This window comes from Alligator mississippiensis, chromosome 9 (assembly GCF_030867095.1).
Source record: "Alligator mississippiensis isolate rAllMis1 chromosome 9, rAllMis1, whole genome shotgun sequence".
Lineage (NCBI taxonomy): Eukaryota > Metazoa > Chordata > Crocodylia > Alligatoridae > Alligator > Alligator mississippiensis.
Window position 1 is genome coordinate 3,941,220 of NC_081832.1, and position 287,489 is coordinate 4,228,708.

Here is a 287,489-nt window from a genome sequence, read left to right on the forward strand (position 1 = left end):
AGTATTTCATGGGGCTGAACGGTGAAGGTGACTGCAAGTCTGAAGTCAGATGGGTTGGCAGACTCAGGAGAAGAAACCTGCAACCTCGCCTGAATGCCTTAGGTCTGGGGGAGATCTTTGCAAGAGGTCGTAATTGCAAAACATTACAGTTTGCAATGCTAATTACACAGACCTGCAACGTGCATGGTACTGGGAGGAAACGGTAGACGAGACAATGAGTTTGGGGAAGCACCTGCAGACAGCCCAGCCCCTCTGCACTCCTGTCCCCAGCCCAGCCTGCTCCTCTCCCTATAATGACTGCTCCAATTCTTCCTGAAACAGCCACCTATTTGGCTTGTGACTGCAAGGTTGTCCAGCTACCTCAGTCTCCTCCTTGCTGCGTTTGTCCCTGAAGGAGACCACGATATAAAATTAATTCATGAGACTTCAACGAGCAGAAACAGGCAGCAAAACCCCGGCCTTCCCCAGAAGGGTAAACGATAGGTGTATCCTCCCTCTGCAGCTGCTGCTGCATCCACTGAAAACTTTCTCTGCACCTTGTTTTATTTGTCATGATGCAGCTTTGGAAGAAATTCAGTTCACACAATTTGTAGGTTTGAAGGGCACTGGCTGCTGCTTTTGGAAGCTGAGAGCGAGATTGTCATGATTGCAGCAATTATTAAAGGAAAATAACATGATGGAGATATATGGGCATGAGGGGAATAGGATGGGGCTGTATCAAAAATAGACTCTGTGTATGTACAGCAGTCCCCTATAAATTATGTCCCTGGGAATTGGTGTCAGGCAGTCAGATTGCTGGATAACTGACCATTATTCACCAATGAAAAATTGGTTTCTCAGGGCAGATGCTGGCATCTATTGTTTTACCGCCCAGATACTGTCTTTGTCCTTAGAGTCTGGTCATTGTCATGAAAATGTTTTGACAAATAATAGGCTATGAAACAACAGAATGGATGAACGCTCAGGCCCTGAGAAACCAGGCTGCTCAAAGAAGTCCAGCCGCTTCCAAAACAGGGGGAGAAAAAATTACTGTTCATTAGAAAGACAACACCCCTGGAGTCTAGGGGGGACATCTGGCTTACTTGTGTGTCCTAAGGGTTTTTTAAGGCAATCTAAATTCAACAGGTTTTTATCCAGGGCCATATCTTTAAGTCCTTACTCACACCCAGATCATCTTCTCCTTGTTCTTATTACCCCGTGTTTAGGGTAAGGCCATAATCACAGGTTGAATACAGCCCATGCAGAGGGTGGCTAGGGGACAGGTCCGCTGACAGCTCTCCTGCTTGCCGGGATCTTGTCTACCCCCTTCGGGGCTGCAATCTCGATGGGAAGCAACAGGGCTTGTGTTCCCTTGAGTCAAGGGAGGTTGGGAAAGGGGGACCTGAGAGCACCTGTCCTTAGGGATCCTCCAGGTTTGGGGATGTCCCACAGCCCATTCTGGCTGGAGTGGGCAGCGTTTCATCCCAAGCTAATTGGAGCGGCTGGAATCCTTATTCCACACCCAGCCCTAAATGTTGCTTCCAGAGACCGGTCCTTGCAGATGCTCTCCCGGGAGCATTTCCCTATCACCGGTCCCTTCGCTTTGCAATGTGTCATTCAGGACCTTCAGGAGTCAAAGGGACTTTCTTGGGTCAGGACCAAGGAGAAATTCATTAAGACAATTAGGTCTGGCTTCCCTTGGGAACAACTCCTCCTTGTATTGCAGCTTCCCCTGGGAGGAAAAACAAAGCCCTGGATATGAAATCACTTGGAATAATAGGAATAAAGCCATTTCACTGGCCCGGGTCCCCGTGACCATGCTTTGAAAGGAAATGTCACACATTTCCAGTTTCACCTCGAGTGTTTTTGTTTGCACACAAAAGCAGGAGGCCGGGACCCTGGGACCACGCTCGATTCAGCTGAGACTGTCCTTCAAGTGCCGCTGAAGCCTCAGGGGTAAACCCAGAGACACATCAGGCCTGATCCTCAGTTGCTATAGACTGGGGAAGTCGGGGATCCATTCTGATCTCCACCAGGCCTGGATCTGGCCCCTTCTGGCTGCAAGCAGCTCCACACACATGTTCCTCCATAGTCACTGCCTCTCCTCGGTTTGTCCCAAGCTCGTTTTGCACGGGAACATGAGCTCTGCCCCTCCAGTGCTGGTTTGCTAGTCCCCACCTGAAACCAGAATCCCCAGCTGGGGACAAAGCATTGGTTGCTGTCGTCCAAAAAAGCAGGCAGGGAAAAGAAAGCAAATGGGGTTTCTGTAGGGAAAAGGGCTTTGAACTCCAGGAGAATGCTTCCCCGACTCCCTCCTGAGGGGTCGAGCGCTCTCGTCCCCTCGTGAACAGATACACTTTGCCTGGGCATCCAAGGAGGGAAGAGCGCTGCAATCATTTTCCCCTTACGTAAGGCCAGAGATGCGCAAGACATTTTGCAACGCAAATGCAGAAGAGAGGGCTGCTGTGGAGAACAGGCAATTCAATCCAAGAGGAGATCAGGGACGAGACAGCAAGGCATAGATTAGGCGAGGAAGGACAGAATAAGACAGTGTCGCTGTTTGACTAGGCAGTGCGGGTGTCTCAAGGATTGCACGGACCTTGTGTGTGTGTGTGTGTGTGTGTATATTTTATTATTATGTAAACTGTTATAGGGGAGGGTGTTCAAAGATGCAAAGAAGAGCTATTCACTATTATTATTATTATTCATATTAGCCTTTCCTCCTCCAAAGAAACACACACGAGCATCGCAACTTGCTGGGTTAAAATTTCAGATTGTCGGTAAACATCTTTTTTTTTCCTTTTCCTTTTCACTCATTTGCAGTTGCTTAAGGAAACAAATGATGGTTTTAGGTTTTTTAAGCCCATTTGTTTAACCAAAGACTGTTTAAAGAAACCTTTTTTTTTTTCTCTCTTATTTTTTTTTGGTTTGCATTATTCAGCAAAAGCCTGCTACTGTTATATATGGAATTTGTGGGGAAATGCAATTCTCCCTTCCTTCCCCCCCTCCCCACCAAATTCCTCTTAAAAGTAATTGATAATTTTTCACCTAACTCTGCTTGGATGCATAAAAGAGAGTTTAAGATTGTAAAGGACAGCACGTCTTCAAGAAAGGTGGGGGGATCAGGATCATAATGAAGGGAAGTTGTTATTATTCACCTTCCAGAAGACAGACAGCTGAAGACTCTCCAGCTTCCTATTCCCAATTATTTTATTTAGCTGCATTGTTGGCTCTTTAACACAAATGCAACCAAGTGTGGATGGGACGGAGTGAAGAGTGGTGGATGAACAGGAGGCCGAGGAAAATGAGTTTGCTGTAGAAGTCACTGGAGCTACGGACTGGTATTGTGACAGCTGGATGCTGTAGGTAAGGCACATTTCTGAGAGCCTGTACAGGGACAACACAGATGAGACTTGCAAGGAGAGGCAAAGGGAAGAGGGAGGAGTGGAAGACAAATGACCTGTTGGTTCCAGGAAGGAGTGCAGTTACTCTAAGCCATCATCCATTTGCTTTGGCTCCAGCGTCAATATTACAAGGCCAAAAGTCAACGCTCTTTAGTCTCCCGAAGAAAGGTGGGTTGCCAGGATGCAGTCTCCCATCGTTTTTTGAGACAAAATAATATGAAAGTAAATTGGATCTTATGCTTATGGCCCACGAGGCCCAGGAATTACACTGTTCTCCTTGCTCAGCATTGCACAATTAGCAAAACGCTAATACTGGACCGCTACAAAGGGAGGGCAGGGGAGGCGAGTAATTAGAGCACAGCAACGGTCTAATGAAGTCGAGCAAATCCCGTGCTCTTCTAACTGCATCGGCTTCACCCCAAAACAGTGGATCCAGTGGACCCTGTTCAGTGGAAACAGATGCAGTTTTTTAAACATTTCAAGCACCTACTTTGAACGCTTTCAAGAGACATTTGGATGTCTATCTTGCTGGGATCCTGTGATCCCTGCTGACTTCCTGCCCCTGGGGCAGGGGGCTGGACTCGATGATCTTCCAAGGTCCCGTCCAGCCCTAATGTCTATGAAACGTCTATGAAATCCTAAAGTGTAAATGCGTCCTTGAGAACTGCTCTGGTCCAAAAAAAGCCATTCTGATTGAGAATATTTTCCACTTCTTTCTTAGTTCCTGCTATCAAACTCATAGCATGGGAGACTATTCAAAATCTAGGGAGGAGCTGTACCAATTACATTTGCTGCTCGGCTCAGGTCTGACTTTAATTGTTCAGGTCCAAACTGGCACTACTCAGATGCTTGGCATGATGTTTGAAGACCTGTATTTCAAACAAATGCGATGGAAATATCTACAGAGCCTTGGGTAAGAATCCCACCCTATCCCAGGTTCTTCAACAAACATTAATTTAAACCCATTTATTTTAGATGAGTATAATCGATACTTATATACACTTTCCCCGCCATGCTGAATTTTTTGTGGATGTTCCAGTGGAGAACTGCCTCCCAAATACACATGGGAACTGATGGCAATGTTGTTATGGCCCAGTGATGCAGAAAGAAACTGGCCGTGAGATTTAACAAGGTCACTCCAAGGCACAGAGATCTTTGTAAAATATGCTCGCTCCTCCACGTCCTCCCAAAGCAGGCCGAGGGGGAGGGAGGTGGGGAGAAAACCCTGTAGGTCTGGGGAATGATGCTCTGTGATTAATTTCTGCACGAAGGAAACTCACTATTAATCAACATTATTTATAGGGTTAATCTAAAGGCAGTGTTTGCTGGAGAGCGAACCGGCACGGGATATGACATGTGCGGGAGATGGATGGAGTATTGCCACACTACTTTGAATCAGTTTGGAGCAGAGAGGGTGGTAACCAAGGATACGGTATAATTGATGGCGAAAATCTTCCAAAGCAATCAGTGATTTGGGAACCCTCAGGTTGGATGCCCCCCGTGAGATATCTGGAAGAGGCCTCCTGTTACCTTGAACATGCTGGGAACCCCAGTCTGAAAATCTGGTCCTTCTTGAAAATTGTAGTCTGTACATCTAGGATCCCATTTTAAACCAGGAGGGAAATTGCACTGATCCTTAGCATGTGGTGTATGTCTGCTGAAATGAGGAATATATTGAAACCCAAGACTTTCCTGTCTTTTGGCTGCCTGTATGAGCTGTACACCCCAGATGCAAAAATAGAGGCCAATTTGAAGCCACAGGTACAAGGAAAACTCCCTGTACCTTGAGTTGCTGCCTGTCAAATGGGGTTAACGCTTCCTTCTTTCGCATGGCTGTTGGGAGGATACACTCTAAATCCCCCAAAAAACACAGAACAGGAATCATACTGGTATTTCAGTGATAGCTAGAGAGAGAAAATAAAACCTTGCAAAACCTGGGTAGGGGCTGAGATCCACCAACACCTTCTCTAGCTTCTAGGAAATTTCCCAGCGATGTATTTGGTAGCCGTGTTGGTCTGAGACAAAAAGAAATGCAAAAATCTAGAACTCTTGGTTCAGAGATGATACCTGTTATTAGACCAACCAAGAAATTGCAAAAAAATATATATCTTCTTCTGGAAGCTTTCAGGCTCACACACCCTTCCTCAGGCTCAGGGAAAGTTAAAGAAGGTAAAAAGCCCCCATAGGTAGGAAATAAACTTAATTTTTGCACAGAGGAAGCTGAAGCGTCAAAACTGTCCCTCTGAGTCCATTCATTGACAGGAGCTTTGTTTCCCCAGAGGGACATATTTCTGTGCACCATTATCCGGAGCGACTGCCGGACCCTAGCGGAGTAATCATAACCCCGAGACCCTGCAGCTCTCAAGATTATAGGCCCTTCCTGATTTTTATTTCTGAGGGCAATGCAGCAAGCGTGGTGCCTTCAGACTACTGCTGAGCTGAAACAGCCATCTCCTGAAATAGGGATTCCTCTAGCAAGAAGGGCTTCATGCAAGAAGGACTGCATGGGGGTGACATTTAGTGGGTGAATGACAGGCAAACACTGTCCATTCACTAGGATGCATGATCGGGAAGAGTGGACGAACACCCTTGGATTCACCTGAGCTCTTGCAGCACCTCTTCATTCACATGGGCAGCATGTACCCTTGCACTAGAGGCAGGCAGAGAGGTGGCTGCTGGTTCAGTGCATTTCTACAAGGAAGGCCCCTGCTCCAGTGGTGCAGACACAGGGGCGAGTAGCTGGAAGTCCAGAGGCCGAGGTGTTCGAAGCCATAGCAGAAGTATTCATGGTGCGGCTATGTCAGATTCCAACAAATCTCCAAATTCTGCTAAATACTTTGTCACGAGGACATGAGAAAGGCCACTAGTTTGCCAAGAGAGCATTTGTTCCTACCAACTAAAACCACAGGGCCCTAGTCCATGAAGCTAGAGCTGGGGACTCTGATCAGTGCCATACCTAGATTCCTGGAGGCCCTGGGCAAATTTTAGTATCAGCCACCCTTTGCCAGAGATAATGATAATAATAATTGCACACCGGAAAAAAAATAAAAATCACTTTCAGGCCTCCTTTCTGTCCAGCCGCCCAGTTTGCCTGTGCCTGTGTCCGGCTCTGTCTGTGATCTCCAGACAGGAATTTGCACAGAAGTGGCTGATCTCTTCTTTTGTTTAGAAGGGATTTCCACCCCCACCATTTCACTCCTCTCTCCAGCATGGCAGTGTGGAGTGCTAAGGGTGGCTTATTTAAGGAAAGCCATCTGCACACACAAAAAAGGCAGAGCCCACATCACCCTAATAGCCCACCCAGTTCCAGCTTTTAGCAGGACCTGCAGTAACCCACGCACTGGCACCGAGACCAACCGGATGAGTTGGATGGGATAGAAAGAAAATCCTGCAGCTGTTTCAATCCTCTTTCCACGTGTCCTTTAGCATTTTACACAAACTGAGATCTCCAGCCTGTGCCCATGTTGCATTGGGCAATATGCTGCCTCTAAAAAGAGCCCGAGCTGCTGTTTTTAGCCCAGCACATACATGGAAGGATACTTTTGTCTTTTATGAATTATGGCCTTTCTGCTGGTTTAGGGCCTCATCTTGTGTGAGGCTCTCATCTCATGGTGCTTTGTGCCTTGGGACCCGGCACACTGCACAGTTGTAACCTGCTAACTTGATCTCCTGTCTATCCTCTGCAAAAGGATTCCCAAGAAGTCAGTACCTAGAAAGAAGTAGAGAGATGCTCAGAGCCGTGGTGAACAGCACAGAAAAGAGCATGGCGCTCCGCTTTGATTTCACCTCTGCTTTTATCACAGATTCTGTGTCTGCGGCCGCTTTAATCCCACCTGTTTGCAGATCCCTCCTGCGTTTATTTTATTAGACACCACCGGAGGTGTTTGGGGAGAAAGGAAACGCTCCACCTCAAACTAACTAGAAGTAACCCATCCAGCCTAAAGCTTGCCCACACCATAGGGCTTCTCGTTGTGGAAGCAGCCCTGATCACCAGGGCAGGGCTGAGAAGGGAAATGGAAAGAGTACGACCCTGTCATCTCAAAGGACGTCTCACAAAATCATGGGGCCTCTATGCAACCCACCAATGTGTTTGTTGGGAGATGCAAAGCATGGATCATCTCCTGAGAGGCCCTGTTGCACCACCGTGCACCCCACGAGATCTGGCAACCGCAACATCAGAAGCACTGGGACCGGCCCATATAGAAAGGGTGGATTGGAGACACAATGAAGCCACTATTGAGTAGGAATATTGGATCTGAAGCCACTATTGAGTAGGAAATGGCAGGGGTTAGGGTGGCTTTGTTTGCCCCCAGCAGCCCCAACATCCTCACTGCCCGCATGGGCTGCTGCTCCCACCCTGCCTCCCCCTCCTGCGAACTCGAGACAGGAATGACGCATGATCTGAAACGGGTTCAAATGTGTAACACAACAGAAGTACAGCAGACTTAAACCCTTTTCAAACCAGTTTAAGCTAAACCTGGATGGGTATAGCATCAGACTGAACTGATGTAGGTTAAACCGGATTATTAAACTCCTGTGCCAGATCCCCTCCAGATTCAAGCTCCGGCGGAGCAGGAAGATGCGCTCTTGCACCGTCCAGCTTCCGCTGCATTTCTGGAATCAAAAGTGAACGTCTGTTCGTTTGCTTGTAGGGTCAATCGACACCGCTCAGAGGAAGAGGTTTTATGGGCAGAGGTGGAGCGGCATGGGACTCTTCAGCCTGCAGAAGCGAAGGCTCAGGGGGCACTGCCTATAAGTGTACAGGATCAGGGCATCTGTTCACCAAGGGAAGACAAGGTCCCATTTGAGAGTGGACAGAAGGAAAAACACCCGGACCTGCGAGACTCTGGACCCCAGGTGGCTCGCAGCCCACGGGGCAGGGGCTGTCCCGAAGTGGGTGCAGATGGATGGTTTGGTGCGTGCCCAGCGCCGCGCACAGCACAGCTGGGGGCAAGGGGCAGGCTGATCCCCGGGGGGTTGGAGACCGCAGGGCGCAGCCGGGGTCCCTCCCCTCGCCCGGCGCCCCGCGTCCCGCCGCCGCTCTCCTCCCCCGCCCCGCGGCAGGAGGCGGGCGGAGCGGAGCGGAGCGGAGCGGAGGCAGCGCAGAGCCGAGCCGGAGCCGGGAGAGCGGCGGGACCTGCCCCGGGGGATGCGCCGAGCCCCGCGCCCCGCACACCGCCATGGGCTGCCCGCGGGCCGGGGGGGGCCGCCTGCTGCCCCCGCCAACGCCGCCGCCGCTCCTGCCGCTGCCGCTGCTGCTGCTGCTGCTGGGCGCCGCCGTGCTGCGGGGTGAGTGCGGGGCTGCTGGGTCCTGGCAGAGCCTCTGCTCCGGGCTGTGTCCCTTCTCAGCATGGGAGAGACCCCTCTGCTCTGGGACTTAGTCCCTCTAAGCCCGGGGAGACCCCTCTGCTCTGGGCTGTATCCCTCCAAGCATGGGAGAGACCCCTCTGCTCTGGGATTTAGTCCCTCCAAGCCCGGGGAGACCCCTCTGCTCCAGGCTGTGCCCCACCAAGCATGGGAGAGACCCCTCTGCTCTGGGATTTAGTCCCTCCAAGCCCGGGGAGACCCCTCTGCTCCAGGCTGTGCCCCACCGAGCATGGGAGAGACCCCTCTGCTCTGGGATTTAGTCCCTGCAAGCATGGGAGAGACCCCTCTGCTCTGGGATTTAGTCCCTGCAAGCATGGGAGAGACCCCTCTGCTCCAGGCTATGCCCCACCAAGCATGGGACAGCCCCCCTCTGCTCTGGGATTTAGTCCTTGTGCCCCTCTGAGCCTGGGAGAGACCCCTCTGCTCTGGGGAGCCTGGGAGAGACACCTCTGCTCCAGGCTGTGCCCTGCCAAGCATGGGACAGCCCCCTCTACTCTGGGATTCAGTCCTTGTGCTCCTCTGAGTCTGGGAGAGACCCCTCTGCTCCAGGCTGTGCCCTGCCGAGCATGGGACAGCCCCCTCTACTCTGGGATTCAGTCCTTGTGCTCCTCTGAGTATGGGAGAGACCCCTCTGCTCCGGGCTGTGTCCCTTCTGAGCATGGGAGAGACCCCTCTGCTCTGGGATTTAGTCCCTCCAAGCATGGGAGAGTCTCCCTCTGCCCTGGGCTGTGTCCCTCTGAGCATGGGTGAGACCCCCCTCTGCCCTGGGATTTAGTATCTATGTCCCTCTGACCCTGGGAGAGCCTCCCTCTGCTCCGGGCTGTGCCCCTCCATGCATAGGAGAGACCCCTCTGCTCCGGGCTTCAGTCCTTGTGCCCCTCTGAGCATGGGAGAGCCCCCATTTGCTCTGGGATTTAGTACCTATGCCCCTCCAAGCCTGGGAGAGCCCCCCTGAGACTCCAGGCTTCAGTGCCCATGCCCCTCTGAGCACGATAGGACCCCCCTCAAACTCTGGGCTTCAGTCCGTGCGCCCCTCCAAGCATGGGAGAGCCCCCCTCTGCTATGGACTTCAGTGCCTGCACCCCTCTGAGCTGCAGAGCTTGTGCCCCTCCAAGCCTCCCTGCTCTGGGCTGCAGAGCCTGTGCCCATCCGAGCCCTTCTCTGCTCTGAGCTTCGGTGCTTGTGCCCTTCTGAGCGTGGCAAAGCCTCCCTCAGACTCCAGGCTTTGGTGTCTGTGCCCCTCTGAATGTGGTAGGACCCTCCTCCGCTCCAGACTTTAGTGCCTGTGCCCCTCTGAGCATAGTAGGACTGACCCCACTTAAACTCCAGGCTTTGGTGCTTGAAGCTTGCCACAGACACAGCCCAGAAGATTGAAGGAGGAAACGGGCTCATGTTGAGCCTTTCAAATGCTTGTTAACCATCGGCTGCACCCATCCCAGACAGTCCTCCCGTGTTTTTCAACACTAGCATCCAGAGTTAACCACCGTGCTGGCACTGCCTCCGGGTGCCTTGGCATTGGTGCGTCACTCTCCTGCAGTGCTCAGCTGAATGTGTTCCTCCTGTACGTGCCCATCACCCTGGCACAAAGGGGCTGTGCATGTAAAGACAGGCTCTGTAGTCTGCCAAAGGCCAGAAGGGACCGGGTGACATGCAGGATGAAGTCTCTCTGGGGTTTTCCTGGCTGACATTAAGTGTCTCTGTCTCGTGCTTTCCCTGCAGTGTGCGGTCACGTGGAAACCCGAGCCCACGCTGAGGAAAGGCTCCTGAAGAAACTCTTCTCGGGCTATAACAAGTGGTCCCGCCCTGTAGCCAACATTTCGGACGTGGTGCTGGTCCGCTTTGGATTGTCCATCGCACAGCTCATTGATGTTGTAAGTGAAACGGACTGGAGCAAGGAGCACTGGAAGCTTTTCAGGCCAGGCCTAATTCCCTACCCAAATCCCTGCATGCGGAGACGCTCTTGAATGATCCCGGGTCAGATTGTGAGTGCCTTATTCACCTGGGAGAAGAGTTATCACAGGAATAGTCCTGTAGAAATGAATGGGACAACTTCCGTGAGTAGTTGCTCAAAGTGTTCACAGCCTGCTCTTTTATTAGTTAGTTGTGTTAGTCAAAACTCTGAAGTCCGTAGTGAAATATGAAAAGAAAACCCAAGCATGACTGTAGTAGATGTGGTACAGTACAAATCTAACTAGGCTCCTGCCTGAGATAGACAGACCAATTTATCATCCCACTGTTAAGTTCAAGAAGAATTTGGGCTGAGCAAGAAACAAGGCAGGAGCTTAGCATAGAAACTGTAATTATGAATTATGCATTATTATCCTAACCGGTTGTTACACATGTAACTTATCTTGTCCGTTTGTCACTTTGGGTGATTGGAGGCACGGTATCTGAGAGCAAACGTTCCCATGTGTTTGCTCAAAGAGAAGCTCCCCGTAGGCAGAATTAGATATGGCCTCCGCAAAGTGGATGATGGGTTGTTAGGATGATTCGGTATGCATTGAAAGGGTATCAAAAAGCACCTAATTTTGTAGCATTTGGAGCTCAGTTTGCAAAGAAAACATGCGTGCGTGCTTGCTTGCTTGCTCACTCACGCACAGCGAGGGACAAATGCACACAAGCTTTTAAATGTGCAAAATGGGTTGGTGTGATTGTGCGTGCAGATGTACATTCATGCATGCAAGTGCAGTTTCTGTGGGTGCAGGGTTGGTGTGTGTGTGCACATGCTTATTTTGAATAAGTGGCATGCTGTATTATTGGAAGCTGTCTGAATTATTTCCTTCGGATATGCACTGCTTGTGCGTGAGACAGAGAAAAGAAAGGTAATCTATGCAGCTGGAGTGTAGTACAAAGATTTATTGGCACACATTTGTGCTTACACACAAATGGTACAGCCAGAAGTGAGTTAAGCAGGTCATTCCAGATGAGTGCTTATTAACCTTGCAAACCACGCTGCGCTATCATGCATTTTGCATATACCCTCTATGTAATAGAAAACCCATTTAAAAAATGGATTAAAGGGAAAGAACTATGGAGGCTAATTTTCATACCCCTCCCCCTGAGAAGCCAAGATTTTCCAGTGCCATGTGGGACCCAGAAATATTAGAGCTAAACCAGTTTACAAACCTCTGAAAGATCTGTAGTAGCTTTTCCATACATCATATTACTGAGATCCTTTCGTTCTTCGCTGAGCCAGGAGGGCACGTGTGAACTCTCTTGGGAAGATGACAAGTGCTCTTTCCTAGTGGTGTGAAGCTCTGATTTCTAGCCTGAATGAGCCATGAGATTTAACTCAGACCTTCAACTCATCATCATTGCTCAAATATTGTCCACCTTGGGGTTTATAGTGTGATGTTGTGGGATGCTTTCTGAGTTTGGAGGGAAAGAAGAAAACAGGATGGTCGGTTCTAAAATGGTGGGAATTTGGAGCTGCGGTCACTCGAGAGCTACTCAAAAAGAGGGGAGATTGTTGGTCAGGGTACGGGGGATGATGATGGCAGATTACTGATGCAAGCATTTTGCCATATGGTACTACTATATCTTACCCATCCATAATCACATTGTGTGTGGCGTACATACATCTGCACAGTGAACCAGCGTTTGCAAAAGGCAGGGCCTAGGTGTCCAGGGGGTTGTGCCCATCTCTGCCTAAAACCTTTAGCTCAACTTTGCAAGCTCGAATTTGTCTTCCGTTCTGTGCCTTTCCTTTGCATCAGACCGAGAAACACAAATCTGCCTGCAAGCTGCTCGTGTTTAGGCTGTCTGCATTTCATGTGAATAATTGATAAGACTGAAGATGGTACATTACTGATCGCGATGGCACAAGATAGACTTTCCGTTATGCACCAGCCAAATCATAGAAAGGCAAGATCAATACTTGTGCTTTGAAGTGCTTTTCCTCTCCTACCTAAGGAGAATCTGCCTTGTGCCAAATGTTTTGGTGCTTAAAACTCTAACCAGCAGGCAGTTCTGCCAGGCACCTGATGAATACATTTAGGAAGTTATATGTCTCATTTCCTTCCAGATTTGCTCAGTTACTGAGTGACCCTTTCCCTAATACTATTCCTGCATCACGGCCCCAATCCAACCAAGCCTCGGTATAATTCTCCCTTGCACTGATTCTTTATGATACATAGCCTGGCTGCTGGGCATGCCGATAGAAGTACTTTGTGCCATTTGCAGTAGAGTTTGTGTCTCCTACAGATACATCCCAATGTCAGGTGATTAAAAAAAAAAACAGATGCAGGACTCAATTTCTGACTCAGGCTGGCAAAAGCCAGAGAAATCAATGTTAAATCCACTGTCCCTCTGTATTCCTATTTCACGCTGTTGTGCTTAGGTCAATTTGCTCCAAGATTATAATGATAAGGTATCAAAGGCATATATGTGTTCAAGAGCAGACTGGGATGAAACACATCAGCCTGGTAAGTCGCTCTTTGCTACAGTGCACCTTGAGAAATCAGCTATGCAGTTAAATTCCACCCTCGGCTGTATAGATTGCATTTTCTCACGTATAATACACTTCAGACTCTTAACACGTGCCTTGTTTTTTGAAAGGCTAGGTGAAGAAAAAAACCCAAGAGATTTCCTGGTGGTAAATAACTGAGTAGCATCACTAGGAGGTCAAGTTTGCTCACGGTTCTGCTCTTTTGGATCTCTGCAGATTTTTACTTTTGATTTTAACAGACCCCACTCGTACCATATTTCTCACATATAATGCACACTTAAAATTCTAGCATCTGTTTTTCTGGGGGGAAAGGTGCATGTTGCATGTGATAAAATGTGAGACTTGCATGACCCTTCTGAGCCAAACTGTATGAATGCTATGAGGGTGTGGTTTAGTAGAGGAGAATGAGCCAGGGAATAGTTCGACACAGTTTGGTACCCTTTTGAATAGCAGCGAAACCCATGAGACCAGAATCACTTCTTGTATATCGGCTTAATTGGAGGAAGTGCATTACAGGGATGGATGGGATCCAAAGCAGCAAAGCAGCAGCTGGCAAGAGGGTCAGGGTATAACAGTAAGGAGAGCACATCCTTTAGCCTTGGATCTCCAGGCTTGTGTTTGATATTCCACCACCCAGCCTCTTTCCATAGGAAGGATCATCAGTGGACCTGCTCCTATGCTGGGAGAAACAGCGGAGCTTGCAAGCAGGAAGAGCCCTGATGGTTTTCACTCTTCTTCTGCATCTCGGTTTGTTTTTGCAGCATAGGGGAACAGGCAGGGGCCTGTGAAACGGAAAAGACCCTAACTCACCCAGAGTTCCTGTATGCAGTAGCGGCAGCTCATCCTTGACTCCAAATCCCTGCCTTTATGATTCAGGCATTTCAGAGCAGCTCTCCGATCAGTATTAGGGGTTTAGCATTGCAGCTGCAATGACTAGGCACAGCAAGGGTGAGTTAAGGATGAGGCATGGCCTAAGCTGCAATGTTCTGGCTTTTAAGGATCAGCATTAAGTGTGAACTGGAAGGAGTATGCAGTTAATCACGGTGAGCCCTTGGCTCTTAAAGGGTACTGACACCTGAGGATAGTTTGAAGCCAGGCCAAGGAGGAGGAGAGGATAAAAAGCTCTTGGTTCTGCCGTGGAAATTCAAACTGGCAAGAGCTGAATGGTATCCAAAGTGTTTTTCCTTGGTTATTTACCAGCAGATGTAATTACTGTACAAGCCAACTAGCAAAGATTAAACAATTCAGTGTAGTTTAGTGAATAATTCCTCAGATGTTTGCAGGGCTTAGATATCTGCCTTTATTTACATGCTTCTGGATTTTGCACCTCAGCAGTCCCTTCACGTTCAGAGCTGGAAAAAGAGCCTGATCACTCGAGCTCCTGAGGAGGTTGTGGGTTTGCAGAGTCACTCCCAGCTCCTTGGCCAAGTGAAGTGAATCGCTGCTCTTTCAGGTTATGATATTGCACAGCATGAGGCATACTGCTGGCACTCGCCTCTCCCCAGACTGTACCTGCAAAAACAGGGACACAGATTTTCATTAAGATGGGACAAAATCTCCAAGCAATTGCTTGTGCAGAGTGTGTGCCCCTTGGAGGGGTGGTACCCTGCCCTGGGGGGGCATATCCCGCAGGAGAGACATGCAGTGACACCAAGCAGTTGCCCCATCTGACCCCACTATGTCCTGACCTCTTCGCTGCCGCTGAGCACTAGCCATTGTGGCCCCCCTATTTTACCCGTGGCAGGTTGCAATGTCTCTGCTTGTGTCAGGGTTGAATGTGAGATTTTGGTAAGAGGTTAGACAGTGGCCTTGGAGAGGATGGTTTGGATAAAGATATCAGGCAGGGGGTTGGACTAGATGACCTCCAGAGGTCCCTTCTATCCCAATTTCTTTATGACTCTATGAATGCACCCTAAGTCATGCAGACAAAAGACTAACTAGCTCTGAATATACCCATATCCCCTTCCTTCTGCAAGCACATGTGCAGATGTGGTAAATGCATACAGCAGCAGCCAAGAATGCCTCTAAGTAGCTGCTTGCCTAGATGCTTACTGCCACCAAGCACGCTTGCTCTCTGAAGGGGAAACTTGTCTCTGGTAAAGACTTTATGTGCAGTTTTGCTAAGAGGTGCGACAGTGCATTTGTATAGGATGGTTTGGATAGGGATGATCCTGCCTCGGGCAGGAGGTTGTTCTAGATGACCTCTGAAGGTCCCTTGCAACCCTACTTTTCTGTGATTCAAGGGCACAAATAACTTCCAGTGGGATTAAGTGCCTAAATCTCCTAGACACTTTAAAATATCTTACCCTACCTTCAGAGACTACGCTCTTTACAATGGCATTCAGGCTTCTCATTTACCCCTTTGGGATGGTTTTTTCCCACAGTATCTTTTATCCTGGTATCAAGTACCAATCAGCCAAGACGCTGGTGTGCCCAAGTGGATGCACAAACACGTGCCTTCTTGTTCATGTCCTTCCGAACTTTAATTTACTCTGGGAGGGAAAAAGAGAATGCAAGACAGGTGTCAGAGAAGATGTTTAAATGGTGTTGTGCTCTGGGATTAGTCTTGGAGGGAGCAAACATGTCAGGAAATAGGTGGCTGACAAGCCGTCATTTGTAGATGACCAGTTCAAACACAGTTTGAGTTGGTTATGATTAAGAAGTTGGTCTCTACACAACGGCTTTTCAATGACCTCTGTTAGAGTGATTGGATCTCCACTTGCTAACACTGTTACAGTAATGGGCCCAAACTATTAGTGCCTTTGTTAGCAGCTCCCTTAGAGGTGTGAACAGGTCCAGAGACTGGGCCACCCTCTTGTCTATGGAGGTGTTCCTTAGGAAGAGCTGGCTGGGCGAGAAAGGGAAGATTTCGCTGGGTTTACCCATCTTATGGATAGACCCTGACCCATCCGGAGCTGCAGGTTTGTCCTTTACCAATGCAATGCTTATTTTAAAGATCGAGAGCAAGAGAAAAATGGGTCTTGGGAAAATGAATATTGTTTTTCAAAGAAGATCATTGTAAATTAAATTACAATGAGTGTGTGAGCAATCGCTGCAGCAGACAGGCATTCCTTTCCCAAAGGAAGGCAAGCTTGCAGGCTTGGGAGTGTAAAAATAACTCTTAGAAATGCTTCACGCTTTCAAGTCAGAGTGTCAGGATGTGAATACTGATAAAACCAACGGCCAGCTTTCACTACCAGCCTAGCTGAATGCCGTCGTCTGGGACCGGCTGCAGGAATTCCCTTGTGAACTGTGCAGGTACGTATGGAAACACGGTGCAGTCAGGAGGAATGAGGAAGGGCTTGGAAATAAATGTAGCAGGGTTGAGCTCTTTGCCTAGTATGACTGCTTCTCTTCCCGTCTCAGCATCTCCAGTCTTCAGAAGGGGAATAATAATGGTTATTCCCCTATATCAAAGGGCAGCTGTGAAAACTCCCCATCATTAAAGTCCGTGCCATGCTCTGGACACGCTGCGTATTGGTATTATTGGGAGGTGGCGATACCTCGTTTTCTCAGAGTTACGTTGTCAAACTTCATTAAAGCAGGAATCCCAAACCTGCCCCTAAGGCAGACAAGGTTCTTTGGGTCAATCTGATATCTTTGATTAGACCAACTCAAAGAGTTGGAAAAAATTCTTCTTTGCAAGCTTTTGGGTATAAATACCCTTCGTCAGGCTGAACTGCAGATGCTTCCTCAGCCTGACGAAGGGTATTTATACCTGAAAGCTTGCAAAGAAGAATTTTTTCCAACTCTTTGAGTTGGTTTTATAAAAGATATCGGATTTACCCAAAGAGCCTTGTCTGCCTATGTCCTTAGCCCAACACAGCTGCAACCTATACTCCTGAAACCAGTGCCTAGTGCACGTGAGGGAACAAATCCATCCCCAGCCCCACTTCTGCACCCAGGTGCGACTGCGCTATGGAGGGAGGTCTTAAAAAGGACGGCTGGGAGGTGGCCAGTGAGACAACTTCTAAGGAGGTGTCGATGCCCCAGTGCTCAGGGAGTGATATATTATGGGGGGGAGATGATATATTAATCTAGCAAGCCTACCTCTACCATAGTATGGGTAAAGTGGAGCTGTGAGCCCTTTGCTGCACTTCCCCATAACACCATGCTCAATGCATAAATATCTAGGAAAATCCAAATAAATCCAAGTTGGTCTGATCCCAAGACTGATTAGTCCTTGCCTCAGCTGTTGGCTGATAATCAGCCAAATGCATTCGGTCCCGTGCTAAACCCCAGAAACATCTGCTTTTCTTTCTTTTCCTTTTTTTTTTTTTCTTCTTTTAGCTGGCGCTTCCACATACATTTAGGGCTGCGATTATGTATGGCTACAGAAATAAATGCCAGTAACAAAATGCGGGCATGGCACGGGCTGATTGGGCCACGTGTTCTCATCCGCCAACAAAGATGTTGCTTTTGCTTTTCAGGATGAGAAGAATCAAATGATGACCACGAACGTGTGGGTGAAACAGGTACGTGTCCCCGAAGCACAGTCTCTCAGGTTTGTTCCCCGTATCCGTTGCCGGCCTAACTGTGGGAGTTGCTTTGTCTTTGCTAGGAGTGGCACGACTACAAGCTGCGCTGGGATCCCCTGGAATATGAAAACGTGACATCAATCCGGATCCCCTCTGAGCTCATCTGGAGGCCGGACATCGTCCTGTACAACAAGTGAGTCTCTGCTTGGTTATCAGAAGGCCACGTTAACCTTCAAAATCCCGTATGTTGCTTAGACGGGTCTAAATTGTTATTCCCCCCTCATAACTGCATGCACCTTCCAGTTGTGCAATGAAGAATGTGGCCAACATCTGTCGCGTACCGTTCTCATTCTCCCAGGATGATAACTGTGCGTGCAATGCAGCGTTTGGTTGTGTTGAGGGTTTTGCTTCCATTTTTAAACATACATTCCAGGGACACAAAGCTGCCAGACCTGAGCTTCCAGCCCCATGGAGCACTTTATAGTCTTTCACCATCAGCTATAACACCTGACTTCTGGGAACGGTGCTGTAACAAAACTTACTGGCAAGTACTCTGAAAAGGACTCCTTGCATTAGCTGGTCCCTGCTGCTGATGAGTTGTGGTCTGAATTCCCCTTGGCAGCCTTTCCCTCCTAGACATTACGGCCTCCAGCTTCAAACCAAAGTGGTTTTCTGGACTAGTGTTAGAAGGAAGGGAAGGCTCCTATTGAAAAGGGATTCACAACCTGCTACATAGTGTTGAGGGGTCATTTTTCAAGTGATGGAATCAGCCCCATTAATTTAATTATATCTGTTAACAAAAGTTCGTTGCACGATCTGAGCGTTTGAAATGTGGCTCTCAGATGGGCACATAACAATGGAGTTGGTTGTTGCTTTTCTGTATTTTAGAGGCTGTTGATCTCTTTTGTCTGGTTGGGGCCACAGTCTGTTGTTTGGCAACTTCACGAGCTGGGTTATCAGACTCTCCAATGCCACAGTCCGTGTCAGTATGGTTTAGTGAGATGAGATATGAGCAGGTTTAAATAGAAAGTTATTCGGGCGTCGGGAATATCAGAGAATACATTTCCTGTACTGAAAGGGATCGAACAGTGCTGGCCAAATCTAACAAACTCATCTGCAAATATTTTGGGGAAGAAAAGCAGTGAATGTGCTTTGCTGTTCATCAGGGCATGCCGTTATTCATTGCTGCTGCACGTTCAGCTGGCTGCCTGCTGCTGATAACAACCCTTGTGCATCTGAAAAGTTTGAGAGTTTAACACAAATGATTCTTTTGTCTACAAAATCCAACCGGAAACTATCGCTGGGGATTCGCTATTCAGCCTTCTCCTCTTTGCAAGGGTTCAGTCGCTCTTTTGGGAGGTGGGTAATAATACTGTGCTTTTTGTGGACAAGCAGTCAAAGAGCAGAGACTACTCAGGGCTCTTAGAAATTCAAATGTGCCATAATTTATCCTTGGTGCTTCTGGGGAAAGAGGAAGCAGGAATGAAGGGGATTCGCAGCAGCTTTTTTGCTCCTGCTATGATGGATTCAGCCAGGAAGAAAACTAGCCCTGACGTAACAGAGCAGAGTAAAGGCTGCTCTAAGTTACACCAGCTGGAGGACCTGCCCTCAATTCTTCCCATCCATGTTGTGCGACGGGTGTGCAACTGGGAGAAAGAAGTAGGGATGTAGCACACAATGCTCCATCCGGCTCTTTGCCACATAGGAGAACAGTGAAATTAGAGGCACAGATCTGCTCTTCTGGAGCTGGTTTAACATGGGGCTGCTTCTCCCTGGGTTCCTCCCTTCACCATAAAAAAAATCCCTTGCCCTTGGGTGAGATCTTAAAGGTTCAGGGCAATATCTGCACTCCCTCTATAGTGAAGCAAAGAGCAAAGAGAAGCACAGGCAGAAGGGCCCTTGCCAGCCAACACTGTCCATTGAAAGCCTATACCCTGTGGCAGTGCCAGCCCAAACCTCTCCTCCTCTGTAATCCCAGCTGCATGGGCCCACGTTGAGTTGTTTTTTTTTCAATTAATGTCTAAAGTAAAAATATAGTAAGGGGATCGGACCCTTTAAATCAATGGCATTTGCATTTCCTTGTCTCTAGGGACCCGATCCATAAATGATGCTGAGCAATTGCAGCTCTTACTGAAACCCCTGGGAGGATTGCATGCTCAGCACCTCTGATGATTACGGTGGTCATTATTAATTCATGAGCACTCAGACCTCCTCCTCCTCCTCCTCAATGCAGACCCAAGCACAGCACTAATATCATGTGATTAGGGCCTTAAATTGAAACCGAGGAACACTGCACCCTTCCCAAGGGGGAATGAGTCCTTATTGCTACACAAAAAATATGTCATTCTCTACATCCAGTTCTCAATTCAGGAGCCCCAGACATCCACCTGAATAGCAGTGAACTCTGAGAAGGTTATTAATACAACAAGAATGAATGAACTTGGATCTTATTTACCTTCCCCATCTGATATCATTGCCATCACCATCATCTCTATTTAGGAATGCATTGGAGTCCCCATCATCTAAATACAGAACAAAGCTGTGGTCTTTGCCCCAAGGAGATTACAAACAAAGTAGAAGGTCGCAGGAGTGTTGCTAACTGTTTTACATGGGCATAAAGGTCTGTCACATCCACGTCCCTGGATCTGTGGATTCAGGGGTTCATTTGAACTGCAAGTGTCACTGGTTGGTTTTGGTGGGATGCGCTGGTTGGGTTTTGGTGGGATGCATATGATAAAGGACACAGCAGAGAGATAGGCGAGTAGACGTTAAGAGTGGGGTGGTAGTGGTCAACACAAAAAGCAGTAATCCAAGCTGCAAAGATTTCCTCCTATGCTAGGGTTTGGGGTTGGGTTTTTTCGCGGGGTGGGGAGGCGTTGCTAATCTAATGCAGGTGTAAGTAATTAATGGCCACTTGCAAAGTGCTGTATATTGCCAGAATAGGGGGGCTCTTGTGGCACTGAACATCTGGCCCACTGGACTTAGTCCAGTGTTTATCCATTTTAAGGCCAAGTATTTCCTGTGCGGACAAGGAGAGTCCTAGTGTTTTTATTGAGGATGCAATGTTTTGGGAGAAAGTTTCTGGATAGGAGACTACACAGAAGGCTTTCTTGTTTTCACCTTTGGGACTATACGGAAATGATGGACCTGAAATGGAATCGAGAGATTTTCATCTTCAAGGAAATCATACCCCTTGTTGTTAGTTATTCTCTTATCTAAGCTCATTATTGCCAAATGCTTCCATTTATTCACTCTAGAGGCCCAAATTAAATCAGTAAATGTGGCCAGTGTGGCCTAGAGAGTATATGTGCTTGTCAACATTCATAAGGAATTTAAAACCAAATTAATATCCTAGGGGGAAATTAACATGCTGTTGGGTTTTGCAGCCTTGATGAGATAAACTCCAAGCCTGAAAATAGTTTCTAGTCAACGTGACAAAACACATGTAAAATAAAGGAAGGCGATTTAATCGGGAAATGGCAAAACCTCCCTCTCTTCCCTCCCTGTGCCAAGAAAACCAGATGCTCCATAATGGGATTTGTAGCGTTCAGGCAGGTAGTTTTACCCTAGGCTCGCTCGTAGGGGCTGACCCATTTGTAGTGAATAGTACTTTGAGCAGGTTTGCCCTCACTTTCCATGCGTACGTTGTCATTGAGCACCTTGCAGTTTTCCTGAACTGATTTGCTTTCAAAATTATTCATATAATAGTTCAGAGGGGAAATCATGAGTTCTGGTTAACCCTTTCCTGGTCACCCTTTCGACTTGGGCATGAGGCATGCACCGTGCTATCGCCTGTGTCAGTGCACGGGGATTTCTGCAACAGGAGTGTAGCTGCTAGCTAGCTATTTGACATGGAGATGAAGGTCTGTCAGATCTGTAGCCGGCCATGGCTCTGGGTCTGCAAATTCATCAGTTCACTTGAAAAATTCATGCTTTGCTGGCTGGTTTTGGTTGGATGCCTCTGATGCCACCTGAGTGAGTGTAAGTCTTAAGAAGCGGAGTCTAGTGTGAGTATTTGCAGTTGGGAAATATTGCTCAAACCAGGACTTCTGCAAAAAATCCCATTCTGAACACCTCACCTAATAGCTAAGATTTACAGCTGTAAAAAAAAAACAACCTGCAGGTACATATAAGTGACCGTGCTTATGGATTGGTACACATACATCTATACTGCACCTTCTCAGAGTTTAGCGGAAACTGCATTCCTCACCTAACTCAGTCATTTGTAGCAAGTGTTTCCTTGGCACAAAATATTTGCTGAACAAACCCTGCTTTAATTTGCCATTGGAGAGTCATTTAATCTGAATATTACAGTTGTATCTCTTTAATGCTTAGTAAGGGGGGGCAGGGAGGTAGAAGGTTTGAAGGAGAGAGAACTTCAATAACCCAGATCTGTCTAGGTTTCTGCTTGTGGATGAAAAATGCTCTAAATGAAGGACTATCTGGCTATATCTATATATGTATATAGCTAATTTGCAGGCTTCTCGAGCGCTGTTTAAATTAAAATTGTGTAGTCAGAAATTAAAATAAATTTGTGCTTCATTTATATGCATTCTGAAAACATTTAATTTTATGAGCTGATGTATCTCCCAACTGCAGGGAAAATAGAAATTGGCAAAAGAGTCTTCATCAAGGCTTTTTAATGAGGCGCACTCGATATTTGTCAGTAGAACAATACGGCTCTTGAATCTCAATTCAGCTCTTTTTGTGATAGCTATGAAGTGAGAAGTTCAAGGAAACATTGAAGTAAGGAAGGGGCCGCCAGTCTGCGAACAGAGGGAAGAACAATGCCGAGATGTTTTCAGAGGTGGTTAACGAGCGTCTCTCTTCTCTGCGTTGGTAGAAGTGATTGTGTCTGGCATAAAAAAAAAAAATTAGGAGTTCTGGAAATAATTACTGGCATATATTAAAGAGCTTTCAGGGCCTGAATAGTCAAGAGAACTTGGCCACCTTAACTGCCTGGAAGGCACTCTTCTTCTGATGTACACCTCTTACTAGCCAGACTTTCTGAATGCTTTTTCCCCTGCGCCAGTTTGCAGCTGCCTTGTCTTGGTGGAGCAAGATAAGAATACGGTTCTGCTCTGAACAATAACTGCATTCAAATGGCTCAGGTTTGCCCATAAGGGACTATGCGAGTCAGATTTGCCAAGTGATTGCTAGCGTGACGTTTGTCCCAGGCAGTGCGAGTGTCTCGGTTAGCGTGGTCTGAAGATGAGCTTTCCTTCCTATGTGGAGCCAGCAAGAGGAAATGGGAACCTGGGGCTTTGCCCCATCCTCAAGGAGATGTGGCTTATGGTGAATTGCACCAAATGGGGTGAGTGGCAGAGGCAGCTGGAGTCCTCTGTCCCTCCCACCGATTTCCACCAAAGAGTGGCATGCTTTGCTCTCCAGCATCTCACGTCGCCCACACCTCTCCGGCTCTTCACAAGGCAGGTCAAGCAATGAAGAACGGTCCATCGCTGACCAGCAAGCATCAGTCCAGGTCAAGCATAAGGTTAGCAATGCTGGTTGGCCTTCGTATCCCACCACCTACAGTCAGCCATCATATCCCACCACCATCAACCAGTTCCCAGTCCTTTAAAAGGAAAGTAGTAGCCCCCCATATTCCATGCTAACCAGTTCCACAGATCTGCACCTGGAAAGGAAAATGCTGATGGGGACACTCATTATCACTCATCTGCAATGCAAGTCCAATGATAAACATACTGTTCCATTAATGAATGATTTAATCATGCCTCAGAGATCTCATTAAACGCAGAACGAGGTTCCAAATTCCTATTGTGGTTTAAAGGGAGAACAACAACACTGCTTACCGAAGTGTCAAATGTGCCAACGGTTTCATGGCTTGGTCTCGCTTTCCAGGTAGGCAAAGCCTGGGGGCAAAAAAAAAAGTGTGTTATAGCCAAGAAATGAGTAGTAGGGAAGTGAATAGCAAAGGAGTGGAGTTCTTTGGATGGAAGAGCAGCAATGCCTTTCTTCAATCAAAAGACAGCGGAAAGCTAGGGCAGTGTTTCCAAATCCATAAACCCTGCTGGGGGTGCCTCGCTGGGTGAAAAAAAAGCTCATTGGAAAAGTTCAGAATTTGTCAGAGAGCCAGAAAGCCAAAAGTTTTTGATGTTTGTTCTTTTTTAATGAACACACACAAAAAAACCCCCAACGCTGTGGACAGCAGATGCTTTTAATTAAAAAAAAAACCTGCTTAGTCAATAGTAAACTTCCCTACAAAAGTAGCTGAGATAACAGGGTTTTTTTAGTGATCCTGCTGGGATCATTGCATGGCTAATGCACAGAGCCGACACTCAAGGGTTGGACTTCTGCACCGTCCCTGCCAAAGACACCTCTGTGCCCAAGGCAAAGGACCAAGGGCTGCATCCCACCATCATTACTGGAGCTTTATTTCCTGAGTGGCCTCTCAGTACGGTTACGGAGTAGGACCGAGATGTGAATAATCTAAGCATGGGTATTGGAAACCTTTCCGTGCCACTGTTTCCCAATGTGCAAAGCAGGGACCTTGATGCCCCCACAGCTGACACCAGGGATTTGAAGTTCAATCACTCGAGCACGGTGCTTGGAGACTCGAAGACCCACCTGTGCTAGTCTCAAGACGTAGGATGCCACCTTGTCCCTTGGCTGCTGTTGCACTTTGGTGCTGCTGAATGCAGGGCAAAAGGCATCTTCGCTGCAGCAGCCGGGCTTGTTTTGTGCAGATCGCAATATGGGCTGGAGGTAAAAGAGATGCCAGGAAATGAATGAACTCAGAGCTGTTAGGGACTCTGAAGAGTGATGAGAGGTGGCTCCATGTTGAGCACATGGTGCAAAGGAAAATAGATGCGGAGAGCTTGAATCTGGTCTTCCCCCCCATCCGCCATCCCTCCCTTCTGATGCTGTGTGTAGACGGCAATGTCAGAAACACTAACAAATGATTGAGCCCCTTTATTGAATCTCAGGCTCCACAAATTCAAATTAAGCATTTAGCCTGCCACTTGTCCCAGCTCAGGGAGGCTGCAGAAACGAATGTGCTTGTTAAAAGTCCCAATTAGCCTGGCAGGCCTTTACCGCTCTGCATTTCTCTGATATCAGAAAGCTTGCATTTCTCATTCAGTTTGATGGTGGCCTGGGGAAGAAGCCATATCGAACGCCTTTGAGCTGGGTTCGGTAGTGGTGTTGAATGAAATGGAGACAGTACTCTCTAAAAATGACCTGGTGATTTGGCAAGTGCTATTTTTTGCAGGCTCAAACCCCCCCACACCCTAGTTCATAAAGATAGCGAGCCAGAGTATCAAGTGTGCAAATCAGGCAGGTAACTTGTACAGAGGATCACTCTAAATGTGCCAGCTACTCAGGTAGTTGTGCCTCAAATCACAGATTTATCATTTGCACTTGAAAATTAGGCACTTAACAGCATGTGCGTTATGAAACCGCCATCTTTGGAGGCTTTTAAGACCTGGCTAGACCTGGCCAGGGTGATCTAGATGGGGCCGGTCTTGCTTTGAGCAGGGGTTGGACTCAATGCGATGTCCCTTCCAACTCTGGTTTTCTGTGATTCTAGGAATCTCAGCCATACAAAGCTCTCAGTCCTTCCATGCATGTGTGCGCAGATATGGCTTTGCATCTTTCAAAAATAATTTTGGACCAGGATCCGTGTATCAGATGCAAAAACTTAGAAGCAATCTGGATCCAGATGCAATTTTTGCTTTCGCTGATTTTTTAAAATTAAACTAAAAATAGCAAGCGGGAATTCAGACACCCAGCGGCGTGAAAACGTCCATGGCCTTTGAAAGAGTCACATATGGCTAATGTAAAAGAGAGCAATAAAACCAGCACAGTGGCATCTTTGTGGATAAGTTGGGGGCATTAGTTTAGGTCTTCTATGGCTGTGGCTGGAGTCCAAAAACAGGAGAAACGTCGCGGCATGCAGATTTCTGACAAGCAACAATGCTAATAAATAAACAACAATCCTAAGTGGGGGCAGAAAAAGTCTGCTAAAAACTGGAGATAAATTATTAACTGGGTTATAGATAGAAACCACTTTTTTCCAGCCAAAAATCTCTGCAGATGGAGCCGATCCAGGCTGCAGCCTGACAGCATCCTTCCCCTGCTTCGGCGCTCGGATGTGCTGTGACAGCAGCAGTACAATAGCAGAGCGCGCTGGGATTAGACCTCTTTTGTTCGTCTTTGGTTGCAAGATAAATGGCACAGGCAGGATCCGTTGGGGCACGTGGCTGACTGCCGAAAGTGCAGCTGGAATAATTAGCAAGGCTGAGATAGATGGGGAACTTAAAGTGCTCTGACCATTGAAGAAATGGTTTGAGCCACATCTTCCCCAGCGCCCTTTCCTAACAGGCGGGGACACGGGCTGTCAGGTTGAACTCAACGGTAGACGGCATTGAGGTGAGAAGCAAGACTCTTGGCCATGGTATCAGTTTGCGGCACACAACGTTTTGCCATAACAGGAAAGCAAATACCTACAAAATGAGAACATCTTGCTTAGAAAAAGAAAGAAGCATGACAGGAACAGCTAAATTCAAGAAATCCATGATTTTTTTTTGTATTTTCAAGTCAAGATCTGTTGACTAGCTTTACAAAAATGTGGTAAACTGCATACATGAAAGGAAGATCTTGCTTTCACGAGAGTGGTGAATTGTAGGGGTTGATGATTTGTTGAGTTGCCCAGGATATAAGAATATTTTCTTACTCTATTCAGCACTGGGGAGGCCACATCTGGAGTCCTGTGTCTAGTTTTGGGTCCCCCACTACAGAAAGGAGGTGGACACGTTGGAGAGAGTCCAGTGGAGGGCAACGAAAATGGTTTGGGGGCTGGGGGACATGACTTGTGAGGAGAGGCTGAGGGAAGTGGGCTTATTTAGACTGCAGAAGAGAAGACCGAGGGGGGATTGAATAGCAGCCTTCAACTCCCTGCAGGGGGGCTGCAAAGAGGATGGAGCTGGGCTGTTCTCAGTGGGGGCAGATGACAGGACAAGGAGCAATGGGCTCAAGCTGCAGCAAGAAGATTTTAGGTTAGATATTAGGAGAAACTCTCTCACTAGGAGGGTAGAAAAACACTGGAACAGGTTCCCCAGAGAGGTGGTAGACTCTCCATCCTTGGAGGTGTTTAAGACCCAGGTAGACAAAGCCTTGGCTGGGATGATGCAGTTGGGGCTGGTCCTGCTTTGAGCAGGAAGTCAGACTAGATGTGACCTCCTGCAGTCCCTTCAACCCTCATTTTCTAGGGTTTTTGGTAAACCAGCTGCAAATCTTAATGGAATTCCCTGGGCCCAGGTACTAATAGAGCAATCATGACATGAATATAATTGATCAGGCCTACAATATATTGCAGGCCTGATCAATCCCCTAAACTAGATCATTGCAAACTCTTTGCATTATTAGTAGAGATGTTCCCAGACCAAAATTCACAGATGCAAACCACCTGGGAGGCAAATTTTGGGCGTGAGGCCAGATCTGAACTTTGCAGTGGTTCACATCCTGCTCCATGGGGAATCCACGGTCGACAGAAATGCACTAAAGCAGTAGTATCACAAGTCCACAAATCATGCAGGGACTCAATGCAGCCATGTCCCCAATGTTACCTTGATATGAGAAGTGTCTGTTTTGCCAATCAACTTCACTTTGTAATGAAGGTGGATTTCCCTGTGTTGCTTAGAAACTAATTGCTGGCTTTTAAGTCTATATATAAAATAATGTGACAAAAGCCAAGTTTGTTTCAGGTCATTGGTGAAAAGCCTGCCGATTCAAGTCCAGGAACACAGGTGCCTATGTTAAGAGAGCAGGGGGTTTGCAAAGCATGCAGAGCTCAGTGGCTGGAGAATCCAGAGTTGAGTTTCTCTCATTATTAGTAGGATGTTCTCACTAGTTTTCCCGGCGACCGACTAGAAGATTACCCTGGAGTGCTTTATTTATAGCAACCCTCACAATTAATCTGGCATAGCCTACAGCCAGGATGTTTGACAGCATGATACTTCCACAAGCAAGCTCCAAACTGGCCAAGTAATTTGATGGAAGACCTTCAGGGAGCACCTAGGTACAGCAAGACACGTTGGTACTAATGAAAAAGGTTGTGCCCTTCCATGTCTGTACTGAACCCATGCTTCACCTGCATTAGGGGACACTGGGCTGCTGGAAGTCTGGTCTTTTGGAGGAGAAGTAAAACCAAACCTCTGGCACCAGTTCTGAACCTCAGGGCCTAATTTATGCAAGGTGAGGCCTGCTATTTTTGCCTGCTTAGGTTGGCACTTGCAAATTGAACATTTGTGCATGCAAAGAGGTTTCTTAATCCACTCTAAATACATGTGCCCACTTCCCATGCGCAGTGTAGCTTGTTTGTGTGCTGGTGCACATGGGAAAAAAAGAAAAGTGCCTTTGACATCATTCGTTGGAAGCTGTCTGGTAATTATATCTGCACTTTTAGCAAGAGCTCAGGTCTCAGCAGCTTCCCCCAAAAGGAGGAACCTGCCAGGTAGTTACAACTCACCTGCCTAATGCCACAATGCATATGCAGCGTAGAAGTTCTCTTTAGTGCCTGTCCTAAAAGGGCTTGTCGTGTTGATGTGCGTGGTTAAGAGGGCCGCCTCGGCAGTGGGCCCCGTGCTCAAAGGTAAAGTCATCTCGGTATCCTGTCAACAACCAATATTTTCAAAATGACCTGCACAGTCTGGCTCACTTGTCTGCACAGCTGCACAGTCACACGGTGTGTACACATACACACACACACACACACACACAGGAATGCACATACAAATGAGATGTTCAGAATGCATGCACTTTTGTGCGCACAAGTGTGCAAATTGCGAATGGCATTTTGCAAGCGTGAGCCACATTTTGCAAGGTTTGTGAACGGATTCAAAAAGGATGAATGGATTCTGATTCTTTGGGTTTTTTTCCCTTCTTCTTCATTTCATTTTCCCCTCAGTGCGGATGGAGACTTTGCCGTCACTCACCTGACCAAAGCCCACCTGTTTTACGATGGCAGAATCAAATGGACACCTCCTGCCATCTACAAAAGCTCCTGCAGCATCGATGTCACCTTCTTTCCCTTTGACCAGCAAAACTGCACCATGAAGTTCGGCTCCTGGACCTATGACAAAGCCAAGATAGACTTAGTGAGCATGCACAGTCACGTGGACCAACTGGACTACTGGGAGAGTGGGGAATGGGTCATCATTAATGCCGTGGGCAACTACAACATCAAGAAATACGAGTGTTGCACAGAGATCTACCCTGATATAACCTACTCCTTTATTATCAGGAGGCTGCCTTTGTTCTACACCATCAACCTGATCATCCCTTGCCTCCTCATCTCCTGCTTGACTGTCTTGGTCTTCTACTTGCCTTCAGAGTGCGGTGAGAAGATCACGCTTTGCATCTCCGTGCTGCTGTCGTTGACTGTCTTTCTGCTGCTCATCACTGAGATCATCCCCTCCACCTCCCTGGTCATTCCCCTGATCGGAGAGTATCTGCTCTTCACCATGATATTTGTCACCTTGTCCATCATCATCACTGTCTTTGTACTGAACGTGCACCACCGCTCGCCACGCACCCACACCATGCCAGACTGGGTGAGAAGGATCTTCCTCGATGTGGTCCCGCGCCTCCTCTTCATGAAGCGGCCCTCAGCAGTGAAGGACAATTGCAAGAAGCTCATCGAGTCCATGCACAAAATAGCCAACGCTCCAAGAATTTGGTCCGAGACTGAAGCAGAGCCCAACTTTGTGACCTCCTCTTCAAACAGCCCTCAGAGCAATGAGCAATCCCCCACAGCCTCCCTCTGTGCCCATCTCGAGGAGCCAACCAAGCCCCCATCGGTCTGCAAGTCACCTTCAGGCCAGTACTCTGTGCTGCACCAGGAGCCAGTGCAGGTGAGCTGCTCTTCCCCGCAGCCCCCCGGCCATCCCCTGAGCGACACGCAATCTCCCTCCATCGCCAAAAGCAGGTCATTAAGTGTTCAGCAGATGTACAGCCCCAATAAAGATGAGGAAGGGAGCATCCGGTGTAGATCCAGGAGCATCCAGTATTGCTACCTGCAGGAGGAGTCATCCCAGACCAACGGCCAGTCCAGCGGCTCTCCGGCCTCTCAGCGTTGCCGCCTGAATGAAGACAGGTCCCCGCGCAAGCCCTCTCCTTGCAAGTGCAAGTGCAAAAAGAAGGAAGCCGCCGGCACGTCAGGGCAAGGCACCAAAGCTCACAGCACCAAAGAGCAGCCCCTTCTGCTGATGTCCCCTGCCCTGAAGCTGGCGGTGGAGGGGGTCCACTATATCGCAGACCACTTGAGAGCAGAAGACGCAGATTTCTCAGTAAGTATAATGACCCAGCCCATGCTCATCATGCTTCTTAAAGAGGGGTTACAAAACCTCATGTAAAAAGCAACCAGTAAAAGGAGGGGAAAACCTTCTCCGCTCTCTTTTTCTGAATTTTCATGGGAGTCTCCACTCAAAATGTGGAGTTAAACAATTTCAAAGTTTGAACTATTTCAACCAGGTCTAGTTAAAACCAGGCACAGGGTCCAGCCAGTGGGAACTCAGCAGCTTGCTGAATTGGGTTTCAGCTTGGCCCCAAGGCTGTGCTGCCGCCGGAGTTATCCGTGCCGGAGAAGATGGTAGCGTATTGTCATGCTGTTGTCGAGAACCGAATCTCCCGTTGATCTTTTTAACCTTGGCAGCCACAATGTAGTTTTAACAGGCCCAGCTTTGCTAGCTTTGTAATTCACAGTGCCAGTCTCCTGGCTCTGCGTCTTGTTTAACACCGTTGTTTCTAAGTTTAGCACACTGCAGTTGCCTACAAATAAAAGACCAGGACACGGTCTTATAACAAGAGAGCAAACTGCACTCGCTGAAAGCAATTCATAACCGAGCAGGCTTCCCTGAGCTCTTCCGCCCTGACCTGTGGTCACGCCAAGTGCTAAACAACTCCTGTGAGAAGCTGGATGCTGTAAATCCCATTAACGGTTGGGGAAGCTAAGAGTACTCAGTACCACCCAGGATTGGGCCCTGAGTGCTGCCAAACACAATAACCCATCCTTAAAGCTATTATCTGGGAGTAGAAAGCCTGTACACTGCAAACATCAGATAAAAAGCAGAAAGAGAACTAAAAGCAATCATTTATTGGGAACTTAACTGAATTTTGCTTTAACAGATAAGCCTCTGACAGGCTGGGAATTATCACTCCCTGCTTTCTATTAAGTATTGACTTGGGTTATTGAGTCTGGCAGTGCAAAGCTCCTGCATGGTTTATTGATGCAACCTTTCATGCTGTGGGGTTAGGGTAGGTTTACTGCTCCTAGGTCTGATTTGGGTACTACTGGTTTTATACCGATGGGCAGGTATTCACACAGTAGAGTAGGCATCTACTGTGTGGTGCATCAACAGTAGAGTAGCCATCTACACCTACTTTACAAAGGGGCAAATAGTCAAGACTCTGGGGGATCAAACCGAACGTTTTTGGTGCTGCAGACAGAAGTTCAAATCCTGGCTCAGCCCAACAGAGGAGAGGGCTGTGGTAGGTTGCATACTCTTGATGCAAGAGGTTGTTAGAGAAGACGACCAAATACCACCCCAGGTAAGCCCAGGACTGGAACAGCACAGGTGATCTTGTCCAAACGTGGGCCATTAGTAGCCCCCTTTCACATGCCTGAGTGCAACGTTCAACTCCATCTATTGCCATTCTTCCAGCAATGGGATGTCATGGGGAATTATGGCAACACCTGATGGAAAGTTTGGAGATGACTTGATAACACCTGCTGGACCAGAAATGCAGAAATTCACCCACAGGCAGAGAAAGCTCCTGCAGTTGGGCTGTTGTAGCAAAGGTAGTCTTGAGGCTCTATGCCTTTGTGAAGATCTGCAGCGCATGGTACTTTTGTAGCATCACTGCCGTTCACCCTTATGGGCTGTCCATCCCTCGGGCATGAGCACTCTTTTTGCACATGTGTCTTGTACTGTGCTGAGCAGCACATCAACACATGAGTAGCGAACCTAAGCATCACCATCATAAATCCAGGCTGCCATCTATTTTCATATGCTCGTTTACCGGAGTAGCCAAGCTCCCAAAAACTTTCATATATTTATATGAACACCCCTGTGAAGGCAGGGGAAGGCTAGTATTGCCATTTTTTTAGATGGAGAACTGAGGCGTAGAGGGACTAAGTGAAATGCATTAAGTCACACGAGTCTATAACAGTGCAGAGACTGGAACCAAGTGCCCTGACCAAGAGACCACCCTTCTCTGCAGGGTGAAACCATCACACATTGACCCGAGACCCTAAGAACTAAATCCTGGTCTCATTTTAACAGTAGAAATCAGAAGAAACACCTGGAAGTCCATAGAATTTTTTTCATGCCTTAATTAAAAAAGAAATCATATTTTCCTTCTTCATCAGAGCAATGATACCTTCCATTTGCTACAAACCTCCTTATAATAAGCGTGTTGCTGTCTACAAAGCAAATGCCTATATTGCATTCCTTGTAATTTTTATATTCTCTCATTTGCAATGTTGATAGTGCTTGTAACAAACTGTTGAGTGTTATCCAACATCATCAGATACTTTTTCCTTGTGAAACGTTTTATGTATCTTCAGGGGACAATTACCTACATCACAGATTTCTCTGTATGGGAAAGAAGGGGGGGTTGGCATCCTGTAAATGAAGGGCTTACCACATCAGTCTGTGGGGTTAGTTGCAAGAAAAAATCCAGTGAGAGAACTGAAAAGCAAACTGAAAAAAAAAATATTACCCTGGGGATCCCTGCTGCTTCATCTTTCATTGGGGAAAGAGGGAAACATCTATAATATTAAATTGCTTTATTTGATTGCTAAATAAACAAGATGGTTTCATCAGCATCTAACACCATAGAGAGCGTTGCAATTTCCTTAGAAAATAGAAAGAAAAAAAAAAGGAGCAATAAAGAAGCCCTGGGGCTCAATGTCTTTGTTGGGTGGAATAGCTAAGCTCTTTGCACTGATTTTCTGCCCTCCCCAGCAGGTTTTGCGGGGTTGCATTTGTTCTGAATCCAGGAGCAGAAGCAGGCGTGATCCATACTGTGAAACAAAGGCAATGGTATAATGTGAACCAAAGCTAACAAGGGAGAAACCCATGGAAAATTCCTGGTATTTCAAAGTTAGCTGTCATCTGAAGTCAGAATGAAGAGTCATGTATTGACATATTTAATGGAGCACAAATCCCCCTTCCCTTCCCACCACAAATTATATATATATGTCACCAGTTACCCTGAACCTATCTACAACTTGAGAGAGAAAGCACTGTTGCTGCTACTTAGTATGTGTGTGTGTGTAGTAATGGAACCAGAGTTTCTCTGGAAGTTCCTGACTTTTATTACTGTTAAGTATTGTTGTCACAGGGGTCATGTTGCTAAATGAAAAGAAAATACCTCATTGAATTCAGTGCTTAATTAGAAAGAAGATGGGGAAATCCAGGAGCAGTCGTGTGTTACAAAAGTAGTGCATTACAAAAAAAAAAAAAATCTGTGTACAAAGGCAGGCACAGGAGTTCACGTCGAGAAATTAGAGAAAATTGGATACTTCCACTATATACTAGAAATGCCATCAGAGGTTGCTTGCAGACTTTGATAAGCAAGACAAGTTGCATAGCTCAGGTGAGCCAGCCAGGAGCCATGCTGCCTTTTCCAGTCCCACATAAGAGTCTGGCAGTACAGTTACTGGTGACTGTATCTGCATCTTGGCTTGGGGGTTGTGTTGTTTCTTCTGTGCAAAGAAAGTTTTGCTGGTAATTAATTTGCAGCCCAGCTCGGTGCTGGTACCTTTGGACTATTTGCATTTTGCTTCTTTTTCCAGAACTGGTGTTTGAAGTGTGCTAGAGGCCAGCATTATGGTGTGATACAAATTGTCCTGTGAATAGTACAATAAGAAATGGTAGGACACAGAGCATCTGCGCTCAGATCTTCTAGCTGGCTGAGAATCCCAGCGCAGCTCGTATTCTTAGCAAAAGATAAGTCAGATTGCACAGTATGGACTTTGAAATGCTCCATCCTATTTTCCCTAACTTCAGATCTTTGCCATTTCTTTTCTCTCCAACTCAATGGATATTCATTTGTTAAAGCTGCATCGTTTCATAGTTGTTAGGGCTGGAAGGGACCTTACAGATCATTGGGTCCAGCTCCCCTGCACTTGGGCAGGAACAGAAAGGGAAGAAATGGGGAAATAAACTGTGACCAGAAACAATCAACACATCCGACACCTTTTTCTATTCCCATTAGCCGTGATTCCAGCAGGGTAATTGAATCCGGACTAAACAGAAGTGCCAGAAGGATCCCCCCTGAAGTCAGTAGCAATGTACACACGCTTCTATAGTCAGCCCCCTTTGGCTGAATCAGGTTTCGGTTGTCTGCAGGCCGATTTCCTTTTCTCAGATGTATTGCTTATGTAGAGTTGTTTGCTAAATCATTGCTTGAAGTAGTTCTTTGCCCTGCAGCTTTTCTTCTCATTCCCTCCCTGTAGCCATCCCACGTCCTAAATCTGAGCTGTTCCAATATGACTCAGAGGTCCCACGGTACTTGTTTCTGTTCCTGGATGGCATGACTTCGCCTCTTAGATTTTCTGCCCAGTTGTAGAGCAGGTAGGAGCTGGATATTTGCTTTCTGCCTTATAGTCTGCAATGGCTGCTTAAAATGCTTGGGCCAGCCTTCCTGCCAGGGAATGCATTTGCTGGATTAATCAGGGAAAGCAAATTCAAAGATGTGTGCAACGTTTGATGCTATTTTAAAATAAAATCATTTGGTACGGGAGGGATGTAGTATCCCCTCCCTCTCCACCAGCCCTCCCTACCACCAGCTTTATATAACAAGGTATAATATATACCTTTGGGACTGCTCTAAACTTTGCCACAGACTATGGCCCCTTAAGGACTGGTCTGCCAGCTTGCAATCCCTGGAGTACATCAGCATCTCACACCAGTCCTTACTCTAGGGTCTGCAAGGACAGAGCATAGGGGTGTTTTAGAGATCCATGTATTTAGAGACTCCAGATGGGGAGATCTGGCTTGTTCACAGCCCCTCATCCTTTCCTTTGGACAGCCTTAGAGGTTGCCTCTTAACAACTTATGAGAACACGGATCAAAACTTCAAATGTCCAATGCTGACATCTGTAGCCCAGCTGCTGGTGACAATCTCTGCAAATTGTGCTCCACACAAATTACTACAAAGAGGGCGATGTGAAGAGGAGTTGAAGCCAGCGGGAAAGACAACCACGCAGTCAAAAATACCTCCCTTTCCCGTTCTTTTTTCCATCTCCTCTCCAGGATTCAACCATCTCCCTTCTGTGCTCTGTCTCTGGTGCTGAATAATATCCACTTAACGATACTTCTTGCAAAATGAGATGGTCATTGTCAAGAAGAGCGAAGTATTCTGCAGATATAGTCAAACTGGAAGGGAAATTTCAGTAGAGCTGTTCAAAACCCTCTTCATGTTTCCTTCCCTGGAACAAGCAAGCACCTAAGCCTGCCGCGCATAAAGAGTTGCAAAAAGCCCTTTTGCCACAAAAGCTGAAATATTTGCTGAATGTGGATTTCCAGTTGTGCACCCGACTGCAAAATTCACAGTCGGTAATATTGGGCTGCAAACATCCTGGAACAGAAATGACATTTCCAAACTTATTTAGCTATGGCAGCCAGCATGAACGCTGAATGTCAAACTGTGACACTCGCACGCCGGCGAACAGCTCAGAATTGCTCTCAGCAGTGGTGAAGAAGGCAGAGGACAGCGTGACCTGCTCTTTTCCAGTTGATAAAGGGGGTGGGGAAAGGTGGAAATCACCGCATAAATTGCCTCATTTAAATGAGAGGGCTCATCCCAAACAATTGCAGGAGATTTCTCACAGATTCCAAGAGTTGTTTTAACTTGATTGTATTTCCATAGAGCCTAGGAACCCCAGTCCCAAATTGCGACCCTACATAATTGGTGGTGTACAAATACAGAACAAAGAGCCTGTCCCTTCCCCAGATTGCTCATGAGATTCAGGATCATGCCCGACCTGCTTGTCTTTGATTTTGAATAGGAAATCTGAGCAAGAAATAAGCATTATATCCTCCTTCCCCCCCACCCAGCTATATCTGAGCACAAGGGCTCAATCCTACCAGGACAATGGCCTCAATGCAACAAATTGTTGATACACATGTTTGACTTAAATCATCCAGAGAGGTGACTAGAACAGCTCCATCGCATAAGCATTTGCTGAATCAAGTATGAATACTTTGGACTTTGCAAGGTTGCTTTATTCCTTGTGATATATCACTTATACCATATTTTGACCCACCCATCTCAAGTGACAAGTAGAAGGGGGTATATTTAGCTGCAAGCAGTCTCACCCAATTCAACTGTAGCACTTAACCTATTACTGCTGCATTAGCTTTCCTTACCTGTCACCAGCATGCCATTTCCTCAATCACCCTTCCTTATGTATCGCCAGTCTATCATTTCAGCAAGTCCTTCCCCTGAAGTGGGTAGACGAGTACAGTCCATCATGTATGTTTGGGAATGCAATGTCTGAGTTGCCATCTGTTAGATGCAATGGATACAGCTCGTTGCAGGGGGTACCCCGTCTGTGTCCGGGTACCACCTCCTCTTGATAGCGCGCCCTTCTCAATGTCAGTGCAGATGCTCAGTTGATAGTGCGCCCTTCTCAATGTCAATTCAGTTCTGCTCTGATGTTATAGCTGGCCTGTATAATATGTGGACTGAGTTCAAAACATTTACTCTCATGCTACTGAAATATTTGTTTTTCCTCTTTGAATTAAATTCAGTCACAGAACTATTACCCTAGGATTTTAATTGCACCACTGAGCTAGTTCATAGAATAGTTGATATTAATTCAAGGTGACTCCTGGAGAATGAAGATACAGAAAATTAGGCACACATTGGTTTAAATAAATTAAGATAAAGCAGGGAAATGATTTCTGCACTTGGCCCTTTAGATTCAGCACAGTTAAATGTCTTTGAAAAGGAAGAGAAGTCCAAGATGACTGTAGAATCAAATTACCAGCTTCCCTTCACAGAATTTATTATCACTTTCCAGGGATCAAGGATATATGAAAGTACAAGCAGGGTGGATACAAGGTAATAGCGTGCGTTACACTATTAGTGCGGAGTCGCTGAAGTTTCATGAACCGCAGTCTTAGGAGCAATGCATGGGGAAAGGGTGTTATTCCTTCATCAGTGCTTGGCAGTTCTTATTTCCTATTTAAAACATTCATCTTTCCATGCAGGGAGCAGGCACAAGACCAGGTGACTTACATAATTATAGCAAGCTATAGGATTAGAAAATAATCAAAGTAATAGAGTGACTGCATTACACCAGAAGCAGATTTGTATGAACTAGTCAATGATCTTTGTCAATGGCACATAGAGTTGAAGATTTACCATTAATTCATAAAAAAAAAAAGATTGCAAGCCAAAATAAGAGCTAAATGCAGAAAACTTGTATGCAATGTATAACCCACTAGCTCTACAAAATACCGCAACATGTTGCGCAGAAGCTAGAATTGCCTTCTGCCAGCAGCAAGTCATAATTTCTCTGCAAACTTGAGTGACTTATCATAAAACAAAACTCTGTTACACGTCCATTAATAATAAAGAAAGGAAAGAGGCAGGTTTGGAAGGGGACTGGATTTTATTCATAGCAGCTGATTTGTTTGACTATATGACAGATCATAATATTTTATTAGCTGATGCCTGGAACATTGTTTATGATGCCACTAAAACCTGCAAAAACCCACTCCATTATTTGAGATGGAAATAGCTTTTTCATTGACACTTGGAGAACTTCCTTTCACTTTGACATGCTTAAGAGCATTTTCAGTAAATCCAGGAAGCCCATAAAAGCAAGCAACTGTATTTAAGGGCTTTTACAAAACTACTCGTTGCCTACCTTGTATTTAGAAATGAGCTCAGCTACTCTCCAAAGAGTAGATGTTTTAAAATGGCATGATGTACAATGGATGCTTATTGATTATTCCCTGTGGTTAAAGTGATAGGTATTTTGCAGCGTGGATTATGAGGTTGTAAAGACTGAAGTTAACCAAAGAGGCATCTCCTGTCTCCTGTGGGGCATCACCAAGATGCCTATGATATAGCTTCCAGGACACGGGGCCCTGGCTAGCACCAGCAGCATGCCCAGCACTGGCTCAACATTGCTCCCATTAAAAAAAAATTTAAATAAGAAATATTATAGTGTCATTTTAACTCTTCAGAGTTTAAGCACAGTGGACAGGGGAGGGTAATGGGAGTTAGGAGTCTCTACCTAATGCTGCTAGCAACTTGCTGCATTTCCTTCAACAAATAACCAACCTCTCTCTACCTCAGTTTCTCCATCTATAAAGGGCAGATAATAGCACTTAATGTGCTTTAGAAAGGCGGGGGGAGATTTATGGATGAAAGCTCCTGCAGGAATATTACATATTACTGTTATTAATTGCTGAACCCTTCAGCTATGCTACGGTCTAATAAATCCCCAGCAAACAACAAGACAAATTGCCACATTTCAACCCGGAGCCCTGGGCAGTGGTTAGTGTATTAACCACCATGCAGTACATTATAGGTAATTGTAATGGGAACATCCATATAAATTAGGACTTCACTGTCTTCTCCTACTGCTTCCTGGGAAAGAAATTAATGGCTGCAGTGCAGGGGTTTTTTGCCCTTGTTTTTTTAAAGCTTTTCCTGTGCATGCAGTTTGTTATTCAAAAAAAAAAAAAAAATGATCATCTGAGATGACTAACTCCAGCTCAGTGGTACAGAAAACCTTTTGGTCTTCCAAGGGGAAAGGTCCTTGGAAAAATCCTCCCGGCACAAAATGCGAGGGGTGCGAAGGGGAGGCAGTGAAATCATTTCTCTTCTTTTCTAGCTCATTTGCACTTCTGACTCAGCAATAGCAGAAAAGTCCCTTCCCCAGATAGACTTGGTTTTAAGTCCATTTCAGCTATTTAAGCAGGGCAGAAAGAAATGCCTTTTCTTCTAGCTTGAACCTCTGCCCAGCTTACACATACCCACGCTCATGGAAAATTGGTTACTGCATGTACCTGATTAGTTATTTGCACAGTGAGTTATTGGATGGGCTTGCTCGGTTGCAAATTCAGCATATCCGCACTGCTACTTCAGCTCCTTTAATAGAAGAAACCCCTGACTTTGCATAATGAGTGCACCGGCCTTTCACCGTAGCTGCCCTAATTGCTCCTCTCATCTCTGCATTTCCAGGTGAAGGAGGACTGGAAGTACGTTGCCATGGTCATTGACAGAATCTTCCTCTGGATGTTCATCATCGTTTGCTTGCTGGGAACTGTCGGTCTCTTCCTTCCACCTTGGCTAGCAGGCATGATCTAAGAATAGCTTTGGCAAGAACAAAGTTTGCCCCATTCGGAGGGTTTTCGGCCACCTGGAAGGAGACGGAGCAGGAGACAGGTCTCCCCGAATAATTTACCGTGTGTCTGCGCATGAATCGTTCCTGAGAGCTCTGGGAACACCTTCTACGGTTCCATCATTTGCCAAGCCATTCTCATCTTCTGCATCTTCTTTCTGGGGGAAACTGTTATTAATGTGTATACATAGCATGGTGGCATTCATTGACGTATATCTAACAAAGGAAGGACATGGGCACGGTTCCTGAAAGCAGTGCAAATGGTGGCATTGTAGACAGACCAGCCAAATTAGTTCCACTTGACTCGAGAGAGGCGCCCATGCATCCTCAAATAGCAAGGTCACCTCTAAACCTGAAGTCATTCAGGATGGTATGTCCTTGTGACGGTCCTTTTATAAATAAAGGGTCAGATTTGGGATTCCTGCCCAGGAGATGCTCTGACAGTCAAGGTGTAGACACAACTGGCCAGGTTGCAAGGCATGCGGGGACTGGGCTGCACCCACCCAACCTTCCCAGAGCCCACGCTGGCGCTCACCCTGTGCGGCTCCCAACAGCTGTTGCAGAAACAGCTGCATTAAATGATAAGGCCTTAGTCTTGACATCTTTACTCATACAAAACTTTGGAAGTGGGAGTTTTACCTGAGTAAGGACCACATACAAATTAAACACGGTCTTCAGGGTTGGTTCCCAGTGCATGGCTATCCATCCAAATTAGCTTTTGGGTTGTGTTCATTTTCTTCAAGGGGCCAAGGGCTTTGGCTATATAGCAAAGAACGATGAGACGCAGCCTGACTGCAATGCATGGCATGAAAGGAGAGATAGAGAGGCAGGTTTAGAAATCTTGCAGTTATACATAAGGGCCCAAACTGTTAAAAGTGGGCACCAGAATTAGATGCCCCAGTTCCCTTTTTGGGACATGCAGCTAGCCATCCAAAGTAGGACCAGCAGGCATCTAGGCAAACTTCTCAGAAGACATTAGTAGCTCCGGATGTCTTCATTTCAGGTGCCCGAGCTGAGACCGATTGTCCGAAAGCACCCACCTTCCGAAAAATCAGCCCCCATCAAAGCAGCTGCCTTTAGAGAGCATTAGTCACTTCTGGAAACCTTGCCTGTGTATAGCTGCAAGTGTCCACCCAGTTCTACTTAGGTGGCAATTGCATTTGCAAATAGTCAGGTGATTATACAGTCTGTATACTAAGATTCCTTTCTACGTGCAATTTGTTTTTATAACCCCCAAGACTTGAGGAAACCTTGCTGGATGTTTAGGGCTCACACCCAACGGGCCTGCAAAAATTCAAATGGAAGTTGAAATTCCAGAAAATACTTCTCCAGAATGTGCTGGCAAGCTCTGCAACTCCAATCCTCAGTGAATTATTGACCTTTAAACACAGTGCTTTTAGGTGAAGAGCAATGAGAGAGGGGTGAGAAGAAGACATATTCTCTGGTGTCTAGCATGTCTGTCAATATTTGAGAAAGCTTGGTTTTTATTTTATTTTTTTTGTCAAGTCTGTCGCAGTTACAGATGCTTCTGAACCCAATCAGTTTTGCAGATGATCAGGGAGCGAGGTTGGCCAGTGCTGTTATCACCCTGTCAGAAGGATCAGGCCCATCTCCCCAAGGCAGTGTTAATGAGACATGATGCTAACTTTCACTGGCCCAGGGTTTTGCCTAATTAGCTTTGTGTTTTGGATGGAAGGAAGGAGCAGCAAAGGGAGGATAATTTGGGACAGCAGAGATGCTTCATAAAGTGGACTCATTACAGATGCATTACACGTGTTAATGCATTATGTTTCCGCTGCGAAGATCTAGGTCCTATGCTTGACTCGCATCCCACTGGAAAAGGCATCGGTGGCCTAATTCTCATCCTCTTACATCCACATGATCAGCACACCAGCATTGGCAGCCCTGCCTCATGAAGGGTTAGATTACTAGCCGGGGATGTTCAGTCTTGCTACTCAAGGGCAGGGTTTCATGTCTCACCACCCCTGCCTGAACTACGCCAGCCCAAGCCCATTGTATCCCTCCCTTGCTTGCGTGAGCACGCAGTCCACACCAATGCTTTCTGTACAGAAGTGGGGAGGTGGACGGGAGGCAGGGAAGCGGTTGGTGCCGGTGATCTCTGTGCAGCGTTCCCGAGGACTCTGAGCCAATCTTTCTGGATAAAAAGAAATACAGCGATGAAACTTCCTGAAACGGCGTGAAATAAAGTCTTTCCAATCCCTTGCTTTTGTTTCTCTCTCTTAACTTCTGTTGGATGGGAGTGGAATAAGAAAATGTCACTGCATTCGCGTGGCAGATTACAGCTGGCATCCAGTTCTTTGCTAGCAAGTCGTCAGAAAAGTCAGTCTGAAAAGGTGGAGAGAGCATTTTTTGCTTTGAAAAATGTCTCCCTCTCTCCAGGCTCCTGAGCACTTAATGGATCATGCTATACCCCAAGATCTAAAGTGACCTAAAAACACATAAAAATATGTCATCCGGCATCTAGTTCCCCTTGGGATTTCTGCTTCACTAAAAGGCTAGGACCTCATTTGAAGTTAGGGTTGCAGTACTGACATTTTCTCCTTGCTCCTACTTTTCTAATTGACTCTATATAGTGTGGTGGGCAAATAGCTGCATTCAGACGGTGCACAGCTCACGCCCTTCCTACAACTTTCAGGTCAGAAAAAAGATGAATCTTTTCTTTTGCAGCTCTCAAAGAAAGAGACAAAGGCAGGATCTAGGAAGAGCCCTTCTTCATATCTTCCACCAGCAAATCGCCCTGTTAATAACTCGCATGCAAGCTGTTCCGTGGGCTGTAAGCTGAAATATTATCCAGGACCTTGCAGTGCCAGTTAACCCACCGGGAATGATCACTTTGCTTCAAGATTGCCCCCAGTGTAAAACTCACTAGAAAATGTCTGAGGTGCCACTTAAACCCCACTCAAAATAGAGTGCAAGTGGGACTTGCATGCTACATAGGACTCCTACAGCCCCTCAGCAAAGGGAGATTTTCACCTGGAAGTGATAGTATTAAAATGCAAGGAAAATGTTCAAAATCTGGTTGCAAAGATGGATTTCTGCCTACGGTTAAGCTTCAAGTACAACGAAAAATAGCGATGCATTGAGACAAAGGGTGTTAACACCAAGACCATCTTTCCCATCTCAGTTGCAGCTTGACTGAAACGGGAAGGCAGTCTTTGATGTTACAGCTGCAGCACCGACCTTCAGCTTTGGTTGAAGGTTGGATGTTTCCTCTAGAAATTCATATGAAAGTCAGCTTGCAGGTATGCTCCTCGGCATTAGGAGTGCTGCTTGCCTCCCAACATCGAGTAGACTGATACAGGAGGATCCTGGTAGCCTCCCATTAATCCTAATGTGACCATAAGAGGATGGAAAACCAACATAGAGGCATCACAGACAAGAGCATTAGGGGCCAAACATCAAGTCTCACCTGTATCTGAACCTCCAACTTTGCCCCTACAACGCCAAGCTGCCAAGTCAACGGCAGGTACCATTTGAAGTCATTTGAATGTCTACATTTCTCATTGCAGCTGCAAATCAGGGCCCAGGTATTCTTGGGTCCAGATCAAATCCTTAATTGCATTCCTCTAAAGTTGCCTTTGCCTCCCACCAGCTGCACTGGGACTCCGGAGAGCTGTAGTCCCAAGCCTGACCGTACCGTGCTTATTTTTCAGCTCTATGTACAGGCAGAAAAACCATTGCCAAAATTATTAAAAAGCTGAATCCCAAAGCCCTCTCTTCAGTTCCACTCCATTTATTGCCTCACTGAAGTCAGCCATCTGGTTTGCATATCAAACTTGTAGCAGCTCATTCTCCCATGCATGGCCTGGTAAGATTTGATTGTCACAACAAAATTAAAAGAGACCTCTGACCCAGCCAGCACACCAGGAAGACAATTAATTTTCCACGTGGTAGGAAGGAGCTTAAACTGTACAGGTAAAAATGATCTTATGAACTCTACGGACTGACAGTGAGGCTAGAAATGAACATTCCTTGCCTTAGGACCATCGTTATTAAGAATAACATGGAGTGAGTGACTCTTTCATCTTGAAGATGGTCTTCACCATTCAAACATCTCAGTGCATCTTACCGCGCTGTTAAGATTTGGTAAATAAATACGCTACTTAGCACCAGATCCCGAACTGCCAGGGCAGGGGGAAGAGTATCCCCCAACTCAACTGGTTATGGCCAGCATGCTTAACAAGACACCGCATCATTTATTTCCCATTTCTTAGCTTTGGGGGGCTCAGTGTAGCTCCTCTTGATGCCAACTGGAGTTTGCCCATGTACTTCAACATGCTCGGCTCCAAGGCAGGCGGTGACGGGATGGACTGGCAGGTGCCAGGCATTGCATTTTGGAGGCACCGCTTCTTCCTGCAATGCTCTTGCCGGCTGGGTGTTTGCAGCAGGCAGGCAGACCTCGGGAAGGGTGTCGCAGAGGCTCGACTCTATTAGAGAGTTATTTTTTCATTCAGCTTGCTTAAAAAGAATTAGAAAAAAAAAAAACCTCATTCAGCTAATCTCATCAGAAAACCCGGTGCTGTGCAATCTGGCTTGGCAGAGCAGCTGCTGTTTTTCATAACTCTGGGACTGGAGCTTTAAACTCTCCTTAGGCTTCCTAGATAAATAATAAATATACCGGCTTCAAAGGGGCCAGATTGGTGCAGACAGCACGCTCCCCAATGACTTACAGCTGTTCTCTTGTAGGCCCCAGGCAGCTTTCTCCTCCTCGCAGCGTATTTGCTGTTTGGAAATGGAAAGAAAGGGGATGTGTGAATTAAGCCGGGTTGGGGTACGGGAACCCTGCGGGACAGGGATCTACCCTTTCTAGTGCTGCTATAACACTGACACCCATTTGGGAAAGTCTCTCTGTGCTTAGGTTTCTCCAGCCCATCTTCCCTGACTCCATGGGGAAGCTCATCCAGCCTGACGGCTCCTTCTCCCTAAGCAAGATGCTTCTAAGATCAAATCGAGTAATGCAAACTGGTTCAGCAGTGCCATTACCACTCAGTTTGTGGGACGACAGGTCTCTCCTTTACCTGGACCAACACCAGCCCCTCTTCTTTGAACCATGCTCCCTTCATTTTCGGAGAAATGCAGCAAGCAGGACCCCATGGGGAGCTGATGCCAACCTCTTTGGGGGGCATTTTTGGTCCTTTTTTCCCTTAAAGACAGGCGCATTTAGCAAACTCCCTCATTGTCCGGCCTCACTGAGGCTAAACAATATTCGCTCAGCATAGGGACTTGCACAGGCTGATCGATCAAGGCAGCAAGGGCTGTGCCAGGAGAAGAGAAGTAGTCCTGGGACCTGAGGGTAAATATGTCCCACATCTAGAATAGACATGTCCCCACATCTCTCCTATGTTTCATTCGCCATTATTTTGCAACAGCAAAGCACAAACCAGGATAGCTTTTGCCCTCTGCCTTTGCCGGAGAACTCCTGTGTGTACGGGGATATAAAACAGTTACTGTAGCATGCAAAAGAAGGATACAGTCTAAAAATACAGGCCTCTCCAGGGACCTGGCAAGATTGCCTGAGTGAAACATCAACGTGGCAGCCAGAGAGCTGCCGGCTCTACCCAGCAGTCAAGCCCCGTAGCCTCCCAGCTTCAGTCAAGCTTGCACGGTCTCCATCTGCAGCCTTCGACCGCGAGGTGTATTAACAAGTAGCACCGCTGAGAAGTGCATGAAACTGGGAACAGGATGGGTGCTGTTGTGGAAATATTTTATGAAATCCTACTGAAGGAATAGAATGGCCTATTCTCATTTAGGATAGCCCATGACTGTGATGCTATGCCCGATTAGGACTTTTCCCATAAAAGCTTCGATGGGCCAAGAAGTCGTGTGCTTAACCCCTCACCTGTCGTCAGTTGGACACGTGCACACATTGTGCGCAAGTAACTGCTTGCAAGTTCAGTATTGGGCACATAACACTCGTGGCGCACGGCTCCCTGATTGCTGCGCTGTGGGGTCCCATGCATGCTTTTCAGCAGTGGCTTTTGTTGCCTGTTCAAAAGGGAATGTATAAAAATCAGAAATCAGGCTGCAATTCTTAGGTGTTTCCCAGCTGTAAATCTTTAACCCTATGTCCAGTGGTGATTTTAAAAGTTAAGAGTTAATGAAACCCCTAAGAGGCTATTCCACCCACCCACCCTGGGTCCATAAACCCTTGTAAGCAATGCAATGCTCTCTCTCCTAATAATTTCCCTGCTCTAACCAGACTTCAGCGTCTTTACTGCTGGCAGCCTCTGAGAAAACACATACATACAACCTTTCATATGAGTGCAATCCCAGTCACAGCAATGAAACACAACAGAAACACTGAAGGAATGCATGAGATTTTAATGCATCTGTGGCTCGATATAGAACTCTTTAGTGAATTATGGATAGATTCCTGCCTATTATGTATTATAATTAATTCACATGCTATTATTTCTTAATATTAATTTGTATTGCACAGCTCATGGACCACGACTTGTTTGTGCAAGGCGTTGTGTGTTATATCCCAATTTGCTAATCAAAAATGCTAACAAGATTTGGTAAAATAAACCCCAGCTATTTGGATAGCCTTGCAGCAATAATGATACAGATGAAACAAACTGCTAATAATATTTTCTCAACTGAAATGCTTTAATCAAACACAAGTTATTGGATTCAAGACAGGAATTACTGAGTGAAAACCTATGCTCTGGGTTATAAATATAGTTACTTTAAATGATCTTCTCATCCTCTTCTGGCCTTAAAATCTCTAATTCTATAAATGATCTCCTTGTTCATGGATTCAGCCATGTGCTTCTGACAGGATCATGAATGTGGACTATTCATGGAGTGGATTTTTTATAACAACATATTGGTCCTTATAGGTACGATGGGGAGGGGGGTTGAATCACTTGTCCATACTGTCCCTGTTTCATGAGGAAGTAAACGACCCTTAAGTCTTCATTTTAGGGATGTTAATTCACTCCTGTCCACTGTCAATGAGTTTCCTTTAAAACAGCAAAGGAAAACAAGCACCTGAGCATCCTCAAGGTCTGGTGCACCGGTGCATGCACGTGGCTGCAGCTTTGTATGAAGTGTGCGATGCTGAGAGCAGCACAGGGAGGCTGCGCGCTTGCAACAGAGATGCTCTGTTTGCATCCCAGTCTGGTGGGGCTCATGCAAACCCCCCAACCCAAATTCTAGCAAATAGCTGTTCATTTTCCAAGTGTATTGGTAAAATATCCAGGAATGCACCAGAACAGACAAATGTCCAAAAGCAGGTGGCTTGAACTGAGCATGCACTTTCACCTGAGCATGGGGATGTGCGAGAAGTGCAGCAGATCACTGCTTCCCGGGAAGGAAGAAACAAGCAAACCCCGTGATCATGCTGGAGCCATGCCAGCAGGGCTGGGGGGGCTGGAAGACTAAGTGTGCATGTCATTAGATCTAAGATGTCCCTATGTATCAGAGGAGAGGACCTCAGGTATCAGAGAGAAACCAACTCTTACCCAGGGGCTGCAGGGGGGGGAGAAAAGGGGGATCATTATAGTGTTAACTATTCCCTTCTTTCATCTTTCACCCTTTGATTTAGTCAGAACAGGGCTCATCCTAATTACAGCAGTCGTTAAGGTCCTTGCTTTGCTACCGTGCAGCAGCTTCGGTCTGGTCTGTTCAGCCTGCAAGACCGGGGCATAGTCCCTGATCATGGAGCCTTTTCTGAACAAAACAATGTAGAAGAGGATCGCTACACAAAGATGCCCTTACTCACCAGGCCTAGCCCCCCTCAGCTCTCCTAGCCTAGTGTTTGGTCCCATGCTCTTCCAACAGGGTGAGTTGCCAGGCTTATCCCAGACCACCTGCCTGAAATCCCGATGCCTCCAGAGCCCCTGCTACAAAAACTGGAATATGAAGTGAGCAGCTGGAACATAAAACTGCAATTAAGCTCACTCACAGAAGTGCCCTGGAGCACAGGAACGCTCTCCCCCACACCCCTCTGCCCACACACATTTGCACACACCAGTACATCCAACACCATGTCGGTAAGTGTGCTCGGGACATTATAATGTCCCCAAAGACTCAGCAACACTTTGGGATTGAGGGGCTGGCAAAGCAAAATGTAGAAAGAAAGAGCTGAAAGCTGTGGCAAACATGTTGACTTGTATTTTGGCAGTCACTCTGAATGCACCCCAGGGAGCGGGTAATGTAGATCCCTGACCTCCCCTTAGCGTAAGGCTTTTCTAATAATAAAGGCAACACCATTTCTCTTTATAGGGCATCATTATTTTAGGACTAGCCACCTCTCTGCTGGGACTCAAGACCCCAGCAAGCTCTGCAGGACATGCCTGGGGAATGGGTTTCACTCGCTGCCATCTCTCAGCTTAGCTATAGGCATTGCCTGCTTCACAACATGCTTTGAAGAGGACAAACTCAACCCTAGGCATCATAGATTCATAGATAGGGGCATCCTTGCCCCCAACCCTTCCAATTCAGATCTATTGCTGGCTTATGCTGACATGCGTGTCCTGATTATTACACCCATGAGAGGCAGCTCAGGGGACCTATAATGCCAGCCCCTGGATTTCTTGGGGAGCACTGTGTCAGTACCCCATGCAACTGGCTAAGGTTTGCTGGCTTCATCAACCGTTGTAAAACATTAAAGAACCTTCCCCAAGAGTTTTCCTGGATTCAAATGAGGACATCAACTAGAATTTAACTGTAGAAAAATGAATTCTTCTGTTATTCTACCCCCCCTCCACTGCCTAGTGATGGATGAGATGAAATTTGAGGAGAGCAGTTTAGCATATGAAAGGCTCGAGAGAGATGAATATAGCCAGTGTATTAATATTTTTAATACTCCCCGCTCAGAACTGATCCAGATGACTCAACTGGCCAAATTAGCTTTAAAAAATAAAGCAAGGAATCTTTGATGATAACCAAGGGGTAATACCAAACACTAGCTTCAGCCTCAACCAAGGGGGAATAACCAACGTGTTGTGTGCATCCAAGCCTATTCTGCTCAGAAGAAGCAGTGACCCATCCCACAGTAACTCCTCTGTATTGAACCAAAGTGCCAACATTTTCTACTTGCACTGTGCAAGGTCAATCATGCTATTAGGATTGAAAAGGAGCTGAGGATCAGTCACATGTGCCTGATGCTCATCCATATTTTGCATTGGTGCATCTTCATTGACTTTTCTGGAGGCTCTTAGTTTACACCAACATGAACTAAAGGGAAATTAGGGCCTGGAGAGGTAGTCTAGCTGTGACCCCCTTAAATTGCATGCCCTAATTGGTATGCTATCTCCCCCCTAGGCACTGCACTGCATCTTGGTGCTTCAGTCTTGCCCAGTTTGTCTCATATCCTCTCTCCCCAGCCATGGGGCTTCTCCCTGATAGTAATAGCATCGTCTGCAGCTGCATGCTAATATAAAACAATGTAAGAAGGCAGAGTCTTTCTGGCATTACCCCAGTGTTGCCAGTGGAATAACATCAGACCTAGATCCTGCTTAATGTTGGAATTCCAGGAAAAAAGGGATTTAGGAGATCAACTAATCTATCCTTCCAGCTGTAGGAATCAGTCCCTCCAAGAACATCTCATTTTCTAATGCTCTAATCCATGGAGCTCCTATTGCTTTCCCTGCCACATAATCCTGCTCCACAGGAGTATAAAATAAGTCACCTTGACTCCAAACCTTATCTATCTACCAAAAAGTATATATATAGTAAGGTAACAGCAGAACACTAAGCAAAAAAAAATCTTAAGAACCAGGTCCACCTCCTTTTACAATTACCCATCCCCTATAGAGTCTCCTGCACTGAAATACTGCCCTTTTATAGGACCTTGTTTTGCCTCCCAGCATGCCTTCCTGAGTCTGACCCTTTAAATGGGAGTGCATCAACCAGCAGGGACCCTAAAGCAACCAGTTTCAAGCTGAGTGTTGTTAACTGTTGTTTTTGCTTCTAGCTGGTGAGTATTTTAGCCCTTGTATTTCTTATTCCAAGTCCTTGATCCTGAAGGGGTGGTAAATACTCACCTTCCTCGGGACTTTAGCAACCTAAACTTCTTTAGCAACTTTAGTAATCACTCCTTCCCAGTCATGGTGTATGCAGGGGAAAGCACCCAGACCTTTGACCCTTATATCTAGGCATGAGTGTGGAGGCTGCCTAGCTCTTCCCTCCCCATTTAGGCCACTGAGACCAAATCCACAGGCCAGACTAAGACCTGATGTCTAGTGCCTCCATGGCTGTAGTTGTATGAGCATCCAGGAGCTGAACCCAAATCTCTTATGGGGCAGACAAAATCTACTGCCGAACCACAGGAGACTCCACTTCTATTATAACCTTTGCTCTAATGAGCTTGTGAAGCAGGTGTGTGTTTATTTTGTGGGCTGTGGCAATTACCAGATTGTTTTTACCTGTAGTTTAATGGGGACCCTCTTTACACAGCCTCCTGTATGGTCATTGAGAGGCCTGGGGAGGCAACTATAAAAAAACATAGTGCTAATCAGTGTATATAGCAGGCTGGGGGGAGGTGTGAACAAAACAACCCAAACCATCTCATGCAGAAACAAAAAAGCCTTATAAAAATATTCCCAAATAGACTTTCAGTCCTACAGCCCTATGCATCCCTGAAAAACAGACCCCTGTTCTACAACAAATCCCACGTGCACTTTCAGCAGCTGGAGAAAGATCTCAGAGAACGAATACAAAACCCCCTCTATGGTTCAAAATACATCTATGAAACGCCTGACCTCAGGGGAACAAAACTTCCTCCATCTCTTGTGTAGATGGAAAGATAAGGGCCAGTAAAACAGGCTGAATGCTAGGATACCAGTGTTTCGGGGGCGTCTGGTTGTAGCTCTGTTGGTCTAAGGACACGGGCAGGCGTGATTGGGTAGATGTGATCTTTTATTAGACCAACTAAATAGTTGGGAAAATTGTTCTTTGCAAACTTTTGGGCACAAACACCTTTTTTCAGGCATCGGGAGAGTCTGCTGGTGTTTGTGTTCTCCTGGAACTGCAAATTCTCCAGATGCCTGAAGAAGGGCATTTGTACCCAAAAGCTTGCAAAGAACAATGTTTCCAACTATTTAGTTGGTCTAATAAAAGAGATCACATTTACCCAACAAACCTTGTCTGCCTAGGAGACCAGTGGAGACTCTGAAAGAAAAAACAACAAAAAAAAAAGACTACCAGCTATTCTTGGTGTTAATGAAGGAATGATGAAAACTTTCCGTGTCAAAAGACACCTTTCTACGTTCTCCAATCTATTCTCTACAGACTAAGGAAAAATAAGCAGCCTCTCAGTCCTGTCCAATCTTCTACTTGCCTGAGCAATGCTTATTTACATGATTTAAGCTTTTCAGGCTGCAACTCCCATTGGAAAATAGGTGAATGATTTTTTTTTTTCCCCCTTTTAATATTGCACTTGTAATACACAGCACTATTTTTAACTGCAGTTTACATTTAAAAGTGATAAATGAAGCCAGAAAAGTACGAGTCGTATTAAAGACAGGTACAACAGAGAAAATGATAAGTTGTGCTCATCATCAGGGGAATAAGAGATTGAATATTCATGAGTAAATGGCATCATTATTCATTAACATCTAAAAAAACTACCAGTGAAATACATTTTGGCCCTGATTCTTTTTTGAAAGCTTTCTCCTTTTCCAGCCTCTGGTTTTTCTCTGCTTAAATTCCCTCCATGTTATATTGACAGTGCTGGTTTGAAAGCCTTCTCCTTAGTCCCCCCCCAAACCTGGAACAGCATTAGCCATAGCACTGATTTTTCTAATCTCCTTGGAAAACCTGTCTCTCTTGCCCATCATTAAATGCTGTGTCCTGTCCTACTCGTTACAAGTTGGGTACCTGCATGAATTGCCTCTGGAAAAGGAAAAAAAATGGTCTATGACATGAAGCAGCACTTTCCCATAGATAGTTTGTGTGTAATAATGCAATGCAGTCCTTGTGAAATGCTGTGTTTCTATAGCTACAGAAATGCAGTAATTTGTCACTTAATCGTGTGTATAATTTAGGACCTGATTGTGACATTCACAGTGTGCAGTAACTGGCTCACCACTGATTTAATTGACTGGTAGACTGAAGTCCTTTTCTCTGGCAAGCGTATTGCAGATGGCTCTTAACAAACGGACGTTCTGCTCATTAACACGAAAATAAAAATAAACTCCCTTTCACTTCTTGAATGAGTCTGGTCTTGTACTACAAACACAGGATGTAGACAAGCATTTCCTTCGAAGTGTGATACAACCAGCGTATGCTTGCTAACTGCAAGAGATGGATGATTTTTTTTTTTTTTTTTTTGTCGTAGTGGTATTCATGGAAACCACCATCATTTTAGAGAGAACTGTTAATTTATCCCCTTTTCACACCCAAATGCATGTGGAAGGACCTCTTAGTATTTGTATTCAGCTGCCACTTCTAATGAATGGCTGAATTTCTGCGGCTGGTGGACAGGACATCCCTGGCGTGGTGCTCCCATCTGTGCGTGAGTCATCTGTTTGGAGTCGGATGCTCCTACTCCCAGCTGCAGTTGTTTGAATAGCACCCAGTTCTTCTCCAGTCTTATCACTTGCAGGTTTTCAATCTGCCACTTTCCCCAATTCTCATTCTGAACATGTCATGCCCAACAGGAAACCAGCCAGCCTGGGGACAGAGCTGGAGGACTTCCTTCCTTCCTTCAGGAATGAATGCATCTTCCCTCCTCATACTTGGGAATGTTCACTGTGTCTTTATGTAGGATGACTTTCCACTGTTTGCTGCACTGAGTCCCATCATCTTGATTTGTTCAGGGTAACTATAATTCCCAAAGGTTACCTTTTTTACCAAAGCTGTTCACGTCTCACCTGTAACATATGCGCGCTGTACAGATAATATTCCCCAAGAGCCGTATGTTGGAGCTCAAATGCATCCGTTCCATGTTTGGCTTCCCCTGCAATATTCCATGTGGGACCAGATGTTTAAAACAGGATCCCTGGTGTGTCTCCAATGACCAGACAAAACTAATGCTACTCGGGTCTAGCCACTCATTAGATCCCAAATCAGGGAACCACGAGCCAGGTTCATAAATGATATTAATGATGCTCTCGAGAGATGGCTTTAAAAAGAAATGCATCAAATAATTTGCTCTTGCAAAACTGCAAGTATGAAGAGGGAATCTGGTTTGTGTCTCCCGTAGAAACTCGTGCCCTTATCCGCCCAGCGGCGTGTTCTGCTCACGAAGTGACTTGCTTTCCTCAGCCCACAAGGTTTTTATGGGCACAATTTGGATTTGTTTCTAAAAGTGCAAAGAAAGTCCTTCCCTTTCCCAGGGCACAGCCCTCCTCTGAAGTGTTTTGTTTCTCTAGAAGTTTAATATACAACAGAGAAACAAAGACGCATTCGGCGCACAAGTTCATGTAGGGCCTGGAGATTTATTTGGAGACTGTTTCTGCTTTTCAAGGAAGGGGAAAAGAAAGAACAAAAGCTCCTTGACCTTTCCAAATCAAAGCATTCTCAGAGCGTAACAACTTGTATGCAAGTATGTCTAGCCCATTAAGTGCATCTTGTTTTAAGCATCACCTCCATGATTTGTATTTCTGTTCCTCTTCTCTCTCCTTTTTCTTCTGCCTGGGGATCTTGCCCTGATGACACTTGGTTTAAATTGTAAAGATTACCATTTGCAGAAGTGCCACTTAAAGCAAAATTGGCAAGCTTTTAAGGAACTAGAAAAGGTGACCTCTACAGAAGAATTATTTCTCTCCGCTTTTCTATATTGACGGTAGAGAAGGCAGATCATACTTCAAATAGTCACCCTAGGGAATGGGTTCTGGAGAACCCTAGAGAATTAGTAGTGTTGAAGTGAATGGAGTCCAATTAAAATTATTCTAAATATTTATAGGATGTACTGATCACGTTTCTGTGTTTTGTGAATTGTCCTGTACCTGGCTTATGGCTGTCTATACAAATCTGTGATGATTAAAGCTGCGCTTCATCTTTCAAGTGAGGATTACTTTCAGCGAGCCGATGTCTCACTCAGTGTAATGCTCCTGTCTCTCGAGACGGACGGATGCCTACAAGAAGCAGCAGCAGACTTCCATAAGACTGCTGAATAATATTTAGCTAGAGGTCTAAGCCATTTAATTTTTAAGAACCTCTATCTTGGGTTTTGCGGGGTGCCTAGCAACCAGGCTCCAAAATCTTGGGTTAGTCCGGGTTAAGATTTCAGGAGTTAGCCGTGCACGCTTGCCAACGGTGCAGTTGCAAATAGCACAGTTGCATGTACAAACTCTATCACGATTAGCCATGTGTATGCACAGCTAAACAACTTGTGGGTAGTCAGAAGAATATGCACATTTAAATGCACGGTAATGTACACCCTCTGCTTTGTGAGTCTAAGTTTTGTTGAAACTCTGCACTGATCCTTCTTGCCTCTTGCTACTTGTACAAAGGCCGCTTTGTTCATGGGATGTCCTCCTCTTTGTGTCAGTCCAGTTTCAGAAGCAATAGCCTGAGAGCAGTCAACACTGTGGAGGCAGAAGAAGCTGGCACAGGATAAAGCAATAGCAAACGAATTGCAATTAAGTCTTCGTATTACTAGTATCATCACAATTTGGTGTTGTTATATGCTGATGGATTATTGGCCACGCAGTGTCATCTAGTAACAGTTCCCTCTGTATCACATCGGTAAAAGCAAGGCCTAGCACTACACCATGTTTTATGCTGGTGTATAAGTGTTAATATGGCAATGTAGGCAGAAGTGGATAAGGCCTGGGATGCCTGCTCAAACACAGTCCATTGCACTCTATATTTTCTAGTGCATTGTCTAGTCTAGTTTAATTTAATACATCTCTAGTCATGGGGCTTTCAGCATTCCTGGGAAGAGATGATCCCATTGTTCAGTAATCAGATATACAGTGAAACTGGGAGGGTGACCCCAGTATTGCTCCAAAAACAGTAGAAATGGTATTAAACTCCGTGCCACTGTACCCAACTAGAGAACACGGCATTGCTCCCACTGTAAGAAATTGCATTTTTAGCGCTTTCTACCACTGCTCTCAGCAACCAGTTACCCACAGCCATGGCTGATAAATCAATCACAAGCAGACAAATATGAGAGATTCATCCTGGCTGTTTCTGAACATTTCAATACCATTAATGCTACTGTTGGCTCAACCCCTCTGGCAAATCCAACAGCTTGAACCACTTGACTGTGCTTCTTAATCCTGTTGTAGGACATCAGTTCAGTTGCAGCAGCTGCCCAATTCAAATGTTTGTAGATAATAAAGGAAATGGGCATGAAAGAGAGGATGATCGATTTACAGTCTGGTTTGGGGACTATAGTTTTGAAACTCTGCACCCATACAAAAATTCAATGCGAGTGGGGAGGGGGGAATACACATTTGGCGGTCAAATTGCAGTTCATATATAGAAGATTCAGGCCGAGGTCTCTGAAGGAAAGTACTGTGCAAGCAGCCCATCAACCAACCGTCATGGGATGAAATCTGTGTTTGGAGACAAAGACAGGAATATCAATGCAAAGTACTCAAAATATATCTCTCCTCCCTCCTTCCAAATCTCCTGTCATGCACCAAAGCTTTTCTGTGTTTCTTAATGTGCTTGAATCTTCCTGTATGACTCACAAAGGTATATTTAGGAATTGTGACATCTGTCCTGTGCAACGTACCACGAAAATACCCCAAGGAACACGGACTGGAAAGGGGCATTCTGGGTCATCAAGTGCAGTCCCCAGCTATAGGAGGCAACCACCTCCTAATCCCTTTACTGAACTGCCCATGCTTTCAGTGGATAAGATGCACCAATTTGATGAAGGACTGAGCTTGGTGGCTAAGTATGGAGGAAAAAAAATCTTTCTTGAGAGACGGCCATCATGATGATGAAGCAGAATCATCTTTTTAAAGTAGCAAAGTAGATTTTTAAAGTGGTTGGGATAGATGGAGAACCAAGGAAAGAAGCCCTGGGTCAGCTGAAAAGCTGGGTGCAAATACTGTCCTGAAGCAGAAGTCTTGTAGCACTTTCCTTTGCTTTACAGACACGAAGGGGCTGGGAAAAGAGGATGAGACCAAGACCATCCTGGAGACTCCCCATGGTCAGTCATGTACGACTTGGCTCATTTAAACACTATACCTAGGCTGACGAAAAACATGTCCAGCCCAAAGGGAGCATTTCAAGTGCTCTTTTGAAATGCAGTTATTGCTAGGCCTACTGGCCACCCCTTATTAAATAATAGCTTTGCAGAATGCACATATACCGCAGGAGAGCTCTTCACCCTTGGCAGGCCATTATAAAAGAAAACAGTACAGAGGCCAGCGGCTTGCAGAAGCCAGGTGCAGGCAGTTCCCAGGAAGAATTCCCCCATGCCCTTCGTGAGATATGAAACAGGGAGCGTATCAAAGCTGATCTAATTCTCCTTTTCATGCAATCCAAGTCCTGTGAGAGTTCCTCTAGTCTACAGCATAATGTCTTGTGTTAAAAGGGGGGGAAAAATATTTGAATGAGATGTGGCTATCTAAGTAAAGAGCAGAGCTAGGCAGTCAGACTCAGTGAAATGACCCAATGTTGAACATTCAGCATCCAGTCGGAGCCCCTTTTATCTTCGTGGCTTGATCAAGCATATTAAGGGCTTAGGAAAAGGATGTTCTTCAGGACTAACTGTCCTTGAAGAAGAGCCCAGAGGGGATACAGCTGTCAAAGACTGCTGAGCCAGGAAGCTGAAGATGCCTGTATAGAGCAGAGTCTAAATTATGACCTTTTATATTTAAAATAATTGGGACTTACCTCTGGTACTCGCCCCATAGCATCCAGAGAGATCGCAGCCCCCTGGATAGCCAGGCTCCCCTGGCTGGCCTCTGTCACCAGGAAAGCCCCGTGGGCCAGCACTTCCAGGGGCCCCGTTCGGACCTGGTTTCCCTACCACGGCTTCTCCTGGTGGTCCTAAAACATAAGCAGCTCAGGATCTAACTTTGGCTGTAGCTGGGCAATACCTATTTTCTGCTGTCAGCTTGTGACTCTGTTGCTAATTACCTGTGAGATGTTTCCTTCCTGTTGTGAAAGGATTAAGCTGAAAAATCTCTGCATACTAATGAAGGGATGGGGACCACTTCCTCACTTCCCAGCCTCTCCTTGCCAGCACCAAAAGACCTGCATGAAGTGGCCACTATCATTCTGGGTGGGGAAGCCTAGAAAGGACATACCCGTCTTGCCCCTAAGAAAGCTTCCAGCACCTGCTGAGCAGGAGATTAAGATGTGGGAGTCCAACCAGGTTTCACTGAAAACTGCTGATCAAGAGATGCTGGTCCAGCTTTTTATGCTGTTGCATCTCAAGCACAGACATGAAAACCCATTGCAATGGTATTTTCTATTGGGTTCTCTTCTTGGACCCTGCATTTACCCAAATCATACAACTAAAGCAGATGGGAACAGAGCCAGATTGTCAAAAAGCCTTCCACTTCATGGGCCACATCCTCAGCTCATTTTATATCATCTGAGCATCAGAGTCTGTGTGCCCAAAACCTGCCTCTGCATTGGCAAAATGATCACTCTCTGCACAGACCATGCAGCTAACACGCAATGACCTAATATATGCACTGGGAACTGGTACCTACAATCCAACAACTGTGTAGGAAAGCGGGGGTCCTTGGAAAGCATTGCCCACTGGGTCCCAGGAAGAGGGGAACTGCAAAATTGGATAGGACCTGTGAATGGTCTAGTGCGGTATTCTCTCTCTGACAGTGGTGAGATGTTTCCCATGAAGAGGAAGCAAACCTCAAAGTAGACACATTCAAGTTCATCTGCCCCACTTGGAAGTCTTACAGAGCTGAAGGTTGCTTTGCACCTGGCATGTGGTTGTTGCAATACAAGAGCTGTTTGCTCAACACCCTTCTGCACCCTGGATGAAAACCCAAATTGCCCCTGAAGTAAATGGACTAAATTCCCTTACCTGCTCGTCCCCTGGGTCCTTGGACCCCTTCCCGATTTGCTCCAGGCATCCCCTTTGCACCCCTTGGTCCTGGTCCTCCTGTTTGAGGATGAGAAATAGGAGCTTCATATATTACCCTGAATTAATGCTATCCCTTATAGCCTTTCCATCAGGCTGCCCTTATGTTCCATGATGATTAAGGGACTTGCAAGCTATTTGTACTACTCACAGTCAGTGTATCATTGTCATTGTAGCTCTTAAAAAGGATCACAGTGAACTTAAGATTTTATGGCTATTTGTCATAGTTTTATATTAAAAAACTGAATAACTTCCCACTATTATTTACAAGGCACTGGGCTCAAATCTTTCAGGTAGGGCTGGCTGGAAAGGAATTTTTTCATCTTGGAAAAACATTGGGAGATTTCAATGTGTGTTTTCCTTCTGGGGAAGAGTAAAAGTGAGATATTTAGTTATTTTTTTGCAAAGTCTCACTAGCCTGGAGCTTAGGACACGGGCCTGGAATGAAGGTGGCCCCAGTTCAAGCACTTGGACCAGCTCAGGAAAGAAAAAGCGTGGGTTTGAACTTGGGTTTCCCAATGCCGTCAGCTTAAGAGTCAGTCCTGGATCTTCCCAATGCAACAGTCATGCAAAGCAATATATTTCTGTGAGTGCTTAGTTTTAATGGAGGCATTTTTATGAGACTCTCTGGACCTGCTCTATAGTCTGGACTGTTTTTCCCTGGGACGCATTGCCTCCCGTGTCCTCATTTGACATGCTGGAAATATCTGCAGGCTGCTACATCACTGTTCCTCTTAGCTGTCATTTTGATAAGTTATATATATATATATATATATATATATATATATATATATCCAGGCCCAAACCAAATGACCAGGGGGTTGGAGACCTAAATAAGCAGTGCACTTTTCAGAGGGGTTAAAAGGCCACCAAAGTCAATGGGGTTTGGGTTAATTTTGTTGAGATGATCCCAAGAGACATCGGTTGTTGTCATAACATCCAAGCAACATTTCTATTGCCCACTCTATCAAGAACTAGCATTGTCATCACACACTTGCACAAGAGACATGTATTTGAGCCTGGGTCTTCCCATGGGAACATGAGCTTGAGAGAGGCATCACCCAAATATTTTAGAGCTTAAACCACAGAAATTTTAAAGTCCAGTTAAGTCTACCGAGTCCAAGGGTGCTGCTGTATGACCTAAGTTTCCTCCTTCCTCTATCCTGTCAGATAGTCATATCCTTGGCTATTGCAATAATGAGTCTGGGGCTCAGAGGAAAGGGAAGATGCAGAGTTTTAACTGTGGAGGGAAAAGGATGCTTCTGAAATAACCTTGCTATCCCCCAAAACATCTATGGAGGAGATGCTCACATGTGTGCTCCAAGTAGGGGGGATGATAGGGAGCCAGAAATAATGACGCAGTGTCTTCCCCGAGATATCTTGACAGATTCAGGTTGCTGCGTGATCCGCAGGCTGAAGCATGCCAATTAAACCAGAAACCTTGATTTCTGACTATAAATGGATGGAAATGCCACATTATAAAGCATTGCCAGAAAGGAGGGGGAGACTTAAAATCCGTCTTTGTGCATGCACACCTCCTCCTCCACCTTTAACAAGGATGCTTGTGCCTCTTTGGAATTGAATCCGAAGGGGTTTTCTACCAGCACCTCCTTATTGTGGCCATTGTGCAGTGGTGGTTGCTAGGGTGGCTGTGTGGTTGTGATGTGTCCTACAATAAAATAAATGTTCTTATGCCGCTTCCTTGCAAATGCAGCAGCTCTTGCTTTGGGGGGCAATGAGGGCAAAGATGAGAGCATGGCCTCTCTGAAGCAAGCGCTTCTCCGAAGGCAGCCAGCAAGTGCTTTGCCTGCTGAGCACTGCGATAAGAAGATTTGCCTTTTGTTCTCAATCCTTTGCTTGAAAATGCCCTGGCCAAATGCTGACATCTTTGCTTAGTCCTTACATGGATTTCAATGAGTCTTGTGTTGGAAAGGATTTTGGGATTTGTCCCTGTCTGCTTGTCTGAGCTGGTTTGAGAAGGCTTTTCATGGGGTCCTGCACCACACGGAGTAGAACAAGAGCCTGCCTTGGACAGAGAGTACTTTTGCAGGGACAGAGAGGGTCCACTTGGTTTTGCTCAATATTTATGATCTGTTAGTGCCCAGGTGCCTCAGTCAGGACAGCAGCTCAATTGGGCTGGGCACACTACTGACACACACACAGATAGTTGCCAACTCTTTGAGGTAGGGCTGTAAGACAAGTGTGAAAGCAATGGATGGGAGGAAAAGGCATAATCGGATATCCCCAAGGAGTCAGCAGCTAAGACGGGTGATAAAGCAATAGATGAAAGGAAAAGGCGCACATAATCAGATCTCTGAGTCTATCCTACACCATCAAATATTGCTTGGGCCACAGATGAGGCTCCACTATCCACATCCATCCTAGTTATTTATTACCATGTCATCAAGGCCTGAGTCTTCCCTTTGGAAGTCCAATGTGACAAATGGGACTGATGGAAATAATCCTGTCCAAAAGCATGCCACGGCAGACACACTGCCTCCAGTCTTAACGTGAGGCCCGGCTAATTTTGAGGCAAGGAGTTTTGGAGAGGGGGGTTGTTTTAAAGGTGGATAAGGAGTTGTTGAACCTGCTGCTAACTCTCTGCATGTATTAAAAATTACTCCTTGTAATTCAGACCTCTAGCCATGCTTTTTGGATTTCCAGCTTTCGGCCTTTTTCTGAAGATGGAAGAGCGTGTTTAAAAGGAGGAGTTTGTAGTGTGTGCATGTGTAAAAGTGCTGATGAACAAATCTCATTCAAGGTGATAAATGCAGTTGCCATCTTGCCAGTTCACAACCTCATGAACAAGCCCCACTAGCTTCTGAACATCCCCCACTAGCTTGTGTGTTGAAATCAGTTCACATCCTAGACTCACTTTTTATTTGCTTTCCTCTTTCCTAATAGATGAATTGGGAGCTGCTTGGATTCTCATTAGATTTGTTCCCTCATAACTAATAATTAACTGTGCCTCTCTGCTGTGCTGCGTAGTCGGCTGCATGTTACTTTGGGCTACGTTCTCAGCAAAATCCAGATCTGGAGCACTGCGGTAATGTCTTGCCCATTAGCCTTTAGCTGCCAATTTTCTTGGTCTTCAGGGGTTTTGCTTTTCTTTAAATTTAATCTTCAGTCCTGCCACACACAGTTTGTGGCCAGTTTTGAGGCTGGCTCTTTTGTTTGCTCTGACATCCTGAAGAGTTGATCTAAAGTGACCATCTACATACCGGAAAGCAATCTAATGCCTCAGGGCCTGTCTCTGGAGAAATTCAGGTTAGTTTATGGGACATCTTTTTGTGAACAATTAATACTTCTTGTGTGTGCATAGTGTTTTACCAACGAGAAGCCCTGATGCCAGGCCAGGTTGTAGCAGTCTTTCCCCATTACGACCCGCCCCATCCCTTGTTTCTTCTGTTCCACTGCTGTCATCCACAACGCTGGCATTGAAATTCCTCATTACTAAACAGGTGTCATGCTTGGAAATACCGTCAGAGTTTGCAGGCAGTTGCCGTTGTCGGCTAGCACTGAGCATTTGATACCTGCCACTTTCATTTATCAAGTTCGAAATCTAGCTTGGAGCAATGGACTGTCAATTGGCTCCCAGCCTCCAAGAGATTTCTGTTTTGGAGGGCCTAATTAATGCTCTTCTCTCTCGGTAGAAACCATCTTGCGTAACGCAACAATATTGCAACTCTATTTTCCTTTTTAATTGATTTTTTTAACAGGTTTTAATCATTAATCTTTGCTTACTTGAAGGCTCTTGAGTTTCTATCACTTCATTTTGTTGTTCGCCTGAACATCTTTTGCTGTCGGAACTGCTGTAATAATGTTCTGCAAACCTATTTTCATAACCTGCTTTAGTATTGATGGCCTGTGCTCATCCATTACATGGGTAAGTTAAGTTATTTCCCAGTATTGCTGCCTGATACCCAAGTGGGATGAAGGTTCGTGGTTGTGCAAAGGACAACCATGTTCTGCCTTTCATTAGTCGGTGTTTCCAAAAGCACAAGCACTGGTTAAAGAAAACCTCTCTCCATACCTCTTTCTCCTGGATACCCGTCTTTGCCTGGCAGTCCCAGGAAGCCATCTTCTCCTCTTTCTCCTCTGCTTCCAGGGGGACCTGCAAGACCCGGCAGTCCCGGCTCTCCTGGCATCAACTTCTCATCCCACATGGGGACTGGCTTCCTGGTATGTTCATGGATGAATGAGTCAAACTTCAACACGTGAGCTAGGAAAGCAAGTCACAGCGTGAAGCATCAGAGGAGAGGCTCAGCTGACCAAAGACTTTGTGGCACAGCAAGAGACGGTGGGCTAGATTCTCGCGTGTAGAAATGGGAGTAGCTTCAATAATGTTGACAGCTACAGCTGATCCGCAGCAGTTAAGGATCGAGCTTTGCACAGTGACACTTTAAACCTCTTTGGATAAGACAAGAGCATTTGACCAAATTCTTTCAACGGATTCAGAAAAGGTTCAAACCAACCCAACAAAATTTGGGACATTCGGATGGAAAGCAATGTGGGAACAAGTTATCTTAAAAAACTTTAAATACAAATCATATCGGGTACTACTAAATTGTTGGTCCAAACTGTAATGATCATGAATTGAAGGGGAAGACTCTGCGGAGGAATGGCCTTGCTATCTGACTTTGAGAAAAAATACTTGATCTCTCTGTGAGTCAGGCTCTCGCTGAAAATCTCCAGAAAAAACTCATATTTCCTTTTGCATTCAAAGGTGAGTTTACTTTATCCTAACTGCATCATCTGAATTGAGCTGTCCAGGTTAGATAAATCCCCCCAAAGGAAAAAAAAAACTAGTCCCCTATTACGTTTCTCCTCTGCTTTGTGATGGATTAAGAGAAATCGCTGCAATTTTCTTTGAAACTTGATTCTTTAAATCTAAGCCGTCTTCTATGGGAAAGAAAAATGCTGTACAAGGCTGGAAACATCGATGCCAAACAATATTTCATAAGCTTTTCTGCTAATGCAAGCTAGTAAAAAAACTGCATTGCTTTGAGACTCTTATGTGAGCTTCCTGCCTGACATAATGCTCATCATTTCACAGGATCAAGATCTCTGGGTCTCGTCCAAAGCCTGTTGAAGTCAATGGATCGTGGATTAGATTCTTAATTCAGTAGCAAAGCAGCAGGTACAGGACAGCACTGACTACCCCCGGAGCCGCACCAGGGCGTACTTACTCTGAATCATCCGCTCACAAGCCTGGCTAACTAGCTGGTAAATTGTGGCCAGAGACTGTGGTTCACCCTAAAGGGAAAAGTGAAAAACAATTGCTTTTGAAATCAGGTGGCTGCAATAATGCACATTCCCCGAGAGCACAGGGCAAGGCCTCAGGGACAGGCTCTTGCCACCAACCGGAGCGACTGAGATTATTAAACATCTGCAGAGGTCTCCTTACTTATTTATCAATAATCTCCGAAGCAGTAAAATTGTAACACTGGCAATTGTTTTTCCTGGCACTGAAACATTGACTAAATAAATTTCCATTGTTAATACATGAGATGATACACAAAATTTATTCCCTTTTCTTAGTAAATTTTTATATAGCCTGCAGTCTGGGAGAAGAGCATCTAGCCCATAACTCAATATTCTGCAATACTTTAAGAAAACTAATATGCTCACATATTACAGTTTTATGGCTTTCCGTCTGAATCTTTAATGAATGAATATTGACTCTTACTGTTATTACATTCAGAATAAGCAACTGATATCAGAGTTTACTTTTTTTTTTTTTTAAGTTTCTGCAGAGCAGGAGCAAAAGTCCTTTAAAAAAAAAAAAAGGAAGAAAACTTGGAAATAAACACTGGCACTGTCCATAAAAATTCATAACTAGATCAAAATTGAATCCTTCCAACCCCATTTATAAAACATCCATCTCTGGCTGGATCAATGCGCAGTCCTACACAAAATTAAATAAACCTGGGCATGGTGCCCGGGGGGGGGGGAAAGAGCAAACGCATCAAAAAAAACAAGTTCTTAAAAGGAAAAAGCTGTAAGAGGAGGCTACCCCACCCCATCTCCTCCCCGCACGCCCCACACCTGATCAGGTACCAACCTGAGACAAAAGCTCTACCCGGGGTCTAACAGACATCTTCAAAGGGGGAAGAGTATTGAGGAGGTTTCTAAGAGCCTAAATCACAGTGTTTTAACCTCAGTGGACTCTTGGTCACATCCTGAATGAGACATGTCCATGCCAAGCTCTGCATTTACATCCGTTACAGACATGATTTGCATTTTGCTGGTTTTTATACGTGTTTCATCAACTGACTATTTACGGGCCCGGGCAAGACGTACGTGGATACACTGGTGCCCTGTACAACCTGGAAGCACCCAGGTCAAGCAGCAAAGGGTAAATGTTTCAAAAGCAGCTAAGTGACTTAGAAGATGAAGCCCCATTACCTTTCACGGAGATGCAGGTTTCCAGATCGCTTCAGTCGATCATGAATCTGGGACTAGATTCAAATCACTCTAGGCATGTCTACACGTGCATTTACTGCGCAGTAACTTACTGCAGTTTTTAGACCAGCGTCTACATGTGTAGGCATTACTGTGCGGTAACACTGTGTGCGCTCCAACTTCGGAGTAAAGTTACTCCCAAGTCAGAACACACACACAGTGTTACTGCACAGTAGGGCATCTACACGTGCCTTATTGCGCAGTAACTAAGTGGGCATAAATTTGCTATCTGCATCATGCAGGTAGCAAATTTACACCCAACTCAGCATAAGTCACCATAGTTACTGCACAGTAGGGGTGTGCACATGTAGACATGTGCTTGCACTGCACAATTACTTCTGGTTACTGTGCAGTAACTGTGCACATGTAGAGATGCCCACTGGGCATCTAAAGCTCCCTAAGGCACCAGGGAAAAGTCTCCGCTTGATGTACAAGATCAGCTTCTCAACTGATGGAAATCCACTGATTTCAATGGAGATGTCTATCCAGTCCCCAAAGTGGAGTTATGAATTAGCTGATTATTATAATCAACTCCACTCCCCAGTAAAAAAAGATTTTTTCTTTTTTAATTTATTACTCCTATGGAGACTAGCTCTTGTCCGACTGTTGCAGAATTATAGCAGTTTTGCCCAGAGCAAATGTCTCAGGGGAATGGAAAGCCAAGGGGCCATAGGCAAATGAAGTGGTTCAGCTTCACAGCAGCTTAACCACAAGTGTCACGGGTGTCCCCTCCAGTACTGTGCACAGCACCAGAAGTGCGTGATGCAAAGAGCTCCAGAAGATGCACTCACCTTCTCGCCCCTTTCTCCTTTGGGACCAGGCAGCCCCTGCAGAGAACAGGAAGAGAAAATCAACACTTCTTAAGAGAAGGTGGGAGACGGTGAAAAATAAAAATATAAAGTCAATTGAATGATAGAAAGTCTATTTAGTACTTTGCTTTGTCCTTCTCCAGAGAACAGCTCCAGAACATTTTGCACGCAGGTTTTTACAAGCCGACTCCCAGGTGAGAGCCTGTTCTATTTATTTATTTATTTTTTACTGGGTCTGATTTTTTTCTGAACACTTTCAAACTCCAAAGATGATCAGCTATGGCAATGCACTTTGCTACCATTCATTTCTGCTTATGATACAAGTCTCATTAAGCACTTGAGAGGGCTCCAAACATGGAAGAAACTTACAGTTGGTCCAACGTCCCCTGGAGGTCCTTTCTCTCCGCCGCCGCCACGAGAGCCTGCCATCCCTTGGAAACCCTGCAGACATTCGTTTCGAGATGCAGCTACAGAGACAGCCAGTTCCTTCCAAACTTTCTTCCTCTGCTGTTTGCGCCTCCGCCCACCCCACCTCCTCCCCACCGGGACTCTGAGGACACCAGTACATTTAGTTTTGAGGGCTCGGGCAAGGGCACTGCACCCTTAGGGTTCATGTCAGTGCAGCATCCAGCCATGAGTGCCATGTTAAGAGTATATCATGTGTGAGTCATGTTCACATCATTTCCTATTACCGTCTCAATTATGGTCAAGGAAACAGAGCTGAGTTGTGCCCAACTGCAGTGTGGGTTGGATTTTATTTTTTTTTACCCTTCAGGTTTTAGCATTTCATTACATATTCAGATTATTTTAGTCTTAGCCCACAGCACATCCTTTATTATTATTATTATTTTTATTATTATTCTTCTTTGGACTGCTCATGCCTCCTCTTTCTCTCTTATAACTATTGCACTTCCCTCTTCAGAGCAACGTCATTAGTAGAGATGATTTTTTTAACAGGAAAAAAGCCTGCCTGCCTTACACAATGCGTCTCCCCACATGTCTCTCTGCAATGGATAGGATGATATACTAAAACAGCCACCAGGAATTTGCTATTCCTCTTTGTAATTTTGGTTGGATTCCAGTGGCTGGTGCCGAACAACTATGAGGCCTCTGAGAAATAAGAGTTTTCAATACAATTACATAAGAGATGCCAGACTAGGTCAGCCCACAGGTCCACCCAGCCCTGCCCAAGCCTCTCGCAGTGGCAGAAAGGGGATGATAAAGGAAAGGAGTGTTTACACAGGGCCTATCCAGACTGATCCATCCCTTGCTCCTCTTCTACTCCAGCTTTCAGTATCCAGAAGCCAAGGCAGCCCTAATCTGAAAGCTGTCTTGCTATCATGCTTGATACCTTTGGGTGCACAGATCCTGATTGCATGTGTCCAGGTCCATTTGACCTTGGCTAATTCTTAGCTCTGCTATCATGTTGGCAAAAAGGATGTTCTCTGTGTGAAGCACTTCAGCAAGCCTTGGGAAACCATTTTTGCCTCCTGCTCCCAACATGAGACAAGGCATGTCGTGGGACCATGTGAGCGAGTGCGGCAGTGAAGGTGAAGCAGAAGCAATGTCGCTCCGCTGGATGGGAACCAACAAGGCATCCGTCTTGGGCTGGCTGGCATGGACCCAATGCAAAGTCAAGGGTAACTAATGTGCTGTGGTTTCCTGCAGGGCTCCCTGGCACAGTTTGGAGGTGGTGTAGACCAACACTTCCTCTGCTTCCTACATGTGCCTTCAGGATGTAAGTCCTTACTCCCAGGGGGTTGTGAAGTGGAAGGGATCTGTGCAGAGTCCCAGGCTCCAACCTCATGAGGACCCAGGTCAGAAGGAACCAGCAGAAGCTGAAAGCTCCTGTTGTGTGGACAAGCTTCCCTTCTGTGTATGGGACTCAACGTGTGCTCTTACCCTTGGTCCGGGTGGTCCCGGAGGCCCAGCTGTGCCCTCCAGTCCTCTCACCCCCTGCAAAGGCAATAGTGTGTTAACAAACGGGGGTGAACAGCTGTGCTGGGAGGGGAGGACACAGGCTTGCACCAGCTAACTCCACAGGCCACTGAACAAGAGCTTGCAGGAGAGGAGACCCAAAGGAACAAGGATGCCGCAGCCACTCCATGGAAGAAAGCTCACCCCAAACTGGAGCAGCAATCCACCCCCCTTACAGCCTGCCAGGTACAAACACAATCAGGAAGGAGAAAAAACATCCAGGGACTGGTTGACAGCAAAAGCACCAGGCTTCCCCCAAGAACCTAGGGAAAGAACAGGCCTCCAGGGCTCTTTGCAAGGTGTGGGGTCGTTGGCAGGTGTCTCCCCAGCACCACACCCAGGAGCAATTTCCAGGAACTGTTGCATATGCCCCAGACCCAAAAACTTGGCCTCAGTTTGGGCTCCTAAGTCCATATTTAGGCACCAAGAAGTAGATCAGTTTTCAGGGCTGCAAAGCCACTCCTATCTGAAGCTCAGGGCTGTGTGTTTTACCTTGGCTCCCTGAAGGCCATCTCTGCCTGGAGCTCCCTGGACACCGGGAATACCCTGTAAGAGAGCAGCTAGTCAGGTCTGGTGTCCAGCTCTTACTTCCTCCTTTACAGATCTGCACTGGGATATAAGGACAAGGAGGGCAATGGGGTATGGGCATACAAGATATGTCATTGAAACACTCGCTCTGTTTTTAGGTGCCTGGGCTCTTTCACTGCCGTTAAGGACAAAGCTTCCCTTTCTCCCTTCATCACATCAGACATTTAAGTAGCTAAGCATTGTATGGGTCCAGTTGCATGTTCTTTGACCCATTCGAGCAGGGGGCTAGACTGCTCAGAGCTGTTCTGAACTCCTCTATAGGTTCAGTCTCCCCAAAACCAAGTATCTGTGATGAGTTTGCCCCTCTGTGAAATGGGCATAATACTTGCCAAGCACAGGGCACATTTGCACTGGCACAGCCCTGGCGTGTGTTTGGCTGAGTGAGGTCAATACCAGTAGAAGGTATTTTTATCCTCGTGGGGTTTCAAAGCAGAGAGGGTCAGTAAGGAAAGCGAACCCCCTTGCTGATACCCTCCAGCAGGAAAGCAGGTGGATCCATCCTTGAGATGATTCAAAGGAGCATCTTCCATTATTACCTGCATGCCTGGGATTCCTGTGTCTCCTTTCTCCCCTTTGATCCCTGGTGGTCCCTTCAGTCAAAATACAGCAAAATAATTACATATACTCTGCCGCTTTCTTCCCTGCTCTGGGCGACTCATTGCAACAGCCCAAGAAACCTCCCTGCAGCCTTCAAATACAAAGTGCCCTTCAAATGCAACCGTCCCTGCACCCTTCAAATGCACACTTCCAATGCAAAGTGACTTCTGCTCACTGGGGTATCACCACAATCTCCGTACCTCTGAATTTTGCCTGGGCCTCATAGCAAGGCAGGCAGGAGCGTATGCAATGTGTATGCCCAAAGGTGGGAGGTATGCCATAGATCTCCACCCGCTGCCTTGTCTAAGCATGGTCACTGCACAATCACCCTTTCTGGGGTCTTGAAGGGAACCTCCAGGTCAGAATAGACTTCACCCCAAATAATTCAATTGAGTGCTTTGCCAATACAAGAAAAACTAGTGCCCCTATGGCAGCTGCTAGCAATGAGGTTGTGGGCCCTGATGTGGACAGGCTTCCGGTGCTCTTGTCACCCTGTCCCTTTAGAAAACCCACTAAGGTACTGCATAGCACAAAGAGACAGAAAGCCGTGAGCTCTCACATACCACTGGACCTTGCACGGTGATTCCTTGGGATCCCGGAGAGCCTTGCTGTCCGCCAGGACCCTGGGGGCCGACCTGTCCAGGAGGGCCTGGCTCACCCTAAAAGCAAAGATATGACACAGGAAAGGAAGGCATATTTGTGCCTTCCAGCTGCACAGAGCAGCTATGGCAAAAGGCAAGAGCCCATGAATGCCAACTCATCACGTGCCCAGCTTTACCACCTTTGCCTTTGAAGTCCAAGGTGTTCATTCAGCTGCCTCCAAAGTCAATGGCAAAACTCCCCCTGATTTGCAGAGGTGCAGGCACAGCCCAGCCATTCAGCAAGTTAATCTAATGATTCGAGTTTGTCATAAAGGAGGAGGGGGAGAACCTTAGCTGAAAATTGCATCCATTTTTCATTGGCTTTTTCCTGACTAGCTCTATAACTATACGGTCAGCTTGCAAAGGGGAAAGCAGCACAGATAGCAATGATCCTGTCTCATGCAGGGGGTTGGACTAGAGGACCTCTGGAGGTCCCTTCCAGCCCTACTTCTCTAAGCGTCTATGAATCTATACCATGCTGACACTTATGTCATGCTCATCTCGGCTATTTTGCAGCAGAGATTTAACCTATTACTGGGATTTTTGCTGTAGTGCAACAATACCGACTCAGATACCTGACGCCACAGCAGACACCAAATCAAAGCAGGAAGAGCAGGAGAAGGATGAACACTTTCTGATGCAGCAAGGCTGCTTTCCTAAACAGTCACTTATCGGGTTAATTTACTTCCCCAATGCAACGAAATGCCTGCAAGAGTCTTAGAGCAGGTATCCTGCCTTAATCCATATTCCGTGGCAAAGAGAAGCCTGTTGGCCCTCAGCATGGGATAACAAATTGGTCATCCTCCATCTAATTACAGAGATTCTCATTGTCTGGTTTTTAAAATGCACCGATCCTGTTCTACGCGGCTGGATACAGCGAGAAGGCTACATCCCGAGTCAGCGGTGTCGGCTTAACCTGGACCTGGGACATGCAGACACAGCTGTATTGGAGAGCAGGTTTCAGTACGGGCCTCTCAGCTTCAAGCCACATGCAACAAAATCCAAACCCCAGGTCGTGTTGAAGGGCATCACTCACCTTGGGGCCTGGGTGCCCCTGCTCCCCTTGAGGTCCTCTCCGCCCCGGACTGCCCTGCCCATATGAGAGAAAGCACCAGACTGTGGTTACTGCCAAATACTCTCTGTCCTACCATGCACCTTGAAGCCCGGGAATGGGTTTGCAGAGCAGACTGGTCATGAAGGCTGTTAGGGTTCACATGCAAGTGGGGAAAGCTCCTTCCATACAGCCCCTGCCTGCAACCTTCCTGCCCCATACGCCCCCCAGGACTTTAGGTAAGTCCTGGGTCAAACTGTAACAAGCAGGTAGTGCTTACAAATCACATCACTCAATGGCATGAGACCAACATCAGGCCACTGGCCTTAGGGCATATTCAGTAACCTTGAACCAAGAAAATAAGGACGTAGGAATACCAGGAAACATTTCCTGATGATAATGAGACTCTACTCCTTGTTCTGAAAGTGCCTCTCACGAGGCTGAGTGGCTTCATCTCCATTTCAGACCTTTGCAGCAAGATGAGGATGAAGCGCGGGCTCCTACTTGCAAACACTCAAGAGCAGGCAGCTCTGCTGAACGTCCTCTTCAATCGAACACGGCGCGGGGGGGACTGAATCCACGGAGACCTGGCTTAGCTACGCATCTGCACAGCCCCTGGGCCTGGGAGGAAACTAATCCTCTCCGATGCACAGAACAACTGACATCTTAATCTGAAAGTTTCTATTCTTGATTGTAAACTGCAATGGATTTGGATGCCGTCAGTCTGACCAGGAGGCTTTGCTGAGGGCTCTTCCAGAAGTGCCCTAAAGCTCATTCACAGAGTTATCTGGACTTATCTCTGGCCAAAAGCAGCTCATTAAGGAGGATTGAATATGTCTGAGGTGGGAGGCATCCACACTCCCTTTACTCATTTGGAATCACTTGGACCATGGGAGGAAGTGCTCTTGCAATGATTATGTCAGTCAGGGTTTCACGTCTCATAACCATATTCCCTATGAGAACCATATTCATAAAACCTGCCTCTCTCCACAAGTGCACAGTATAGATATCATCTAAAATGACCAGGCAATGTGAGCTCGTAACTAGGTGGCAGTACACTGATAATGCAATGTGCTGTGCACTCCCATTTGGCATTAATAAACTAACGTTCCTTCTCAACTACGAGACTGCCCTCACCGCTGGATCATATCATCGGTTTGTTTTTTTTAGAAAGCTGAACAAGCTAAACCAAACCTACTAGCTGGGACAGGAGCAATTACTGTTAACATGGTTTAATAGCATGTAATCTCTGGGAATGTTGTTGTTTTGGGAAGGAAGCTTTGAGATAGACTCTGTTGCTGTTTGCTCAGGAAAAAAAAAATCCAACCGTGTTTTGCAAATGCAAGCGGTTCCTGCAGCTGCCAGTCACGGGGCACAAAGTTAGACTCTCAAGTTACAGCAAGGAAAGCTGAGGCTGGATATTAGGAAAACCTCTCACTAGGAGGGTGGTGAAGCACTGGGACAGGCTCCCCAGAGAGGTGGTGGAGTCTCCATCCTTGGAGGTTTTTAAGGCTCACTCAACAAAGCCTTGACTGGGATGGTGTAGCTGGGGCTGGTCCTGCTTGGAGCAGGGGGTTGGACTAGATGTGACCTCCTGAGGATCCTTTCAACCCTCATTATCTATGAGTCTGTGAATCTGCACCCCAAAGGATTTTATAAGCACTCAGTGTACCTAAAGGGTGAGAAGAAAAGCCAGAGTTGTAATGTTTCCCCTCTCTACCTGTGTGTCCTGAAATCTAGAGTGTGTGCTTTATTTTTTTGTCCGGCAATGCCTGCAAGACAGAAAGGGACAATTTTCCTCTCCCTTCATGTGCCTCACTTACAAGCCCCTTGCATCCAAGTCCCTGCCCTTTGCACATGGCTGTGACACGGTTTGCAGGCCACCAGCAAAACCTTAGGCAATGCAAGTAGATCGAATTGTTCCTGTGAAGGCTTGTACAGAACCAGGTTTTGTACTGGGGTCTCCTCGTGGGTTTGTGCACTTCAGAGAGCAGAGGTTTCACTAAAGCCTTAAGAGGCTCCCTGTTCTGTGCATTTAATCACAAATAAAAGGGAATAAGGGTTTTTTGCATTTCAGGTCTTCACAAAGCTCCCTATCTAGCTGATCTCTATAGACAGAACAAGAGGGCAGCTGGCCTTCCTCCCCTAAGAGGATTAGCATGGTATCGGGAAACACTCTCGCTGGTCCCAGCTGCCATTACCGCCCTGCCGGATTAGTGTTTGCACTTTGGCAGTGAGAGAGGAAATCAAAGCCAGGCCATGGTATGCTGCTGTATACAACTCCTCTGTAGAGAGGGGGTTGGACGCAGTGCCAGGAAGCCCTGAGACACTGGGGACATACAAAATCAAAGCAACATCTTTTTGTTTCAGCTACCATTTCTCCTCCCTCCAAAGGTGGGACATTCAGACTTCAGAGTAGCATTCTGGTCTGGTCCTGTATTTGCTTGGTGTGGGAATAGCAATCGCAGCGATACATCCCTGCCCACCAAAGCTGCAGGGTCTAAAATGACCAGGCACCCCTTCAATCAGGAGGTCACACAAGAAAAGGGAGAGGGGAAAAAAGACAAAGCCCTGCAGTGGCACATGCCATCTTTCGCTGCTTGTGTTCATGCTTCTGTGTGGCATTGGATTTCTTTTCCTATGCCCACCATGTGCCTGGGCTGCTGGAAGCACCTGCCCTTTGCCCCTGGCTATGCCGTGCCCCAGAAGCACTAAACCATAGAGCTGTGCATAGTTGTTTCTGGGGACAAACATGGAAAGCTGAACTTACAGGAGGCCCGGGGGGACCTGGCAGGCCTGGAACGCCGGACATGCAGGTACAGGCAGGAGCCAAAGCAGGACACGTCTCTTCATCTCTCTGAAGAAAGAGAACAAGCTTGTCTTAGTGGCTGTGTGCCCAGGTGCATGTTTCCCCTGCATTCAAAGCATGTGCACATGCATGAGTCTCAAGCTGATAACTACATGGCCTTAGTGTCTCAAGGGGGATATCATCACCTCCTGCGCCCCTCAAAACACCAGCATTTCCTTCTTGGTCCTACGTGATAAATTCCCCCGTTGGATGTCAGGGAGCAGAGAGGTCCTTTGTGTCTTACCAGTGCAGGGAGCTCACAACATCGGTCATCCTCTGCCCACAAAGCATTGCACACAACCTGCAAAGACTGCAGCTGGAACTGTGGAGCAAAGAGAGAGGTAGATAACACTCATGAGAAAAGCTGCAAAACCTACATCTATGTAGGCATGCCTAGCTATTCCACCACCCTGCATTGCTGAAGCTGGGGGCCCGATGAGAATACAAGCATAGAAAAAGGGTAAGACCGCGTGGATATCTCGATGATCCCTAGTACAGCAGTTACAAACCGAATGCAGAAACTATTTTATGCTTTTAGCAAGAGCTCACCCCTAATCTCATTAAGACAACAAAGGGAAGACTAGCTCGTTCTACCTGCCACCCCGCAGAGAGATCTAGGGGGAAAATGCATGTCGGCTCTTGGCTGCATGCTGCGGCAGTCAATTGCAAGAGAAACCCCTATGAATTCATTCATGTCTTTTGTTCCCCACTCCACTTTACACCAAGACACTCATTTGGTTGCAATTGGACCAGATACAGGTGCACAGCGATGTAGCACTTAGAAGGAGCACCCGGGAACTGTCTTCGGGTCTCCGAGTCAAGAGCCGTGCAAAGCGACACACCGGGCAAGACCCACACCCATAGCGTTGTGTTCCTGATTTATTCACACATCAATAGCAGCTCCCCGAATCCCAAAGCTCCGAGTAATTGGCTTCGGCACCAACCAAAATGTAAAAAAAAAAAAACAAAAAAAAAAACACTTTCCTTTGCTGCCACTCAAGGAAATTGGTAGGAGAACAAAAGCAGCAGGTATTCTTGGGAGACGTTCCAACTTCCCACCCCCAATCTCCCCTTCTTCCTCTCCTTCAGCTGCCAGATCCCTCTATTTTGATTAGCACAGGGGACAAATGCCACATGAAAACTAAAAAAAAAAAAAAAAGAGCTGGTGCATTTTAAGATAGACTGCTTTTTTTTAAATGCCATTTTCACTGAATCAAGGCTTTTTTCTCTCATGCACTTAACAATGAGAAAGGGGACTAATGGAGGGAGTGTGACGTGTAGCATATAGATATAAAATTAGCCTGGTAGATCAACTGGCATTTAAAGACGTCTCAAATGAAATAAGGCTGGATGATAACCGATAATGAGGCACTCTGTCTTCTCAAGGGCAGCTGAGCGGACGTAGATGTGAAGCCTCACTAGGCTTGAAGGATGATGGAAGTGGAGACGGTGCGAGCTGTTCATTAGTGGCTCCTCAATTACTCGACTTCGCTAGCTAAGCTGCTAAAGGGGAAACGAAGACGAGCGCCAGGTATTTTAACTCCCAAGAAAGGATCTGACGGGGTCGCTGCCAGTCTAAACTGCAGCAGCATTTTTTTGTGGCGTGCAAACCGAGGTCTGCTTGACTCGGTGTCCCCCTGTTTTGTTACCCATCTGTTCCTGTACATCACAGGGAATGCTGCTGACTCGAGTCAGGTACGTTTTTCACGGTACGCTGAATGACTGCTTCTCCCTTGAGTTAGCTGAGCCTGCATGCAATGCCTGTGGCCACATTGCTTATGCAGAGCTGTCTTTAGGTGTGGGAAGTTGCAACCAGCTGACCTTGTCTGGTTTGCAAAGCCTTAGCTCTACAGGTGCAAGCCAAGTGGAAAAGGCACATCGTTCAACTGCTGACCAGCCCTTTAAGCAAGGGTTTAGAGCAGCACAGAGTGAAGTAGTCCTATGATCTCGTGGCGATTTTCCACTCACTTTACACTGCTGTCAGGGCAACACAAAGTGCAAGGTAAGGATGAATCAGATCCAGGGCATGTTTTTGTCTCTAAATATTGCTTGACCCCATGGGACTGAAGCTTGCCCATTCACTCCTTTATGGAACCCGCTGCAAGGTCCATGTGCTTACTTCCTCTCTCCCTAGCAAGCCAGGGTTTGGTTGTTTTTGTCGCGTGCGCTGGCATTGAGTTGGTTTCTCTTTGGTTAAACTGGCAGTGAACCTCGAAAGCCGTGCATTGCTTTTCAGACATCCATGCACACACCCAGGAACAAGGCTTTCTTGGGAGCGAGACCGAACAAAACACATCCACATGTACTGCCGTGCAATCCCCATTACTGGCTGACGCTACTCCGTGGGAGCTTGCCCTCCAGTCCTGCCTCTTCTGCGTCTTACGGCAGAATCAGAGTTTCCTCTGGCTCTGAAACGAGGCAGTATTCAAGCGAAAGGCCTTGCAGGTCAAGCACTCCACACTATGGCTAGTCCCAAACCTCAAAGGCGGCACTTCCAGAAGGAGAAAGGAGAGAAAGCCACTGCATTAAGAAAAATTCATTAAGTCTCTAAAAAAGGAAGGGGGAGAGAACACACTGCCTAGCTTCACAGATGTGCTGTAAGGCACTCTGCACCAGAGGGATGGGAGACCATCATCCTATCCCCATCCGGCTGAATTTGGACTCACAGATCCTCCTGAAAATGAATAAGCCTTGGACTTACGGTGGCCGATCCACTCCTCGGTCCTCTGGTCCTTGTGAGCTTCCCCAGCATGACAAAGCCCGCAGTGGAGATGCTGCCCACTGCATTGACTGGTCTCTCCGCTATTTTCCTGCAGTCCAGGTAGAGTTTGATCTTGAAATGACTCACAGCTATGTGCACCTGGCGAACAGGCAAGAAGAGACGTGTTGGACCTCGACTGTGGGATGGTTCATGTACACATCTACCGGCAGAGGCAGGTGTTTTTAGTGATTGCAAAGGATCTGGGCTGGAAAGCACTAGAGCAGTGATTCTCAACTGGGGTGCCTTGATATACTTTCAGGGGTGCTGCAGGGAGCTACGCAGTATTCGCACTGTTACGTGTGCAACCATGGGCCACAAGATCAACTCAAGAGTGTTCCTACAGGAATCTATAGTGTGAACAAATAGTCTGACCTGCTGTGGTCGACCTGAGGGGGTTTTTTGCAACAAAGAACCACTCTTTTATTTTTCTGTTGTCAAAAAAGGAGCGACTCGAGTCACAAAAATCTGAGAAGCACTGCAACGTAGAATTACTTCTAATGGCTGAGACAAGGTCCTTTGGGTAAATCTGATATCTTTTATTAGTCCAACTTAAATAGTTGGAAAACAATTATTAACCCATACTTCTAATAGCTAACGTATCTAAAATGCAAAACCAGCGCTTCACAACTCAAGGCAACCATTCTCTGGAGAAACCATCCCCAGGGCTGTGATGTTAAATTACTCATCATCTTCCAGAATAAATCCCATCCTGGGTCTGCCTAATGAGATTGGTGCATGGTGCATGGTGCTGGTTTTGGGGGTGAGGGCACTTATCCACTGAGATCCTATAGGCTAAAGAGCCATTGGGGACACAGATGGCTTTCAGTCAATTAGAAATGAACATTTTTTAAATACTGAAATTTCACCAAAAATTGGGAGATGGGATCTCAGGAACAATTTTTTGAAACACCTTTTTTTTTTTTAAACCAGTTTGCAATTTTTCAATTTTTGAATTAAAAAAGAAAAGTGAGAAGGGAAATTCTTCCCCTTCTTTCGACTTCAACTAGTTCTGCTCTCCCTGTCAGCCTGGTCCAGATTTTAACTGGAAACCTTATGGTGTAAGGACAGGAGACCCCATTAGCAATCCATGAGTCACGTTCTGCAGGGCCTTGGAAAATAACTTTATTGCAACACAAATACCTCATTTCCTGCCAGACATGAAAATGCAAGGCCTCTCTTTTATATTCCCCGGGAGCTATTCTACAACTCCAAGGTATTGTTCTGCTTGCAAAGTGATTATTAATGGCATCGATAGAGAAGTGTGATGCATACGGGAGAAAAGCATGTTTTCCCCTTTGCATATTTGACACAAAACAAAGCAAAACACTTAAGAAGGTGAAAAGCATTCAGGACGTTTAGGTAAGAAGCAAAACAGCATGTCCCACCTGGTGGAATATGACTTTAAATCCACGCTACTTGTCCCTGCTTTCAAAACACACTTAAGCCACCAACTACACTCCAGCTTTGAGTGGGACTGAAATCCGTGCCTTCGTTGTGACAAATATACTCCAGTACAAACATTGCATTTCTCCGTTGGCACAGCATAGCTTTGGGAGGTATGGGCAGGCTACCAGGTTGAAAATGCCTTGTCTACCAGACTTACACTCAGGAGTGAATCCAAGTTTAATCCAGATGCAATTTATGGGTCTGGCTGGATTTGCAGCTCTGGTTCAGTCCACAGACAGGAAAGGATCCTAGCTATGAGGCTAGATTAGATACCCCACAGCACTGGGGTCTTTGAATCTTGGTTTAGGGTTTGGGTTTCTCACTCTTCTTGTTTTTATAAATTAACTGTACTAGAGAAACCGATCTGCCCACTCTCCGCACTAAGCATGTTCGATCTAGCAATATTTCACCAAAAAAAATATATTCTAATCGTGTCAAGTCGAGTTAGTTGGAAAACTCAAGGGAAGTTTAAACACAGGAGCCTGAAACAGATTGCCTTTGACAATAGTTCATACTCGGGACACAGAGACACAAAGTTAAGATGGAATCAAAGGCCAAAATGAACCCTGTCCTTTTAAATAATGGTGGACCAGACTGGATTTAAGATGCTGCCGCCAGCAAAGACAGGTAATATTAAAACACCATGTGGTCATAGATGCAAGAACACAGGGCAGAAGGGGATGCTTATATGCATGTCAAGGTGGACTGAGAAACTATAGTGCAGACACACATTCAAATGCGCTCTGGAAGATGTATAGTGAAACAGGACCCTGAACAGTTTATCCAGTGCCAGAGGGAAAGACATGAGACAGAACATGGCTATCCTCTTTAGAAGGCACTAGCATATGAGGGACTTCCAGACTGACACGGGAAAGCAATCATCGAATGCATCACCGTGGGACAGCGGCCGTTACCTGCAGGGCATCGGAAACCCAGGTCGACGGGCAGAGGCCAGGAGCCCTGACAGCGTATTCTTGGCCAAAGTAACACTGCTTCATTGCAGTAACCACATGAACTACATCTGCTTAGTTTGGGCCTTGCTGGGTCTAAACTTCAAATATTATGCAGACCCTTCCCTTAATCAGGTTTGCTCTCTCCTGAAGGCACGGGGCTTTTCATTAGAGCATGCAGGACTTGGACTGCAGGGTGGGGGGAAGCCACTGTAGTCATCCTGGGGACGACAAAGCAATCAGGACCCGTGGTGGAGATGATCTCTTTTATTAGACCAACTCGATTTTTGCAAAAAAAAAAAATCTTTAATTGCAAGATTTTGGGCACAAACACCCTTCATCAGGTGTTGGAGAAAAGATCGTAAAAGTGCTCCTGGGTAGAAACGAAAGTTCATCTTTCATAGGAGAGTTCAAGGCGTGATAAAATTTCCTGTTCAAAACGGTTCATTTTATGCAGGTTAGGCTCAAGGAAAAGTTGGAATAGGCTGTTTACCTGGAAGTTGTTTGTTGGTAAAGCAGGATGGATTCATATTTCTCTGAGCCTAATATGCTTATAAAATGAACTTTTCCAAACCACCTTCAACTCTCCTATGAAACATGAATTTTCATTTCTACCTAGGAGAACTTTTACAATCTTTTCTCTGATGCCCGATGAAGGATGTTTGTGCCTGAAAGCTTGCAATTAAAGAATTTTTTGCAAAAAATTGAGTTGGTCTAATAAAAGATATCACCTCTACCACGTGTCCTGGTTGTTTTTTTCCTCTAGACCACCATGACTACAACCTGGATACCTGCCACTCTGGAGAGGAACATGCTTTTCTGCCCTCTTGCAGGAGACATTCAAAAATCAAACGCCTGAATGAGGCGGTCGCCCACAGAAAGCCTGAGGCTGGTGGTGCAAGGAGTGAAAGATAAGTTACTACTCTCTCCTGCTCTTCCCCCTCTTTATTGCCAAATCCAATTTGTTACTGCCCTGAAAGCTTTTTAAACCTCCCCACGTCACGCTCCACGCTAACTCGCTGACCTGCTCACCATTTCTTCCACACGCCCCTCCACGGCTCTCCACCAACAAGCCTCATTTTTTCATTTCAACCTAAGTCTTCAAGGCAGTTAAGTATCTGGCCCTTAAGGAGATGTCTAAATTCCCCTTGAAATCAATGCTACATTAGGAGTCAGGCACCTAGGTGCCTTTGTGGATTTGGGCTTATGTATCCAAAAAAGAAAGGACTGTTTGGTTAACACAGCTTCTCCTGTGATGCTTTTTCTCCGCGCCCCTGAAGCTCCCAGGCTGCAGCCAGAAGGGAAAAGTGCACATTGCAAGGAATAAGTCAGTTGAGAGAGAGAAGTCAGGGGCAACATTAAATCAAAGTGGATGAATTGAAGGAGCACGGTAGCACTTATCACGCATCCCTTAGGGAGAAAAATACATATTTTTCAGACAGAGGTTATAACTTTACCAACACGTATATATGAAAATATATAAAATATGTATATTGTACAAAACTGGCAAAACTTCATATTTAAAAAAAAAGGGGGGGGGGGGGAAGAACACAGTTCAACATACCAAACTTATTCCACTGCTCTAGTGTTTCATGCATCTACCAGATACTATCTTTTAAATGTGAAAATTAGCCAAGTTTGTAATGTAGCAATATATTTTATATACTCACACATGTATATTAAAACATATAAGTAGATCAAGCTTTTTTCTTTTTTTTTTAAACAACGTGGAAAATATATATTTTTCATATGGGATGACCCAAAATGTCTTAACATCGCAACTCCAGTAATTGCTACTGATTTTTTTTAGCACATGCTAATAACCACTTTTCAAAATGAATAATATATACTGGTTGCATTTTTGTTTCTCAGCCTGCACTTGTGAGTTAATGAGCTAAGTCTCTCCCTCTCTTGATAAGGACCTTATGAAAGCTCCCATAGAATATCTTCTTCACTTCCTGTTGGTCAAAGATGACTTCCTGTAAATCAGTCTTGTAGTCATGATTGAAATAGGTCAAGGATTTCTTACTGGCTACAGGGGAAAATAGGACAAATAACAGCTTAGAATCAAAAGAGAATTTGATTTCACCTACAGTATGTTGCAAAAATTAATAAAAGCAATCTGCTTAAGCATGCTGAAATATTTCATACTTCACAATAAGAAGTTGTAAGACCAATGAAAGGAAAATAATAGTACAAGAAGGTATTACAAAAGAGTGTAAAAGAAATTAGGGTTTTAGGGAGGATTTTTTTTTTTTTAATTACACAGGAAGCATTTTCAAGCATTACACAGGGAGTTTTTAATTACATGGGGAAGCATTTTCAAATGTTACGCTGCTAGCAGTAACAAATGCTTCTCATCTAGGCTTGGTGCACACCACCTTTCGGCAACAAAAACATCCAAACGACTAATGAAAGCAGGGGTGTCGCTCTCATAAAATGCATACATATACCTGAACCTAATCTACGCCACGTGAAACCTTACAGTCAAGTATAACACCAAGGAGAGGCTGGAAGTCTTCATCTGTTATCTGCCACACAGCAAAGGGCTCTTTAGGAGTCTCTGGCAGGAGCCGGAGGACGAAGCTGAGGGTGTGCTCAGGTGGGATCCCTGGGAGGGGCGTTTCACTGGAAGGAAATAAGGAGAAGACGCTTCGGTGGTTTATGATCATGATGCCATTGACAGATGTTCACTTAAAGGAGTGATGGGATCTACCCCGCGATCCCAATCGCACCTCCTGCCGTGCTACACGTAGATGACAAAACATGGCATTTTAGGATCAGGAATCAGGCCCTAATCATGCTCTACTTGCCAGTACAGGGGGAGCCTGGGATTATGATCCGAGGCTCTGTTTGCACCAGCAAAGCTGCTGACAATCAGCTAATTGTCACCTGGCTCTGAGGACCCAATGGGTCGGTTTGACCCCCAAGAGCTGGCCAATGATCTGCTGATCACTGGCTGGGTCGGGATCACACCAGGGCTGGAGTGGGTATGGTCCACCCAGTTACACATTCATTTTAAGGAGAGAGAGAAACCAGCCACAAATGGGAGACTCCTCCCTAGCTTGCTCCTGCGGCCGTATGGCTGACGGCGATCAAACTTGGAGACATCCAAACCCCAAGCCGCCGGGCTTGGGCCTGCACATAGGATGTCCGCCAAATGATTTGGAAACATCTTAAACCCCAGGTGAAGGTGGAGGATATTTGCTGGTAGTAGGGCCACATATAGTTCTTGAATGACTCATGGATTTGGAATTGATTTGGCTTGGAACATGAAACAATTTACTAGATAAAAATAAAAATATAAAACATAAAAAATAAAATAAAATAATGTTGCAATTGGTTTTGCTTTTTGCTATGCCATTAATGGCCTGAATGCATGGCCAGGTTACACTTTAAGACACAATTCACTTGTCCATTGTATCTTAAGTGTAGTGTCTACCAGAGACCGGAGAGTCAGGGGGTAACCTCCCACCGTCCTGGGAGCAAAGCTGTTTCTCACTGAGAGATGGGGGCTTTAGAGGCACAATGGCTTGATGTGAATCAAAGTGAGGGCCAAAGCCGCTCTTAGCACAACTCTGTTACGACTGAAGGAATTACTCCACTAGAGTATTTCATCCATGTTTTGCATATTCCTCTTGGGTCTTGATGCTGTATTTTGAACACAGCGCTCAGGACATCCCAATGGCTTTTTTCATAATGCCACAAGGAAGATCCAGGCACAGTCGTTCCTGTCAAGCTGTCACTCCTTGAGTTGGCTCAGGGGTTGCTGAAGAGGCAGCAGAGGCAGCCCTGCCTCCTTCCATATAGACAACTCTAGCAGCTGATGAAGCAACTTGGATGAGTCCTGAAAGAGTCCCACACACCCACATCTTATCTTGCTGGGATCCTTTGACCCCAGCTGATTTTCTGTCCCTGGGGCAGGGGGCTGGACTTGATGATCTTTGAGGTCCCTTCCAGCCCTAACGTCTATAAAATCTATAAATCTCCTTGTCAAGAAGAACAACTGAAGGATGCATGACATAAGAAGCTGTGAAAGACCTGGGAGCCTTAATAGAGATGCTTAAAAGTCCTCGACAAAGAAAAAAACATGACCCATATGAAGATCATGCCAGCCACCTACACCCAAGGAGCTCAAACACAAAAACCTTGAAAATGCAAATCCAGATGTGGATTCCCGGCAGGGTCTGGCTTTCTTTTCGAGATTGCTGTTGCAAACGTATGAGAAAGCACTTGATTTATGCAAATGTCACTTAAGAGCTACAGATTAAAACTTAATGAGGTAGGTAGAATTAGCAGTCTGAAATGCATTCTTAATCTGCGTGGGACACATCTGCGTGGACAGATGCACAACTCATCGTGCATCCTTTCAGCACCGATTCAGAACTAGCGTCAAGTTCTTGTTTCTCTTTTCTCCGAGACACAGTGTCCTTGCAAGGCTATATTTGTGTGCCTGACATTCCCCCTGCTTAAACAAAAGGATTTGCCCATGATTTTCTGACTACTTAGACCAAAGCGCCTTCTGAATCTCCTCCATTCTGTTTACTGTAAGAAGCTTTGCTTCTTTAAATAAGATTAAAATGATCCCAATGCCACAGTAATTAGGCTTAGAAATAAAATAAGACGGAATATTAAGAGTCAAAATCTACCCTGATTTCTATGGTATAAAATACAATTAAGGTCACAGGGGGGGCGTGGAATGACAGCTTGTCCGTTGCGATGTTCAGGATTTGGAAAGGAGCTCATTGAAAAGCAAGCGCGGTGAAACCGTTAGTTAAGACTACTTGTCAATAAAAATCAGCCCACTCAGAGCAACCACAAAATTGCCATGTTACAATATTAATTGCCTGGCTCCAATCCAGGAACACTAGGAGAAGGGTCTAAAATATGGTCTTGTGCCAATCTTGTTTCCGGTTGGGACAGTTGCCTCCAAGTTTGATCTTTTAAGTCATGGGGTTTGAGGGTTAAAGAAGCCAGTCCTCCACCCAACAGATGAGAATTGAACAGAAGTCTGTTTATCACAGGCTGTCTCCAGATAGTTAATAATACTGGACAAAAGGACGATGGAAAGCCTGCTGCTAAGTCCCCATAGATGGACAAAATCTGAGCATGGCCTTGCATAAACTCAGTGCTCTGATCAACCTGTTGCATGCAATTAAATCCTGCATGAGAGACCCCATCTTCTAACCTGTTTAGAGGCAGCTAAGGGGTTAATGTATGTGTCACCACATACACATGCTAACGTTTGTGCATCACATAGCTAACGAGCAGTTGCTGTGACGGATATGGTCTGAAGTGCATTTGCATGGGCAGCTACACAATTCAAGGAGCATCTTCCCCTGTGCACATCCACCTCCCCAAGCTACCTGGTTCTCCGGGTCAGCTGAGTATCTCTGAACAGAGTGTAAGTCCGGGAGCCACTGAACACATACGGTTCCATAGCCACTCCTTTAATGGAGGCATATTCCTTCTCCACCAGTCCAAAAGCCTCCATTATATCAAATCCTGGAACAGAGAGAGGTAAATTAAGAAACATTCAGAAGGAAAAAACTTTTCAAAGTGGTCTACCTGAAAAATGACTCCTCTTTGTTACTTCCGAGGGTGAGTGCATGCGAGGAAGGGAGAGGGCTCTACACGAGTCAACAGCCCGACTGCATTTGGATTTGGATCCTTTACCAACATCTGCCACCAAATTGTCTCTGTCTTAGCAGAAAATGTGCACAGGTCTATTTTCCAGAGGTGGGTGACTGAGGAGCAGACAGTTTCCAAGATGGATTTTCAAAAGAGACCAAAACCCTTGGATCCCGCTCGGGCAATTGCAAATTTTCTCTCTTGGGAGCAGAGCATGTGCACTTCTGAAACTCTGGCCCTCAGTGTCTCTTGCTTAAAGTCTGGAGTTGGGAACAGAACGTTTATCGGCAAGGTGAGTTAGATGTAATGCAGTCCTTTTGCAGCATTGGAAGAAGTAAGCCCTCTGCTTACAAAATTTATGCTATACATTTGTGATTTAGTTGGTCTATAAGGTGCAAATTTGCCTTGCTCTATACCCTTGCAATGCTGGTTTTCAAAGCTCCAAAATGAAAAAGAGTGTGTGTATGTGTACACACACGCACACACACACACACACCCCTCTTTGAAAAAAGAGGGTTCTAATACATTCAAGTTTTTCAGCTTGATGCAACATATAATCAAAGAAGTGGAATCAGTCCAGTAATTGCTTGTGGGGGGAGGTGGGAAGAGCATTATCTTTTGCTCTGAAATTTGTCCTTGCATAGGCGAGAACCACAAAAGTTGGAAAATAATTTTTAAAAATTAAGTATTTCCATTTCTCTCCTTATTCTTCAAGCACTACACAGAGGTGACCTGTTTCAGGCAGTCTACAAAGATTCTCCCCTGACATCTTTGACATCTCATCTGCGGCTTCACATAGCTTCATCTCTCTTCCCGATTCGTCATTACAGCTCTCTGAGTCACTCTCTCATTTCAGATTTTAATATGCTCAGACCTTGCAATTGCAATTCTTTTTTTAGTTTATCTGAACTTACAGCAGGCTGGGCTGAAGGGGCATGTAGGGGGGAGAAGGAGAGAACTAATTCATTATAAATAGGAAAAGGAACACGTTCTTGCCTCATTCCTCACTTACGATTTACTGCGCCGCAGTTCTGGCTGCTGTTCTGGCTTAAGGCTGCTGGGGGATGCACTTTTATGATGCAGTATTAAAGAGTTCATCTGATCCACCTCAGAGTCACCTACCTTTGAATCCTGGAATTACCAACCCCATTAAAACGTGCATCACATACAGTAATATAAATGGTTATATGTGAAATGTAAGTTGTAATGATGACCACATTATACATTGGATCTGCCAGCCCAGTGAAGATGCCAAGACAAAGGGCTTTGATGGTGCCGGGTGTTTGCTAATGTTTGCCCCAAGGTTTATGGCTTGGTTATTCTGGCTTCTACATGCAGAGACTGAGCTGCTTTGCAGATTAAAGGGAGACAGAGGTACTGATGTGGCTTTCTTTACTGATGTTGCATCTGAAACCCTGACAGGGGTTAACATGCATATTCTTACCGCACCCCTGTACTCCCCACAGTGCTACTCAACAGCAAGGCTTGTTAGTGAATTGATAGGATCAGTCTGTTTTCACATTCATGGCCGAACACAACTGAAGCTTAAAACTCCTAAGATACCTTGTAGAGATCCTTCGACGGAGTTGAGAGTGGGGCAAGCTGCAAAAAGAAAAAAAAACACACACACAAGGGAAGTGGGGAGGAAGCTGATGAGAACCCAAGCAAGACAATCATGGTATACGAAGGAAGCAGAGGAATGGAAAGCCCAGGAAGACACTATATCATGAAATACGTACTGTTAGATTTATCGGTACATTTTGGTCCATTCCTCCAAGCCAAGCCCAGTCTGAGGGTACACTGAGGATTACATGCATCAGTGAGCCAATAGTCATGTATTCGGGCCATATTTTCAAAGGCTTGAGGACATATCCCTTAGGCTAAGTACAGACAGTCAAAAAGCCTGAGACTGAATCAATTCAGTCTTTGCAGGCTAGTCTATAGCTGTGTAGACTGAACCAATAAGCAAGTGAACAGACATTCACTTTTGATTCTGGAAATGCAGCCACAAGCCTGCAGTGGCCCAGGCCAAAAGCCGGGGGGCGCTGGAGCACGCCTCCCTGCTGGGCTGGAGCAGACAGCTTGGACCAACACTAGTCCTGCAAGGAAGGTGGTTACAGAGGAGGTGCAAAGCATCCTGGGATGCTGGGGGACTGTGAGTTAACTTAAATCTGGAGGGGATCTGGGACAGAAGTCCAATAAACCAATTTCACTTAAATCAGTGAAGTCTGATAGTACATCCATCCAGATTTATCTTAAACCAGTTTGGGCCATTTTGAAAGTGGTTTATGTGCACTGAACTTCTGTTGTGTTACAGATTTGATCCAGTTTCCAATTACTTATACTGGTTTATGCATAATTTCTGTCCTGAGCCCTACAGGTTTCTCACTCATCCATGAAAAATCAGATCAGCAAAAAGAAACTGTATATTCCCATAGCCAATCTGCATGTGAAAAAGATAGTGATATGCAAGGTTTTACATAGGTCAGCCATGAAATTATTTCCCCCTCTCATCATCAGGCTTCATTATACCTTTTTTATTTTGAACAAATCAATCTAGTACTGCTGGCCCATTACAATCTTAAATGCGGTCATAATTTGCTCATCCTGGAGGTAATTGTGGTCAGCCACAATCTAGATGTCAAACCTGTTTGAAGGAATGTAACTGCGTGCCCATTTTTGTACCCCAAACTCTGATTCCACCTTTGCAAACATATCTCCCTCCCCATCTTTATAAGATGGTCATTCATGCGGAGATTCTCCAAGCTATGGATACAAGCAGCTGTGCATGCATTTACAGGCAAAAGTGGATGTGTATTCACAAAGGTAAAAACTCTGCACAAAGATCATGCATCTCTGTACATCTGGGCTGATGCATATTCTTTCATTGTCATAGACACTTGGTAATTAAATTTGGAAACTTGCACATCTTTGGCAAATCTCTGCAGTTCACCTTTATAGGAAATCCCCTGCTAAATCCTAGAACATCCCTGAAGCTGCGCGTGTGAAATGCAGCTCATACAAATTGGGGACAAAAGACTGGGATCAAAGGCTCTTTGGTGAAGAGCTTGAGTTATAAATGGTTTGGGTAAAGGAGTGTTTTAAGAATCAGCGCACGAGCGCTCCTTTCAATTATGTGTTGCTGTTTAAATCCCTGGCCGTAGCTGCCAGATGGAGCTGGGACAAGGAGAATGTTTGATGCAAAAAAATCAGTGATGTCCCTGAAAATCAAGGACACTTGAGAAGATGGACTATTTAATAAGTGGCTTTTTAGGTCAGTGTTTTAACGCAGTTTAGCTGCTCATTATATTAAGGCTTCATTAAAAACATTCTATTGCTGTTATTACATCCTAGGGCATTTGACAGCTCTACCAGACAGGCAGGGCTTCCAGTCTTCAGTACCTGACTTCTGTTAACAATGTAAGAAAAGGTGGGGGAGAAAGGGTCCTTCCCTTCTCCGCTTCACAAGCGGGGGGACATTTTAAAAGCCCAGTTTTACTGCATTTATTTCTGCCCTTTCCCATCCACCGCTTTGTGTCGCAGGCTGATAGTGCCATGGTGTTCCTGGGTAGGACACGGACCCAGCAGATGTGGTACTGGCAGCTGCAGGGAATGCAGAATCTAAGCCTGGAACCGTTTTCCATGCTTATTTTCACCTACATCGGTGTAGGCTCATGGAAATGCCAGCTTTTCCTTCTTGGGAGATTCCCATTGAATCAAGACTAAAAGCAATAGGGGAGCCACAGAAAGCTGATAGGATTCCAACCAAATCAGCCCCATCCCTGGATGATCTACACTGCTCACCCCTCGGTAGGTCTTGGGCCACCACCTCTCTATCAGGATGGCATCATTCAGCTCTTCCACTCAAACTGGGAGCTGGGTGGTAGGTCCTATGTACCAACTGTGGTTTTCTCAATAAATTCATTTCTACACCTTGCAATTCTGTTTGCTTTGAGGCCACTGCAGCAGTAAGTAGCAAATACACAGCTTTCTTCTTCTATCACTTATTGAGAACCAAAGCATGTCAGAGGACACCTAAAACAATTTGACAGGTTATATGCCTGCTGGCTGAGCAGGTGTTTAACCATTTTCCATCTGGACTCCATAGGAGGACTAACTCCTTCGATCCAGCCCGTGCTTATGGACCCTCCCTGGCCAATCCTTCACCACTCACCTCTGCTTTGCAAGAACCTGCATGCTGTTTTATAGCCCTCTAATCTGCCAGCTCCCAGATGGAGCAAGGCACAGCTTGGACACATCCTCCAAGCCAACGCATAGTTTTTAACCCAATGCATACTTGTGGACTTCATTGCCACAGGATGTGGCGAAGGCAGATAGCACAGCCAGGTTCAGAAAGGGACTGGATACGTTTATGGATGATAGATGATCTATTGACTCGTATTGAATAGAAAGGTTGGAGATGTCTCCTATGGCATCTCTAAACCACTAATGATGGATACCAAGGATAGTGAATAGGGGTTAGATCACTCTAAAGATACCAGATTCAGTGCCCTCTCTCCATAACATCCATTCCTGCTATATTTGGAGACAGCAAACTGGGCTGGATGGACCACCGGTCTGACTCAGTATGGAACTTATTATGTTCTTATGTTTCTAACCATTTGGCCCTTGGTCTTTTAGGTACAGTTACCACAACTACAAGAGCCTCAGCAAGGACATCACCCCCGCCCAGTGCTCCAGGATGTGAGGCAAGAACTCAAAGTTGCAGTATTTTGGGTCTGGGATGTAGAGCAGGCCATGAGTGTTTCCAAACATGATTGCCCGCTGCCATATAGGAGCGATGCAGGCTACCCAACAGTGACAAACATTTTAAGCCAAGTGGGGCAAAAATCACCATCTTCTAAATTGGCTACACCAGGGCATCTGGTAGCTATCCTTTCATGTGTGAGAGCTTGGGTGTGCTCATGAGTCCTTGCGATTCTTCTCTCCTTGTTCTTCCTACAGCTCCTCTTGAATTCAAGCCTGACGGTGTACAACAAGCATCCTGCAACCTCCAATGGCGTCTCCCAATAGCTAGGTTAGCTACCAATATTCTCAGATTCTTATAGAGCAACTCTTACAGCACTTGCAGTGTTGTTACATGTCAGCTGGACTTCTGTCACAGGCACAACTTTAAAACCCTATAGGATTTATTATCTTTTCTATTGGCTTTTTGAACCCCATCGGAAAGACGGTTCGCTATTAAATTCCACAGAGTGACTCATAAACCTTATGGGCTGTTATTTTCCATTTTAACTTCCACAGGACATTTGCATTACGGTCTAAGTATGCAAATCAATATGCAATTTAACAATAAGCCACTTGAAAATTTAGGCTGATGTGTTCTTTTGTTTGCTACAAATGATGATTTTCTCAGTTAATCTGCTTCCCCCCCTAGACTTTCCCTAATAAGTATTAAAGCTGAAGTTCTATTAGCAGCATTTCAAATGGAGAGTTACATACGCTGTTTCCACAGTATCTGTATTCTATAATTTGCTTTATAACCGCTTTTTTATATCCCCGGCTGTATAACATTTGTTCTTAATTCACTGGATAACATGCTTTACATCATGTAGCTTGCAAATGTAGCTGCATACACTCATTAAATTTAATAACACGTTTTATTTGGGGCTTTAATTTAAAGTATTTCTGACATATATTTGTTGCTCTATTTTAGCAGAGTACATATGAACATGAGCCTTTAAAGTATTGCTAGGAGCTCACTTTAAGGGACTCTAAGCCTGATGGTTTTGCATGTATTTTGCTTCTTGCTGGACAGATTCATGTCCCCTGTACTGCTTGCAACCAGGGGAGAGATAACATATATCCCCCATCCTGCTTAAAATAACGACCCAGATGCTGCACTTTTACTGCTACAAGAGGAAGCTTGGGAACTTCACTTGGAGCAAGGCTGACTTACCCTCCATTTTGAAGGGAAGAAATCCTCGTGTTGAAGGGAATTTAGTCAATGCAGAAGCTGGAAAAAAAAACAATGTATTCATGAGTTCTGGTCCTGGAACTGGGATGTTTGGCTCTCTATTCTTCAAGGCCAATGAGCCTTCCCTGTGCCTTTTCCAAAGGCAGTCATGTCTCAAAAACACCATATTGGATGGGCATATTGTTTGAGCGGCACCTTGTTCCAGCCCAAACACCTTTAGGCTTCCCCTTGCCCACCTTTTCAAAGAGGTTAATATTTGCAAAAGGGCAGAGGGGACATAAGTCCCTTTGGGTACATCATTTTTAACCCTGAATACTCTGTGGCCTAGTTTCAGTGTCTGAAGAACGATGTGTGGTCACACATACAAAGTCCTGGCACTTCTCACGGCCTGACCCTGCCACGTAACAGTTAGCATTGCTTTCCCCAGGCTTTTGGCCTTCTCGTCTAATGGGGACAACGATTGCACCACTCAGTGGGGATGTAGGGATAAAAGGAAAGCTGCATATGGGATAAGGAGTGACTGCCCATTTGCTTACCAGTGTGGCCAGTAGTAGACACGGTGTCGCTCTCTCCTGTGTTATGGATGGCAGAAACCATCACCTTGTATGCCGTGCTGGGGAGCAGAGACTGAAGGGTCACACCGCTACTTTTACCAGAAGCTATTATCTGCAGCGGGGAGGAGACGAATGGATTATGCTCAAGCAAGGTTCTCGTTTAGGCTTTTATTCACATGCAGATACAACACAAAGCATGCGAGCTATCCAAGACTACAGAAACACCCTACATCCCCCATCCTCAGTATCCTGCTGAATCCACTTTGGATTCACTTCAGGTCATCGGAGAAGATTCTCAACCGTGCAAAGGGCTGTTGTGTGTCCAATTTCCGCCGAAAGGGAGAAGACAGAGAACTTGCTTCCTTTTCCTACAGACCGGCAGAAGGGCAGTCATCCAGGCTGATCAAGGTGCTGAGTAGTTCTTCATAGGACATGTTTTAAAGTCCAGAGGACTTTAAAACTTCCTTATGACCCTGCAGTCTCTCTGGAGCCAAGCAGAGAACCTAAGCATTAAAGATAAATGTTCAACCCCTCTAGGTCGCAGGGGTAGTACGTTTGTCCTTAATTCTCCATCGCTCCAGTCTAGGGAGGAAAGGGGATGCTCAGAAGAGAGATTTCAAGATTAATTCTACTGATGTCTTATACAGAAAACCCAAAAAGGAGCCTAAAAGGCTTTGGGTCAGACACACAACTGGAGAACCTCTTCCTAGTCAGTCATTCAGAGGAAGCGGGGTCACTTCTGAGCACCAAATTCCTTGCAGTAACGTAGCCTCTGAGCAGCAGAGACGCCCTATGCCTAAAGAAGGGTGACTCCACCTGAAAGTTGGCCAAGAACTTTTTTCCAACTACTCAGCTGGTCTAATTAAAGACATCACATCTACTCAAAGAGCCTGTCCTTAGACAGACACGGCTACAACCCAAAAACTCTGGCCTTAATGGAGTTACGTCTGGCATGAAGCCGACTTCCAAAGCACTTACTGTTTCCCGAGCGCCCTCGTCAGATTTGGGGGCATAGGTCACTCTGTAGTGCTGGATGCGGCCGTCTGGGGGTGTCCAATGGATCTGCAGGCTGCTGGTGGTCTCTGAATCGATGAACAGGTTGGTGGGTGGATTCCTGGAACCTGCAGCAGGAACAAAGATGAGGGATATTCACTGTCCGGATCGTTGGTACTTGCTTCCCTGCTCTTTTGCTGTAATAAGCAGAGGTGTATACAGAGATGGAGATATTGTAGAGACTGGGGGGAGGAGAGAGCAGATATAAGAGAAGAGGACATTGCCTGGGAGTTTAGACAGGCCTCAGCAGAGAAGGAAGAGGAACACTTTGGAAAGGAGAAGGGACTTCTCAGAGCATAAAAAATATACTAGTGTATCCCCTGCTTCCCCAACATGTGTATGGGATCAAGGATATCATGGAGTATAGACCAAGCAGTGCATGATGTGATGAAGCTAGTCCTCCCTCGTGTCACCTGTGCATCTCACAAAGTCATTTCGTACCACGGTTGGGCATGGCTCCTATTGCAGAGCCTGTTCTCAGTGACAGTCCTACAGTGGCAAAGGCAGGGAGTTAATGACTTACGGCATCAGCACCAGTCCTACTGGGCAGGGTAACTGTGAAGCCCCTAGTTTCCAGACTGGGAGAGAGAACAACAATAATAATTAGCACTTGCATCATAGTGGACATACTGCAAGCGTGGGGATAACATTGATGGCAGGGCTGCATGGTACAAGGCAACACAGTGCACGAGGCCCGAGGAAGAAACAGGGGGTCACCCCCATTTTACCAAAGGGTTACTTGCCCTACCCAAAGAGATAGGGCCTGGTCTTCAAACCCAGGAAGGGAAGAGAGTTGTACTAAGAAAGGAAAGGGAATCTAAGAGAGACTAGAAATTGGCAGCTCAGCCGAGAGGAGAAGCAAGGACAGGGCTGCTTCCAGGGCATGAGCTCGCTCCTCTCCAGCTTTGTCTGCAGCATAAAAATCCCACTTTCCAGCCATGCGACCTTAGCACATGCTTTGCATGAAGTGGCAGCTCATTTGCATTCTCATTGATTCCCTTTCCACTTTCTGGGTCAGATAAGCTTGGTGGTGCCGAAACCAAATAAAAAATGATTGACCGAGCTTCAAAGCTGTTGCTACACGCCAACCCCAGGTGAGGCAGGCAAAGAGGAACTGAAGCCTCTTTGCTCCATGGCAGAGGGGGAGGCAGGGAAACAGCCTGCCTGAGCCCAGGGCAGGTGCTCAATTCCCAAGCAAATAGAAATCAAACCAAAAAAACCCAAATAAACCAAACATAAAAAAAAACCAAAAGCAAGCAACCGACCCCGCTCATCTTTATTCAAAAGATTAAAGAGTTCCAGCAGAGTCCAAACAATATGTGCTCCATGCTTTCCTTATTGCAAGTTCATCCGGCAGGAGTAGAGATCTCATATAGGGAAAAAAAGCCTTGTCCACACACCAGTGCTCCCTGCAACGTCAGTGCCAGCAGAGCTGCCCTGGGGTAAGATCAAGGGTGAAAATAATCCATGCATGCAAACCAGTGTGTGGCAGCACGCTCTTCCAGTTGCACTATCCCCTAGGGCAGCCACAAATTAGCCCTACACCCCAAATGCCATTCCAATCCCCTTCCCCGTCTGATCTGCTGCTCTGCTTTCTGCTCCCTGCCTTGCATCCTTGCACTCCCTGCCCGGTTTGCTGCTTGGCTTTCTGCGGCTGCGTCATGCACAGAGGCTACCCGTGCCACAGGTTGGCCACTTCTGCCCTACAACATGCATCTACAATGCAGTGCTGGGCAGAGATACCCCAAGTACCTCTGAAAGGGTTTGCTCGGGCTCTGGAAGCTGTTTGCTTGCATTAGTGCATGGGCTACGACTGAGCTCTGCTGAGACGCAGGGTCGATTAGCCCAGGTGGCCTGTCACCCAAGGGTCTGGCTGTCTCTTCACAGCACTGCTTTACAGCATGCAAGATACCTCCAATTACACCCTGGCCTATCCTGAATCTCTCCCAGGTTTATGGTCTGTGTTGACCATGACGTTCAGCTAAGATGAACCCCAGATTCCCCTTAGTCTTGCAACCTTAAGAGACTGGCTTGCAAGGAGAGACTGTTTGAAAGCTCCCAGGTCCTGGCAGAAGTTGACAGCATGGATCTGATAGAGAAGGGAAAGGTCACATTCCCAGGTTGCCCAGGAGGAAACCAGTACTTCCAGCACAGCGGTGCCATCTGCACCAGTGTCCTGTGCTGCCCCTAAACCTCCCTCTAGCTTTCCTCCTCCACAGCAGGGCTGCCGGCTGCCTGACTCCTCGGGCTAATCATAAAACCCACACATCCTCAGATAACAGTGAAGCCCCAGAGACCTCTCTGTGCTAAGAGGCACCGCTGCCCATTTCAAACATCCTCTCCTAGGTTCACCCAATCCATCACTATTATGTGCACAGTGAATGCCCTGGCTGAGAAATAGCCTGGCTTCTTCTCAACATCTCTGCTCCTCACCATAAGTCGTCTTCACCTTCTTTACCAACCAGCAGCTTGCTACTTCTATCCAGGCTCTGCGCCTGGGAATCTCAGCTGCTTTGATCTGTATTCAGTTCCCAGCCCATATAATTTACCCTGGCAGTGATGGAAACCTGGACAGTTGAACTAGAGCCTATGTTTGGAAAATATAGAAACGTTTGCTAGCCCTGTGGTCTTGGGGCTTCACTGGGAGGCTGGAAAGATGTATGGAAACCCCATCAGGGGGCAGGGAATTAAATGGGGGTGCTGCATCTTTAGTGAGTGTCCTAACCACTGGCTATGGGGCAGGATGGGGTCTGTGGCTGTGTTTTGTGGCTCTACCATCAAAGATAACACCCCCCCTTTCCCCAGAGGGGATATTCAATGAATTCAAGTGCAATGTCCGCGTCGTTCTGAGCAGCTGAAATCACACTTTCCAACAAATTTACTGAAAACAAATCCCAGCCCAACTCGACAGCAGAAGGTAACGCTTAGTAGTGGGTGATTAAGGATCCTACTTCTCATAACCAGCTTTCCCTAAACACAACCACGTCCCCCTGGACTGAGCGTTGAGCTGGGATGTGGTCCTAATTAAGATGAACTCAGTGCTCTTACCTCATCCGTTAGGGAGGAATATAGGTTCACTTCACAAAACCAGCACACCGAGGCAGGTATTTCACTGACTCGATTTTTTCCAAGGGGAGGATATTCAAGGGAGAAGCAGAGATTGAGGGGAGCTTGTGTTACTGATGTTCCCCGCTGTGTTTGCCTTCAAAGATTTCCCTTAAAGTACTGTGGTTTTTTGCAAGATTCTCCGTACAACCCTATTTTAAAAAGTTAAAAAAAGCCTCAACCTTCATGGCTGAAACTTTTCTAATTTAAAGGGACGCTGACAAGAAAGGGAAAAGAAAAACCAGCAATGGAGTCACCTTCCATCCCCCATATCCACTGCATTTTGCACTTTGCTCTGGCACCAGGCACTAGTTTGCAGAGATGAAATACAGCAGAGAGCTTGCATACTGTCTGAATTGCTGGTGCTTTCTCAGGTCTGGGACAGACATTGCATAAACTGGTTTGACCCAAATCAGTTAAGTCTGATACTACATTCAACCAGGTGTATCTCAAACCAGTTTTAGCCATGTTCATGTGGGCTTATGTGCATTGAACATCTGTTCTGTTACAGGTTTAAACCGGCTTCTGATCACTTAAACCATTTTGTATGTCATGTCTGTCCCTAGCCTCAGCCTCCAGACTTTGGTTATAAAAATGGAGCAAAACCATGGAAATAATCTAATTTTTTTCTTCCAAAGAAGCTTTTCCTGGTTCAGTTTGAAGCCCAAAACCTGTGTCCGCCTTGCCTAGCACTTTCATCACCAGGACACCCATGGCCTGAGCCATTTTCCAGCCAGTGAGACCACAAGCCTCTTCAGCAAGGAATAGGAAATACAGGCTCAGCAATGTCCTTAGCCTCTTGTTGAAGCCTGACACCAAAAGCCACAACATGGAGCATTTGCAGTGGTCTGTATGATGTGGATCTGCTCTGTTATTTTACTACTCAAGCTTCAAAACATATCCAACTGTTTGATGAAGCCTCTAACTAGCTATAATTGTCCCTTTGTCTTATAGACCATTATGGTGCACTGCATCTGTTGCATTGATTCCCCTTTTTGCTGTGCAGCATTTTAAGGCGCAGCTAGGGCAGCGTTCTGCAAGAACATGTTGTTATTATCATTATTATTCATTATTAATAAAACCAGGGCTTTCGATTCCAAGACAGCCATTTACTCTGATCTTCATCAACTCAGAAAACACAATATGGTAGCTAAACAAGTTTACTCTGCAAATAAAGTTGAGAACTAAGGCGGCAGAGGAATAGGAGATGGAGGAGACTGCGGATATTAAATGAATCGTGTTCCTTTCACTGCCAGCAAAGCCATTAGGTGGGGAGTATTAATTAGGAGAACCTTTGGGAATGCCGGTTTTTTTAACCTCCGTGCAAAGCAAGATTTAGCTTCTTCCTCCAAGCAGCATTTGACTGCAGGGTTCGTTCTCATTTACGTAAGTGCCCCCAATGCAGAGTGACTCAGCAATTAGGCACCCACCAGATTTTGCACCTTCCTTAATAGACGGCATTTGATAAACAAGCAACGTGCATTAAGCAACGTCGACACGGCAAATTAAACACCCCGTGGTAAGTCGGGACAATCTGCTCCAATACATGGTGTATTCTCTAATGGGGGTGGGGAGAAGGGAACAGAAAAGAGGACTGTGCTCTGCTTCAAGGGTACCAAATGCAATCAGCTTTTGTGCACAAGCTGCAGATCTGCAACGTCCCAGCCTACAGCACATCATCTGCGGCAGCAGGAGCCCACTTCAGTGGAAGGTAGGAAGAAGGCATGGCTTTCAGAGAGGAGACACTTGGGACCCTTGAGGATGCCCAAAGGTGGACATCCAAAATCAGCGAGCCCTTTGAGAATCACAAACCCAATACCTCACATGCAGCAGTGGTCACACCTGAGTGACTGGCTTGCAACTAGATAGCCCCTGGGCAATTCCCTCCCCTATAACCACAGGACCCGTGCACTCATCACTCACTGGTCCTGTGCTGAATAGAGACCGTGTCACTTCGTGCGCCATCCTTGTAATACGCCCACATCGATATCTGGTATTCTGTGTTCTTCTTCAGCCCTGGCAAAACAGCATTGGCCACATTGCCAGCAACAGAGAGCTGTGATATGCAAGAGAAAGGTCTGTAAATGGAGGACCCAGGCAAGGGCATCGAGCAAGAAATAAAACAGCAAAGGCTGAAGTCCCTTCATGACAAGGGAGACTTCTCTGGAGAGTCTCACTTTCTACAAAGAAGGTGATCTCCTGCAATAGCTTGCCCCACGTCCTCTCTGCATAAGGAACCGAGTGTTTGCAGACGTATGAAGACATGAGATGTTCCACCTGCAATCAAGGCTCTTCTTTGCGACGTTTCTACAGGTGCTGAGCCACAGTAGATTGGGGCAAAAGCTTCCTAACTGGACTCTGACCCCAGCAACCCATTGTACAGACTGTGGTACAAGGGCTGCAACCCCAAAACTCAAGAAGCCTCAATTACTTTGCACAAAGGAAACACATTTGACATATTCCCGTTGTTTCTTCCCACATGGACTGCATTTTATATCATGCACATTAACTGGAGCAGCTTCAAAAGCACTAGTCCATGTGTATATTGAGCACCCCTCATAGCCCAATGCCAGCATACAACATATTGTTCCAATTATAAGTTGACCCTGAATAAGTCAAGCTCATATTTTGAGGTTCAATAATAATAATAAAAAAAACCCTTGAATAGAAGTTGCTAAAACTCCAGGTAAAGACTTCAAACTACTCTTTCCCTTATACAATCCCACAGGAGACTCAACTAGCCATGGGAGGGACCCCAAGAAATAAATGCATGAACTGAACTGTAAAAAAATTGCAACTGGGTATTGTGATTGCATGCCCAAAAATACTCCAGGTCAAGGCTATCAAGAGGCCAGTTGTAGGTTGGCCACATGGAACAATAGTCTGATGCTATTTTCATGTTTCTTTTAGAGGAATAAAAAGGTAAGCTTATCATCAAAACATCACAGCCCCGGCCTGCTCATCATAAGCATGCCCCACGCCACCTCAGGTGTTCACTGGACCATACCTCCTGAGATTTCGCCTCGCCAAGCACATTCCACTTAATCTGATAGACGACCACATCGGAGGCCGCGGCCGCTTCCCATTGCAGACGGACATAGTTTCCTGAGAGCTCGGTAACCTTCACAGCGCTCGGTGGAGGAACTTTTGCTGAGACACAGAAGGAAACAAGCTGAGGATCAGGAGCTGACACCGTCTTGTCAGAGCCCTGGTGTGGAGCAGATGGTCAGGGTGAAAAGCATTCAAGGAGCAGCTGGCTCCAACCAGCCTGTCTTTCACTTTGTCAGACCCCCCCCGATTACAGCAGCCCATCAAGATAGACAGGGATAAAATATTTTTTTTAATGCTAATTAAGGATAATTATTTCATTTTGCAGAAGGAATGCTACCGTGCTGGCACTTGGGTGGGGGAAGAGGCTGGGAAGGGTTTTCAAGGACAAAGAGGTGAGTGCTACACCCCAGGCTAGAAGGCAAGGAAATCAAGAGGGTCTGTTTCCTTCTCATCTTCACGGTTATAATTTAGGATGGGTTGGTTTCAACTTCATTGCTCCTGGGTGTTCACACAAGTCCTGGCACTGGTATAAGTAAGGTGTTATTCGGGGAGACTTCAAGTAACACGGCTAGGCATTTCACCCCCCCCCACCCCCCACCCCATCCCACAAATATTTGCTCGGGTTTTGCACTGAGTACTTTTGGTATCATTTTCCAGGACTATATGCCTATTTTAAGCAAAAAATCACGCAAACACCAGTTTGAAATGGTGCCACTATAACAAAGATTTGTTCACAATGCAAGCTAGGCCCCGGACTCTACAAAGAGCTTGATGTGAGCGGACCCTGGCTGCACTGCTCATGGCCGGACAGGGGCTTTTGAACGTTTTGCACTCAACTTTTGCCCTGCCATTGTCATAAGATGTTGGCAGTCAGGAGCCAGAAGAGATACTGCATGGCTTTCAGCCACAGTGCAAACGGCAAACCTTTGCATCTACAGAGCAACAAGGGTCGGCTGTGAAATCCGTGAATAATTTCAAATCATGAATGCATTCAAGAATCTCCCAGGCTGCTTCTGGGTGAGTCACACATGGGAAGGCAGGGGGGGATTTGCTGAATAACATTAACGGTTATGACTTATTTATCCAGCTGTAGCGCTGACCTCCTTGGATAAGGCATAGGAAGAGTTAAAGCAGCCCCATGTTTTGCCTGAAAGTAGAAGAAGATTCTTCTGCATTTTAATTTTGCTCAGAAAATATTATCTGTCATCTTTATCAGTTTGCTGTCCTGCTGTGCTGCTTGGGAAATGCAAGGGAGACGACACATCCACAGAACAACCCAGATACAAGAGGCCAAACTCTCCTGCGTGCAGCAAAGCAAGATGCAGGCCGAGCTGGATAGCAAGGGCATGAGCACAGGGAATTGGAAACCAGGAGAAAATCCTGAGTGAGGAAGGTGAAGGTTTAGGAAGGGCAAAAACACATTTCAGTGGGCTGACGGGGGAAGTACCTGTGGGGGAGAGAGGAGGAGAAGTGGGCAGGCACAGGGAAGGTATCAGCGAGACCAAGCACCCACCCAAAAGAGGGGCAGAAAACCAAGGAAGAGAAGGGAAATGAAGAAAAGGAGAAGGACAGCAATTGGCAGCAGTTACAATGGCAGGGATGGGGAGTGGAAGAGACAGAAACAAGTGGAAGAGCAACGAAGCCCCCTTGACGGATTGGACTTTTTATTATAAATGCCCTGTGTTATTTTATTTCCCCAGCACAAAAGGGGAGCAGACAAGAGGGTTGTATTTACCTACCTACTGGGCACCATTGGCCCATACAAATCACCAAGCAAATCAGGCGTGGACCCTTGCCTGGTGGAAATGTCACAGTGAGAGTCTCAAGAGTGCAAAGTGCAGGTGGGTAGCCCCCGGCCCCACCAGGGGAGGAGAAGAGGGAGAATTGCTGCTGGGAGCTATTATTAATCTCCAAGAGGCAGAAGGCTTCATATCCCATGCCCAGTCTCCTGATGGCACTGCATTAAGCCCCGCAGAGCGTTGCCTGCACACTGCCCAGAGATGCAAGTGTAGCTGCAGCCTGGCTGGGAGATGAGCGGCAAGGGCTGGGGGAGCAAGGGAACAGGTGGCATCTCTCCTCCAAACAGCTTTGGGTGTTGGGGGGTCTCCTGCCTGCATGCACTGTTTTGCATCAACCAAGCTAACAAGTCCTACACCATCCAGCTACTGCAAACAGGAGACTTCCAAGGACCTTGCCTGTGGGAGCAGCCAGCGCTGCGTTTCCTTTGCTGCTGGAAAATTAATAATTTCTGCTGGTTACATAATCCCCTGGAGAGAGGCAGAGAGCGAGAGAAAGCAAAGGGAAGAAGGAAAGAGAACCATTTCCCTCTCGTTTAAAAATCTCCGTGCTCCGTATGAGCCGTCTCGGAGCGGCTCCGCTCCGAAGTGCAGCCACCTTCCCTTCGCGTCCGTCCCACTGCCTCCCTCAGGATGGCACGCAGCCGGGGTGGGGGACAAATTTCCACTATAGACCAAATGTCCCCAAAAAGGATTGGGTTATAAGTGGCATTCCCCATTCAGATGGTCACTGCACTATGATCAATGGCTGCAAAAGTCTGCCTTGACCCGACTTACTCGTGGTAACGTTGCCGGTGAGCGGGAAAGAGTCACCTTCATCGTAAACAGACCTGACGCTGATGAAATACTGGGTGAGAGAGGACAGAGGTTTCAGGGTGGTGGAGGATGCTCCACTAGGAACTCGGACCTGCAATGAAACACAAACACCCGCGTTCAAGTCGCAGCAGGGAGCTAGCCTGCTTCCCCATCCCCCTGGCAATCCAGGCCTGAAGCCCTTGCACAAGGGAAAAGACAACTGATGAACTAAGACAGACCGAGCCACCTTCTGCTCTCAGGTCCCTGGAGGTAAGGAGTAACTCCACCATTGGGGTAACCTCCAGCACTGCTGCCCTTCTTTTAGAGCAGCACCGCGATGCCTACTCACCTCCCCAGTGTTGCTCCCTTGGCTGGAGACATAGGTGACCCGGTGTGCTTTCACATCAGGCGACGCACCTTCCCAGCTGACCCGGACAGACCCGTGGCTGATCTCTGAGAAACCAAGGTGCCTGGGGGGGCTTAAGGCCCCTGCAATGACAGTCATCAGAAGGGTATGAAAATGAAGGTAAAAACACTGGCTGCTTCCTACACCCCCCTTAACAAGTGGACTTCCCCACTGGATGGGATGTGTAGCCTCCGGCTATGCTGCTCCACCTATCTATGGGGTGATATCCTCCGAGGATGTCTAGCATATGGATGGAGAAGGGTCAGACCACCCCACCACCCACCCCAAGATCCAAAGACCTCAAACTTGCAAGCAGCTCAGATCTTGATCCTAATTTTCACACTAGTTGTAGAGTGGGTCAAAGCCCCTGGAATAGGTGTTCAGATGCCACAGTGGGTGTGATATTAGAAGCCATATAATTAGGGCACACAGACACAAAACTTTGGTTGTGAACATCCCCCTACATGAGAGAAGCATTTGGCTCTTGAGCCAGTCTTTACACATAGATTTCATAGATATTCGGGCTGGAAGGGACCTCGCGAGCCCATGCCCAAAGCGGGTCCGATCACCCCAGGAAGGTGAGCATCCAGGCATTTCCTTGAAGGTATCCAGAGTAGGTGCTTGCACCACTTCTGGGGGGCGTCTATTCCAGACTGGAGACTTGGGAGGTAAAGAAGTTTTTACACCTTGCATTTTGTTCAGAATTTGCCTGGATAGAAGCATATTCACAGTCCTGGCACCGGTATTGAAAATGCATCTCTTGCTCCTACAGGGACCCTTGGGAAACCGCATATGTTTAATGTCAGTCGGGGAAAAGCAAGCCCGTTTACAAGCTATGTGAACAATATGGGAAGCATCTCAGTGGATAAGCCTCTCCCGCCCCGAGTGCAGGGAGCAAGAACTCACAGGTGGTTTCCTGGATGCTGGCTGGATCGCTTGCATCTTCCCCGTACATCGCATACACTGCGATGGAGTACTCTGTGCTGGGCGCCAGTCCATCCAGCAGGACCTCAGGCCGGTCCACCTTCACCTGCCACAGGATAAACGGTGAAGCTGGCTCCCCACACCACCAGCAAACCAAAGCAGGACTGGAGAGCCCAAAAGGCTATGGCCAAGGTCCCTTTGCAACTCTCTGAGCATCCTAGTAACAGCCCTTACCAGCCAGGCAGGCATCTCATAGTAAATCGAGGCATTTCAACCTCTCCGGAGGAATGAAACACAATGAATACATCTCCCCATATCCCACCAATTCCCTCGACCTGTGCAGCACTGCTAAGCAGACCTGAATACCAGTCAAGCTTGCTGAAGATGAACATGGGTAGAAATAGGATGGGTCAACAATGGTTTCTTTTAGAAAAAAGATCTAATACAAGATCTAATAAAAGATTGCTACGAGTCCTGATTGCCTTGTCCTCCAGACCAATACGGCTACAACCTGTTTCTCCTGAGAAAGTTATCATGCAACCTTTAAAAACATATATTGATGTTACTGAATCATTTCCAAATTTGGTTGCAAAAGGAAAAATGAATAGTTTCTCCCCTCTGCTGAAATGAGTTTTGGGGTTTGGGAGAACAACAACTGTAAAGCTATTAGGCCAAAAATAACACCTCCTTTTCAGTGACAAGTGTTTTGGTATAGAAATGATTCCGCTATTTGCCTTTGGGCTTGTGTGACTAGCTCTAGAGAGAAACCAGTAACAACATAACAGGCTAGGCAGGGTTCGGCACGCAGGTGGCTCGCACATGGGGGGGATGCTGCCCAAAATCTGATTCTGTCTGCATGTAAAAAACAAGGCGTCATCATCGAGCGATCAGTCTCTCTTTCATTCGCAGATACTCAGCACAGAAATATCTTGTAATGCAGCAATTACGGGGATGAGATGGGTTCTCTCAAATCAAGTTGTTTAGCCGAGCGGTTCCTAAGACTCTCCAAGAGCAGACAAATCTCGCAGCCCGCCAGCTCCCAAAATAGGGCATGCATTGCAGAACAAAGACTGGAAAGGAGACACAATAAGCAGCTGCAGAGAACAAAGCAGGAGCAGCTTCAGTTGTCAGCATTTGTTATGGAAAATGCTTTACAGTACAAGGGATGGGAAGCTGGCGGGGCTGTGCAGCATGGTAATGAACTTGGGTCTGAAGCAAAGGATGCGAGGTCCCATTGACAGATGCCCGCGCGGGGAGCCAGCAGGACAGCTTTTCCTCGGCCTTCCCATGTTATAAGTCCATCGGAGAGAAACCCAGCTCATTACAGCCAGATTGCCACCATCTACTGTCTACAGAGCTGAACTGCACGGGGCTCCCAGGCATGTCTCACAACGCTGCTTCTTGCAGGGCATCTTAGAAATGCTCTGGGAGCTTTTCAAGACAATACGGTAGTCATTACTACAATGGGAAGCCTTACCAAAGGGGAGGATGAGCATCAGCTACACAAGCTTCCTAACATGGGCTGCAAGGATTATTAACCCCATGCTCTCAGATGGGGACGGTGAAGCAGACAGATTGCACCACCTGCCCAAAGCTGGACAGAGAGCATGAGCGGCAGAGTCTCCCCACCTTACATTTGGTCACTATCCCAAGCATCTTCTCAACAGCAGGCAAGGAAGCAGCCAGGCTCTTCGATTATATGTCAGATGCTCAGAGCTTTGTTGCACAGAGGCTTGGAATAATTCATTAAAAATTTACACTGGGTTAGATAACCTGAGAGCCCTTTTCTCCCCCTCTTTATTCAACTGTATGGGATTCGCTCGTGTTTATGCAGTGCCAGAGAGGCAGGCAGTGTTTGTACAGACAGCCCAAAATATTGGCAAGTTTGCAATTTATTTTCGAAGAGCAAAATAAAAATGATGTTATTTTCGTATTGTCTAGTGGCTGGAGCATGGGCTCGCTTCCTGGTGCTGCAAATAGCCTCCAGCAAATCACTTGTCCCCCTGTGCCTCAGTTTCCCCACCAGTAAAATAGGCATAGTGATGTTTGGCCCCCTTTATAAAGTGCTTTCAACTGTATCTGATAAGTACTAGAAGAGGCAGATATTATTAATAACTATAGGCTCAATGCACAGGATGTCGCTCTAGCCTAAATCTTTCCTGGATGCCAGGGGCTGTTGAGCAGTGGGGTTTACCTTCAGTTTTTTGTAGCTACGCAGGCCAGCGGGGAGGCTTGTACCTACATCCAGACTCTCCCAGAGTCAGCACTACACTAATCTGCTCCTTCATCTTTCATTTTATTTCTCATCTAAGCCTTTCCAGAGCTGCCTAGGGCTGCAATCTGGGTCCTCTGTTTCTGTGCATACCCCCAGGGATAGCAAAAGGACTCGTTGGCACTCTATTGAACTATACCTCTTTTGTATCGTCCTCTGCTCCTTTGAGTCCTGCTGAACAGAGCACCAGGTACTGAGTAGCTCCATCTGCCGGCTGCCAGCTTAGTTTTATACTGTTGTGGGTCACCTCGGATGCTCTCAAGGAAACAGGAGGAGGCAATGGTACTGAAGGGAAAAAACAGGACAGAAAGTTTTACCAGAAGCAGTTAACTCTCTCCCCGAAGAGTCAGCGACATCAATCAAAGCGGTACTACAGCAAAACAGAAAGAAAGTATTTTAGGAGAGGATATAGGTATAATAGAATAGCGGCTAATAGAGGCCTGATTCTTTGGAAATGGGAAGTTTTTAACATCTGGAGTAAAGAGACATGCCGAGACCAGACATGATGTGTCCTTGCCCTGGGACCTGTTAAATGCCAACTCTTTGGCCCGGACAAAAATTCATTAGTGCTATCTTGTGCAGGAGCAGGAGCTCAAAGTGTGCAAAAAGGTATCAAGACTTGGGATCCTTGGGCAGGCATCAGGGTAGATAATTGGTGGTCTGAGACCATTGTCTATGTAGCTGACCACAGGGCTTGAATACCTCCTAGTGCTCCCTACTGCGTCTCTGGTCTTACATGTTGGTGCTCTGTGTTGGGGCGGTGGTTGCCTCTTGGCTGATCCATGGGGAATCAATCCTGCAAACTCCAGAGCTAAAAGCATGAGCTGCTGTTACCTGAGGTCTGAAGTCAAGGCGCCGTGACAGGTGTGGACTGCAGCAGCTCCTATCTTCTACAGATCTGGCATTGAGCAGGTCTCATAACACCCACTCCCCAGCTAATTACCTTCACGCTGCCTTTTCTGTGGCTTGTTTCAATTATCACATAGCATGGGAACACCACAAAGTTTGAACCTTTTAAAATCAGAGTAGCAACAGGTGCACAAGCCTAAAGAAACCTTAAAAGAAGACTTGGAGGGGAGATGAGCTCCTCATTTCCAAGCACTCGATGCCACAAAATTCCCTTGAGAGGGGATGTCATTCTCTTATGTCTTAGCACGCTGTAGCCCAGAAACAGACAAGCATTCAGAGCATAGGATAAAGATAACAATAGATTAATTCATAGATTTAATTAAGATAAACATAATTAAAAAAAAAAAAAGAGCCAACAGAAAGCTTAAAGTTAAATCCAATGTGTTTAGGTAACGTTGCTTCTTCTTGCCAGAAAACTAAATAGCTAATTTACTCCCCAAAAGGAAGCTCATTCTTTTTTGCAGTCAAGCATCATCTCTACTTAAATTTACTGAAACGAAATTCCTGCGGTCTTTATTCCGCTCTTAGTTAGATGACATTCCCTTTGACTTCAGGGAGCATTTTCCCCAAGACATCAACATTAAATAGAAAACTGTCCTAATGAAGTTTTCCTGACCAATTTTAGCTGAGGCACTGTGCCTGAAGAGATCAACCCAGGAAGACGTTGTTTGCAAGGAGGAGAGCGAAGATGTTTGGTGCATCAGAAGAGAAAGGATGCTCAACACAGGGGAAGGCAAAATGCAAGTCAAAATATGGGCTCCAGACAGGGATGTAGGATGCAGTGGGAATGGGAGCATGGGATGAAAAAATGGAGATGCAAAAGGGCTAAAAGTTGGAGAGAGATTTGCTTGGAATCAATGAAGACCCAGTGATCAAATCCAAGGAAGATACTGGCATTTCTGGGGGGAAAAAAGGACCCGGCTAACATACATTAGCACATCCACCTAGCTTTCCACTCACAACCTTCATGTCGAGGTGATGCCTCTCAACCCATCTCTAACCACATTCTCATAAAGAGGAAACACGGAGACCAGATATTCTGCGTGCAAAGTCAAGTTGACAAGCCGCGAAGAGGAGGCTGCCCCATCTAGACCAACCTGAAGACATAAAGAGTAAGGACATCATTTACTTTAGAGCTGAGAAAGCAAATCAAACCGACACCAGCACCCACAACACCAATTGCCACTTGGCTGAGGCTGTTCAAAACCCCCTACTAGCCATCGTCACTGCAGAGGCAATTCTACCACCCCCCAGGGAAAAAAAGCAGTAAAAAGTCTTCAAAATATGGTTTAAAAGAGAGGCTTCAGCCAATTCTGTCCCCACTGAAGCCAACAGAAACCAAATCACAGCTTTTTGGTCTGCTTTTCTAATTTACGGTCTCTCTCTACCATGAGTCACTGGCTCTTGCTTTAGGGGACACTGGTGACATCAGCCGCTGCCGAGAGGTGGCTGGGTTACTCAGATTAGTCATATCAGCCCGCTTGCTGCTGGAATGGAAATAAAAGAAGAAGAAAATCAAATATAACCCTGACCTTAAAAACATTGCCATGGCAGTACACCAGAAGACAAAGCTCTGAGCAAACACCGAGCGAGGAGTGAGACTACGGGCCAAGAGGCTGGGAACCTCTCTCCTCCCAGCGCCTAGAGAATGAGCAGTCGCAGAAAATCCTATTAACAGAAGGAACATGCCAAAAGAGCCTGGCAGTTATTCAGGGAATCACAAGTCAGGGCTGTCAGGCCAAATTAATATCTAAGGGCAAAACTGAGGAGGGAATATGCTTCCTGGGCAAAAGTCTATCCAGCTCCATTGAAGCCAGTTGTGTTATTCAAAAGAAACAGAAGCAGCATCTCTCCGTGCCACCGTAAGCGAGGATCCAAACATTTCAGGCTTGTAGCAAATTATCATCAGTTCATTATCTGCGGGATGCTGAACAGACAGCAATGAAGGGAAGGGGCCTGTCACGATAAACTTCTCATTAAAAAGAGAGAGCTTGCAAGTGAGTGAACAGAGCAAAACAGAGGAGCTGGGAAGAGGCAAAACTAGTATGAGTGTGACCAAGGGCAAAGCAAGGCTTGTAGCTAGCCAGTTAGGTGGTTTCTATTCAGGGGGTTTTATTAATGAATACATTCATTGATTTCTTAGTGTATTAATGACTAATGAGACAAAGCAATAAGAAATCAATGAATAATGAGACAAAGCATTGATTCATTGATTTCTTATTGCTTTGTCTCATTAACTTGTTGCATTCGGTGAGATGAAGAGATTGCTGCACCCACTACTTTCAGCCAGCCTACATTAAGCATCTTCCCCCCTATTGATTTCCAGTGATAATTGGATGCATAACTACTTTTCATGTCTTTGAGAGGTCTCCCCAAGAGTCTACTGAAATGTTAAGCCATTGTGCGGTAGATCCAGCTAGCTCATATATCAAGTCACGAGCTGATGTACCTGATTGGGGCTTCCACCCTGGAAGGATAATAGACAATCCTGTATTTCTTTGGTTGCCTTAGGGGAGGACTCCAGGTAAGACGCATGCTTCTGGAGGTCACTTCTGATGTATAAAGGTCAGGGGGTTCAAATGGGGTCCTGCATGAGCAGGGGCAAATTTCACGGGACTGCCTAAGAAGCCAGAATGTGGTTACCGTCTCACAATGCCTTTTCTGCCCATGTATACTTTCTAGCTCATAAATTAGTGATATGTTCTAACCAAGTTACAGACTTCTTCCCTCAAAAGTATGGAAAATGATCCAGCCAGCCACCCATGAGATCAACTCTGCAAAGTTGGGCATGGGGAAGAATATAAATACTCCGCTGAGAACAAACTGTGTATCTTGTAGGATGCTGGCAACTTATTTTAAATCTCAGCGTGAATCATTGCCATTGATTCAACAGATGGCCCAGGCCTTTGCCAGTTCCAAAGAGTTAGAGAAATTGAACAAGCAAACATAATTTTAAAAAGCAGCCCATTTTCTCGGGGCTAACTTGCGTCTGCCTTAATTATATCAAACAAGTATGGATTAATAGAGATGAGTCAATTTATTTTGCTGGAATTTCAAATCCACTTGAATAAAGCTGTGTTCAAAAGTTAGATGCTCCCATTCTGCATATGAAAAACGATGAGAAAAAAAGAAGAGGGAGAAAAGATTATAACTTTGTGCAGGGAAGGAGGAGGGCTGTGTGTATATTCCTGGGCATCCAGCTTACCATTTGGTCTTTGATCCCTAGTTCGCGGCACCAACCACAACCCCCACAAGTGTTTTTTACTTGCATATCCCCTGCAGATGCACAGTTTAAATTATGGTTGGAGATAGGTTCAACCTTAATACTCCTGCAGTCCCTCTCTCCAAGAACCCTTTAAAAGCCCATTGTGTTCATCAGCAGATCCCTTGTTTCTTCTGACGTCTCAGCAATGCACTCGGGAGGCAGTAGTACATCCCAGAGGAGGTCCAGGAAGGAGGATGCATTTATCCTGCCTTCACAAAGTATACAACTGGAGGGAGAAATCTTCTTTTTCTCCTCCCCGACGGTTTATTGTGACTATTATGTCCTTGCAGTACTACCTCCTGAGTGCTAGGTGCTTTCCAAATGCAGAGCATTTCAATGAGGGGAACCAACCCATGGCCAAGGAAGAAGAGTTGAGCCATGGCAGGGAACACAGACAGCGAGTGGGGCTGAAGGGCAAAGGAGGCTTCACCTCACCTGTGTTTTCACTCTTGCTCCTCTCTTTGATCCTGCTGCACAGGACCTGGGTGAGCCTGCTGACCAGTGAGCCGAGCAGAGGGAAATCCAGCACGTTGTACACCGTGAGCTCCAAGGGCTCCGAGGCCACCTGCCTCAACTCTGCCTCATCTGCATTTTTCACCCCTGCAAACACAAAGTGCAGACAGCAAGTCAATGGAGACCTCCTGGGTAATGCTACAGATAGGTCTTCCTCCTACCATTGCACCCTCAGCAGGGACCGGACACAACTGCAATGACTGTGCTCGTCTGGTGGCCATGTGGCCTGGCCATCCCCATGGAGGGGACTGTTCTGCAGTGTCCCCAAGGCTTGTCTACAATCCAGACCAGAAGAAGCACATCTGGACTGTTTTTTAACTCTGCAGAGTCAAGGGTCTTTCTTCGGTGGCCTAGAGTGATCCTGGTGAACGCTCACCGTATTCCCCCTCCATCACGTTGCACCTGGCAGCACTAGGTAGGAGGATGATATTGTTACACTAAAGGACAAACACCACCGAGGTGGACATCCATGAATGCAGAAATAATTGTCTGTTATTTGCAGGGCACCAGCTTGTCCCACCGGGGATCTGTTGTCCATCGTGATATTGCATTGCTCTTCAGCAGCATGGGTCATGTCTTCCTCCTTCATTACATTCACTGCTCACAGAGGTCAATGATCACACCAGGTTCAGGAGAGTGGGGAATCAGCTCCACTTCTTATGGCCCTTCAAATGCCTCCTGGCACATTAAAGAGACAGAAATCCTCAGGTGAGGTCTAGCGCATGCCCAAAGAAATCAGTGCAGCTGCTCCAAGGGATGTCCAGAAGGGATGTGGCCACTGGTCTGCAGTTCTCTGGGAGTAATGCTTCCTTGAGATGTCCTTTGGGTAACAGGCATAAAGGAGCAAGCACCAAAAAGGATCTTGCATGATCTCAAACATCATACACATATTTCCCAACTCTGGCAGGCCTAGAAATAAGATCAAACCAGAACCTTGGACTTAAGCCTTCCTGCATGTTGGGAAAGAGCCAGGCTTGAGCTGGGCCCCAGCTTGACCTGGGATCCACCTCCATAACTCCTCGCCATGTTATTCAGGGAGGTGAAGAGCGCGTTTACACAGTGACACTCAGCAAAATTAAATCCGAATGAACTTTTAAAGTGGATTAATAACCCACGCTGCACTCTTCTGTAGGTGCCCTCTGCGGACACATGTATATGGGATTTTAAATGGCCTTAATTTGGTTTATCTTCATTCATTTGGAGGTAAATTAAGCTAAACTAAATTGAAGCAAGTCTAATACTTAACAAGATTGTCCGAGGGGGACTGCAGTTTAAGTAATCCACTTTGATTCCTAATTTTAGTTAATTCAGATTAACGTTCCCAGATGTCCCTGTGTAGACAAATCCCTAAAAGAACACTCTTCTTACTTGTTCAGCAACCTTATTACTTAGCCTCAGGAGGCAGCTTCTCATCATTATCCAGCCGTGCCTTACATGTCCTTCTCATGACAAATTAAACCCAGGGGGCCTGTAGGGAAATACAAATAGTGCCAGATAGGAGACAAAGGCAAAGAAGAAAGAGTGAAGCACACATCTATGCAGCTCATTAGACATGTTCGTGTCATAATATTAATACTTTGCATCCCTGGCTGCATCTTGCTTACATCCTCGTGGAGCTCTGGACAAGCATTCATTCCTATCGCTTCACCATGAAGGAGTACAAATATATCCTCATCTGGCAGATGAATAAGACAAGAGGCTATGACTGAGTCTATCAGTCCTGGGATACAGATATGCCATTGCTTCCATAAACCCGTCCTGGGTCCGATTTGGGTGCTGGGACAGTGTCTCCATCACTGGTATCAACACACAACAATCCCTGTGCACAACGCAGGTCACTACTCAATGACCCCCGGGAAGCCCAGGAGATGGGGAAAGACAAGGACGGACATATCTTGGGAGAGCAACTCAATTCCACAAAAATCTTCCTTCTGGCCTTTGCTCCTTTCACCTGATCTCTGCCATTTCCTGCATTATTTGCCTCCGGTCAAGAAGTGAAGAATTTAGCTCGTCGGGGTGCAATGGTAGGAGGAAGATGGTGCAGTACCTGATGGGTGCAGTACCACTGCTAGCTGGTGTGAAGAATTTGGTAAGAAAATAAGACCAGTTTAGTGCTGAAAGCCTTTGCGGTCAGATCAGCCTTGAGTTTGGTCCTCAGGACAAAGCGGTGGCACCGTTTGGTGGCTTTCAATGTTTTAAGATTTGCACTGATGTACCCTAGTTACTGAAGCAGCACTAGTGCTGTAGCACACTCAACAGCTAGTTGACTTGGGGAAGCTCCCAGGGGAAAAGAGACCTTGCCTTCCATTCCCCCATCGTGTGAAGCTAGGACCATCTCCCCGGGACACCAGGATCCCTTGAGGCTGGTTGCAAGAGCAGGCACCCCAGATGCAGGGCCCCTATTTATTTGGCGCTGATCTCTAAAGCATCAACATCCAAGCTCCTTGCCATCCCAGATGTCTCTTTGCTCACAACTTCAGTGAGGCAGGGGTTCTTCAGATCTAAGGGAATGGAGACATAACAATACCAAGTGACTAGTCCAAGGCCATGCAAGATATGCAAACTCAGGAACTGAATCAGATCCTCCTGGACGTGCCACCGGCTTGGCCCTGCTTCCCACTCCCCTGACAATGAGGGCTTGGTGTGCTCAGCATCTCCAAGCCCTCCTTCGTTACAGGCACTAAGGGATGGAGCATCCCCCAGAGCTCGTAGCTGAAGCCACGTTCCTCAATGTCACTGCAGCAATGACGTTTATTCAGACCAGAAAGTCTGGCCTCAGTTCTGAGCAGATGGCTTAAATCCTATTCATCTTTGGAGGCTGTAACTCAGCCTCTGAAGGGCAGAAGCCAAATGACATGGTACTGCAAAGCTGTCTAAGGGGAAAGAACCAGCTGGAGCAAAGGGGCAGCACATGGTCAGACTGGCTTCAAATGCACAGATTGGTTTCTCTCTTATTCCTCATATTCAGTGCCTCCATTCAGGGCACTAAGAAAAAGGCATTGCAAGAGATATCGCTGTTATAACACCGTGCAAAGATTCCCCTTGGATGTACTCATGTCATAAATGAGCACTGATCATTTTGGAGGTGATGTTTTAAATATTTGCCTGTTCAACTTTCTCTCTTCTGCGTTAACCCCTCAAAGATTCGTTTGGTTATGCATGAGAGTTGCTCGCTCAGTCATTTCATGCTTCCCTTTTGGTGTCAGATAGCAAGGGGGAGATAAAGCTAACAGAGGCACCGACTGTTAAGCAAGTGACTGTAATTACAGGCGAAGTGCTCCACTGCTGAATGAAATGCAAACTCGCTTAATCCCAGATACGTGAATACAGGCATCTACCTCTTAGGCTGGTAGGGATCTTCCAGGTAACAGGTGAGAAACCTTTAATTAACACTAGTCTTTAAAGAAAATCTTGCCATCATTAACCACCCCTTGGAGACTCTTTCAGGCATGGGTGAATGAAGAATGAATTCCCCGTTCTGTTCCTTGTCCTTCCTCACCATGTGTCCACTGGATAAGATCAACTATACGGGTGCAAGTTGCAAACGTACGGCTGCATTGAGCTGACCCTGCTCCTATTCAAGTCAAAGGGGAGGTTATCATTACTGCCAGTCAGAGCAGAATTAGGCTCATCCCACCTTGTGCCTTGTACATGGGTGCAAACTCGTTTGCTCATCCCTTACCAATGGCAAATATTTCTACACCCAAGTTTTTCAAGGTCTGGGCAGGCTGGTTGGCATCATCCTGGGACTTTCCATCCGTCAGGAGGATCACCAGCTTCACTGCCTCCAACCTAGCACCAGCTTCTGGCTTCAGATTCTGCTCGAGGACGTGAGTCAAAGCGAGACCTGGGGAAGGGCAGGAAGGACAGGGTTAGATCCTAGGAGACGATGTTACAGAGGTGCCTGTAATTACGGAGGCTGGGCTGGTGTTACCCGTGAATGTGTTGCCGCCTTTATACCGCAGGCTCCTCACTGCCTCCAACACCTCGTCTTTGGTAGCATATGTGTTCAGGTTCCACTCTGTCCGCGGGTCACCGCTGTACTGTGACAAGCCTGGGAAAAATTCATATATACACATATAAGGCACTCCTCCCCAGCCCATCAGCAAGGCAAGAGCTTAGTAGATAGAGCACCGGATGGCACCTAAGCACACCGGGTTTTTGTCCCACTGACGTCGCTAGCTATCTACGTACATCTATTTGCCTTTATTTCCCTGCCTGTCAAATGCAGACATTGATACCGACTTCTCTGCAATGCTCCTTGATCTCAGAAACATTTTCTCAAGATCTGGGAAGGGGGTCAAATGCTTAGTTGTGGTTTGAAAATTCAAGGCCAATCGTGCACCTGCCAGGAGGGGAAAGATATTGCACTATCCTGCAACATCACCTCCTACGCTTCTCTTCCTGCATTTTCCCCACTGCCTGGATTTCACCTTCCCCCCCCAGAGTTGCAATGGCTCAGACTTCTTTATGTTGGCCTTTGTGATGGAGCATCTCAGTCTGGGGTGTGCAGTTGGGAGCAAAACTTCTCCAAAAGTCGCACCCTTGTGCTGTACGTGTTATCGCTTGCAGCCGCTAGAGGTCAGTCCTTTCCATCAGACCTAAGAGCTGTCAACACTGAAGTGCAAGCACCTAAAATGGATAAAGAGCAGAAATGCAAGCCCTGAAGCCCCCCAGAGCAGCACAGGAATGAGAGTGCCAAGAACTAAATGGGATGCAATGCCTTCTTTGCCATGGATAATGTGCGGCCATTTGAGTTTTGCCTCGCTCTGCTGCTTAGAAATGTGTTTGTTCAGCCCTGTGAACCCGCAGCAAAAGATCAGCCAAAGTTAATTTAGGGGCAGAGAGTTTAGGGGGAGGAGAGGGGGAAGGTGAGCAAGCCAAACTCCTCCTAGGGAACATTCCTGAGGGAGAGACTATGGTGGGTTTTATACCAAGGCTGCAGTCGAGGTAGGGGCCAGGCAGGTCTCTTACCTATTTGTATCTTGTCCTGGGCAACATCGAAAGGGGAAATCAAGGTGCTCAGAAACTCCCTGATGAGCCTGAAGTTGTTGCGCCCGATGCTCCAAGATCCATCCACAAGCAGGACAATGTCAGTCATGGCAGATGAGTCGCACTGGAAGTGAGGGCCTAGGAGAGACCATGCTTGATGCTGAGTACATCTATGAAGGGCAAATAGCCTCCTTTCAGCTAACAGACAAGATTAACGTCTGGGGTTCTCCAAAACTGATGCTCCCGGCACAACTGGAAGGAAGCCGTCAGACAGAGGATGGGATGGACCCAAAATACACTCTCCTGACCTTGGCTCTAAGTCAATTAGTGACACTAAATACCTGTGCTGCTAACTCAGGCTGCAGTCTGGACACCCACAGCTTTTCAGTACAGCACATGGGGTCCTACCCCTCTTTTACCTGGATTTGGTCAGCAAAGAAACCAGTCTGATTGACCTCTACAACATGATGGATCACTTGAGCCTAGGGGACCTTTTGATCTCAATGCCTTTTACACATTGCAAGTCTAATTCCCATTTCATGGATAGGAAAACTGAGGCACAATTAAAAAAAAAAAAAATCAACAAAACTTTCCCAGGGCAAAAGAACCATTTTTTCTTGAGAAATTGTCAACAGGAGAAAAGTCTACAGGCTTGTCTGAGCACAAGCTCACTTAAGATATCAGCACACAGGAGCACAAGGATTAAGGGTTATGGTCCTGTGGTTAAAGGGTTAAGCCTTTTAGGAAATGTGTGCCTGATTTAGGCACTGCTCGGTGTGAGCTGTCAGCTCCATTACACCGCGGCTCTAAACCAGCGCTTCCTTTTCATCTTACCTGAAATTCCATAGGATTTAGAGCGAGTCGCTCCGTTCCCACCAGAGATCCCCTATGGGCTATAATTATTTAGATGCTTTCTCTGTATTAAATCCAGGCTCTTTCTGCACTGCTGCCATTATACATATGCACCCCTCCCTCCCTGCCAAGCCTAGGCCTGCAGCTAAGGGGGGGATAAGATAAGGCATGCTGTTAATAAACTGTATATTTCCCCATCTTTTTTCCAGGTAAGAGCTTTACTTCTTGAGTGAAGTCCAGGCTGCACATGGGCTGGATGCATTCCTGCCGCATCCCCTGGAGCTGCCATGCGATTGCCAGGGGTTGGACTCGTCCCAGTGAACTGAACCCAGCCATATAGCGATCCATTGGGTTGGTTCCTCCCCCAAAATGTCCCCACCATCATCATTCCCTATTAAGGAGACTGAAGGAACAACCAAATTCAGCATCACGGCTCTGTGTCCTCATTTTTATCAAGTTAGCTAACCTGAAGTCTAAGCCTAGTGAGGACAGGGCAGTTAATAGCTTTCCCATGAGTTAGATTAAATATGGAGGAGCCTGGGCTTTCTTTTCCCCTCCTCACTTAGGTAAAAGCAAGCTGTCTTGCTAGGATGCTGCATTGTTACAAGCTTGGCTGAAGAATACACTTTCTTTCCCTACCAAAAAGACAATCTCAGAAGACTGGGCAGAAACAGCGAAGGAAGCAGGAGTTTGCTTCCAGTGGGATTTTGCATTCTCAGTGCTATCTGTTGCATGCCTAGCCATTTCCCACTGTTTAAAGAGAACTGGAGACTGATCCCAATGGCCTTAAATGCACTGTTTTATTCCCAGGAAGGCAAGGTCTTTTGGGTAGATGCGATATCTTTTATTAAACCAACTCAGTAGTTGGAAAAAAGTTCTTAGCAAACTTTTGAGCACAATCACCCTTCTTCAAGCATAGGAAGTCCCTGAGAAGGGGGCATAGGAAGTCTCTGAGAAGGGTGGCCATGCCCAAAAGCTTGCTAAGTACGTTTTTCCCAGCTACTCAGTCTAATAAAAGAGATCACGTCTACCCAGAGGACCTTGCCTGCCTATGTCCTTAGACCAACACAGCTACAACCAAAAACCCAGCAACCTGGCTGTTCCTAGATAGCTGCTAAGATGCTGCAATCATGGGAGCTCTGATCTATCCATCTAGGATGCATTTATGGCCTCAGCACTGGAGGAGCTGAGTGTTTCCTGATCTTTTAATAAATGTATAGTCAGAATTACCCAGGGAAGTAGGAATGTATCTTCTAGATGGGAAAATAAGAGGTTGACCCAGGACACAGAGAAGGCTTTACCAAAGCAGACTCCAAGCCCTAAGCTGGTGCCCTTACCACTGAATCATCCTTCCCCCCCAGTATAAGTACGCTGGTAGATCTGAGCATCAAGGTGCAAAACTCCCTTCCTTAGTGCCGTTCAATTCAACTCCATTGCTCAGTGCACATGATCCTTCGCCTCAGGTGCCTAGTATATATATTTTTTTCTACTTCAACTGTTTACTGAAGCTTTTTGATTAGAGAAAAATGAATGGAGAATAGTGGGTAATGAGAAAATGCCCTTTTTGGAAGAAATTTCTGGCAAAGTAGCCGTATTCGGACTATAGTTTCTGCCAGTCTGCAGCGTTGCAAACATTTCTTGCAATACACGGCAATCTTCCAAATAATGTCCCTATAGATAAAGACAAGCCAAATGATGCCTTCATTCTGGACAGTATTGGTTGATGGGTGCAGGCTGGATGATTTGTCTCTGAGCTGGGTTTAGTGGGCAAAAAGGAACGAGATGCCTTAGAGACAGATAATAAACCAGAGATAAGGAATGGTCCCTTTCTTGGGACTGTCAGGAAGAAATCACTCCTCTTTTGGCAGGAGGATCTGTATTTTAAAAATCAGAGAGGTGTGTAAGAAACTCGCCTCTTCTTAACGTTTCCTTTGTGGGTTTTTCTTTGCTGAGGTCGTCTCGCTCAGATTTTGTCTGGCCGTGCTGCGGTGTTTTCACAGTCGTCAGGGTTGCTTCTGTCATGCCTAACCCGGTGCTCGGCTTGCTCCGGGGTTTCTCACTTGAGCTCTTAGATACAGCGGCCTTCTGTCTCTTCTTTTCTGGCCGGTCCTTCGCTGCATTACAAATGATCACAGAGAGAAGGCCATTGTCCCCAGCTATGTCATGTGTGCAAATGATACCCACCCCCTCCCCTCAACTGTTGCATATTGGCTAAGTGCATCCCCTTGCACCCACCTGTCTGCGTGAAGGAGTCGCTCTGGGCCGGGGAAGACGTCTCTGACTCCGGCTCAGTTGCTGTGTTTCCAAGTGAGACGAGGCTCTTTTCTGGGCCAGTTGCTGTGTTCCTCCGGTTATTTCGAGCCTGAGAGAGGTTTTTCAGCTCTTCAACTGCAAAAACCACAGCGGAAGGAGATGGTGACATTGCAAATGGGACCATAAACCTTATAGCAGCCTGACTGGCTTCATGGACAGCAGACACTAACTGATTTCCAGGCTCTCTCCCTTCTCTCCTCCATCTCCCTTTCCCCAATCAACACTGTCTTGCCCCCCACCCCTTAAGACACAATTGCACAAAAATCACACCCACTGTGGGCTATCTGCAGCCTGCATCCAAAAGCACCCAAGGGATTAACCGCGAGGACACCCACTCATGGAAGGCCAGCGGAGATGGCAAGTGTCGCATGTGCCACTTACTCACAAATTTCCTCTTGGCAAACAGGGCTTCCTGTGAGCTGTTGAGCACATAGATGTGCAGAGTATATTCTTTTGTGGGGCTCAGCCCCCCAACCGTGGCTTTCGGCGTTTTGGTTTTCAGCATGACTTCCTGCTCGGAGTCACCTGGGATGGAGAGATGGAGCAGAGAGACGCGGTGGCTCGGACCAACATCCTAGTTTTTAAATTTAAGGGAGGGGGAGGGAAAGGACTGGAATGAAAAAGAAGCTGACATTTTGATTGACTAAGTTTGGGTTTTGGATCTGGTGGGTCAGGAAAATTATCAGGCGTGTTAGATCTTTTCATCTGGGGACAAGCAAAGTGTTTCCGGTCCAGCACCTGGACTTCTCATCAGCTTCACAAGATGCTTCTGGGGACCAGCCCTTCTGGAAATCAGGTCCTTGGCAGCTAAAGGTTGGGTCCTCAGGATAGGAAGCTCTTCAGTATAGGAAACCGGTTATGAAATCCACCCCCAATGTGGCTTGCCCAAGGTCATAGAGGGAGCCTGTGGCAGAGCACTTAGGATGTAGGTCTCCCAAGACCATGGTGGGCATGCCACCCAGCACATCTCCCTCCTCTTCCACTCAGAAAACCCTGGAGCTGACTCAGTCACTCTGAAGTGCTAATGTGTGTTTCAGGAAAGCCCATTAAAAGCATGGCCATGCATCCATCTCCTACATAGGGGAGTCTACAATCCCCTGTTGTTGCAGTAAGGATGCCATGGAGGAAATGGCTTTGCCTCATTTCAAATGCACATGGACATGCTGGAGGGGAGCCTGTGGGAAAATCCTGCTGGCCCACTCCTTCGCGAGCCCGTGGTGCTGCTGTCATGGGAGCAGGCTGGAAGCAGACTAGAAAGGGGAGATCAGGCCTCGGTGGCGGCTGTGTTACGGGCACCGTCAGCAGCTCCCAGGGCTGTTACTGCTAATGGAGCTGTCAGCAGCTTGGTGGTGGCATGTGGCTGCTCTGAGCAACTGCATAGGAGGCAAAAGCCCAAGGTGGCCACTGCCTGCCAGTCAGTGCTGAGCAGTGACGCTCTCAGGGGCATAGCATTTCCCTGCTGGGAGGCTTCCCGGGCCCAATCCTTCTTCTTCTTGCTGCAGGGACTAGCAACCTCAAGCAATGCAGTTTGTGACGCCATCCCGGCAGCATTATATCCCCAGGAAGTGCTCATTCGAGAAACACTGCCTCCGCTAGCTACTACTTATGCATGGCCTTTCAGCTGGCGATGCAGAGCGATGGCACGTAGGCATCTGGCCCCACTGTCATGCCACTGGCCTCCTGCCTTGCCTGTACCAACTTGCCAAGAAGCTGTGGAGCAGAGACAGCCTGACCAAGGAGCAACCACAGAAATGGTATACATTTGCAGATGAGGCAGAGGGATGGGATTCAGTAACAAGAAAAGCAGATGCCTGCGGAGCTGTAGGGACATGACCTGAAGTGCTTTAGGGGTAGAGCGGTCTGGTGTTTTCTGATGGGAGCATGACAGGGAGATGCCAGCTATTTTGTGGCAGGAGGATGGTGCCCCCAGCTCTCCTCATTCTCCCTCCCCAGCCCTGGAGCAGGGTTTCATCAATGATTTGTGACTGCTGCCTAACAGCGCATGCATAGTCTGCCTATCCATCACGTGCCATCCTGGCTTCCCTCGACTTCCGTGCCAGAGCCTGGGACAGGGACAGCCCTATTTGAAAGCCAGGTAGGAGTAAACTAAACTTCCTCCATCTGCTTTGCTTTCCAGCCTGCTGTCAGGCAGGAACAGAAGGCACCAGGCAAAAACAATGCACTTTCCAGACTGCCCAGCCCCTACCTACATTGGGAAATGTGCCACTAATGGCAGGAACAGCCTGAGCTGCAATTTTGGGGGTGTCTGAGGAAGGAAAGGGAAATGTCCCACTCCCATTCAGGGACGAGCGTCCTGCCTCACTGCTTGTCCTATTGCATTGCTTTGCAAACATGTTCAGGCAGAGAGATCCTGGGAGATGAGGGCATGCAGCGCCATGCAGGGTGAGGACCAGGGAACTGGCCTGGTAATTAGTAGTTACCTTCTTACTCCGTTTGATTGCTCCAGCATTTCCTATTACCTGTCACTTTTCCTGCTCTCCCTTACTGACGCATTCTCCCACTCTGCTCCTCACAAGATGCTCACGACTGCCCTGCACTTTCTGACGTTGCTCCTCGACGTAGGCTCATCTGTAACTCCTTTAGTATCTCGCCCCCTCACCCATTCCCTTCCAACACCTATAATCCCCTTTTCAGCACCTCATTAGGGGTCTGTTAGAGGAATACCTGTGATTGCTACATCTAAAGCAAACAGAGGTAAAAGACTCTCGAAACGTTTGATTGATTTGTATGAGCGTTTAATCACGAGGAATTATTCTCCCCGACTAAAAGTGGTGCATCGCCTCCCGAAATCTTGGATCTCATCCATCTATATTTCACAAGCATGTTACTGGCTTAACATTGTGGAATGACATGTCTGCATTTTTCTACATTTGATTAACCAAAGTAAAACCCTAGTAGCAGCTGAACTGTTTACAGTGTATATGTATTACCCGAGAGGCAATCTTGGTAAAGATGAAGAATTTTGTATCTACTGCTGTAGTCTGGTTTTGAGATGCTGTCATTCCTGGGATAGGTGGTCAAGGGGTATGTATTCCCTGCAGAATTCAACCAAGCTCCTATGCTGTTTTTTAATCCCACTTCCCATCCCCGGCACTGCCAACCACACAGAGAAGCCTCCTACTCGGGTTTGGAGGTGCTTTAAAATGGGGCTGGGTTTAACTTTGCATTGTGCCATTTAGGTTCGACTAGATCATGACTTTGTGTGGACACTCACACCAGCTGAGGCTAATCCAAGTTCAAATTCAGGGAGATGTGCTTCACAGCATTTCAATGTTGATGAATCAACTTTCTTATTTTGTTTTACCCCAAAACACAGACAATTCCCAACCTGCATCAATTCTGTTCTCCAGGGAGTTTGAAGAAGATTATGGAAATTATCCTTAAAATAAATTGTGGCAGCCTCCCACTTGGTACCACAGGGTGGCAATTAAATCAAAGAGCAAAGCGAAGGTGAAACTCATGATGTCCTATGATGTGTCCAGCCAAAAAGTTCATTAATCTCTCCCAAATCCAATCTGGGTACCATAAGTACATACCTGCCATGGGCTTCACTCGAACCTTGTACCCATTGATGTTCCCTTCAGTCTCTTTCCATTTCATCTGTAACCTGTCTTCAGACAGGACTGTCAGTTTTAACCGGCTTGACCCTGGAGGAGAAAGAGGAACATAAGTTATCTCATGTCCAGAGTTGCCTCTGACAGCTAGACAGCCAGACCACCTTTGCCTCTTAGTTTATTGGGCATGGTTTCCTTTGATTCTTGGAACTGAGGTCCTTTTAACCAATTTTTTCTTCCCCTCATCTCCTGGGTCATCTACTTGTCTCTTGAGGCTCCAGCTGGCCAGCACTTTCAGGAGTTAGTCTTAAGCAGAGGAGGGTTTTTCAGTCTCTTGAGACTCCATGCATCTTTGCAAACAGCAGGAGTAGCCCAACTGGGAAGGGTAGAGCAATGCTGCCCTTTGTGTGGCCATCTTTGCATGCCCTAGATTCACAAGACAACAATTCCCCATCCCCAGGCTTTTGTGCTAATGTGTCCTGCAGGGTATCCCCACATCCGCGACTCTGGCATTAGGAACGAATCAAAGCGACGGACATCCGCTCATTGAAAAGTATCAAATATAACTCATTTGGGAGCTGCCAAGATCATGGGCTCCATAACTCTGCAGAGGGAGAATTTCATAGGCGGCTCTGAGGCCAGCTGGAGTTAGAAATGCCAAGCCTGATAAAGTGTAAGTAATAGCCCCTGACAGGACCATAACTCACAGGCACCAGCATGTACCAGCCTCAAAACCTCCTGCTGCTGCAGAGAGTCAGCAAACTGAAAATCAAGAAAAAGAACAGCAGATTGGTAGAAAAGAAACAGATTTACGGTGTGCTGGGCATGGGCACACTCCCACTCCCCTACTCTCCATTTCACAGAGGTTTCCTGTCTTGCAATTAGATCTCTAAAGACATGTGGCTCTTAAATGACTCTTAGCTCAAACATACACAACAACATGAAATGTGGCCCACTTAAACATTTCCTTGTGATGGGAGGTAGAATGGAAACTGGAGGAATTTAGAGCCCTCAACTTTAACATCACATAAAATGCAACTTGTTCGGCAGGTTTCCACTACAACATCTCCAAAATGCAACGCGTGCAACAATATGCACGCAACCGCCCACCTATTTTGCATTTGCTATTGGCATTGGTGCAAACGCCGACTAGTAACTGCTGGCATGTATGCAGACAACTGGTGACAGTTATTCGTGTACATGATAACCGGAGCTGCGCAGACAATGTACAAATTAGAAATGCATTTAATTACGTGCAGGATTTACACACACAAATGCTGTCATTGAAGACCAAAAGGCACTGAATTGTGTGTGAATCGTAGTTGTATGGACAATGACCTATTTTGCAAATACAAGCATAGGCCGTTGCTCATTTTGCACGTTCAGATTAGAGAAGCTCACTGAAATGTGGGCAACAATAAATAATATTCCTGAGCTGTGACCACAGCACAGGTTTGACTCGTCCTTAGAAAACTGTCTAGGAGCATCTTTCCCCCGCCCTCCCTTTACATTGACCCACAGGCTCCTCCATTTTCAGCATGCACGTCTCATGCCCTGAGATCACAGCCCCGGCCTAAAATGACTCCCATCCAAATGTCTTTTGCCATGTTGCCGAAACCCAACATCTGTGCCTTACCCTTTCATTTCAGAGACTTCCTGCAACCTTCTCCGCCTACAGACAACTATTTTGGGGGAACAAGGCTCAGATTCACATATCGCCCAAGGCACAAACAAAGGGAAGAGATGAAAAGTGCAGGAGGGGAGTGCCGGGTGGGACTGGTCCCGGAGTCAAGTGTGAGAAGAAACGGTTAAAGGCGGGGGAACAATGGTGGGATTCAGAGCCTGATGAAACACAGCGCTGTCTCTTGCTGGACACGTGCTGGCCAGCTTTTCAGCGGTTACTCTAGGACCCCAGAAGTTAAAAGGCAAAAATGTCTGCAGACAAATATGACAACAACAAGGGTCTCTTCAGCAATATTCGATTCTAGATGCAAATGAGGTCCCACGCCATGAAAGCCCCACTGTTCATCTACCCCATGTTGCATGCGCACTATTTGCTAGTGTAACCTCGGCTCCAAATGACTTGTAGTTACACCCAGACTCTCAGTGGGTGCCCTTGGCTGGCTCCGGTCTGGAGGTTTCCCAGGATGAATATAGCTCCCTTTCAAATCCGGAAGCATTATCTAAGAAACCCAAGCACTAGGCATTTATAAGGAAGATGATGGACCCAACACCCAGCACGAGTCTCCTTCATACAAGGGGAAGGTGCAAATGGTTACAAAGGGGACGGTTACAATCCGGCACGCCACAAAGGCTTTCTCTGTATCAGGCGCGTGGATAGGGGATCCAAGGACAAGTTCAAGGATGGGAGGGCAGGTGCATACAAAACTACTCAAAACTATTGGTCTAATCCCATTGCTACTTGTCTTCCCAGAAGGTGACTTTGTAACAGGCCTCGGTGTCATTTCCCTACATGCCGCACGTTCTGGAGTTGCAGAGGGACCTGGGTTTTGATACTAGACACTGAATGCCACATGTAATCAATCCACTAATTACCAAGGCTCCTTTCTAAAGGAGCATTCAGGATATCTGCCCAAGGCAGCCCTACAAATGATATGACACTGAGACAAACAGGATATGCTTTGATCTTGTCCAGGAGCAAGATCCCAGAGGCTTGGCAGCTCTTTCCAACCGTCGGATTTATTTCTCACACTCAGCGAGAACAGCTGCAATATAACCTGCTCGCTACTTTGCATTTCGGCCTCCTTACGTTCCTACTGCTTCATGCACCCAGCAAAATAAGGATGAATGGAGACTCTGCCATAAAAGATGGTCCTCCACATCCCAAATGATACCATAATCATGAGCTGTTCCAGGGATTCCCTCCAACAATTCTGGAGGGGCTCAGGTCCACCCCAGAGCACACAGGAAATTTTCTTTTTAAGTAGCAAAAGTGTTTGAAGAAGATGGAGCAATTCATCAAATTAGCTCCATCTTTGCCTCTGATCATGTAACAAAGCACACAGCCATCAATGGGAGCAAACCCAGCCTCGGGTATGAAGCTCACCTTGATTTTCTCCCTACTCCTTCATCAATCACCAGTAAGAAAAATTGTGAAACTTGAACTCCTCAAACAGGCAAAAAGAGAATCAAATTTTCTCCTGAGGTTGGGTTCCCTCTGCCATGTTGGTAGCAGCAATACTATCATTGTCAGTAAAGGAAGGGAGTAAGGCTTTTTGTCATGTTTCTGCCCAAAAAGGCCCCTGAAAGCTCCCACAAAACCCATGGATCACTCTCCTCATTTGCCTTCGTCTTCCTTCTCCCACCACCTAGGAAGGTCATCACAAAAAAGCAGGCTCTTAAGGAAGTATCTCTACTGTCCATTAATTAACCCCACCATGTTCACAGCAGTTCCCGTAAGCTTTGCAGGTAGCCTCGCTGCGACTGCTGGCACCATTACAAAATAAATCAATAGAAGTGAAAATAAGAGAGACTGCTGATGACTCTCGTTAATGGGAAGCAGAGGAATACATCATTGTGTAGCCTGGATCTATCTGGTACCTATGGGTAATGTAGACCATTGGCCTCTGAATTCCCTACCTTAGAAGGCCAGGGGTATTGCTTTTGCATAGCAAAGATGGTGCAACTTCCGGGTGCAAACCATCTCAAGTCCATGCGTGGGCACCTGTATTCAGTGCATACATAAGCAACCTGCTGGATGCTCTTTAGGAACCAAAGAGACCCCAGTGCTCCTCCTTCCTCTGCACGGAGAGACGTGAAACGCCACCAGGCAAGCTGGTTTGACATTTTTAATGCTGCCATTTGTTTCAGGAAACCGGTCAGAGCAACAGCAATCAGACACCTTGATAGGGGTGTTTGTCTAAAGAGCAAATTACCTGGCACCGAAATAATAACAGGGTTTTGTAACAACCAGGAAAAACCTTGCCTTCTGCCAAGGTAACTCAGACCTTGTCACCGGTCTGGCTGCTGATTGTCTTAAGAAAGCCTTTATAACCATCGTCATTCAGGGACTTGGGACAGTGCTGTCTTCCCCAATATGTGAACAGCAATCAGACTGCTATTTCAGCCGTGCCTGCGCCTTGTTTCAAACCAAGGAGCTCTCAGCTGAACTGAGAAAGGCCTTCAGGGGTTACACTTGCCTCAGGTCTTCCAGGCATCCAAAACACAGGTTGGCTTCAATGATAGTTTACAATGCACTGCTTGCTGAAAGATGCCTGGGTGCCAAACACAAAGCCAGTTTAACAAGTTATCACCTTTGCATTGAGCACAGAGATGTAGCCATCAGCCTCGCTGTCTGTGCAAATACCAGCATGGGAAACGTCAGATGATTATGATTAAAACAGGCCTAACCACAATGACATTTAAGAAATAAATAGGCACGATGGGAAGCCCATCGGCCCCGTTTCTTGCATCGAGATAAAAGTCAGGCCCTCAATTCCTTCTTGTGGTAATGAGTTCCACCAACTAATCTTTTCTTGTGTGGAAAACATATTTCCTCCATTTCAGGATGCTCTCTCTGGGGTGTTGTTTTTTTTGCAAAAATCTAACTAGTCTCATAAAAGATATCACCTCCACAATGAGTCCTGAATGCTTTTTCCTCTAGACCGATACATCTACAACCTGGATACCTCTCTGGAATGGGCATTCAAATTCATCGTGTATTGATCAGAGCCGGGCTAATGACCTGTCTTGGGCTAAATCTGCCCAGCTAGTAAATACACTACACTGTTGTATTCTGTCCAGGAAGAGTCATCTCAGTGCACACCCAGGTGCGTAACCCTTATCCCAGGTTAATCAAAACCCGTCCCTAGCAAAGACATGCTCCAGACTAAAGCACAGGCTTGGATTCAGGAAACGGGGACGCCTCCTCCATCAGCAGCACCTGGCAATTTGCAAATGATATGAAAGACTCATAACCACTTGTTATGTCAGAGCACTGCAGAGCACATGGGAGGTTGCCAGAGATGTTTTCTGCTCAGGGTGAAATCTTGCCTGCAACACGGAGGGTGGATTGCCCAAGAAACCTCCTGGGCGAGCTTGTGTCCAAATGCTGCAGGGCGTCCCAGCAGGGCTTGCAGACAGCAGTAATTAGTAATAGTTATGGCACTCTCTCATACCCCCTTTCAAGCTTCAGTGCAGATCTACAAGGCTGCACATGCTGCTGCTTATGTGGGCTCTGCTCTCATAAGGACTGGGATATGCACAGGGCCGGTCCAAGGGTAATTGGTGCCCTAGGTGAACTATGTACCTCGGCACCTCCACTACCTCCAATATAGAGGAAATTAAGAAGTCTACAATGACCTTTTCCATGTACTTATTTGATATTCAAAATGAACAATACAACAATAAAAACAAAACATTTTAATGGATTGTTTCACACTTTTCATTAACCCCAACGTAAGTCTGCTGGAGAGGTGAAAAGCTAGGGGTTGCAATTCTAGCGATCGCTGCTCTGAGATCTTTTCAGAGGTCTTCCTCCCCTTACCGAAGCAAAGGTCTAAGGTGGAGCCGTAGCCAGCCTGGGGCTGTTATTGAGAATGATGCTCCTGTTATTTTGTTCTGCATATAAATTTGGCGCCTCCCAAATGTTGGCACCCTAGTTCGCCTAATGTTTGGACAGGCCCTGGATTTGCAGTGGAAGAAAGGGAGGGGATAATCCTCTAACCTGTATCACAAAATGGGCACTCTTAAGGGCCTGATTTTCTTTCCACTAACCTGTGGAAATCAGGCTTTTCCTGTGCTCCCAGCTGTCACCCACATCAATAAGGTTGCACCTACCAGCGCCTATATTCCCTGGCATGGTCTAGAGGGCAACTTCCAAAGTTACCGCCTGCCCGACAAACACGGAAGTGCTGGCAAGCCAAGTACAACCACATACATGGGCTCAGCCCAGGTAATACCCATTCCCTAAAACACTGCCCCTTTTAAAAGAGGTGGGAAGACAGCTCCTTACCTTGCCCATGCACTTGTCCCGCAACATGACTGGCCACGGTGATCCAGGCAAGAAAGACAGAACTGCAAATCAGCATGATGTCTCGGGCCTGGAGGAAGAGAAACATTTGGAGGAAAAAGGCATAGTAGGTCCCAACACCCCACACAAACCACATTCACCCTACTGACACCTGTACGGATGATATGCATGACCAGTCAGGAAGAGTTTACCATTTTGTTATAACCCAGAGTGATTGCTCTGGGCCTGGTTTGATAGGCACTATTGTAGCGATCACCAGATTCAATAAATACAGGCATACGATGAATGAGAAGAATTAACAACAATGAATCTTATTGTGGAGCAGCAGGCAACCTCTGCTGTCCCTTAGTTTCTCTAACTAAAAGCTGCAACCCAACTGAGTGACTCTATCCTAGTTCCCATCTCTTCTAAATTCGGGAGTTTCTTTAAATTACAAATGTTATCATCAAGTTTCCATCGCTACCGTCCAAGATAAATCTATTCTATCCTCTGGCCCATCACTAAATGCAAGTCGATACGGCTAGCTGAGAGCATATTTTGGTCCTCCATATCTTTATGTCTTCTTGATTTAATTACAATGATTTTGCAATTCCGGCACTACAAAGCTCATACAGGTATGGAGAAGGCGTGGGTGTTGCTGTGCTTCCTTTTAAGTCTTATCAGCAAAAAAAACCCCAACCAGATTCCAGAATGGTTTGGGTATTTCTGAAAAATGAAGTGGGAAATAATCATTTGCAGTCATCGTGGCAAAACAGTGACACGCATTCCTCTCCTTTCCATGCTGTTGCTGTTGGTGTGGATCAGGCTTTGCTGGGAAAACAGCTCCAGGCCTCCACCTCCCTTCTTGCATGGCTTCAGCTCATTTCCCTTACAGAGTAGCCAAAACAACCACCCCCTGAGAGCCTGCATGTCTGAATATTGAGCTTTTCCCCCTGGTACCAGTAAGGACCATCTTCTCATGGGTTTCTTGCACAGGCATTTTGTGGGTTCGCAGTCAGTTCAACTTTCCTTCTCCCTCCCCAAAGCCCTCATGAGACAGGAGCAAAACACGAGGATGCACTGCTGCGTGGAAGGTTATGATGACTTCCCTGCCTTCAAAGCAATAAAAAAGAAGAAACAAGCACAGCGAAAGAAAAGGGATAAATTACACTATGCTAGGCCAAAAATCTGCATTATCTGCATCTCACTCAAATGGGTATTTTGGAGTTTGAACACTTGGCACTTTGCAAACTCAACAGGCCACTGGAGGGTTAAAATCCCCAGACCCTTTTCCAGGATTTTAAACCTTTCTGGTTTAAAAGAAATAAAGTCAAAGCCCTTGCCATTTAGGTAGGTCCTATGAGAAAAATAAGCGTCTTGATTCTGGGCTCCCCAGTGACACTGCTACAGGATAAACTGGCCGACCTGCTTCAGCCCAGCAAGGCCACTGCATGGGAACCGAGATCTGCTGAACACAACCCCCTCTTCTCCCGTGCCCCGGATGAAATTAGAACTAGGAGTATGTCAATCCTGCCGCCGCTGCGGTGACCGACACGCATGGTGACATACCTGAGCTAGCTTCAGACACACTGGCATAGGTCCTGCTAGCCATATAGCTACAACAGCAGACCAAGGGGGGATTGAATAGCAGCCTTCACCTCCCTGCAGGGGGTTGCAAAGAGGATGGAGCTGGGCTGGTCTCAGTGGGGGCAGATGACAACAAGGAGCAATGGGCTCAAGCTGCAGCAAGGGAAGTTGAGGTTGGATATTAGGAAAAACTCTCTCATTTAGAAGATACTAAAGCACTGGAACAAGTTACCTAGAGAGGTTGTGGTCTCTCCATCTCCCCAGGTTTTGAAGACCTGACTAGACAAAAGCTTGGCTGGCATGATGTAGTTGGGGCTGGTCCTGCTTTGAGCAGAGGGTTGGACTAGGTCCCTTCCAACCTTCATGGTCTATGATTCAAACATCATGGAGCTCAGCGTGGGCTGCAAAGCCTGTGTTGAATAGCAAGCTTTACACTCAGGCAGCCAGCCCCTGGGGAGCTTTGCACTGCAGCACCAACACCTATCGGTGCCCAAACGAGCTCAGATGTGTCGGAACAAGTGACTGCAGGGCAGACATGCCATAAGCACCCATCCGCAGCTTGCTGAGACCAGTGGAAGCTGTCCTATTAACATCAATGGGCTGTGAAACAGGCCTACTTCTATTCAGGACAATGGTGTTACGCCACAGGGAAAACCCATTTAAGTGATGGAAACCTCAGACCCATTAGGATTTTGAGCTGAAAATATTTCTGCAGGCTTCGTGCGATGCATCACCAGCTTCTGCCATTTGCAAAGCGGCGCCATTCGTTCCCGCATAGACAGACCGAGCACGGCGGTGCGGCCCTTCCGCCTACAGCCACGTTGCAGCTCCGTGGAAGATGATGAACAGGTATGAAATGGCTCCTGGCAACTTTCTATTACACTCCAATGTTATCAGCTGCTTCTTCATCAAGAAGCAAAACAAGAGGTCGGCCAAGAATCTCATACATTTTTTTAATGGCCCCAAAGCCAGTGAGAATTAATGGAGAGACATGCGAGCCATAACCTAAAGCAGTCGCCCCCCCACCCATCCACACCACTCGGCGTAATGTGAAATAACTGAGAGCTTCCCCCATCGGAGGCTCTGGCTTTTCATTTCATTTTGACACAGTCATATCATTGCCTTGGGAAAACAGACAAATCGAGCTTCTGAAATCACGGTCAGATGAAGACCAACCTTTCACATCAAAAAACCCAATGCAAAGTCTGCGCTGCTTATAAAGGCCTCGTGCAAAGCAAGCACGGTCTAGCTGTGCAAAAAGGCCTTGAAATAAGAATATTGCAGCAACCACCACCATTGCTCTGCGTTCACTTATACTCTCCCTGTAACTCTGCTAAAAAGTTTGCTCAGAGGCAAACCGGATGCCATCTGGAGGTACGATACTGAATTGTATCAGGTTGGGTTTTTTTCCACTTGAGTGAAAATTAGGCTGAGTTTAAAGCCTACTGAAGTGAAGAGATGTATTCTCCCATTTTAGTTCATGGACGCTGGCTCAAGCCCGTTGTAAGGTTTGGATGCAGCCAGACAAGGCTCTTTGGACGGCCTGCCTATGTCCTTAGACCCACACGGCTACAACCAACAACCCTGATTCAACCAGAAGCTTTTACCTTGAAGCATCAATGGGAAGAGGAGTTTTAGTTACCGAGTATTGACTCAGGAAAACACCCAAGAAAAGTTCACGTGCAGCCTTGTGATCTGGCTCGCACAGGCACCAGAGCTGAAGACACCGGGATCCTTTGTGCGTCTCTAGCACCAGCCTGCAAGTAACCTCGCTGCTCTGTGCCTCATCTTCCTCCTCTGTAAAGCAGGGAAAACAGTGCTGACGTCCTTTTTTGATGTACCGCTGGGAAGCACGAGGTGTTATTGTACTTGCAGCCCAGCAAAGATGCCTATCCTAAGGGAGTGATGCTAAACACCAGACTTCCCATGCAGTTCTACTGTAGTCGTGTCTTATTTATTGCCGTTGTCCGTCACGTAGGCAGTCAGCCATGCGAGATGCAAGAGCACAGTGACATCCCTCTGTCTGATGGCCCGCAGCCTCCAGCGGGCAGATTCCTTTCCCCTATTACTTACTCAGGGAAGGAATTCACAGGCAGCATATGGAGCGCGCAGCGCCTATTTTCCAGTCACCGGGAATTCTTGCATGCAGCCATGTGTCACCTTTCAGAGCGGGTCTGAAGATCGTGACTTATATGGTAACATCACCCATCAGGCTCACAGTGCAAGGTGCTGTACAAATGCATAGGGAGAAAATCACAGCGCGAGTGCAGCAAGATGCAACAAGTGCACGCAGCAAATATAGGAGAAGGGTGAAAATAGCAGCAAAGATGACATCCATTTACATTCACCCACTAGCTGGGTAACCCGCTCCCCTACCATTACATGCTTCTTTGAACAATACTCATTTACCCTTGCACCTTCTGCCCTAATTATTGCCAAGTCTTGGTTTCCCATCCTCCGCAAGGGTAGTGCTACATGAAGTTTCTGAGGCTGCAGTGGAAATTCTTCCAAAAAGGGAAACATTTGTCTAAAAACAGGGTTGGGAAGGCACGGAAATGTCTACATCTCAGCTCAGATGAAGGAAGACAACACAGAGGACCTTGGCTTAGTTGAGAAAAGATGATCCATATATAGGGAGGGGACAGCAAGAAGAAAACCTGCCGAGGTGCTCCCAGCAGAAGCACACAGGTGGAGTTAGCAGTCCTGGCAGAGCAGGGCTCCCCTTCAGAGGGTGAAGCAATGGGGGACTATTAAACTGTCTTTGGGAGTGCTTTCCAAAACCAGCCGCCTGCCCTGGGCACAGGCGCCAACCCCGGGTGACAGGCGACTTACAGCTGGAATATTAGTTAGGCTTTTAAAAAAGTACTTGGGAAAGGGGTGGCAAAGAGATGCTCAGGAATGGTTTGAAATCTTTTTTTTGGCAGCTTGTGTGTGTCAAAACCAAAACTGATTCCTCAAAACCCAAACTTCTTAAGGAAAAGAAGAGATCAGATTTGATTCATTTCTATACTCAAAACTTTGAGGGGGGGGGGGGGAATTTAAATTGTCAAAAGGCTGATTTTGAGGCAGCTTCCCTGGCCCCAAAATGACATTTTGGAATTTCAACCAGAGTAAAACCCAATTTAAAGTGACAGCATCAAAAATCAGAACAAACCTGTTGCGAGCGAGCACTCCCAAAGGTTGTTTCTGACGGGGTTGAACCGTGTCTACACAGGGAGTACTCACCCGAGCTCCTGTGTTTTCAAAACCAGAACTATTTTCTTAGCCGAGGTCAGCAGGTCGTGACCCCATTTGGGGTCGCAACAATAAAAAAAGGAGTCTCAAAGACGCTTGACGGTGTCGACCAATTATGATGAACACGCTTCCCGTTTAGAAATATGCAGCAATAAATGCATTTAATAGCTGTTTTAGACTTTGTATTCAGTGCTGATTTTTACATTTTACAAATGATTTAAAACATTTTAAATGAAAAATATAAAGACCATAAACATTGCCATGCCCTATTTATGACTTGTTGATTGTGTCTGTGTCATTTTGGGGTTGCAAAAAATTTCCAATGTTTAAATGGGGTCTTGCTGAAGGAAAGGTTGGGAAGCCCTGGTCTAGATGATCCCTGAAGGCAAGGACCACAGGAAGCCATCGAGTTCAAAGTCACCAAATAAATATGCAAGGAAATCAGCCTGGGCATTTCCCCCCAGCACAGCCAGGTTCAGTATCACCAACTTGGTGCAGGGACACTGCATATAAGGAGGTGAAAAAACAGCCCAACCGACCACAACCATCATCAGACCTTCATCTCCAAGTTTACAAAACTTTCTAATTCCTTTGCTCCTTTGGAAGAAATCCCCCTCTCTACCCCCCAACTCCCTCCAGGGCTTCATACTGCAAAAGTCACCGCAAAACAAAACCACGCTGTTTCCAGCGTCCACCAGCCTCTGCAGAAATGAATTCCTCTCCACAAAACACTCGATAGTGCAAGTCTATAACAGAGTTACTTGGTCTTAAAGTGATCAACGCTTTCAACTTTTGGCACTTTTTGTCACTACGTGAGTCAGGACGGTACGAACCCACCACGCTTAGTGGGGAGTTTCATGTAGTTTGCAGGTCTAGAAATGTTCCTTATTCCAGGGAGAGGGGGGGAAACAAGCCAAAAAATAAACCAAGAGCCCCATGCACCACAAAGCAACAAAGCCCCAAGCTGCGCCGAGAAACCCGAGCACCCGGATTCCCAAATCTGCACGTGGATCTGTCACAAACCTTTGCCTTTCAAGTCTGTTTTCCCTGAAGTAGGCTGGGGAGGCAGGAAGAAGCCGACTACATTCTTGATCTCCGAGAAGGGGAGCAAGCGCCTTGCCTGGCTCTTGGAGGGTTTTGAAAGATTTCTAGCCCAGACGTCACAAGTGCCGAGAGAGGGAGAGACCGAGAGAGAGTACAGCTGATTCCCCCACTCCCCTCTCACCACCAGTGTGCAGAGCACTGCTTCAAACACCAGCAGCTGCCTGGGGCTTAGGAAAGCTAGTTGGTTAAATAAAGATGGAGTAGTCTACACAAAAACCCACACATGCTTCTGCACAACTTATTGATTTGGTTCATCTTGCTGGGAAGCTCACCTATTAATTATCCTGCCAGGAATTAATTATCTAGCAAGATGGCTATTCATTTCTTGGGCTGCAGCAGAAGGCAGTCGAGGCCCCCACACCGGTTCGAAGCAGAGCTGGCTATATTCACATCTGATTACCTGTGTCCGAGAGCTTGGGCCCTCACCATGGACATGCTTGAGTGAAGATAAGCACATGCATAGATTTTGCAAAGGCTTGGATTCGTGTGAGTGGGATTCAATGGAGCAGAAGAGAGACCTTTGGGAAAAGTGTTGGCTCCCAAAATGCAGATGTGAATTTGGCTTCAGGGCACTAGATACATTTTGTTCCAACCAAAATTCAACACAAAACTTTACTGAAATGTATAAAAAAAATATTTCTCACACTGTCAAGTGGAAGGGGATCGGCCTGGCCTTCCTGAACCTGACTTCTGTGGATCCAAAGCCAAACTTTAATAGCTGTACGTGGGCGTCCACATCCAAACAGGTTGCCAAGGGAAGGCTGGCCTCCTTTCCTCCACCTTGCAGTGTCATGCAATGAGCTGTTCTTGTTTAGTCTTAGTCCAAGCTGCACTAGGACTACCATGGAGAACCGTCACCCATCCCCACCAAAGCCAGAAAGCAAAGAGGAGTTTTTGTTCAAAAAACAGAGAAAATGGTTAAAATGCTCCAGCAACCACTCAGGGATAAAGGTTGTAGCTCTGTTGGTTTAAGAAATACAAGCAGTCAGCGTGCTAGAGGTGATCTCTTTTATTAGACCAACTAGACAATTGCAATTATTTTTCTTTATTTAGCTTTCGGGCACACGCACCCTTCCTCGGGCATAGGGGAATGCAAAGATCGTACAATTTCTCCCAGGTAGAACTGAGAATTCATATTCAATCTATAAATTCAATCCAGCAACCGCTCAGCTTTCTTTGCACCCCATCTGGCTGAAAACGAGAACAGCAAACAGGTGGATGGACGCACTGAAAGACTGCCTGGTTTCACCTTGGTGCTCTTGGATCCCTGTGTATTCCCAGCGAGATCGTCACGCTGTAACGTGCTGGTGACAATCCCAGCAAATATGCCCGAGGCTGGTGCACCGGTGCTAGACAAATTAATAGTCTTGTTTCAGCAGCAGCAGATGTGCAGCAGCCTCCGCATTAGCATCAGCATCAACACAGCAGCCATTTCTACTCTCACAGCTCGTTTATGATGTATATTTAGGGTCAAATTTTCAAGAGAGGTCAGCTCCTATTTAGGTACCAAGCTGAAGAGCCTGCAGCACAGCGTCCATGAGACAACAGCGGGAGATGCAGTGGACACAACCTCTGAAGATACAGCTCTAAGCAATGCAAGTATCTATGTTGCTTAGACAGTTGTCTCCTCTATCAGTATGTGGCATTATATTCATTTATTTTTCACAAGCAAAGCTTCAACTTTAGGGACAAATTATTAGCAGTACATGCAGCAAACTGATAAATCAGTGTCCTGCTATGAAGAATAAGGCTGTATGTCACTGATGGCAGAGAGGGTGGCATGTTTGTATTCTTCTGCTAGGATCTGCATCATGTCTAACTGGAAGAAGGCTAGAGATGCATCCAAATCTGCACAGAGATTTGAGTAGATGACTTCTGAGTGAGACAACACTGGGCAAACTCCAAGCCTCACCAAACTCAGTTAATGGCAGGACTCATGAACACCAATAAGGCCACAATTTTCCTCCTGCCTCTTTGAGTCATAACGTATCATTTTCAATCAAGGGACTCTGGGTTTTGCTCTTGCCAACGATCCTTCCAGGTATATCATTACTAGGGGCAACACCACCACACAAGAAAAGGATCACACAAAATATAACACAAGACATTTATTGTATTATTTCCAGTATGTTGTTGGATGCCTCGCTAAAGAAACAAGAATATACTTGCTAAGTATTTTGTGAAGATGTGAGTGCCCTCAGCGATCAATCACCTGAATGTGAAAACCCATCTTCACCAAAATACATATTTTTTAAATTCATCTGGGTATCAACTTGGACAGGACCAGCTGCTGTGGCTTTTCTGTTCGTCTCCAATCTGCTTTTCTCAGGTCCAGGAATCTTCTTACCCCTTGCACTTAACATGAGAGTCACCTGGACAGATCTTATTCATAAAAGACACCGCAAATTACAGTCGTTTAAAAGAAAGTTAACAATTTTAGTCATTGGCCATACAGTCTACGAACACCTTGAAATAAAAATGAAATGTCCCTTTGGAGTATGTCAGGTTTCAGTCAGAAGAGGTGGCGCTTTCTCATACATCAGGAAAGGCAACCGGGCAGCCTTTACTTTCCGAGGCGGGCAGCAGCACCGTTCAGCAGCTCATCTGGACGTGCACACGCGGCTGCCAAAAAAGCATCTCTACTCGACTCTTTGCACAGGAGGGTTGAGGGGGACTCGGATATCCTGCCTGGGGGCATCCCACGGAAAGGCAGGACTTGAACCAACTTCTTGCTACTTACCAGTCTCTAGACGGCAAAATGAATTCGGGTCTCACTGGATTTGTGACTTGACTAGTGGTCCCTGTCAAGATCTGGATCACTACCAGTGTTGAGCCCTATTTTAGACCCTGAACTACCAGCCCATGCCATGAGACCTGTCCTATTAACTTCCAATTGCATTAAGAAACATCAAAATACCAGGCTAAACCTCAAACTTCATCTCTGAGAGTGAAAGACCAGGTTGGGTCCCTTCCTGCCGAGCGGGGAGTTACTTAGAGATACCTAAAATGAAATGCCGAGCGCTGGCGTGCGTCTCAACTCTTGCCCCTCTGCAGAGCTTAGATACCCAGCTCAGGGCTGGACACAGGGGAGATTTGGGCACTCTTTGGGAGCTATTTCTTGAAGCAGAGATTAGGAGCAGACAATTCTCCGCTCATTCCACGGCTTCCATGACCTCCATCACAAGCGTCCGGGGTCCCGTCATGATGAGGCTGCTGATGGTCGGATAGTCCAAATGCAGAACATACACTCCATTCACAGAGAAAACAAACTGGCACACCTGGAACGGAGAGGGAGGAATGGTTGCATTTCCTGATGCCATGACCTGCCGGACTGCAGCAATGCAGGTACCTGCTACGCTGCACGGCCACCAGAAAGCATCCGGCTTCGGTGGTTGCACTAAGAACCCTGTCTTCCAAACAGCAACCAAAGGCATTGATGCTCAGAGCTACCACAAAGTGCCTCTTTGACCTTATGATGAAAAATTTCAGCTGAAGTGAGGCTTGATAGTACAGTTCGGCAACTTTGTCGTAAGTGATTAGAAGAAGGAGTTCAAAGAAATGTTTTCTCAAGCAAATAAAGTAAATGTCACCAGTACTTACCCTATCCGGGTCTGCCCAAAGCAGGTGAGTCTAACCCTTGACCTCTCTGAGAAAGTGACATTATTTCAAATATCACAGTAACTTATATTAGATTTGTACAAATGACCGTGCATGGGCTTTTTACCCTCGACCAGCAAAACCACAACTTTCCTTTTCCTTTCTTTCTAAAATGTTTCATCCAGAAGCACAAAACCCATTTACACTTGGTCTGTTGGTCTACCATGGTTCTCAGGAGCTCGGCTTATTTTATGCCAGATGGAAACAGCAGAATGATTGCAAAATGAATGCATCCAAATGTGCCTCCTTCCCAAGACAGATTTATCCATCAGTGCAGATCCAAACAGCTTTCACATACCCAAAAAAAATTCCACGGAGCAACTTTGTTTTTAGTAACCAAGGCAAAGAAAAAACACTTAATTACCCTGAAATATGTAATAAAGAACATGATGCACCAGTGTTCTCCTCTTTCCCTAATGTAAATTATTTGCTTGAAGTTATTAGAACTGGACTGGGAGTTTTCTATTGATTTTTTTTTTTTTTTAACTTAAATTGCAGTTTCAGAGCTTTCCAATTCCAGTTTTGACCGAATTATTCAATTCTACATCAGGAAACTTGAAACAAATATTTCGGCCAAATGAAATCCAGTTTGGTTCCTTGAATTGAATGATCCAGCTATTTTGACACGAACTTGTGTCCAACTGAGCTGCAGGTCAGGGGTCTCTGCACCATTTCCCTCTGAGCTGGACTTCAGGATGTGCTAGATCTCCCTTGATGCTCTGCAGTCTCCCTAATTGAATCCCTGCAGAGGGTGATGGGAAACCTGTGACTATGGTACTTCATGGGTAAAACAACCCACAGAACTGAACAGAGGTGTGAGACACTTGACCTACGACTCCTGCCAGCTCCGAGGAAACTCAGGTGGATGTAGTTCAGTCCAGGGCACAGACCAAGCACCCCAAATCTGAACAAAGATTTTTTTAATTCTCCTCCCCCCCTCACCTTCCTCAGTGGGGAATGTCCATATTTTTCCCTTTTCATCCTAATTTAGGGCAAAAATGAAATGCCCACATTTTACACAAGACGGCTTCTCCCATGAGAGGGGGAAGAGAACGTATCCGGTGAGCAATATGCAATGCATGCAATGCATGAGCCCTTTGCAAAGTGGTGATAAGAGCCAGCTAATGAGTTGCTCCTCTCATTCAAGCGGTGATGTCTGGGAAATGGTCTGGCTGTGTGGACAACCCCGACACGGGGAAAATCACAGTGACCACGCTGCTGCTAGCAGACACTGGCTCAAGCCACGCTCCCTGCGCACCGCCGTGACAAAGCACTCCCTCTTGTCTTCTGGAGCACAGCTTTGTCCCAGGTCTCTTCCAAGCAGAGCCAGCAGCTATTAAATAATTAAAATATTAAATAAGCTAAGGAATCCTTCAGAACAAACCAGTCAGGGGACCTACAAGCCACGGCTTGTTTTCAAGCACCCATCAGGTATCAAGTGACACGGGCACTTGCTGGCAGTGGCTTGCAGAAGCAAAAAAGTATCCGAGCGGTAACGCAATGGATTGCATTCACTTCCTACCATCGGCTTCTCTCGCTCTTCAAGGATTAGGAGGTAAAACAACAGCACTCACCGTTCTCCATATATTCCTGAAAAGAGCCAAGCACCATAACACACGGCCAGCAAGGAGAGACATGCTTTAAAACATGATAGTGACTATGGGTTAATTCTTTCCTCCCACTTCAATTGAGGATGAATTTGGCCCACTGGGTTTAACGCACCGGAAAGGGCAAGAGAAGACAATACCTTCATGCCAGCTGCAGCAGCAGGTCCTCCAGGGTCCACAGCCTGGATGTGGCAGGGTCTCCCTCCTCGGACCACAAACCCCCAGCCCACGGCATCCCCTACAATCTACAAGCAGAACAGAGGGTAGGTGAAGAGCAGTGGACTGATTTTCTCCAGGGTGACAGTCTTCAGGAAGTCCTGCTGAACTGGAGATAAGGTCATCCTATTAAAACATTTCCATCATCGTGTGCCCCGTATGTTCTACATCAACAGGACCTACAAGTGCATATCCTTAATACCATGACCTGGTGGGAGTACTCTCCATCTGAGCAGAAACGCTCTGCAAGATTCAAACCCCATTTCCATAGGAGAAATGGGCACAAAGCTCCTCAGCACCAGGGGAGATGAGATCTAGTATCAAAAGTCCATCACTAAGGCACAAGATGCCCTGCTTCTCACTTAAAATCTCCTTTCTACAGAAACTAAACCAACCTTCAACTCCCTGCAAGGGGGTTGCAAAGAGGATGGAGCTGGACTGTTCTCAGTGGGGGCAGATGACAGGACAAGGAGCAATGGGCTCACGTTGCAGCAAGGGAAGCTGAGGTTAGAGGAGAAACTTTTGCATTAGGAGGGTAATAAAGCACTGGAACAGGGAGGTGATGGAGTCTCCATCCTTGGAAATTTTTAAGACCCAGATAAACAAATGCTGGGATGATGTAGTTGGGGCTGGTTCTGCTCTGAGCAGGGGGTTGGACTAGATGTGACCCCCTGAGGTCCCTGCAACCTTCATCGTCTGTGATTCTATCAGGGGGCTCTTTTGCATCTCTCTACCAGCATGAAAGTTTGCCAGGGAACCTGATACATCATAAAATATTTTTTTAAGTGTAAGCATGACAGCGGTGGCCAAACCCAACCCTAGAAGTGAATGCCTGTGACTCTCCGGAAGTTGAACAGAATGCAGTCAGCTGCCCAAACCACCTATTTCTAATGAAAATGAGTAAGTGTTGAAAGACTTTTCTCAAGTCACGTTGTTTCTCTCTGTCTCCACACAGCACTGTCTCCAGGATACGGCGCTTCTGATGAAAAGGTGTGCTTTTGCAAGAATTAAACCCTTGCTAAACACACTTCCGTTGGCAATTCTGATGCACCTTAAACTATCGTGAGCCTAGTCAGAGTGCCCACTCCTGCCCTCCCTAGGAAAAAAAGTGAAAGTCCTTTAATTTAAATAAAGGTTGCCTTAGCATTACAAGCCAAGATGTAGTCTGCAGAGAGAAATAAGCCCATGGTAGGTAAGTGCTCTTTCACAGGGAGGTTATGGTTTTCTACTGTCCTCCAAACAGTGATTTGTACCGTCCTGTTGTCCAGCAACGGGTGACATTCCCACGTGTCAGCCCCAAGCAACATCGCTTGTTCTGTGGGTATCCCATCAACTGCCTGTCTGTGTCTCCGAATGGCTCTACCGTGTATCAGATATCTCCAGTCTACTATTTCTGCTTATCGGCGTTGCTGGGGCTACGTGGCAGCTGGCGACACAATCCTGCTGGAATCAAAGCAGTTGTTGGTGTCACAACAGCGTTTGCGAGTGCAGCAGCAGAATGGCTCCTGGTTTTCTTCCGCAGCCAGAAAGAGACTTTGAATTCGAGAGGGTCATGCTGCAGACACCCCCCTCTTCACCTCTGCATCCTGCTCCACTGCAGGGACTGGTGCTTCCCCCCATCTCCCCAACTCCTGGGTAGCTGCATCCTCAGGACACACTGCAATCCTACTCCCCACACTGCTTGCAATATTTGGACTTTTTCTTTCTGATTATTTCTTTGCTCTCAATCGTCCATTTAGGTGCCTGCAGTCTGATGGCCCGTCTCTGCCCTGCTTCCTGGATTCCTCTAAATCACCCCTGTAAATTTGTGGTTGTAACTGGTTTGATCCTTTCCCTGAGTGTCATTGGCACTTGCTATATGGAGGGATTTGTCACTGGAGAGACTGTTGTAATGCATCTGAACTTAAACTGCAATCACACATCCTCCAAATAATCCTATCTTTCATGAAGGACCTCTAATCTTGCCAAAATTAATACACCTGGATGTCAGAGCACCCAGGGCTATAACACCAGGCTTCTGGGTAAACCAAAACCACAGGGTTTCTTCAGGCCTTATTCTGTCTGGGGCCATAGTACACGGATACTTCTTTCACCTAAGCCAGTGGCTATTCCTGGAGCAGCTTTTCATTCATTTCTCATTTATTTTGCCCCCAAATGAGGTAGTATAAGCACTTTATTTTCATCAGCTGAATGCAGAGACTCCCACTCCCCAAAAAGGGATTCAAGCAGCACAGCTAGAAGGGAAAGTGGTCTAGGACAGGAACCGCAGCAGCAGAGGAAAGGCCCAGCCTGACGGTACTCACCCTGGAACAGAGCCACAGCCCCTTTGCATTGTGCTGATAGGACAAGTGTGCCATAAAGCCTTCTTAACAGTCTAGCTAGGAATTATCCCTGCTTCAGGGGATAATTGTTCCAAGTGTCTTTGAGCCAGACTAAAGGATTTGGCTCCTGCATAAGAGATACGTTCTCTTCCCTCCTGTGCCAGGGAGAGACCAGGAGCTCTGTGCAAATAAGCATTTACAGGAAGAGTCAGGGTGGGGATTGCATCCCTACATGCTCATAAGGCACTTAGCAAAGCGCCGGCTTCATCTTTCAAAGGAACTACCAGCAGATTTCAAAGTAAAGCAAATAATAATTAAGAAAACCACGGCTCAGGCTCCTCATGGCATGCCAGAGCCTCAGCTCGGTAATTAAGATTTTCATAAAGGGATGGGTCGTGCCCAGCAGCCCACCAGAAGAAACAGGAGTTCGTGGTCTTGTTGGTCAGGACAGGTTCTTGTGAGCCCATAAAAAACTCCATGGTAAAGCTAGAGATGTCTTCAACTCTCTGACATAAATGGGGTTAGAGCACCCTGATGGACCCACAAAATTACATGGAGAAGTAATCTTCCTTCCAGAGGAAAGGTAAATGAATGGCACATGGTCTTGGTTAAACACAGCTGCAATTACACAGGACTGGATGCAATGCAAAGGGCAGCTTTGCTCCCCATCTTGCGACTCCGCTGCCTGCAACATGCACAAAACCACCACAAGTAGCAGCACCCTGAAGACACTGTCTGCCAGCTCCAACCCAAAGAGTATGCCAAAAATCACCCAAAATCCAATGCCATTACCCAATAATCTCACAAAGGAGGAGTCTGGATCTTCTGCACAGAGAAGTCAAGGCAAGCAGCAAGCTACAGCGCAGCCAGCAGAGGTTAGCGACATCCCATTAGCAGTGGCATTCGCAGTGGTCACTTACGGTTAGCGTTTTCTTGATGTACGGCGCCCCGGGGGACAGCAGCTCCTCGTTGGTGACAGGCCTCTTTAACACTAGAGCCAAAGGAGACAGCTCCTATCAGAATCAGCATATGCAAAGGTTTTGTACGGTCCAACGCAGAACAAGGAAGCCGGGGGACTCCCCGCCTGGAGACTGGTTGTGGGAACCCTCCCCGCAGAAATGTTCTCCAAGAACCAAACGCACCGACAGACACCAAGACCTCTTCCTGAGCTGTTTCTCCAATAGAGAAACATTAGAGCTGGTCACAAGTTTTCAGCTGCTTTTTCAGTTTAGTTTTGTTTTTTAATAAACTTTCCACAAGAAAAAAAGGAGCATGCAAGCATTCAGGATTTGAATACAGATATAAGCAGTCTACTTATCAATGAGAACTTGAAAAATTCTGGCGTGCACGTGAACACACACATGCATGCACACACACACAGTCTTTAAAACTTCTTTGCAGAAATAACTCTCTGAATGCTTTAATAAACACACATACACCCTCCCAAAAGAGCAGTCAAGTGTTAGCAAAAAAATCAGCACTCCCCCCAAACACCCAATGCTTCGAGATCAAGCTGTTCTGAAGATACAATAAAGCAAGACGACAATGACAGATATCCCATCATCCCCGCCCCCACAGAGAATAGATGGTAAAACCAGTTATGATTCAACGTCCATCATTTTAAAACTCATTTCCTGATTTATTTTTTTAATATTGTTTTAAAGCAAAGCAGCTTTGCCTCACAAGAAGATGTGGCATACGGCAGCTAAGGGAAAGAATCATTTATTGCAAGGGAAAGATCATTGGGCTCCTAAAGGAAACCAGCTTCCACCTTAAGTGTGAAGAAGCAAAGCTAATGACGTCCTGGTTACCATCACTGGTTCATGCTGCATCCCTGCCCCCTGATCCAGAAGAGGCATAGAGGTGTTGCAGGCAGCAGGAACTAAAGCAATTCCTCCCTTCCCCCTTTGAGCTCTTCAAGCAAGCTCTGTTATCACTAGTTTAACAGCTGACACCCCTTCAGTCATGCAAAACAGGGGGGAAAACCCAAGCAAAAAGCACTGGGCTTGAGATCCTGCCTTGCCCCTTCATCAGCATGGCAGGAAAACACGTCCGGACCTGATTTGGGGTTGCATTCAGTTGCTGGCAGGAAGCCCAAGCTGGGGGTAGCGCTGAAATAAGGGTTGGAGCTTCCAGCCAGAGACGTGACGCTGCTTCGGCGAACAGCTGAGACGAGTTTTATCTCCTTGTTGGGCTGCACTGAAAGACATGAACACAAACAGCAACTGGATCTGTGTTGGCAGACCCAGGTGAATCCCAGTACGGATGCAGACAGTTAAGCCTTTCTCCATTGCTCCCAAATTTCTCTGTTCCCCTAGGGTCCGAAGTTCCCCGTTTCCCTGTTCCAGCAGGGTCCTTGTGAGATTCCCACTCCATTCTGGGGATGCAAGCGGTCTGAATGGTTTGTCCCCACAAGCTCTGCCTCTTTGGAAATCACCCTTCGCTGCTCTTTGTGCAGCCAGAGCTGGGGCCTCAAGGATGGGAGCAGCAAGACTTGCAACGAGATCCTCATCTCCCACCCCCAGGGTCGAGGTGCATTTTCCCAGCCTCTCTCCTTGCTTTGCTTGTTCCCTGCTTCCCATTCAATGCTGCCGCTCAGTGTAAAGCCAGTTCCCTCCTGCATGAGCTGGGATCTCTTCTCCTTCTACATAGAGGATCTCACATTAGTTGATGGGACTTCGGGTGCACAAGGTTGCTGGTTCCTGAACCAGCAACGGGAAGTTTAAACAGCAGCCCTCCTCCCCTCCGGGGCAGCAAGTAGCCACTCAAGCCCAATGGAGAAGCTATCCCAGTGGAAGGAGGACAGAGAATAGGGTGATGCTAATTCAAACCAAGGAGCAGAGGGGGAAGTGGGAGTGGACACAGCAGAGCAAGGACTGCCATAATCCGAGCCAGACCCCAGGTCATGAGACTGGACATTCAAAACCTCCCTCCCATCAGTCCCTCATGCTTCAAGCACTTAAGTAGACCCATCCCTTCAAACCCACCGCAGTTACCCGAGAGAAAGCTGGTGTTGCCTTGGTCTGGGTTGAGCTTCCGGAGGCAGAAGGGACTATCTGGGCTGTCCGACAAAGCCCGAGGCGAGTTCTCATTGAGCAGCTCCGTGAGCCGCCGCCTCCGGCGGAAGTTGATCCGGAACTGGTAGAGGAGGTTGCTGTCGAAGAAGTGGTACCTGCTGGAGACTGAGGAGAGAAAGGATGGCCAGGCAGGTGGGTCTCTGAGCACAACTGCATGCGCTCTTAGCTATGCCGACAACTCTCTCCATATTTGATGCTCTCCTTTACGCCCCAGCTCCCAGAGTCGAGTGATTAGATAAGAAACTCCATTTTCACTAAATAACATGAGTTCCTCTCATCCTCATCATTGCAAGCAAGCATGCCTCCCGGCTCGGGAGCACAAGGCAAATGACAAGGCCCTGCATGAATGCATTCAAATGACAACATTTTCTGGTCTTTATAATTAGGGGTTGCAATGCAATGCAATGCACGTCCTTATTCCCACATTCGCCAACACAGGGTGCATGGGGGTGGAAGTGGGGATGCTCCCCTACCAACCGCAGCCAGGGGACACCTTCCCATTTTCCCTTTCTCCATCTGGAATGGCAGGGAGGATTCAGAGCCGTGTCCCCCTCGATGCTGCCTTAGCAGCCACGTGCTGAACCAAACGTTGCTACCGTGATATAAGCAGCCTTCCATTAAAAACTGCCCATTACTGCAGCCGAGGGGCTAAATGGCAGGGCAGTCTTTCAAGAGACAGCTTAAGACCATCTACTTGCTCAGCCCCCATGAGCTTAGCAAACTTTGAAAAACCTCCATTGCCCCATGCCGTTAAACTCTCAGGGGGGTTCTTTGCCCCTAATAAAACCTCTCTCTCCCCAGTTTCCCATAAACTTAATTACTGTTGAAAGTAAAAAGCATCAGAACTAGGAGAGTGTAGCAACCCAGACTGGCTCAAGGTAGACCCACCTTTCCTGGAGGTGACCTGCAGCCCCCCCACTGAATTGCATGCATCTGTGCTGGGGAGAACTCATTTGATCCCTAGTTGCAAATACCCTCAGGAAACTATCCTGGGTCTCCTGTCATTTTTGAAAGGGTAGGAGCTGTTCTTCCCCAACAAAGATACGAATAAATATCTGAATCTCTGATACAGGCATCCATCACTGACTTCCAAACATCTCCTTAGAAAAGGACCCGACCCTGGCCCAGTTCCCTCAGCTCAGCTGTTTCTAGTGTTAATGGCAAGTGTTGGATCTGATCTCCCTCCCTGCTTCCTCTCTCTCTCTCTTACACACATATATACACATGCACCCTTCAACATCCAGAAATGGATCCTAGTTCAGGCTTCAGCTTGAAGCTTTGAAGAAGTGCCAAGGAATGGCTCAGATTGCATCTCAAAGCCTTTGAGGGTTGCCTCAGACAGCCCGGCTGCCAAAGGTCCCATTCTCCATAGATAGCACTCAATAGGCTCATTACTACCGCCGAGGAGGAACCAGTGCTCAGCACATGACAAGCATTTGCTGCATGGCATGAACGGAGGCTTGTTCCCAGCACTGCAGGGCCAGGAGCCCCATCCTCCCCATCCTGGGGGGTTCCCACGTACCATGCTGAATGATCCCGTGCTCCAGCAGTGCCCGGCCTAGCTCTATCGCTTCCTTTCGGTTGGCAGTCTCCCCTTCTTTGATGAGCCAGTCAATCATCTCACAGCCCAGGAATGTCCTCTGGTACTTAACGGCGTTCTCCTCTCTCGCCTTCAGTATCGAGTCCTCCACACTGATCAGCCTGGCACAGAAAAGGAACGAGGCAATGGGTAAAGCAGAGGATAGGAGGGGAAGCAGTCATTTTTCTGTTAGCCCCACTACTGCAAAAGTGGTGCAGGGCTTGTCCTACCTGCAGTGGCCAAGAGAGCTGGGACAAGTGAATGAAACAAGGGGGTGTTGGTTGTAGCCGTGTTGGTCTAAGGACATGGGCAGACAAGGTGCGTTGGGTAAATGTGATCTCTTTGATTAGACCTACTAAAATAGTTGGAAACATTCTTCTTTGCAAGCTTTCGGGTATAAACACCCTGCAGATGCTTCCTCACCAACCGCAGATGCTTCCTCAGCCTGACGAAGGGTATTTATACCCGAAAGCGTGCAAAGAAGAATTTTCCCAACTTTTTGAGTGGGTCTAATTAAAGATATCCAGTTTACCCAAAGGAACAAAGGAGGTGAGTTCACAGATCGTTGCCTGCTCTACACAAACACCCCTGTGGGATACTCCAATGAAAGTGGAGTAAGCTTCCCAATACGCCAAGAGCATTTACACTGGGATTCAGTGTGTTCACTCACTTCACAGTAACTTCCCTGGAGGAAAAGCCCTCAGTGGTGTCATTTTAACTCCATCTATAGTTAAACCAGTGCAGAACCATGTATAAACCCTCCAATGGGCAAGTGAAGTGAAAGCAAAATGTAAAGGCTCCCCACACAGCCCACTGGCTTATGGGAATAAATTGAAAATGCTGTCTTTAGTTAAAGTCATGCAGACCTCTCACTCAGACAAGCCCTGAGAAGTAGCAGAAAGCCCATTACTTAAAATATTTAAGATAGCAGAGAGAACAGGCAACCGATGTGAGAGGTCGAACCCACCTGATCAAAGCTAAACTCTAGGTCTCCTTCTAAACACAGATGAGGAGGAGGCAGCTGAGGCACTCAACAGATGAATGCACAACCTGAAATGCCAACTCACTCGGAAGATAAGATGAGAGGTAAAGAGCTTTGCAAGCATTTGCAACAGAGCCCAGAGCCAGGTTGGAAAGGCACCTGGCGTCTGCATTTTTTTTTAAAACTTGCATTTCACGTGCTCAGGGGCAGTCATGCAAAAGGCACTCCTTTCTCATGGGTTAAAAACAAGCACAAAAAAAAAAAGGGTTGGAAGGGGAGGTGAATTAATTCTCCTGGAAACTCAAGGCAAGACCAAGTGTTTGAGCCAAGAAAAGCAACCTCAGAGAATTAAAGCTGGGTAAGGGTAAGACAGAGCATAAATGCAGCCCAGTGTCCTGCAAGGAGGAGGTTTGACGCTTCTGCCTCCACAAGAGGGTGTATCAGCCTCACAGACGCGGAGAGCTAGCGGGAGTTTTGCAGAACCCAGTTTCTTACACTGTGCAAAAGCAGAAGAGAAATATCTCCTTCCCCCTGCTCGTTCCTGCTGGTTTGAGGGCAGACCGTGAGGCCAAGCCCCGACCGACCCCTCTCCCTGCTTGCCTGATGCTGGATTCCCACCTTAGTTGCAATTCTTGAATCCGACTGTTGATGCTCAGCAACCGATGGAGCATTAAGATAAGAGGGCACTTGAAACAGCGAAGTACAGAGGTGATTTAGGGGGCAAAACAAGTTCAGATAAAAAGGGCTGAATGTGATTCAAAAAAGACAATTTCCCAGATTTAGAACAGGAGCTGATGGACAGAAAAGTCTAATCAAAAACACTGAGGCAGAGAAGAGTTTTCCTTTCCAAATGAGAATTTGTTTTTCAGTTGAAATGATTTGTGTATTTATCTTAACAACACCCTGAGGAGGCAAGGCTGTGCCAGAATACCCATTTTACAGATGTGCAACTGAGGCACAGAGGCAAAAAGACTTCCCCAAGGCTGTGACTGAGCTAGGAACTGAATCAGGGGCTTGCAAAGCTTCAGATAGTTCCCCACGGGAAGCAGGGAAGCCCATGCTCATTACTGATGGCTCCAGGCGGTGAAGTTTGGGCCTGGATCTGAACACAGACCCTCCACAGCATCCGTGGGCTCAGACTCTGCATCCAGCTCACATCTACCTCTGAACTCCACCCAAGCCTGTTGCTTTGCTGCAGCAACAAGGAGAGCAAGACATCGGGTGCAGATAACTGATCAGCGACAAGGAGAGCAAGACATCGGGTGGAGGTAACCGGTGGGGTCAGCATGCAGGGCACGAAGGAGAAAGAGCAGCAGCAGCGAAAGGCCCTGAAGCTGCAGCAGTGAGAGCAGCCAGGCCATCGCATGGCGATAAGCCATGCAAAGAAGGACTCACGTACTTCTCGTACAGGCTCTGTCCCCTCATGAAGACCTTCACATCTTTGTTGAGAGGGAAAGTCCCGTCGTCCTTGCGGAAGCGGTACAGCAGCTTGGCGTCCTTGTAGTCCAAGTGCTCGTCGCAAACTGGAAGGAGTTCAGAGCAGAGCCATCAGCGCTGCAGGACACAGCGTACCCTATCCCACAAGGTCTACAGAATAACTGTCCATCGTTTGCAGATGCTAAGTGGTGGTCCAAGCATCCTGACCTCGGTTTTGACCTGCGCTATAGCTGGCTTCATTAGAAACCAGTTCTGAATAGGATCTGGCACCTGACCAGGGGGTCTGAATATACACATCCACTCCGGGGGTGGGGGAAAGGGTTGCACGGCTGTCCTGGGGAAAGCAATCAATCAGGTCTCATGCACAAAACCTATGGGTGGGCTCAGCTGAAATAAGGCAGAGAGTTTCTCCCTGTCCTGCTCACATGGTTAAGTCTAAAGGTTGCACTTTACCTAAAGTTATAAGAAATGCAGCTCGCTTACAGTCTGTTTGGTTAAAAAGCCCCAAAAGGAGTGATGTCAAGTTCACAAAAGCATGTGCTTGATATACATCTTATTTAATTTGTCTATAAGGTGTGTATCTACACCTGCCTCCTGTCTAACTTCAGGCTACCACGGTGAACTCCTTCTCTAAAAAGGCCCTGCCATTTCTAAGCAAACTAGAAGGGAGGGAGGGAGGGAAAAGCAGCAGACCAAAAAAAATCCTAAAGCATCATCAGAGTATTGACAGTTCTCTCCTTTTATTGAAGATGCTCTGAAATCTAAATGCATCTCCAAGAACTTTTCCCATATAACAAATCTGTGCTGTGTCTGCCCCGCTCACTCATGTGACAATCCAATCTGGGGCATCTCTGTCTGGAAAATTCAGTGCATGAGACTGCGGTCACCTCTTTGCTTGCATGACTGTACTGCTTGTACAAGCACCACGGTTGAGAGTGTGCAGAAGTTAGCACGCAAATGCACATGACACCACAGAGAGATCGTACGGTCACAGAAAAGGACCACTGTCCTGCGACCCACAGCCCCAGCTCTGGTTCTCATTTACTACTGGACCTTGAGTAAATCAGTTAGCGTCTCTTCCTCAGTTTCCCCACCTGCAACACAGGGACACCACCAGCTTAGGGATCCATCGTGGTGTAGAAGTGGGAAGAACAGAAGGTCAAATAGTCTGTCCCAAAAATTGAAACTCCCCCTACCACCTCATCCCCATCCCTCCTACCCCCCCCCCCCACACACACACACACAGAGTGAGAAGCCACTTCACCCACGAAACAAGGTTTAATTGGGAAACAACTTTCCCAATTAAAATAAAAAGGAATATTTTTCCACTAATAAGTCAAGAGTGATCACCCCTCACTGTCCCACACATAGACAGATTGATCCAAGAAAGCATGTGCGATTCAACATGCTTCATTTGGAAAATGCATATCATTTTGGAAAGAATTGCATATCATTTTTTAAAGAAAGTTTTGAGCAATAACGCTTACTTCTGCAGAAAGCTTTAGGGACAATACACCTGCCTTTTACCGACCAGCCCCTATGCTAAGTGCTATTGCATTCGCTCATCTTCAGGACTATGTTTTTTGCCTCCTGGGGAGATGAATGGTGATGCCAGCATTAAATGTTCACGCTGGAGGATCAGCCCAAGGAGACCCTTCTTCTGGGTCTTTAAAGTGTTACCCATCTTGACGAGCAGTGCTAATGGCTCAGCTAGACTTGTAGTCAGTCCTTCGAGGGGTCGGGGGACAAGGGAGTAGACAGGAATTACAGAGCTCAGGGGTGACGACACACTTTGGCCACTTGAAAACCCTGTGCATGCAGGTGAAATCCTAAATCCAGTTTCCCACCCCTATGGTAACCATCTAATCTACATCACTCAAGTAGGCGATACCATAGGCAATGCATTTCAGGAGGTAATTGTTGCCTTTCTCCTCCGCGGAGACTCAGAAGGCACATGATTGCAGAGGGATGATTGCAGGGAAATAACCCCAACATTGGTAAGCACACAACGTTGTTACTAGAAGACAAAAAAAAAAATAGGAATAGCTAGCTGCAAAGCAGGCTGAAGGTTTTTAAAAAAGAAATAAAAAGAACGGAAGAGGTTGATAAGGGTTTGTAGGAAATGTAGGCAGTGGACGCCCTTGATAACCAATCAAAAGCTTTGTTTGCACCCTGTGTTTCAAAGGCCTAATTAAATAATGGATTTCTTTGAAATTGTCAACCTGGCTGTGAAAAAAATAGCTGGGAAGATGGAAAAATAATCAGATTTAAGCGTTAATGGTTAACCCAGAACTAATGGCTGCAGCTTTATGCTTCTGTGATAAAGCACAGAAACAGAGGTTATTTATATTCAAGGCAGCTTAATGTAAAAGGGCATTAATCTCTCAGCAAGCAGCAGATGGCAACAGATAGTGTTTGCATTGCAGCGGCGACGGGTTTATTTCTAGACACCAGTATAACAGGGGTTGGAGTCAATAAGAATAGCACCTGCTTCCCTCTCCTCCGCGGCAGCCTTTCCTGACCGAGGAGCAGCGCACGCCAGCGTGCCCATGTCTCTCATGCTGGAGATCTGGGGGCAGATTTTTCAAGGGCATTCGGCTCCCATTTGGCCGCTCGGCAAAGTGCGCAGAGTTTTCCCGAGCACTCAGCAGCTTCTAAGAACAAAGGTAAAACCGGCCCATTGCAAACAATGGATGCCACAAGTTTTGGGAAGTCTGGCCCTTCAGAGAGAAGCTTCCTCTTCAGCTTTCACTTTGCAGTTTTGGCTTGCTTGGACCACCACTCACCAGATCCTGCCAGGTGAAATCCAGCTCTTTACAAGGCGGAAATACTTCAAGTTGATGGGGTCCCTGTCCCTAAATGTGTCCCTGCAGAGCCCAGCCCATCAAGCTGGGCAAGATACCTGCTTAATACAAAGAGCAACTAAGATTTAAAATCCATTTCTGCAAATAATCGTATACGTCCACAGGGTTGCACCCCCACAGGGTCCAAAAGCCACTGGCTGGAATAACAACATTATTATTATTATTATTATGCTGCTGCTGTCTGTGGGCAGGACAGAGAAGCCAACTAGCTGGTCCAGAGGTGACTCAAGGACACATGGCTCCAAGGGCACCCTGTGCGTGCACACTGCATACTGCGCTCTTGAGTAGGGCGGGCAAAAATTTAAAAAAACTCCACCCAAACAAACAATCATGCACAAATGCAAATGCTGGCCCTTCTTCTTCTGGCAAGGACGAAGGAAGCAAGAATTCACACCTTCTCCCAGCCTGTCTGAACTTGCCCTAATCTACCTGAGCGAGACGGCTGGGAAAACACTGCCTTCACTGAAGGACCCGCTGGATAAAGGAGCTCTTCAATCAGTGTCCCAGGCTCCTCTTCTTGCTTGGTTACCAGCCACAAGGAGAAAAATATCAAGTTGTCCATCGTTCTGCGGACACTCAGCCTGGAGGACCCCTCCCCACAGAGCTGAGTCCTCCCTACCCGGTCCCGAGCTGCGTGAGGAAGGCAGCTCCTCGCCTTGCCAGCCTGTGTTTATTTTAGTTTCATCCTGCCTTAGGCTGCAGGCAACACACACAAGCCAGCCTTGTGCGACTCCTGAAAAGGAAATATGCTCAACTCGTGCTCTGCCAGACAGCGCACTGAGAGCCGACTATTTCAGCTCCTCCATACAACTCCCCCTGGCAGCCCCAGGGTCTCTGCTGCCGATTCTGTCTTTGCTAATTATCTCCCTGAATCTAGACACCCCAAAACAAGTTCTGATGATAGCATTCATCTTTAAAGAGTCTGTTTCCGTTCCTTCAGAGACCCTATACTGCATGGCAAGGGTCCCTATACACAACCCCGTGGAAGGATCTAACCTACTAGAAAGGCATCATAACGCTGAATGAAACGCACTGCAAACCTTGCACCTCACAGCAGGATAATGACCTCTCTCACCTCCTGAAAAGCTATGAGCAGTGCAAAGTGAAGGCAGAGACCATGCACACACATGTGTGGCATTAAAAAGGTAGGACCACTCATTTGAATGACTGTGCAGACCTTAATATAAGTCTCTCTCTCTTTACATATTGGATCTTCAAATATTGGTCCATTATAAAAAAAAAAGCCAAAAAACCCACAGCAAATGTGTGCAAAGTGTGGTTTAAAAAGCTAGCACCCAGATATAAAGGCCTGTCAATCTGGGGGTTTGCTTTCAAACCAAGGGACATGGCAGTGTCTCTGCACTTGGATTCTTTCAAGATGGAGTGTATTATAGAAAATATGTACAAATTCAGCCATGAGTTATTGGGCTTCATGTGTGAACCCACAGATGAAATCTGAGACATGTCTCATAGAAAATGACCAGTCCATTCCAGACTTCTGCTACTATACCTGTTTCTTGGAGAGGGGAAACTGAGATATCTTCAAATAGTGGATATCCCAGATGCCCCAAAGTTTGGGTCTAGACCAAATACACAGCTTCAGCTTGGCCCATTATAAAAAAAACCCCAAAACCCAGCAAATGTTTGCAAAGTGTGGTTTCACAAGCCAGCACCCAGTTACAAAAGCATGTCAATCTGGGGGTTTGCTTTCAAATCAAGGGACGTGGCACTTGGATTTTCCCAAGATGGAGCATGTAGAAAATATGCACAAATTCAGCCATGAGTTATTGGGCTTCATGGGTGAATTCACAGATGAAATGCAAGACATGTCTCATGGAGATGACCACCCCTTCCAGACTTCTGCTACTATGCCCATTTCTGAGAGGGGGAAAACTGAGACATGGCTGCACCCAAGGGCAAGATGTTTGCATCAGATCCAGGATCAAACCTTTGGGAAGGGCTCTCTCACGCTGGCATGCCTAGGACTTGGTCAAACCTTTCTTAAGAGTAATGTATGTCCGGGGTTTGTACAGAAACAAAACAGAGCTATTACAAGAGAGGGAGAGAAGTCTCCTCCTATTTTGGGGTCTAAGTCGAGACTTATCAGAGCCAAGTACCAAGCTAATTTGTACTCAGAACTGCTTCCAGAAAAGGCCTGTAAAGGGACACTGAGGATGCGTCTACATGTGCACAGTTACTGTGCAGTAATTTAGGTAATTGCACAGTACCTGTGATGACTTACACCGAGTTGGGTGTAAATTTGCTACCTGCATCATACAGGTAGCAAATTTATACCCATTTAGTTACTGTGCAGTAAAGCACACGTAGATGCCTTACTGCACAGTAACACTGTGTGTGCGAGCTCTGACTTGGGAGTAACTTTACTCCCAAGTTGAAGTGAACACAGCGCTACTGTGCTGTAACACCTACACATATAGATGCCGGTTTAAAAACCCTGTACTGCGCAGTAACTTACTGTGCAGTAAATGCACATGTAGATGCACAGAATTTTTTAAATTCCCAAAGGAGGCATTTCTGGGAGTTTATTTTGACCCATGGTATGTCAGGGTCACCTTACTCCGTGGAGCTAGGGGGTCTGCAACCTGCCCCACCTCTCTGACCGACCTTCATGGGAGCTGAGAAGCTAGGGGCTGGTGCAGTGAAAATAAATTTAACTGCATTGCTTTTTTGCTGTTGTTATTTCTTCCATTTTCTGGTTTTGCAGGGCACAAACAAGGTGGTGGGATCAGGCTCTGGGCATGCTGAAGCCACAGTATTTTAGCAGCTGCTGGGGTGTTCACTGTAGGCAAGAGCCTGCTGAGAGGACGGTATTGCCCTCTCCAAAGTGACACACCTGGAAGGACTACATCGCTCAAGCACAGCCATAGCCTGTTTTCTGTAGCAATCACAACGCAGGGGCCAAACTTAAATAGCTGGGAAAATTAATAGGAGACCAGTCCCATCAGTAACTCCACTGACTTCTGGGGAGCTGCCCGCGGGTTTGCAGAAGGGAAACCAAAAATGTAAGCCAGGGATCATGGAAAAAGGGACAGACACTTAGAAGAGTCAAGTGAAAAGGTAGCTAAAGGATTTCACCAACCGTGATGGATGATGTAATGGTCCATTAGCTTCTGCATTAGGCGGATTCCCGTCTCGCGGTCTGGTGCTTCTTTGTGGTCAATCAGCCAGTCTGTGAGCTCCTTCGCTACAAAGCAGTTGGGATACGTTCGAAGGTGGTACCGCCGGTCCTTGATGAGTTTTCCATCATGCAGGCGAAGCCTAGAGAGAGAAAGCTGCTGAACATAACTGCAGCCCCCAGGACAGCTCAGAGGAGCAGCTCCATGCAGGGCAACCCTGGACGTACCCTCCGAGGCTGGGTACTCATCCGTGCTTCAAGCAATTACCGGACAATCTGGATGCTTAATTAAGCCTCTCTGATTAAGACTAAAATTTGACATGAACTGGCAGGCCCAATCCTGCGAAGTTTCTGGTAACTTCTGCAGAACCTCAGAAAACCCCGGACATGGTTTGAACTGGTTCCTCGCCTGCACAAACCAACCGATGCATTTCTTAAAGTGTACAGTAAACACGCACGTTCACAGGTGACAACATTGCCAGGTGCTACATTTTGCTGCCTTAACAGACAAACCAGTTATTCCAGGGGTCACAGAGCATACACGTTTCTAAATTTAGAGTTTGGTAGCAGTTTGGGCAGAATTAATAGACCCAGAAAAACCTACAGGTGTTAGTGGCCTCCAGGGACAGGCATGTTAATGTTACAGGGTTAAATGATTAGGTTCAGAGTTTGGAAAGCAAGGCGCTCAGCCCGCATACCACAGCCCGCAAACAACCAGTGAAAATCTTTTTAACCTTTTGTTAAAGAGACGCTAGGAGGAGGAAGCAGTCCCAGCGTTGGAAATGTAAAGTATTGGTGTCGTTTTACATTTTAAGCAACGTCCTTTCCCTCACCCCATTAACTGCGGAGAGTTTTTACAAGGAAGCCCCTTGTTTGATGGTCTTCCAGAGGGTCGTAACTGGCCTTTTTGGGGGAAAAAAAAGTTTGTTCAGATAATCTGTGACAGTTGTTGTCAGGGTCTGGTCCCACTTCCTTGAAGATACAACTAGACAAACCCATGTAAGCGGAAAGAGAAGAACAGCAAAGAGAGAAAAATGTACACTTTCCATTTTTGATACCAACTGTTCCCTGCAAATTTGCTGCTGAAGAAAGGCACAGACACAGGCTGCTCAGGTCTGAGACCTGGCCAAATCCTACCAGCACCAGCTGCTTAAGGCAATGCTTTTGAAGACATGCTTTCTTGGTCGCGGGCTCGTGGCAGTGTTGACCAGCAAAGCCAGATGTCTTTTAAACAAAAGAAAAGAGAGAAAAAGATGCTAGCTTGGAGACAGAAAGAGGCAAGAGGAAGGTGACATCAAGAAGCCAAGTGTTGTTCAGGACTTAGCTAAAACTGGTGGAGGTGACCGTCTGGGTTGTCGCTAGCTCTGTCTGGCCAGCCCACCTTCAAAGCTCAGGGCAATAAAAGCCCAACAGTATCACGGAGGATCTTGGGGTCACAGCCGACTACACCAGGGAAGCCAAGAAAGTAAAGCTCACTTTTCTGCCCGTTCTATATTCCTCATTTCGGCAGTAAAATTAAGGACCCCAAAAAGGGGTTATGGACAAAAACCCCCCCCATCCTCATGATTTTGTTCATCAGTGACTTCCAGCACATTGATCTGGGTTTATTGATTTCTGTTCCAGTTCCCTCATTCATCAGACCTGAGCTCAGTCCAGGTTGCATCAGTCATCTTTTGCCTGCAGTCATTTGGCTTTTCAATCATTAATTTTTCCCGATTTTTAGAAATAATTGTACATGCCAAAGGTAACTAAAGTCCACCTCAAAATATACACTTTACATAAGGCATGATGCCTGCGCTCCCTCCCCATACCACATGCACACGTGCATATACACTCTACATTTATGTGGTTTCTCATCATTCATACTAGCCTTCATCCTGAGCAGCAGTACTGAGGTCATTTTTAACATGCATCTAGAAACCCACATCTGCTGATTAAGGCTTGCAAAGAAAAGCAAATAGATGAATTGCTTATATGTTCACTATTCTGTAGTAAGGTCCCTTCTCCTGCTAACCATGCCAGCAAATGCAGCAGGTCAGCTACAGCATACACTACAAAGCATCCAGATAGACCGTCATTGGTTTTGCTGACAAAGTGAAAAACCTTCAAAGCTGCTCTTATCATTCAGTTGTGTATTCTTAAATACACGTAAAACCAGCCCACGTTTACGAGCACAACAGAAACTTATTAATTTCTATTACTCCTGGGGTAGTGGAGCATTAGTTTTCTGTAGGAGATGAAAAACCTAGTCGTATACATAGTTTTAAAACTAACATTTTCTTTCTCAATCACGTTTGCCTAGTCTGGGAAGCAGTTTTCAGCTGGGACATTTGCAGTCCCTAAGGTCTGGTCCTTCAAAACTCTGGCAACAGTCTGTGACTTCAGTAGAAATATTTGCAGGAGTGAGCATTACTCACATGATGAAAATTTTGATCTTCCTAGTGACCTTGACAACTGAACAGGGCCACATATCAAAGCGATCTTGTGTTCAAGCCAAAGCCAACTGCAAACCAGAGCATACCAAACTTGGCAAGAGACTTGTACCCAAGCCCAAACCCTGCCGTACAGTCATTACAGTTTTCACAATATTAACATTGGAAAATGCCCAATGCATGGACTCTTCCCCCAAAGAAAATATCTGATCCTATCTTCTGCTTAGTCCCAAGAGGTTTCGAGTTTCAAATCATTCATTTTAAAACACATTCCAAGGGCCAGCACATAATGAACCACTGAGCATTTCTGTAGATTGCTTTATTCACAGTAGGACTTGGAAGAATTTCTTTTAAGCCTTGCAAGGATCCTTTCCTGTGCAAGAGACCATTTGCTGGACAAAGTACTAGACAGTACAGTCCTGCTGTCCTGGAACAAAAAGACAGTCATTCTCCCAAACGTTGCCTTCTTCATCGTTGACAAGAGGGATGCCACTATCTAGGAAAGCTTATTATAGATGAGAAATATTAGGTCAAGAGTGTTAGGAGAAGTCTAAATCGTTATTAGTTCCTGCATCCACGAGGGCACGTAGAAAAGTCACACGAGGAACGGCCCGGACAAAACCTAGCTGGCAAAGTACAATTTGCAATGGGTTCTGGTTTATAGCGTTCATTTGTCACTGTTCGGGATTTTGCCAACCCCATTATACAAATCTTGGATAAATGAAAAAAGTTCCCATGTTGCTAAGTTGTAATCGCTAAGAGTCGGCGATCACAGAGCTCGCTCTGCTTCGGCCATCACTTTCCCGCGCTACCTTCCTGTGCATGTTTTGGAAGGGCTGGTTTGAGTAATCGCAATGTTTCTTGGTCAAGGTCACTGGAAGAGCAGCATTATTCATTCTCTATGACCTTGTTCAAAGGCAAATTCATAGCACTTTAAAGAGGGAGGGGAGCCTCAGGGGCTCCATGGGTTTATTCTGGGAGTCCCACACACAGGACCTCATGGGGATTACTGGGAACAGTACAGGCTCAGCAACCTGGGGCGCAGACAGCTCTCTCTCTCTTTCCACCTGATGCACCTACAATTAAATTAATCTTTCCTCCTATGTTTTTTTTTTCCCTTGCTTTGCTTTTAAAGTCCCTTCCTTTAAATGAAATGAGTGCTCAAAAGGTGCATTATTCAGATGCATTATTGGGGAGTTGTTCTCTCACCTGGATAGGTAGCCCTTATTCTCTACCATTTCATTTCTGTTCTTTCCTGACCCCAGGCTTTGAAAACTGACTTGTGATTTGGAAAAAGTCCCAAGTTTTGGGATCACTAACCCGAAGGGCTATGATTTCCAGAAAGTGCTGAGCACCTGCCCTGAAAGCCAAGGCACTTCAAACTGTCTCAAATTGGGAGCTTCAATAATTTAGACACCCAAAGTCACTTGCCAACTTCTGAAGATGCTGACCATCATCCCCAGCCTTATGATAATGGCTAAGCCAGCCATGCCCCTTCATGCTCATTATTTTTGTGGAGACCACCTCCTAGGAATTAAATAGATATTTGTCTGCTTGTTTCATTGAAGCCCCTGATCAGCCCTTTGCTATCAGAGGATGCCCTAAGAGCCTGGAAGAATAGCAACAGTTTAGAGAAATGATCATCTCTGTGCATTTGCCAAGATCATCCCTTCCTTTTGGACTCTCTGCAATGAGGCACGCCTGGGATTAAACTCGGGGTGAAGGAAGGGAAGGCTGGAGGGTTATGCCAGTGTGGGAGAGGAGGGAGAGAGGGGATACAGATCACCCGACCAGTGGGACTGGATTCATGCCGGGGGTTTTGGTGCCAAGTGCAGCAGCTGCAAACGTCGGTGTGCATCCTGCCTTGCCCCCGCAACCTGTTTTATAAACACTGGTGCTGTTCAATGCCAGGGGAATCACATGCCCACGAGACTGCCCTGTGCCCTCGATCTCATGGTTTTGCTGCACTTGCACGACAGTGCTGGTCCTACAAGCACTCACTACCAAGCAGTGTTTTGTTTTCCTTTAAATGCCAGGACATGTCCTTTAAATGTCTTTTAAAGTCCAGGACCGTCCTGGGATTAAGCTAGCAACAGAAACTGGATTGGATCAATTGAAGCAGACACCTGGCCTCAGTTTTGGCTGGCACTAGAACAGACTCCTTCACAGCTTAAATGTAGATGTGTGCAGTGTCCACACAATTCAAACCCTGGAGTTGTATGAAGGGTAAAGGCATGGAGGAGAAAAATTTGCAGCTGCTTCTGGCCAGGAGAGAGCTGTCTGAGCACTGAAGAAACTCATCTCAACAGACAACCCAAACAGGGAGTGCTTGCAATCTTAGTCTAGCAGCCCAAGGAGCCTGAAGACAGATCTAAGGGTTGTTCAGACGCACACAGTTAGTTTGGGTGCAGGAAGGAGGGCGGTACTTTGGGGAAAAAAAATCCTATTGCTGATTTATTTCAGCCTGTCACAAATGAGCCTGTTCCTCACAATACAGCAGGCTCCTGCGCAGGGGATATGCCCGTGGTTTAATGGGTGAGGCACTATGGAGCTCCAGTCTTGGGTTTAACTTTAACACGTGTTCCTTGTGATGTGGCCTGTGCCACGTCACTGCCTCCGGGTCTCCATCTTTACTTCCCGGTCTGAGAGTGCTGGGAGGATCAACGACTGTGAAGTCTGGCATATTCAAGCACCTCGGTAGTCTGAGCTTTCAGCTGTGGTTGCAGCCTGACAAGTTTGAGTTGACTTCGGGGTTTGGCAGTAGGAAGAATAGAGGAATGACAGCCAGCCACTGGGTCCCGTCTCTCCACCTTCCTGCCTAGAAAGCTTTGGCTCCTGCTGCAGTGCTTACCTATTCTGTCTATCCAGCCTTTGTGCTATACAGTATTGCACCAAGCAATGCCCAGGATTCACCAGGGGACTGAGGGGAAAAAAGGAAAAGTCTCTGCTGGCTTCTGTAAAGGCACCTTAAACCACAGCTGCAGCAAAAGGGAGTGTTATCTTGCTGGTGCCATACCAGACGCACAGCACCCGGACGTCAGCTAACGCAAGCGCGGAGTATGCTTTGAAATCATCTTCGCAGACAGCAAGTCAGAGCAACTCGGGAAGGGGACAGCAGTTGTCCTGCATCAAATTCAGCTGCTGTTAGCCAGGCGAGAGGGAAATCAAGCACGTTGCAAAGAGGAAGCCCAAGGCACAATGCTTCTTGCCCCGTTCCCCTCTTTTGCAACAGCCCCACGTCAGAAACTGCCACCTTCATCCGAGTTCACCTTAGACGCAGCAAGTTACCTGAGACTGATTCTCTAGGAAGTGAATTTGGGCTGCAATAAGCTCATCCCAAACAGTGCTTAATCTGCTCAGCACCCCACTGACACAAGGACACCTCTGCATGTCTTGGCATCCATTCCCCAGGCACGCTCACCGAGTGCAGTCCAGATGGCCCAAAAGAGGGAGATTTATGAACAAAACAGTGGCTGGAGGAATTGCTCATCACAGGACCACACATTTGGTTGCATTTCTTCTCCTGGCTGCTAAAAACTAGGAAAATATAATGGATCATATAGTGGAAGAGAGCAGGCTCCTTTATGGGGGGCTAGTCAATGGGTCAGGAATTTGTTGCATCTTGTCACAAGCATCCTTTCTGTTTGTGGCTACAAATTGGATGATGTAGGTGGGGCTGGTCCTGCTTGGAGCAGGGGGTTGGACTAGATGTGACCTCCTGAGATCCCTTCAACCCTCATTTGCTGCGATTCTAGGTCACTGGACAGATCCAGGATATGCTGGACTCCAGTCTTGCAAGGTCCATACTGATGCACCATCAATCTGCAGAAGCTTGACTGTAGTTTCAAGCTGGTAGTTTTATTCTTCCTCTGAATGTCTGCCCTAATAGTCAGCCCTTATGCTGCCACAAGACATGGGCAGAGCACTAGAAAACCTACTGTAGGGACCACTGTTGAATTACCATCAGCGCACAGTTCTCGACATGAACCATTGCATTGGTGACATTAAATAAGAAGTCTGGCAGCTGCTCGCTTTCCTCTGCAGGACATTTGGGGTCTGCTGACTTGCTTTTTGGACTGAACACATTTCAAAGGCAGTAAGTGTTGCTTCGGGGAGAGAAGGGGTGGTCAAGCAGCAGTTCTCCCAATTGTTATGTATAGAGAAGCCTTGAAGACAGTTGCTCTAGGGTAAGAAGATGATCTCTGACAAGGTAAGGTGAAAGGAAGGGGAAAAAGAAGAACCAAAGGAAGGGGTTGACTCATCATCCCATTTCGAGTGAAAGCTCTTTGAGCCAAAAACTATCCATTTTTTGAGTGAGTAAATGGTGCAGCCACAACCCTGCATTAGGAATTAGAAACACTTACCATGATACAAATATGCAACGAGGAGAAGCACTCGCCAGTAAGACTCATTGAAGACAGACCAGGCACCCAGTCCCTTACCTACCAGTCTCTATTCTCTGCCCAGATTAAAATCTCTTATACTTTAATATAATTCCCCCATTCATAGGCATGGTTACAGAAGAGGGGAGTTTTCCATTTAAAAAAATAGTGTTTTATACTGTTTTTCATCCCGTGTCTACACAAGAGGAAGGGAAAGTGAGTGCTCAATCCCAAAGGCTCTTGTCAGGTACTTTAAAAATATGTATATAATAAGTCTACGTGGGACTGAACACGTTAGACCTGGGGCACGAACAGTGGGTAACATTTTTAAGAGGGACTTAAAGGCCACAATGTGTTTTGCAAAGTGACTTAGGACACTGCGACGTCCTTTGGACTTTCCCTTTGTTGAAAATAGGAGAGGATGAAAGCTTCGCTCGGGATCAAACGCCATTCGGCTAAAACTCCTCTCATCCAGAAGAGAGAAGCAGCGGCTGATACAGGCACTTAAATAATGGACCCAGCAGCCCAGGACCTTGGGTTATCATCTCGGTGTCACATCCCAGACACCAAGGCTGACTGGGGGTCCTTCTCTCCGGAGGCTGTCAAACCAAGCAAGTGTTAACAGTGGTAAAAACTAAGCAGCGAGGGAGAGACTGAAGTCCTGCCTCCTTCCTCCGGAGTTTTTCCCCGGGGTCTTTTCAGCAAGTGAGCAGATTCCCCCTCCAACACCTTCGCTAAGGACGTGTGGGATGAGACAAGAGCAACAATCCAAGCTGAACAACCCCGAGCACCGACGAGAAACTGGTTTTAAATCAAGCCAGGATGGGAAAGTGGGACCAGGTAACCCCAGGGAAAAGGAGCGGGTTTCTGGCCCCGAAGGACCGCTGCACTGAACAAGCATCTTGAAACAAGGAGGGGGAAGGTATTAGGCAGGCAGGCAGCAGGACTCCCCTTGAGACTAGTTCAAGCACATGTTATAGTCTTTCCACCCCTCCTTCTCTGTCTTTCCTGCAAACCTCCCACACACAAACCTCCCGATCAACTAGTCAAGCCAGGCCGTGGCTAAGCAGAAGGGAGAAGAGGGATTGCTCCCGCTCCCCCGGGTTTGAGCACATCCTACCTCAGCTGCTCCCCGGCAATCATCACCTCTGCCCTGTGCTGTCTCTCCGTGGCTTTTTTCTTCAGGCCGTTGCTAATGCTCTCCATCCTGGCCCCGGCGCACGTGAGGAGTGCTCACACAGCGGCAGTGTTCAGCGTGTGTGCAAGCAGCGCTCTGCCAGGGCCACTCAGGGAGTGTTTGACAGCTCCTCTGGATGGCCCTTTCCCTCTCCGGGCTACAGAGCAACCGTCAGTCCCCTGGGAAGGGCTTCCCGGCTGCACGAGAGCACCTGGACTAGGCTGAGGGCAGCTGTTTTAGGAGTCCCTGCCATGGGCACTGTGGGTGGTGCCAGGTCTGGACGGTCTGACAGGTAAACGCAGGTAGTTCTGCTCCTGAAACCTGCTGCCTGGAGGAGGAGCCTGCGGCAATCTGATCCTTGCTTTTTGCTCTCCTTCCTTTCGGCCCCGAGCCTGGCTTTGGATGGAAAAAAAAAATCCCAGGCTCTACCTGGCTTGGTGGGAAGCCAGACGACTGCTCCTAAAGGACGAACAACTTCCTAAGCCTGTTGCCAGCCTTTGCCTGTTGCTGCCTAGAGAAACTCCTCTCTTGGCTCCGATAAGGCTGAGGTTTAAAGTTGGATTTGGCATCCAGAGGGCCGTCGCTGCTCCTCCCCCTTACCCCAAAGCATCTCACAAAGCTTTAGGGGGTCTCGTGATGCCCCAAAAGCATCTCACAAAGCTTTAGGGGGGTCTCGTGATGCCCCAAAAGCATCTCACAAAGCTTTAGGGGGGTCTCGTGATGCCCCAAAAGCATCTCACAAAGCTTTAGGGGGGTCTCGTGATGCCCCAAAGCATCTCACAAAGCTTTAGGGGGGTCTCGTGATGCCCCAAAGCATCTCACAAAGCTTTAGGGGGTCTCGTGGTGCCCCAAAGCATCTCACAAAGCTTTAGGGGGGTCTCGTGGTGCCCCAAAGCATCTCACAAAGCTTTAGGGGGGTCTCGTGATGCCCCAAAGCATCTCACAAAGCTTTAGGGGTCTCGTGATGCCCCAAAGCATCTCACAAAGCTTTAGGGGGGTCTCATGCTGTGTACTTCTGCCCGTAAGGTGGCTCATTCATTTGGGATTGTCCTCTTCTAAGGAATATGGACAGGGTTTAAATTAACAGGACATGGTCACTTCTATGTCAGTGCCCTCTTTTAGACATCTGAGGCATGGGGAGGTGCCTTGAGGGGCAAACCGAGCAATGACATAAGTAAATGGCATTCCCATTGATTAAGTGTGTAATCCTTATCCAGCTTATTATAGGAGGTGCGATCATCTGGGGCAGAACAACTTAGTTCAGTAGTGAGCTTAGAGTCAGCCACTACCCTTGAACTAGTCCTGAAGCCCACGGTCCCAGCTCACGAGGCATTTCTTCACACCGAGAGCAGTCACTCACACTTGGAACAAAGAGTCGAAATAATGCTTTGAGCAGTCAAACATGGAGTTACCTGGGCTCTGTGTTTGTAGGTCTTGATAACAAGCAACCAAGGCCTGGACCCACAAAGGTAATTAGGTGTCCAATGGAGTTAGGTGCAAGTTAGGTGCAAGGATTTATGCACAAGCCTAATTTTACACACATGAAAAACCCCACTGAAGTGGAGCACACATACAATCAAGCCCTGACTGGCAACAGGTGGGTCTGAGCCAGCACACACACCTGTACGGTCCTGCTACTTGTTGGCCATTGGGTCCCAGGGATGGTTTCCATGTCAGCTGCTGCTGGTCTCTTCCATCACTAAAGTCCCATTTTCCCTGGGGTCTGGAGTGGACATAGATGCAATACTGTCTGTCTGCAAGGGGCAGGGGAACTAGCATCAGGAGCTGATTAATTAAGTTTATCACTGACTTGAACACACACACACTGCTATATTCCCATCAACTCAATTGGGAGTGAAAAATATTGCTGGCAGAGATGAGGAAAAAAAAGAAGTACATGGAGCAAGGAAAACTTGCAAAGCAAATGCAGGGAAGAGTGAGGAAGGGGCCAAGGGAAGAAGCCATGCCAGCTAGGGAGATTTGCTTCAATTAAAAGCCTAATAAAGCAGCAGCAATAAACCAGATGCCATGTTTAATTAGGTCAGCTTAAGCAGCGGTTCACCGTACAAAAATGAGCTAAATGGTACCCCCAAACCAGAGGACCAGGCCTGTGGCTTTGATGGATGGAGATGCATTTCAATTAGGTCATTAAACTCAGCTCCAGCCCTCACACAGGCTGAAGTTTGCAGGTCAGGCCCTTCATCTGGTTTGCATGGCTTTGAATGGGATCACCAGAAACAATTCCCATTGTGCAGCGGGAATGCAGGTCTGAATGCTGCAGTGAGGGTCTTTCTAGATGAACGGGACAAGACACAGGTAGGAAAAATATGAGATTGGAAACCACCACTGAGTTACTCATCGCTGCATGGCTAGCTTTGGTTTCATCCTACATGAGCTGAACTAGCAACAACTCCACAGTGGAGCCCGGCACAAATTGCTTTGCACGCTGGTCTCAGTTTTGCCATCCCTAAAATGGAACTAATGCCCCTTTTGGAAGGCTGAGAAAGGATAGGATTGCTTTTATATAAAACACCTTCCAGGGATGGAAAAGACCTAGTGAAGCTGAATGTGAAAGTGAACATGCTGCTTCTATGAAAGGTTGTTAATATATACTTAAAAGACTGGGTAGAGGGCGATGCCCCCACTACAGAGGAAGGCAACCCCCTCCCCAAGTCCATACCAGTCTGAACAACTTGGTATAAACTGGCCATAAATATATTTAGGTGGAAACTAGGTTTCTAAGCATCAGAAAAGTGAGGCTCTGGGACAGTTCATAAAACCATTTGAGGCAATGTGTTTTAAGGTGAGAGATGATAGGTTTAGGGAAGGGATTCAATGATCTGGTTGCCTGGGGTAGCAGAGGTCTGGATTCGGGGACCCACAAGGCTCCTCCCAACTAGACATTTCAATCGTGCTATAAAGCAAGCTCCGGTGAGCACTGCAGCCAGCCCGTGGGATGCTCGAAGAGGCAGATCTGAACTCACAAGGGGAGCTGTGTGTGCTGTCTGCAGCAAACCAGCCAGGGGAACCACAAGCCCTTGGCAGCCCCGAAGGAGCTTGTGTATTAAATCACTACCCATGGCTTGTGGTCAGGAAATGGCATCTGAGTAGAGCAGGAGCCTCCCCTGGACACCAGCTCCTGTCACTGCCCAGCTTATCCGCTGCGCCCCATTCCTCCACGGTCTTTCCCAACAAGAGGCATTAGTGTAATCCTCCCCAACTGTCACCGAATCTCGGCAGACAAGCTTGCAGCTGCTGGGCAGCTCGCTTGTAATGCTGCGGGTGTTAGACAGGACTCGGGGAGGAAGCCCCCAGGGGCTCTCTGGAAAGCAGGGCCCCACAGCCCCTGGCCGACTCGGATTTGTGCAGAGGGGCTGGATCTCAAATGGGAGCGCGAGACAAGAAGGTAGTGGGATGCAAGCATGAGCTGAATCCAGGCTGCTATGAGGAATCATGCCATGCACCCTCATTTGCCTCCAGACCCTACCCATAGTCACCCAATGGTGAGCACAGAGGAGCAAAACAGGAGATTTCCAGCCATGCAGAAGAACAGCTATACACAGCAACCTCCCAGTCATGAAACGGCCACGTCTGGCCAGTCCCTTCTCCAACCGCGGGGAAGCGATGGTGCCCTTGATGCTAATGCAGCAGTGAACCCGGCCAGCTGAACAACTCTCCTGTAGTCAGGCTGCTCCGGTCCAAGGCAAATAAGCTGCAGCATTCGACTGTCTCAAAAAGGCCCTTTATACATCTCTAAGCACCACAGGGTGCATCCTGGCCTCGTCTCTGCCCTGCTGATTGCACCACATCGTAAACCTGGGGAAACACAGACACCCCTTGTCTGCAGGCAGATGCTGCTGATGGAGGGCTGGAGCCCAGCAGAAGGCCCTCACTGGTGCCTTTCATGGCATCTGCTTACAATTTCCATTCCTATTGCAATGGCTGGGACTTTCCAGTGCCATGCAGGTATTTAGGGCTCTCATTGAACAAGTGTAAGGGTGGCTCAGTATGGGTAGAGGCAACCCAGAGAGGTGGTGGCATCTCCATCCTTGGAGGTCTTCAGAAGCAGGTTAGACAGACAGACGCTTGGATGATCCTGCCACGAGCAAGGGGCTAGACTAGATGCGACCCCTTGAGATCCCTTTCAGCCCAACTTTCCTGCGATCCTGTATAACCAAGTCACAGAACCGGCTCACTCAGCAATTAGGAATGTCCCTTCCTATCTCCTTGTAATCAGTTTTACACACTGAGGTTTTGTTTGCAAAGCAGCTTTGATTCAGACTGGAACCTGCCCCCCGACTGTGGTGCTAATGGGGGAAGGGGCTATTCTTCACTCCAGTTTATACAATTGAGCTAGTGTTTTTGTTTTGTTTTTTAATTTTTACTTCATTCTAAGCTTCTTCCAAAAAATACAAATTCCAAAGGAAACCATTTCAGAACGAGCTCCCACATCTAAGCAAGAATGATTCGCTGGCCTAGTAGCAGCTGAAAGTGCTGCTAACCTCTTCCATCATGGCATGTGAAGAAGAAAGGTTTCTTGGCTCTGTACATATCCTCACCTAAATTAGTCTTGCTTAAGCTACTAAAACAAGCAGGAGTTGCCAACAAGTGATTCAAGGTCTCAGCTCATAAAGCACAGTTTCTACAAGGACTCCAAGGGGTGCTGCTGGGCACCAGCTCAATGCAAAGGGAGGCCACACAGTGTTGTCTACACAAGGGAGCCAGCTCCACCCCAGGACTACTATCCACCTGTCTCCCCCCAATGGGGCCAGACCTGGTGAAAGTTGCTGCCTTTCCAATAAGGACTCAGGCCAAATTCCCCATGGTTACATTTGCTAAGGGTCAGTACTCCAAGTTAGCTGCTCAGTTCCTCGTGCAGTTGCACCCAATCCCTCTAATCAGGCAAGCTCCCTGCTGCCTGCCCACTGAGACGCACACATTTTTATACATATCCCTTAGGAAGCCACTGCTTTTCACTCTCCCTATAAAAGCAGGGATAGTAATGCCCCATCTCAGAGCCAAACATGCCCAGAAGTCACAGCGTTACCTTTTTTTTCCCTCCCCCCCAAGCATGCATTTACTGCAGCAGCATCTCTTGAAAGCCTGAGATAACATTGCAGGGCATCACCAAGCCGGTGATCAACTCCACCCTACACAGATTCATAGATGTTAAGGTCGGAAGGGACCTCAATAGATCATCGAGTCCGACCCCCAGACATCTGCTATCCTACAGCTATCCAGAGATAGCTGAAAATGATGCCCATTTCTGCCTTCCCAACCTCCTTCTCCCACATGCTGAGATGTGGTGAGGCTTAATTAGCTGCCAGTTAGTTGCATAGAGGAGAGGGCATTGAACAGATAGGGCAAGCATTATTTTGCAATGCTAGGGTATCATGCACATGCATACCCCAGCATGCCTCATTTAGGTTTCCTCTCCAGAGGAAGTCCTCTGAAGTTTTCCTGCGCTGGAGGACTACCAACTAAGGTAGCTCATTAGAGGCCCACCGGCAAACTGGATCTCTTGTTTCTAAGCTCACAACTCTCCAATCTCACCATGGGATAAAATTCCTTCCTGACCCCAAACAGTCAATCTGGCCCTAAGTGGAAGGATAAAGCTGTTTATGCTGCAACCTCTGGCTTTAAGTCCCAGCAGGAGCATTGGCACAGCCTCGTGAAACCCAACCTTGGCTCCAGCCAACGCTTAACGCCCCCGAGGAAGGCAGAGCTGGAAGAGACCACGACAGATCCTCTACTGCAGTCCACTAGCACCACCTTTGACAGAGGTTAACAGCCATCAGTGAAAGAAATTGTGCCTAATCCAGGTAAATGTCAGGACAAGGGAGCTGTCGACTTGTTTGGAAGCGGGCTAAGGGGGCTGGCTGTGCAATGACGTTAAGTTATTGCCACGCTCCCAGCTGGCTCTAGCAATCGCCGTTCATTATTTCTCCACCATATTCTATTCAGATTAGCAATAAGTGTTCTTCTTCCCAGCCAAAACCGGCACAATCGGATCCCCGAGGCCACCCCTCACCAGCCAATAGCAAACTGTTTTTGCCGGAGGCCATACTCCTTAGATACAGTGCTTTGTCTCATATAGTCTATGTTTAACCTGTTCTGGAGCCAGGCCAGCAGGAAGGGCTGATAGAAAGCAGGGCATTGTTCACAAACCACCCCCTCTCCCAACCTTTTTCCAGAGAGGTTTATACTTGGCTGTGTTGTTCCTGATCCAGTCTTGCAGCTGTTGGCAGTTTAACCCACTGGTTTCTGCATTGCCACTCCGGACTAGAAAAAAAAATAGAGGCCCACGTCTGCAGGGACAGCAGAGTGCTTAGCCCTAAAACTCACCCATGAAACCCACTGACCCCAGGGCACCGTCTCATGACATGATTAAATTGAAGATGGGTTTGCATTGGGATTGTAGGACAAAGTTGTCCCAGTACCCGGATTAATCTGGCTCAGGCTCCAGAAGACTAGACAGGGTGTTTCTCAAGGCCCAGAGAGGTGGGGAAGATTGATTGCATGGTGCTGACAGACACCAACCTGCTCTTCAACAGTTCCTTATTAACTAGTGAGAAATCTAAGGCTAGACTCTCCTGACATTGACTGGCTCCCATTTTGTCACGAGAATAACACTGTGGGTGCATCTATATGTGCACATTTACTGTGCAATAAAGGAGAATGACTGTACAGTAGAGGCGTGCACCCGTACTGCACAGTAAATATGGCACTTCACACCAACTTGGTCGCAAATTTGATACCTGCATATCAAATGTACACCCAATTAGTTACTGCACAGTAATGCACATGTAGACACCTTACTGCACAGTAACACTAAAGTTAGTCCCATGTCGGTCCACACACAGAATTACTACGCTTTAATGCCTGCATGTATAGATGCCAGCCTAAATCCACTTACTGCGCAGTAAATTGAATGTGCAGTAAACACACATGTAGACACGCCCTGTATGTATTGGGCCCTGCTGAAGGCAGTGGTGAGGCACAGGCAAAGTTAGCTCAACAGATAGTGCTTTCTTTTGTGGAAACAGTACTGCCAGCCATATGCAGTCAAATAACACGGGTCAGAATGGACACATGGTCTACAGCTTTGCACTGGTTCCAAGGTAAAGTTATACTCCCATCTCTGCGGTGTACTAGCTAGTGTCATCCTGGGAGAGCCCTTTGCCCATAGAAAATAGGCTATTTCCAGCTCCCCACCACCCAAGGCCTACTGAAAGCAGTTACTTCTGGAGAGCTGGTTAATTTATATGCTCACTCTGGACACCAGCATGACTTACCCCTGTGTAAGAGTGTTGTGTTCACACGCATCAAAATGGAAACTGCTCCTTAAACCAAGTGGGGCACTCCATGAGAAAGTGAGTGCATCTGTTTCAGAGGTCCTGCAGATCCAGATTAAGGAAGATCTTCATGATAAAAAGCATTTCCAGAAGTGCAGCACCAGACAGGGAGCATGGTGATTGTAAGGATGACTTGGCTACACTAAGGCAAAATTGGGGTTTGTGCAGGAGGTCACAGTATCATAGGAGAGGGCCAAGTGGGCTGTCACCATAGCACACTCCACTCCTGCCCCCTCAGCAAGAGGCAATGATGGTGACAACAAAATGCACCTCTCCCAGAGCCCTAAACACACCGACCCACCCCCATCTGCATTCGCCACCTTCATGCATCCCCTGGAATATGGCATGTCCCTGCAGATCCTGCAGCAGAGATGGCAGCTATTATTTTTACAGCACAAGGGTTAATTGCAAGGAAAGGGGACCGGGGAGGCAGAGATGTCCCATTGACTGAGTGTGAATTGTGCTGCCCATGCAGAAAAATGTGATTATGGCAAGGTAGGGGGAAGTCGCAACCTCTTCCTTGAGCCAATTTATTCTTATTATGATGCAGCCAGAGTCCCCAGCCAAGATCAGGGCTCCAGTGTGTTGGGCAGAGCACATGCACACACAGAGCCCCCGCTCTCAACTGCTGACAGACTAGAGGCAGGACAAAGAAAGCCCCAGAGGCACTAAGTGACTTGCCCAAGACCTCCTGTATCTGGCAAGTAGCAGACTCCCAACTGATTCGCAGCCCAGCGCTCGCCCCTCGTGTCACTGGACCTCTCTGAGCTCCTTGATGCACGTCTGATGAGGGCTGCCTCTGCTTGCGAAGCCAAGTCTTCTGCAGACATAGGAGAGATCCAGACACTTTGGAAACAGAAATAATCGCTTGGCATTGGTAGTCCTGGCCTATTTTATGATGTCACAAGAACACACTAACGATAGTGTAATTAGCCTTGCACTTTGCTTGCCAGAAATGGGGCCCACCACTGTGTACGAGAGGCTGAGGAGCATGGGAGGAAATGAAGATAACTCTCGCGTGCCAAACACGCACCACATTATTTAAGCCTGGAAACCGGCTTCACCTAGTAAGATGCAAGAGCTCAGCTGGAGAGAAGGGAGATTCACCCCCCACAAGATCCACAGCAATAAGGGGGAAATAAATAGCACAGCAGCCGATCTGAACTCCAAGTCAAGCACTGGGGCAGGGAGAGAGGCACAAGCAAGCTGCTAGCACTAGTGGACCGCTTTGGCCTCTAAACACAGTTTCCAGGTAGGAAGAGAGTCCCCTCTGGTGGAAATCAAGGGAAACGGGATGGGTTTGTCATCCACAACCAGTTCAACGTGCCCATGGTTGCAAACACAGCAGGGGAGCTCCCAAAGGGCTCGGTGCCTTTGCAGGTTTCTAGAGTAGACAGTGGGGCCCTGTGCCTGTGTGTCACCGATTCAATCAACAGGGTAACAACTGAACAAAAAGGATACAGCAGCCATCAGCCAGGTGAGACCTGTGGGGTGATCAAGCAAAGCTAATGGGCCACAGGCCCAGGAAGACCTGCCGCTCTTGGGCTGGCCTGTATTTTCCTGCTTGGGGGGCAAGAGGCAACAGTCAGACCCTTCATGTAACCAGCATGTACAACTAGGGTAGCAGAGGGAACAACACTGGCGTTAGCATATCAGCAACTTGAATGTGGACCTGAGGACCCTAGAGAGTTCACACTCTGATTGCACAAGTCAAAAGCTCATTGTTTTGGGTCTTTTCTCCTATTCCTTCCTGTAGTAGATAACTGAAGCCATCATGCTACACTCGCAACTGTGGTTTGCTCCACAGACATACCAGCGGAGGCAATACTCCTCTGAAAAGATGCACCACCCCATCCAATTCTGGAAACGTGGGGGGGGGGAAAAATCCCTTTGTTGATCATTGCAAATTGAGAAGTGTACTTCAAATTGAGAGATCATTGCAAATCGAGAGGTGTGCAAGTCCTGAAAGGAGTCAGCTCATGAACAATAAAAAGGAGTCTGAAACGGTGATGTGGTTACAGTGCAGAGACCAATTTTCACAAAGGCACTTTGAAGATGAAGAGTTAGCTGCCCGAGTGCACATCGTGTCGTCAGAGCAGCATTGGGAGAATGTTAATTTTATAATTATTGAGGCTGAAGCTGTGACTGCAGTGTAGCATTGACATAAGGTAGACATCCCACAACACACAAAGGTCTAAAGAGACTTGGCCAAGTTTTCAAAGTTCAGCCTGCAAAGTCTGACAAGCAAACTGCATAAAGGGAGAAGTTAAAATTCAAATGGAGACAAGAGGCTGCTGTGCTTAGGAAGTACCCACTTACCAGGCAAAAGGCAGCTTTCAGCAAGGCTGAGCTTTTCATTTCCAACATCCTTCACACTGTCGAAAGTCACTTCAATATGGTTTTGTTCACTGAGGAAGTTCCAATCTGCATCAGTGTGCTGTCAATGGCATCATAGATTGTAGCAAGACTTGTTATTTATGTGGACTTACTCTGGGCTTTTTTCCATCCTCCCCAAGAGATATCCTTCGTTGCTACCAGGGTGGAGGGGGAAGGAAGGGGGCACGGAGTGGGAGGTCAATGTTGATCTGATCAATGTTGTGTCCTTACAAAAATTCTACCTCCAAACTACTCACCTTACACTAGGGTATGGCAGTGGTGTGGTGAAGAATTGCTAATGTCAATAGAAATTTTAATTTGAAAAAGATACCAGTTAAAACAGCAACTGTTCACTCTAAAACCTTCACAGACAACATCATGCGTTAACGGAGTGGCAGTGCCACAAGGCTTCATTGAGGATGAAGACCTGAGTCTGAATTTGATCTTAACCAATATTGTGGCGGCAATTTATTAACCATCTAATTCCCTGGGCTATGGGCATAAGCTGACCTTTGGGTATTCATTGCTGGTGCAAATACATTTGTAAAGCCCCCACTTTAAAGAGCATCCCCAAGCAATCCAGTGGAGGATTGCAAATACTAGGCCTTAGCCCTTTAAATCAGAATATCTGGCTGAAAAAACAGGCTGAGGATATTTCCCCTTGTTGGCAGGAGCTGGGTTTCTCCATTTTAAGACACAACAGCCAGGACAAAGCTGGAGTCTCTTGGGGGGGTGGGAGGGAGGATGCTGCTGAGCAAAGCTCGAATGGACAAAGGCAGGTTTGCAGACTGCGAGAGGCTGATAGCATTGGGCTGTCTGCACAAGCAGGGAATAGGGAGCTCAGGGTGGTGGGGCACATCTGGGGACTTGCCAGCCCCCAACATCAGCATAGCCTGGGAGACTCCATCTATGCCCCTACACCGGTCTCCACGGGGAGTCTTCTTACAAAGGGCTTTCTAATCCTTATTCTCTCCTCCCGCTTTTAAAAGGCAGCTCGTCTCTGGCTGCTTTGGCTCCTGCTAGCAAATTTCAAGCCTGGAGGAACGGCCTGAATTAAGGACCCACACACGAGATAAGGTTCACCTTGCTTAGACTCCATGAGCAAACTGCGTCGAGGGAGGAAACATTTCCTTCCTCGCAGCGCTGATGCCATGACAAGGCCCCACTGGACCCAGGTGAGCGCCAGCAGCTGCACAGGTCCATGCAGGCTACCTGCTTTAAAGCTTTGAAAGCCTGACTGGCAACCACAGCTGGGCTCCTGCAGGAGGAAAACTTTGGTTTGTGATGGCAGTAAAAATCCAATCCGAGTCCATTTATTCTCCTCTCGGTATTTTTGGCCCATTCTATCCTCCCTTTGGCTGCATCCCAGCACTTCTACTTCGGCGATCAGCCTGCTTCACCTAGTCCAAGTGCCTACTCTACACCCAGCAGGACTGTGCCCAGTGGCCACCGTTTGGGAATAGCAATGGAAGCTGAATGCCTCCTGGCTCAACCACAGGCGTCTCTTAGGATTCCTGGCTCATTTCAGAGGAGCATCGTGGAAACAGTCAAGAAACCCAAAGGTACAGTCAAGAGCACATGGCATTATTTCAGAGAAACACCAAGCTCTCCCCAGCAACCTGCCATTTCATACTCCCAGGTGCCTGCTGCTGTTGAAACCCTCTGGATGCACTACACATTCAGCTCCTTTCAGATCCATAAAGTCAACGGCTTGGGAATCCAAGGGAGCTGGAGGGGATGCTACTTTAAGACCATGTCTGCCAGGAACGGATAAAGAACCGCTGAATGCTCTTTTCCCTCAGTAGTAGAGTGGATAACACACACAGCTGGTCTTTGCATGAGTTGCATGGAGCTACTCCGTGATCAGAGGCCCACTTCTTTGTTGTGGGAACAACCTAAGTCAAGTAGTTTTCAGTCAAGGTTGGTCAAGGTCACCCTAAACTATTCCTAAAACAAAGAGATTTCAGAAATTAGGATTTGTTTCATAGATTTCATACACGTTAGGCCTCGAAGGGACCTCGCGAGAGCATCGGATGGACCCCAGCAAGGTGAGCATCCAAGCATTTCTTGAACGTATCTAGAGTAGGTGCTTGCACCACTTCTAGTCCAGTCTCTTGTCGACACAGACAGTAAAGAAGTTTTTCCTTATGTCCGGTCTAAAACGGTCTTCCAGCAGTTTGTGACTGTTAGGCTATGCCTTCCCTTGGGGTGTCCTGGTGAACAGACCTTCTCCCAGTTCCTAATGCACACCCCTTATGTGCTGCCACCAAGTCACCCCTGAGCCTGTGCTTCTCCAGGCTGAAGAGTCCCGTGCCTCTCAGCCTCTCCTCGTCAGGCCTGTTCCTCTGACCTCTAATCATGCGGGTGGCTCTCCTCTGGACCCATGTTAATAGGTCTGGACCTATTATGTTAATAGGACTCGCTAAAAAATAGTTTAGCTCCTCCCCTTACCTCCTCCTTGCCAAGTCCAGCGGTTCCCCCTCCCCTTCCTTTTTTAAGTTCATTCCCTGAACACGAGTGCTCTATGCACAGCCACTAACCTGCAGTCAAGAACATGTGTGATTCCAGCACCAGACATGAATGACACCATTTGGCTGCCTTCTTATCTCATGTCACTCAGGTTGCCCATTGCCACAAACGAGTTTTCAAGTGAACATTGTAAAAAAAAATTACTCTGTCCGCATTGAGTGAGCTCCTGCTTCCGGACTCCTTCCACGGTGTCAACTAAACCGAGTCACACCTTTCTTCACTTTTATGAGAGACCAGCAATTGGGGATATCCTGCAAGGGTTTGCTTAAGCCACGTTTCACTGTAATGAAGTCCAGTTCAAGGCGTGTAAAGATGGCAGCTTCTTTTAAAATGAATGCAGCCCCTTCAGGAGATGGACACCACACTCATCGGTTTCTCTTTGCTTTATTGTAATGCTCTTTTAATAGATGACACTGCAGTTCAAGTCCAGTACCACTCTACAGAACAAGGAATACTGTTCACCGAAACTGCTACTCCTGTGAACTTCACATAAAACACATTAGGAAAATTAAAGATACAGTACCCCTCATTTACCAAATTCCTGCTGGCATGAAAACAATAAGCAGCTCTACAAATTGTCTCTCTAAAACATTTCAGTCCAAAACTGAAGCATGAGAGTCTGCCTCTCGACTTTTACTCAAACCCTCTTTGAAAAGAAAAAAAAAAAAGGATGTTAAAATTGGATGATGAAAAGGCAAAAGGGATTTTGTAATATTTCTACTGACTGTTAAATTAAATCTCAAAAAGGGACACTGCATCTTTAAGTAATTTCCTGCATGAGACAACAAAGGAGGTTTCACCTACACTTGTTAAATTATTGCACAGATTTTTACACCGATAAATACATCATCAACCTGTGGAATGTTACAATGTTCAGAGTGGGGAAAAAAAAAAAGCAGCAGCAATATCCTTGAGATTTCTAGAACGAGGGAAGAGTTGGCCAAGCATTTCTTGAAATTCAAAATAACTCAGGACTGATTTAAGAGAAAGCGAAACATTTTAAAAACCTAACCCCTTGGGAAGAGGAAGTCCAGTTTCTGGTTTGGGAGCACTCAAGAACTAACATGGTTTGCTCTTTTGCAAATGGCACTTAGCTTGAACGTCCTAAATCTTCTCTCCGATCACAAGGCTACTTCTAGCAATTCAGCCTGCCAACGAGGAAGCCATCAGTTTCAATGAAATGGAGACCAAAACACAGGGAAGGTTAAGCTGGATAATACAATATCAAATAGAAGACATCTCTGATTTCTACCTCCTTTGTCCCCTCCTTCTCCAATGTCTTTACAGTGGCTTTTCTGCCCCCCACAGCGTTAGTGAAAGAAAACGTGCAGAAGTGAGAGCCCTAGAAACCAAAGTTTTGTTTAACCGCAGTACAGGCACAGCATGCACCGATGCTACAGGTTTGCCCACCCTGCCAGTGCATCCCAAATACAATACTGGGGCACATCTACGAATGAGAAAGCTCAGCTCCCGGGGCCTGGGACAAGAACGGTTAAGGGTGACAACTGAGAGGGCTCATTACTACTTCCACGCCTACCCTGACCTTCCCATTTAATTTACTCTGAAAACTGATCGGTGCTCTCGGTGACGGTGCTCTTAGCCAACTCCTATCCAAGAAACTAGAACCCAAGAAAACAAAAAGATCAAAGAAGAAAATGTCCTGTTTCCCCCATCCCTCACCTTCATGCTAGACTCTGGGTACAGATGGGCCAAAATAAAATCATTTTTATTTGAGCAGTTCTAGAAAAATGGAACTGCATTTACACCTGGACCTAGCAGAAGGCCTAGTTTTACTTTTGCATCTGTATCTCCCAGTACAGTGCTGCTTTTTACCATCCTCAAGCCATGGTCCTAGGATACTTTTATGCCTCCACAACAGCATAAGGTTTCTTTACAGGTGGAAAAAAAAATGTTCCTTCATTTTTTCCTGTACTGAAAGAACATCATTTTCACAAAGGTCTACCCAATCAGGCATGTGTGGTTTCTAATTTAAAGTGCAGCCTGAAAAACTAGGCTGTGCCAAACAGTTGCAAGTGTGATATAAACAGCCCCTTATTTAGGCAAAGGATGAAATGTTGGCATATGAGGATGCATGCGCATGTGGTAAATTATTACGGATCAGACAGAATGAAATAAAAGCCCATCTTATTAGGGGGGAAGAAAGGAGGGGGAAAAAAACCCTTATTTGGGGAGGTTGACAAAAGAGACATAACAATCCAAATGCACGTGGGAAGCTAAATCAGCTTCTCATCACTTTAGACAGACAGTTTCAGCAGTCAGGCAACCCAGCTGAACAGATGCATTTTGCTTGTCACTACTACTGCAATACTTCACAAAGATTAAATGGTAGTCAAGGACTGGGCAATACCACTTCACATGAATTACATGGCATGGCCTTCAAAGAACATGCATTACAGGTTCAAACTGGGCAGCAGACAAGTGACAAGAGCAGCAGGTCATAGGAGAGTATGCATTAAAAATACAAAAACCGTTACGAGTTTAACATGCAATCAAGCCAAGACAACAGTATCTCTGGAACAGGACAAATTCGAATAAAAGGTCACCTTTTTATAAAGAGTCAGGCTGTGAGTGTTCTTGACAATGGTTCTGCAAGAGGCATCAGAGGCCTTAGATTTCCCCCATTTAAAGGGTCACTGTGCCAATGATAGTTCCTCAGTGGGACTCATGGGGCCTTACACTAATCTGGCACAAGCACCCTCTGGATAATGACCTTCACTGCATAAAGTTCTCCGAGAGGACACGTCTCTCCGCATATCACTGAAAGGGCACTACAGATGAGAAAAAGCCAATGAGGTAAAGGTCAGGACAGCAGTTTAAAAGTGGGGGCCAGAAAAAAGCTGAAAGACTATACAGCTAAGAAAGCCTGCAAGACCTACACTTCCCCAGAGTGTAAATACAGACGTTGCTACCTAGACTACAAACCAAGAAGCCGGTAATACTTTTTGGATAAATCATGATTCGGGAGAGGGGGTGGAGGGCAGAGAGGCCTGCTAAAGACACCTCATTTATAGCCCACATCCACTTGAACCTTCTCCATGGTGAAAACTGAAACGCAGCAATATTTGAGAGCAAAAAACTCATCATACCATGAGTGTCATCTGTCGTACAGTCAATATAAAGATTTTCTTGGACACACTCTCAAGGGTTCACAGTTGTTCAGATCAAGAAGTTCATGCTATCATTTGAAGGAGACTTTACCAATTGGCACCATGATGTGAAGTTTTCAAGTGGCTTCAAAATATTTAGTCACATTTGTATAACATTACAGAACAGTAACAATAAAAAAGTAGAGCTATCGGCAATATGGAAACACTCAACATAAGGCACCTTTGCTGTTAAGGGAAATAAGATCTGAATTCTTCTATTTCCGTTTTCCCTATGCAAAAGTTTATGTTTATAGATCATGCAAAGCAGCTAAAAAAGGTTGAAGTTGACACCTGACCACCATTCATATCCTGCTCCATTTTGTAATGCTGACATAAGTAGGGCTCCAACAGCCTCTTCGAAATAGTATCTCTTAAAAGAAACAAACAGAAATAGAAAGAAAAAAAAAAGAAAGGTACTAGGAAATGGTAGGGCAAAGTGACAGAACAATTATACATTTCTCTAAGTTTAACAAACTGAACCAAAATTTCACTGCTAAATCCACTGTGAAAGTGGGTTGTCTCCAGCTTTATAGTTACATTGGGTTCTCACATCTTCCACCCATTTTGTGCTACTGTTCCAGGATGTCTCATTTCCCTGCTACACTGGCAGTCCAGTGCCATGCAGAAGGGAAAAATGTTTCATTTTAACAAATATGGCAGGTGAAATTAAGAGGCTGGAAGGAAGAAAGCTAGAGAGGCATAGGAAGGCCCTTTCATCATAGTTAAATTACAAGGAACATACGCCACAACCGTGCATTACACACCTGCATGCATTCTGCACTGTGTAAATGCCTAAGCGCAAGGGCAAGAGTGTAAGTAGTGCCACTTTGAATACCCCTATATAGTCGGGCTGACAAAATGGTGGGTTACATACAAATAATTATCTAGCCCTAGATTTTTCTCATCTATGAATTCTCTCTAAAGAAAAAAAGTTTTAAAAAGTTCTCAAACCGTGTAAAGTTTAAAAACACGTTCAATAAAAAGTGTTTTAATGGCCATTTTGAATTGCCAGATTGAATGCAGTCCCAGCAATCCAGAAAGGCATTTCAACTGGTACTTATGCAACTGCAGTTCACTTTTACGAATGTTGGACATCTGTTGAAGATAGCTCCTCTCCTTTCCCTGTCTCCTCCACCCCAGGCGCTCTCTGAAGTTACGAAGGCTGGATGGGCAACCCTATGAAACTACACATGCAAATACCGTGCCAAGAAAACGTGCTTGCACTGATTTGTTCCTCTGATTTTAATTTAAGGAGGTTGGCATACCCAGCTCCAACAACACTAGTGTGAAGAGAACAGATCTACTGACATCCTTGACAATGGGAGAGCCATATCTTCATATGGACACGAGAATCAGACACTATTTTTTTCTAAACTGGAATAGAAGAAAGGAGAATGACAGGGAAGCACAAGGGAACAGGTCAATAGAGAAAACCATGTTAATCCAGTTATGTGTGTGTGGTTTGTTTTTTTTTCCTCCCATCAACCAGCACAGCCTCCCTCCTTAGCCATGTGGCATAAGGCTAGAGTCCTACCAGTTCTGGTTATCCCACCCATCCTCGGTGCCTGAGGACACCTTTTTTGTTTTCTTCGGGGGTTTTTTGGACTTGCTCTCCCCTCCTGCAGTTTCCCAGTTGGTCTCCCAGTTCTCCCAGCTGTCGCTGTTACTGTTCTTGTTGTTGGAAACTGTCCCCGAACCCCAGACATCCCAGCTATCAGAGCTCTTCTTCTCGGTGGAATTGTCCACGTATGTCCAGCTGTCACTGCTTGGAGATTTATGAGCCTTGGGTGGATCTGAGTTGCCAAACGTTTCCCAGAAGCTTTGATCTACACTATTGTTCTGGTAGCCCTCTCCTCCACTGTTCTGGTAACTGTCTCCCTCAGCTGGTCTTTTAAGGGAGAAAGGGAAAAAAAAAAAAAGAGGAAAAAAAAAATTAGATGTGGTTCCATTCATTTCAAATGACTCGACTGATTTCTCTGCTTAAGAGTAAACTATCCAACTCCAGCTCCAACTACGCGACCGTGTTAAATGAGGTGCTTCTGCTGAAAAAAGTGGTCCTCTTGGATTTACTTTTAGGGCTCTGACATTAGCCAGTATGAACAGAGAAAACAATGATGCTGCTGCCCTTTGCTCAAACCAATTTGAAGATGAAAATGAGAAGCAAGGCAGAAGAGCTGGAAGTATTTTTTCTGAAGTCAGATTTAAGCTGTAATTCATAGTCTTAAAAATATTAAATACAATGCATTCGGTACAAATTAAAAAATAATTAGTCATAAGCTATTGTAGTCTTTGTAGAACACCCTGAGGTGATGAACAGTTACATTATGAAAGAAAAACTGCATCACGAAAGGTGTGAACAGATTGGAAAGAGACCACCAGACAGCACCAAAATAATAATAATAATAATAATAATAATAATAATAATAGTAATGGCCTGGGAAACATATTTTATAAGGAAAGGCTGAAAGTATTAAGTCTGAGGAAGAGAAGACTGAGTGGGGATTTGATAACAGTCTTCAAATATGGGAAGGGAGATTATAAAGAGGAAGAAAGTTCTCTCTGTGGCTGTAGGAGACAGGACATGGGGCAATGGCCTCAAACTGCAGCAGAAGAAATTTAAGTTAGGGATTATGAAAAATGTTCTGATGTTTTTTAAAAAGAGATTGAGAAGGCAAAGGCCATACCTTTCAGGATGATCATCTGGTTTGCCAGAAAAGAAAGTGGTGACATCTCGCCATCCTTTACTACCAGCTCCCTGAACCTAGAAAGGAAGCAGTGGTTACTTCACACTCGGTGCTTTGCCTCGTTCGTTTGGACTAAGATGATACTTTTGTTATAAGAAAGATTTCTACCAAAATCCACAATGCATAGCAAAATGTTCTCCTCATTCATATGAAGATAATGCATTGAAAGTGGCCTCACACGATTCCAGTCACCTACTTTGGAGTCCAACAATAGTTTTAACTGACAATTTAAACTGGATTTATTTTTAGTGATAAGCACATCTTGTGCTTAAACCATTGCATTTTCAGGGCTTGCTGCAAAGATAATGCCCATACTACTTAGCCCTGGGCCCCAACTTCATAGGACCAAGTTTGTGCCTAAACTGTCTGGCCAGAAAAAGAAAATGCTCGGTGTTGGTCACTAGCAGGGCAGCTAGCTACATATTACGGAGTCTATTTAAGGCAAAGACCAAAGTTGACAGCTTCACAGAAACTTGGTCAAATGCGTTGAAAATGGTATAATAAAAGGAAAAGAAACTGCCCATGGCAGTTTATTCAAAGGGATTTAACTCAAAATCCTTAAGTTACGAAGCCCCATTCAAAACTATTCAATCCAACTGGAGCTTAATATTGTTCAAGAATGCATCTGGTCCATATGAAGTAACATCTAAATCAAGAGTAGCGACAGGACCTGGTTTTGGTCGCTGCTACATCATTGTCTGCGGTGCAGCTCTTCACACCAGGGCGCAGATTCCAACTGCAGCTATACTGATACAAATCCAGAGTAACTCCTAATGCAGCAAAACCATGTAACCAAGCACATGTGATGCATGGTCCAACTTTGTTCACAGATTACTAATGTAAATATTAACTGGTTTCTTAAAGTCTTTTCAATTTACAGCTCCCGTGGACAGGCCAAAAGTTGATTTTCGTGAACACTGCCGTTGAAGGAATCGTCTTCTGTTGTGCTGAGATCAGGATCGCAAGCCATGAAATGGCAAGAAGAATGGGAACTATTCTCAGATTCGTATAGACTTGTAGAGTCTCAAGGGGGCAAAGTTGTTAGGACTTAAGCAAAACAGATAAGGGACAAATTCGCTTTTTAGCTAAAAAAAAACAAAAAACTTAGGCCTTCCCTTCCTTTGAAGCAGGAAAAGCTCCTGGCAGTAAGCTGTCATGGGAAATGGCTTCCAAAGCTGATTTCAGCTGCTCATGGCAGAAGAAACATCACTATCAAAAGGGCTGTTCAAATTATTGAATTAGTTATAACATTCTGCAAGTCTCTTGTAACCAGCAGCTGTAGGAGCACTTACCCCATAACCAAGCAATGGCAGCAAAATAGGAAGAGATGAGGGGGAAAAAGGACACACATTAATAACATGAATTGCAGATACTTCATGTAAGCTGTCTCCATATTCTTTTGGCCCACATTTACTGCCAGAATTTTGTTTGCCAATTATGAGCCTGCGTCACACACTCAGTGTAATGATTATGAGGATGCTGCTGAGCTCTAATTAATGTCCCTGCAGCTATGCACACTCACCTCTGCATCAAGTGGTCGCGCTAAAAATGGCATGAGCATCTTTTATCCAGATTATCTGTATTCATACAAGCAAAACAAACAGAGGGAAGGAGTAAAATATCTGCTCCTTCTCTCTATGACCTGGGCTTGAGGAAGAATATGGAGGCTGGCTTAATATTTGGCCTCCTAACGGTCAGGCAGGCCTCCTCGTACCTTGGTAGCCAACTGAGATACCCCTACGGTGACATCCTCAAAAAGTTTTCCCTCTTTCACCTAGATGAATCAAAGTGCCTGCAGTTAGTTGTGACACAAAATGACATCAACAGCTGAAAAACAGGACAATTTGTGATAAGAGCTGAGAGACACAAGGTAAAAACCAAGCCACAGTATATTTGACTTGCTAGACAACGTTAAGAAAACAAAATATGAAGGCTACTCTTGAGTACGGGCAGTCCTCTGAAGCTAGACGAACTTTCCACTGACTTTTGAAAAGGCACTATTATAGGGACCCTGATCATTAAAACCCCAAATCCCAATCAAACTTACTACATCACTATTTACAAAGAACGTATTTTATTAAAATAAAATAAAACACGACTCTGGGGAGACTGAAATGAAGGCAATTATAAGACAAGGTTGAAAACAGGCATCTTTTCACTATGGCACAAGCCTCCTGGAAACTTTGATGGGACTGTGAAGCCTTTTGCCTTTTGATCATTTGAAGCACACTGGAATGCATGCTTTTCACCAGCTGAGACCCTGCAACCAGCTAAAAACAACAACAAAAAAAGCCTACAAGTAACTTGCCAGTTGCATAGGAGCCAGACCACTGCTAGCTGCTGTCAATTAGGTACTCGCAAAGCTAGGAATCAGAGAAAAGAATTCTACCCAGGGCAGTTTTGCACCATTTACCCTACTTGGTGAGCAACACTGCTCAGCGGAGTAACCCTCCAAAACATGGAGGATATGAAGTTACAGGAAGATGCAGAGCTACGGGCAAAGCACCCTAAGATAAAACAGTACATTGGCTGCATTGTACAACTAGGATAACTGTATCTGTAAAGAATCTACCATGTCTGGCAAAACGAAAATTGTGATTAGAAGATAAATTTCTCTCAACAGAGATTCTATTCTCAAAAAAAAAAAGATCCAGGATAACAGAGTGGAAAACTCATTAAAATGCTCTTCTGTGATTCAAGACACTTCACTAAAGGCAAGTCAACTGGATGAACGTGAGATAAAAGAGTAATGACTCTCTTGGGTGACACTACACTTTTCATTAGATATGAACCCACATCCTACAGAGCTAATGATATACTCCACCTCCTCCCCTCCCCCCCCCCCGCCTCCAGAAATAAAAAGTACTATTTCTTTCTTTTTTACCAAAATAAGTATGTTTAGGAAAGGATTTATAGGTAATTAGGTCTCTTTCTGAAAGTTATGATCTAAATTATTAATGTTTTGGAACTGCTTTAAAATATTTAAGAGTACAGAATAAATGCATGTCAAAAGGGGGGGGAAAAAAAGTTTTAAACAAAATGTAAAGAAGGAACAAGGAAGACGACAACATTTGACACACCATAAACTATGACTTAAACAGGAAAAAAAGAACCTGCCACCACCATTTGCTCCAAGTGGCTGCTTATTTTATTTGCCAGTTACTGCTCAGGATTCACCTGGATTCATTCATATCACTTTGTCTAAAATGCAAATAGCTAGACATGGGAGAAGACAGGCTCCCACCACCCCACACGCACCTCTTGCTTTTGATCATTTAAGTTGATATTCTGACTTCCTAGAAACAGCGTAGCATAAATTCAATAGTGACACCAACTGGTAATGTTTTCCAAATAAAAATGTCTCAATAGGCTAGTGACACAGTATCTAAAAAATTAATACCATCTTGTAATTTTTAGTTTGGTTTCTATTAACAGCCATCTTCAATCAGCCTGAAAGTGTATCATCGCTGATTTACACTGATTCTTATGTAAATGTAGGTGCTCTGGTAGGGTTCGAAGGTGCTTATTTGAATGGAGAAAAAGCTGGCAGTAAAAAAGGTGATCACTAAGAAAGAGAGCTCTCACAATGGTAGTATTACTTAATTAAAACACTGGCTATCATTAACCTTTCCAGACCGTTAAGGAACACCACAGGGCTCTCCATACATGGAAGGAAGATGGCAAGAACAGGACATCTCATAAGGGGGGAAAAGAATAAAAGCAACAGCAAATGGGTATTTCCCTGAATTGCTTACACAGATTCATAGCTGTTAGGGGCTGGAAGGGACCTTACAAGATCATTGGGTTCGGCCCCCCTGCAATGAACTATTTGCATTGATTTTTTTCTTGTGCAGGGGCAAAAATGAGAACATTTCTTTGGTAACATTATTAATACCAAAGTATTTGAAGTTTTCCCTTTGTTGCTATGTCAGTGTATCAATAATAAATGATGGGCTGACAACCTCTCCACGTGGCAGGAGGAAACAGAATCACTTCCTAGGTCACGTAATCACACTGCATAATTGACTAGTTTCCAAAGTTACCTTTTCTTGTGCAGGTTTGAGAACATTTTCATTTAATGTCTGCCCTAACTCTGACGCCTATTTAAAAGCAAAACAAAAAAACAAAGTCAGTTATATTTTCTTTCATAAAATACAGCCAACATTCTCCAAGAAACTAGCCTGCAAAAATCTCAAGAACAAGAACAGAAAAGCCTTAAGCTTTGCCTCAGACAAGCAACAGAGTGAGCTGAAAGCACACAAAATGCAATGCTACAAAAAATGTTATAGGAAATAAAAACAACCCCCCCCCAAAAAATAAATAAACCCCAGATATGCAAGGCTGTAAGACTGTAAAAGCTCCCAGAGCTCAAGAAAGATCTGTCTTTGATCGAGCGACAGAAGCAAGCACCAACAGCCCAGAGGGTAGCCCCATTGCCAAGTCCTGAGCCTTCACGCGTAGTGGGAGAAAAACGGTACTCGACTCTTATGTTCCTGCTAATGGTAGGCCTTTTCAGCAGGAAAGGATGGTCATGCTTTCACAAGGAAATAGTCCTTCCTGTGACACAGGTAACATCAACTGTTAATAATCTTAATAACCAATTCCACTTCCAACCAACATACTGGAGTCAAACCTATGTCAGAGGATGATTATACTTATGTCTGGCTTCAGGTGTTTGCTAAGGCATGCAAGCATTCCAGGAAAATAATAAAGTTAAATCTAGGGCAGAAGCATAAGGTTGCTATGTTTTAGAGAGGATGTTTAAACCAATGTAAATCCAGGGATTCAGAGCAAGGAAGTCGTAACATGAGTCTGGCATAATAATATTAAAAGGACAGCACGGCTTGAAACTATAAACTCATACCTTTCCTCACTCTGAAATACTGTTTTTTTCCCCGCCCCAACAACATTAGTTTTCCCTTTTGGGTGACATCTTCTATATTGATGATTCGTTTCTGAAGTCTTACTTGTGTCCTAGGCTGCCACCACTTCTCCTCTTTATAAACAATTTTTTGGGGGAAAAAATTCAATGCAAAAAAATCCCTAAAAAATTGAATGGGCTTTTCAAAGGGGCAGGTGGGAGCTTATTAACCTGGACCTTGTCTTTGCTTACTTCAATGTCTTGTCATAGAAAGAGATAACTAGCCAGGATTAGCAACTAAAGGATGTCAAACAATGCTTGAAACACTGCACGTATCAGCAAGGAAGTCTTACCTAACTTCTGTAGGCAGAACTGCACAATTTAGCTGATGGATACTGAAAAGGGAGAATGGGTGGGGATTTGTCATCTTTTGAAACACCGAGTAGGAGACAGGATACCAAACTTTATAATCACGCTTTAAAAGCAGTGCAATTCAACACAGCACACCCTAGGTTCCTACTAATGAGGCCTTCCATGGGGCATTTCTTACTGCGTTCGGTCTTCAAATGACACTCCAGCCTAATTCTGCGTATATATCATTCCTGAATAAAACATGCAAATGGAGCCCTTGACAACCAGCGCTTACAGGGAGCATGGCCTGGAGTACAGGTTTTCTAATGCATCCAGGGCTGCATACTCATCCTTTTCTTAATTAACCCAATTTATTTTTAAAAGACATTGCAGTAAAATGCACATCACTTTTAGGGGTTTTTTTTCTTTTTTTTAGAAAAAGAAGACTTGATTTAAACAAAATGAAAATAAAAAAAGACAGCTCAAGAGCAAATGCACATATTCAGCACAAACAGTGACAAAGCGCCCATGCACGACAATATATGTGAGGGCTTTACCGGCTCTGGCTGCTGCTTGTAGCCCCAAAACTTTACCCAGACAGCACAAGAGAAAGAGAGCAAGGAAAGTAGAAGAAGCAGCTTTTAGCAAAAAATCAGAAGCATTTTTCAGGCAAGTTAAGTAGCATGATCCTTAACCAACTCCAGCCTCTACTGACAAGCCAAAAACCAAGTCGAAATTTGTTTGGCCAATGGACACTAAATGATCACAAAACGCATCACATCCAAGCAAAGTCAAGCAGGTGGCAAATTTGTATTGCAAAGTAAAAGATCCAGTTTTTAATTCGTGAGTTGAGCTACCGATAAGTGGCTCAGACACTGGAGTACAATGCTTATAAAGGAACTTGTCAGTAGATCTGATTAACGTCTACATTTTCATGGGATATTTAAAAATAGCACGCTAGTACTAATAGCCTTATGTAAAAAAAGAAAAAAATTCTGAAGGGAAAATCAATTTCTGCTGGATGGTTTGGTAGAGGGAGACCAGTATTACATTAAAATTCCTGCATTCAAGCCAAGCAAGCATCTTCAACCTGGGTATTAGTTAACAGCCTTGAAGTCCTGCCAAGTGACATTTTTCTTAATCCTTCAATACATGTATAACTTCTGTAATGTGCAACAGTGACAACCTAGTGTCTGCAACTCCCTTTTGAACACCAAACTGCCTCCTGGTGTCCCTAGCCCTAATATGAACTGGAGGATTCTGTGCATTTTAGGCTAATGTCCTACATGCAACCACAGTTCAAAAGCAAGTCTCTCCTGTATCATACATTAAAATATACATCACCTCTCTGTCATACTAAATGTAACATTCAGGCTTTGGAAGATAGACTCAGCTTCCTTTCAGAGATTTTTATTCTCTCTCTTGGATTTTTCAACTCTTCTAAAGCAAACAGCTCATGCTTTTGTCAGGGCTGCGTGCCACTCTGATCTGACCAACTCTGCCTTAATCTTTGAATTAAACAAGAACATCTGTATATTTGGAATTGCTAACCTGCTTATGTGCAAGCAGATAATTCAACAATTAAATTCAAACAGTTTACCTTTTCCGGTTCATTCAATGGAATAAGCATGTGCATTCTATTAAAATGTCTACTTCGAGAAGCATGCTACTTCAGAGAAATCCCATTGTTTTTATGAAACTTAAATGTCACAGGCACATTTTATGGAGGAAAGCCACTAATTCATGTAGCTGTTTAACTTCAGTGGCAGTTGAGTATATCTGTTGTTTATATGCATGGATTTATATGCACCATGGATCATTTGCCTTCAGTGTGAAAATAGGAGAGCATCATCACCACCCCTGTAGAAGCTGAACCTAGTATCTAGGTGTTTCTTCCCCAACTCCAGGCAAGATCCTGGAATGATTATTCAGATAAAAAAAAGGTTGCACTGAGGATACACACTGCAGTTTCATAGGGACCAGATCCAAGACATCTTGTACTAAAATTCATGGAGATTACAAATAAAGCCCATTAACTGTAATCACAACACAGAGCTAAATATTACAATCACCTTTTGACTTGCTTGAGATCCAAATCTGGTTGCCTGTAAAATGGAAGCAAACATATCAATCATTTAAAATTAGTCCTAATCAACAGGCATATTAAGACATGCTGGGTAAAATCCTGACCCCACTTGAAATCAATGGGAATTTTCCTATTGACTTCATTACGGCCAGCATTTCACACCTTGTCTCCCAGAACATTATCTCCACATTTTTAAGGACAAACCACTTTGTCCATTCTTCAATTGTAAATGAGACTGAAAAAGCCTCGCTCTGACAGTGGTTGCCATTCAATGACCACATAACAATTTTGAAAAGTTGAGGCACTCAGCTGTAAAGTGGGAATATAGAAATCCCAGGGTTCATGAAGTACCAAATAAAGGATAAGCATTTAGACCCTTCTTTAATGCCTCCTGTAGTAGGCAAGGGAAGATGAGGCTACAATGTCTGAAAGGTGGACTTGAAATACAGAAGGACAAGGACTCTACCCTTTAATTCAGGCAGCTGCGTACAAGGTCAACAAGAAGCAGAGTGCCAGAGTTAATCCTTAGCATTAGTGAGAATTACTTGGGCATGTCAAGGAGGGGAAGAGATTCCCCAGGATAGAGCAAATGTCTTATGATATTTTTAGCTCCAAACCACCTGTCTGTCAGTCCACAAATTACAAGAACATTTCACTTTTTCTTCATTAGTAATGGTGAAATATGAAAAAAACCCTAAAAATATCCACTGGTTCTTCCCCATGATCTTGAAGGAAAACTATTACAAGCCCTCCCTACCTGCTGCAAAAGAAAGAACAACACAGAAGAAGGGGGAGGCAGAGGAAAGAGGGGATGAGGGGAGAAGAGAGGTTGGGAATGGAGACTATCTTCCTTTAATTATATAAATCCATAAGAGGCCTAATCAAATTAACAGAACCCCTTTTACCCTGCAAAAATCAGACAGAAGTAACTGCTTGTATGTACTTACACCCTCTTTAGCTGCTGTGGCAATCTTGCTTGCTCCAGTTGTAAAGCTACTCCATCCCTTAAAAAAAAAAAGAACAAGTTTTGTTCTACTATTGCTTAGTTAAATTAATGCAATATATTAAATAGTATATCTTGTCCTGTAGCTATGGGAAATGCCTACTGATTGAGACAGGTTTGTAGCAAAGTCCTACTGAACAATAAAAATACTGCGATGATGAATTTCCCTTGTTTTCTTTTGGATTTCTGCACAAATCACAATTATGACTACTGCAGGCTGAACAGCCCTGAGCTGCATGAGTTATTCTAATGAAAAACAGAGTTTTATGAAGTTCTCGCTGTGGAAACAAAATATATTTTCACAATAATAGCAAGAGGCTGCAAAATGGTAGTAGAGCCCAAATAAATACAGGTATCTTCCAGGCTACTTTCTGTGTATTATGAGTGGAAAAAAAAAAAAGGCAGAGTGTACTCTGACATAAGCCTGGAAAAAGCTAAAGCCAAGAGCTATACATCCAAACAAAAAAGGACTGATATGCTCGTAAGAGGCAAATACAAATAAGTTATTGATTTTATCTGCCTGTTTATGAGAAAGCCTGAAATAACTTTTTTTTCCCTTTGTAGCCCCAGAAATACAAGCCTTTGTTTGTTGCCTTTTTTCTTAGAGGTTTTCTTGGAGGATCCAGAAACTCAATTATGCACTCTATCAGACCTTAATTAAAGTAATAGGGTACTGAATCTGCAAAAAAACATTTTTCTTTCCAATTTTGTGTCACATCTAATAAGGAGCTAAGCAAAAAGGAGGAGGAGAGGATACATTATAAACACTCTTCCTCTCAATTGTTCAGCTTTCAGTTCCCATTAGTTACCCAGTCATCCAGAGTCTTCCAAGAAAAACAAGGCAGGCAAGACCTGAATTTCTAATGTAAAAACCCCCAGAAAAAATGTCTTTAACATTCTTCTGGGCCTTCTTTATAAACATTATAAAGAAACAAGGGGCTTTGCCAGTTTCTTTTCCTTTGCAGGTCACCTTCACATAAAATTGTCAAGTTATGCAGCAGCAGCACCATTTAACCACTTTAATGCCAAATTCAAAGTATGTTAACAAAATGCACTGCTACCATCCTCCCATATAGTTTCATAGTTGTTAGGGGCTGGAAGGGACCTTACCATCAGGTCCAGCCCCCCTCCACTTGGGCAGAAAAGACTGCTGGGATGGTATTTTTAGAGCACTGATGTTCCAGGGACATAATGGCTTGAATATATCCTTGAGTGAAGGCTGCTTATATAAAAAAAATAAATAAATAAAAAATAAAAAAGATCAGAATGTCTTGCTTGCTACCCTGTCCACTTAATTGTGCTAGTTTGCTTATGGAGATGAAGAGACTTTTCTTTAAAGAAGTCTTGTTAAAACTATACTCTTTAACTGACCCACACCACTGAAGCCTCCTAATTAGCAGTCTTGGCTTGTCTTTATTTCTTGCAGGTAAACGTAATGACATAGATGGCACTGACATGACAATGGAAAGGTGATAGTTTCTGGAGAGTGTGATGTTAAATATAGGCTCAAATTGAAAATTCTGGCTTTCTTATGGAACAGGCTGAATGGCTTATCATCAATTCGACAGCAAATGGTCCTCTTGATGTGCAATGACAGGGAAAAAGCCTCCTGTGTATATTCGTTTTTAACACCCGCTAAAAGGAAAGCTCTCTTCCCCAACAAGGTGATAATTTATGAAGGTAATAAGCTTTACTTCTATTAAAAACCATTTAACCTGCAGAGATTCCGTGTGGTCACAAGAGGGCATTTTACCACTAGCTTCAACGAGATCACATAATCAGTAATGGCTGTCAGCAAAGAACCTCAAAGTGAATATATAATGACATCCATTAGTACCGTCTCCTTCCTTTCAACTAACATTGCAAGTGCGACAGTCAGATCTGAGTAGATTACTTTGAGGTGAGTCTTATGTGGCAGTAGCAGAAATAAGCAATATTCCCCACATGCTAATTATAGTGGGAAGTGTGCAATGCGCAGATGCAAGTTTTCCCCTTCATTATTTATATTCCCATAATCTGGAGACAGACAGACAGAAGAATATGCTGTTACAAGTCACAGTGACTGCAAAGAAAGCATCTCCTTACCGAGTACAGCGAGGACATGGCATTATTTAGGAAGTCATCATCCTTTTTTGGAGGGGTGACCGTGTTCCCAAAACCCACGTAGCGATTCTCTTGGCCTCTACCACATGAAGGAAGAAAAAAAAAGCAGATCAGATTTGTAAATAGTGTGAGTGTCCATTCATTAAAATGTATTAAACATACAAAATATAAGATATAAAGAGGCTTTTGTTTCTTTTGTTTGTTTTTAACCATTTTCATACACCTATAAGAACTGGGCTAGAGCAGACGCCTTGGCCGTGTGGGCTCTAACGCACTTTAATCTGAACATGTAGCACCACCACTACACAATTATGTGACGTTACTGAAAGTCCGCCACAGCAAAGAGCCTCCTTGAAAGCTATATTGCCTTAATAAATCTTCACCAGAGGTATAATAGGTCAGCTGGATCACAAATCTTAAGAAACTCGTAACAGAGCTAGCGGTACATAAAATCTGAAGAACCCAACTCTAGCCTTATAAAACATCCACGTTCCATATAACATGCTCATATTCTAGCCCACTGCGAACTCCACAGCTTTATAGATCAAGAAGCTACTATGGCAAAAAGGGAATAATCCCCCCTTTAAGCCCACTGTCTATATTTAACTCTCAAGCCTCAGTGCACAAACATGTCCTTGATAGCCATTAAAAAGGCCATTTCCATCCTCTTTCTAATCCCCTCTAAAGAAAAGTGTTAATATGTGATCTCTAGTAAGAAGGCGACCAACTCTGATATGACAAAATGGATTAACTGTAATAATGCTCTAGCTTAGTTTATACACAAAGGACAGGATATAAAAGGGGTTATATAAAAGTATCTGGTTTAAAATATATTACTTGAGAGTCAAATGACTTTACCCTTGATAGGAGCCAACATCATCATTCAACCAATCTTCAAAGGCTTTGTCAGAAGAGGCGGTTGCATTCTGAGACTGGCCAGCAGAACTGCAAAAACAGAATTTAAAAACTGAAATGGAATGAACCATGAGCCACTACCTCAACTGGCACAGTGCTGTAGTTTGCCAAATTATATACCCATAGGGGTGGCAATATCAGATGCAGAAATCTTCACGGCACCAGTTCTTTTGGCCCTCAGAACAATCACAACAGTCCCCAAACACTGGCCTTTCAGGTGCTTCTTGCTACACTGCATCAAGTGCTTACTTGATGGTATCCATGAAGGACTGCCAGTCATATTCTACTTGGTCTCCTTTTCTCTAGCTGCTCATAGAGACATCCAGGCTCTTTATGGCTAGTAACCATCAGGCAATCTGCAGAAGTAGGTGTCAGCTGCCTCTACTATAGTCTCAAGAATCCAGTGAAAACCAGGGACCTATCTATCATCACAAGAAACCCAATAGGGCAGCACATCCAAGGAGCATATGCATGCAATCTGTTTTTTCTAAGTGACTTTGCTGACCTTTTCTGGCTGTTTAAATTAACAAGGTATTATGGTGAAAGAATTCATAACCCAGGTGGCTATCTTCTCTAAAAGGAAAATATGGTTTAAGAAGAGTCACTGCTAAGTTTCCAAATGTTCTGTATGATCTTAATAACATTGCTGGTACAGGTACCTTCCTACTGAAATCCAGGCCCCCCACTACTAGGCTAGAATGCACTGAGAAGACGTGAGAATAAGAAGGAAGTGAGAGTGACTGATTACAGCAATGCAAGTCTCGCTAACTTAAATTTCTTAAATTAGCAGCAGTGCTGCTGGTAAAATCAAAGACTTGACAGCAGAAAACAGGGGAGATTCAACTGCCATCGCTTCAGGCTGCTGCCATCATAACTGCATTAGCTAACCAGAAAAACATACCGATGACTTGAAGTCAGAGACATCTTGGGTTGAGGAGGAGCCCAGTTTTGAGCAGAAGAAGTTTCAAGAGACCAGTCTTTGCCCTCAGCTAAAGTAGCCACCTACAGGGAGCAGAAAAAATAATAAGGACAGGTAAGGTGCTAATTTTCAAATAAGCTTCAAATGTTCAACCCAGTGCAGCTTCAAATGCATTTGGAGACAAGGACTTTTATTTTACTTTTGGAACTGGCAGGCCTACAGGAATGATACTTCCATCACAGGAATGGATTTTACTACTTTTTATGCTTTTGTGACAGATGACTGTACCATTTTGTAGACAGCAAAGAAATCTGCTAACAATTTGGCTCTTCTGCAGAAAATAATACTTCCAAGGTAACATGTGGAGCCTCAGCTGGTATATCACTGCATAGCTCCAGTGATATCAGCTGAACTACAACAAATTACACCAGCAATAATCTGGCCCAATTTGGCCAAACAAAACAAAGACTTCAAAAAAAATCTAAATGAAAAGCCATTTGAAGATTCAGGTATAGGAAGTCTGAGCCTAGACTCTCTCAGGAATTGCAGCAGGCTTTCAAAGAGAAGTCCGAAAGTTATTTGCAATTATTTTGGACTGTTCCAAGATCCACAAATAGGAAGGGTTAGGAATGCACAAGTTGTGCATCTAGATTTACCTTATCTCTAAAAAGAGCTGCAGCTTTGCTGTTGTATTTCTCTTGCATCGACCAGCAGGGATCATAATCATCTTGAGACTCCAGGAACTCTCGAAACTTGCTATTGCCACCAACCTTCATCTTTTCCAGCTCAATATCCTTCCATTTGTCCATGGTGACTGAGCGCACAAAACTGGAGACCAGAATAAGAAATGCCTCACATTTTATAAACTTCAGCCATAGGATTAGAACATAAAATGACACAATCAGAATACCTTATTGGTAGCTACGCCAAAAGTTAAGCCTTTAGAAAAGCCACGCACAGCAGATGCACTTCAGCAATATAGCATATCAATATATCAATTCTCCAAACTGCTTTACTGTAGTGATCTTCCTTCATGCAGCATAGGAAGGAGTCAAACAACCCACACGTACCCATTATAGGTCATACATAAAAGGGCACAGACTGTCTAAAAACCTGAAACGATAGGTTGGCTTGTCAAGCCAGCGTTAGGAAGGGCCTGTGCCATCACTTGACAGTGTTTCCCAAATTTTCCCCAAGCTGTGAAAAGACTAGACTTTCCTACACTTCTTTTTGTTCATAATGCTGCTTAGATAATTCTTAACACCTCTAACTCTCATTCCCATCAGTCCCATTTAGGGGGAACCAGTACCTGTTTTAAGCAGTCTACATTGTAAAATCTCAAGTGACCTCATTTTATGGCATTTATGACTGGGTTAGTTTCCCCTCAGCTTTACTTTGGGCCATAAATTCTTGTTGCTGCTCATTAATCCACAAGGAAAAACTAGACAGTCCTATTGTGAATGTGTTAAAGCTCAATCAAAGAGTATATGAGATCACATGCTCGTCGAGGTCCAAGAAAATCCACCCCACCTCATTTCCTTCTATTTTTTCTCTTTCTCCTTACCCTCCCTCCTACCTCCCTTTCTTTTAGTATTCCATGCTGAGCTTGGAAAAGTTCCTTCATGTTATTCATTAGCGAAATCTTTACTCCCCACTCAATTTTAAATCATCCTTTAAAAACTACTCTTGCAGGTCGTCTTTCTTGTTGGTGGTCTTACTGCTGAACTCTTCATTTCCCTTTCCTACCTGAACAATTAACCCAGTTTTCCCTTTCTGTATAAATCCTAAACCTCCAGGGCAGGTTCTGCATCTTATTCTAGGACTCCTGAGCTTACTGCATGTTAGAAGAATGCAAAGCATTTCCTGCATAAGGCAAAACTTCCAATAAACTTTAGAAGAGGTCCAATAATATATTGTGTATGCTTATAACACTACATAAATGCATTGGATGTAGTATGACTTCCAATTTTTTCCCCTCTCTCCAGAAAAGAAAAACACAAACCCACAAGTGCTCTATTCTGTGTCTGTACCAAAGACTGACCTGAGATGAACTCCCAAGCCTCTGTGTTTTCCTGAGCACTCCAGACAGATCCATATCCCGTAGGTCACGCTCACCCATTGGGGGTTAAATGCACCACACTCAAAACAGACCTGAAAAAGGAAGCCGACTATACTTAATTCTGTCATTGTTCCCTTTGAATAAGCTTTCAGATTACAGCTAAAAAACCCACCCAGTTTACCCAGAGCAAAAAAAAAAAATCAGAGTTAAGAGCTCTCAGTGTTTCAAGACAACTGAATATATTTTAGCTCCCTTAAATATCCACATAGAAAACACCTACAGGGTTTGTATTTGACAGGAAGAACAATTTTTGTTAACTTCCCCAACTCAGACTAAAACAATGTAAAGCTAAACTGTGGTTTCATTTGCTATACTGTGAAAGACATCTTCATTATAAATGAAGGGCATGGGAAAAAAATTAATGAACAACACACACAAAAAGATGACCATGCAGGTTTAACTAAACTAAGTTTAGTTTTATTGCATCTCCATGATCTGTCTTAAGGGTTTGGAGCACTTCTGAAGTCTTGCAAGTTGACTGTCCGATAACCAACCACAAACATACTTGTAGCGAGTATAGTTTTATTGCCAATGTACATAGGAAGTTTTTCAGAGACACCCAGAGCAATGCCATAGTTTCATAGTTGTTAGGGGCTGGAAGGGACCTTACAGATCATCGGGTCCAGCCCCACTGCACTTGGGCAGGAAAGACAGCTGGGATCTGATGACCCCAGCAAGATGGGTGCCAAAATGCAAAAAGTTCCCTGGTTCTATCTTCAAAAAATAAATAAATAAATAAATAGAACCAAATTAATGATGCAAAGAAGTTTCCAATAAGACCAAAATGCTAAACAATGGCCCTTCTGGAAATCTCGCTCAATTCAAAGCCATACAGCAGAACTTCAGATTCTACAAACAAGAATTTTTGGACATAATTAAAAATCAGGTCACACTGGTGTGAATCATGAGAAAGTTTTGAATCATAGATTCCCTTTGCTGACCACAACCTCACAGACTGGGGACCCTACATACTGACAAGATAAGTCTTATTTAAAGCAAAACCCCAAATACTTTAAGCATGCCAAAAATACCACAAAAAATTCTCTGTGTGTGTTAGGCTAAGTAATCATCACTCATGTTTTACTGTATAACCAGAACCTCTCAAAGGACTTATGCCCAATGCACAATCATTTATCAATCTTGTATTATAATATGATTTAATGAAACACTTAAATAGATGCCCAAGTTTGTCGTTTAATCTTTGCAAGCTATACTAGCACCATGAACACAATAGCTCTACCAGCTGAAATCAGCTCGCCGGAGTACACCGAGACAGCAATTGCTGTATAATTAACTACTTCCAGCAAAATACAAAGAATGTCTTACATTATTTTCATCCTGTGCCCTGACTTCCTTCAAAACTTTCCTTGTTCTTGGACTTGCCATGATTCTACAAGAAGGGAGAAAGAACAGCGTTAATACGTTTTAAATCAAATTATTGTTCAAATGCTGATAGCATGCTCAGTGGTGCACAAGATACAGATTGTAACACTGCAATAAGGAACTTGAAGTCTGAAGCTCAAAAGTCAGAGTTAATTGTGGGGGGGAGATGGGAAGGGGCAAGTCACTCAACAATCTGAAGAACAGGCTATTGTTTTTCATTACAAAAAATACCCACGATTAACATTACATGAAATGGAAAAAAGAGAGTGTTTTCCTTACTTTGTGCATTTAATGTAGTCCCACTTCATACACTAGACATGCAGTCACTAAGCCACAGCTTGCAGGGGATCTACAGGCATGCTCTTCCAGAGTTTTGTATTAACAGGTATACTTACAATAAAACTACACACATCACCCAAGATGGGTCCAAAGCACTGTTGATGGTGATAGATGTACCCTCAAACCAATCTACACCCATCACTGGGAAGGGCCTTAATCAACATCCAGGGTACAGCAAAATTGAATGCAACTGCCCAAATGGTACCAAGGAAAGAAGCCAAGAAGCAGAACCACTGATAAAAGTTCAATTAAGAAGTACTGGGAGGACAATTTCAAGGGTCTCTTATATGGAACTTGATTTTTTTTAAACATAAATGCTGCCTTTTAAAACCTCAGTTTCCCTTTAAAATTAAATTTGAAGAAAAGTGCAATGGTCAGAATATATAATGTGAAACATACTTCAATCTCAGCATTAGGCAGGACTGGACTGTTCAGCTGGCAATTTGCAAGAGTCAGGAAAAATTGCTCCATGCACTTTCTGCTAACTTACATTTTTATATCAAGATATACATCTGGAAAGAAATTCTGTATGCAGTCCATACAGTTTTAATCACGTCTCAGCCGCTTGCTCACTGTGTACCTTTGACACAGTGCAGACAGCTGTTATACCTATGCATTGAGAAAGCAGCCACTCTTAACTCTTCCCAACTCCCTTGCGAGTCGAGGTTTGTACAGCACTTTTAAGATGCAAGTGATTATAGAAGTGCTAAGCACCATGCCCTCTACCCTCCTTTGAAAAGCACGCACGCAGACATTCTCACTTGGAGAAAGTCCAACCAATTTCTAGCCTGTAAACTGTTTTTCCTTAATAAAAATTCCTTTAAGGTTTTAATTTATATCATCACTACCACACATATTTATTGGAGCACCTTCCCTATGAATTACAAACAATGACATGCAGCACTACAGCAAAACAGTGCAAGGCCAAAGGCTGATGTCTGGCCATCAGCTATGTCAACATAATTCAGGAAGAAGTACAAAACTGCTGCTACACATTATTACTGTTGAAAGCAGAAGTTATTTATTTCCCTGCAGAACTGCCTGCTTTTCATCCTCAATCAGAACTACCCACTATTTTTAATTCACCATTTGCAAAATGCTGTTTGTCCTCCAAACTGTACTGAATGAATCTCCTGTTTTTAAAAAACTTTCACTTGTCATCTACCATGTGTTAATATTATGATTGATATATCGAAATATCTATGAAATAAAAAAGTAAAATCGGCTGTTCTGCTCTGGGCTAAAGGGCAGCCCCCTAAGGACAGACTTTCTCATATAAAACTGTAGGCCCTACTAGATTACCTTGTAATTAATGCTCGATGAAGCAAAAGATTTCAGGCGTCCTGTCTCAAATTTAAAATGTATTGGATTTTTGAGCTATTAATCAGGTTAAAAGCAGGTTTTAAATCTTTTAAGAAATGAAAAGTTATAACTAATCCACTGTCTGATTAACTTCTAACTTCGCTGTTTCTCCAACGAGGGCCTTGTTTCTCTTACATAACTTGCTGTATCCATGTGGGCAGATGTAGATTTTATATGTAATCTGCTACACACAAAATCTACATCGATGACTAGATCATGCTCAAAGACAAAAAGCTTGCATGAATCAAAAGGCAAAAGTGGGCAAGGGCAAAGTTCAACCCCCAAGCTAGGTGACTAGCTTTAACCATGGCAGACTGGCAGGCCAGTTTCTATAGTCAACAGCACCAGAAAGTGATAGGATTTTGCCCTCCCAGCATTAATGCCCATGCCCAGAAAACACACAAGAGTCAAGGGTACTTTGTAATGCCTTTTACTGGGCCAACAGTATATTTGGGGGTGATACTGAACAAGCTTTTGGGCATAACATAACCTTCATTAGGTAGCTTTATGCCCAAAAGTTTGCCCAATCTCTCACCTAGCTATACCATTGGTGCAATAAAAGATATCACAAAGACCCCCTGCATCTCAAAAATTATGGAAGCCAGTAGTTTTGAGGCTGCTACTTGAAGCCTTAAAAAATAAGAGAAGACAGCAGCCCCAAAACTGACTAGCTCCAACCATTTTCAAGGTTTTTAAGTGCAGCCCCTTCTCAGCTTCTTCAGCTATAGGAAGTACAAATAGTTATAGTTAACATGCAGGTACCCTCAGTGCAAAGAAATTACAAAGTAAGCGGTGGATGCAACAAGGCAATGCATTTAACCAATGTTCGTTATAACGCAAGCAAAAGGAAACAAACTGGGATGGTCTCTGTGCAAATTATGTGGGATGTATGCAAGTGGAATATGCCATAACTGCTAGTGCAGGCTTTCATCCAAAAGATGGACAGAAAAGTGGACTCCACTCTTAAGGGCTGCTTGGCAAGAGATCACAGCTTCCCAGGTACCCAGTGGAATGCAATGGGGATGTCTCAATATTTTCTCAGAGGCCAGTGAAGAATAACTAGGAGCCCGGGGGTTAGCTTGCTCATATGTGATGCTGGAAACCCAGTGCAGAATAACTAGGAGCCCGGGGGTTAAGCTTGCTCATATGTGATGCTGGAAACCTGCGTTCAAGTGAGGGAGAACAGAGAATTGAGCCTGCTTTTCCCACAGCAGAAACATGTCCTAATTACTGGGTTATTCTGGGTGGGTCTCCCCAGCCAATCCCCGCAAAATCCATTCTAGACTTGAGAAACTGTCCCCCAAAATGGTTTGACATGCAATCAAGTTGCAGTTTCAACAACCAAAACTTTCATAACAGTTTCGGACCATCTCTAATCAGAACCAACGTCCTACTACGGAAGGGTCTTGTCCTCTGACCAGGTTGAACTGGGAATGAGGAGCCAACTTCAGATCCGTGCCAGCAGCCCGAAATAAATCCCCTTAGCACACCCCTGCACTGGTTAAGGCAAGAGAAAGTCCATTCCCCTGCTCTACACACTTCACGTCATTGGTCTTCTCCCACTCAGCGCTAGGACTCGGCAGCTGTGCTTCCAGGGACGCTTGAAGCAGGAGGGAAATGAGAAAAGAAAGTTGGGCTCTGAAGCTGCCCTCTGTTCCCCACGGCACTGTATTTAGCTGGTGATACAGAGGAGTCTTACACAGAAAAACCTTCTAAGTCCTATTCAGACAATGCGGACGAAGGATGTCACCAAGAAACGCACTGGGGCACTTATGACTCTGATGAAAACAGCAAATATAAGGTGCTGTAAAAGTCACAAGCTGCACTGCAGGTAGGCAAGTATATATGGTTTACAGGGAACTACCTAGGGCTGAAGTCAGGCAGAACGAGGTTTACAACTCAGAAAACCCTGGCCCTTGGCTCACACCGTCATGACCAAGTCATTTTTTCCAACTCTGTCTGTTCTCCACACAATTACTATTCAGTCACTGCAATAAAACTAGTCGGCTCCACTACACGTTTCCTTCACAAGCTATTTCCTTTTTGAACAGTCAGAAATAGGATGAGAAGTGGAGGCCAGCCCTTTTCATCGGTGTACCACAAATTGGGCCCCACGCCGATCCTTTCCTTCTGCCCAATCTGCTGCCGTTCCCCACGCCGTCCCCAATCTGCCACGTTACTCGTGCCGTGGGTTGGCCACGCCCTGCTCTAAGATACAGGTGGAGAAAAGGCAAAACTTCTAATAAAAGATATCAAATTCACCCAAGGAACCTTGTCTGCCTATATCCTTAGACCAACACGGCTACAACCTACACCCCTGCAAACTTCTACCACGGTCACATGAACAGTTTCCAATGTTATACCGAGATCCGTCACCTTCAGGAAAGCAGATGTGCAACTGGCAAAAAGAGTCTAGTTGTGGTGAGAGTTGGCTCCTTGCACTTTCATCAGAGCGGCTACAGGATTACGGGTAAACCTCCAAAACCGCTCGGTCAAAACACTCCAGCTGCTGTTCGGCAGCAAAACCGACGTTCAGCCGATCAATTCCTTGAGTATCACGAAGGTTTTTTGAACCCGAAAGCTTGCTTAATAACTATTCTCCAGCCATTTGGGTTGGTCTGATAAAAGATATCAAATTCACCCAAGGAACCTTGTCTGCCTTGAGTATCGCACGCACTTTTCTGCGCCAAACAGGCACGGCCAAACCAGGGAGTCAACGCGTTTCCTGAGACGGTATCGTTCCACCAACCGCAAGGCCAGCAGCCTTGAAGACCGCGTGTCTATTGCTTTACTCACGTACCTTTGTCCAAAAGCAAAAAAAAAACACTGCAAAAGAGGTACAATTATCTTTTAAGGAGGGTGACAGTAGGACGATGAACCTGCGATGTGGCAGCAAGCTCCTGGTCCTGTATCTGCCACCACTGACAGCACCCAGAGCAAGACCAGGACTAGCACCAGGTCAACCACCAGGCCCAGGCCCGGGCCCACCACCAGGACCAGGACCAGGTCAACCACCAGGCCCGGGCCCAGCCCCACCATCAAGACCAGGACCAAGGCCAAGATCGGGCCCAGCCCCTCACCTGTACCTGTACCTGTGCGGGGCGGAGGGGCGGCCCGACCCGACCCGCGAAGCACCTCGTCCGGCCGCCCGGCTCCGGCCCGGCCGCCGGCTGCTGCGCGCGCATGCGCCGCCGCCACGTCCCGCCGACGTTGCACTTCCGGCCGCGTCACGCCGCGGCGTTAACCCTTGCGGGCCCGCCGCCGCAGCAGCTCAGCACCGCTCTCCCCTCTTTGGTGGGGAAAAGCCAGCGGAACACCTTCATTTCTTTTTGGGGGGGGGGGGGGGGGACACCTTTTATCCAAGGGGCAAAAACACCTTTTTGTGGAGGGGAAATAAAACACCCTTTTGGAGGAGGGTGAAATAGTTTGTTTTTTCCCTGGGGGAAAAAATGCTCTTTATTTAATCTCCTGGGGAGACACCTTTTTTTCAAGAGGGGGAAAACCACCTTTTTGGGGGGGAGGGGGACACTTTAACACCTTTATTTTGATGGAAAAAAAACTTTTTTTTTCTGGGGGGGAAAAACACCTTTTTTCTTAGGGACGGGGGGGAAAAAAACACTTTTTTCATGGGGGAAAAAAATACTCTTTTTTTAATCTCCTGGGGAGACACCTTTTTTTCAAGAGGGGGAAAACCACCTTTTTTGGGGGGGACACTTTAACACCTTTATTTTTATGGAAAAAAAACACCTTTTTCTGGGGGAAAAAACACCTTTTTTCTTAGGGATGGGGGGAAAAAAACAAATTTTTCGTGGGGAAAAAATACTCTTTTTTTCCCTTGAGGAACACCTTTTTTCAGGAGTGGGGAAACCACCTTAACACCTTTATTTCTAGGGGAAAAATCCTTTGTTTCTGTGGGGGAAGCACCTTTTTGTTAGGGAGGGAACCCCACTTTTTTCGAGGAGAAAAATAACCTTTTTTCCCCCTGGGGGACACCTTTTTTCGGGAGTGGGGGAAACCACCTTTTTCTGGGGGGAAAAACACCTTAACATCTTTATTTCTAGGGAAAAAAAGCCTTTTTTTTGTTGGGGGGGGAGGGAGACACCTTTTTCTGGAAAATACAAGGTTTTCTCTTTTTTCCGTTGGGAACAGAAATGCGGGGTCGGATCCAGGCCGAGCCGCAGCGCCGGGGGGCTGGCAAAGGGGCCGTGGCCGCAGGGCGCGAGTCCCGGTCCATCCCATACCAGGCAAGAACGAGGGGTTGTCGCCGCAGGAAACCGGCCCTGCCGCACGTTACATATATTACACAAGTCACAGGCGAATCGCGCAATAAACAGACCGACGGCACCCGATCAATCCCACAGCAAGCTGCTGAATCATGCCATAAATTTCAGCCGTCCGCACATGCAAAATAACGAGAATGGCTGTCCAGCTACAAAAAGATCCCACCAGCTATAAAGTTAGTGCTTGAAAATGGGTAACAACTTTCGAGCTGGTTTCTATCCAGCTTTCATCCGCAGTCTCTCGCCACACAAGAACGAGGGGTCACAACATGCCACGAGCCCCGGCTGCCTCGTACGTGGATTATGCAATTCACTTGGAAATCGTGCAATGAGTTTAGACCGAAGTATCGATCGCGCAGTTAACTGGTGAATCGCGCCTGTGGATTCCTATGTGAAATCTCTGGGCTTATCTGAGACTCGTGTCTGGAGACCTAACAGGGCTAGCATCGTGTGGCACCCCGCGGCACCCTTGAAAGGATCTCCCGGCACCCCAGGGGGCTGTAGCACCTTGGTTGAGACTCGCTGCTCCAAGGCGCCATCCTGACCCGCCTTCTGCCTGCCGTCTTCAGCTAATCCAGCTCTGAGCTAAAATGAAACGTGTCTCTTAGACGTCTCTGGTCCTGGACATCTCCTGGCCAGAGATCACCGATAATGCTGAACTGTGCCAAATTACAGGCCCAAACCAGGGATTCTCACTCACTGCACTCGGAGGGACAATGATGTGCAGTTCTCCAGGGTTGCAAGACGGTTTCCCTGGTAAATTCGATCTGTAGGGAATAGTCTGAAACCACAAACCTTATTCCATTTAAGATCAGAGGGTGATTTCTATGAATTGTTATTAAAAAAAAATACTCTCAAAGGGGTGGCCTATCTCATGATACAATATAAAGCCATGTGGTCTATTTTATGCGCATTGGAAGCAAATGCTGAGAGCACATTTATGCCATTACTGGGCTTTTTTAATTTAATCACTGGCTTTAGACACCTCAGAGCAGTCTTCTAACGTTTACATATGAAACCCAGAGACAATATGCTGCTCATTTTCCGTACGACTCCAGCACTGGCCTGGATGCTTAAAAAGCAGGCTATTAGCCTGCTACAAATGCACGGGAGATTAACAAGAGTAACTCTCATTACCATTAATGGTAGCTACATACATAACCTGCTTAGATCAGTGAGCAGATAATGGACCTCTAGATGCGTGTACATTGGGAGTGGGCAATGAAACAGAGCAGATTCCACCTATATAATTTGCTCTTCCAGCTAAAGGCAAAGTGGCCTGTTCGATAAGCACTGCTATTTTCTGGTAAGCGTGAACTGATGTGAAGTGAGATTCCCCATATAGAGGCCCCATATTACAGAATCTAATTAAGAGTATTTATCTTAGTGTTTCTGTAATTGCTCTAGGGCCCCGTGGCTGGTGTCGGTGTTTATTCTGCAGTGTGTCTGGTTGGGCTCCAGTTGCACATTCAATATTTGATGGTCCCAGCCTCGAGGGAGCACTGTTGTGCAACATTTTTCATCCGTCACAATGCAGAGCTGGGTTATTAATGCTGCCTCTGATCTTGGTGAATTGACCAAATGTGAACATTCACACACGCTCTGGGCGGCCAAGTCTTGCAATGGCAGCCTTGTCTGGATGTGGTCAAAATTGCCACGAATAAAACAGCAGTCTGCCTTGTTAGTCTCTCTCCTGTTCTTTCAAAGAAGCGATAAGTCCTGAATGGCTTGGGAAAATGATTCACTTCAATTGTTATGCTATAGCAGCAATGCTGCACTCCTTCCTTTCATGATAGTCATCTTTATTCACATGAAAAAATCAGCAGGGGTAGACACTTATACGAGAAGGAGTTGCAAAATCAACTTTGGTGAATGAAAGAAAGCCTCCACTATCTCCTGAGCACCCCAAAGCTTATGTCTCTGTGCCATGCTGCCTGCCTGCTGCCTTCTGCAGATAAATTCATGCCATTCCCTGGCATGTCTTATTTGCTGTGTGGCTGGAATCTGGGATGGGTACCCGCTGCAACTCCCTTCCCCGCCCTGAAATGTGTGACAATACAGTAAGGACACGTTATCTATTTGCATTTAAAGCTCAGGAACAATGTTCTGCACTTGTCTTCCATCCGATGCCATTTTCTAGACAGGTATCTAATAAGAAACCATAGTATACATATTGTTAATTCAGTCATATATAATGATAACCATTACACCCAGTTGTCATAAGATGTGAAATGTCAGGGCAAAGAACAGCCGGTAGGAGAGATGAATATAAAATAAGCAAAACACATGTCCTCTGTAACAATTTTTATATTCTCCTGTTCTTCTCTATCTTTAATTTTACTTGTCTGCAAACAGATACTGCTTATTTGCTGCTGGTTTGCAGGTAGGGAGGAGTACTCTGATTTCAAAATATGGGGGGCTGATTTTGGCTACGTGTCACATAAGCGAGCCTGTTGCAGTCAATGAAACGATTTGAGAGGGACAGCTTTTCAAGATCTGGCTTGTATATCAGAATTGTGTTGTGAAGTTGGGAATTAAAAATGATTTTTTGGAAGCTTCTTTTGAACCTAATCCTGTGAAGCAAGCATGCCAGAGAGTAGTAGTCTGACCATTTACCAGTCCCTTTCACTAACCCTTTCAAACCCCGTAAGAGTAGTTATGGATTTCAGCAGACCAATCCATCACTCTTGCCCAAGCAATCTCACAGGAGTGGCGCTACCATAAGTTTTATATTCCACGTGTCAACTTGACAATGTAGCTATGACTCAATTAGACCCACCTTTTCTTCTGGAGGGGATGGCAGTCAGGCCATGGGGAGGTTTTTTCAGCTAAATACTTGAAGATCTTTTTAAAGAGAAACAAAAGGGAGTGTTAAGGAGCTGGCCATTCATGCCAGTCCCTCCTGTGTCTGGGAAGAAGGCAAGTATAACTTTCTCTCCAAAAGCATCATACTGTGCTTTGTCCTAAAATTAATTAATGGCGGAGTTTCCATCTGTGTTTGGCACAGTGCTGAGTTCACCACTGGTACTTAAGGCTGTCACTAATAATAGTAAGTGCTTTTGGCTTTCAAGACAAATTAGGCCTTGATCCAGCAAAGACTTAATTGAATGCATAACTTTACCTGTTTTAGTGGTCTCGGTGATGTCAGTGGGGTTACTCACCTTTCTGAATCTTGGCAGGACTGGAACTTATTAACATTTCTTTTATATCCCATGAAAATAACAACTGAATGAAGAATATTAGTCCTTTTGGGCTTAACGTCTGGCCATGCGTTCTGTCCAGTTTAAGAAATGAGTCAACTGAGAAAGTTTGTGGGTTGAAACATAGCAAAGTCCTACTACTAATACTTTAAAAATGCAATTAATACATATAGCTGAAGCTTTGAGTTAATGTCTTTACTAGCCAGCAGGCAACAGGTGGTGATAGCAGTAGTTAAAGCTTCTATGAGCTGCTAAGTCTTGGGACTCTTGCACTTCTTGGAGGTGTATAGTCACTCAACTAAAACTCATCACAAATTGCAGAATGGCCAAGGTCTTTGGGGCTAATCCAGCTGATAGGTTAAGGGGAGAGAAACTTGGACTAAACTACCCACCCTGTATTTGCATACGCAGCTCTAGATGCCTTGCAGTATATATATCTTTCTGTTGATCTCTTCACCGCCACATGACACACCACTTGTTCAAATGGAACAGGAAAAGACCTAATACTTTGAGAGGGGGAGAAAATAAATAAAAAAAGGGAACACCCCGCACCAAAATATGACCCTAAAAGACAGCTCCCAGTCAGAGAGCTCTCTCATACTTCCAGCCTGAGAAGTTTTCATATCATCTGAGAAATGATATGAAGCTGTGAAGCTCAGGGAGCTTGGCAGCTGCATTGCATTACCACTTGGTCATGCTGTCTAGTGAAACTGCAGCTGGAAATGTGGCTGCAATCATGCCAGCTTCTCATATTGCATGAGCCGAGCTGTTCAGATGCCAGCTGCGGCAGCTTGCTTTCCTGCCTGAATTAACCCCTCCCTTGGCACTCCCTTAGACCCGCCCAGGGCCGTGCTTTGAAGGCACCTGCAATGTTTTAATGGCATGCTGGAATGCAAATCTGCAAGTCTCTAGAAACCTATTTTAAGATGCACTTCCCAAAGTATTTCACTGGGTCACTTCCAGTTCTCAGCCTCCAGGATACGAAGAACATAAACCAGGAATTTCAATAGTACACGTTCTGAATAATGGAGGATCTTAACCCTGCTCAGAGAGGGTTAGGACCGTGGTATCAAAGCCATCCATTAAACGAAAATGACTGTAACAAACTGACAAAACCCAGGAACTATTGAATTCAAGTTACCTTCTACCCTTCCCTTGTTCATTTACGCCTGAATATTTCTAGAGGTCAATACATCTCTGTGACATACTGGGGAGCCTATCCTGTCTGTACCTCTAATTACTCATCAATCAAATTCATTGCTCAACTCACTTGCCTTGAAGGGATTTTATGAGGAAGTAAAGAGCAAAAATAGTCCACAAGTCAAAGTACTGCGCTTGTGATCAGTAAAACTGGGGACATCCCCCAACTCTGCCCCAGCCTTTCTGTGTGGCCTTAGCATGTCATTTATAGCTAACTCCTATTTCACCTTTATGCGCCCAAATGAAATCTGAATGGCACTTAAGTAGCGCCTTGACTGCAATTTGGGCACTTACACGCGTTTCGATTCTACGCTCTGCACTGCCCAGAAGGCTGCACTCTGTCTACCTAAGAGCCTGGGTGAAAAAGCATTTTCCCAGGCACATGCTGGGTAAGTCCCAAAGTTTTAGCTGCAGAAATGTTTGCCACTGGAGCAGGAGTGCAAGCCAGCTTGTTGACATTGCACACCACCGTGGTGGATGGGTCGGTCTCGACCTGGAAGGGTGTGGGCAGTGGGGTCCCGCAGGGCTCGGTCCTTGGACCGATACTCTTTAATGTCTTCATCAGTGACTTGGACGAGGGAGTGAAATGTACTCTGTCCAAGTTTGCAGATGACACAAAGCTATGGGGAGAAGTGGACACGCCGAAGGGCAGGGAACAGCTGCAGGCAGACCTGGACAGGTTGGACAAGTGGGCAGAAAATAACAGGATGCAGTTCAACAAGGAGAAATGCAAAGTGCTGCACCTAGGGAGGAAAAATGTCCAGCACACCTACAGCCTAGGGAATGACCTGCTGGGTGGCACAGAGGTGGAAAGGGATCTTGGAGTCCTAGTGGACTCCAAGTTGAACATGAGCCGGCAGTGTGACGAAGCCATCAGAAAAGCCAATGGCACTTTATTGTGCATCAGCAGATGCATGACGAATAGGTCCAGGGAGGTGATACTTCCCCTCTATCGGGTGCTGGTCAGACCGCAGTTGGAGTACTGCGTGCAATTCTGGGCGCCGCAATTCAAGAGGGATGCGGATAACCTGGAGAGGGTCCAGAGAAGGGCAACTCATATGGTTAAGGGCCTGCAGACCAAGCCCTACGAGGAGAGACTAGAGAACCTGGACCTTTTCAGCCGCCGCAAGAGAAGGTTGAGAGACGACCTTGTGGCTGCCTTTAAGTTCATCACGGGGGCACAGAAGGGAATTGGTGAGGATTTATTCACCAAGGCGCCCCTGGGGGTTACAAGAAATAATGGCCACAAGCTAGCAGAGAGCAGATTTAGACTGGACATTAGGAAGAACTTCTTCACAGTTCGAGTGGCCAAGGTCTGGAACGGGCTCCCAAGGGAGGTGGTGCTCTCCCCTACCCTGGGGGTCTTCAAGAGGAGGTTAGATGAGTATCTAGCTGGGGTCATCTAGACCCAGCACTCTTTCCTGCTTATGCAGGGGGTCGGACTCGATGATCTATTGAGGTCCCTTCTGACCCTAACATCTATGAATCTATGAACCTCCTCTGCCTGGCCCTGCTCTTCCATGGTTTGCCAGCTCTGGGAAGTTAAGTTGTATTTTTAGGAATGCCAGTAAGGGTGTACATGCACTGAGTGTGTGATGTGTTCTGTGCATTTTGTTTTTAAGCCTTGGGGTTCTCACTGTTACGACCCAGACCAATCATGTCCGCAACAGACTGTTCCTTTCAGAACAATTCACAGCGATCGTGCCAGCGTGGGTTGATATAGCCTTTAATCTGCAGAACCATACCTGGGCCATCACCCCGACAGCTCAAATCCTTCATGGAATTGCCATGTGACCATACAAAAGTACTCCACTTTGGCTGCTTTTCTAAGACATAGATTAGCTATTGTGCATGCAAGCATATGCACACCAGCTTTCTGTCTCTCACTGTTAGACACATGCTCACAAACCTTGGGTGTTATATTTGATTATATGCAGAGAAAGGGGGGAACAGTATAGGCATAAACCTTGCTTCTTATTAGATTTTTATATCAGCACAAAACCCAAACCTTGCGTATTATATTTAATGATATGCAGAGAAAGAGGGGAATAATAGAGGCATAAACCTTGCTTCTCATTAGGTTTCTATGTGAGCACAAAAGCCCAGATTCTCTTCTGTGATACACCACATTGGCAGGGGACAGGGCAGGCAGCACAGATGTTGCTGGCCCTGGATCACGGCTGTGTTGCCTCTAATAGTAGGGGGCATGGCCCAGGAAAAAAGGAGAGAGATAGTTAGCAAGATCATGTGGGGTTTGGGGGGTAGGGTGAGCTCTATGAAAATGATTTCTTACTTTCCTGGGCAAGTGCTGTAGCCACTAAGCTTTGTCCTGTGAGGTTAGCAAGTGCTGTTGCTCCTCCTCCATCTAACCTCACAATTTTTCTGTGCCTAAAATGTTGTGACTTGCTGCACCACATCATTAACCAGCCAAAGCTCATCCCTCTGGAGCAGGCTCAGTGGGTGCACATTCCCTTTCAGGCATGGAGTTGACTTGTAAGCTAGCTGTGTGAAAGGGCCAAAAGCATCAGTGGCATATGTGCTGTTTATGTGCGTCAAGTGAAACAGGATTCAGCCCTCACTGCCTGTGATGAAGCCACCAAAAGTTCAGGCAGCCAAAAGACAAGCAGACTTTTGAAACCTGGGCCCTAGCTCTGCTTGAGCCACAGTTTGCCTTTTGCCAAATGGCAATAGTAGTATTCGACCACCTCTCCTGTGCAGTGTGAAATGCAGCCGATGACTACAAGAGAAACCTGGAAATGCAAAGTGGCTTTATTAGACAACCTCCCCGCCATGAACAAGGCTTTGCAGGAATCAAAGGGAAAATGACAGATTTCATGCACCAGTTATGGCAAATTTCACAGATTGCCCGGGGCTGCTAGGGGAGGATGTCACAGCACAAAAGTAATTTATATTGTTTTATATGGTTCCAGACACTGGATATGAAAAAAAAACAGCTCAAGCTGTTTAGCTCTGCTCTGCCTGTGGCTTCTTCCTTTCTGAGATGTGTTCATTTGGATGTGGAAGAGGACAGGTCTTGGGTCCAATGTTCGGTCTTCCAGAAGAGCCCATTGTGCAGGGGCCACAGAGGAGATGCAGTATGCCATTAACTGCCCAGTGTTGCCTACTTCTGTAGTTACACATGCTGCCTGTGGTTCCTCTGGCAATAGGAATGACCGCTGTAATCTCTCCAAACAGACTGACCATCACTAGTGATCCTGCCCCAGGGTCTATATTGTCTTCTGCTGGCCCTAAGTCCAGGAGTGACTGTACAATCTCTCCCCGCTCGCAACTCAGGAGTCAATCATCAATAAAAACAACCCCCCTGAGATATTAAAAGCTAAAGAATGCCTTACCCTTAAAGTAAAGGTGAGCCTTGGGTCCTGCAATGCCTATTGCTTTCCTTCATCTCATTCTGATGCCTTCATAGGCAAGTCATCTTTACTGATGCCTGTGTGAGTATGGCAAAATAGTGGAATTGGGCCCATCCATCTGACATTTATGATGTTTCAAGAGAATATGGGCATGGCATCATGCCAGTAAATCCTTGCAGATGAACCAAGCAGAGCTTTCTGAGATAAGCAATAAAGGGGAGCAAAAGAAAAAAAAAGAAAAGAAAGTCGGCAATATTTTTTATTTGACTACTGAAAATCAAAATGAAATGAGTGTGCTTTCTAGAATCGCACACTCCCCCATCAAGCCATGAAAAATGGAGCTATAGGAAAGCAATAAGAACAGCACTAAGATATGATGATAAATTAAAGGGAAGCACAGATAGGAAGCAAATATGAGGTGGACTGGAGACAGTCCTACTAGCTGTGCACAGATCACGACGGCTACAAGCTCTATTGATCAGGGCAGAAAGCAAGAGTAAGGTTAAAAGGAGAAGTGAATACACTTCAGGAGCAGGCTGTACCTTCCCTCTCTGTTATTTATGGCAAACGGGACAGGACTTCACTTGTGCACTGGACCCTGCCTAGGGAAACCAGGATGGCCTATTTCTAGCAAGCTATTCATTGCCTGTGTACACAGCAGGTCTGAACTGAACTTGTTGAAATCAGTGTGGGGTTGTCTGGGTGGGATTTAGTGGCCCGTACGATACAGCCGTCAGACTGGAAGATCTAATGGGAACATTTGGCATTACGCTTTCACTCAGTAACTCAAATCAGGGTCCCAATCCTAGATGCCCACCTTCACCCAGGCTGCAGTTTAAGTAGGCATTTTAGATGATGTCCAACTTTCAACATGCGAGTATTGCATGTCAATTGATGTCAATGAAGACTATTCACTGTCTTGAAGCTAGGTATGTGTGCATCCCACAAAACTGAAGCTCGGTGGGACTGATGCTGATAAGGATAGTGCAAGTTGTCAGGGTGACAATATTTGGATTTCGGGGAGCTGTAAGGGCCAGATTCTGAAGTGTCCCTTTGTCTTCTTGAGAAAAATCCACCCTGATCCTTGTGTTTTACCCTCCTTTAAAAGCTCTGGAGATCCTTGGTGGTTTTCATGTGCATAAAAAGGCCCTAAAAATTTTTCCAACTATTTAGTTGGTCTAATAAAAGATATCAGATTTCCCCAAAGGACCTTGTCTGACTATGTCTTTAGACTAATGTGGGTACAACCAACACCCCTAAAAAGTCCCAATAAACGCAGTTTCCTTCCTTTCCTGTTCCTGTTTATGAAGACAAACCCATAGCAAGAAAATCTTTCTCCATGGCTAGCTGGAGCTAGCTAGTATCTTCGCAATTTTTGGCAGCGCCGGTATCTTAGCAATTTCCTAGCGCTGTTTCCTTTGTGTTCTAATTGTGTTTGAAAATAGCTGTGTGCATGGATGTCTCCAAAAGCAAGAGCTGGCATGGAGAATGGAGGGCACTGAAATAAATTCAAACAGAGCCCAAAAATTTATAGACACAGTTGCAATCCAACCTCTCATATGCAGTTCCAAACCAACAGCAGCAGATTTAAATCAAATTAGCGCAGTGCCAGCCGACTCCAGTTATCTCCTGTAGGTTTTGAAGAAGTATTTTAAAATGCTGATTCCAGGATGTTTGACCCGGGAGGGCAGAGTGAGCTTTTGCTGTTCAGATTGTGGATTTTTTTTTTTCCTCCACGTCCACAAAACAAAATGAACTAAGCACAAGGGAACAGCAGATAGGAGAAAAAAGCCTTCAAGCACTTCCAGCTCACACAACTGCAGCCAAATCTTCTTCAATCCACAGCTTTCTGTTTGAGGAAACTTGATTTCTTTTGTGGGTAGGTTCCTCTCACCTGGATTAAAATGTGTTTCATTGTATTTGGCTGCATTAATTGGTGCATGTCAAGTTATGTTTAGTGAGCAGGCCAGATAATCAATATGCTTCAGCATTTCAAACCAAGGGGATTTGTGTTCATTGAGTGGCCTGGCTCCTTGTTTTAGGCATTCAAGGTTTGTTTGTTTGCCCTTTCTTTCCTGGCTGCTGATTTGAATGACAATTGTACAGATAATAGCAAGTCATTCCTTTAGGAGTCATGCCACTTTGGGACAAATCCTACTTCTTAGGGGTATGTTTAAGCAGTGCTTTAATGGGCCATTTGTCTCCTTAGCCTTATAAAGTCCCCCCCCCCACACACACCATAGTCTGACACCACTGTAACAAGTTCTGCTTTGTGTTTATTTAAAGGAAAAGGGACAATTGATTATTTACAGTGACAAATCCACTCCTGCTTTGAAGCTGATAGCAAAGCTCTGATTGACTTCAAAGGGAGCAGAAGCAGACCCAGAGGGACACAGCTAACTTTGCAATGTATCCATTATCTTGGCAGAAACCGGGGAGCCATCACATTAGGATTGAATGAATCATTTCCCCCTCATTCTGTGATCTTATCATCCCATTGTGTTGGTGCTTTGCAACAAGAAGCCTCTACAGGACAGATATGATATACTCCTTGGTCCCGTGGATGGGGGATGTGGTCCCTCCACAACTTGACTCCTCCCTCCCGTCTGTGGTTTGCCTCCAGGGGGGTAAGGAAAGAGGAGAATTTATGCTCCCCTAAGAACAGGACTGGAGTTGGCTTTCAGGCCAGGGGACACGATCCAATATCAGCTATTGCACGTGGGACCGCTCTGCCATGTATTATCCATGGACTTCGATATGCTTAGAGAGGTGCAGATCATCTCAAATGGTGCGGGAGCATGTGCTCTAGTGGAAGAAGTTGGCGGAAGGAAACAGATGGTCCAACCTGTCTAATTGCTCTTAATTATTGATTCCTGTGTGATTTATGCATGAAGCTGAGTGAAGACTCAAGCCCCCTGTCGTTCCTATTATTATGCACATTTCAGAATGGAGCTGTGATCCCCTGGTTGTGTTCACTTTTCACAAGGCTTCTGGCTAACAGGAAGACACAGCAAATGGTAGGCTAGTATTGCAAAGTCTGGACAAGAAGGGAGCCTGGGGTGTGCCACTTATTTGCCCAAGGAGCCTGACTCTCTTCAGGTCCGGACGCCTGGCATTTCACACGCACAGGACTCCCAGCCATTGCTGGAAACCTTCCTGAAAACCCAGAACTGACATCAATTAAAAGACTCTTTAAGGAACTGTGATTCCTCTAACACCTGCTCCCAGAGCCTTTGCAAAGAGCAAAGGAGGTGAAATGGCCTGTGCGGTTGGGACTCATTGCTGCGCGTGATCTGCCCACCCCAGGCTGGTGCGAGTGCGTGACATGGGCACTTGTGGCCTTGCCACCCAGGTTTACCTGGCCAGGCTCACGGTCCCCCATGGGTGGCTGAAGTATGGAGCTGTTTCCAGCTGCTGTGGGTAGTGGCAGAGTCCACAAGTCGCCAAACCAGCGCCCGACACAGGCATGGGCAAAACCAGGTGGACAGAAAGGGGCCACGCAAATAGTGAAATCAATGATTATCTTTATCTCTGGTGATACTAAAAGTTTCCCTGGGGCCACCAGGAGATGCGGTGCTGTGCCAAACCCGGGGACCGATTGGAAAGAGTCCAGCAAAGGGCAATGAAAAGGGGACTGGGGCACACGACTTGTGAGGAGAGGTGGAGGGACCTGGGCTTATTCAGTCTGCAGAAGAGAAGACTGCAGGGGAGAGGAGGGGGATTTACTAGCAGCCTCCAACTCCCTGAAAGTAGGTTCAAAAGAGGATGGAGCTGCGCTGCTGTTGGCAGATGACCCAAGGAGCACGCAATGGGCTCCAAGGCAAGCTGAGGTTGGATATTACGACTAACTTTCTCACCAGGAGGGCAGTCAAAAACACACTGGAGCGGCTTCCCAGAGAGGTGGTGCCGTCTCCATCCTTGGAGGTGGGCTGGTCCCGCTGGGAGGGAGCAGGGGGCTGGGCTAGATGCGACCCCCTGCATGCAGGCATTGCCCTTTTAAGATGTGGCCCCACTCCCCTCCCAGCCCTAGCCCCAGCCCGAGCCGGCGGCTCCCTGGAGGGGGCTCTCGCACTGGCACGGCGGCGAGCACGGGAGCGGGCGAGCGAGGAGCGGAGCGGAGCGGAGCCGGGCTGCCCGGCCCCTGCATGCGGGCTGCGGCGGGAGGCGCCCCGCGGGCTCGGCGACGATGGGATGCTGCACCGGGCGCTGCACCTTGATTTTCCTCTGCACTTTGCAGCTGGTGAGTGAGCTCCGCAGCTCCGCACCGGCAAACTTTCCGGCTCATCCCAGCGCGCGGCAATGTGGGTCCCTCCTGCTGCCCCTGCCCGGCATCCCCTGCCGAGATGGGGACACCACGAGCCCCGGACAGGCTGCGGAGAGGGGGGCTTTAAATCTCCTGGGCTCCAGCTTGGGAGAATTGCTGCTTTTCTTTCTCTTGTATATGAACTTTCAGCCTCGGGGTCCTCCTAGCCAGCCCTGCAAGCCCCCCTCCCCTGCCCCCTTCTTTTTCTTGCTGGGGTTTTTGCATGATTGTATTGAGCGACTTATACTGGGGGGTTTCCACGATTGGATTGACGACTTATAATGGAGGGCTTGCATGATTTTTTTTTTTTTTTTGAACGAGTTATAATTGGGGGGGGGGGGTTGAATGATCTTTTTGAACGAGTTATAATGGTGGGGAGGTTGCCTGATTTGTATTGAGCGACTTAAAGTGGGGGGTTTACATGGTTGTATTGAGCGACTTATAGTGGGGGGGTTTACATGGTTGTATTGAGCGACTTATAGTGGGGGGGTTTACACGGTTGTATTGAGCGACTTATAGTGGGGGGGTTTACACGGTTGTATTGAGCGACTTATAGTGGGGGGGTTTACACGGTTGTATTGAGCGACTTATAGTGGGGGGGTTTACATGGTTGTATTGAGCGACTTATAGTGGGGGGGTTTACATGGTTGTATTGAGCGACTTATAGTGGGGGGGTTTACATGGTTGTATTGAGCGACTTATAGTGGGGGGGTTTACATGATTTTTTGAATGAGTTATAATGGGGTGGGGGTTTTGCATGATTTTTTTGAATGAGTTATAATGGGGTGGGGGGGTTGCCTGATTGTATTGAGGGAGTTATAATGGGGGCTTTACACGATTGTATTGAGCGAGTTATACTGGAGGGCTTGCATGATCTTTTTGAACGAGTTATCATGGTGTGGGGGTTGCCTGATTTGTATTGAGGGACTTATAATGGGGGGTTTACATGGTTGTATTGAGGGACTTATAATAGGGGGTTTTGCATGATTTTTTTGAATGAGTTATAATGGGATGGGGGGGGGGGGTTGCCTGATTGTATTGAGCGAGCTATACTGGAGGGCTTGCATGATTTTTTGAACGAGTTATAATGGGGGGGGGGTGGGGGTTGCCTGTATTGAGTGAGTTATAATGGGGGGTTTACATGATTTTTTGAGTGAGTTATAATGAGGGGGACATTGCCTGATTGTATTGAGCGAGTTGTTATAATGGGGGGGTTTACATGATTGTATTGAGCGAGTTATAATGGGGGGGGGGTCTTTTAAAGGAAGTCTGGCATTGGTAGGGGGCACGGGAAGGGGACAAAAGGACCTGGTGTTGAGACACTGCAAGTTCTCCTAACCCGGTGCAAGTTCAGAGAGGAGGAAACAAAGCCAGGTTGGACAGTGGCAGCCCCTGAAGCTGCAGCCCAGGGTCCCTCTCACAAGGGTGTGTTCCCCTTGGATGGACTGTGTTGCCTGCCCTGGCAGAAACTGAAACCCGAGGGTTTCGCCCCTCCTGGTGAAGATGGGCAGGCACCAGGAGAGGCCAGACAGTCACAGAATCACAGATGACAGAGGACGAGGGTGGAAGGGAGCTCGGGAGGTCACATCTAGTCCAACCCTCTGCTCCAAGCAGGACCAACTAGATCATCCCAGCCCAGGCTTTGTCTAGCCGGGTCTTCAAAACCTGCAAGGATGGAGACCCCGCCACCTCTCTGGGTAGCTGGTTCAACGAGAGATCAGCTCTTCGATGCCCCCTCGCAGGTCACAGCTTTCCGTGCCATCTGCCCGCCTGTCAGCGTGGAGTGAGCTGTGATTAACAAAGCTCTGGTTGTTTTCCGATTGTCCCTTCGCCTGGCCTGTTTCTGGAGGTTCCCCTTCTTGTCCCTGGCTAATAGGCCCCAGGGTTTCCTTAGCCTTAAAAAGGAAATGCCCATTCTTCATTTAATTAAGCATTTTCCCTCCTCCTCCTCCGAATTTGCTGCAACTGGCAGCATTGTCTGCAGACCTCTGGGAGGAAAGGAACAGCTTTGGATTTAAGTTTTACAGCAAGTTAGTGCCAACTGGGCATTTTGATGATGTTTGCTGTGGCAGTGCTTTATTTTCCATGGAGGGACACATTTAGAACAAAATCTCTCGCTTAACGGGAGGGGAGAAAATAAAACCTGGGAAGCTGCTAGTTTTACAGTGTAACCCTTTGATCTAAAAATTTGAAGCCTGGAGCGGGGGGAGTCTCTATCATTTATTCTAGAGATAGAATAATTAAGAGATGTCGACGTAAGGTGCGCTGTGCAGATCACAAAGTAAGCGGCTGGCTTGTGCTCTTCATGCCCGAGGATGGAGGGGTGTATTTCATCTTGGTGCATGTTTAGTCTTATATTGGGTCTGGTGCGTCTTTAGTGGCCGGGCGATATCTCCCACGGGATAGCAGACAGAAACTGTCACCGTGCTTCCATCCGCCGTGGAGCACATCATTGTCTCTTAAATGCAGCAGCGCATCCTCCTGCTTTCAAAACATGCATTCCACATAGACTTTGCTTAAGCGTGACATGCTGGAGCTGCCCTGGGTTTTGACAAGCGTGGGAGTTTTCTGGTATCCAGGAGACGGGGACAAAGGACCCCAAGCTTTTTTTCTCTCTCTCTCTCTCTCTTTAGGACCCTCCTCCCCTGGAAGAAAAGAATCAGATCTTGTTCATTCTTAAGCTAGTCTGGATGCCTCTGCCTTGGAGGTTTCCCATGGCACTTGCCTGGGGAAACGGGGAGAGATGCAAAAATGTAAAGGATGGGGTGGGCATTCCTGAAACTCCGTTGCCGGGAGGGTAGGATGGTGAGCTGGAGGCTAACTTCCCCAAAAGTGAGCAGGTGAACCAGCGAGATCATTCCTGGTGCCTTTTTCGCTCTCCTTAGCTGCAGGTTGTCCCATCATTTACAGATCAATACAGCCAAGTGACCCACCATTGAGATGCTCTTTGTGACTGAATCAATTAATGCCAAACACAGAAGATATCAGACCCAGATCATCGAGAAATTATAGTGACATGAGCTTCCTTTGTTCTTCTCAGCTCTCTGCTCTGTTTCACTTGACACTTTGAACTCTCTGTATCCTGCCCTCTGTCTTTCCATGCACTGTGCTAGTTCCAATTAAAGCACTGGGGTGAAATCCTGGTTCTTCTCAATTCAGTGCAAGTTTTGCCTTTCAATATAGTGAGGTCAGAATGCCATCCACATTTCTTCAAACTTCTAATTACAGGGCATTATTGTTTGAAAATGATGAAGTCGAATGCATGCCTTTCTAGTGCAATCACTGACTATCAGGAGGAAGAGAGAGCGAGAGACATGTATACGTATCAATGTGTGCATATATACACGTATAAATGTGTGTATACACACACGTGTTTATAAGCTTTTGATGGCTTACAGACATCATAATAGTTCTTGTATGCAAGTAGCTGGACCACTACCAGGCATGTGCAGAAGTGTTCACAGATCCTGAGAGGTTCACAAATTGTAGCATAAATCCTATGCCGGTAAAAACATAATTCCTGAGTACATTAATCATTGCTCTGTGTTGTTCTCCTGATTAGAAAGTTTGTCATCCAACTGGGGAGCTGGAACAACAACATGGGAATTCAGTGACCAGCTACACAGCACGAATACCAAATAGCTCTCCAGCAACCCACAGGCTGCAAATCTTTTGCTAGGGCAAGCTTATGAGCATGTCTGGAGAAAATCAGGATCCAGTCACAGATGATTCGCTAATCAAAAGGGGGCTATGTTTTGTAACAAATAACTGACCAGCTCCACTTGTATCCGTCATCTGCCTAAGGTTTTCCAAATAAAGGGAATGACTTCTCTGCTTTTAGCAGTATACTTGGGGTATGGGGAGTTAACACTGCTCCTTTTCTCTTCCACACAAGTGTGTGTAACTGGGCAACATTTCTTTGTTGCTCCGAGTCCACCACTATCCCCAGTGGAATTTAAGTACATGCTTAAAGTGAAGCACATGCTTAGGTGGGTTACTCTTCATCCATACAGGAGTACTCGGTGTGGTAGGTTCAGCCCACAGCGCCTACTTCTAACTGAGGGAGGTACATTCAGCAGGTTATACATTGACGAATACATCTAGCAGCACGGTGTCCTGGACCTGCCAGGGCACACCAGACTCTCTCCAGTCCCCATCACTGTGTCAGCAAAGGGAAGGTTTGGTCCCAGAGTTGACAATGTTTCCTTTTGTTTCATACTGGGGTGTCTACACGTGCACAGTAACCGAAAATTACTGTGCAGTATGGGTGTGTGCCTACATGTGCGCACTCCTACTGTGCAGTAACTATGGCGACTTGCACTGACTTTGGTGTAAATTTGCTACCTGCATGACACAGATAGCAAATTTACGCCCGAGTAGTTACTGCGCAGTAAGGCACGTGTAAATGCCCTACTGTGCAGTAACCCTGTGTGTGTGGACTGAGTTGGGACTAACTTTAATCCCAAGTCAGTCCACACACAACATTACTGCGCTGTAATGCCTGCACATGTAGGCACCGGCATAAAAACCACTTACTGTGCAGTAAGTTACTGCGCAGTAAATGCACATGTAGACACACCCACTATGTTGAGAAGTGTAAGGGTCCAACGGTGTGAATTAAGGATGAAAAGTGAAGACTTCAGATTTCTTCTTTAGCACCACTTTAATCCAGCTCCCTAAATTGTACCCCCTCCTGCCATGTTCCTGCATGGGCATAGCACCATAAAGGAATTTTTAAGCAAAACCTAAGCAAGATGTTTCCACAGCAAGGAAGCGTTACCCAGAGTCTACTCCTTTGAAGAGTGCCAAAACACCATGTCCTATAGAGATTAAAGATGGACTCTCCAGCCATGGGCTGTAACTCAGTATTTTTATAGAGGGCACTCTCTAGCACTGCAAAGGATTGTGGGATTCGGTAAGTGAGTCCTGGCAAGAAGCCACAAAAATTTTCTGGGTCCCAGAGAGGAGGATTGTCAAGGAACATATCCCTCTCTTTGCACCCATCAGGGCATTTCCTGGAGCACTAAGCATTTGTGCATGGACGGTGCTGTCTGAATTTATTCCAGGCAGACCAGGCATGGAAAATTTCCCCCTCTCCCTGCACCCTGCTCCAGTAAATGAAGCAATTGTAGTTTCTTTATTTTATTTTGTTTTTAATCAGTGCCTGGGTTGGGAGCTTGGATGCCAAACTTGTGCCTGGAGACAATTTTACAGATAAGTTATAAATCCTTTAAAAATAGGGGGTTCTTATGGAAAAAATGACAAACACTTCAAGGACGTAGCGAGTGAGGAGCCCAGGGATGGGGCTATGGATGGAGACCAGCCAAGGATAACTATATACATTTATTTACTTATTTCCTCTCTCAGTATCTCCTTCCAACCCCTCCCTGTCAATGCCTTTTTAATCTCTTACAGAAGTGGGTAACCCATTCTGGAAACTATTTGAAACCAATCTAGAGCTCTCTCTCATGACTCACGTGGCTCCGACTGTTTCCTCTAGACAAAAGTTGATAAAATAACACATGGGGGTGGGGAACAGTCACCTGGCAGATGGGGTGGCGATGGGTGTAGGTGAGAGCAGAATCCGGCCACAAAAGGATGAATGAAAATGTTATATTTTATAAACGTATCTGCTATAGGAAGAGGAAGCAAGTGGCCTGAAGGCTGATTTTAGACTAAATCCCCTCCGTGCCAATATTAGCAAAACCCTGCCCCTCTTTTATATATGGAGCAGCCCCAAACTTTGAGGCAATTCCAATCAGCCTCTCTGCTGCAATCCATCCTCTCCTTGGGGCAGGGGCTGTATCGCTGACATCTTGCAGAGTCTCAAGCTTGCTAATAATCAAGAGCTAGTCTCTGCCTGGCCTTTGGGAGTGAACCGTCCCCTTCCCCTTTGCACAGCCTGGTTAAGAGCTAAGATGAATTATATATTCCCTGCACAGGGCACCCCAAAGTGAGGGAGGGGCAAAGCTAGTCTTACCCTGCACTTGACTGCAGCCCAGAAAGCAATGCTGGTGCTGGGAGAGAGGACTGACATACTACACATACTTGGGGAGCAGGGCGTGCTGCCAGCTCCCACATAATTGCATAATTTCACAAGTTGTGTGTGCTGACAGAGTTGCACCTACAGTAGTTAAAACATAAGCAGGTACAAAAGCAAGCAGTCGTGTTACTGTTACCTTGTGCTTCCCAATCTCTTTATCATCTTCACCTGTTGCCTTTCCCCTTAAACTTAACCTGTCATCTCTGCAGGACAGGGCCTGTCCTTTACTTACGTTGAGGCTTGGCAAAATTCAGTAAAAATTGGATTATATCGGCATTTATTTTTAAGCATTTATTTCGATTTTTCTCCATTGTAAGTTTTCAGGGTTGCACAAACTTAGGGGTATGGGGGGCAACCAATTTTTTTAATGAAAGATGTAACTACTGTAGGACTGCCATCAGCTAGGGTTGCCAACTCTGTTTGAATCAATCCCGGGGGGTTTCTGGAACGCCAGCACGCCCGCGACACAGGCCGTGCACGCGCCCACATTTTTGCATCTATCAGTTACGGATTATGGTGCGTATACATTTTAAAAACCTGTTGGATTACTGTATAAATCAGATACTTAATATTTATTTTAATGAATGCCCTCCCGTGTATCACCCAGGTGACTCTCGGCAGTCTCCTGGAGATTGATATCTAATTCCTGGAGACTTCAGGGCAATCCTGGAGGCTTGGCAACCCTACCATCCATGATTATTAGCGATGGAAATATCTTGCGGGTGTGATTTGGAATCGCTGTTTACTGAGGGTTACCAATAAAAATCGAATCCTGCCAAACCTACTTAAGTTTGTACACCCTCTGGCACAATGTGGGCTTATCCATATTGGGAGTCAGTAGGCAATGCAGCAGTACAATTAATAATGCAATTGATATAACGACTGGATTACACGCATTGTCTTCTGAACTGTGTAACGTTAAGGCTGTGTCAGTGCTATGTCTGGTCAAAACATTTCCGATGAACTGATTTCCACTGGCAACATGGGCATTGGACTGAAGGAATATTTTGCAAAAGGTCTGTGCCTTCCACAGAAAATGTTGAGTTTTACTCCTGTATTTTGACCAAAAAATAAAAACTATCCCGATCGAACATATCCAAATTCCAGGCCTACCCCCTCAAAAAAAAAAAAAAATTATAGCCAAATCTTTTGTGGATGGAAAAAAAACTCCATTATCTGAGCAGCTGTAGTTAGTAATGACTCAGCCGTAGCATTTCACTTCAAAAGCTGGAGAGCAGCAAAATTGAAAGATTCGTTCAAAGTCCGGCATCACCAGATCCACAATCCAGATCCGTACTTGCCATTGTGGTGACCGATTACAAGTGACTCCTAGGAATCTTATGGCTTTGTCTTCTCCTCGCAAATCCATTCAGAGGTTTCGGACCATGAATAAAATCTAGTAAGGTCCAACGCAGTCAAACAGTTCCCTCATTCCTCTTTCCTATGGTAGTTTAGCACAAGGTCAATCTGGTTGTTTTGTGATCTCGTAAATATTAAATAGGTTGGAAGCCTCAAAAATGGAAAGGGATGCGCTGGACTACAGAAAGCCTTCTTTGAAATAGCATTGTGATGTGGATTAATATGTGTTTGTATCATTAGTTTGCACAGTTGTTTTTCTTAATTGGATTTCATCCCAGATAATCCAAACAATAATGACTGTTATTTTACCAGATTGATAACTAAATCTAGAATTTCATTTGGGAATATTATGTATCCTGCAATTCAATCCACTCTTGGCACGTAGCATAGCATAGCTTTGTTGAAATAAATGAAAAGCAGAACTTTTTGTTCACAAAAAATAGCCTCTTCAGACTCTAGAGCACTTTTCTTGCTGTACTTGCAGTGGGTTCCCGGTTTGACTTTAATGGCAAAGAAACCTCCTCCTGTACATCTTCTATCGCCGCTGGGCTGTGATCTTTGGAGATAAAACTTTAGAAGTATCTGTATTACTTTACTGTATTCCCTACTGTCTCCAGCTGCCCATTACTTAGAAGTAAAAAAGTTAAAAAAAAATGCTTGCTTTCTCTCTCTGTCTCTCTCTGTGTGTGTGTGTGTGTGTGTGTGTGTGTGTGTGTGTGTGTGTGTATAGCTCTATCTATCTATCTAGATATATACATTCAAAATTCCTTATTTTGCAAATGGCTCTGTTGTTGAGTTTTTGGACACTCTATCAAAGCCACTAATTAGTCTGGGTATTGGAGGAAAGTTGCGGGTATGTTCTTGGGCTGGAAAGGGGAAGGGAGAAATACGTTTTTCTGTTACTTGATTTATCAGCTGGCTGGATTGATCTATTCTTTGTATAGTTATTTTTGGTATTATTTGCTGTTCGGAGCTAAAGAAAAAAATATAATAGATATATATCAGCGCATCAAAATAACAAAACGGATTGATATATCAATATATTTTCTCAGCATTCAAAATTCACTCATGGGGGGCATCAAAAAACCGTAAAATTAGCTTAAGAATCGTGAGATTTTTAAAAATATTAAATATTTAAATTCTGTGTGGTTTGACCTTTTGCATTTTGAGTCTGTAACGGTTCACGTTTTCAAGGTTTCCTCCACAACCATGAGAGCCAGACTCTTTAAACGTTGTTTACAGGGAAAGCTGAGATCTTTTCTAGCAACATAACCCCAGAGCTGGGACCTTCAGAAAAAAAGAGAATATCAGAAGACATAATCTATGCATGAATGCTGGTAGCACTGTTTCCCTGCATTTTCACTGGCGTGGCTGAGAGCAAAGCCTGGTTCGAAACCTCCATGAGAGCCAAAGGGGAATACAGGGATTTCTGGCAATTATGCTCCGAGTTTGGCAGTTTTAAATGTATATCTTTAAAGAACAAATAGCGCAGGGCCAAGCACTCGGCTGGTGAAAATCAATATCACTTCTTCACGGACTGCTTCAGAGCCAGATGTGAGGCTAGAGAAGCCAGTGACCGAGACGGTGGCCGTGCAGGGAGGACTCCATGCAGAAAGAAATGGAGAAGCTGCCTCTGCTCCCTCTTGCCCCCTTCTCCCAGATGCTGTTTCATGCCCCCAATTCCTGACACCTCTCTGCTGAAATGAGGAGGAGGAAGCTGTAGCCTCCGCCGCCATCTGCCACTGCTTAATGAAATATAATGTGGGAATCAAGGTGCCAGATGGGCTCTGTCACCTGCTTGCAGGCGGCCCGCCTTCCCCAGCTTCCCTGGCCCCTTGCACTGACCGGCCAGCTGAGCAGAAGAGGTCCCCAGCTGCTCTCCTACCTGTCTCGGAGTGGGACACTGCTGCTTTCTCCCTTGTTTTCTTTTTTCTCTCTCTCTCCCCAGGAATACTGCCCGGCCCCAAAGGCCGACTGCCCTGAGGGATCTGGACAGTGCCTCTGTGCTCTCCACCCACGCACCTCCCCTTCTCAGAAAAGTCGGGAGCATTGTGCTTCACTTCATTTCTCCTGGCAGTAATCCCCCTCCCCTGCGTGGACAACAGGATGCTAGGGAGACTGGGGCATACTAGCATAATTGTGCCCCCAGGGCCGGAGCCATAGCCGAGACCTACTGCCCTTTATGCTGAACAAAGGAGGCTCAGCATTGCCACAAAGGCTACTGTTGATTCCCCAGACCTGAGGGACATCTCAGAGGTCAGCTTTACACTGCCTGCCCTCCCCTGCCTCCCCAAGTAGGGTGCAGAGTCAAAGCAGGGGCTTGGACTTTGGCCCTCTTGGCCCTAACACCCGTTCCTTGATTAAGTTACAGCAGCCTTCAAGAGCTGCCTAGTCACCTAAATCCCCCAACCTGTTTGATCCAAGTGTCTTTTGCTCCTGAGAAGCTAAGGCAAAAACTCTTCAATGAGGCAGAAATTTCACATCACTTCTCTGTCTGGCTGTGCTGCTGTTTAGCCACGGGGATTGGTGATGGAGTGACCTGAATGCACCCGGTTTAAATCCTGGAAAACCCACCTCGCATCTATTTCTGGAACATGCCATCATCTCCACCTCGACACTTAAATCATGAAAAAGCAGCCAGGAGGAAGAGAAGGACCTGCCTAACCTTTTCTAGTAACAGTGTTTCAGGGACTTGAGCAGGGCAGAATAGGTGCCTATACCATTTAATAAGTGAAGCAAAATCAATCCCTAAGTGTTTAATAGGATCTGGCTGTGGGGGACAGTGCCACATCCCATGTGTTGTGGCTGATGCTTTGGCTAAAGTCTTGAAGCCAGTGAAATCTCCACCAGCTGGATTATCTTCTGGATGCGCAATCCATTTGCGGTGCTTCATCTTTAAGCACCATTTCAGCTGTACAGGGAAGGTGAGGTAGAGGACGCTAAAGAAAGGGACAGGGTATTTTATTACCCACAAGGAACTTATAAAATATTGAGCGTAACCTTGCGGAGACTGCTGTCTCTGGGGCATTCGTTCATCTGCCAGGCATAAACTGCTCCCAGCAATTAACACTTAGTCACTGTCTATCTGTTGCTCCAATTGGCCTTACCTACTGGACCATAATAGTCATGGTCTTATCACCAAGGAGATGGACAAATTTGGAACTCGTTGGGGACTCTAATTCCCCATCTATTTAGTTCTATCCTTATGTGTCATAATTTCTGTGATACCACAATAATGGTATTACCGTATTTAATAGGAATAGCTTTCTTCTCTGGCCAGGCCATTAATAGGGAACCTATTGAGTTCAGCTCTTGTCTATATACACAGGACTTTCTGCTGCTTGACGTTCGCCAAGTACCAGCCATCCCATGAAAACATGACTTCAGGTTTTTCCTGCTGGTTTTCCTTATCCCACTATTTTCCAAGACACAGCTTTTCAAAGGCATCTAGGTGCCAGACTTCCTGTGATGGAGTCTATGACTTTCCCTGAACTCTTCCTGGAGGGATCAACCCCGCATAAGGAAACAGAAAAACCCCACTCAGGCCTGGCTAGCAAGCAGATTTGGGGGTTGTTGGAAGGCACCCTGCCACCATGCAGCAGGGAATGACAATTCATGCAATTCTCTGTTTTGTAGTACATGGCATCCCTGTGGCCATCTACGTATCCCATTTCCTTGGGTATTCAGATAACCAGGAGTTTGGATAATCAGAGAGGTTACTTAAGAAGCACAGTTCAGATAGTGAAGCTCTGTATGGCTAGCGTTTTACTAATTATTTCAAACACACTTGTTTCCATTTGGATTTTTCTGCCTGTGGGTATAAGTGAAAAGCGGGGCATTGGAGAGGTTGGGGACATGATTGCAATGCTTACAGCAGACACGCGGTGTTGCTTAAGGGCAGTTTTTGTTACTCCTGTCACTTCTCCGGTTGCGAGGTTACCAGCCCCCTTTTTCTAGGGAGGAGCATTTGCCTCCCTGTGCAAGGCAGGAGGTACGAACCTGCCCAGAATATTTTCTCAGCCGCTCACTTCCGACTCCACACAGAGCTATTGAGTTGGCGCACTGACCTGATTTCTTCAATTCAGGCACATCACCTGAAATAGCCATTTATCTGAATTTTCCCTTCTTTTCCAACCAATCTGAATACCCAGTAGATGGGGGTTTATTCCCTTTAATGTCGATCTGTTGACCCTGCACTAGATCTGGCTGGTGGGGCAAAGGGGAGTGGGCAGAGTTGTCCTGGAACAATACATTGTGATTCACCGAATAGACCCAAGTCCTTCACAACAGTGTTTCTTGCCTCTGAAAGGGGAGAGTTGCAGCTACTCCGTGCCTCTTAAATGAGTTCCCATTCCTGCCTGAGTTGTTCCGTTTTCTCACTCGGGAAGAGTCCTACTGCAACCTCAGTATCTCGGCACCTTCAGCTCCAGAGGTCAGCAGCTATTAACTGGGCACGGCAGAGGACATTGTACACGGCCATGTCCATGTTTGGGGAATACACCCGCCCAACAGGGTCTTTAAACAAACCTCATGCATGGCAACATCCGATGCAATTCTTCCTGGAGTTGGTGGGAATTGCAATTGAATTTGGCCTCACCTCCGTATGGCTCTTATGTCATTAGTAATACTAATGTCATTTGTCCTGTACTTTAAGTCAGGGTTTTGCAAATTAGTGTCTGCATGCCCCTTGCGGTATGCAGGGAACATTGGGCAGTTGCATGAGAGGAAGCAATGGGAAAGTAGAAGGGAAAGCTGGAATATTTCTTTTCTCCCCTTTTGCAAATTCATAATAAAAAACAACTTGCCCGTCTCCAGTAGGTTAGCGGAGAGGTTGCAGTGTGGCCGCAGTAACCCAGCATTGCACTATCGGCAATGGAGAATCCCAGGTGTACAGGGCAGTATAACAGATGGGGGCACACGATCCCAAACCATTTGAGAACTGCTGCTTTAGGCAATGGCATTTCACGCCTACTACACATGATTTGCCATGCATAGCTTCTCTTCCTATTTTATTTTAATTAGCCTTCAGCATCGGGGTTGGGAGTGAATATTAAATACCATTAGTTCCAACATAGTGTTGTCTGCCTTGTATTTCTGCTTCCTGTGGTGGGTTTGATGGTGGGGAATAGTGGGTTATGCTCTGTGTAAATACTGAAACGCTAATCCCCTGGGGGCAGGGACCATGTTTTTTGTTGTGTGGTTATCCAGTGTCGCCTGCACTGCGGCTGAGCTCTAGATGCTATGGGAATACAAACTGCAAGCTCCTGGCTGGGTCAGAGGTTGAGTTTGCATTGGTTTTATGTGTGTATGTAGCTGTTGGGTGGGCTGAAACAGTGCGTGGGACCATGTTAGGGAAGACAGAAACAGCAGGGCTGTTCCCTGCAGAGATACCTCCTCCCTTCTCTCCCTGTTTGTCCCTTATCTGGGACTTAAATTTTGGGCAGGGTTTCCCCTACCCGACCTTTGCTTCAGCTGTGGAAAGATGGGAGTGTTTCTGCATTCACTCACTGATCTATGTTTTGGTCAGTAGTTACTGCTGCTCTTTCTTTATTAGCAAATACGTTCATACAGCCTATTTAGACTGCACTTGTGCAGAAAGAGACGGGTGTTTTAGCGGGCTCAGAGACCGAGGAAAGGTGATATGAGTCACTTGTGTTCACTTGCTGCTGGTAGCATTGTCTGACTTTTTTTTTTTTAATTTGCACCAAGAGGCCCCCAGTGCAACTAGCTAATACACTCCAGAAAGTGCTTGCTCTCTGTCCCAGAGCCCATGAATGGATTATGGATATGCCTGCACTGTGGCCGTGCCCCAACCACAAGCTGCCACCTGCATGCACCAGACCCAGAAGTGAGTGTGATGATGAAGATACTCCAGGACATCCCCAGTGGCTGCCCTCAAATATGCTGGACAGACAGGACTTGATTGTCCAGCAAGGGACAGCACTAGAATGGCTTCACCATCATGTTTCTGGGCCTGGGTCCCACGAGCAGGAGCGGGTGGGCACGGGCAGGACATGCTTGCATTGCTGCTGGCAGTGCAGTCCTAACCCGACTGAGTAGAGAATTGAGCCCAAGTCTTCCAGCTTCCAGGTCAATGTGTGATCCACAAGAACATCCTTTGGTTTTCTTGTACCTTTGAAAAGTCCTGTGTGATCTCTAACTCCTTTGGCCAGAACTTAAACTGTACTCTTGGCTCTTTTGGAAAGGTCAGGATTTTTTAATTCTCTCTTACTGCCAAAAAAATTAAAGAGACATTGCTCATATATTACACACCACAAACACCGGTTGCTTTTTCCTTCTTTTCTCCATACTTATACTGTTGGACGTGTAGGAACATCTCTTCGCGTGTCTCAGAAACATGCAAGACAGCTCATTGCTGAAAACATACAGCAGTGTGTCTGCCCATGGGCTTCAGATGAGGAGCAGGGGTCCTTGCCGTCGGTTGAAAACAGCACAAATGGGGAAGTTAGATATGAGGACTTACATGAACACGGAGATTGTCAGGGCTGCCCCAGAAATAGCTTAAAGCTGAGTTGTGCGGTGTCCTGCAATAACAGATAGTGTGCTACAAAGAGCCCTCTGCTACTCCTTCAGACAGTAAAGGTGATGTCCTCAGGTCTTTAATGGCTATGTGACCACTGCTGGAAACTCTTCCACTGCTAAATATACAGCCATGTAATAAAGGATCTGTAATCTGTGAACTGGGATTGAATGAATACTTGAGCGAATCCTTTAAAGTACAATGCATTTCTGAAGCAGCTACAGTGGCAGCACATGGGAGGGGAAGAAAATTGGTTTGCAGATTGCTTACCTAAAGAATACTTTCCTTGCATGAGAAGTAACCCAAATTTAATTTGTGCTAAATTCTCTCGTGGCAGAGATTCTTGTAGTAGACGTTATAATTGTCTCCCAATCTGCAGCTCAGAGCAATGCCCTACAGATGCAAAGAGATCCAGATGAATTTCATTTTTTGATGGTTAGATATCTAATAGATTTTCTATAAAAGCAAGGAAGGCCTGTTCTGGGGAATTCAGTAGCTCATGGGGTCAGTTAAGGGATAGAAGACTTGCTGTAGCCTGGCAAGGACCGCCGTTCCATTTTAGCCCACCCTGGGCATGTCTACACGTGCCCATTTACTGCGCAGTAACCAAAATTACTGCACAGTACAGGTGTGTGTCTACACATGAATATCCATACTGTGCAGTAAATATGGCGACTTACGTCGACTTGAGCATAAATTTGATGCCCTCATCATGCAGGTATCAAATTGACGCCCGATTAGTATCGCATGTGTAGACACCTTGCTGCACAGTAACACTGTGTGTGCGCACTGGCTTGGGACTAACTTGAGTCCCAAGTCAGTCCACACACAACATTTAATGCACTTTAATGCCTGAATGTGTAGATGCCAGCCTATTCCTGCTTACTGTGCGGTAGGTTACTGTGCAGCAAATTTAAACTGGTGTAAATGCATGTGTAGACACTCATGCCCACTGATACTTACCCAAAGTTACTGCCTGATGGGACTTTGGTGGGTAAGGCGAGAAGGAGGTGCTTTATAGCCCATCTACTATAAGGAAAATCAAACTAGCATGACTTTGCTGATGCCGTTACACTAGGACAACGGTTCTCAACCTTTTTAGTCTCAACGGACCCCTTGTAAAATGTCAGCTCTTAGTTTTCACACCTTTTTGGACTAAGGAAAAAATAATAGATGGATTCTGCTACAAAGAACTCCTAAAGATCACAACAGATCAGCATGTTTTTAACACTAAGGATTCCTATTTGCATTCTCTGGGTTGAATCTTGTGAATCACGTCTGCACACCTTACAGTGTTAACATTGCATGGGATCCTGCAGCACCCTTGAAAGGACCTCAAGGCACCTCAGGGTGGCATGGCACCTTGGTAAAAAATCTCTATACTAGGGCAAACCCTGCTTGAGGTTGGAGAATCATAGAAAATAAGGGTTGGGAGGGACCTTAGGAGGTCAGCTAATCCAACCCCCTGCTCAAAGCAGGACCGTTCCCAGCCACGGCTGTGCACTGTTCTGGCTCAAAGCAGGTCTCACGCAAGTGGAGCTCACTTCAGCACATTACCAGCTTGCGCTGCACCAGGACAATAAGCAAGCATAGTTGAAGTTGAATCTGTGAGCAGATCCCAGGATGTCAGAAAATCAGCATTGTTAGGGAAACCTGGTTAGCAAATTTGGAGTAGAGCGAGGCTGAGATCTGAACAGCCATTGCAATTGAATTATCTTCTCACCTCTAGAAGTGAGCTCTGGCACTGTAGGAAGCTTGTTTAATCCAGGCTAACGTGATGTCCCACTCCAGTGACTAAGTTTAGTTTAAGACTTGATGAGGTTGCTGCTGCCCCTGAGATAACCCAGGTTCTGGTGCCTGACCTATGCTTTTCACTCAAGGGTTGTGGATTCAGTCCCTGCAGATGACCTCTCCAAGGTCACTGTTACACTGGTGCTGCGGTTGCCCATGCCATAGCTGTTTGGTGGACAGAGGACTTAGTTCTCCAGAGCTGCCTAGATGGTGTCCTACCACAGACACTAAGTTTAAAAAAAGACTAAAGGAAAACTCAGTTTTACTCTTGAATAAAACATGAGCCGTTGAGGAGCTGCCAATTGGCGAGGGGCAGGGAGAAGCGGAGGAAGGACACCGACTCAGAAATGAAGTGAACGCAACCACGATGTGAACGAGGGAGCTCGGGAAGGGCTTGACAAGCGTGGGACATGCATGGAAACTTAATTGGAGAAGGAGTTGGTTGAAGGCCAAAAATGTATACAATAAAACATAGAAACTAGACTAGACTGTTGAAAGGCCCCTGGAAATCAAAACAAATTGGGTAGCTCTGCGAAAGAGATAAATTATGCTTATAAGACAAACAATAGCCGAGTGACACCGTATAAATAGTTACATATAATAACGCCACTGTGTGTCTCGGCTCCGCTAATTGGGAGGCTGGGCAGCATCAGATGGACGCTGCATTGCGCATTTTTCACTTATAATGAGGAAGAATTTTTCCCCTTTTAATCTCCTCTCCACCCATCAACCCTATTTAACGTTGAATTAAAAAAGCCCATCTCTGCTCCACTTTCCCACAACAAATTCATCACGGCAGGAACTGCGTTAAAAGAGAGAGGTTGAAACATAGAGAATGTCTTGTTGCGTGCTTTTAATTTGCAGAAACGTTATCAAGAAAAATAATGCCAACAGAAGTATTACCTGAATAAGATGTGTCCATATGGACACTTGTTCAGGTACAACATTGACCCTTTCCAAATCTGGCAAAGAAATGTGTTCTTTTTTTAAAAAACATGATGAATTAAAAAATGTAAATTGAACTGCTATTTGCAATGCTGCAAAGTACTGAACAAACATACAAAAAGCCAGAAAGTAAAAACATAGGTTTCATTTTGGTTTGAAATGCAAAAAAACGAATAGCATCCATTGCCAAAAGTCAACTAATTGTGATTAATAACAATTAAAATAAGAAACGATGCCAACACTGTCCTCCAGAGTGCTTGCAACCTTTCCAAGCTGCAAATATCACCTGCAAATGTAGCAAGTGTATTCCATTATCTGAATCATGAACATACATGTGGAATAATACTGGCCCCCAAATAGACCGCTCTGCAGCCCAGCCTTCATGTGTCCTTCATGTTTGACAGTAAACCATTGCTACATACTCTTCGAGGGTACTTTTTCCAATCAGTTGTATGCATCTTACAGGAATTTCCTTTAAATCAGGCTTCCCCTACTTGCTTATGAGCTTGTCACGAGGCCTTACTAAACACACGACGCATCACATCGAGAGCTGCTCTTCTGTTCAAACACCCGTTATCCTGTCATCGTTGCAAATTAGGTTGATGTGACATATATTTTCTTTATAAATCCAAGTTGGCATCTTCTAGGTGCTTACAAATAGACTATTTGATTATTTGTTCCAGTCATCTTCCAAGACCTGAAGTTAGGTTGACTGGTCTATAATTCCCTGGGTCCTCTTTTTCCCTTTTTTTTTCTTTTTTTTAAAGCAGGTGCTATATTTGCCCTTTTCCAGTCCTTTTGCACACCGATCCTCCAGGAGTTCTTCAAGATAATTGCAAAACAGGACTGAGACTGTTTCAGCGAGTTTGGGAAGAGCTCTACAATGAATTTCATTAAGCCCAACCAATTTAAAAACATCTAATTTATCTAAGTAGTTTGTTCTTCCCCTATTCTCTCACCTTAGTTCTTTAATATGTTGCTGTTGATGCTAATTGTGTTAGCCACCCAACACCACGCTCTTTTAGGAAATGCCGAAGTAGAAAAAAAAATTAAAGTCTTTGGCCCTCTCAGTATCCTCTGGTATTGGCTTACCCTCCCCATCAGGTAGTGGGCTGCTTCTTTCTTTGGGGTGGCTCTTCCTATAGACTGATTTCATGTTTCCCCTTGCTAGTTGTGTCTCATTTGAGGCTTTGGCCTTTCTGATTTTGTCCCTGCATGGTCATGCTGTTCTTTTATACTTGTGCTTAGTCATTTAATGTAGTTTCCACTCTTTTGCATGATTTCTTCAGATCATCCAGCAACTCACAATTTAGTCTTTCCCTGCACTTCCTATCTTGATTAGTGCTGGTGTCCTTAAAATCCTTTCTTTTTTTCTTTCCTGTTTCTCATAAGATCTTACCTGCCAAGTCTGAGTTCACTGAAGGATGCTTTCTTGAAGTCCATTATCATCATTTTTATATATTATACAAAATGCATCCACATTTTCTTGCTTATAGTGACCTACAAAAGAGAAAGAGGCCGATTTATGCCTTGTTCCAGTGGGGTGCTTCTTCAGAAGATGAAACCAATGAGCTGGGCAGGATCCAAACCCCTTGCAGGAGCTTCCTGGGAAAATAGTCTTCATTAGGGGCTTGAAACCCCCAGATAGGGAATATCTGATGGGAACTTGGGTGTAATCCCTGAGAATCAGTGTTACAGCTTTGTTCTCTCTCTCCAGATCCTCTGGGATACAAAACTGGCGTTGCTTTCCGAATTGATCGGAAAACCGAAAAATCCTCAGTTTACATTGCCAGTGGGAGGGGAAGGAGGCTAGGTTTGTTACCTGTAATTACTGAGCAATTAATCAATTATTCAACTGCAATTGATCTTTTTTTTCTCATAGAGCAATCAGAAGAGGAAAATCATTGGGGACTGTTTTATTTTGTAGCCACTTGATAGCAGGGGAGGCTTTTTTACGGGTCCACACAGAGCGGACTATGACTGTTGGGAGCTCCCTGGACTGCTGCCTCTGTAAACAAGCTGACAGTCCCTATTTTTAACAAAATATGTGTTTTTCTTCTTAGTCACCCTTAAACTCCTCCTTGTCAAACTCATCACGCTGGAACTAAAAACTGAATTGTCAAGCACCTCTTATTGCTAATGCTGTATTTTCTCTGCCAATGCCTATTATTTATCATGCAATTCTAGCCTAATTGAAAGCTAGGAGGATTACTAGGAGATAGAGCTGGTCATTTTATTTTCCATCAGAGTTCATTGTTGTCATGTTAAATAAAAAAATGTTTTTTAATATATGATTCTTGGGGGGGAAAAAAAATATTTGACTCTATTTTTTTTTTTCCTCAATGTTTTCATGTTAGTGGGTTTTTTCCCACCCTTTTCCACTGGAAATTAAAATAGGGAGCCCCAAGCCTTCCAAAAGTCTCTCTCAAATGAAATTTTTTTTAAATTTCAGCAATAAAGAAACACACGAATGACTACATAAAACCTGTCAAAGTGTTGTGCCGATTTCAAAAATCCCTTGCAAAATCTGACTTTCTCATACCAATTTTGGTAGTTAGCATCACTTGGGATTTTTTTCAGTGAGATGTTTTATTCAATAGGAAATATTGATTCCCTGAAACTAAAAGTTGTCGCAGAAATATTCCTGTTGACAAAGTGTTGGCAAGGAAGGTTTCTTAGCACCAGCTTTTGAATGTCGGATCAAGACGCGTGCACAGGGAAGGCCCTGCCTTGAAATGTCGTAGACCCAGGTTCAAGTCCCTGTGCCAAGTGGACATTTATGCCATTTGGAACAGCTCCAGCAGGAGCGACTGAGCGACATCTATGCCAAGAGGCTCACAATTGCAGCACTCACCTGAGATGTCGCAGATAGAGAGTGAAGGGGCCTGAATCAGGATGCCTGCATGCTGGTCATGAGTTATGGAGGGGTATGTGTGCATGAGCGTCAAAAGGCTAAAGGCTTCAAAAGGCACAGCAGCTATACCTATATTTAGCCCTGATACTGAAATAGGAAAAAATCTGATATTTCACAAATTTTCACAGGATACATGCATATTGTATGTATGTATGTATATATATTTGTAAGCAGTTTCCTGCCCATCTGTCTCGACACTTTATAGTAAAGCGTCTCCACCTTAGAGACTTATTCATATATAAATGCAAAAAAACCCAGGTGTCCTGTTTGTATCTGTATTTTTAGATCAACTCAAGCTCCTGTCTAACCTGCAAATGTTCTGTATGCTGCTAAAGGGAAAGATCCCCTGGGTTAAATTTGATATATCAACCTGAAGGCTCCTGCAGTACTCGCTCATCTGTTCTGCAGTGAGCTTCCAGCTGTTTATTAAGCTTCCAGTTGCAACCCGCTGGCACGAAGGGAAATACAAGATTAATAGCTGAAGTGTGCAGCAGTGGGGTGGCTGGCAGGTGAACTGAGTCTGCGTTCCTTACCAGGTGTTACTGGGATTTGGGGTAAATCATCTCTCCTGGACAGCTAAAGATCACAGTCCAAAGCCAAAGATGGGGGAGGCAGAAGCACAGGTCTTGGCTGAGTTTGCTTTCCCAGTTTAGGACTGTGATAGAGAAGTTGGGGATGAAGGAACTCAAATAGTAGGGTCGTAGCAGAAGGTTGGCAGCCAGAGACGCCAGCTCTTTGAGCCCAAATCATTCACAGGCAGTTTACTGTCTCCTAAATGCTGATTTAAAAAAAACAAGGAAACTATGTAAAAATACATTAAATTCGTTCTTTTGATGAGACATTAAAGAATATTTTATGGCAGTAACCTCAGCCTGCCATTATAACCTATTCAAAGTAGCTTGATTGTTATCCCCTCTCTTAAAAGAGGGAAACAGGTCATAACTTACCCAGTGTTATGCAGCAAGTGAGAGGAACAGGTTGGAAGAGAACCCAGGAGTCTTGATAATACTTAATATAATGCATAATACTCCCTCCCCAAGCCATGCTGTCAGCCCCCGGAGTCCCACGCTGACGGTGAAGCAGAGCTCAGCTGTGCCATTGAACATGAAGTGAGTGGTTTGTGTCCTCTGTCCCTCTCCCCTTGTTGGCACTGTATATTCACAGCTTTTTCACATCATCCATAAAGGCAAGGGAAAGGTTTCAAAGGGACGGGAAGAATCTGGCAGCTTCGGAGCCCGTTTCCTATAAAATGACAATAAAAGTTTAGGAATGAGAGGAGTCTGAAAGGGAAAGACCTGCGCCTTGAGCTGAGACATCAGAACGAATATACACAGTTCAAACCACTGCCTTACATGGCAAAAGATGAGAGAGCTGCTTTCGCCAGCACCGTTTTTCTCCTCCCAGCTCATTTGCCAGGATGTCTTCTGGCCACACCAATCCTCCCACCCTTTTGTAGAGCCTAAGACTTCTCTTCTCTTGTTTTATAGGGTCTGTGTTATAAGGTCTGCATTTCCAAACCAGTGAGCAAAGAAAGGTGTATAATGGTTTTACTAACCAGGATGGGGCTTGTTTAGGCTACTTTTGCCAGAAGTAGGTACTTTGGGGAAATGTCGTGCTGGCAGCCTTAGGCCTTGATGCTGTTCCCAGAAAATGAGATGATAAGTGCTATGGAGAAGTCCCAGACGGATCTTCCTGCCTGGCACGTTCAGATACCGGCACTGACAATAGCAAATAATACCCTGGTTCAAATACTAGCACTCCCCGCAAATGATGACAGGGTAAAAGGACCAGCAAGAGGTATAAAGCAACTTCATTTTTCTCTGACTTCTCACCTAAAAATGATACCCTGAGCTGAGCTATCCGATTCTTAGGTGTAAAATAAAAAAGACTGCACTGGCAAGAGATCAACAAATTGATAGACTCGCCTTCAGTTTGTATTGCACATAGCACCTCTCCTGTTGCTTTGCAATACAATGTCTGCAGCCTGGACGACTGTTACAAAAGTATGGCTCATGCATTCTAAATAATGACCTTGAATTAAAACAGCACAAGTTTTTTGGGGGGGGGTTTAAAGATCACTGATACATTTTGGGTTCTTCTTGTTTATCTTCGGGTTCCCAAGCCTTTATGATGCACGTGTCACATTTTCAAGCTTTTCTCCACAATTGTGAAATCTAGAAACTTTTTTTTTTAATTAAAACTGAGATGCTCATATAATCCCATGTCTCTGGGAGTTAGAGCATCATTGAAAGCAACCAACACCTATTGTAATGCACTCTGTGTGTGTACACAAGTGTGTGTGCATACATGTGTAAATTGGTGGCATGGCATAAGATTACTGGATAGGTCTTCACTTGGCAGTTAATCTGGGCTTTTACTCGGGTGTTTCCTATTGTACAGCTCGGGTGGAGGTAGGTCAGCTCCTCATTTCGGCTTCAACCTGTACTGGTTTCCCACCCTTTCTCCAGTACCATCACACTTGCCTTTGCATGCCTAGGACAGACAAGCTCCCCCACCATCCGCTGCAGCTCAGGGTCCTGTGAGATGTGACCCCAGATGTCCCAGCAACAGGTGAGTGCAGCTGCATTAAGGACACAGCACCTATATCTATAATGTCTCTATATCACACTTGGCAGCACTGCTGAGAAGTGCATGCAGCCCACCCATCCCCACTCAGCCTCCTCCCAAGCTCCAACATTAAGCATTGCGGCTGGCACAGTGGAGCCCTGTGTGCGCGCTTTCTTTTCCTCTGGCACACTATTTGCACACTCAGAGCCATTCTTCGCCAGCTGCGCTGCCTAATTTTGGAGGTGTGAAATGAGCTAGGTTGCAGGGAGTGGTGCTATCACCTGGGTTAAGTCTGCAGTGAAGACATGCCCAGAAAAAGGCAGCTTTCATAGTACTTCAAGCAGGCATGTCTCCAACAAGTCCCACAGCACTTCGGTGGGACTTACACTTGTGCTCACAGTTAAATATGTGCTGAAGTGCCACTGCTATTGGTAAGGAGACGCTGTGCAACGATGATCAAAAGCCGTGCTTCGAATTGGCACAGCAGCGGGGCAAAAACACTGCTTAGTTGCTGCTGGTGGAAGAGGAGGCAGCGAGGGAAAAATCTGTAAAATCCTGGTAAATTAGTCTGGTTGGGCTTGCACTTTATTTGAGAGAAGGAAACTCTTTCTCTGCCTCCCTGCACCACCATCCAGCCCTGCCAGGCTAAATCTGGGGAAGCAGAAGTGCTAAGAGCACTTTTCGTATCCTAATGGGGAGATAAATTCTTCTCGGCCTTTTTTTTTTGCTTTTCTGGAAACAGATGCTGTATGGGAAAGGGTCCATTTGTACAGTAATTACCAATGGAAAATTCCAAACTGCTGATTTCTCTCTCTTCTTCTCTCCTTTCTCCTCCCCCCACCTGGATTATAACAAATGGGCTTCTATTCTATGAGCAAAGCTGAACCTCCACAAAGGCAGATCCTGATTCCTAGTATTATTATTATTATTATTATTTTTATTTTTATTATTAATAATAATAATATCATGTACCTTTATCCACCATTTCTCACCCACTCTTAGTTTCCTTTTAATGGATTCCCTTCTGTTGCTCTAGACTCTGCAGTGACACGGGGCTGATTTGTAATGTAAATTGGCAGCCCAGTGTAAAGGCGACCTGCTAGAGCACTGCAGGGCTCTAATTATAATTTTCATTAAACTCCTTCTGTTTACGAAAATCCAAGCAATCTGGAGCTGCAGCAGGAGCAAAAGGAAATTAAAACAACACTACCGCGTAGCTGCAATGTCACTGAGGGTAACCCTGCCAGCTGTTTAGGAGGGATTGAAAGAGGACCCTGCCTGGTCCTGGTGGACAAAGTTTAGAAGTATTGCTCTGCCTGATACAATATGGGCATGCACAGTCTAATCCCCCCTCCCACCAAGTAACCCTATATCCCAGCTTTGCAGAGGTTGTTTTCTTTTGAGACCTTGGCCTGTGTAAGTGTTTTATGAGTGATCCATTCGTGACCTAATTATAGGGATCAGCTGCTAGGGCTGTGTCGAAAACTTAGAGGAATGATCCTATTTCTGCTGGAGTCAGAGGTAGGAGCTGACATTCACTTCCAGAGTAGGATGGGGCCATCAACTCTGCAAGTCAGATGGTGGAGCTTGAGTAAAGAGGAGAGGGTATGCTACACAGTGCAATCAAAAACCTAGGGCCTGCATAAATGACTGGTCACATCCCAACCTTGTATCCGAGCATAGTGAAGCCCATCACAAGCAGTAGTGCATGTGGTTATCTGCTGAAGGATAACCTTGCCCTCAGTCCTAGGCAAAATGAACAGAGACATAGTCTCTCAGGAAACTGCAAGTCACTTTACAGTCCAGCAATGCAACTGTTGAGCTAGACTCATTTTGGCAGCTTTCAGTCGCCCAGCATTTCCCAGGGCCACCATAGCAATAAGATGGATCAATACAGTCCTGGCTACCACAGGCAAAGGTGTTCCCTATTCGAGGAAAAAGGCTCCAGTAAAAGGAAGTCGTGGCAGGACAAGATATTTCCAGCCTCAGTCACATGCAGACAGCAATAGTGCGTGCTTTGAGGCATGGATGTGTCTGTGGTAGTCACTGCTGCAGCCATCCAAGGTGTTGCAACTGCAGGCTTTGATGAAGAGTTTCCTGGAAAGCACTGGGCAGAAGATCAAGCTGCTGCCCTCACCCTGATGGGTTTTCCCCTGGAGGGCACAACTGGTGACCTTTTCTCTTGGGGGCCAATCCCACCCCAGGGGCTGCCTTCATTGGCAAGCTGCGCAAGCCTGGGTGAATTTGATCCATTTTAAGTGCAGTGAGATCCCTCGATGAAGGATGCCACTTTGAGTTCAGAGTAGTTACTGCACTGATGAGGGAGAGGATCATTAGGGTGGTAGAAGGAGAGTCTCCCCAAGATCGGTGTATTGTCGTGTTACTCCAAAGTTTGGAAAAATATGCTTGTAATGATTTTTCCATGTAGTAGGCCCTCCTGAGTCTGAACACGGATGTTTTGAACCTAGGAAGTATAAGGTGGATATAGAAAAGGGGGTGTGTTAGCATGACTAGGCATGAGGTTAGCATGACAGGTGTAGGCAGGGGCTGCTTGCTCAGGTTCATGCAGACCATCCTGTGAAATGCACAGGGGACTGCATTAGCCTGCATGCCAAAATCCCAGGGGAATGCATGATTAATGAGTGTTACAAGGGATTATCACCCCTGTCATCTGCTCGGGAAGAATATTTAAGCAACGTGATATTGCTAACCAAGCAAAGTAGCCTGTGCATCCTGTCTGGGTGGAAATGACGGACGCGTGAGGCCCCTGATGGGCAGGATGCACATGCTGCAGTTTCTCACTGCAAGCGCCGTGGGGGCATTTAGATGGCAGAACATGAGGAGGGGGTGAGCTGCATGTCTAGACCAGTGATTCTCACCCTTTTTGGACACGAGGCACCCTTCATTAGACTCAATAACTTGTGTGAATTGAGCAGCATCCCATTAAAAAAATTAACTTATTTTATTGCAGTGCTTACCTCTTTGCAAAGGGGCAGGGGGTCAGGGGAACAGCCAGGAAGAGACGAGCCTGAGCCTGTGCTCATCTGATTTTTTTTCCTCACGCCTTGGGACACCCTTCAAAGGATGTTGCAGCACCCTGGTTGAGAACCGCTGGTTTAGACAAAATCGAGTAAATCCATTTCCAGCTTGAAAAGCTGTTTCCTCCTTTCTGCCTTCAAAATGAATGTTGAAAGTTATGATGCGAGAAGCCTTTGAGTTCCCAACCAGTGCTAAATAGCTCTATTATGCAGACCTCCCTCACAAGGTTGAAACCTTATTAGTGAATATTAAAGGTCCATTCTGGACCATTTGTTCCTGTTATCAAAAGCATTGTTGCGTTCATTGAGAACATGTCCCTGATCTCTGTTTTACTCCAGGCAGACAGTCATCATACTTTATGAATCATGTGCTAATACAGATCAGCTATGCTTCCTGTTTAGTTGCACAGGTAGCCTGAAAGCTATAAGCCCAATTAAAATAATTGGCACAATAGCTGCGCTTGAAAGGGTATGACAAAAAAAGGCATTTAATTGCTGGTTTGTTTTAATGAAGCTTTCCAATTTGGTTTAGACTGAATCCTGTGATGGTGACAGAGCAATATTCTGACTGGCTGTATATTTAACAAGAGCTTAGTATATCTCTGGGGGGATTCTTTATTATTTTGGGACTTACAAATCCAGGCTGATCTAAGGTAGCATTCAGTGGGGTTTTTTTGTCTTTCATTTCTTGGGAAAGTAACCTCAAATGTACTGGACTACGGGGGACATGACAATGTCTAAGCTGACAATGTGGAGCTTTTCAAAGACTCCCCTGCAAAGCTTGCAAAAGTACTGCCAACATGAATCTGAATTGCCCTTTGTCAAATTTGCCAAATCTGTCCTGTTTTAATTTGTGAATCTTTCAAAAACCGCTGTGAGCTTGTAATTCTCGCTTTATGGAAGTGCTGGAGGGGCTCCCCGTGCCTTGGCATTTGGTTGAGTGCATTTAGTTTCAGTTCCTGGCACCCTAAGAGCGTGGAGAAGCAGCTTGTGCACATCAAGCAAGTCCACTGGTATTGGATTAAAGTGAAAACTTTGCTCAACTTTGTATTCAAGGACTCTAGATGAGGGGAGTACAGCATGTCTGCTCAGTCCTGGTCTTAACAAAGACCAAGACACCCGCTTGCTTCAACTGTATGTGAATCGTATCATGATCGAGACCCCCAAGAATTACAGTCGGATCCAAACTGTTCAAGTGGCACACTTGTCTATTCACTCAGCGTAATAGGAGATTCACCAAGAGACTTCTCGGGTCTAGTTTGCAGGGTGAGATTTGCACCGGAGGACAGTTTCTCACTCTGTTCTCCATGATAGAGAAGTGCTGGGACGAGTGCTGGGTATCAACAGTGCAACTTTCCCAAATTAAGTAGTTTTTTTTCTCTCCCTAACTCATCTGTGTTAGAAAGCTGCCCCATTGAACCACGACAAAGACCTGACCTGAGCACGATAAAAAAAGATCTTCTCTTTGCTGGGAGTTTTTAGTTAAAGTGTTCTTGTTTGTCACAGCTTTCTTTTTTTAATTGAAGTTTGATTTTGTAGCCGCTGTTCTTTAAATGATAATAGTTAGTACCTATAAAAATGGTAATGGTAGCAACAGTTAGCTCAAAAAATGCTTAAATAGGAAGTTAGAGGTATGTTTGCATGCTATAACCACAAGTCTGCTGCAGCCCCAAGTTGGTTATTTCAGCTCAAACATATATAGTTCCTGGTTTCCATAGGTCCTAGGTTTAATCTCCAAAACCATATCCCATTCAGGGCACTGTGTATATATAAGCATAATACAAATAGTCCCTGAGACAGATTAGTCTTGCGTAGATAATTTCATAACGACTAGCCCAAGACCACTGTCAAAGCTTGCTTTAGAACTGTTGCATATTCTTTCAACCCCCTTCTCTTGCAAAGCAATAAAGAAAAACCCTTTTGTAGTCTTTCCGGATGAGTGAGGATAAGGCTGTAATGCTCTCTTCGTAGGAAATTATTTTTTCCAATTAGAAAATTAAATTCCTGCAAGATATTGTTGCACGGCTCTGCCTCGTGTTCAGATGGCCTCAAACAAGAGCAATTCTCCCTGAGGAAATGTCTGCAAAGTCCATGGCATATCATTAATATACTTGATTCAACAATCAGACCTGTGCCACTGTTGGTCCTTTATATTAAGGAACATACTCCTAATGCATACAGCTATCTGTTAAGGCCAGGGATTGCATCTCTTGCAACTTGTGTAGCTCTCACAAACCAAAGAAACCTATTTTGCTTTTTGCACTGGTACAAGAACAGTTGCATCTTTTTCACCTTAGTGGCTATTCTGTCTGTCACAAGGGTGTTGATCAGACTTTGACCTTCAGGGCAGGGAAGATATTCGGGAGCTAGTTGGCACAATAGGTTAAATACGTTAAATTCCAGAAAGCTGGGCTCACATATGGACTTGTGTCACTAATAAATTGGGCAGCCTCACCAGTGGATTTTTTTGTCTGCCTTGCAAAACCATTAGTGAATTAATTTGGGATAACACCAGTCTCTGAATGTGTCTACAAGCTTGTTAGGGTTTAGCTTTTGGCTGGTCTTAGACTCAAACCAGGCAGCCATCTACACTGCAAATCCCTTAGCTTGACCCCAAAGGGAAGTGCAACCCAAGGCTGGAAGATCTATTGAGCTTCAAGGCATGAGGTCAAAGCTGCCCCTACTTGCCTCCTGGCTCAACCCTTCCTGCAGGGTGTTTGCAATTCACTGGTTGCTAGAGGCCACCAGGAAATCCTCCAGAAGCAATCCCAAAATTCCTATACGTTATTTCCAGCCCCTCTGCACTCCAGTTTCTATCTCTACTGCCCCGGATAAGAGCCAAGAAGAGAAGAGAAGAAGGCAAACTGATTCCTAGATGGGCTTCTCTCTCAAGGAATAGGAAGTACAGCATGCAGCAACTGCAAAGTAAACTATAGTCAGGAAGAGGTGATTTGTGGCTCAGTTACTTAAGGGCAACCATCAGGGTTGGTCCTAAATATTAATGGAGATATACCCTCCGTTTTATTGAAACATGGCACCGTCATAGCTATATGAGCGTTTGCGAACCAAAGCTAAGCTACATACATTCCTCCTAAACAGGAGCAGCTTATACAGTGTCTGCCTTTCTCTAGGTTGCCCTTTCAGGCCTGTATGTTCACAGACCCAATATTCACCCTAAAATTGGTAACAGCAACCAAGCCCCTTCCCAGTTGATATGCTCTGTGTGTACTGGTGTTTGTGTAACAGCTATATCCTCAGTTAAAACGTGGTAGATTCAGTGTCATGACACACAAAATCAGTCTTTCTGAAGCAAGAGGTTGAATGAGTTACGATCGAAGCACAGAAAATTGGGATTCCACCGAACTTGAGTTCCAGCTTTGTCTCGTATGTCTACCAAGGGCTGAGCGCAGCACACCGGCGACAGCACAGACGTGTGGGGCTGAATACTGTACTGCATGCAAACACATCCTTACTTTCCGGATTGTTTTCTGGACGGGGCCAGCGGCACACTGCACAGGGATGAGGCCTTAGGATGATTGTGGGGCTGTCAACTGGAAGCACCATCCCGTGGGTGGAAGACCCTTAGCAGAGCTGAATCAGAGCAAAAGGAATGAATAGGGTGTGGAAAATGCATACACAATTGTTTAATAGATGGTTGCTTAGTTGCAGCTACTTGCCCTTTCGAGCCCCTAGCGTGACCCAAACTTAGTTTGGCAGCATTCATAATTAGAAGACTTAAGATATGACATTTGAGCCGAACCCCTCCAGGCTCCTTTAATACTTGTACGAGCCAGGATGTAATGATCCCGAGGTGGATAAACAGCTCCATGGGAGCGAACAGACCAAACTTAATAAAGAATGGTGTTTATTTTATTAAATGGCTATGCTGACCAAACACATCTTGGAGACAAAGTGACAAACAGAAAGCTCCCGTTCAATTAGTCTCTTGACCTCCGTGGCTCCGGGAGGGATGCCGGGAAAGGAGCTCTGGATCACAAGGCCCCAAGGAAGGTTTCCTTGACAACACTTAGTTGAAGAAAAATGGGATTTCATGAATGTAGTTGCATATTAGCCTGCAAGATGCTGACTTGGGAAGCTTAGCACCTGACAGGATTGAGCCCTCACCATGTAAAGTGGCCAGTGGAAAAAAAAAACTATTCTTTTTCTAATAAAATTAATTAATGAGTTGGGTTTTTTTTAATGTGTGAAGACAAATGTACTGAGGAAGAGAGCAGATGTATAGTTTAAACGAATAACCCCATTATCCGCAGAATCCACCTTGTCCCCACTGCAAGCCACCTCTAGACAAATGGAGCGCAATTTTCTGCTCACTAATAATGGATTTTTTTCCCCACCCTGCTTAGGCTTGGCATGAATTATTTAGGTTTAGAGTTGTTTTCAACAGTTTCAAAGAGAAGGAGGTAAAAAAACGCCAAGATACACAGCTATCGTTCTAGCTGCGAAACAGATGGCCAGTATTGCCAAAGCTGAATGGTAAGCCAGGCTCTAAAAATCAGTGTTTTAACCATCAAAATACTTTTGAAAATAATATTTGGGTTGGGTTTTTTTTTTTATTTCTGACATTTGAACTATTAGTCTTATGTTTTTAGCCTCTTTTTTTTTTTTTTTTTTTTCAACTTCTAGGGCTCAGAGCCCCATTTTTTTAAATATAAACTGGAATTTTCTCATAATCACAAGACTCCAGGAGCTGGAACTTTAAGGAAAGGCACAATATCATCGGAGCTGCCCGAACATTGCACAGAGATTGGCCTTGCAACCTTTTCTAGGCCAAAAACATCGACTCCTCCTCTCTCCCCTCCCCGCCACAAGGTTCATGAACATTTTGCCTAAGAACTGCAATCTCGGGGTCCTACCGAGGGCCTCCTTCTACGGGCGTTCTTGCAGCTCGCAAGTTGGTTGAGGCTTGCAACGATGGTCAAAGCAATGAACAGTCTTGTAAAAACTGAAGCCGGTTGGCATAAAACCAAAAGCCATATGAGTGAATCAGGAATCGGCCAGATGGCCCTGGAAATAAGTAATAGAAATGAGGGGGTGATTGAATAAGTGGCTCTGACTGGATCTCTCCCAAGTTAGACCAAAGAGAGAGTATTTCTCAAGTCAAAAACACGGTCTATTTTAAACTGTAGGCACACAGTTCCTTGGGGATCCTGGGCAGGTTTTAGCTGGCTGAAAGGGGCCAGACTGCTCCTTCCCATCTGCTCCTCTTCCTCAGTTGTTGCAACTCTTATTTCAGTACCAAAAATTAAAAAACAAAACCAAACATAGACATATTTACTTGTTAAAGCTGAGCTTAAAACATGTGAGATCAGCTTTCCTGATCTGCGGGTGCAGGGGGGGGGTACACGTGTCAAACTATACCTGCATAAAATGCCATATACCCAAATCCTGGGTCCTTCTGTCCTCCCCTGGCACAATCAGTTCAGCATCTTCCAGATGCCGATCATTTCTTCTTTTTAATTTTTTTCCGAGTGACTTCTGAAATGCAGCGAAAGACAGAGACCTGAAGCAAATAAGATTAGGGGGGTTTAAAAGCTAAATAAATTAGCATGAATCAATCTAATTGCTAACATGGCCTTCATAGCAGGATACAAGTGATGTAGAGTTAAAGGATTGCAGGCAACCTCTGACCTATCCATTAGGCTCCTTCCTTAGCAACACCCTTGCTTTTGGGGCTGGGTGAGATGGGGCTCCTCAGGGTAGGACTCCCACGAGGTCGAAGCATGGGCGAGGGGAGTTGGGAGCTAGGACTGGGGGTAGTTTGCGGTGGCTTCGGAGCCGAGAGAAACCCGATTGAGCAGGAGCCTCCCTGTCTGTTCAAAAGCCAAGAAAAGCAGAGTCCGAAGGGGAAAATCACACAAAGAGGAGCATATAGATGGGGGGAAAACCTTCAAGTCTAAACACCTGGACCCTAGAAGTATGTGAGCACGGTGCAGTTGTTCTGTGCCCTCGCTCATACACTTTTGTTCAATGCTCTCATTTTTTTCCAAATCCTTAAGGATCTGGGTCAGATGGTCCCATGGCTGTTCAGGCATTTCTCCATTATACAAATGTGTGTCAATCTTTGGGGTGGGCTCCCCCCCTCCCCCCATACAATCAGCTGTGACACTAATGAGACTGGCACACAGACGGGCCTCTTCTTGGAAAGGGCAACACGTAGAGCTCATCAACATTTTTTCTCTAAAACTTTTTTTGACAAAAATATCCCCTTGTCTGAGCAAATCACTTTCATAAAAAGCTGCTTTTTTGGGTGGGGCAGGGGTTGCCCCAGATTTTCTGCTTTTTTAAGTACAACCCTGGAAATGGCAAAATGCTGGGGGTTTTGTTGTTTAAATTTTTGCCTCTCTCTGCCACCACTTTTCTTTATTTTTTGCCCTAAAATGTAACATAATGAAGGATACCCTGATTTCAGGGGTTTCAGGATTTCCCACCCCCCAGCCACCACCGTACATTGCTTCTGTTGTCTATTCTGTAACTCTTTCAAACTTCCTTGGCTTTCCATCAGATAGAAATAGCAACAGAAAAACTAAAAAGAAATAAAACTGAGAACCTTAAAAGAAATCCTCAAACAACGAATATTGCCTGATTTATTTCAGTAAGTAGAAAAAGCGGAAATGAAAAGATGACCTCGCTTCCAGGAAAAGAATTGCTACCAAAATTTTCCAAGAATTAAAAATTATTGTGTTTTTAACCTTCGGCAATGAGAAGTTCAACACTTTGAGACACTTTTGCAAAAATTATTTTTGTCTATTTTTCATCCAGCTTTATTGATGAGGGTCATCCTTCACCTTAGCTACAACACCCTTCTCTAGTAACACTTCAGTACCACTGGATAATGGGCATCTCCATATTGTGGAGGCTCCTGCTCACAACTTGGGAAGAGGAAGCTTGCTACATGCAAGTTGTATGATTGACCTTAATTCGTACAAATTAGACATTTTATACTGCCTTCCCTATCGCTACCAGCTGTATAAATGAAGTATGGCCCAAAAGAGAGTTTTGTGGCTGGTTTCATTTGCCTAACAAATACTTCACATGATTATTGCTCCTCCAGTTTCACTCACGTCAGCAGAACAGTGGCTTATTTCATAAGAGGAAGGTCAATAACAACTGTTCAGATTTTAGCACTGTAACAAATCAGTTGAAGGAAACAGCTTTTTCTTTTTCATTTAATATTCAAAAAATGAAAGGAAGAATGGTTTATGGGCTAGAGAACTGAGAAGGGGGAAAGCAGGCCTTTTCATAACGGAAATACTCTTGGAAAGTAAGATTCTTCCCTCTGTGATGGAAAGGTCCTATCAAATTTGAAAGGAATGGAAAACATGCAGCTCTGTATAGTTTCCATTTAAAATTGTTCCTCAGAATATAATGAAACAAATGTCTCTAAAGGAATCTTATTAGCTATTTTATAGGACGCTAGGATTAAATCGTCTCTAGCCCAGGGGTGGGCAAAATGTGGCCCGTGGGCCGGATGCAGCCTGCCAGGCCATTCTATCTGGCTCACGGGGCCCCTAAAAATTTTAGAAAATTAATATTTATCTGCCCCTGGCTGCCTGTCATGCGGCCCTCAATGGTTTGCCAAAACTCAGTAAGCGGCCCGCCACCCAAAATAATTGCCCACCCCTGCTCTAGCCCAATCAGCTGGGTTAATGTTGAATAGAAAGACTATGTTTCCCTTATTCCAGAGGAGCTTTCCACAAGGGCTAGTACTCTTAGGCACAAATTTGGAATAGGTTCTATGCAAAGGCTGGGTGTGGGGTGGGGAAGGAGGTGTCCACATGTGCACACGCGAAGCTCCATACCTCTTACCCCCTGCTGCTAGTTGCTGGCCGAGCTCATGGACTCATCACAGGATGCTAATGGATGTAGTTCCATTTTCCTGTTTTCATGCCTTGTTGCCCAACCACATATTGAGTCCAGATTTACACAAGCTTAGCTCAGTTTATCTACTAACCTTGGCAGAGTTTAATGGTTGTACCCTTCACACAGAGTTGTAGTCCAGTGAATTACATGGTTGCTTATCTATTCTGTTCTAAGCAAATATTTTGTTACTTGTCCAAAATCCTTGGGTAGGATTAAGAGACATCCCTGATGTTGCTTGGGGATTCATTTCATTCAGCTGTATTGCAGCATAAATACTTACTGATTGAACAATATTAACAATAACAGTAAAACTTTGCATTGACAGCACATGGAGTCTTTCATCTGAAGTGCCCATACAGAATATTTATTTTATAGTGAAGGAAAGAGCCACAGGAATGAAGTAATTTGCCTAATCCTCACTGTTATTATTGTCACGAGAGAGCAAAACTCATTCACCTGTCCCCTGCTCATATTGTAGTCTGCTTTGCCCATTCCTAGGACCATGAAATGCTTCTTAAATAGGCAGAAAAGGCCAAAAGAAATTGGCTAAAGAAACTATCATCCATCATGGGGATCAAGAGAGGAGAATTAAAAAACAGAAAAGAAAAAAACCAAATTAAATGGGCTGAAAGTTCTCAAAGTTTATTATTAAAGTGCAGATCCCAAAGGAAGAGCCAGGGAGGAAGGTAACTGAGTGGGGAAAGGAGAGAGCAGTCTGGGAAAGGGGTGTATGAAACAGGATATAACTCCTAAGATCACAGGGAGAAAGCCTGCCTGGATAGGGACCTCAACATTCAATGAGTGCAGACTACCTGAATTGACCTATAGGACCTATGTACACGCCACGATTTTCCCCCTTTTATGCACTGCAACTGCATGTCTGTTTGCATGAGCAGGATTTCCCATAGATACTACTGGCAAATACCTGAACTGATGCCAACAGCAGCCCAGGGACAGAGAAAAGGTATCTCTGCTATTTCAAGTGTGCTGGGGCTGCATCAGTCCTGATGGGACATTACAGCACATAACACCCTAGACACTCTGCCCCTTCCCCCTTGCCTACCATGCTGTGTCTTTTCTGCAGCAGACAATTTTGATGCTACAGCTCATGCAGACAGTGTCTTGGACACAGCTCTGTTCTTCCACTCAACTGTAAATCTAACCTAAACCAGTGAGATAATTTGTTTGATAGAGGCAACAGAGAGTTCATTGTTCCTGGCCCCTGTGAATCAAAGTACCCAACAGAAGTCATTGCTAGGAGATGTTGAAGTCCTGTTAGTGTCACATGAGCCCGTCAGCAGAGGTTCTTTTACGAACAAGCAGCACTTCTTTGAACTGGCAACATATGATTTTAACAATACAGAGCCATCATTAATGGCAATAAAGCCCTGCTGGCTAAGATAGAGATCTACCCATTCCTTTCTGGGGCTGGAGGCAAGAGGCATCACTGAACGTTTCATCTTCATACAGCTGCAGTGGGGCGTTATCTCTTCACACCATACAACCCATTGTGTCTCCTTGGATAACGGGCTTAATGCTTTACTGTGGGGCTGTCTCTCTGTGGTCCTATTTGGGTGCAAATGTAACACAGCAAGCCAATTAAATGCCTGATTGGATGAAGCAGTCACAGTCAAGTGACCTGTGGCCAGCCAATCAGGATTCAGGATTGCTACATGTTTTTATGGTATGTGCGTTAATCCCCTATGAAAAGATTAAGCATTTAACCTATTACTGCTGGTTCTGTTGAGATACAGAAAATCTTTTGCGCTCTGGGGAGGATTCCAAATTGAACTGTGAAATGGGTAATATTCTCCCCGTTCCCATTTCAAAGGCCCAGCCTGCTGGCAGAGATGCTGCTTGTACCCTGTAACACGTTCTGCAGCAGCTTCCCCTCTGTTCATATAGATCAAATATGAGAGTGTGTTACTTCAAATGGAGGATTAACTTGTTTTGGAGAATACAGCTCGATTTGGAGGCTGCCTTCCCCTCCCCCTATCCCTACACCTCCTCTCCGGTGCAGATAGCAGTCACTAAGGACAAACAGCTTAGCAGCAACTCTTTTTTGATCCCCTTTAACCAGAAACCTGTTTACCTCTTTAAAGTATAGATTTGGCTGAAGTCCTTTCAGTTTTCCAAGCCAGTGGTTTCTGCAAAGAGAACGAAGTCCACTGGCAATGTATCTGCACACTCTTCCTTTTGGATATACTTCCATTTCTGACATAGTCCCAGCCAAAGGGAAGCATGAAGGTGATTTCCCCACTCTGTCACCCGGGGAAGAGGAGGAGGAATAGCAGCCATCTGATAGCAGAGGCATTCCTCCTCATGCTGCTTCCCCGGGGCATGGGACTAGCTCAGAAGGATACAGGGAGCATCTTTGAATGCTTTAAGCCACTGCAAAAACTCTTCTGCTAACCATACAGGGCAGACCTAGAGAAAGATGCCTCATTTGAGATGTAACAGCTCTAAGTAGACTAAGATCATCCACCGGAAGTAGTTAGGGTATGTACTATATATCCTAATAGAAAACCAAAGGTCCTTTGGATGTTCAGATCTATCCTCTGCACTTGTACGATGCCCCTGGGTAAAAGTAGCTATTATGCTAAAGTTAATATTGGCTATTGCTGGTAAGTTTTTATTGCATTTTTTAAGGCAAAAATAAATGAGTTGTGCTAATGCAATCAATTACTATGCTAATTAGTATGTTTTGAATTTTCATGCTGTAAGGGAAATGTGGTTAACTCTGCCTTATCTCCCTGCTCACTGAAAGATTTGATGCTCATGGCAGGTTTGGCACATATATTTGAGATGGAAAAATGCTTCTTATGAAAAAGTTGGTTCCAGGAGGATGGGTGAGGCACTGTCCTACCCCCCATCCTGTTGTTTGGCCCATGAATATTTTATTTTAAGGCCTAGTGGGATGTTGAAGGTTGGTGTGAAACTTCACATCTAACTTGCAAACACAGTTGTGTGTACCATTGCAGCAATTCAGTGCTTAAATGGCCATTTACAAGTCTAGGTGCAATCATTTATTCCATCCGGCACAAATGTGCGTGTATTTTTGAATGCGGCCTCCTGAAAAAAAGTATGGACGTAAAGCTCTAACATTAATATATTTTATCAGCATCAAAAAGATCTCATTTTGATTAACACTGCTGCATCATGCTTCTCCCGGAAAACTGACGTGTTTGCAGGATCTTTCTGTTGGAGGTAGTGTTTTCTGAGGGGGCGGGATGGCTTGGGGGCCGATGCAATGCAAATGGATGTGCCTAAATTTGATTTACACTCCTAGTGATGAACTGATACTAGCAACAGCAGAGACATTTGAGCTGATGAAGTGACTCTGAGCTTAAACATTGTGAGCCTTGTAATAAGTCTTAAAATTATAATTCCTCTCTTCCAGCTTGCTGCATTAGAGAGACAAGTATTTGATTTCCTGGGATATCAATGGGCTCCTATTCTAGCCAATTTTCTCCACATCATCATTGTTATCCTTGGCCTCTTCGGTACTATCCAGTACAGGCCACGCTACATAGTGGTGGTAAGTATTATTCAAGTTTTTTCTTCTATAGTTACCCAGGATGGGGTTCATAGAGTGGAATAAGCCAATATTATTTACTTGTAGCTGGCTGGGCTATTTTTAAAGATTTATTTTACTTTTTCATAACATTTACTCAGTAGTTTCAGAGGAAATGAGATTATAGTTATTATTTGTACTACAGTATTATCTAGTGGCCAGAACTGAGACTGGAGTCCCACCATACAAATATATAATGAGCAACAATTCCTTCTTCAAAGAGTTAACCATATCAACACACAAAGGGGTTGGAGAAAGGAAATTCTATTATCTCCATTTTACAGAGGAGGAAATTACAGCATGGAATAATTAAGTAACTAATGTCACATAGCAATGGGGAGTGAGAGCGCTGACATCTGAACCCAGTCTCCTGCATCCCAATGCAGTATCTTAACCATAATATCTTTTCTCTCTAAGGAAATGTTCAAGTTTCAAGGACATGAAACTTAACCTCCAGCTTTTAGTTCTGGTGAAAGATGCCAGAATGACAGCCTCAGTGTTTGAAGTCTGCTATTTATCTCCACACTTGGTAGAGTTTTGGCAGCAGTAGTGCAAACCTCAACATCTGGAGGGGAGAGACGGGGCTGTTCCCCATAGCCTCCCTGCTGAGCCTGCTAACAGCTAGCTGGAATCAAGTGCATGAGCTAGGAATCCACTCCCAATTGCACAGGACCCATCCATCAATTCACAAAGGCTCTCAGATGATGACAGTCTGTCAGCTGTATTGAACCAGGTTGGATTTGACCAGTACAGACCTCATTTTATCCAATTTTCTATTATTACTCCCCTGAGCTGTCTTTTTCTCCATTTTCATTTTTTTTTCAATCTCCCTCTGCTGTAAGGAAGTCTGAATGCTCTGGGTTGGCTGTGATTGTAGATCCACACGTCACGCTCAGCCTGGACTATAAAAGCGCTTGCACTATTTTTTTTGTGCGTTCATCTTTTGCATAAATCTTGATCAAACGCAGCATGCTACGATGAGACAGCAACAGTAAAAGACCTCTTTAGGTCGACCCATTATGATTGTTGATAAAGTTATCAATGCTAACAGCCATTCCCTGTAGTACGTCTCAGCTCTAGGCACGTAGTGTATCCACACTGTACAGAGGAGGAAAACTGGTATCGAGCAGTTAAGGGACTCCTCCCAGATTTATATAGCAAAGGGGTGGCAGAGTTGGAGGTAGATCTTCCATATCCCATGCTGCATTAACTATGCTAGTAAATCAGATGCCATGGCCTTTGGCTAGATACCTTTGGCTCTTTCCCTAAGCCTGAAACATCCATGATTCAGTTTTCCATTACATTTTCTCTCTCTGTTCACTGTTAATTATAATTCATTTGCAACTGAAATTCACTTTTTAAATTTATTTTTACAAGCAGATGTTCAGAAGTGTTTTCAAATACTTAAAATCTGGTCCTGCCAGCCAACATCCCTGACTGCAAGCTCTAGTGCCTTAAAATTGACCTCAGCTCTATCTGATTCACATTTCCCTTCAGCTCAGGCTTTTTGCTGCCAATTATTAAGCAGATAAAATTCTCGGTGACAGGGACTATTGCTTAAATAATAAACTTCTGCCAACTGTCAGGTTTTTTGGCAGGAGAGGGCTTCCCACCACCTTAATCTATGGCAGCTGGTGGTGTGGAAATCAGGGTGTAACTCCGGCTCTGTCTGACAACTTACTGGCATTATACTCAAGCCCTCCAGCACTAATGCATGCCAGAAATACTACATGTTGGTGTGGGTGGAAGACAATTAAGCACCGGAATAGAAACGCCCACAGGTTGTGATATTCAGAGTGTCACAGGCAATATTTTGGGGGGATTCAAAACTTGTCTATGGCAGTGCTACTTATTCCATTTTTCAGGATTTTTACAGCATTCAGCCTTCATGCAAACAAAACCAAATCAAATAACAAACTTCTCGGGACACGGGAAAAAGAAGTGTCATGGCCCAGCTATGTATTTCAGAAATGTTAGCTGAAGGCCTTCCCCTGAGTCAGAGCAGGGAGGAAGCCTATACAGCAGGGCTTTTCCAGCAGAAGTCATTAGGACAGGTACCGGGGGTTCAGTAACCAACATTTCTGTTTCACACACCTGAGACTAGCTCTTCCCATCCCTCTGGAGTGGTTGGTTCTGCTGCTCTAATTCCTCCGAGCATCCAGCCCCATATTGCTAAATGCTGCTCTCCAGGGAAATGGCCTCCATTTGATTATTTAACGTGTATGCTATGAAACGTGTGTGTGTATATACACACATTCACATGCACACACACGCCATTCACCTCTCCATAGTGCTCTACCAAGGAGCAGGTTACAGGCTTTGGAAATAAAGCTCCAACCCCCTTTTTTTCCAGAATTTAGGAATCATAGGGAAGTAGAGCTGGAAGGGACCTCTCGAGGTTGTCTAGTCCAGCTCTGCTCAAGGCAGCAGCATCCCTAACTAAACCATCCCAAGCAAGTGTCTGTCCAACCTGCTTTTGAATTTCAGAGCTCATTTGTCTCCTGATGGTGTTTTGAAAGGGGCTATCCAGAGGTCAAAGGGAGCCGCAAGGAGCCGTTTTTCCTCCTTGCTCTGTCCTCAAGGACCTTGCGTCTCAAGCGTTCAGCTCCTAAACAGAAGCCCCTGTCTTTCAAGCTGGGAATGAACAGATGTGCCTCCCATCAGTGTGTTATCTCTAATCATTAGAGCTGCTCAAGACTGGGATACAACCCAGCCGTGGCCTCCCTATCTGAACACCAAGCCCCCCGCTCCTGCAAACACTGCTGGCGTGGGAGGATGCCCTGCTGTCCTTGGACTGAATCAGTCAGCTGTTGCACAAGCAGTTGCAAAAGTGTGCAGGGGTTTCTGGTGGTGTTGAGTGACCCTCTGCTGATGGACACAGGCCTGGTCCTCACCCTTCAGCGAACCACCCCGCAGAGCAGAGCCGACAGCACCCACAAGCCCTGCTTTGGGAAGCTGGATCGGAGCGCCACAATCACGAGAGAACTGTAGGTGCATTAAAATCCAGACAAATGCCTAAGGATCAGAAAGGGAGCATGGTGATGGTGTGAAGCATTTAACTCTCTCCTGCTGTACTTGCATCTCTGAAGTGATGTTTCAGGCAGCTCCCTAACCGTAGTCCAATCTCTCTCCCTTGACATCCCCCTTCTTAGTACGCCATCTGGACTGCCGTTTGGGTCACCTGGAATATCTTCATCATCTGCTTCTACTTGGAAGTGGGAGGACTTTCCAAGGTAAGTAGGGCTGTGATCAGACAGCAATGTTTCCATCAACGGAGATGGAAGGAGGAGGGCAGGGGAAGGGGAAGAGGGACTGCAAAGAAGAAATACTGCCTGATGTCTTTGAGATTAAAGAGGAAAGCAAGCTACTTTCTACATCAGCTGAACGCTGATGTTTGGTGGCTACCGTGGGGGCTATATGGAGGCATGTTGCAAGCTTTCGGAAGAACAGGCAGCCCTTAGCATAGGTGTTAGTGGCAGGATGATTTTCAGGGGCCCCTCTCTGTGGAAGCAGAAGGTGTTTTAAGAAGAAAAACAGAAAATGACCTCTGTGTGATATATAAGGAACATACCTCACCAGTGATATCCCTAATGGGAAGTTGCCTCTGGGCATTTGAGATCAATTCTTAATGAAGGTCCAGGGGTGATTAAGGGAGTCTGTGAGCTAATGAGGTTGCCCCTTGCCCTACTTAAAAACACCTTAAAAGGACGTATATGTGCTCAGGGAGGCAATGCATGAGGGACTTCCGCTGATCGTTGGCCAAAATGAAGTCTGAGATGGGGATATCACTACCTATGTCCTGAATTACTTGTTGGTAGGAATCGTGGCCAGATGGTGGGTTAAAGCACTTGCGGCAGCTTCCTCGGTGATCTCTCTTTTGTTGTCCCACGCTTAGTCCAGCTGAGCTCAGTTTAGAGGCAGGAATAGGTCTAGGCCTGTAGACACCTTGGACAAAACATCCTCCCCGTCCTACCCCTTTCGATAAACGGCTATCCGTGTCCTCAGGGAAGACGCCTGAAGATCCAGCATGTTCTTACATGTGACAACATGCCTGACACTGCTTCTTCGAGGCAGGGCACTTCCCACCTCCGCTCCCCCGTCTCTACATATACCCTTTTTATTTTGCAAAACAGCAAAGCTGCTCATGCAGACAGGCCTCTGGCTCACAAGTAGGCAGCCATATCTTTTTGCATCTTTATAGCCCTGATCTAAAGACTCTGGATAGACTCCTGTTGACGACAGCAAGATTTGGATCAGGAAGAGCTGTTTTCAGGATTGCTCTCAAGCCTGGGACAGCCCTTGATGAACTGCCTCCCGAACACGGCAAGGGCACTGCAGTGTCCGTCCCTGCCTGAGGTTTTGCAGGGCATACAGCCATGTCCTAGTCTCCCTGTTTGGAGGGAGGGAAGAGATCCTTACCTTTGTATGGCATCCAACATCCACCCTTTTTTATGAGCACCTGAAAGAGAAAGGGAGGGAGGCCATGTAGCATTTCTGACCACCTGAGCGCTTCTTGCTTTTATTTCTGACAGGGCAGCCTTGCGGAGATATCTGTGTCAGCAGCCAGCTAATTTATAATGACAAAACGCAGAAAGGGCAGTGAGCTAGAAGGAATGGAGTTTGTTAACTTGGCAGCTAGTAATGACAGCCCTATAGAGTTCAGACAGGTGATAACTCAGCTGGGGAGGGAAAGGAGAAAAGCACCCTGAGTGCTTCTGCTTTAACAACTTTAATAAATGCCTCGAGGAATGAAAATATGAGCAATGAGGAACCTGTTAAATACCTTAATGGCAGAGAGTGCTTTATACAGTTTGGTGCACAGACCCCGTTTTGTGAGGAGCTGCAGGATGAGAGAGGAGAACAGGAAAACAGAGAGGAACAATTATATATTTATACTGCAGTCGCCCCTGGGAGGGCAAGTCGTGAACCGGAGCCCCACTGTGCTAGACACAGTACAGCGCTGGTTTTCCTTCCAGTTAAACTTTGCACCCCACCTTGTGACCAAGCACCAAACAGTTTTATTGCCCAATAAAATGACTAGCACTTCCATTTGTGGTTTTATCTTTTTAGGATGAGGGTAATTATATCAAGTATGTCACCTTGCAAATGGATAGCCTGAGGAGTCAGGAAAGATCATTTCTCCAGTATTCAGCAGTTCTCCAATTTCGGCAGACCCCGTAGGGTCAAGGTGCACGGCTGCATCAGTGCATTATGGAGAAGGAGGGGGCTGCCTTCCTTGCTGTCTTTAATAGGGGTGTTGGACTCCGACATAGGGGTCCTGGCCTGCACACCCATAATCAGAGTGAGACTCCATTTCTTTCTTCCTTGCTAGGTATTCTAGAGTACCGTAAGAATGGTGAAAATACGAAATTTTACTCAGTTTTGCACAGCAGCCAAAAAGTTGCTTAAAAGTCCAGTATTGGTCCAGATGTCACCTCCAAATTCGTTGAAGATTTCTGCTAGCATGCCTGAGCATTTCAGTCACAGGTTTCCTAGACTGCAGGCATAATTGCACATGTATACACAATTCATGCATACTTTTGCCCAGCATGTGTGTATGTGTAATCACAATTGTGTGTGTATGTACTCAGAATAGAGATACGTGCAAAGACAAGCTATCAAGTCCTTTTGATACATAATTAGGGAATAGTGATATCATTGCAATGACTATCTGTGCAAAGGCACAGACACCTTTAAAAATATGGACCTTAATGTCTTCCACGACAATCACGTGTTGCTTGGAGTTAAACCAAACTCTCTTCATTTTCCATTAGCCCTAGACTCTTCTGAAGTGCATCAAATTCAGTTCTTTTTGTCCAAAGGGAAAATTGTCTCTGTCCTTCTCTGTATTTTATGTCAGTTCCTTGAAAGAACTGGACTGACGGTTGTGGTGGGTTTTGGTTTTTTTATTCACCCTGTCATTTTTCATACTGATACCTTTCCTCAATAGAATAAAGAGAATGAAATACTGTCTCCTGTAACTTCATTAGGTGGACAGCAGACAAATGGGTTGTCAGAGAACTGCCTAATAAAGCATGTCCTTGCTTCTTTGAAGTCAGCACCTGAAAGGTCTCTGTACAGAACAGGTCCTGCGGTACCAGCTCTCCCGTGACTATGCTTTGCTAGCAAGCAGACCAAGCCTGTGCAAGTTTTGAGCTGAAATATTGCTTTTTCAGCTTCAGCAGCAAGATGCAGATGCTTTTCACAGTTCTGAGCACACTTTCAGCCTCCTGGTGAAAGGCTGTTTTGCTGAGCATCCTCCGCAGCTGCTCTGGATCAGTGTAATCGGTGGGACGCATGAGATTCCACTTTCCAAACCATCACTTTGCTTCCTCCTGGCTTTTCAAGCATTGCCTAGCCGTCCTCTAGCTATTGATATAACCTATCCCTCACTATCTGGGTGGTATTTCAGGTTCAGCTGCAAAGATCCCAGCGCACTTCTCATTTACACAAATGCGCTTGAGCTAGTGGGAAATGTCAACCTCAATTAAGAATTAAAATCAGGCTGATAAAAACATATGTGCTCCCCCACCCCCCTATGCTGCCACATAGACCCTTTACCATGTACTCGGGACACAGATACTCTTGGATGGCACCTTTAAACCTGGCTCTGTTGATGCTTTTCACCCGGAGCTGCCCATCTTTGGATAGCGATCCTTATTTATATTCTCTCATCCAGATCTGACACTGGTTTAATCTCAGGACAGTGTCTGTCTAACCTTCTCGTGGTAGAAGAGCATAAGTCCTATTAGCCATAATCAGATTTATCCGCATTTGAAAGAACATATTAGCTCCTCTCTGGTAGCTTTGTACCTGAGCAAGCGATAGGTGGAGGTGGGAAGAAATACATTATTGATACCTACCCCCACCTCCTCCTGAATTCAGAAGTTCGAAAGCTATTATTAAGTCGTTAAGCAGTGCAGTCGACAGACCCTTTCGGCAGTCTAATTAATGATAAAAGCAAGCATCCTGCTACCTCAGTGAACTGCAGCTATTCAAGACACATGGGTAGAAAATAAAACCTGGTGATCATTTCCTGTCTAATTTAAAAGATGCAAAATGATCCCACCATCAAGCTCTCAGGGTTCGCTTAGGTGGGCTGACTTTGCTTGCACAGCCATTAATGCTGCTTTGCCTCATAATTAATGAAGGGGGCTGTTGAGAAGGCAGCTAGTGAGAGAGGAAACAGCTGTCTGATGGCACTAACTGGACAAAGAGCCAGTCTTTCTCAAGCTGATTTTGTGGGCACTAGAGTTGGACTGGGGCTTGCTCCAAGTGCAAACATAGAGCGCGTGCAGAAGAAGAGGCAACGGGGAAAACTCTTGCGCTGCATTAAGTTGTAGAGCCATTTGTCCCCCTGCAGCACCACCTCCGAGCGAGCGAACGGCAAACCGATTAGCAGCAAGGTTCAGCCACAGTTTAGATTGAAATGTGATCTTGGCTAGCCCTCAGCCTGCACTTGAGAAGGAGCTTTTATCACTGATTTTGCTCATATTTCTTTCCAGATTGAAGGCTAATGAGGTAGCCGTAGCCCATCAAATAGCTGCCTGTCGAGAAATGGGGGAGTGTGGGCATAAACAGGGCTCTCTGTTCCTTGCTGTAATAAAGCTAGTTAACTCCTGCCAGCATCTCAGTATTTCCCAATCCATTTCCAAATACGTCACAAGTTTTTTAAAGTTTTTCTAAACTTGATACCTGGGGGAGGGAGGGGGGAGTTAACTAGTTTTTACTCTGATTTTTTGCAATTATTTCTAATAACGGTCCCTTGCCTTCTTAGTTTTCACAATAAGGGACAAAAAATGCTGATGGATTTGAGGCGTTGAAGTAGGGAAGCTAGGAAAAGGATACTTTAATGCCTGCTGAAATCTGGTAGTGTTTTTTTCCTTATTGTGAAAGCAAGAAGTCAAGGGACCATTTATTAGAAATAATTGAAAAACTCAGAGTAAAAACAACTGGTTTCCTGCTTAGCAAATAGAAGTCAATAACATGGTTTTCGTGGATGCTTTTTGATTTCACTCGATCCGCACAGGTGTCCTCCATAGAGCCCCGCCGGTAACAAGAAGTGGCAGATTTCAGCGTAGTACGAAGCCTTCGTTCCTACCCCCTTTTACTCATCCGCTTGTCAAACCTGCAGCTGCAAAACAGCTCCAGATATCTCCTTGCAGGCAGAACACGAGGGCACTCATAATCACCGCTGGTGATTGGTATTCACGACGTCTCCGCAGCCGGCGAGGCTGATCGTTTTGTGTGTTTGCCTGCCCGCACAACTCAAAAATGTGCATATATTTTTGCAAACAGCCCTTCAAAACTGGAGTCTTTATATCGCGAGGAATCGCTCAACCTTAGCACGGTTGTTTCCGTTCGGTGACAGCGTAACTTCTGCCCGGGTTCCCAGCTGGGGATATGTGTTCGCACTAGCACTGAGTGTGTGTACGTGTGCAAGTTTATTGCTCCTCCACCTGCCTAATTCCTCCTTGATAGCTAGCAGGTTCTTCAGGTTATCCAGGCTCGGTTCAAAATGAGGTTCATGGATTGCAAATGAGTAGAGAGACATCGCCTGTATTAAAGGGAAGCAAAGGCCAGCCCTATAAGGATTTCCAATACGGAGACTTGGGGAGATTTGCTATCCCATTGTTTTCCTTGCTCTTCAGCTATAAGTAGAAGCAGCTTATATTCTGCAAAGTTTTTCCTTGGAGGTTTTTAAGCCCCGGCTAGACAAAGCCTTGGCTGGGATGATGGAGTTGGGGCTGGTCCTGCTTTGAGCAGAGGGTTGCACCAGATGTGACCTCCTGAGCTCCCTTCCAGCCCTAACTTTCTATGAGAGACCCTGGGGCAGGGAAGGAGTGCTAGAAAGGGCTTTCTGCATCATTTGGGAAGAAGGCTTATGTGGGAGACAACTGGCAGAGCTTCGTGCCTGCAGAGGAGGGCTGTGAGAGCGAACCTCTCCGGACAAGGACCCTGTAGGGTCGCAATTACTTTGGCTCTTTGTTAATAAAGGAAAGCCCTGAGCCAAAGAGCTGGAGCTGTTCTTGCTTGGACCATGATTTTGCCTTCCCTGCCTGGTGGGCTCGTCCAGTCCCTCTCAAGGGGGGAGCAGCGATTTGGGTGGGTTGCAGTCAGTCTTGCCGAAAGAGGAGCTTAGCCACGGGAGTGCGCGTCCCGCTGAGACATGGTGACGCTGAAGGCGCTACGGGGGTGCCGCAACGACCTGATCCGAATGGACAGGAGATAATCTATGTCTAGTCCATAGGGGAGCAGCCCAAAAAAGAAGTGCCTGTTGGAAAAAGCTGGTTAGTGTTTTTTTCCCACTAAACTGCTGCTCCTCTCAGAGGCTGGGAGAGAGGGGAGCTGGCGGCCACCAAACGTCCCTTAGTGCCCGCACCAGGCACCTTTCCATAAGTTCATTCTCCGATAGCCGCCAATCTAATTATTCCTCGCACCCTGCAAAACGCAGATGGTCTTGTATAAGTTTCAGGCTGTTAACAGAGTTTTCCCAATTGTCTTCCCTTTGATATTGGGGTCGCTTCAGCATTGTTGCCACACAACAGCTCTGCGCTCTCCTTCCTCTGCTGCAAAACACATCCCATCTGTTGCTAGGATTATGTCAGGAGCTTGGCAGCTGTCTTCTTACTTAAGTGTTCACACCTCCCAAGATGTGTTTCCCAGTACACACTTGGAGGAGAGAGCCCCACAAAGTACTAGTAAGTGCTAGTGATGAGCTGGATGCTAGCTTGGGGAGGGTATAGAGTAGGGTAGTTTGTTCCTGGAGACTTTGGGACTAGGAATTAATGGCATACCTAAGCTTCAATTCAGGAAAATGAAAGTCTATAACATATAGCCCATCCAAAGTCCATTTGAGGTACGGTTGATTCTGTCTCGGGATGGGGGAACGGACTAGGTGACCTCTCAGAGTCTCTTCCAGCCCTATCACATTTCTGTTAAAATCTGTCCTTATTCAGATGATATCTGAATGAGGGTCAAACGCAATCCTCTATCAAGTCCCGTTTGCTGTTTGGGGGGGTTCATGATGACAGATGAAGTATGACTAAGTTGGGCATAAAGCTGAGTCTTCCCACAGGGATCAAGCTCAGATCAGCGGTCTGTTCAGGGCAGCATCTCAGCTCTCTAGCGGATAAGTCCAGATGCTTTACAAAATGTTCGGAGTTTATGCCTAGGCTGCGGCAGCATTTGGATTCTGGACCAGGCACTTTCCATGAGTCTACGCTACAAAATAAATCCTTCTGCCCCCTGTTCCCGTGTGCTACAAGAGCCAAAAGGTTTCACTGATTCTACATCAAAGTGACATGTGAGGTCTGCTGGGGTCCCAGTGGCACCAGACACTTAGCACTTCCCTACTAAGTAGGGATAGCTGCTGCTGTCCTTGCTTCCCCTGCTCTCCAGAGGATGCCAAGTTTGTCTTTCATCACTTGAAGGGAAAGGTAACAATACCCTTTAAGCTAGAAGCCCCACAGCAGTGACCACGGTGTTGCAGCTGGTGTTCCTAATTAGCCTGGTATCACTTTCTCGAGTGAAAGGGAAGCGCAGCTATTATTAGAAATGCACCATCTTGATTCCTTGCAAATTCCTCTACCATTCATGCTGCGTTTCACCATGTGGCATCCAAAATTGCTTAGTTTAGCTCTCATTGAAGCTGCAATGCTGAAAGAAGCCAAGTGAAAAGTAGCTCCGGTGGCAGAGATGATGTGGAATTCATGGGGGAACGTTTCTCCAGCAGCTATTGATCACCGCGGAGGTCGGCTCATCACAGTAACTTGACCCAAGAGGCTGGTATCGACTGAGGTCAATGGAAATCCACACGTGCAATAAATCTGAATAATGAGGGAAATGTGAGCGTTGGAGATGGGGAGGGAAATTATTAGACGCATTAATAGTTTGTGGCAGAGAGGAAATTGTTCCTTTATGAAGTTCGAAAATGTTTTTCATCTCCACTCCTGTTGTAATTCCTGGATCCAAATCTTGGCAAGCAGACGTGTTCAGACACGTGATTCAGTGACTGGACTCTTGTTCCTACATAGTTATTCTTCTCCTACGGTTTCAGTCAGTTTGCCCAGTGCGCAAGCCGACATTTCTGTCTATGCTAAGCAATTGAACTTTGGGGGCAATTATAGTCAGTAATTTAGCTCCGTGAGCCAGACTTGGAAGCAGCTTCGCTGCTGACAGAGAAGTTGTATCTTGTTCATCATAAAGGACCAGCATTTGCCACCTTTCAATTTGAGGGGAAAGCAACAAGAAAAGAACGAGCCAAAATGATGTCTCTGTGACAGAGTATAAGAGGGGTTTCTCCTCCTCGATTAACGGCTGTAGCCATTCTGGAAACAAAACGGCCACAGCCTCTGAATGGAGACAGAGCCTTTCAGCAGCGTTAAGGTGGTGGAAACAGAAAAGTTTCATAATGTGATGGCAATATAAATCTTCATTAGAGCGAGTTAGAAATTTTCCATTAAAAAACCCCTTTTATTGCAAAATTGAAACATTCCATTTATAAAAGATACAATTTGACATCAGACAAATTGAAGGGGAGGTAAAGAGACCATGAAAGTGGCAGTAGCCTTCTGGATGGACAGCTGGGAAGCAGAAAAATACTGTTTGGGCACTCTTGAAATGACTACATCCATACATAGATTCATAGACGTTAGGGTCAGAAGGGACCTCAGTAGGTCGTCGAGTCGGACCCCCTGCCCTGGGCAGGAAAGAGCGCTGGGGTCAGATGACCCCAGCCAGGTGCACGCCCAGCCTCCTCTTAAAGACCCCCAAGGTAGGGGAGAGCACCACCTCTCTTGCAAGCCCATTCCAGATTTCAGCAACCCATCCCATAAAGAAGTTCTTCCCGATGTCCAACCTAAATCTGCTCTCCGTCAGTTTGTGGCCATTGTTCCTAGTTACTCCAAGGGTGCCCTGGTAAACAGAGCATCTCCTATACCTTGCTGTCACCCCGATGAATTTGTAGGTGCCTACAAGATCACCCCTCAGCCTTCTCTTGCAAAGGCTGAAGAGATCCAGGGCTCTCAATCTTTCCTCATAGGGCTTTGCCTGCAGGCCCCTGACCATACGAGTGGTCTCCTCTGGACCCTCTCGAGGATGTCCACATCCCTCTTGAAGTACGGTGCCCAAAATTGGATGCAGTACTGCAACTGCGGCCTGACCAGTGCTGCATCGAGGGGAAGCATCACCTCCTTGGACCTGTTTGTCATGCACCTGCTAATGCACGATAAAGTGCTTTATTGATCGCTTTGTCACATTGACAACTCATGTTCATCTTGGAGTCAACACTGACTCCAAGATCCTTTTCGGCTGCATGGTGCTAAGAAGGTCCTCCCCTCACCTGTAAGTGTGTTGGTGATTCCTTCTCCCCAGGTGCAGCACCTTGCACTTGTCCTTCTTGAACAGCATCCTATTCTCTTCCACCCACTTTTCCAACATGTCTAGATCTGCTTGGATTCGTTCCCTGCCCTACATCCATCCATCCATCCATCCATCCATCCATCCATCCATCCATCCAGTTTCATTCCAATTCAATGCAAAAAAAAAAAATCAAATATGCAAAGTTTTTTGTAAGAATGATTCCACTTCCATCCAATTCTAACCACAGTAGTAAAGATCATGAATTTACAGTACTTTTCCCAGAAAATATTCCTGAGACTTGTGGCTGATCATAATTTCTAGGTCAAGTTCTTAATGTCAGGAAGGTTTTAAAAGACTTCAGTCAAGTATGTATGTATGAGTTCTCTGTTAAGAGAGTGTGCTGGAACCCTTTTATTCCTCCTAAGGCATGGCTGCAGTAATCATTTGTGCAATCGATAATAAATATTTCTTCATTCATAGGATAAATGGAATAGAGTCGCAAAAAAATCCCTGAGTTGTCTTGCTCTGAAGTTTATGCTTAGTCCAAGACCATAACACGTTTGGATATACTGTATTAGCGTGGATGTATGGCACCTGTCAAGTTAGAGTTCTCTGTCTCCATCATGGTATTTACAAGGTCATCCCACGTTTTTTCTGTGCTCTCTCCTTGCTGCAGGCACTTTGAGACAGATGTTCTTGCATCCCAAGCCTAGTCTGGAGCCTATAAATTGTCTGTCTCTTGTGACAACTGCTTGCAACTGCTCCCAAACGTCACCACGTTACGCTGGGACAGGCTGCCAGCATGCTGAAGTGCTGCGTCAGAAGAGCTGGTCCCATTAGACAGGCCTTACTGAAGCTCATGCTGATTTATATCCTAATTATAAAGTGCTTTTTAACATTTTGATCCCTGTTCCTTACTGAGGGTGGTACGTTTGGAGGCTCTTATCACGGGTTGCCTTAGAAGTCAGAGTTTAAGTTTCACATTGAAAGCACAGGATGGATATGGGGGGTGCTCCCTGCAGAAGGGTGTTTGTACCCGAAAGCTTGCAAAGAGCGATTGTTCCAACTGGTCTAATAAAAGAGAGCACATTTACCCAAAGAACCTTGTCTGGCAGTATAGAGATGCACCTTTATAGACTAACTAACTCGGATACATATAGAGAGCACAAGCTTTTGTGCACCAAAGTTCACGTCATCAGATTACACTGCCTGATGGGAGCTGAGCGTCCCTAAATAGCATGTCATTTCCTTGCTAATGATGACTTTTTCAATCATTCCTGCCCCTCAGGACAGCGAGCTTTTGACCTTTAATATCTCCCGGCACCAATCCTGGTGGAGTGAAAATGGCCCTGGCTGTGTAAGGAAGGAGGCTCCCATGCCTGGCATAAAGGGGCTGGACAGTCATTCCTACATCTCCGTCATCGGCTGTGCTCTGGAGTACCGCTACATTGAGGTTGTGCACAGCTCCTTCCAGATCCTGGTCGCGGTGAGTACTTCTGGTCGCCGCAGGTCGTATGGGGATGTTCTCCGGTTTGGTCACAAAAGCCGAGCTTCAGGGTCTGCTCTGCTGATTGTCATTCATGATATCCTCTCTCTCCTTCGAAATTATCTACAAAGAAAATTATTAAAAATGGACTTTGATACTTGGAACCTAACACTTTTAAAATGACCCCCCACATGCAACCCTACCATAGCAAATTAGGGTTCAGTTAGGGAGAAGAAGAAAGTGATTTTTATTTTCATTTGATTGTTGTTGCATGATATTATGTGCCTGCGTGTTGGTATCAAGGGTTGGAGGGGGGCAGATCTTTGTTTCCAAAGGAAGATAATATCCAGAGACCATCAGCGTTTCGATGTAGGAAACATCATGTTTTATTCCTGTAGACATCAATGTTTTGTGCTAAAAGTGTCTCTCAAATATGGTTCCTATAGGCTTTTTCAAACACACTGCAGTAATTTAATGTCTTTAATTCTCTCTGTTAATTAACTGGTTCTCATTTGCCTGTGAAATTAACTGAAACAAAAGGTCCGTTGTCATCTTTCCTTCTACTGATGCCCGTGCAGTTTGTAGCTACGTTACAGCTAGCGGCCCACATCTTTTTAATCTGCTTGGCTTTGTTAATTCATGGTTAGTGGCTTTAAATATAGAGCGGTTACACTGCAGCTAGGAACTTTGCATTGACCCATGCGGGTGCTTCAGATAGCTGGCTTGATTTTGCCTGACATCGTCCTATATGTAGGAGACAGGAGAGGGGAGATTTGGAAACGGTGGTGTGCTGGAGCAGCATAGATGAGCCAACAGTTCTGCCTAAAGGTCTGTTTTGGTAACTTGTGGATTGTGCGCTGGCTGGTTTTCTGGCTTTTGAGCTGATGGACTCTGACTTTTGGGAACTCTTCTCGGATTTGGGAACTCGGTGCCTGACTCCAGAGCCTGCTCTCAGCTTTGTGACTTGGACTCCACCTCTGAAATTCCTCTTTGGATTTGGTAACTAGGACTCTAGCTCCTGCCCCACTGTGTGGTTGGGTCCCCCAATTCCCCTAGCCCTGCCCTGGTAGCCTACTCGCTAGGCCAGACGACCCACAGCCCAGTCCTTACACTGGCCCTGTTATGTTGAGGATAAAGTTTGTGTCTTATGGGATTCCTCCAATGTAGAGGTGCAATGCCAAGACAGATAGCTACACCAAATTATAGCAGTCGGGGTTCCCAGCACCTTTCCCATTAGTTGGGTATTCAGGCACATACTAACTGGTGGATGCACATGCTGCTTTGCAGATATGTAAGGGAGGCAGTGCTGGGAAGGGGTATTCTCAGTTGGCCAGATACAGAAAAAGGAAGGGGATTGTGGCTGGGGGAATGGATGAGGTTTTGGCGTTGATAAGTGGCTTCCCCATCCACTCCTTCAGAGGCAGACCAGAGGGGATTCCTGTCTCATGGGGACCCTCAAGCACCCATATAATCCTTGCGGTGCAATGTGAATGAAGCTACTTTCTCTCGGCAGTATGGCAGAAAGCAAGTTTTTCCATGACTTGACTCAAGCTCTGGCCAAGAATAAGTAGCTACCCCTCTCCCTATTTTAGTCTCTGGGGATTGAAGTCTTTGATCCATGCCACTACTTTTCTTTATTCTCTTTATTTCAATTTTAAGACTGATTTTATTACAGGCTGCTGTCCCCACCCCGAATGCTTTGCAGGTCCTCTGTGCTGTAGACCGGCAGTAATTTTTTTTGTATTATTGATCCTGTCGCCCTCAGAGCTGAAGACTGGGGAGATAGAGCAAGGATCTGACCTAGTTCCCTTCGTGTCTGTCAAGCATCTGAGACTCAGATGCTCAGGAAGAAGGGCAGAGGGGGATATAAAATGCCTCCTCTCCTGCTTGTGTAGGCTTTGTTTTCAAAAGTATCTGTTTCCGATCCAGCGAGATGAAATTCATATTCACCAACGGTGGAGACATGACTGAACGTTGGGTCCCCAGGAGATAATTATCCCTCAAAAGCACCGAGGCACAGCGGCAGGCCATGTGCTCCCCCGGGGAAGGTTGAGTCATCCTTGACCACATCCCCCTCCCCAAAGTTGACCTTATTTATGCAGGGGGAGGGCGGCACGTGTTTCAGTGAGTTGTCACAACAGCTGTGGAGCTACCCTGATCCCTGTCCACAGTTTAAAAGTGTACATTTTGCTGCATTTGCCCTCAGCATAAAAACCATCGCTGGCTTAGGGTCCACCCAGGATGAGTACACACCAGGGGCATGTTCCTATATGGCTCTGCTAGTGTACCCCAACCCTGACTCCTGCTGATGACAAAACCCTTGCTCTTCTAGGGTCTCTGTTTGAAAACGATACCCAAAGGTGTGCTTCTGCGTCATTCTGCACCCTCCTAATTACATGACTTTCATGGAACTGCTCCCAATGTAATCTGGAGTGAGCTGAACATCAAGTCCCCAAATGACCGATGATGATGCATCCCATGACTTCTTTCTTCATCTGTAGATCAGGTTCTTTGGGTGAATCTGATCTCTTTTATTAGACTAACTTCAATAGTTGGAAAACAATTTTTAAGCAAGCTTTTGGGATTTTCCAACTATTAAAGTTGGTCTAATAAAAGAGATCAGATTCACCCAAAGAAACTTGTCTGCCTATGTCCATAGACCGATGCAGCTACAACCTGCACCCTTCTTCATCTCTATTCATATCAGTGAGAGCTTCATTTAAAAATCCCTCAAACACCTTTTCTAATTTAATTCAGCAGGATTTGAACACAGGTTTCTTAAAGGTGAAATATATATATGTCAACAGGATGGGTGCTAGACTATGGGACAGAAAAACAGCAGAAACATCTCTCCCACTCCACTGGACTACCTTAGATCAAAGGACTCGGGGCGTAAGGCTTGCTGGAATCAGACCTCGTCAACAGAAACTGGATACGGACATATGTAAACTAGTTCTTCTACTGCCACTGCGTCACCTGTCCTTGCCAAGCCCGTTAGGAAATCCAGCAGAAAGACTTGCTTTGTTTTTCACTTTAGCAAAGATCTGTCTCACAACTCCCCCGCTTGCCTGGCAGTGTTTTAAGGTTCATTTTTTTCTGTTTTTGTTCCAAATACCTGACCTTCTTTTGGTCTGCCCATATGGTAGCTCCGGGTGCATAGAGGCATGTGCTTTTTCCAAGAGTCTGCAAAGTGGTGCAGGGGTTGGAAATGGCTCCCCAACAGGGAGGGAGCCTTCAAGCTGCCTGTCTGCTCTTTTTGCTTGACGTGACAGCTGGGAAGTTCCCAGGAAGATGACAATGCAAACTTTGACAGCAGATGTTACAGTGAAAAGTGAGGCAAGAGACGCTTTGCTGTCCGCATGAGATGCATTTTCATTGATCGTAATTGTGTCCTGAGAGCAAGATGGTCAAGAAATCAAAGGTTATGATATCTGAGTGTGGTCCCTATCTTACAAGGTAGCCAAAGCTTTCCGGTACTTCAGGAATGGCAAGGAGGTTCATTCATTAAGAAGGGGGCAAGCATGTCTCGTTGACTCTCATGTTAGAAATGAAACCTCCTACCTCGTGGGGCAAAAAGACAAGACGCCGTGACTTCTGTGAGCAGTTGCTTTTGTCTCAAGCCAGCACAAGAGGAGTTTCAATGAAGTTATGAGTTGTTTGTGTCCACGGGGCAGATTGTAAAGATGGATATAGAAAAAGGCTGACTTTTTAAAAAGTGATTATAATGATTTTGGGGTATCAATATAAGGGCATGGACCCACAGCAAAGTGCCCATGCATTAAGCAAGAGTGAGGATTTACAGCATAGTAACTGCTCGTGTGCATGCGGCCACCCCAGTGTAAATGTAAGCTAACCCATGGTAGCTTTTTCAGAAAGTACTCGTGGGAACAGCGGAGCATGAAGCCAACTTCAGGTCACTTTTGAATTACAACTGCTAGTAAAAAGTACATCCAGCAGTAAGAAGGGTTGATCCTTAAATAATATCCGTTTATTTATACGGTTCCCTCTACGCTAGTGTGACAGCATACCTGCATTTTTTTTATTGTAAGGTATTATGCAGTCCCTTCCAAGAGGATAGATCTGGTACCAGGAGGAGGCTGCAGACTCCATCAATTATAAAGTGACAGATTTATAAAAGCCCAAAATGCATTTGGTTCATATTCGGTGGTGTGAAACGTGTATTTAAATCACTCGTCGTAGTGCACCATTCGATTCATTCTGCACAATAACTGTCTGCGAAGATCGCTCTTGTCCTTTCGATAGATTTCCCATGGGTTCGGTTGAAAAATTAAACCTTGTTGCAGCTGATTGGCTTTGGCTTTGGCTTGTTACGCTGATACGTATTGAACTAGGTCTGTAGCTGCTGATGGTTTATAGGAAAGCTGTTATCTATAGCCCTAAGACATCAAATTGCCCAAGCAGAAGGGCTTTAGTGACAACGGAATAGGGTCACGCTGCCAGGGGACGAAAGTCCTATTTTGTTTGGGTTTTTTATTTTTCCAGTTAAGAGTCGTTATTGAATGTGAGAGTTAATAGGATGAGTTTTCTGTCACTGCGGTCTCTAGGATTTTTTTTTTATTTTTTGAGTGGGGGTTGCCTAGATTTTTCCACCTCGATGGGCGGGTTTCTACTGTCGCTTCCCTCTTCTCTTCCAGCCATTTGCTTGTGATGATGGACTTCTGCAATGATTGAGGCCGGTGCTTGGGACAACCCGGGTTGAGTATTTCTTCTGTTCTTCAGCCTGTTGTTTCCCAGGCTGTTTGACTGGCTGATTGCATGCACCTGGCCATGACCTGTGCTCCAAAGAAAGTACTTAATCAGATACATGTGCTGCCTGGAAGAGGTTGGCACTGTAGCTGGGGACACAGCAGCAGAGGCAAAAGCCCAAGAACATTCTTGGAGGAATTAGTGTTGTTTTACATCACTCACTTAATTTTTCCTCCTCTGGCTAACTTGCAAAGGTCTAAAAACAATCAGTATCTCACTGAGCCAGGAGGGCTGAAAAACCCTTTCCTGCATAAACTGGGAAAGACGAGGGCTGGTGGGAGGGGGCTGGCGCATGAGGTTAACATTATTAGGCTTTTACCTCCTAAGGCTTTGAGTTGAAATTTCAAGTTAGATCCCTGCTGCTCTGAGTTTTGTCATTTCTCTTTAGTGACACTCACAAAGTGGACATCACACAGAGTCCTAAAATCAAGCCTGTGGTGGGGGGCTGGAAGCGATTTGTGGCATAGCCGGGGGCTGTGAAAATGGAAGGATGTGTCCGCAGAGGCCCAAGTGAAGCAAAAAAGCAAAAATGTTTAAAATAAGTGCAAAAAACCCCCAAAAGTTTAATGCAAGTGCAGCCATCAAGGGCTCTGAGCAGGTTCTTTTCCATTTTGCAAGCTCCCTGGTCTGCGGACGGCAGCTCCTGGCTTCTCACGAGACAAGAAGTTAGGGTTGACATTTGGGGATTGAAATGAAACCCGTTGACACCCCCAGATTGAAACATTTATTGAAGTGACTCGAACTATTTTGTTTCAGATTGGTTTGATATTAAACTGCCCTTCCTTGCCTGGACTATCATTCCCTTGCACTCACAGCCATGAGACTGGAGGGAAACCTGCTTTGCATCGTGCAGCTACAGGGAGCTGGGCCCAAGGGAGAGAATAGATTCACTTCTACTGATGTAAACTGGGGGTTTTTCGAGTTAAGTTACAGCTGTGTAAAATTGGTAAGAGGGGAACATTTGCAGTCCGTAACTGCATCCTCTCCAGAACGAACACACAATGTCCCGAAACTCAATTGCATTATTTGTTTAGCAACAGATGTGGCACTAAATTGTAGCATGAATAATAAACTCCACAGTTAAACTCACGTGGAGTCCAATCTAAACCTGTTCAAGTCCAGAGTCTCCCAGACATAATTTAAATCACCATTGATTTTTTTTATTAGTTTTCATATTTCTTCCTCCTAGCGCCCTGATTCTGATCTTCATGTTTCTCCGTACACATCAACCTTGAAATATTTTCTCATGGAGGCAAAAGCGGTGATAGATCGTGCTACAAAAAGGGCTCATAGATCAAAAGCCTGCAAATTTTCTTTCTGCCTCTCCTCCTACCCTGGTGAGGCAAAAATTAAATTTCAACAAATCAGGCTTGTAGCCAGAGGTCATTTGCTTTAGCACTTTTAGGTGTTTAACGGTGAGTGAATGGTTTTTCATTCAGCATTAGGGAAACTTGCCAACCCTGCCCCTCATCCTTTTGTCCCGGTGCCTGTTCACTGCCGGTTCTTCATTCTCCTTGAATTTCTCTAGCTTCAAATATGTGGACAGTCTTCAAGACCAGTGCTGCCCTATACAATATGTTCTCAAAAAAGTGCACACATGCACTATTGTTCCTATCAAGTGGTCCTGCTTTCTTTTCTTCCTTCATCCCTATGCTCTAGTGATTTCTAATCTACTACTTCACTTGGTTTTTATACAGAAGAGTGTATTCTGAGAGGCAAGGAGCAGCATCTGATGGAAGAAGATAATTTTGCTATCAAATGCTCGTGGCTGTCTGCTACCCAAAGTATTGTGATGCTCGGTTGCGAATCTCTTCCCCACCAAATGCTGTTGTGGTTGTAGGATTTACGATCGAATAGGCTGAAGTGGGATCTAAATGGTGGGTTAGCCTGAAGCTAGCTTGCAGCACAGGGGAGAAATTCAGTCATAATATTTGATATATTTTATTAGACCAACAGAGTCATTGCAAAAAAGTTGTTGTGCAAGCTAAACAAGGAGACGTCCTTGGAGTCGCAGAACAGCAGAGACTCCCTATTCCTGAAGAAGGGTGATTGCACCCAAAACTTGCAAAGAACTTTTTTTTCCAACTATTTAGTTGGTCTAATAAAAGATATCACATCTACCCAAAGAACCTGGTCTGCCTATGTCCTTAGACCAACATGGCCACAACCAAAAACCCAGCATTCATCATATTTGACCTTTTTGCTGGGTCTTTCATGGTGTGAGCGAGTCTCTTCTAGCAGTGGCTAGTTTTCTGAGACAGAGACCTACCTCCCATCAGATTTGTTTCACATACAACTGTAATCACTCATCCAGTGGAACCGTGCATCTTTGAGACTTTATTCAGATTTCTTCATCTTTGAAGTCTGGAGCCCCAGAGTCCCATTGCCATTTCTAGGTATTTTAAGAGAACAGGAATCCCAGGCCTTCTAGATAACAGCAATATTGTTCAAAGCAGGATTGCCAGTTCTTTCAACAGATTCGTAATCCTTTTGCTTAATGTGGAAGGGGGAAAATAATTCTGAAATGCTCTGGGAGAAAACACCCCCATCAGGCATGAATCCATTTAAGAAGCTTTGTACCTTAAGAGTTAACTGAGCCATGCTCAATTAGTCTCTTCCAGTGAAGCAGATTTGGCAATGGGAGTTTTAGTGCATCTCTGCTGGCTTTGTTTCATTCATAATTCATACATGAGGCAAGATGTAGTGAAGATCCCAGCAGTTCACTTCATCCCTTAGGTGAAAGGTTTAATTATAGCTTCGTTCAGGAGCACAGAAATGCAGTTCACATTTATATGGTGTCCCTTTTCCTGTCATTTCTGAAGTCTCTCTCTTCCAGCTGAGCTGGGAGGCTAATGTAACCTCTTTTGAATAAAACAGAAACATGCCACTGAATAAACAGTAATTTATTATTGATGAAACCCATGTCACAAAGAAATGGGTTATAAGGTCAAACAGAGTAAATTTTAAATGCTAAGCAGGTTGTGTTGGGATAAGCCAAGGGGAAACCAGAAACAGAAAGACAACAAACCTCCATTGAGTTGGGGCTAGGAGGTCGGAGAGAGCGAATTTTCTCCACCGGCTGGTTTGCCTTATGAAAGGTCACTTTTAGCCATAAAAGGCATCTAAAATAAATATATGGAGGTAAGGGTATTTATGATTTTGGAGGAGGCATTAATTTATTTTTGCAAAAGAAACTCCATAGGCAGCCGTCGCGCTGGCTTGATACTGCTTAATTGCACATTTGGAGGAGGCTTAAGGGGTTGACCCTCATGTCACTGCTGACAATAAGCATTTATTTGTATTCTAGCCTAATGGAGGCAAAATGATTCATTGTCTTTGTGAAGACTGGCCAGGACCTCTCTGACACAGGTGACAGAGTTGTCAAGCTTAAGTGACGCTTGCTTCTGTATGACACGAAGGACACACGTCTTTCAAATCAAGCCTTAGGGCTGCCACTCGGTATGACTTTTTAATTCCACGCTCCCAATTGAATGTGACCATGATTGTAATGTGTGAGGGCCCAAGAAGTGCTGCCTGGCTTTCCTTGGAGTGGGAACATTCATTACCTACTCTTGGACATTTTAGTGGAAGCCAAATGAATTGATCTTGTGTCCTTGATTACGTTAAAGCATTAAGGGGTGGACTTTCAAAGCCCCGAAAGGTCACATTACTTAAAGTGTGCGTGTGTAATTGTATTCCTAATTCGCACATGATGTTACGGTGAATACGCGCACAGCACTTTTGTGCCTGAAAGCAGGCAGATATCTCGCTTGTTTTATTTGCAAAGGTCATTTTTGCACCCACAGTGATGGGAAAGGCCCATACGGCTTAGATCTGCAGTCCTGGACTCTTGGCAAAATACAAAGCAGGTCCTAAATAATAATCCCCCACATCTCTCTCTTATCTGAAGATCTCAAAGTCAGGCAACACAGCACTCTGGTGACGAGTGACGTGTTTATTATGTGCATTTTACATATTTATAAACTGACACATGAGTGACTTCTCCAAGGTTACACATATTGAGTCATGATGTAGCTAGAAACAGAAGCCAAGTGCCCTGGCTTTCAGCTATAACCAAGGGTCTAAGCACATCTCTAATGCACTGAAAAATACACGTTTCTGATTTCTTAGGCACAGGAAATTATAAATGTTTGCAATGCAGATGCTTATCTCTGTCACCCTGAAATTTAAATATCTGCCCAAAGTCTTGTAGTATTCAGGTTTGTTAAGTGGCACAGATCAGGGAAACAATGGGCTTTGGTGCAAGTCAGAAAATGGTGGGATGCTTTTTCATCCTGACACCTGGGACTGATGTCTTGAGATCAGAAATGCTGGATTGAAGAGAGGGAGGGCATGTGAAAGGAGTAGACATAGCGAAAGATGAAAACACGATGTTTTCTGCAATTCCAAGGATTACAGCCATTGCCTTGGTAGTTCTTGGTGTAAGTACATTTACGCACAGCGTTTATATTTGATTTAATGAAGGTAATTTTGATTTCATTACCAAAGTTTGCTAGGCTTTAGAAGTCTAGGTCATCTCTGGATGATTTGCTGATGTTCGGCCTGAGCAGAGGAAAATGGTCCTTTTGCACCTTGAGCAGAGCAGCAAAGAAGGACTTTTATCTCAGCACACCTGAGCGCATAGTTGAAGGGGTAGACCAGCGGTTTCTGGCGCTCTGAATGCAGTTGGCCCAAAGCATGGCACAAAATATTGAAGAGTCTCCAATCCAGCGGGAGAGTCCTGTATGGAGAAAATACCATTTAGAGTGAAGCATCTCTAATAGCTATCAGGTTTGCCTTATCTAATAGCAATGTGCATAGCCTAACTTGATAAAAGGTGAGGATTTGCTGCCTTTGCTCAGCACCATGGGCAGTTCTAGCTTAATTTCCAACCTCCCCCAGTCCCCCACCCTGCATCATCAACAGCGCGCGCTATAACGACCACCCATATTCACAGAAACTGAGGGGTGAGGGTTACTGTGTTAACATTGCACAAATAAAGCAAAGCAATAAGGAGGGTAAAGCCTTTCATTCTTCTTCTCTCATTTACCTTTAAAGATCCGCTGTACTTGAATAGGTAACTAAAAGTTCATTAGACCATTAGTTTTTCAGGTCGTATTTTTGTGCGCCTGCTTGTCTTATTGCCTCAATTCAAGTGTTGTGGGGTTGAGGGAGGTTTGGGAGGTAGCCTTGTCTTGGAAACTATGCAGCCAGAATTGAGTGAGTGGAGAGGTGTCTCCCCATCATTGCAGCATTGTAAAGCCAAGGAGTCAGAAAGAAAACGGGGGGTCCTGTTGCTGTTGCTCTCAGTTTTTAATAGGAAATTGAAAGGAAGTGTGAGGTTTAGCAGTGTTATAGAGATATTCAGTTTCCTCCAACGGAGGTGTTTCTTGTCTTGGAAAATCTCAGTGCACAAGAGTGTTTTATAATTTCTCAATAGAAATCTCATTACCCTCCCTTTTGTTTTCTGGTGTGATGTATTTTTCTGTCATATTAAAAATGAATGGACTCGGCTCTCTGCGCCTTTTCATGCATCATTCTGCCTTGGTTTGAAATGAGTCATTGTCTGTTACATGCTAACTCTTGTTAAAGAGGATTGAGTTCGCTGTGGAAAACCATTAAGGCTCACAATAACTTTAATGAGACAGTTAGTGTCAGCTGAGATCTTGCTAAGAGGAGCATGCTGGAAAGATGTAATACTAGGGGTGGAAGAGAGATTTGATTACGAGAAAGAGAGCAAAGTCAAATAAAAGCCTGCCGGACAAAACACCCATCTCTTTTGGTGCCACATCCTTCCTTCCTTCCTTCCTTCCTTCCTTCCTTCCTTCCTTCCTTCCTTCCTTCCTTCCTTCCTCATGCTGAGCAGTACCACGCTAAGTCTCAGCAAGGACACAAAGATCTGGCTCGAAGATATCACAGTTGCTGTATACTGTCCCCAAACTGTAGAGCCAGTATGACATTTTAAATTGTTCCTAAATCCCTACTGCTAGATTCCTGCTGCAGGCACAGCCCGGGCAGTGGGTCACGTGTAGGGATCTACTTAATTCGCGGTTTTGCAGATTTCACGGAGACTGCAAAATCCGGCGTTGTCTGCAAAACCGACCAAATGAAACGTAATAAGAAGTTAAGAGGGAGCCAGCGGTCCTCGCTGCTGGGAGGGGAAGGCGCTGGCTGGCGGGTGGCACAAAAGGCCACCCTGATCAAGGGAGCAGCTGCCCCCTTGTCCCTCCTCCGCCACCAATCAGCACCGAGGGGAGGGACGGCCACAAAATGCCCACGAAATTGGTTCAGTGCGGCATGAGCAAGCCATGAAAAACCCTTTGTCTCGCCGTGCTTTACGTAGGTCCCTAGTCATATGTAAACTGCAGCAAGTGGATCCCTACTACAGGGCCTTCATCGAGTCCTTGTGCACAACCTAAGTTATTAAAGTTTAAAAATGCACAAGGACTCGATGAAGACCCTGTATAGGGACGCCCCAGTGAGGCCTCGTGTTCCTGCTTGTTCCCGGGAGAGAGCAAATTGACGGCTGACTTATGTTTCCCTGTAAGATATGCCCTGCTACTGCTACCATGCAGGCTGAACTATGCAGGCCGATGATGAGCAGAGGGGATGGAGGCCTACCTTTTCCTATTGCCCACCCAACCTGTACAGGGAAGCAATATGCAAACAGCCCATGTTACTCCCAGACCCAAAGTCTGGGTTATCCATGCAGGGCTTTAAGGCAGGGCTCTTATTCCCTTGCATAGACTTGGAATAGGAGCCTGCACCTAGTCCTGCATACTCTGTAGCATTTCTTTCCAATCACTTCTCCATTTCTAAGCCTCACATATCAGAGATTTCAGCGTCGCTAAAGTCTTCTCCCATCCATTTGACTGCCCTTGCAGACGGGGTTGCATGGCAGTGGTACCGAGTAGGATGCTGCACCAGCGCGCCTCTGGCATTCCAGTCCTGTCCCTCTGAAAGAAATGTTTCCAGGACTTATGAGAAAGAAAACCTTCCACTTGTGACCTCAATAAGTGCTGCCTGCCTGCAGACAAATATCTTGAAACAACAGCTTTAGGAGGGGTGTGAACATAAGGACCCTGCTACTCGGATTATTGCAGGGGGGAGGCATTTGTGGGTTGGAACAAGCATTTAGAGAAGGTCCCCAACCGTGCTGATTATTGTGTAGCAAATCTTACCTTGTTTCCCAATTCCACCATTTCCACTGAGTTTGAAGTCAACGTGCAGCTGTTAACTCGTATGAAGCAGGTTTTGTCCTGCTTACAACAACGATGCTGAATGATTTCTTCTCTCTGTTTTCCAGCTGGTGGGCTTTGTCTATGCCTGTTATGTTGTCAGCGTTTTCACAGAAGAAGAGGACAGCTGTAAGTATTTGTCATCAAATTCTTTGGCAGTGGTTTTATAAAATATTTCCTTTCTCTCGGATTTGGCTGCATGAGGTTTGGGCTTTCAGCGTCAGCCTTCAGCTAGTAAATGAGAGAGAGAGGAAGTCCGGAAAAAGGGACGGAGCAGTTTCTTATCAACCTTTGTTCCTTCTTGCCTCGCAAGTGGCATCATTGCCACAACTGCCCAGCGAAGACCTCAAGATCCTTTCCTCTTTCTAAATGTCCCATAGCGGTCAGGTGCTTTCAGCCCAACAACTTGATTTTGTCTCCTGGGTATGCCTGTCTTAGAAAGAGAAACAAAGCGTTTGCTTATGGCCTCACATGTGTGTTGAACAGGAGAAACCAGTGAAGTTTCACCAGTATAAATTGGAGGAAGTAAGTGGAGAATCGGGTCTCGTGTGTTCAAATGAGCAGCAAGGCCATGGCCTGAATTCCTTTTGCTAGGTGTGAGCAGACGGCGGTACTGAGAGCAAGACTATTTGCAGATAACTGAACTGACCATCAACGTGTAAGACCGAGGTGGTGCGATTACAAACTCTGTGTGCTTGATGTGGAGTTTTCTTAGGTGCCTTGGGTTTGTTATGGAGCTAAAGAAAAAGAGAGCCAGAGAAAAGCTAATTGGATGATAAGGGTCCTGGATTTAACTGGAGAGATATAAGCTAAACTTGCATTTATTTCTGCTTGGTATCAAGTGCACCAAGACGGTGTCTGCTAATTATGAATGGCCTTGTAGCATATCCTCGTTGAAGCGGGTTGCAGTGGGTTGCATCCGAGTTAGGTCCTCGGCGGGCTTTAGTGAGCATAGGTTTATTCAGGTCCATGAGTTTGAGCCAGCTGACTGCAGTTAAGGATCTGGCCACATACCACTTCCTTAAGGCACCTCATCCATCACATCAGTGGGAGTAGGTTTGTCCTTGGAAAAAAAATGGATGGCAAAGATGTTTGCTGAAAAATATTGAGCTTCACTTGAACATATGAAGTGAGGAAAGTTTGATTTCAAATAGGTTAGAAAAGACATTATTGGTCTGACTTAATCTGCCTATTTCTCTGTTGCTTCTTGTGTCTCTGTATTGACCAAAGTTGGCTTTATTGATCACTTTTCTCAGACCGTAGCTACTGCACAAGCTGCAAAGCCCTATAGTAGAAGTAATCAAAAAATGTTTTGCTCCATCACCTTTATCCCTCTCTCACCAGCATCATCATTATGAGTTACCTAAAAGGCTTTAAAGGTCTGTTCCTTTAAATATTGTAAACAAAAAATAAGTCATCAGAGTCTGTTCACACCCAATGCTCTTTTTTTCAGGAGAAGCCCTTACAAGTGGAATGAATTATCTAAAAATACACAGCTCTATCTCAGAGTTTCTTTTACTACTGCCAGTGTCTTACCCCTCCCAGCTTCCCAGACTCGGAGCTGAAATGCCAGCTTGAATAATTAACAGTGACAAACCATCAATATTTCACATTCACGGTGGTAGATCCTTCCAGTGACCTGAACAAATTTGAACCGAGTTTTAATTTTCTCTTCCATTTGTGGTTTCTTTTAAATGTTCCTTTGATATGTGGCATGAAGTAATTACAAGTGCTGGAGCACGTTAATCAGGAAGCTTCTGCTAACGTGATTTTCATGAGAAAAAACATAACAGGATCTACTAATGCTGAACTGTGGGCAAGAATATTTTAGATGTGCTAATGCATCATAATATATGGATGAGCTATAGCTAAGATTTTCCTATGTGACTGGGCTACTGGATGCTCAAACTGAGATAGCCCTGATTGTTCGGGGGCCAGAACTAATCATTTTTTGAAAACCATGCCCTTTTCTGGCCATTGAGTCAGCCAAAAAACTGAGGCCAACAACAGTCACTAATCAATTTTGAAAATTTTAGCCATTTTTTTTTCTTTTTGGAGTTATTAGGCAAAAAAAAAGCACCTAGGTCCTACTTTCAAAAGTGATTTGACCAAGTAGACGGCCAAGTCTCGTTGAAACTCAATGGAGTTCAAGCTCCTAAATCACCTAGATACTGTTGTGAATGCTATCCCTGATCTACAGTTATTCTGCAATTGCTTCATCAATAGCACATTGGGTGCATCTACACATCGCCGTACGGTGATGTTGCTACTGCTCCGTGTTTGAGTACTCCCAAAAAGCGCAAAGTCCTTTTGAAAGTACTCAAACACCGCCTGTACTGCGCTGTACAGGTGGCGCACACGAAGCAGCGAAAAGCATGCCACTATGGCAATATAGCTAGCAATCACGTGTAGACTTACATGATTGCTACATCACCGTAGCGCGCCGTACAAAGATGTAGAGCATCGCTATGTCGCCGTAGGGCAATGTGTAGATGCGCCCACTGTTTATCAAACTAGTGCTGGGCAGGGGCGGGGGTGTGCTGAGGTCTTGGAGTCTAAAGCTTATATATATGTATATATAGATAGATCTATATCTATCTATCTATCCATCTATATATATAGAGAGAGAGAGATAGAAAATATGTAATAATATATATATATATATATATATATATATATATATACACACACACATATGTATGTATGTATGTATCTAGCTAACTAGCTATATACAGAGAGAGAGAGATAGAAAATGTGTAATAATACATATATATACACACATATGTATGTATGTATGTAATATTTCTGTTTTATTAATATATGATTTGTAAAATATAGAACTAAATAACAGCCCCACCTTCTGGAAAGAAAAAGAGTGGACATCTGTATAGGCAGTGGGGACTCAGCTGTTAAATACAGCATATGGAAGGGACATAAGTATATATAATACAGACTGGGGTTCAGAAATCTTCCCCGGTGGGCAAAATATTCTGTAATTTCCTCCAGTGTCTAGTTCTGGCCAGACACTGGAGGAAATTACAGAATATTTCCTAGGTGTAGGAAACACAGTATAGGGGGTAGGATGCTGGACTGGGTGGACCACACATCTCAGCCAGTATGGCAGTCTTAATGAGAATCTTCCTGAATCTGAATTACAATATATACTCCAAGCTGAAGTTTTGAAAGGAGCCTAAACACATTAAATGCTCACATCTCATTGAGAAGCTCCTGTTGGAGCCCTAGGAAATCACAGCCTTTGTCTTTAACTTTACTATTGAAGCCACATACAAAACAGTACGAATCAGACCGGATCTGCTCTAGGTGTGGTAGACCATCATGCCATATCAGCAAAGCACTTGCAAGGTGAATGCTGTTTATATGAGCAACTCCACAGTTTGGCCAGGACTCCCTAGTCCCCGCCATGCGCAATAAGCTGCCTAATGCCAGGAGCTTTCTGCCAGCTTTGCTAGGTTGCTCGCAGCTCACATCATGGCACGCCCTGGGCTGAGCTACCTATTTTGACCGTGTTTGTAGTGTAGATTGGCCTCATTTTAGGAGAAATCTGATTGTCAGAAGGTTTTGTGCTGGATGATGGCCTTGTTCAGAAACGTGTTCACCAGATGCAAAACAACTACAACAGCACAGCTGTTTCTGGTTGGGCCACACTATTTATAAAGTGTGAGCAGAACAGCCTGACAATCAGCAGCACAAAAACTCCCTTGTCCTAGTCTGGGCATTGGAGAAAGCAATCTTAATATTTTTACAGGTTTATTCAACTCAAATTAAAGAGATCTGAAAAATGATCAGGGTCAGGGGAAAGAGCAGGTTTCTAATATACCAAGAGCAGGTATCACTGTCTCCCCTAAAAGACCCTCCACTTACCGGCATAACCTGTGCAACCCACAGTTTCCTGCTAGCCCTGCACATTTTGGAGAGGCAGAGGTATTCTTCACCCGCTCACACCAGCTGCAATGTGACACAGACCCCTGGTGACATGAAAATGGAGCGGGGTTGGCCTCTTGTTTCGCTTGACCTTTGTGTTTTTTTAACTCCAGTCTTGAAAATTCACACACCAAAGAGTTTCCATTCCCAGGAGGTCTCGGTAGATAGGTCTGGACAGGCAAAGACCTCTCATTTGTCTTGAGTCATGAATAAAGGCAAAGCAGAGGGTTGCTAGCAGTCACCTTTCTATCTCCACACCATTTTCTGTTACATTATGCCACCTACCCGTTTTCCTTTCCTCATCCCTGCCATGTATTTGGGTTTTTTTTTGTTTTGGTTTTGTTTTTTAATTCATTTATTATTTGGGTTTTGATTTTTCTTTCAGTTGATTTCATTGGTGGATTTGATCCATTTCCTCTCTACCATGTCAATGAAAAACCCACCAACCTTTTGTTCAAGCAGACCTACCTGTAAGTATTGGCTCACGAGACAGCACGTGCTGCTTGGCTTCAGGGCTCAAGGGTGCTACTGTTTCTCTCTAACAGGTTGGTTTTCGGTGCGCACACCTGTCAGGGTATGTATGGATGGGGGCAATTCATAGGTTGTGAGGCTGGAAGGGACCTCGGAAGATCGTCGGGTCCAGCCCCACATCGCCAGGAGGGATGAAGATGCTGAGGTTGCTGATGGGGGCCAGGCTGTGCTGCCATCCTGCTTCACAATTCAGATTAAATGCTACCGTGTCTGATTAGAGCTTTGGCCCTTCAGTGAAGACCCAAGGCAGGGCAGCTATATGCATATTGTGGGAAGGAGGGGAGAATCTGCCTGTCCCTCAGCACAGAGGCAGGAGCCCCTTGCTTTGCTATCAAAGCTACATCTCAGCTTTTTGCCTGAGTTACAACACAACCGAGTTTTAGCCCCTCTCAACCCATCCTCTGGCTGCTCCTCTGCTCACCAGCCCTCCCTGATGGCACAAAACCAGCCCAAACCCTTGCTCCATGAACTGCTGAGGCTGCTGGGTCTTCCTCTATCTTTCCTGGTTTGCACCCGCACGGCGCAAAGTTGGCATTTCCACCCTGTTCGATGGGTAATACAGGCTGCTGCATTTGGCCTTCTGAATTTATTTTGCTGGAATTGCATTTCCTGTCGTTCAGACAGACCATCTCGCAGGATCCCAAGCTGTTTTTTTCCCTGCACCCATTTAATAGAAATCCATCCTTGAATTCCAACTCCTGTCCTCTGATAATCCCCATTTGGCTATTCAGTGCACAAAGGCTTTTGTGCGGTCCGCTTAAGAACTGCTTCTTAATGAGATGCTCGGACCTAAAGGCTGGTATTACCTATGTTAAGCAGCAATAGGCATTGAATTTCTGTTACTCCCTATGTGGAATCTGAGAGAAAATTGCATGCTGGGGTGCTGTTAAGGGAGGCTGATTTTAGGTCTAATGCTTGGAGAGATTTTTTTTTTCCCCTTAAAGCAAATAGGCTGAAGGGGAGGGAGGTGAAACAAAAACCAGGGAACTCACCCTAAAATACAGTTGAATAGCTACCCCAATATACATCTGCACCCCCACACTCTCTGTGCCATCACAGCACAAGCCCAGGAGAACAAGTGACTTTTTGCAAAGGAGTTAAATTGTTCATAACTAAGGGGTGCAGCAGCTTTATTAGGACGGATGCAACCGAAGATTAAATATTGATTTCCCTCTTATTTTGTCACTGTGGGATGGGATTTTCTGGAGCTGGTAGAAGCTGTGGGGCTCCTAGGCAGCTGCTTGATTTACTAAGCTGTCTCAGTGGTGCAGCTCAGAAAAATTGCACTTATGTAAAAAGACTTTTGGCTGTTTTTCTCCTGAAATGAGTTTGCAGAAGCAGCCATTGCTGGTAGCAGAGGCTTCTTTCTCTCCCACTGGTACAGCACAGGGCAAGGGCAGTGCAAGCTGCCTTGCAAGACTCCACCAAAGCAGACAGATGCCATTGATCCCTCGGAGACACCAAGAGTAATTTAGTAAGAGTAATCCAATCCTGAGTGTTGGTGGGGTGGGTTTGGTGAGGCTGCATACCAATGGTTCTCAGATTGCTAGACTCGGAGCACCCCTTGGAAAATGCCGGTTCAGCCCTCCCTCATTTTATTTTCCATAGTCAGCAAATACAGCCGTTCTTCCATTGCAGACAACTCAGAAAGGTCAGGACAGGTCAAAATATTTTTGCCACTATGGATTCCTATTTGATATCTCTTTTTTTTATCTTATGAATTGTACGTAGGTATTTGCACACCTAATGGTGCTAATATTGTGTGGCACCCAGCAGCACCCTTAAAAGGATCTCACAACACCCCAGGGTGCCACGGCAGCCTGGTTTAGCACCTCTGCTGCACACAGTCATGCTTTAATTGCACAGGTGAAGTTGGGGTGGAGACAGTTCACTTCTGAGAAGTGGATAAGATGAAACCCATAGACTTCACTGTAACCTGTGGATGGCAATACCTTTTATTTACGGCTGGTCTGGTCTTACCTCTCAGCCAGAGCGGGAGCCAGGGCAGAAGGAAGGAACGATTTCCAGAGCATCTCGTAGCCTGTCGGCACCGTGAGCCCAGTTCTTATTGCTGGGTTCGTTTTCTGGGAGAGCCAGAATACCAAGTCTTTGTAATCATTTTATAATAAAGTCATGGCATCTCAGCCACAGTTCATGTGTTTCATACCTGGCTCCAGGTTGCACAAAAACCCCCCACAAAACACTTCTGTCTCCCCTCCAAATTAATCTCTGCCCAGGAGCTTTGAGCTTGTTCATCCTTTCTCAATGCTCCACTGGGGAAACCAAATTCCTTTATAACAGTAGTAAGTCAAGTCAGATTCCCACACTGGATTAGTGCTGGTCCTGAGGATGCCACACCCCATCCTGTCCCCAGTCCGCCACTCCTGTGATATGTTCACTGTTTTACCACAGTCCTGTTTTCTAACGGGATCATGCTGGTCTCTACTGAATGAGATGGTTCACCCTCACCCAGGCCTTAGCTACCCGTCTGATGCACGTCTTCCCCTCCTGGCCATGCTCCTTCTCTCTCATCCCATCTTTACCCTGACTCTCTTCCCCACCTCTCTGAAACCTTTCTGAAGCTTTATAGATGTTAAAGGCTCCCAGGACCATTGTGATCCTCTATTCTGATCTGCATAGTACAGGCCGGAGGACCTCACCTGGTAACACCTGCCTGAATCCCAGAGAGAAGCTATTTGTGTTCATGGCCTCACATAGAAACTGGACCGATAGTGTATGGAAGTTTGCTTGAGTTGTCTGTGAAAGTCACCTGCTCTGAATCAATCAAACTGCTGCTCGCTGAGCAAAAGGTGACACCAATCATTCACTTTAAAATTAATCTTCTAATGAATGTGACTAGAAGGCGTGTTAGGGGATAGTGTATGAGCACCTGGGTTGAAATATTAGAGCGTGGGATGACAAAGGAGTTATTGAAAACTAAAGATAAATGTCTCATCCAGCCAAAAAAGAAAGTGTGTTCCCTGCCTAATGAGTTTTCATCAGTGAGGGTAGGAAGCTGAGGAGCTCACCAGGTCTGTCCCTCATTAAGCAGTGCTGAAATTCATGCCATGTCTCTTTGCAATATTGTCTTCCCCTACAGAGAGTCTGCTCTACTTTGGCTACTAGTTTGGGGTTATTTAATATTTTAAAGCAAAGCTTCCCACTGTGCGCACCCACTCAGTAGCTTATTGAACCAAAGCAGTTCTTGCAATGAAATTTAACCTTGTGAACGGCTTGAGATCTCTGAACAAAGCTGCTGCTCTTAAGGTCATCAAGAACTCAAGTACCTACGCTGCCTTCCCAGTTGCCAGGAGATTTTGATGTACAATGACACGGTATCAGACTCAGCACTACGTTTGCTTTAGAGAGGTTATTTAAGCAGATAATGCCTCTATCTATCTCAGAAGGGAATGGTTGTTTAGTACCAATCCTTTTTTAGACTAAAATTGCCCCAGGCATGATTTTCATGCTAAGCCATAGGATGGTTCATACAAGGGGTGGAACTGGGAACTCAGAAAGTTTGCAGGTATTCGGGAGCCTTGCTGACATCTTGCATTTGTACGGGAACTGAGTAAATTCTGCTAGTTGGGGGTTTCCATTGGAAGCATTCATCCCATTTTCTGACAGTCTAAGAACAGTTAAAGTGGCTTTTCATTTTTCCATCTGATTTTTGCTACTGCTTGGTCTCGAGGGTCGTTCCCTTCCTCACGTTTAAGCAGCTGAGCAGTGCACAAGGAACTGGGTCTGTTGGGAAGCATCTGTTGATGTTGTCTTGTGACATTAGTAACATAAGCAGACAAGGTTTTGGGGTAAATCCTGTTGTTTTTTATTAGACCGACTGAAATAGTTGGGAAAATGTTAGAATTGTAGAAAAGTTTAGAAAATCTGCAGCCTTAGCATGCCATAAATGCAGGTTGCTACACTGAGCGGCTGAGCATAGGGTAGTGTTGTCCTTTTTAAAAGATGGCTTGTAAGAGAATAAGTCTGGAAAAAATAGCCTGGGGAGCTCCCACTACTCTTATACCCTTGCCAGCAAAACCTGCCTATTTCTAAGGGCCAAATTTTTAAAGGTATCCTGGTCCCCAAAGATGCAGAGAGGCTCCTAGTGAGCGTGCTATATGTCTAGACACCTAACTATTGATTTAAACAATAGGGCTAAGTACAGACAGTCAAAAAGGCCAAGGCTAAATCGATTTAATCTTCTCAGGTTAGTCTAAGCTGTGTAGATTGAACCAATAAGAATCACTTTTGATTCTGGAAATGCAGCCGCACGCCGGCAGTGGTCCAGGCCAGAAGCTGGAAGGCGCTGGAGCACGCCTCTCTGCTCAGCTGGAGCAGACAACTTGGGCCAAGGCTACCCCGCAAAGGGGGAAAAAGGGGTTGTGGAGGAGATGCAAAGCATCCTGGGATGCTGGGGGACTATTCATCTGAATCTGGAGGGGATCTGGGACAGAAGGCGAATAAACCGATTTCACTTAAATCAGTTAAGTCTGATACTGCATTTTGAAACGTAGTCTGAGCCATTTTGAAAGGGGTTTATGTGCATTGAACTTCTGTTGCGTTACAGATTTGAACTGGTTTCCAGTCACTTACACTGGTTTATCTGTTAATTTCTGTCCCCAGACTTTGGAAAATCCTGCCTAAATACCTTTAAACCTTGCCCCTTTGTCTGGAGGTTGTGGGATTGCAGAGCTGATGAGTTTTATAGGTGAACCACGCAGCGTGCATGCTGCAGAGCACACGTGTACATAGGATATGCCATTTATTTTGCTCCTACAGACTCCATATGGTTTCAGATCATCTGAAACAGCTTATATTTTACCCTTGGCTCCTACACTGATGGATTTCTTGCCTCTCTACAGGCCTGCGTAAGTGAAGAGGATTCCAAGGCTGGATAAACCTTGCACCCAAGAAACAAAGGTGCTGCAAGACGCAACCCCCACCCCGGCCTGGAGCTGCAGCAGAGGAAACACCAGGATGGTGAAATCCATTCCACTTTTTATTTTGTTATATTTTTTTAGCACAACGAATGTACACGCAAGAACCACCACTTGGTTTGTTTTTATTCTGTGAGCATCCTGATGAACCATTAGTACCATTGGCCTGGCCCTACGTGGCCCACAGGTAGGGCAAGATTACAGGGCTGGCTGCAAACAACCTCAATGGAAACCCTTCGCTCCAGCTTGAGAATCAAGAGTTGAACTGTGAGCTACTTTCTTCCACCTCGGATCCGTAACAAAGACGGCGCTGCGTACCACACTGGTTCAGGCTGCCATGGTTTTGTAGTTTACCTTGTTTTTTTAACGGACAAAAAGCCCTAGACACCGTCTGATCTCCTCCTCGCCTTTGAGAGATGGTGAAGGGGATATTTACTTTGGAGAAATGTTGGGGCATTTGTTTTAGCAGTTAAAGAAGGGTTTGCGTGCTTCCCCTGCCTCCCCGTTCATGCCTGCCTCCTGCCATCGCCCCTTACAATCTATGGCCTTGCTCACATGATGCATTTCCTCCCATTTCAGCTACCCGTGCAGATGGGCTGCTAGGAGCTCTTTGCCCAAGCATGCAAAGCCCCTGGTTGCTCTTGGTGCAATTTAGCCCAGTCTGAACCGTGAGCAAGCCCACCAGGGCAAGCAGCAGCTGATAACACCATCCCCAGGAAGCCAACCCTGGTGCAGCTACAGTCACAGCTGGCGGACTGCAGCCGGCACTGGGGAAGGCTCAGGCCACGTGCTACAGATGTGTAGGGCCAGCTTCATCCACACGACAGCCACGTTTACTCCAAGAATGTCCTGACCCAAGGGGTCCCGCTGGACATTGGTGGAGGAAGGAATAAGAGGGGAAGAAAAGAAAGAGGGAGCATATGAGTGTAATGAAATGGCATTGTGGGCCACAGCAATTCATTTGAAAACAATAAATAAAATAACTTGAGAAAGGAGTGATGTACTTGTTGCTAGCTGCCTTACTTAAACCCACAAATGTCAAGCTCTGGAAAAATACCTACAACCCTGCCTTTCTCTGCAGCTTCTCTCCCCGTTACGTTGCAGGTGCAATGGTATGTGTCATGATCTTGCTCAATTCAGCCAAAATAATCACTTTTATTTATTTTATTTTTTTAAGAAAGAGGGGAAAAAAGTTGGAAGGAGCCAAGGTGATGCTTTGAGGGGGGGTGGAAGAATTATTCGACTGAGCTAAAAACAAAATAGTAGGGGTACAGGTCCACCGGTAAGGAGCTATAGGGAAGCTTTAAGCAATAGGTAGTCACCTAGGAGTCCCCCGAGGAGGAAAGAACAAGTCTTGTTCAAAGGCTGATTATTACTGGAAGTGTATGAAGTGTTTCTACCCAACACCCACTTCCAGGTACCTGTTGCAATTTAGAGCCACAAAGACCAGCCCCATGCTTCCTCTCTCGTGTCCATAGAAAGTACATCCCTGCGTAAGAGATGTCATTTCTTCTCTCGCCCCATCCTTCAAGAGCAGGTGCTACAAAAAAAAAGGGGGAATCTGTGTCAAACTGAACAACAGCTCAACCAGAACCACCACTTTACTTGCAGTTATGCCATTTGTCTCTTTTTGCCACCTTTGTCTGAAATCAGACTTGCTTTGAAAGGCATTCCAGCCACCACACGGGTCTGTTTTATCGCTCCCATTCACAGCAAAATGAAAGCCCTTGTGTGGTGCAGTTACAGTGCAGCAATTTGGGTGTGTAGGCTGAAGCTATCAATCTTTCAGTGCTTTCTCCACCTTCTCTTCCTTTGTTCGCTTTTCTGAATCATGCTAATTCCCAGAATTGCTTGAGCAGTAAAAGGCTCCTTGAAAGTACTCCCCCCCCCCAAATCCAACTGAAATTCAATTTGTAGCATGAAAGGCTTTTTCTTTTATGTATAATTAGCCTTATCCTCTCACTTGAGCAGAAAATACTGTCTTATTGAAAGACGAAAGAATAACACTAGAATTTCTTTTAGGCTTACAGCCTTCTTTCTTGAGTGCGGCCAATGGAAGTGGAAACCATTTTGTTACCTCTTGTTCATCAGAGAAGAGCTAAAAACAGATCATCTGCTATGGGAATGGGAGGGGTGTCAATGTTAGTTTTAAACAGCAAGCGTGTTGCATCTGTCCTGAGCGGCATCTCGGGGGGTGGAGGGAAAAAAAAAAAATCAGGGTCTCACAGTGCTTTACAATCACACAAACTTATCAAGACCTAAATATAGGATGCAATGCGACAGCCAAAAGATATGCAAGTTTAAGTGAGTTAACCCACTCTTTTTGCTCCAGCTTTGCCTTCTCCGCTCTTAATAGTTGAAACCCGATTAAATTGATCTGGGCTGCGGGGGCCTGGAGTAGCCTCGGAAAAGAATCAAATAAACATCCCTTGAAGTGAAGCATACTTCACAATCTTGACTGTGATTGGGATTGTTTACTGCAGGGGAAAAAAAAACAACCAGGCCTGAATCAAACAATAGAGGATTAAGTTTTGCCAATTTATGCCTGTGTCCTCATAGGAACTGGTCTTATTAGAAGAGATCAATCGATAGGAAAAGTTTGGGACAACATTGCTCATCTTAAAGTGACCTCCACTTACTTTCTCATTCACAGGGGTATGAATACTCCAGCTCATTTTAGTGCTTCTTTTGATATAGCTATTCCACATTTAATAATTCATTCAAACAGACATTTTTCCTATCCTAAGAATCCATATACATTCATATTTCTATCATGCTGTAGGGAAGAAAAAGCAATTGCAGGCTTATTTGCACAGATCCTATCATAGTCAAGTTAATACTGCCATCCACTGGTTAAAAATATATAGTTCTAATTCATACAAGTTTGTATACAAAGTCTATATTTTTATTAATGATATAGCAAATATAGACTGAAATTCACACTAATGGTTGCATGGAACCATGAAGGGATGCATGCATAGGATGGAAACAGCAACACACAAAACAGGAACTTCTGACACTAGGAAGAAGTGATTTCTAATGGATTTATTCTACAAGAAAGATTTCTTTCAAAATCTCAGCCCACCTCCTGGGTGGCTGATGGTCAGGACCCTACAGTCCTGCTGCTGCCGAAGCTGTGTGCTACTAAAGCAATGCTCAGAAATAAGAGCCAGCTTCAATTCAAGAGTAGCCTCAAGTCTTTTCAGACTACTATACTACACTACACACCTTGAAACAGAGAAACTCAGGCAGCCTCCAGGATTATTAATGGTGCTTCATAGAGCCACTTTGCATTTATAAGCCAGATCAAATAGACCAGCTATTATGGAAGTGTGCTGCATAAAATTAACTTTTCCTTTTGCAGGAAAAGAGAGAGGGGAGGACCAAGGCTACACCCCTTAGTTAGAATCATCCACCAAGGGTTGTAAATCTTGACCCAGCGAGTCGGCGAGCCAGCACAGAACCAGGTTTAAGTGACTGGGGATCAAATATAGCCAATGTGCACCTCCACAGATCTGCTCAGGAGAAACAAGACTCAGTGCTGGACTCCAGCTGATGAGATTGCAAAGAAGAAAGTAGGATTATGCTAAGGGAAGCTGCTTGGTTAGTTCATGCCCAAGCAAGAAAAAAGAAATACAAAATAACAGCTGAGTGGCAATAGAAAGAAGCTGCTGTTCAACTCATAATAGTTTATGCAAATCATGCGA

At 45.7% G+C, this 287,489-nt stretch overlaps 5 protein-coding genes and 2 long non-coding RNA genes across 13 annotated transcripts; 2 read left to right on the top strand and 5 right to left on the bottom strand.

The window, feature by feature from the left end:
- The first annotated feature begins 8,412 nt into the window (after positions 1-8,412).
- On the top strand, positions 8,413-41,290 carry CHRNA4 (cholinergic receptor nicotinic alpha 4 subunit). The gene is made up of 6 exons (XM_059713195.1): positions 8,413-8,672; positions 10,470-10,621; positions 17,628-17,672; positions 17,759-17,868; positions 28,603-29,983; positions 38,907-41,290. Exons 1-6 carry the CDS (start codon positions 8,564-8,566, stop codon positions 39,030-39,032), a joined length of 1,923 nt encoding a protein of 640 aa, XP_059569178.1. The 5' UTR covers positions 8,413-8,563; the 3' UTR covers positions 39,033-41,290.
- LOC132243419 (uncharacterized) lies at positions 22,438-24,373 on the bottom strand. Its single transcript, XR_009454993.1, has 3 exons — positions 24,264-24,373; positions 23,489-23,548; positions 22,438-22,530 (listed from the first exon to the last, which is right to left on the bottom strand). It is a non-coding gene; the product is annotated as an uncharacterized LOC132243419 (long non-coding RNA).
- A 12,864-nt stretch (positions 41,291-54,154) lies between the features above and the next one.
- COL20A1 (collagen type XX alpha 1 chain) lies at positions 54,155-131,146 on the bottom strand. Its single transcript, XM_014609765.3, has 38 exons — positions 130,951-131,146; positions 125,110-125,197; positions 119,118-119,228; positions 115,942-116,085; positions 115,483-115,635; positions 115,161-115,361; positions 112,378-112,533; positions 111,338-111,457; positions 111,086-111,250; positions 107,326-107,490; positions 102,856-103,001; positions 100,427-100,550; positions 99,464-99,603; positions 99,097-99,226; positions 96,480-96,622; positions 95,396-95,528; positions 90,293-90,435; positions 89,297-89,426; positions 88,743-88,799; positions 84,386-84,424; positions 82,558-82,696; positions 79,677-79,819; positions 79,114-79,223; positions 74,736-74,894; positions 72,279-72,356; positions 71,957-72,043; positions 69,172-69,225; positions 68,058-68,153; positions 67,434-67,487; positions 66,802-66,855; positions 66,235-66,288; positions 64,702-64,773; positions 64,315-64,350; positions 62,248-62,314; positions 61,092-61,280; positions 57,002-57,079; positions 55,840-55,995; positions 54,155-54,545 (listed from the first exon to the last, which is right to left on the bottom strand). Exons 2-38 carry the CDS (start codon positions 125,183-125,185, stop codon positions 54,532-54,534), a joined length of 4,116 nt encoding a protein of 1,371 aa, XP_014465251.2. The 5' UTR covers positions 125,186-125,197; positions 130,951-131,146; the 3' UTR covers positions 54,155-54,531.
- Positions 131,147-133,124: 1,978 nt separating this feature from the next.
- On the bottom strand, positions 133,125-160,377 carry LOC102566837 (DEP domain-containing mTOR-interacting protein). 2 transcript variants are annotated; one of them, XM_014609551.3, is made up of 9 exons: positions 159,842-160,373; positions 151,872-152,050; positions 145,870-145,993; positions 143,432-143,610; positions 141,829-142,014; positions 140,891-141,031; positions 139,753-139,823; positions 136,436-136,540; positions 133,125-134,309 (listed from the first exon to the last, which is right to left on the bottom strand). In XM_014609551.3, exons 1-9 carry the CDS (start codon positions 159,925-159,927, stop codon positions 134,184-134,186), a joined length of 1,197 nt encoding a protein of 398 aa, XP_014465037.2. In that variant the 5' UTR covers positions 159,928-160,373; the 3' UTR covers positions 133,125-134,183. The 2 variants fall into 2 exon arrangements, with proteins under 2 accessions (XP_014465037.2, XP_059569179.1); XM_059713196.1 differs by lacking the exon at positions 136,436-136,540 and having other exon boundaries at positions 159,842-160,377.
- A 427-nt stretch (positions 160,378-160,804) lies between these two features.
- LOC109282434 (uncharacterized) lies at positions 160,805-172,121 on the bottom strand. Its single transcript, XR_009454996.1, has 3 exons — positions 168,715-172,121; positions 167,194-167,295; positions 160,805-166,180 (listed from the first exon to the last, which is right to left on the bottom strand). It is a non-coding gene; the product is annotated as an uncharacterized LOC109282434 (long non-coding RNA).
- Positions 172,122-172,526: 405 nt separating this feature from the next.
- On the bottom strand, positions 172,527-198,710 carry ARFGAP1 (ADP ribosylation factor GTPase activating protein 1). 5 transcript variants are annotated; one of them, XM_059713197.1, is made up of 13 exons: positions 198,603-198,710; positions 193,753-193,816; positions 192,349-192,458; positions 190,964-191,135; positions 190,290-190,390; positions 189,332-189,418; positions 188,456-188,552; positions 186,315-186,371; positions 185,354-185,386; positions 182,113-182,169; positions 179,784-179,843; positions 178,010-178,086; positions 172,527-177,213 (listed from the first exon to the last, which is right to left on the bottom strand). In XM_059713197.1, exons 2-13 carry the CDS (start codon positions 193,810-193,812, stop codon positions 176,856-176,858), a joined length of 1,269 nt encoding a protein of 422 aa, XP_059569180.1. In that variant the 5' UTR covers positions 193,813-193,816; positions 198,603-198,710; the 3' UTR covers positions 172,527-176,855. The 5 variants fall into 5 exon arrangements, with proteins under 5 accessions (XP_059569180.1, XP_059569181.1, XP_059569182.1 ...); XM_059713198.1 differs by having other exon boundaries at positions 198,591-198,699; XM_059713199.1 differs by lacking the exon at positions 182,113-182,169.
- Positions 198,711-211,595: 12,885 nt separating this feature from the next.
- Positions 211,596-284,777, top strand: NKAIN4 (sodium/potassium transporting ATPase interacting 4). 2 transcript variants are annotated; one of them, XM_019484443.2, is made up of 7 exons: positions 211,600-211,801; positions 248,345-248,482; positions 251,671-251,751; positions 262,170-262,367; positions 274,441-274,501; positions 278,700-278,784; positions 283,708-284,777. In XM_019484443.2, exons 1-7 carry the CDS (start codon positions 211,748-211,750, stop codon positions 283,715-283,717), a joined length of 627 nt encoding a protein of 208 aa, XP_019339988.1. In that variant the 5' UTR covers positions 211,600-211,747; the 3' UTR covers positions 283,718-284,777. The 2 variants fall into 2 exon arrangements, with proteins under 2 accessions (XP_019339990.1, XP_019339988.1); XM_019484445.2 differs by lacking the exon at positions 278,700-278,784 and having other exon boundaries at positions 211,596-211,801.
- Positions 284,778-287,489: the final 2,712 nt, after the last annotated feature.

Bases quoted from the DNA above. Each gene is read 5' to 3' on its own strand.
- CHRNA4 (XM_059713195.1), top strand. From the start codon at position 8,564: ATGGGCTGCCCGCGGGCCGGGGGGGGCCGCCTGCTGCCCCCGCCAACG. The intron at 17,673-17,758 runs GTACGTGTCCCC...TGTCTTTGCTAG, and splicing joins CGAACGTGTGGGTGAAACAG to GAGTGGCACGACTACAAGCT. The intron at 29,984-38,906 runs GTAAGTATAATG...CTGCATTTCCAG, and splicing joins CAGAAGACGCAGATTTCTCA to GTGAAGGAGGACTGGAAGTA.
- COL20A1 (XM_014609765.3), bottom strand. From the start codon at position 125,185: ATGCTGATTTGCAGTTCTGTCTTTCTTGCCTGGATCACCGTGGCCAGT. The intron at 111,458-112,377 runs GTAAGAGACCTG...AATTTTTCCCAG, and splicing joins CCAGGACAAGATACAAATAG to GCTTGTCACAGTACAGCGGT. The intron at 90,436-95,395 runs GTGAGTGATGAG...TTCCTGCTGCAG, and splicing joins CTCTATTCAGCACAGGACCA to GTTCCAGGAATCCACCCACC.
- LOC102566837 (XM_014609551.3), bottom strand. From the start codon at position 159,927: ATGGAGAGCATTAGCAACGGCCTGAAGAAAAAAGCCACGGAGAGACAG. The intron at 152,051-159,841 runs GTAGGATGTGCT...TTCTCTCTCTAG, and splicing joins ATTGCCGGGGAGCAGCTGAG to GCTTCGCCTGCATGATGGAA. The intron at 142,015-143,431 runs GTACGTGGGAAC...TTCTCTCCTCAG, and splicing joins GCACGGGATCATTCAGCATG to TCTCCAGCAGGTACCACTTC.
- ARFGAP1 (XM_059713197.1), bottom strand. From the start codon at position 193,812: ATGGCAAGTCCAAGAACAAGGAAAGTTTTGAAGGAAGTCAGGGCACAG. The intron at 178,087-179,783 runs GTACGAGGAGGC...CTTCCTTTCTAG, and splicing joins TATCTCAGTTGGCTACCAAG to GTTCAGGGAGCTGGTAGTAA. The intron at 177,214-178,009 runs GTATGGCCTTTG...CTCCCTTAAAAG, and splicing joins CCAGATGATCATCCTGAAAG to ACCAGCTGAGGGAGACAGTT.
- NKAIN4 (XM_019484443.2), top strand. From the start codon at position 211,748: ATGGGATGCTGCACCGGGCGCTGCACCTTGATTTTCCTCTGCACTTTG. The intron at 248,483-251,670 runs GTAAGTATTATT...CCCCCTTCTTAG, and splicing joins GGCCACGCTACATAGTGGTG to TACGCCATCTGGACTGCCGT. The intron at 274,502-278,699 runs GTAAGTATTTGT...TTTTTCTTTCAG, and splicing joins CACAGAAGAAGAGGACAGCT to TTGATTTCATTGGTGGATTT.